Source organism: Geotrypetes seraphini, chromosome 2 (genome assembly GCF_902459505.1).
Source record: "Geotrypetes seraphini chromosome 2, aGeoSer1.1, whole genome shotgun sequence".
Lineage (NCBI taxonomy): Eukaryota > Metazoa > Chordata > Amphibia > Gymnophiona > Dermophiidae > Geotrypetes > Geotrypetes seraphini.
The window spans coordinates 515,699,007-515,941,871 of NC_047085.1; the positions used below are offsets into that span (position 1 = coordinate 515,699,007).

At 45.8% G+C, this 242,865-nt stretch overlaps 1 protein-coding gene, 1 long non-coding RNA gene and 1 pseudogene across 2 annotated transcripts; 2 read left to right on the forward strand and 1 right to left on the reverse strand.

Moving 5' to 3' along the window:
- Positions 1-26,721: 26,721 nt before the first annotated feature.
- LOC117355007 lies at positions 26,722-163,552 on the forward strand (annotated as a pseudogene).
- Positions 75,282-76,310, reverse strand: LOC117354642. Its single transcript, XR_004538222.1, has 3 exons — positions 76,081-76,310; positions 75,795-75,917; positions 75,282-75,394 (listed from the first exon to the last, which is right to left on the reverse strand). It is a non-coding gene; the product is annotated as an uncharacterized LOC117354642 (long non-coding RNA).
- Positions 163,553-218,365: 54,813 nt separating the features above from the next.
- LOC117354633 (zinc finger protein 208-like) lies at positions 218,366-240,897 on the forward strand. Its single transcript, XM_033932454.1, has 3 exons — positions 218,366-218,484; positions 220,911-221,037; positions 237,503-240,897. Exons 1-3 carry the CDS (start codon positions 218,440-218,442, stop codon positions 240,895-240,897), a joined length of 3,567 nt encoding a protein of 1,188 aa, XP_033788345.1. The 5' UTR covers positions 218,366-218,439.
- Positions 240,898-242,865: the final 1,968 nt, after the last annotated feature.

The following is a 242,865-nucleotide window of genomic DNA, read 5'->3' on the forward strand; positions in this document are numbered from 1 at the left end:
ATACTGTGATATTTGGTATGGATATGAGAGCAAAAAGTCAGACTTCTGCGAATAACAATAAATTATTACTAATAATGACAGGGGTTGCCATTCAACAAATCACATATAATTGGAAAGCCTGGAGGAGATTAAATTATAACTTTTGGTGGAATTCTTTATGCCATATCTATAAAATGGAAAGATTTACTGCGTTACAAAAGGGATATTTTAAGAAATTTTAGGATGTATGGAAATCATTAACAAAATATTGTCAGCATTAAATAAAATTATTTCCCTTATGTTTATTAGTTTATGAGGTAGGGAAGGGGGATTTTTTATTGTTTATTATTACATATATCATATAATAATGGAGTATATGGTTGGGGGGGATGGGCGAGGGATAGGGATAAGAATATATGTAATATACCAATGATTGTTAATAAGTGATATATTTATTGTTATTGTGAATGAAAATATTAACACTTAATGTAATTTGTGAAAATGAATAAAGAATTATTTTAAAAAAAAGAGATTTTTGTTACTGACATGCATCACTTCACACTTATCCACATTGAGCCTCATTTGCCATGTCGATGCCCATTTCTCGAGCTTGATTATGTGACTTTTTAGATCTTCGCAATCCCCCTGTGTCTTCACTACTATGAATAACTTTGTATCTTCCGCAAATTTAATCACCTCACTCGTCATACCAATGTCTAGATAATTTTTAAAGATGTTGAAGAGCAGAGATCCAAGCACTGAACCCTGTGGCACCCCACTGGTGATGCTCTTCCAGTACGAGTATTGTCCATTTACCCCCACTCTCTGTTTCCTATGTTCTAGCCAGTTTTTAATCCACGTGAGTATTTCACCCTCAATTTTCCGAAGTAGTTGTTCATGTGGAACTTTGTTGAACGCCTTCTGAAAATCCAGATATACAGTGTCGACCGGGTCGCCCTTGTTTATCTGCCTGTTTACTCCCTCGAAATAGTGCAGCACGGTCGTCAAACAAAATCTGCCTTTTCTGAAACCGTGCTGGCTGGTTCTCATCAGACCGTGTTCGTCAAGGTGATCAATGATCTGGTCCTTTATCAGCACCTCTACCATCTTTCCCAGTACTGAGGTCAGACTCACCGGTCTGTAGTTTCCCAGATCTTCCCTCAAACCATTTTTGAAGATCGGCATAACATTTGCCACCTTCCAGTCTTCTGGAATCTTTCCCGATTTGATCGACAGATTAGCTATTAGTTGAAGCAGTTAAACTATAGTCCCTTTCAGTTTCTTGATGACTCTCAAATGGATGCCATCCAGTCCCGGGGATTTATCGCTCTTAAGCCTATCGATCTGCCTGCATACCTCTTCTAGACTGACCGTCAACCCTGTCAGTTTCCCGTCTTCATTTCCAGTATATAGCCTGATGGGTTCTGATATGCTGTGTATATCCTCTTTGATAAATACAGACGCAAAAAATGTGTTCAGTTTGTTGGCGATTTCTTTATCCTCCTTTAGCACTCCCTTTATTCCATGGTCATCCAACGGTTCCACCGCTTCCTTCGCGGGTCTTTTCCCCTTAATATATCGAAAGAACAGCTTCAAGTTTTTTGCCTACTTGGCTATTTTTTCTTCGTAGTCTCTTTTGGCCCCTTTTACTGCCTTATGGCACCTGCGTTGATGGTGGGGCTTGACGGACAAACTCGGGTAATTCCAAGCATAGGGGACAGCGAGATAAAAGGAACAAAGTCTGGAATTGGCAGTGGAGGAGAAGGGTGACTTATCTGAGGAACGGAGTTCTCTGGGAGGTGTATAAGGAGAGATATTGAAGGGCTGCAGAATGAACACACTTGTAGGTCAGCAAAAAGATCTTGAACTGTATGCGATGGCAGATAAGGAGCCAGTGAAGTGACTGACTTAAGGAGAGGGACGACCTGAGCGCAGCGAGGTTAGCAAAAGGTGAGTCACGCAGCAGAGTTTTGCACAGATTGTAAGGGAAAGAGGCGACACTGAGGGATACCAGTTAGGAGTAGATTGCAGTAATCTAAGTGTGAAGTTACGAGAGCTTGGACAAGGGTCCGGGTAGGGTGCTCAGAAAGGTAGGGGCGAATTTTGGCGATATTGAAGAGATAGAAGCGACAGGTCTTAGCAGCTTGTTGGATATACATAGAAAATGAGAGGTCAGAACCGAAGATTACTCCAAGGTTGTGAGCAGAGGAGACTGGAACAATGACAGTATTATTTTTAGAGATGGAAAAAGGAGGAGGAGGAGCAGAGGGTTTAGGAGGAAAGAGGAGCATCTCAGTCTTGGACATATTTAGTTTCAGATGACAGCAGGACATCCAGGCAGCAATGTCAGCCAAACAAACAGAGACTCTTTCTTGGACTTTAGGTGAAATTTCAGGTGTAGAGAGGTAGATCTGGGAGTCATCAGCATAAAGGTGATATTGGAAGCCATGGGAGGAGATCAGGACACCGAGGGAAGAGGTGTAGAGAGAGAAGAGAAGAGATCCTAAGACACAACCCTGGGGTACATCAACTGCTAGCGGGGTAGCAGCAGAAGAGGACCCAGGAACACATACACTAAAGGTGCGTTGAGAAAGGTAGGAGGAAACCAGGAGAGGACAGAATCACGGAATCCAAACAAGGACAGAATATCAAGGAGTAAGCTGTGATTTACAGCAGTGTTCTTCAACCTTTTTACACCTATGGAACGGCCGAAATAACATAATTATTTTGTGGACCGGCAAACTAATAAGACTGAAATTTTTTAAAACCCCATTGCCGTCCCGTCCCCGCAAGCTCGGTCCCGTTAACCATCTGATCTCATCTGCACAAGCCTCAAATAGTTATGATTTTATATTGAACATATTTTATTAAAGTATAAAAAGAAACAATATTCTGTACAATTGTCATTTTATAAATATAAATAATACAGGGCAAGGATCAACAAAACCCCCGTCTCCCCTCCCCTTCACATATATCCCCTCTACTATCAAGAAAACTGAATAAGCCAAATTATTACAGAATGCTATACAAATATCATGCTAACAGAATACCGCAGTCACACTTGGCAGGAATGCTGTTAGGGGGAATGCAACTAGGGCAACTGCCTCCTGGTCAGAGAGAGCCCTAAGCCAGTTGGAAGCTAAAGACGCACTGCCTGGGCTTTGCACTCCCCAGTTATTTCTAACATAAGCTCTAGCAGGATACATATTTTAAATCTGATATATTCTAATCACCAGATAGAAATAAAATTATTTTTTTCTACCTTTGTCATCTCTGGTTTCTGCTTTCATCGTCTTTTCACTCTCTTCCATCCAGCGTCTGCCCTCTGTCTCTTCAATCCAGCATCTGCCTCTTCCATCCACTCTCTGCCCTCTACCCCTCTCCCTCCCATATGGTATCTGCGTTCTTTCTATGCCCCTCTCTCCTACACCAGATCTAGCATCTTTGTCCCTCTTTCCTTATTTTTCATCTGACCCCCTTCCCAGCATCAATCTCTCTCTACCTTGTCATTCCTCTGTATTTCCCCTTTCCCTCATCTGATCTCTCCATCCATCCTGACTCCTTCCCCTCCTCTAATCTCCCTGCCAGCTGTTTCCTTCCAATGTTCCTCCTCCCCTGTCCAGCAGTACCTTCTCACTTTCTTCCTCCCCATATCCAACAGTAATTATGTCCCTTCCCTTTCCCTTCTCCCCTGTCAGCAGTATCCCCTTCCCCTCCCTTGTCCAGGAGTACCCCTTCTCCCTTCTCTCTCCAGCAAATGTTTCCTCTATGTAGGCTAGCGGCAGCTCTGTGTGCTTTTAACTTCGGCACACAGCTGCCCCTAAGCAGTATTTTAGCGCGGTTTCATGAGGCAGCCTCGGGGCCTTTGGTAGGCTGGCGCTCTTCGATGATGTGATGTGGGCCGGCCTACCAAAGGCCCCGAGGCTGCCTCATGAAACTGTGCTAAAATACCTCTTATGGGCAGCAGCCACTTATGGGCAGCTTTTCTGGGGGTACGGAAACATATGCAGCAGGAGTCGGTGGTGGCAGGCAGGAGTGCCGGCATTGCGACGGCAACAGGAAGTTGCATGTCAGCTGATGCTGGCACCTTTTGCTGCGGCGGGTTCCTGCGGACCAGCAAGATTATTTTGCCGACCGGCGGTTGAAGAACTGTGATTTACAGTATCAAAGGCAACAGACGGTTGAAGAAGGAAAAGGATAGATCTGGCAATGAACAAGTCAACTATATTCATATCACAATTTAAAAGAATTGATTATTAATTTAAATAGTGCTCAGACCCACAACCTTAGTGTTCTAGTGTAGAAACACACAACACCAGTTGCCATCAGACCATCATGGCACTATTAATGTCTATACCACCATGTAACAATCCAACATCCGTGTACTATAAAATAAACTTCTCTGATGGTCACTTAATAAGCAGCTGGTGTCATAAAGTGTTTGTGCAAATACTAATAAGTAATAACTTCTGGAAGCCAAAAATTACAAATATCTTCCCTTCTACTCGAGTGTCGCCTCGTGCTTCCTCAGGAAGGGATTATCTATCAAAAAACATAAAATATATCAATACATAATACAAATTTCCATAAATTACCCAGAAGCAGCCACCAAAGAAGGACCCATCCGACCTTCTCTATCAGAACAAGCTGAAAAAATGTATCGCAGGTTTATACAAAGAGGATATTCTCATAAAGTAAGAGGGCTAGCAATTGTCATCGGGAGTGGTTACTACAGCCTAACAAGAAAGGGGGAAACGGTAGCTCTACGGTATATGTCCTCCCTTTTTCAGTAGACAGTTACAGGATTTGCCAGATAATTAAACGGCATTGGTCAGTGTTGCAAGTTATCCCTAACTTAATAGAACCCCTTAAGTTTGCTTCCCGTCATGGCCGTAATGTAGGTGAAATGTTACGGCATAGGGGTAACCCGTGGGAACCCAGAGGAGCAGATAGAACCGGAAGGGGCCATAAGCCATGTGACCGCTGTGTATATTGTAAATATATTAAGTTGGGTCAAGAATTGGAGATCCCAAACGGAGGTAGATATAAGAAAAAGTTCAAATTACTTACAAACACCAATTGCATGTCTACAGCAGTGGTATATTGTATTATATGCCCCTGTGATAAATATTACATCGGTCACACTAAAAGAAGTATTAAAACCAGAATAGTGGATCACTTAAGTAACATCCTATGTGGCTGGCTGTCAGCCCCTCTGGTTTCCCACTGGTTAGATATGGGGCATGTGAGTGAAGAGCTACGATATACGGTGTTGCTGCATTTGCCTACATATAGGGGGGATGTTACACAGATTTTAATGGAGAAAGAACATCGGTTTATTTTTAACTGGCAAACCTTAAGCCCCAGAGGGCTCAATAATGAGATTGATTGGTTTCAGATGTAGAGTGCCATATCTCCCTTTCACAAGGCAGTAGGTTGCTGACTAGTAATGAGTTAGAAGGAGGAGTTTGGGCATAACTCCCTATTTAAGTCAGCTTGATGTCAGTTAGTAGGCTGTTCTGATGGAGCAGGTCGGATGGGTCCTTCTTTGGAGGCTGCTTCTGGGTAATTTATGGAAATTTGTATTATGTATTGATATATTTTATGTTTTTTGATAGATAATCCCTTCCTGAGGAAGCACGAGGCGACACTCGAGTAGAAGGGAAGATATTTGTAATTTTTGGCTTCCAGAAGTTATTACTTATTAGTATTTGCACAAACACTTTATGACACCAGCTGCTTATTAAGTGACCATCTGAGAAGTCTATTTTATCCCAGGACAAGCAGGCAGCATATTCTTGACTGATGGGTGACGGCACCGATGGAGCCCCGGTACGGACAATTTTAGAGTGATTGCACTATAAGAACTTGGAAAGTTCTAGTAGGCCGCACCGCGCACGCGCGAGTGCCTTCCCGCCCGATGGAGGCGCGCGGTCCCCAGTTTCTTAGTTTCCGCGGAGCTAAGAAGACGCGTCTCTTTCAACGGCCGTTGAAAGCTTTTTCTAGTATCGCCTTCCCGCTCGCATAAACCTTTGAGGGAATAATTTTTCCTTCTTTTTCTTTTCTTTTTAAAAAAAAAAAAAAACAACCTTTTTTTTTTTTGTTTTTTTCGGTTTCGCCCCGGTTTTTTTCGGTTGCCACCATGGAAGCCTCGGCTTTCGATTTGGCAGAAGCCGTCTTCACGTTCATGCCCCCCCAACCCGGGTTTAAGAAGTGCCAGCGGTGTACACGGCTCATTTCTCTCACCGACCCGCATAACTGGTGCTTGCAGTGCCTGGGTCCAGACCATCGGGCGTCCACTTGCACCCGCTGTGCCACTTTAAAAAAGAGAACTTTGAAAAACCGTCAAATCCAACAACGGTTATTATTTGGTGCCGATGTGTCTGATTCTACGGCACCGGCACCGACATCGGCCCCATCTCAGCCGGCACCCACCTCGTCGACACCGCGCCGGCGTCGCACCCTTCAGGTAAGCCGGCTAAGAAACCTTCCCCGCTGGAGCGTCCTCCGGTCTCAGTAGCAGCGAGTCCAGTCCTGCCGACCTCGAGGTGAGCCACTCGACCTCAGGTTCCTCATCATCGGGGCGTAGAGCGGCACCGCAAGAACCGCAGAAGAAAAAAGCGGTACCGGTGCCTTCGCTGGACGAGCGAATTCCTGCCGTCCTGCAGGTACAACTTAAGGAGCAGTTACAACAACTCCTTCCTGCCTTATTGGCGACGAGCCTTCCAGTCCCGGTCCGGTCTGAGCCACCGGTACCGGCAGTGGAGCAGCCTCTATTGTCTGCGTCCACTTTGTCGGTACCAGTACATTCTGCTTCCTCGGTCTCCATGCCGATCCTGGCACCGGAACCGAGATCTCTCCACCAGGCTGTGCAAACTTCGGCACCGATACAGCCCTTAACATCTCCCGGTACTGTTTCTCAGAGGTCGGGTAAGTCGATGCACAAAACCCGACACCTGGAACCCTCCACACCGGAGTCCCGGGACCGCAGCTTCCAAGTTAGGGATCCTGACTCCGAAGATCCTCTTCTCTCTGAGGGGGAGTGTTCATCTGGTGACGAGGATCCTTCTGCTTTCGATCCATCCTCTAAACCAGATGCAACCTCTTTCACCTCATTTCTGAAAGAGATGTGTGATTCTCTCTCTATTCCCTTGGAGGCTGAGTCTAAAAAGTCCAAAGCGTTCCTTGATGCACTGGATTTTGACCAGCCTCCAAGGGAATTTCTGAAATTGCCTCTTCACGATATCTTGAGAGAGACTTTTTATAAGAATCTGGAGACGCCTTTAACCATCCCAGGAGCCCCTCGTAAACTGGACTCCTTATATAAAGTCATCCCCATTCCTGGGTTTGACAAACCACAATTTCCACATGAGTCTCTTTTGGTGGAATCCACATTGAAAAAATCCACGGGAGCTAGTGTGTACGCCTCAGTCCCTCCTGGCAGAGAAGGTAAGGCCATGGATAAATTTGGCAAGAGGTTGTATCAGAATGCGATGTTGGCTAACAGGTCAGGGAATTATGCTTTTCATTTTTCATTTTATCTAAAGCATCTCATTAATAATTTGACTGCTTTTGAAAAGTACCTCCCTGATCGCAAGAGATCTGTGTTTCGCCAAACTTCTGCATCTCTCCTACAGCTTCGCAAATTTATGGTCCGGTCGATTTATGACACATTTGAACTGACCTCTCGAGCCACGGCCATGTCGGTTGCCATGCGTCATCTGGCATAGCTCAGAGTTTCAGAACTTGATATCAACCATCAAGATCGACTTGCCAATGCGCCTTGCTTAGGCGATGAACTCTTTGGGGAATCCATGGACTCCACTACACAAAAACTCTCTGCTCATGAGACTCGGTGGGATACTCTCCTTAAAACTAAAAAGAAGACCCCACCTACCAGGCCCTTTAGGCAGCAATCGGCCTACCAACGCCGCTATGTGGCTCGTCCTTTACCACCGGCTCCTCAACAGCCTAGACGTCAGCGCCAACAACAACGGCAAACTTCTAGGCCAGCACAGCAACAACAGGTCAAGCCTCCTCCACCACAAAAGTCTACCCAACCCTTTTGACTTGGTTCTCCAGGGCATAGCCAGTGTTTTACCATCTGCCCATCTTCCACGACCCAAAGGAGGACGTCTTGCTTTTTACATCAGCCGTTGGGAACTCATCACCTCGGATCAGTGGGTCCTCAACATCATCCGCCACGGCTACTCTCTCAACTTTCAGACTCTTCCTACCCAAAGTCTACCAAGAGAGTCTGCTTCGCACACTCCTTAGTCTTCCCTCCTTCTTCAAGAGGTTCAATCCCTCCTCCTTCTGAACGCCATAGAGGAGGTTCCTTTAGATCAAAAGGGGCAGGGATTTTACTCCCGTTATTTTCTGGTCCCCAAAAAAACAGGAGATCTCAGACCCATCCTAGATCTTCGCGATCTCAACAAATGCTTGGTCAAAGAGAAATTCAGGATGCTTTCTCTGGCCACTCTGTACCCTCTTCTCAATCAAAGCGACTGGCTATGCTCCCTCAATCTCAAAGAGGCATATACTCACATACCGGTCAATCTGGCCTCCAGACAGTACCTCCGCTTCATGATCAATTATTGTCATTACCAATACAAGGTGCTGCCCTTCGGCCTTGCCTCCTCTCCAAGAGTGTTCACCAAATGTCTGATTGTGGTGGCTGCCTTTCTACGCTCTCACCACCTTCAGGTCTTTCCTTACCTGGACGACTGGTTAATCAAGGCCAATTCATCTCAGACAGTACTCCTGGCCACCAACCAAACCATCCTATTTCTACAACTCCTGGGGTTCGAAATCAATCTACCCAAATCTCACCTCATCCCCACTCAGAGACTTCAATTTATTGGAGCGGTGCTGGACACAGTCCTCATGAGAGCGTTTCTGCCGTCCAACCGTCTTCAAACTCTTCTCTCTCTATGTCAGCAGGTGCTTCCACAACGTTCCATCTCTGCCAAGCAAATGATGATACTCTTGGGTCACATGGCTTCCACAGTTCATGTCACACCCTTCGCACGTCTTCACCTGCGCACTCCTCAATGGACCCTAGCTACCCAGTGGTCCCAAGCGACGGATCCTTGCTCATGACACATATTTGTGACATCATCTCTTCGTCAGTCTCTACAATGGTGGTTGATGCCTCAAATCTCTCCAGAGGTCTTCTGTTCCATCTACCTCCTCATCAACTTGTTATCACCACCAACACCTCCCCTTATGCCTGGGGAGCTCATTTGAACGAGTTCCAAACTCAAGGTCTTTGGACAGCCCAGGAAATGAAGCATCACATCAATTTCCTGGAACTCAGAGCGATGTTTTATGCCCTCAAGGCCTTCCAACATCTTCTCTTTCCTCAAGTCCTCCTGTTGTGCACAGACAATCAAGTTGCGATGTACTACATCAACAAGCAGGGTGGGACAGGCTCTCGCCTCTTGTGCCAGGAAGCCCAGAAGATTTGGGCTTGGGCCACAGATCACCAATTGTTCCTGAAAGCTATCTACATTCAGGGAGTACAGAATTCCTTAGCGGCCAAACTCAGCAGAATTCTCCAGCCTCACGAGTGGACTCTCGATCCTTTAACTCTACAGTCCATCTTCGCTCAGTGGGGCACTCCTCAGATAGACCTCTTTGCAGCTCCTCACAATCACCAGCTGCCCCTCTTCTGCTCCAGACTCTACTCTCCTCACCGTCTGGCAGCGGATGCATTTCTCCTGGATTGGTCCAATCTGTTCCTGTATGCTTTCCCTCCACTAACTCTCATATTAAGAACCTTATTCAAGCTCAATAGGGAACAAGCCACCATGATTCTCATCGCTCCACGGTGGCCCAGGCAACATTGGTTCTCCCTTCTACTTCAACTAGGTTCCAGGGAGCCTATTCTTCTTCCATTGTTTCCTTCTCTGCTTACCCAACATCAGGAGACCCTTCTGCATCCCAACCTCCAGTCTCTGCACCTGACAGCTTAGTATCTCTCGGACTGACTCCGAATGATACTCTTTTGTCTCAGCCTGTTCGTTCTATTCTAGATGCCTCCAGGAAACCAGCCACTCTGCAATGTTACCATCAGAAGTGGACACGATTTTCTTCCTGGTGCCTTCTTCATCACCATGATCCCACATCCCTTGCAGTGGAGACCTTGTTGGATTACCTTCTTTCTTTGTCTGACTCTGGTCTCAAGTCTACTTCCATCAGAGTCCACCTCAGTGCTATTGCTGCTTTTCATGAGCCAGTTCATGGAAAACTCCTGTCAGCTCATCCTTTGGTTTCCAGATTCATGCGGGGTCTTTTCAATGTGAAACCACCTCTTAAAGCACCCCCTGTAGTCTGGGATCTCAATGTGGTTCTCTCCGCCGTAATGAAGCCTCCGTTTGAACCTTTGGCTACAACTTCTTTCAAGTTTCTCACTTGGAAAGTGGTCTTCCTTATTGCTCTAACCTCTGCCAGGAGGGTCAGTGAGCTACATGCGCTAGTTGCGGATCCACCTTTTACCATCTTTCATCATGACAAGGTGGTTCTGCGTACACATCCAAAGTTTCTCCCTAAGGTTGTCTCTGAATTCCATCTCAACCAATCCATTGTTCTGCCTGTCTTCTTTCCGAAACCTCACTCTCATTCTGGAGAACAGGCTCTACATACTTTGGACTGTAAGCGGGCTTTAGCTTACTATTTAGACCGTACTAAGCCCCACAGATCATCTCCTCAACTCTTTCTGTCCTTTGATCCGAACAAATTGGGACATCCTGTTTCTAAACGTACGTTGTCAAATTGGCTCGCAGCGTGCATTTCATTCTGTTATGCTCAGTCCGGACTGACACTGGAAGGTTCTGTCACGGCCCATAGAGTTCGAGCTATGGCAGCATCTGTAGCTTTCCTCCGTTCCACTTCTATTGAGGAAATCTGCAAGGCTGCTACTTGGTCCTCAGTTCATACTTTTACATCTCATTATTGTCTGGATGCATTCTCCAGACGGGATGGACACTTCGGCCAATCTGTTTTGCAACATTTGTTTTCCTAATGGCCAACCTTCCCTCCATCCCTCTTTTTGTTAGCTTGGAGGTCACCCATCAGTCAAGAATATGCTGCCTGCTTGTCCTGGGATAAAGCACAGTTACTTACCGTAACAGGTGTTATCCAGGGACAGCAGGCAGATATTCTTGCGTCCCACCCACCTCCCCGGGTTAGCTTCTTAGCTGGCTTATCCTAACTGGGGACCGCGCGCCTCCGTCGGGCGGGAAGGCACTCGTGCGTGCGCGGTGTGGCCTACTAGAACTTTCCAAGTTCTTAGAGTGCAATCACTCTAAAATTGTCCGTACCGGGGCTCCGTCGGTGCCGTCACCCATCAGTCAAGAATATCTGCCTGCTGTCCCTGGATAACACCTGTTACGGTAAGTAACTGTGCTTTATAGTACATGGATGTTGGATTGTTATATAGTGGTACAGACATTAATAGTGCCATGATAGTCTGATGGCAACTGGTGTTGTGTGGGTCTGAGCACTATTTGAATTAATACTCAATTCTTTTAAATTGTGATATGAATATAGTTATTTAAGTTATTATCACAATTGAAAAAAAAATATATATCCCTATATTTATTTATTCAACTAGCTGATGCCCTGGTGTTGCACGGGTATTTAATTATAGCAATAACACTGTAAATGGATGCAAATAAAGATACTTTATAGTGGTGAATGAAATAATTTTTTTACAGCTTTATAAAAAGTACAATATTCAAATTATAATACAACATTTTTAGTTTCACCTTCAGGAGCAAGAACATATAAATTCTTGGGTGAACCCACCCTTGAGCAAGCAACATAGAATTGTCCATGGGAAAAACAGGGGGATCTTAAATCCACTCCACAGTATGTAATAGTCTGTCCCTGTGATTTGTTGATTGTGATAGAGAATGCAAGTCTCACTGGAATTTGCAATCTCTCAAACTGAAAAGGAAGATCTGTTGGAATAAGTGGTATCGGCGGGATAAATACGGTTTCAGCCTGTCCATATCCGGTTAAGATAGTTGCCTCAATTACATTGGCCAGTAACCTCTTTACACAAAGCCTTGTGCCATTGCAAAGTTTTGGTGGGTCAAGGTTGCGAAGTAAAATAACTGGAGATCCGTGGTAGAATAGAAACGATGTCCCTAGTGGTTATAGTGTCATAGAGATGCTTTTAATGTTTAAAGTATAGTAAATTTAAAACTGCTGAGGTTATTACTCCCCCTTACCTATTGTCATTTCCTTTATTCTACCCCAAACAAAAATTGTAACTTTTATCTTTTCCTTCCCAACTGTATGTTTGTTTAAGTTAAATGTTCTTTTTACTTGATAAATTTTTGCTATGTACATCGCTTAGTGATTATAATAGGCGATTAATCAAATTGTGTTAATAAACTTGATAAACTTGATAGAAAGTGTTTTATAGTTGGAATTACTGTGAGAATGGCAGCTTTTTACATTTTTTCCATTGACATGAATGGGTGATATCTGACTTTCTGTTTGTAGCTCCGCCCACGTGTGCTGGTGGGCCGCGAGACCCCCAGAACATATCACCCCAGGTAGTGAGGGATATGCATACCAGGGGTTATAGTGTCATAGAAATTGTTTTATAGTTGGAATTACAGTGAGAATGGCAGCTTTTTAAATAATTTCCATTGACATGAATGGGTGACATCTTATTTTCTGTTTGTAGCTCCGCCCACGTGTGCAGGTGGGCCGCGAGACCCCCAGAACATATCACCCCAGGTAGTGAGGGATCTGCATACCAAGTTTCGTTCAAATCGGTCAAGCCGTTTTTGCGTGATCGCGGCACATACACACACACACACATACATACCTCCGATTTTATATATATATAGATGAACAAGTCATACCACATGTGGAAAGTGAAATTAAGATCAAGTGCCACTTGTTGGCATTGTAAGTCAAAGGAAGGCTCCTTAGCTCATATACTTTTCCACTGCACCACTATCCAACCTCTTTGGATTCAAATTTGGAGAACCATCAAAGATATTACAAATTGCCCTGCAGAAGTATCCTTTGATGTGATAATTCTCTGCTCACAACACCCAGGCTTTGCCGAGTCGGACTGCCCACAAAATTGGTGGACGTCCTGATTGCCATTGGTATCCTACATGTTGTAAAAAACTGGAAGTCTGCTCAGTTTCTGAATTACATTTTTTGCTGGAATTCAATCTGCCTATATAAGAACTATGAACAAGCTGCCAAAGGAAAAAGAGACGGCCTCCCACCATCACACCTCTACCGTTCGCCTTGGTCTTACTTATGTTGAAAAAAATTTCAGCCATGTTACTTGACTTGCAGCTATTTTCTTTAACTTTCTCTCTGTCTCTTTATTGATCTACCTTTTATGTATGATGGAGAGATGTTTGATGTTTATTTACATTTATACTGACTTTGTTAAGCTTCTTTGGTCGGCTTGTAAAATTTTCAAAAACTGAATAAAAACATATTTAAAAAAAAGAATTAAAAAAAGGAAAAGAAAATGTGGTTCTTTATCCCTCCTCACCGCTTATGAAGGGTTGAGTTTGATTTCTGGGTGGTTTGTCCTTTTTATTCTGTATCTTGATTTAGATTTAAGGTGTACTTTTCTTGAACCATATAGAACAGTCATATGTGTCCATACTCCATCTAAAGGCTCTTCTCCTATCTGTAAGTCAGAGCAGAGACAAAAATGACCCAACAGTGACCATGTTTCAATAGGACTCTAGATCAGGGATTGCAGAAGAAATTCCCCAATAAGCCCAGATTTTAATATATTCTCATTCTTCAGAACTCTTCCCAAATGTTAAGGGCCACTTTGTAACTTTCATGCTATAACCGCAGTTACGTGCCACAACAGAAGTGACATGGCAGGAGTGCTCATAAATGCATTTAGGCACCTAAGAGCTATTGCAGGTAAGTACGAGGGGCTGGTGTGCAAATAGGCAGAGCACGAGTGGGATACAGGCGATTCCTATAGCTACACGCAAAACCTATAGATTGAGAGAATTGACTCCCTTAACTCTCCACACTGCCATTTCCAAGGAATATCTCATGAACTTGCACTGTCTGGAGATAAATGCTTGAAAAAATGCTCTGCAAATAGGAAACTGACCAATTCTCAAGACAGACATGGAAAATCCTGGTGCGATATAACCTATCCTTCCTCATATTATGCACAGGTTCTGTCTTAGAGAAATACCTTCTGTGTATATCCAGCAGATCATCAGATCCAACACGAATGGAAGAGAGTAAAGAATCAAGGAGATCCGGTAGAAAAGGAACAAATCCAAACACAGTCAGAAAATGTCTGTGAGAATATTTCCCAGGGAACTGAGCAAATTTAACACAAAGAATTATAAGCAGGAATCAAAGAAACAGAGAGACCCTACAGATGTCTCAAGGGATGGAGTCAGTAAGTGTGAGAGAAATGACAGGGATCTGGGTTACATCCCTGAGGACCAGAGACACCTAGCAGAGGGACCCTTCCAAATTAAAAACAGTGATAAAGTGACTTCTAAATTCCACCATGGTAAGAGGAAAGGAAAAACCCACAAAAAAGAACTTCAACTGCACAAAAGGGATCATAAAAATATGAAACCATCTACTTCTACTGACTGTAATAAATACTTCACTTGGCTTTCAAAAAAGTCACCAATTGAGCCACACAGGGCGCAAACCATTTACATGTACCGAGTGTAATAAAAGCTTCACTTTTCTTTCAGCTCTAAAAAGAAACAAAATGATCCACACAGGACACAAACCTTGGTTTGCGAGCATAATTTGTTCCAGAAACATGCCTGTAATCCAAAACACTCGTATATCAAAGCAAATTTCCCCATAAGAGATAATGGAAACTCCAATTCATTCCACAACCCAAAAACTTTAATACAAAATAGTGTACATACTTGTATTGCAAGACCTCGCTCGTTTAGAACGGTCACTACAGCTTCAGAGAGAGAGTAGAACCATTGGCTCAGTTGTGATGATGTGACGTGCATATCCTGTATGTACTTGTATTGCAAGACCTCTCGTTTAGACAGTCACAACACTCCTGCAGTGTCAGAGAGAGAAGAACCATCGGATCAGTTGTGATGATGTGACGCGCGTATACTGTATGTACTTGTATCGCAAGACCTCTCGTTTAGACAGTCACAACACTCCTGCAGTGTCAGAGAGAGAAGAACCATCGGATCAGTTGTGATGATGTGACGCGCGTATACTGTACATACCTGTATTACAACACCTCGCTTGTTTAGTAAGTTAAATTTAGTAAAACGTTTTGCTTCTCTCGCACACCAAGTTACTCACAATCCAAGGTTTTACTGTACTGAGTATAATAACTTGGCTTTCAGCTGTAAAAAGACACAAAATGATCCACACAGGGTACAAACATTTACATGTATTGAGCGTAATAAAAGCATGGCGTACCAAGGGGGGGGGGGGGGGGGCGGTCCTCCCCGGGTGCCAGCCCTGAAGGGGTGCTCCCGGCCTTGCCGTTCAGTCCCCCCACACCCCCGAAGGACCGCTCGCCCCACTGACCTTCCTGCACCACCTGTGAAGCAGCAAGCAGCAGGATCGCGAGGTCAGCTATCCCTGAGCTGCTTGGGCGCTGCTTCCTGCGCCGCGGTCCCGCCCCTCCTCTGACGTCAGAGGAGGGGCGGGAACGCGGCGCAGGAAGCAGCGCCTAAGCAGCGCAGGGATAGCTGACGTCGCGATCCTGCTGCGGCTGCTTCATAGGTGGTGCAGGAAGGTCAGTGGGGGTGAGCGGTCCTTCGGGGGTGGTGGGGACTGAACGGCAAGGCCGGGAGCATAGGTAGTGCTGCTTCATAGGTGGTGCGGGGAGGCCAGGGGGGCGAGCGGTCCTTCAGGGTGGGGCGGGTGGGCAGGCAGGCAGGCAGGCATTCAAGGGGGAGGGGGGTGACAGGCAGGCAGGCCTTCAAGGGGGGGGACAGGCCTTCGGGGGGGTGTGCAGACCTTCAAGGGGGAGGGACAGGCCTTCAAGGGGGGGGCAGGCAGGCCTTCAAGGGGGGACAGGTCTACAAGGGGATGGGCAGGCCTACAAGGGGGTGGGACAGGCCTTCAGGGGGGTGCAGGACTTCAGGGGGGGTGCAGGCCTTCAAGGGGGGGGGGACAGGCAGGCAGGCCTTCAAGGGGGGGGACAGGCCTACAAGGGGGTGGGACAGGCCTTCAAGGGGGGGCAGGCCTTCATGGGGGTGCAGGCCTTGGGGGGGGGTGCAGACCTTCAAGGGGGGGGACAGGCCTTCAAGGGGGGGACAGGCAGGCAGGTCTTCAAGGTGGGGGGACAGGCCTTCAAGGGGGGTGCAGGCCTTCAAGGGGGGACAGGCAGTCCTTTAAGGGGGGACAGGCAGTCCTTTAAGGGGGGACAGGCCTTTGGGGGGGACCCTGGTTTAGAAGTACACGGAGGGAAGGGGGTGTTCAAAGAGACGTGCATATGCCAAACTTTGGGGGGGGGGGATGAAGAAATAATGGGTCTGAAAATAGAGGAGAGGGAGAGAAATGATGGACCATGGGATTTAGGGAGGGAAGGAACTGAAAGGGAGAGAAATTGGACACAAGGGATGGTGTGGAGGAGGGATAGAGATACTGGATAGGAGGGTAATTGGGAAAAGAAAGGGAGAGATGGTGGACTCTGGGGTGGTGGGGAAGGAGGGAGAGATGCCGGATGAAAGGGTATTTAAGAAAAGGTGGATCTGTGGAGGGAGATGAAAATAAGGAAGATACCAGACTTCCTGGGAAGGGAAGGGAAATGGAAAGGGAGGACAGAGTTGGCAGATGGATGGTTAGCATGCAGAAAGAAGGAGACCCTGGCAAGCAAGTTATCAGAAGAAAACCAGAGCCTTGGACCAACAAGATTTGAAATATAACCAGACAACAAAAGGTAGAAAAATTAATTTTATTTTCTGTTTTGTGATTATAATATGTCAGATTTGAAATGTGTATCCTGACAGAGCTGGTGTTGGACTGCAAACGTGAGCTAGGATTTAACAGAGAGAGGAAAAGTCCTTTTTGTTTCTTTATTTTATTTACATCACAGCGCCAGTGTGGTTAGGAGAAGCCAAAGGGGGTGAAAAAGCTATAAAACCCACCAGGAGTTTTGAAAAAAATCACCCAACTGGGCAGGAAAATCGAATTGAAAAACCAATTCAATAGGCTGAATCGAATCAAAATTTTTTTTCCTGAATCTGGCGGCATTAGTTTGCGCTACTGTCTTAGACTTTAGGACCTGGGATTGGGGAGAGATGGCATCCTCAGTACTTTATAATGCAAGTGAAACGAGGATTTGGTCAGACTTTTGAAGAGTCTGCAGAAAAAAAATATTGTATAGGCCGGGGACATGAAACAGCAGGAAATGGGAACTTTTCTTCCTTCTATTTTTGTGAATGGAAAGGCTGAGGATGTCAGAGAGTTCAGTTAAAATATGTGCTTTATAAGAAAATATAATAATGTGTTTTATAAAGTTTATAGCATAGCTGGCCTACCCAGTGAGGTGTTTCTAGTGGTGGTGGTGGCAGCGTGTCAATGTGTTGAGAGGAAGAGGTGGTCTGGGAAATTCTGCTGAGCAAACTCCGGGCCCATTTCCAACCCCCAGTTAGTCCACTCCACTCAATTGGTTCACACACTGAGTGGGTCTTTGGGTGTTGTGTTGGGATCTCTTCCAGTGGTTTATCAGTATCTCCTTCTGGTCCAAGGAAGGAAACTTTGTTATCCTTAGCATTGACCTACAGAATATGTTTGTAACAGCGCTGCTTGTGTGGCATTAGGCTATGTAGTGATCGAAAGAAAAAAACAGACCTTTGCACATTTTTGCACTATATGGTGGGTGTATGAGGAGATTCACATTTCCTGCACAGCTAAGTCCATGTGAAGTTACCTTGTGCTGTATTTGACATCTAGCAAGGTCTCTGTTTGAAAGGAAAGATCTAAACTTAAAAATGAAGTGGCCAGAAGTTATGGTAAAAGCAGATAGTGTAGCTGGTTTTAAGAAAGATTTGGACAAATTCCTGGAGGAAAAGTCCATAATCTGTTATTAAGACATGGGGGAAGTGTCTGCTTGCCCTGGATCGGTAGCATGGAATGTTGCTACTCTTTGGGTTTTGACCAGGTATTAGTATCCTGGATTGGCTACCATGAGAATGGGCTACTGGGCATGATGGACCATTGGTCTGACCCAGTTAGGCTATTCTTATGTTATGTTCTCATCTGTAGGGGCCTTTGTTTTCACTTCTTATTTTAATGTATTTTTTTTCTGGGAACTTATCAGTGTTTTTTATAATGGGAACAAAAATGGAAGAGAATTAATGTGTGTGGGATGAGGGGGTAACTAATTTCTTCAGCTAAATAATTCAATCCACTTCAAACAGACATAGGAGAACTCACACACCATTCACACACCCTCCAACCAAAAACGTCAAAAGAAAAAAACTGTTCGACAACCTCCTAGCCATTCGAGCTGCAACACTCGACCCCCAACTCTACAACCAATTGACATCGACCACAGACTGCAAAACCTTCAAAAAGAAATAAAAACCCTTCTATTCAAAAAACACATAAAACCGAACTAACACAATCAGAACTGTCCCAAGCATCACCTGCAACTACTCCATATGTACTTCTGATGTCATGACAATTCAGACATAATTTATGTTATGTTATGTTTGGAATATAAGAAAATTTTCACTGCCTGTTTCTATTCTGACCATTTATTCCGTTTCATGGTCATTACAAAAAATATTTTTTTACATGGGGGGGGGGGGTGTCAAAAAATGATGGGCCCCGGGTGCCACATACCCTAGGTACGCCACTGAATAAAAGATTCACTCAACTTTCAACTCTAGCTAACTCTAGCAGCATTATGGGGTAAAGACCTTGAACAATTGCTTGTGCCTACTACCTATGGAGAATTCAGGAAACGCCTGAAAACACATCTATTCCTGAAATACTTAGGAAACCAACCTATTCAATCTTAGTCTTTAACAACCGAGCGCAAGAACCACCTGTCGCTAAATCTGTACTCTGTTTGTTCATTCAATCTATAACTTTGTTTATTCACTCAATCTGTAACATTTCTAATCATTGTAAACCGCATAGAACTTCACGGTCCTGCGGTATATAAACTGTTATTATTATTTCACCACATTCTCTGGCAACGCATTCCCAAGTTTAATTACATGGGGCGGATCCAACGGCGATTGCTTCCAGCTTGCCCTGAGAGCCAGGCAAACAGCAGCAAAGCGTCGAGAGGCAGTAGAGAGAGTCGGGAGGCAGGAGAGAGGAAAGGAGAAGTAGCTAGGAGGGGACAGAGGATGAGGAGAGTGAGGCAGTGGCGAGAGATAACTCCGCCCACCCCTCTGACATCAGACCTCGGAGCTCTGCCTTAAAAGGGGCAGAGCCAATGGCTCTCAGCCGTTCACCGTGTGTCAAAGGCGAGCGTTAAAGGCGCTCGCCTTAGCGAGAGCGCCTCTGTGAAGGGCCTTAAAAAGGGGCGAATCACTGCACAAAAAGCAGAACAACTGCAGCTGTCACAGAGGACAGCCACAGCAGACATAGAGGACAACCACAGCAGACCAGCAAGTGGGCAGCAATAAAAGCAGCAGACAGAAGCAGGAAGTTGAGCTACCCAGTTTTCTGCACCGCCTGCCATATGTATGACTACCTCCCTTCTGGGAGGCGGTCTTATGTATGTACTTGATGTGGGGAACTGGAGAGCCTGAAGAAACAAGTAAGACTTCTGGAGGGCAGAATACTGGAACTGGAAGCACTTTGAGCAGTGGAGGAGGGACAGGGATGCAGAGAACGTCAAGACAGAGGATACCATCGAGGAAGAAGTCCGGGAATTGGAGAAGTTAATCGAGAAGGCATATAGGGAGACCCTGGAAAGTCACCAGCAACAGTGGAACTGCCAAGATATACCGACAGAGAGTGAAGATCATCTGGAGGACAACCACAAGGAAGAAATGGGAGAAACAGCGGCAAGTTCTGGAAACAGCGAAGAGAACTCAAAAGAAGACGTCCGGTGCAAGCCAATACCAGGATGTGGGAAGATGGAAGTGTACAAAGGACACGGACCTACGGCTGGAGAGATGGTCAAACACCAGGGACACGGATCTGTGGCCAGAGAAAATAGGACAGCAATAGTTGTGGGGGACTCTATCATCAGACAAGTTGACAGCCACATAGCGGGAGGAAGACAGGATTGGCTGGTGACCTGCCTACCGGGATCCAAGGTAGAAGACATAGTGAGCCGCATCGACAGGATCATCAACAGCATAGAAGAGGAAGATACTGCAGTGGTGATCCATGTCGGGATGAACAACGGGAGCAACAGGAACTACAACAGGGAAGTACTGAAGGACCAGTTCCAGATGCTAGGAAGGAAGCTGAAGACCAGAACGCAGAGGATAGCATACTCAGAGATCTTGCCAGTACCCAGGGCTGAAAAGAAGAGGCAGACGGAGCTACAAGCAGTCAATGCATCGATGCGGCGCTGGTGTGAGGAAGAAGGATTCCACTTCATGCGCAACTGGACATTCTTGGGGAAGAGCAAGCTCTTCAGGAAGGATGACAGAACGAGACTACTTGCAAGGAGACGGAACGAGGCTACTTGCAAGCAACATCAAGAGAGAAGTTGAGAAGTTTTTAAACTAGGAAGAAGGGGAAAGCCGACACTCGACCGAGAGTCGATGGTTCAGGAACCGGTATACCCGGAGGATACCATGCAGGAAGATAGCAGGGAAGACTCACTGGATCATAAGCAAGACAGAAAACCTGACGGATCGAAAGAGACACAAGAGGGAGGGAAATGCAAGAAAGTGACATGCCGTAAACTCAAATGTATGTACATGAACGCAAGGAGTCTAAGGAATAAAATGGGTGAATTAAAAGCTATGGCACTAAAAGATAACCTTGACATCATTGGCATCACAGAAACATGGAGGAATGAGAAAAACACATGGGACACTGTGCTACCGGGATACAACTACACCGCAGAGACAGAGTGGCTCAAAAAGGTGGGGGCATTGCCCTATACGTCAAAGAGGGAATTGAGTCTACCGGAGGGAACACGCCGGAATCAAACAATAAGGTAGAGCCTCTATGGGCCAAAATTCCAGGAACAAATGGAACGGAAATGAAGATCGGCATCTACTACCAACCTCCAGCTTAGTCCGAAGAAATTGATGGAGAAATGACAGACGAGATTAAACGCAACTGCAAAGGAGGCAACGCAGTTATCATGGGCGACTTCAATTATCCGGGGATAGACTGGAACCTAGGCACCTCCGGCTGCGGTAGGGAAACCATGTTCCTGGATGCTATAGGCGATTGCTTCCTGGAACAACTTGTGAAGGAAAATATGAGAGGAAACGCAGTTTTGGACTTAATTCTAAATGGACTACGAGGACTGGCGCAAGGTGTAGAAGTAGAGGGGATGCTGGGAACCAGTGATCATAAAATGATCTGCTTCAACCTGGACATGGGGACGAAACATTGATCCAGAATGACGGAAACGGCACTGAACTTCCAAAAATGGAATTAAGAAGGGATGAGACTCACGGTGGGGAAGAAGATCAAGAAGAGGATAAGCACTGTAAAGACGCTAGAGCAAGCATGGTCTCTTTTTAAGGACACAGTCACCGAGGCGCAAAATCTATATATACCACGTATCAACAATGGATCCAAGAGGAAAAAGAAGGAACCGGCGTGGCTCACTGTAGCGGTGAAGGAAGCGATCAGGGACAAGAAAACTTCGTTTAAGGAATGGAAAAGGTCAAAAACGGATGAGAACGTGAATAAGCATCAACGCAGGTGCTATAAGGTGGTAAAAGGGGCCAAAAGAGACTATGAGGAAAAAATAGCCAAGGAAGCGAAAAACTTCATGTCGTTCTTTTGATGTATTAAGGGGAAACGACCCGCAAAGGAAGCGGTGGGGCTGTTGGTTGATCGAGGAATGAAGGGAGTGCTAAAGGAGGACAAAGCAATCGCCGACAAACTGAACACATTTTTTTCATCTATGTTTACCAAAGAGGATATACGCAACATACCGGAAGCCGACAGGCTATACGTGGGAAACGAAGATGGGAAACTGACAGGGTTGACGGTCAGTCTAGAAGAGGTATGCCAGCAGATTGATAGGCTTAGAAATGATAAATCCCCAGGATCGGAGGGCATCCATCCGAGGGTAATCATGGAACTGAAAGGGATTATAGCTGATCTGCTTCAACTGATAGCCAATCTGTCAATCAAATTGGGAAGGGTTCTGGAAGGTGACGAATGTTACGCCAATATTCAAGAAAGGTTCGAGAGGTGATCTGGGAAACTACAGACCGGTGAGTTTGACCTCGGTACCATGAAAGATGGTAGAGGCGCTGATAAAGGACCGCATCATTGAGCACCTTGACGGACACGACCTGATGAGGACCAGCCAGCATGGCTTCAGCAGAGGAAGATCTTGCATGATGAACTTGATGCACTTCTTCGAGGGAGTAAACAGACAGATAGAAATGGGTGACCCAGTCGACATTATATATCTGGATTTTCAGAAAGCTTTTGACAAGGTTCTGAATGAATGACTACTTTGAAAAATTACGAGTCATGGAATCGAGGGTGAAATACTCAAGTGGATTAAAAACTGGCTGGCAGATAGGAAACAGAGAGTGGGGGTAAATGGACAATACTCGGACTGGAAAAGCTTCACCAGTTGAGTGCCACAGGGTTTGGTGCTTGGACCTGTGCTCTTCAACATATTTATAAATGATCTGGAAATTGGTACGAGTGAGGTGATTAAATTTGCGGACGATACAAAGTTATTCATTGTAGTGAAGACGCAGGAGGATTGCGAGCATCTGCAACGTGTCATAAACATGCTTGAGAAATGGGCCGCGACATGGCAGATGTGGTTCAACGTGGATAAGTGTAAGGTGATGCATGTCGGTAACAAAAATCTTATGCATGAATACAGGATGTCCAGGAGGTACTTGGAGAGACCCTCCAGAAAAGAGACTTGGGAGTACTGGTCGACAAGACAATAAAGCCGTCTGCGCAATGTGCGGCAGTGGCAAAAAGTGCAAACAGAAAGCTGGGAATGATTAAGAAGGGGATCACGAACAGGTCGGAGAGGGTTGTCATGCCGCTGTACCGGGCCATGGTGCGCCCTCACCTGGAGTACTGCATCCAGCACTGGTCGCCATACATGAAGAAGGACATAGTACTACTTGAAAGGGTCCAGAGAAGAGTGACTAAAATGGTAAAGGGACTGGAGGAGTTGTCGTACAGTGAGAGATTAGAGAAACTGGGCCTCTTCTCCCTTGAAAACAGGAGACTGAGAGGGGACATGATTGAAACATTCAAGATAATGCAGGGAATAAACTTAGTAGATAGAGATAGGTTGTTCACCCTCTCCAAGGTAGGGAGAACGAGAGGGCACTCTCTCAAATTGAAAGGGGATAGATTCTGTACGAATGTAAGAAAGTTCTTCTTCACTCAGAGAGTGGTGGAAAACTGGAACGCTCTTCTGGAGTCTGTCATAGGGGAAAACACCCTCCAGGGATTCAAGACAAAGTTAGACAAGTTCTTGCTGAACCAGAATGTACACAGGTAAGGCTAGTATCAGTTAGGGCACTGATCTTTGAACTAAGGGCTGGCACTAGAGCGGACTTCTTGGCACGATGGACCACTGGTCTGACCCAGCAGCGGCAATTCTTATGTTCTTATGCCCCCACCATTCTGGAAATCAGTTCCTGAAAGGCTTTGCTTAACACAAGACTATCTCTGCTTAAGGAAGCAGGTGAAAGCTTGGCTCTTCAACCAGGCTTATAATGGAGGAAGTAACTAACGTGCTAGTCACACACACAAGGAGTGACACTTGGCTCCACCTACTAGAGCAGGACATGTTTATCCACGCCTTCCCTAGATGAGATCATTTTCAAGCGCCAGTCTGAGTTCATGTGCAACTTAATTCTAATTAGTCCCTTATTTTCTAACCTCTCTTACTCACTGGTAGAGTTGCTGCCTCTGCATCCAGAGGTTGTGCGATCAAATTCCAGTGCTGCTCCTGGGCAAGTCACTGAATCCTCCAGCGCCCACCGCTTTGAATGCCAAAGCCACAAAAAGGCAGTATACACAGTGGTGTGGTGCAGGGGGTGCAGTCTGCCCTGGACAGCACCCCTCCTCTCTCTGCTCACCCGCTCCTCTCCTTGCCACACGTGCCCCTTGCCTTTTTGGCTCTCTGATGTCATTTTCGAGGCCCACGCCTAGGAAGTGATATGAAAGGGAGCTGACACCGACGTAGACAACATGCTGCTCATGCCAGAGGTGGAAAAGGGAAGGGAGGCACATGCACGGAGGGGGGAGGACACCACCCCCGGGCAATGCTCATCCTTACTACTCCACTGAGTATACAAGACCCCATTCCTTTTCCCTCTCTGTAGACCTGGGAGGTATCTTGGTTGATTTTTCCTTACAACCGAGCTATTGCCTCAAGATAAGAACCTGTATAGAATGTGTAAAGTGCTTTGATTGATTGTAACCACAAGTTCCATCTCCTTTCCTTTTGGATCGAAGGAGTAGCTTAGTGGTTACTGGAGTGGCCTGAGAACCTGGGGAACTGGGTTCATCCCCCAGGCAACTCCTTGTGACTTGGGGGGGGGGTTGCTGGACTCCCCCCCCATACTAGCCACCAAGTGGAAGGGAGATAGGGGCTGGAGCTAGAAGAAATGGAAAGAGGTGCTGGACCTATGTGGCTGGGGCAGGAAAGCGCAGAGGGACTGGACCTGCCGGGTGCTAGACTCATGTTGTTGGGGGGGGGGGGGGGAGGTGACTGGAGCTGAAGAAAAGGGAGAGAGATGTTGGACCTGCAGGGAGAGGAAAGAGAAGATGCTGAACCAAGGGGATGAACTACTGAAGCCAGCAAAGGGAGGGAGAAAAGACACTATTCGGTAATAATGTGGCTTGTTCAGTTTTCTCAGTGGAGGGGGTATTGGTGAGAGAGGGCTGGGGCTCACCGGTTGAGCTGCTGCCTCTACAGCCAGTGCTGCTTCCTGTGACCCTGGGCAAATCACTTAATCCTCATGGCCCCATTCCCTTGTTGATCCTTGTTATAAAGTGACAACTGTACAGAATAGAATCTTTTTAAAATTTAATAAGTTCAGTATAAAATCAGAACTATTCTAGGATCAGACAGTTTGCAGAGACAGGGGCTGAGCTCTCAGGGACAGGGACAGGGACACATTTTCCCCCACATCATTCTCTAACTCTAACAACCTCTCAGTCTTGGTTCTCCCTGTGCAGGATCCCTTGTTGGCGGGAATCTCCTCCCTCAGGATTAGAAAGGAATTGGGGGAGGAGCCGAGAAGGCTGGTGATGTCACAAGGAGAAGGCGGAGCTTCGCGCCGAAGGCTCTGCCACTGTTAGTGCTGATTGGTCAGAATAGTCCCTGGGGCGGAAGATGAGTGGGAGGTTCCGCCCCCTAGCACGAGAAGGCAGAGAGGAGGAGTTTCAGCTAGTTCAAAACGTCCGTGGGAGGGGGCGGAGCTTAGTTCTAGTTTAGGGTCTTTGTGGCCGGAAGTAAACGGAGTCGTCCATCTTGTGCTGGAGCCTCAAGTGCCCAGTTTCTTCTCACTCCAAGAACCAACCTGGTCTAGAGGAAGAGCCCCAAATGTCCAAATGGCTGCAGGAGCTTCTGCTCAGGTAGGTCTCCCCCTCCCCCACTTTTCCTGGCAGGGATGGGGGAGGGGACTTGGAATGCCACCACCACACTCCAAGGGGGCAATGGAGGGTTAAGGAGCAGCCCTGGGCTTCCATTCAGCCTCTCCTCACCTCATGGTCCAACACTCATTCCTTCAAATGTGATTCTGTCCCTTATTCATCTTCTAAGTGAGTTACAGATAAAATATAATGGGAATAAAACGTATCTAATGTAGAACATATGGGACTAAAGTAAAGGAAGATGGGGAGGAAATGCAGTTAATATAGGAGAGACCAAAGGCTGCATTTTGACTGGTAGGAACTAGAGGAAGATTGAAATGTCAAATGGCAGATTTCTATGGGGAGAAAAGTCAGATTGCTGAATTGGCTTCGTGGGAGCCCTGAATGGAGAATGCAAATGATCACTCTGCTTCAAATGGAGCCCCCTCAGATCAGGGATCGGACTTCTTTAAGAGAACTTTGACCCCACGGGGACAGAGTTGTCTTTTCAACATGTAACTTGTATTGTTTTTGCCATAATAAAAGATTGTGAACCTTGTAATTCACTGACCCTGTAACTCACATTGTACTTTCACTGATCGTTCAATGTTCTCTTATCTACCTATACCCTGTAATTCGCTGCTTGTATGGTTATTCTTCATTGTGAACTGCCTTGAAGTCGCAAGATTATGGCGGTGTAGAAAAATAAAGTTATTATTATTATTATAAAAGATTATTCTCATAAATGGCTCTTAAGAAGGCCTTTGAAGCCGTCTAGATATTCCAAAGCCTGAGCAACTCTTTGGACACGGGACATTTTTCAATGAATTGAGCAGATTTAGTTGCATCGTTTTAAAAGTTATTAATGAAATTTTATATGAAATCCTATGTTATTACATTTTACATTTAATCACTTGGCAACACATCCATGCTCCATATGTACGCCTCCCCCAACTTATGTGTATCATTTTATACAATAATGGCAGAAGGCGTTGAGTGTCTTCCTGGTTTGTGTTTCAGATTCAGGTGAAGTTTGAGGACGTGGCTGTCTCTTTCTCCCAGGAGGAATGGGAATATTTAGATGAAGGTCAGAAGGAGCTTTACAGGGAGGTGATGAAGGAGAATTATGAGACTCTGATCTCCCTAGGTAAGGACTAAAATAATCAACTAATAGGAGACATCTTTCTCTACTTCTTTTGCTCCAGAAACCTCCAAGTGTGATCAGGATCTCTCTGTACTAACCTCTATCTTAAGCTGACAATACGAGGGCTCATAAGATTATCTTGTGTGTCCTGCAAGTTTTCTCCCTTTGAAATCAGAGACAGATTATTCTCTGTTTCTTGAAGAAGAGCTAAAATGCAGGGTCAGAGTAGCCCTAATGGTCAGAACCTGGCTGCAGAAGATTACATTGTACCTGGAAGCAGTCTTTGGGACCAGCGAAAATTAAGGTGCTGTGGTCATCGATCTATAACATTGTCTGACACTGAACTGCTCCAAGAGCTGCAGAATTGTCTCCAGGATCACCATGTTTTTAAGAGGAATACACGAAATCCTCACCAACTTCTCTTTCTATGTATTAGAGCAGGGTCTCTCAAATTGTGTGCCACGAGAGATTCCAGCATTTTACTTTATTTTTAAAAATTCCCTTCTTGTCTGTATGCATAAGGATACAACCGCCCAGATAAGTATCATTTTTTTATATGATTGGACTTTAAAACTAACAGCAAGAATTTTTAATTTATTAGTTTTCCTAACTTGAGCAACAAAGCAATCGAAGTTTTACCATTTGGATCTTCTTACCTCTGCAAACTTAGATTTTCACCTTACAGAAATCGAAAAAAAGAGAACGACTGCAGATGGTGGATGATGAAATGCGAGTTTGCTTGTCGACTATCGAGCCGTGTTTTGAGTCAAAACCAAGCAGTAAACACATCCATCGCATTGATTAGCAATTCTATTCCATGTACTTTACTATTGTTACAATTACCCATGCATAGCTTAAAGAACTTGAAATCAATAACTCAAATTTAATTTTTGGTTGATTTTGCAATTTTATAATTTAAATTTTAATGTGTTGTGAAAAACATTTGCTTCATTTAGTGTGCCGGAACTAAAAGAAAGTTTTAGACACTGTATTAGAGGGAAGAACTTCAGGTCAGGCCCTGAAAAATTGTGTCCCCCCGCCATCCCCAGGGTCAGTCTTGGTTGCTCCCCTTCCGCACATCTTCTGTATGCTGATAATTTGGCTCCTGCATAACAGCAGCTCTTTGGAGAATTTACAATATTCTCTAGAGAGAAACATTGAGATAATTACACAATTCCAACTTATAGTACAATCCCTAATTCTAGGACTGCTGGACTACTGCAACATCCTCTTCCTTCCATGCCCTGTTACTATGACTAGACAACTTCAAACAATCCAAAATACAGCTTTGAGACTCATCTACTCATTGAGAAAACATGACCATATCACAGAAGCCTACATCAACTCACATTGGCTACCAATCCAGGAAAGAATACAATTTAAATTCTACCCTAAACGGAGACAGCCCATCTTACCTGAACAACCGCCTCATCCAAGCATCCACTACCAGATAAAGAAAAACGCACTCCCCATTCATACCTCCCCCGATCAAGGAAGTAAAACGATCAAAACTACATGACGGCCTCCTAGCCACTCAAGCCGCAAGACTGGACAACCTGATCTCCAACCTTCTGACGACCACCCCAGACTTCAAGATATTCAGAAAAGAAATAAAAACTATACTTTTCAAGAAATTCCTGAAGCAGCCATAACATCACGTTCTCTTAATAATTCTAAAATTAACAACTGATCTATTCTTTACTTCACTAGTAACAACAATAGTGCTTCCATCGTCGCCCCCTTTTAATTCTTTTGCAAGCCGCCTTACCCTTAACAACCCGAGAAATGTTAAAAGATCTACTACTTACCTCTCTAGTTAATCAATAATTCTCCCATTGTAACCCCCGTTTTATTAATCTTTTGTAAGCCGCCTTGAACCGCAAGGTAATAGCGGAATAGAAATCCCTAATGTAATGTAATAATTTTGGTCACCTGTGATAGGACCAAAAGATAATATGGACCTAGAGAGCGGCACAATAACGACAGCATGGCCTTCCCTGAACAGCCAAAATGATGAACTCGTCCAGTATTGAATATCTGACTCCTACAGGAAGAAACTTCAAACAGATTACTAGGTTTATAGAAACATAGAAATGGTAGATAAAGGCCAAATGGCCCATCCAGTCTGCGTATTCACAGCATCCTCTATCTCCTCTCTCTGATAAATCCCACATGCCTCTCCCACGCCTTTTTTTTGTCTGTTTGATTTATTTTGTCTGTTTTCATGTGAACCACCAAGAACTTTGGATAGCGTGGTATAGAAATATAGAAATAAATATATATCTTCCCTTTCACCTGGAATTGTCTGGTGTTGTATCTTGCCGACAGGTTCCTCATAGTGTCATACAAGAACAGAAGAAAATCTCATGTCCTCTTTATATTTCCGGTTGTGAAAGTCAGAAATATCACGTGCACACTCTTTCATATAAAGCAGCCTATTACGATAAAGATTTCTGTCCACTGCTACTTCAATCCAGCTCTTATGAACATTTTAGAAAACTACTGAAAACCTTTCCTTTTTCAAAATTTCTGACTAATTAGTCTCTTTGCATTCTTCACATTAGAACATGTATGTTTTTTAACATAATTTTTTGTTAACTGCATCGAAACATAGAAACAGACGGCAGATAAGGGCCACGGCCCATCAAGTCTGCCCACTCTAATGACCCTCCCTATCTATCTTTGCGGATAGATCCCACATGTCTATCCCATCTGGCCTTAAAATCTGGCACGCTGCTGGCCTCAATAACCTGAAGTGGAAGACTATTCCAGCGATCAACCACCCTTTCAGTGAAGAAGAACTTCCTAGTGTCACCGTGCAGTTTCCCATCCTGATTTTCCACGGATGCCCCTTTGTTGCCGCGGGACTCTTGAAAAAGAAGATATCTTCCTCCACCTCGATGCGGCCCGTGAGATACTTGAATGTCTCGATCATATCTCCCCTCTCTCTCCGTTCCTCGAGTGAGTAGAGCTGCAACTTCCCTAACCGCTCCTCGTATGGGAGCTCCTTGAGTCCCGAGACCATCCTGGTGGCCATTCTCTGGACCGATTCCAGTCTCAGCACATCCTTGCGGTAATGCGGCCTCCAGAATTGCACACAGTACTCCAGGTGCGGTCTCACCATGCATCTATACAGTGGCATAATGACTTAAGGTTTACGGCTGACGAAACTCCTACGTATGCAACCTATGATTTGCCTTGCTTTGGATGAAGCTTGCTCCACTTGGTTTGCAGACTTCATGGTTATGCGGTCTAAAAATCCCCCGTTCTGTTGAACCCGGCCATTCCTCTTTCCTTCTGTGAGGAGTAGTGGATTTGGCCTAAGACTCTCTGAGGAAAGGACCACCTTGAGCACAGCTGAGGTTCAGGAGATTTAACGAAGGCAAACAGATAACTTGGCTACAAAGCATATTTGGAAAGAGAATAAATTTCTACCACTATGTCACTTAGACTGGAATTGGCATTAAGCAAAATAGATTCCTATCAAACCCCAGAGCCAAGAATAAATATAAGGAATCACAGCTCTTTTGGAGGTGAGTAGGCAGGAGCTGGTCGTATCTCACTTAGGCTCTCTGCCTGCTTTTACATTTTTAAACATTTGTAGAGCAAGTTTTTCACTGGCATCTAAAAATCACATACAAAGGGGCTATTTTAAGCTCTAAGGGTTTGTCAAGCTGTATCTGCTGTACACTACCTTGGGTGAATCTCTTCATAAAGACAATTAATACATCCCAATAAATAAATAAAATTCATCATAGCTGATCTTTTGAACCTGCTGCATATTTTTCTGTGAATAAAAGGGAAGTATAACTGAGTTTTCATGTTTATTCCTGGAAACAGGCTCTGTAAGGATAAATCCTGATCTGTTATCGTGGATTAAAGAAGATGGAGAGCCAAATATCCAAGATCCCCAGGAGTCAGGAGAGAGAGAAGTTAGACATTCAGACACGGGTGAGTAAAAAATACTCTACAGAATCATATGGGCTTTAGTAATAATAACGCTATACAGAATAAGAGGAGGTATTACGGAGTACTGGTGAGCAATAACTACAGTATATGGAGGTCTTAGAGTACAGCTGAGTAATAATAACTATAGAGAGTAAAACCAATGACTTATCTGTACGGAGAGCAGTATATAAGGCCTCACAAGTGGATGATGTCATCTGATTGGAAAAAGTTTAGAAAGCCACAGAAGTTTGTAGAGCTTTCATGAGCTGCAGACCTTGAATCTCTAATTCCTTAGCAAAAGCAGCAGATGAATCCAGAGACTAGTGGGATAGCACACATCTACCAGCAGGTGGAGATAGAGAGACTGATTAACAGGTGTCCCTCTTGGATGTAACTCCTCCTGTTCTTCAGTATTCTATATCTCCAGCAGGCGGATGGTTGCCGTTCCACTGGCTCTTGGATTTTTTGCTATGTTTGCCCTGTGATTCTCCTGTTGGGAACTGCTCTTCAGTGAGATAGGGGTGTTTGGCTGAGTGGTGATGACTTTGTGGGTTACACCTGGGCCCCCCCCAGGTCCCTTCCCCACCCTCCCCTCAGAGGACATGAAGTGTGTCTGGATCTCTGGTTGCTTTTACCCCATACAAAAACCTCCCCCAGAGAGTAGCGTGTGAGTAGCAGTGATATACTGATAGTATACAGGCTGCAAGGTCGGGAGCCCCGCTCCAGCAGGGCGTGTGAGCACGACTCCGCCAATCCCCCGATCCAGTGGGGAACAATTTAAAAAAAGGCAGCAGCGGGTGTGGGAGCTTTTTCTCCCACACTGAAACCAGCGGGCCAGCGGCAAGGTCGGGAGCCCCGCTCAGCCAGGATTTAAAAAGTGCCAATGGTGTGCGCACCCCATCTCTTTGACCAACCCGCACAATTGGTGTCTCCATTGCCTGGGTCCGGATCATAGGGCTTCCTCCTGCACCCCTTATGCTACTCTTAAAAAGCGCACCTTGAAAAATCGACAGATTCAACAAAAACTTCTGTTCGGTGCCGTGATGGCTGATCCCTCGGCATCCACACCGACGTCGGCGGCTTCTAAGCCGGCACCCACTTCATCAACGCCGCACAGCGTCGCTCCTTTCAGGTAAGCCGGCTAAGAAGCCTTCCTCCTCCTTGGAGTGCCCTCCGGTCGCTATGGCAGAGAGTCCAGTCCTGCCGACCTCGAGGCACCCTCGTAAACGCTCCGCCCCTATAGAGGTGAGTGCATCCTCCTCGGCCTCCTCATCCTCTGGGCGTTGAGTGGCACCGCAGGTACCGCAGAAAAAGAAAGCGATACCGGTGCCTTCCTTGGATGACCGTATTGCGGCTGTCCTTCAAGTCCAACATAAAGAGCAAGTACAGCTGGTCCTCCCTGCTCTGTTAGGCACCGAACCTTCCAGTTCCGGTCGGTCTGAGCCTCCGGTACCGGCCATGGAACAGCCGCTATTGTCGGCTTCTGCTCTATCGGTACCGGTCCACTCTGCCTCGTCGGTCTCCATGCCGGTCTTGTCTGCGGAACCGAGAGGCCTCCATTGTGCTGTTCAAACGACCGAACCTGCACTGATATCTGATCACTCTCGGCACCGACAACCTATTACTTCCCCGGGTACCACATCTTTGCGATCCGGAAAGTCGGTACGCAAAACCCAGCATACTGAACTTTCGACACCGGACTCCCGGGGTTGCGGTTCTCAGATACGGGATCCTGATCTTTGGGATGACTCCGAAGAGCCTTTGATGTCTGATGACGAGGTTTCTTCAGCTGAAGAAGACCCCTCTGTGCAGGAATCTTCTTCTAAACCTGACCAATCCTCCTTTACAACTTTTTTAAAGGAGATGTGTCAGTCTCTTTCTATTCCTTTGGAGGCTGAATCTAAAAAGTCTAAGTTAAACAAGGTTGGAATATTCAAAAGTAAATGGTATTTCTAAAATACCTCAGCCCCACCACTCCACCGCTATGTTAGCTTCAAAACAGCGGGAGATTTACGTGGCAACTCATCATAGGTATTAAATTTATCTAAATGCTGTGATGGTTTTACAAAATTATTATCATTTTTATAAACTGATATATTTTTATTGGTGTGTATACTTAGCTTTTAACCACACAGCTGGACCTGGGAGTCAGACCCGACATGTTTCGCACAAACAGTGCTGTTTCAAGGGTCTCCCGAGGCCGCCGTTGTCACAAGTGCACTTGTGAGTCGGATGACAACGGCGGCCTCGGGAGACCCTTGAAACAGCACTGTTTGTGCGAAACATGTCGGGTCTGACTCCCAGGTCCAGCTGTGTGGTTAAAAGCTAAGTATACACACCAATAAAAATATATCAGTTTATAAAAATGATAATAATTTTGTAAAACTATCACAGCATTTAGATAAATTTAATACCTATGATGAGTTGCCACGTAAATCTCCCGCTGTTTTGAAGCTAACATAGCGGTGGAGTGGTGGGGCTGAGGTATTTTAGAAAAACCATTTACTTTTGAATATTCCAACCTTGTTTAACTTTGCCATCATTTAAGAAGGGTTGGTGTTAGAACTAACAACTAATACACTGGTATTGCACTAAATCTAAAAAGTCTAAAGCATTTCTTGAAGCTTTAGACTTTGATCACCCTCCCAAGGAATTTCTCAAATTACCCCTCCATGATATTCTACGAGAAACTTTCTATAAAAACTCGGAGACACCTTTAACCATCCCTGGTGCCCCTCGCAAATTAGACACTTTATACAAGGTTATTCCCATTCCAGGCTTTGAGAAGCCTCAACTCCTGCATGAATCCTTACTTGTGGAATCCACTTTGAAAAAGACTGCGGGCTCTAGTGTCTATGCTTCTGTCCCTCCTGGCAGAGAGGGTAAGGCCATGGATAAGTTTGGCAAGCGTCTCTATCAAAATGCTATGCTAGCCAATCGCTCAGGTAATTATGCCTTTCATTTCTCATTTTACCTGAAGCATCTTATCCAACAACTTTCTTCTTTTGAGAAATATCTCCCTGATCGGAAGCTTCCCTTATTTCACCAATACACTTCTAGTTTATTGCAGCTTCGCAAGTTCATGGTGCGTTCAATTTATGACACCTTCAAACTCACTTCTAGGGCTACGGCAATGGCTGTTGCTATGAGACGTCTGGCTTGGCTTCGAGTCTCAGAACTTGATGTCAACCACCAGGACCGCCTTGCCAATGCTCTGTGCTTACGTGACGAGTTGTTTGGTGACTCTATGGATTCTACCACTCAAAAGCTGTCTGCACATGAGACTAGGTGGGACACATTGCTGAAAAACAAAAAGAAGCCTCCACCTCCTCGTCCTTTTCGTCAGCAGTCCTCTTACCAACGTCGCTACTCTGCTCGTCCTCTTCCTCCTCAGCAGCAACCTCGGTGTCAATGTCAACAGCAACGCCAACAACCTCGTGCTCAACAGCAGCAATCAGTAAAACCACCTGCACCACCTAAGCCCACTGAACCCTTTTGACTTCCTTCTCCAGGACATAGCCAGTCTTCCTCCATCCTTGCTTCTGCCTCAACCTATTGGAGGACGTCTCTCCATTTTCCTCAGCCTTTGGGAACTCATCACTTCAGATCAGTGGGTTCTAAACATCATTCGCCATGGCTATTCTCTCATTTTCCAGACTCTTCCCTCCCACAGTCCTCCAAAAGAGTCTGCTTTGAACACCTCTCAGTTCTCTCTACTTCGGGAGGTTCAATCCCTTCTTCTTCTGAATGCCTTAGAAGAAGTTCCTCTAGATCAAAAGGGGCAGGGATTTTACTCCCGCTATTTTCTGGTCCCCAAAAAAACCAGAGACCTCCGACCCATATTAGATCTCAAGGATCTCAACAAATGTTTGGTCAAAGAGAAGTTCAAAATGCTCTCTCTAGCCACACTTTATCCTCTTCTCTCTCAGAACAACTGGCTATGCTCCCTTGATCTCAAAGAAGTCTACACCCACATACCAATCAATCTGGCCTCCAGACAGTATCTCCGGTTCATGATCAATTGCTGCCATTACCAGTACAAAGTTTTACATAGAAACATAGAAGCATAGAAATAGACGGCAGATAAGGGCCACGGCCCATCTAGTCTGCCCACCCCAGTGACCCTCCCCTACCTTTCTCTGTGAATAGATCTCACGTGTCTATCCCATTTGGCCTTAAAATCAGGTACGCTGCTGGCCTCAATAACTTGAAGTGGAAGGCTATTCCAGCGATCAACCACCCTTTCAATGAAAAAGAATTTCCTGATGTCCCCGTGCAGTTTCCCACCCCTGATTTTCCACGGATGCCCCCTTGTTGCTGCGGGACCCTTGAAAAACAAGATATCTTCTTCCACCTCGTGGCCCGTGAGATACTTGAATGTCTCGATCATGTCACCCCTCTCTCTGCGTTCCTCAAGTGAGTACAGCTGCAACTTCGGTCTGGCCTCCTCTCCCAGGGTATTCACCAAATGTCTCATTATGGTGGCCACTTTTCTACGCTCTCACTTCAGGTCTTCCCTTACCTGGACAACTGGTTAATCAAGGCTCATTCTCAGGCAGTGGCTCTGGCTACCAACCAGACCATCCTTTATCTCCAAATTCTGGGGTTCGAGATCAACCTGCCCAAGTCCCATCTCATCCCCACTCAGCGACTTCAGTTTATTGGAGCGATACTAGACACTGTTCTCATGAGGGCGTTTCTTACATCCAACCTCCTTCAGACACTTCTTCATCTCTGTCAGCAGGTGCTCCCACAGCTTTCTATCTCTGCGAAGCAAATGATGATTCTCTTGGGTCACATGGCCTCGACAGTTCATGTCACCCCCTTCGCACGTCTTCACCTGCATACCCCTCAATGGACCCTAGCTACCCACTGGTCCCAGGCGACGGATCCTTGTTCGCGACACATATCTGTGACATCGTCTCTTCGACAGTCTCTACAATGGTGGTTGAAATCTTCAAATCTCTCCAGAGGTCTTCTGTTTCATCTGCCTCCTCATCATCTGGTCATCACCACAGACGCGTCCCCATATGCCTGGGGAGCTCACTTGAACAATCTTCAAACTCAAGGTCTTTGGACTGCCCAGGAAAAGAAACACCATGTCAATTTCCTGGAACTCAGTTCGATGTTTTATGCCCTCAAGGCTTTTCAGCATCTCCTCTTTCCTCAAGTACTACTGCTTTGCACAGACAATCAAGTTGCAATGTACTACATCAACAAACAGGATGGGACGGGCTCACGCCTGTTATGTCAGGAGGCTCAAAAGATTTGGTCTTGGGCGACAGCTCGCCAGTTATTCCTGAAAGCTGTCTAAATTCAGGGAGAGCAGAATTCCTTAGCAGACAAGCTCAGCAGAATTCTCCAAGCTCACGAATGGACTCTCGATCCCTTGACTCTTCAGACCATTTTCGCTCAATGGGGCGCTCCTCAGGTGGACCTTTTTGCGGCTCCTCACAATCATCAACTGCCCCGATTTTGCTCCAGACTCTACTCCCCTCTTAGTCTGGCGGCAGATGCATTTCTCCTGGATTGGACCATTCTGTTCCTTTATGCCTTTCCCCCTCTACCTCTCATGTTACGATCCCTATTCAAGCTCAAGAGGGAAAAAGCCACCATTATTCTCATCGCTCCACTGTGGCCCAGGCAACATTGGTTCTCCCTTCTTCTTCAACTCAGTTCCAGGGAGCCCATACTTCTTCCAGTGTTTCCTTCTCTGCTTACTCAGCATCAGCAGTCCCTTCTTCATCCCAACCTACAGTCTCTGCAACTGACAGCTTGGTATCTCTCGGGATGAGCTCGTCTCACTCTTCTTTCTCAGCCTGTCCGTTCTATTCTTGATGCTTTCAGGAAGCCGACCACTCTTCAATGTTACCAACAGAAGTGGACCCGGTTTTCTTCCTGGTGCTTTCGGCATCATCATGATCCCACTTCACTAGCAGTAGAACTTGTGTTGTATTATCTTCTTTCTTTGTCTAACTCTGGTCTCAAGTCTACCTCTATCAGAGTCCACCTCAGTGCCATTACTGCTTTTCATGAGCCAGTTCACGGAAAATCTCTCACGACTCATCCTTTGGTTTCCAGATTCATGCGGGGGCTTTTCAATGTGAAACCACCTCTGAAGCCCCCTCCTGTGGTCTGGGATCTTAATGTGGTTCTTTCCGCCTTAATGAAGCCTCCTTTTGAACCCTTGGCCAAAGCTGATTTCAAATTTCTCACTTGGAAAGTCATCTTCCTTATTGCTCTCACCTCTGCCAGGAGGGTCAGTGAGTTGCATGCACTAGTTGCTGATCCACCTTTCACAGTCTTTCACCATGACAAAGTGGTTCTACGTACACATACAAAGTTCCTTCCTAAGGTTGTCTCTGACTTTCACCTTAACCAGTCCATTGTCTTACCTGTATTCTTCCCGAAACCTCATTCTCATCCTGGGGAACAGGCATTGCATACTTTGGACTGTAAGCGTGCTTTGGCTTTCTATTTGGAGCGCACTAAACCTCACCGCTCATCTCCTCAACTTTGTCTATCTTTTGATCCCAATAGATTGGGTCGTCCTGTTTTTAAGCGTACACTATCCAATTGGCTTGCTATTTGTATCTCTTTCTGTTATGCTCAGTCCGGACTGACACTGGAAGGTTCTGTCACGGCCCATAGGGTTAGAGCTATGGCAGCATCTGTGGCTTTCCTCAAATCAACTCCTATTGAGGAAATCTGCAAAGCTGCTACTTGGTCCTCAGTTCAAACTTTTACGTCTCATTATTGTCTGGATGCATTCTCCAGACGGGATGGTCACTTCGGCCAATCTGTTTTACAAAATTTATTTTCCTAAAGGCCAACCTTCCCTCCATCCCTCTTTTTGTTAGCTTAGAGGTCACCCATCAGTTAAGAATATGCTGCCTGCTTGTCCTGGGATAAAGCACAGTTACTTATCGTAACAGGTGTTATCCAGGCACAGCAGGCAGATATTCTTACGTCCCACCCACCTCCCCGGGTTGGCTTCTTAGCTGGCTTATCTTAACTGGGGACCGCGCACCTCCGTCGGGCGGGAAGGCACTCGCGCATGCGCGGTGCGGCCTAACTAGAACTTTCTAAATTCTTAGAGTGCAATCACTCTAAAATTGTCCGTACCGGGGCTCCGTCGGTGCCGTCACCCATCAGTTAAGAATATCTGCCTGCTGTCCCTGGATAACACCTGTTACGGTAAGTAGCTGTGCTTTACCATTAGAGGACAGAATTAGAAGACAGAACTTCAAAAGTCTGACCAATGTTTGTGAGCAAGACCAATGTTTGTTAAATGTTTGTTGAATTTAAAAGTCTGACTAAGAACATAAGAAGTTGCCTCTACTGGGTCAGACCAGAGGTCCATCGCACCCAGCGGTCCGCTTCCGCGGCGGCCCATAACCTGTGAAGTGGTTCCTGACCATTTCTATTACCTACCGCTTCCTCTATCTGTACCCCTCAATTCCCTTATCCTTTAGGAACCTATCCAAACCTTCCTTGAATCCCTGTAATGTGCTCTGGCTTATCACAACCTCCGGAAGCGCGTTCCATGTGTCTACCACCCTCTGGGTAAAAAAGAACTTCCAAGCATTTGTTCTAAACCTGTCCCCTTTCAGTTTCTCCGAGTGACCCCTAGTACTTGTGGTTCCCCACAGTCTGAAGAATCTGTCCCTGTCTACTTTCTCTATGCCCTTCAGGATTTTGAAGGTTTCTATCATGTCTCCTCTAAGTCTCCGCTTTTCCAGGGAGAACAACCCCAGCATGTTCAACCTGTCAGCGTATGAAAGGTTTTCCATACCTTTTACCAGTTTAGTCGCTCTTCTCTGGACCCCCTCAAGTACTGCCATGTCCTTCTTGAGGTGTGGCGACCAGTACTGGACACATTACTCCAGATGTGGGCGCACCATTGCACGATACAGCGGTATGATGACTTCCTTCATCCTGGTTGTGATACCCTTTTTAATGATACCCAACATTCTGTTCGCTTTTTTTGAGGCTGTCGCACACTGTGCCGATGCTTTCAATGTTGAGTCGACCATCACCCCCAGGTCTCTTTCAAGGTTGCTCACCTCTAGCAATGATCCCCCCATTTTGTAGCTAAACATCGGGTTCTTTTTCCCTACATGCATGACCTTGCATTTCTCTATGTTAAACTCATTTGCCACTTTTTTGCCCATTCTTCCAGTCTCGTTAGGTCCCTTTTCAGGTCTTCACAGTCTTCCATGCTTGTAACCCTGTTGCAGAGTTTGGTGTCATCAGCAAATTTAATAACCTCGCATTTCGTCCCCGTCTCCAGGTCGTTAATAAATATATTGAACAGGAGCGGCCCCAGCACCGACCCCTGTGGAACTCCGCTCGTGACCCATTGCCAGTCTGAGTAATGGCCCTTTACTCCAATCCTCTGTTTCTTGCATGCCAGCCATTGTTTGATCCATCGGTTGATATCCCCTTGCACCCCGTGGCTCCACAGCTTCTTAAGTAGCCGTTCGTGAGGTACCTTGTCGAAGGCTTTTTGGAAGTCAAGGTAAATGATGTCTATGGATTCCCCCTTATCCATCTGGCTGTTTATTCCCTCAAAAAAGTACAGTAAGTTCGTGAGGCACGACCTTCCCTTGCAGAATACATGCTGGCTCGCCTTCAGTTGTCCCTTGTTTTCTATGTGTTCGCAGATTGTGTCCTTGACCAGTGCTTCCATCATCTTTCCTGGGACCGAGGTCAAGCTCACCGGTCTGTAGTTTCCCGGGTCACCCCTTGATCCCTTCTTAAAGATGGGCGTGACATTTGCTATTTTCCAGTCCTCTGGGATCTCCCCAGTTTTTAAGGATAGGTTACATATTTGGCGAACTGTTTCAGCTATTTTGTTTCTCAGCTCTTTTAGTAGGGACAGATTCTTCAGACTGAAGGGGACAACAAGTACGAGGGGGCATTCGGAGAAACTGAAGGGAGATAGGTTCAAAACAAATGCAAGAAAGTTTTTTTTCACCCAAAGGGTCGTGGACACTTGGAATGCGCTACCGGAGGAAGTGATCAGGAAGAGTACGGTACAGGGATTCAAACAGGGATTGGACGGATTCCTGAGGGATAAAGGGATCGTGGGATACTGAGAGAGGTGCTGGGATGTAACACAGGTATAGAAAGCCAACAGGTCGTGCATGTGCAAGACCGGAGGGTTAGGACTACGATGGGAAGATAGGACTTAAATGAGAAACCAAGGTGGCAAGGGAGCCCCTTCTGGTGATGTAGACAGGTCGTGACGTGTTTGGGCCGCCGCGGGAGCGGACTGCCGGGCAGGATGGACCTATGGTCTGACCCGGCGGAGGCACTGCTTATGTTCTTATGTTCGATGCCGTCCGGACCTGGTGATTTGTCGCTCTTCAGTCTGTCTGAGGAGTTAATCAATTTTAATACAATTGAATTACTAATGTAGTATAATACTACATTAGTAATTCAATTGTATTAAAATTGATTAACTCCTCAAACCCATACCGAACTCAATATATTAGATTTGATTAACTCTTCAAATCCTATATGGAATTACATCAACGTCTTAACTGATACGACAGCATAAAAGTCCCAACATAACAAATTCCAACTAATATAAAACACTACCAGGGCGGAACCAGTTAAAGGCTTCATGACTCAATTTTTGATCCTTCCTGCCCCAACCACCTCAATCTTGATTTTCTCCTGACCCAACCACCTTTCACATCGATTAACCGAAACGGGACTCAGGCGTGGGAGAACACTCTTCCCCTCCCCACCACTGCTAGTCACTGAGCCAGTTGGAAGGCCCAGCAACTCAACATTGAACACCTCCTGCCAAAAAGTGGCAAATGAGCTTCAACATAGGGAAGTGTAAGGTCATGCATGTAGGAAAAAAGAACCCGATGTTCACCTACAAAATGGGGGGATCACTGCTAGGGGTAAGTAACCTTGAAAGAGACCTGGGAGTAATGGTGGACACAACACTAAAGGTATTGGCACAGTGCGCCAGAGCCTCAAGGAAAGCAAACAAAATGCTTGGCATCATTAAGAAGTGCATCACGGCCAGGACGAAGGAAGTCATCCTGCCACTTTACCGCGCAATGGTACGCCCGCATCTGGAGTACTGCGTCCAGTACTGGTCGCCGTACCTCAAGAAAGACATGGCAGTACTCGAGGGAGTTCAGAGAAGAGCAACTAAACTGATAAAGGGTATGGAAAACCTCTCATATACTGACAGGCTAAAAAAGCTGGGGCTATTCTCCCTAGAGAAGCGGAGACTTAGAGGAGACATGATAGAAACCTTCAAGATCCTGAAGGGCATAGAAAAAGTGGACAGGGACAGATTTTTCAAATTATGGGGAACCACAAGTACAAGGGGGCACTCGGAGAAATTGAAAGGGGACAGGTTTAAAACAAACGCTAGGAAGTACTTTTTCTCCCAGAGGGTGGTGGATACATGGAACGCGCTTCCAGAGGCTGTGATAGTTAGGAACACGTTACAGGGCTTCAAAGAAAGTTTGGATAGGTTCCTAGAGGACAAAGGAATTGAGGGGTACAGATAGGAGTAGAGGTAGGTTATAGAGATAGGAGTAGAGGTAGGTTATAGAAATAGTCAGGGACCACTGCTCAGGCAATGGGCCTGATGGGCCGCCGCGGGAGCGGACCGCTGGGCGCGATGGACCTCTGGTCTGACTCGGCGGAGGCAACTTCTTATGTTCTTATGTTCTCTCCTGACTCGGCAAAAATTACATCACCAAACTGAATCGGGACTCAAGCGTGGCAAAAATTCTCCACCCCTCCCCACCGTCGCTTGCTGCCAACTGTCTTTAAACCCTGCAACCCTCTCCAATTAACAGAGCTGGAGAGCACTCCGCCTTTACCCACCACTACAGTGATTGCCACACTTAGTACCACCATGAGAACCACACCACCAAAATATCCACAAGCAATCCTACTGATAACCCTGTTCCTAACTGACTGGAAAGCAACTGCATACAATATATTACCAATACCAATAGTAGCAAATTCCAAAGAAATTTCCCAACCAAACTGGCATCTCACAATAGACAGAAACTCAAACTATCAGTCTTACACATACCAACCTGCTCCACAATCAACAAGCAGAAAACCAACAAACCCATACAAGACCAATAAACAACCCCACCAAAGATCACTCATATACCCGAAAACAACTCACAACACACCAATAGAATACACCACTCTCAAATGTGCATATGTGAACATCAGAGCCATAGGCCCTAAAACAGAACGCATAAAAAACTGGTAGAAGAAGATAACCTAGACTGCCTCTTCCTCACAGAGACATGGCTTACCTCTGATTTGGACCCCAGAATAACTGAAGTTTGCCCAAAGAGTCACAAACTAACATTAGTCTGCAGAGAAAATAAAAGAGGAGGAGGAATTGCCATCATAGCCAGAAACACCATAAACCTAAAAATACAAGACAAAACAACCAACCCATTCATGGATTTATTAGCCAGTCAACTTTCAAGCACATCACTTAAAGGAACTCTAACATGCATACTATGCTACATAACCCCAAGTAACTGGAACACAGCGAAACCAATATTTGAAGAATTTATATAGCGAAACTCACTAACGACAACCTACTTCTAGGAGACCTCAACTTCCACCTCGAAAACCAATCCTGCAAACATGTAGAAACCTTATTATCGTATCTCGAGGCCTTAACATATAAAATCTTAGATCCTCAAACCACACACGAAAAAGGACACCAACTCGACATCGCAGCCTACATGTCCCAACAGCCCACACAACCAGAGATCCAAACGGAAAATGGAACCGTTCCCTTTGGTCTGACCACTACACATACTCCTTCGAAATCAATTGGACCAATAACAAAAGCATTCCAATTACTCAACAAACAATTTACAACTGACGCAAACATATAAATCCCACCACATTGTGGACAAAAACAGACACCATAATCCAATATTACACACCCAAAGACTTCATCTCACAATGAAACCATCTAAGTACTGCAACCCTGGATGAACTAACCCCAGAGAAACCCAAAACCAAAATCCACAGAAAATCAGACAAGTGGTTTGACAATGAAGTACTCCAACTCAAAAGACAATGCAGATAACTAGAAAGAAAATGGAGAAAAAGCATCAAAGAGTTCACAAAAACAGCATGGAAAATAATAAACAAAAACTGAAAGAAAAAAGAAAGACATACTACTCAAAACAAATAGAAGGACCCCAAGACACAAAAAAGCTATTCCAGCTACTAAAAGTTCTTACAGACACCACACCCTACCTAGCCAACAGCAACTCCTCCCCTCCTTCAGCCATTCTCTTAGCCACATACTTCAAAAACAAGATTGCAAACATCCGAGCCACGTTCAATGGAATCCTCACTCACATAGAAGAGACCTCATTCCCCCCACAGAAAAAGAACCAGTCGCAGCAGATAGAACCTAGTCCCAGTTCTCATCCATACAATGGTCAGACTTCAACAATCTATATAATAAATACAGCCCTCCATACCTACTGAAAGCCTCAAGTACACTATTCCGTTCCCTGCTTCTACAATGGATACAATCTTTACTATTAGAGGGTCATTTCCCACAAGAACTCAGCAAAATCATCATAACTCCGATACTAAAAGACCGCAAGGGAGCAATGGACCAACCATCCAAGTACAGACCTATAGCCTCAATCCCACTGTACGTCAAGCTGATGGAAGGCCTCGTAGCCAAAACCTTAACCTCATACCTAGATAAACACAACTTACTCTACCCCACACAGTCTGGCTTCAGAGCCAACTACAGCACGAAGACCCTACTAGGAACACTAATGGACACTGCCAGACAACACCTCTGTACAGGCAAGAAAATCCTGCTCATACAACTAGACCTCTCTGCAGCCCTCGACCTGGTTGATCACGACATTCTCCTACAAACATTAGACTCCATAGGAATCTCAGGCAAGGTACTTTCATGGTTCAAAGGCTTCCTACAATCCAGAACTTACAGGGTTAAAACAAAGCAAGAAAAATCAGAACCTTGGTTTAACCCCTGCGGAGTTCCCCAGGGATCACCCCTATCACCCACACTATTCAATATATACATACCCTCCCTCAGCTCCTACCTAGACAAACATGGCATAACCTCATACATCTATGCAGATGACATCACTATTCTTCTCCCCTTCGACCACTCAGAACCCACCATGACAACCACAATACACAGAACACTGGAAACAGAGCAACATGGATGACAGAGCACAAACTAAAACTTAACCCTGACAAAACAAATTTCTTCCTCCTAGAAAACACTAAAACTCCTGCCTTAACAAATCTAGTAATAAACTCGATCTCATACCCCATCCAACCCACACTAAAACTTCTGGGAGTACTAATTGACAGCGGCTGTACCATGCAACCACAAATCAACAAAGTAATAAAAGCATCATTCATGACCATGAGAAATCTAAGACAAATCCGAAAATTCTTCAACAGGAAACAATTCCTACTTTTGGTACAATCTCTTATACTTAGACTAATAGACTACTGCAACATACTATACCTCCCACGCCCAGCGACCATGATAAAACAAAAAACAATACAAAATACAGCCCTAAGACTCATCTACTCATTGAAAAAATATGACCACATCACACAAGCATACCATGACTCACACTGGCTCCCAATACAAACAAGAGTACACTTCAAATTCTACTGCCTACTATTCAAGGCTATTAATGGAGAAAGCCCAACCTACTGGAACAACCGATTAACTCAATCCTCCTCAACCAGGCACAGAAGAACCCACTCACTATTCACACACCCACCATCCAAAAATGTCAAATGAAAAAAACTATATGACAACCTAATGGCCACCAAAGCAGCTAAACTGGACAGACAACTCACCATTCTGCTGTACTCGACCACAGACTACAAAACCTTCAAGAAAGAAACTAAAACCCTACTCTTCAAAAAATACATAAAGCCTATTTAACACGACCAGTTCCTACCCAAACCCCACCAACCCACTCTATACTCTTAACATACTCTAATTATGCTTCTAATTACCCAACAAACTCTAATATGTTTCTAATTACCCAACATTTATCACCTTAAGATCTCGACAACTCTTTGGTAATTCTTATGTAACTCTTACGACATCTCTTATGCTATGTCACAATTCTTGTAACTCTTATGACATCTCTTATACTATGACGCAAACCATTAAACAAATTAGAATGGTTAGTGGACTTTTAGTTCAAATCCTGTAGTGTTAAAATTTTAAATTTAAACTGTGGGACAGGCCTCAGAACATGGAGTTGATCTTTCCCATATTTGGGACTTCAAAAAGAAGAAACCATCTTCTCTTGTACTCTTTTTAGCATCATAGGCTTGAGACCAACCTCCCTACCAACTAACTTTATTATTTAATTAACTTTAATTTACTCTATTCCTTCCTTTAATTCCTTCAACTTTAATCACAATTAAAACTTCTTCACTCTTAACTGTAAATATCCACCTACCAATCTAAATACTTGGAACCATTAGGGAACTCTGCAATTTTATACTGTAAATAAATTATTATAAAGTGCTTCATATTAAAGTGCTTAAAAGTGCTTTAAATATATTATATAAAGTGCTGCAGTTGATCTATACTTCAGTTCATCTCAATTCATATAGTCACTTTTAAAAATACTGTGTAGAGTGCTTCGGTTCGTCTCAGTTTTTATAGTCACCATTCATTTCAATTCAATTAATGGCGATTCTCTCAGTTCAGTAAATGGAAATTCAATTCAGTTCATTTCCTCAAATGCTTACGATACTTAAATTCATTAACTAAACCGGTTTATAATTCAATCGGAACTCAAGAGGCGTTGCGATGCAGCGGGTATAAGCCAGTCCTGCGAAACGTAGGCCTCGTTGGACGACCACAATTAAATTTTAGCAACGGCTGCTACTCTGAAAAGGAGCATACCTGAGTGGATTTAAGCTAAGTACAATTTAATCCTACTTGAATTATAAACCAGTTTAGTTAATGAATTTAAGTATTGTAAGCAAAAAGGCGCAGGTGTGAGGAGCAAGCAAACAGTCTAAAACGTACTGTTGGCTGTTTTGGCTTAATCACTTTCGGATGAGAGGCAGAGACTGCTCCTATTATCTTTTGTTGATTATCATTTGGCACTTTTAGCACATTTTTTGGTGCACTAGTATACGCTTAATCACTTTCAGGTGAGCCCGAGGATGTTTCACAGACTACGCCCGTGTGGGCATATTTATGTAACAGCTGGCGCATTAGGGGCTGTGTAAACCCCATTGTGAGCTGTGCGACTGAGGGCTCCCCGTTGTGACAAACCTGCTGTGTCCTAAAGGTTAGTCACAGAGACATATAGAAAGAGATACAAACCCCGGTGCAGAAGGGCTGACCAAGTCAGGGTCTGGGGGAGTATATCAGCTGACTATCCTGTAAAAAGCGAGGAAGAAATGGAAATAGAACAAAAGAGCTGTAACTTTCCTGATGCAGTCCTAAAGCCAGGCAAGAAAGTTATCCAGTGCCTATTAGGCAGAAGGCAGATCAGCAGGGTGCCCGGAAAGAAACGATTCAGGCAGAGGGAAGAAAACTCTCCCCCCTGCAGCTTCAGGGGAGTGATTTCTTCCCACAGCTTAAACCGAGGCTCTGTAGAAAGCTAAGGAGGACGGAGGAGGGGCTGGGCTGGAGAGTCCCAGGAAGACAAGCAGTGCAGGGACAGAGAGTCCAGCGTGAGGCTGCCCTTCCTGAGGGACAGCCAGGTGGAAGATTGCAGTCTGACTGGGATATGATAGAAGAGCCAGTAGTGAACTCTGTAGTATTGAGCCCATGATGACAGAGGAAAGTAATGCTCCAGGTGAATGCCAACCTGAACCCATGGAGACAGCGTAACCCTGTGAGTTTTAAGGGAATGTTTTTGTCTTACCTTTTTGTTCCTCCATGGCTTGCTTTGAGAGGTGAATGCATGTTTAAGGCAGAGACTGTAAGATTAAAAGGGGCAAAGTAAAGCACCAGTGCAGATATCAGTGCTTGAGTGTATCTCAGCTTAGGAAGAACAGCTGAAGACCTGTAGGGTCAGGTTACCAAACCTCTGCCTGTTCACAGCTGCAGTTCTTTGTAAAGTAATTAAGTCTGCCTGCTTGAGCAGTCTTGAGGGAGAACGCTGAATTGAAGATTGCTCCGTTGCACTTTGAAAACTCCAGTTAGCCTTACTGAATAAGTTTGGTTAGCCAGTTGCACTGAAGAAGAATAAACTGGCAGAGCTGTTGCTCTGATAGCAAATGACTTAAGCCAATATCTAACTCTGGTGAAGAGCACTGTTGGGGACTAGGTTGTATGCTGTGCTAAAGTCCAGAGCAAAGAAGTTTATATTTTGTGTTCCTGTGAATGTAAATTCATGCCACCGGGAGTACCTGGTGGGCATGGGAGTGCTGTGGGCAAGCTCAGTATTTCATCTTGAACCCTCCTGACTGTTGGTTTTCCTTAGGAGCCCGCACAGAAGTTGTGCTAGTGAGCAAATCCAGGTATCCCAGTGGAAAGGTTTCCCCTACTTCAAAGGGGGCTCACGCCAGTAGTTAATTAAGCATTTGCTGCTGCCTGGCTACCTATATCCGCTTGGCCAAAGCATAAGTGGTGACACCATTTATCACTTATTTAACTTTTCTAGACTTTATTGGTCTGAGCTGTCTCTTGCCCTCACCCTTGCTTTAATAATAATAATACAGTGGTGCCTCGCATAACGGACGCCTCGCACAGCGAACGCTGCGCACAACGAACTTCTTGTCTTGATTCGTACAACGGACTTCGTTTCACACAACGAAGTCGCCCGAGCTGCATCGTTCAGTGGCGCTACATATTTTAAACCTCCCCCCGCCGCCACCGTATATTTTTAAACCTCCCCCCCCCCCCCCCGCCGCCTGGGGACAGGACAGGACATTCCCCTCTCTCCCACCCTTTACACGCACATGGCGCGGGATTAAGCCGAAACTGTGCGCTCCTGGAAGCCTTTTCCCAGGCGAACAGACAAGCCGGAAAAAAGTCTTGTCTTCAGTTCCCTCCTTCCACCCAACTCGCCCTCAGTCCTTCCCCCTCCCCAACCTGAAGAGCACAAAGGTGCATTTACCCGCCTGAGAAAGAGAGCACAAAACAAGCCCCCCCCTCCCCCGCCCAAGTCTCGAGGCCCACTCCGCAAACCCTCTCCCCCAGAGGTGGCCCGCGAGGACTTGCGCCCGGTTCTGCGCTTACCTATCCGCTGCCAGGCCTGGAAGAGTCCGCACAGCAGCAGCAGTAGCCGCCCCGCACCTCCAGCTCCGCACATCTCTCCCGTCCCCGGCCGCCTTCACCAAACAGAAAACTTTTGGGCCTCCGGTGGGAACTGGCGTCCCAGGCCACGGTAAATGCGTCTTGATGCTGGTCTCTCTCTCTCTACCTGGGCGGCCCCACCTCTCCCCCGTCCCTCCCCGCTCGATAAAGTAAAACCCTCTGTACCGTCTCTGCAGGGAACAGCCGATGTTAGTCAGGCTCAAGAGCTAAAATGAGAATTGTTTAACCCTTCCGCCTCCGGTTTAACCTTTGGTAGCAGGTTCGGGGCTCTTTAACAAGGATCGCTTCTCCTAGAGCAAAGGTTCTCAACCCGACGTAAGAGCCAGACAGGTTTGGAAGCGTGCGGCTGGGTGAGGGAGAGGGCTGGCAGACTCTGCATATAAGGTGAGGTGGAGGGAGGGAAATGTAGGGCTGCAGAACGAATTATTTTCTTTTACATGTATTCTTATGGGAAAACAGGGCTGCAGAACGAATTATTTTGTTTTAAATGTATTCTTATGGGAAAACGCGTTTCACACAACGAACGTTTCACATAACAAACTTGCTCCTGGAACGGATTAAGTTCGTTGTGTGAGGCACCACTGTAATAATAATTTATTGTTTATATACCGCCAAAGCCAAGGTAGTTTGAGGCGGTTTACAATATAGAAGAGCTGGACATACAGCGAAAAAAACAATGAAGTCTTTGAGTACAATACAATGCAGTGCAGTATAGAAGAGCTGGACATACAGCGAAAAGGAAATAATGAAGTCTTTGAGTACATGGCTGTTTGTATATAGTATGGTAACATTGTAGGGACGGGTTTACAATAAGAAAAGTCAATGGGGAGCAGGTCGTACAGAGGAGTAAGCAGTGAAGGTTTTGGTAGATCTTGGTCAATGGGAAGGAGATTTACTAAGTAGGGTAGGTCATACAGTGAGGGGAAGAGGTGTAGACTTTAGGCATTCCTGGTCACGAATCGGTTGAAAAGGTTGGTTTTGATTAGTTTTCTGAAGTTGAGGTAGGATGAGGAGTGCATGATGGTGCTGCTTAGCCAGTCGTTCTGTAGGCTTGCTTGGAAGGCAAGCGTTCTGTCAAGGAATCTTTTGTATCGTCAGGTTTTTTCTATAGGGTTGCTGAGCATTCGTATTCTGCGTGTAGGCCTGGGAGAGCGGTCTAGTTTGAAGTGGGAGACCAGGTACAGAGGGGCCAAACCGAGAGTGGATTTGAAACAGAGACATGCGAATTTGAACAATACTCTTGCCTCCAGGGGCAACCAGTGGAGTTTTTGGTATTAGGGGGTAATGTGGTCCCACATCTTTAGTCCGAAATTCAGTCGCACCGCTGAGTTTTGTATAATTCTGAGTTTTTGGACGTTTTTCTTGAGTGACCCCAGGTAAATGATATTGCAATAGTCAGGTAGGTTTAGGATGGAGGATTGCACCAGTAGGCGGAATGATGTTGAGTCGAAGTATTTTCTGATGGTTCTAAGTTTCCATAGTTTCGAGAAGCCCTTTCTGATTAAAAGCTCAGAATGCGTATCTAGGGTGAGATTTAGGATCAGGGAAGATTAGTTTTTCTACCTTTTGGATTTCTTCCCCTTTTTTGAGTTTTTCTGATATTGTTCTATAGCTGATAGTCAGCCAGTGTAATTGGGAGAATAATATATAGACAGCCCAATAGTCAAGAATTGAGATGGAACCAGAACCAGTGAAGGTAACTCCAGAAGAAAAGTACTAGAAAGCTCAATCCAGAAAATTGTTGCTGTTAGGAGATTCCATCATCAGCGGCATTAACCTTGGAAAACAAGTCAAGGAGCCTAAAATAGTGAAGTGTCTCCCAGGATCCTCAGCTTCCAGGAATCCCAAACAAATATTATCTCTAATTAGGCAAGAATCTAGGAATTCTAAAGCTGATGTTGTTATCCATTTGGGTTCAATGACCTACCAGCAATACAAGAACTACCTAGATCAGTTCTCACTACTACATGAAACCCAGTCTGGCTTCAGACCTTTGTTTAGTACTGAGACGGTGATTGCAGCGATCCTAGAATACCTACGTAACTCATTCAGCAAGGGCCATAAAGCCTTAATCATGCAATTTGACATGAGCTCGGCCTTCGACTTGGTGGATCATGAAAAGTTACTACAATGCCTAGACACAATCGGCATTGGAGGCGAGGTGCTGGACTGGTTCCGAGGATTCCTTACAACCCGCACCTATCAAGTTCGCTTCAATTGCAATCTCTCTAAAATCTGGACAAACCCATCAGGCGTGCCACAAGGGTCCCCACTATCCCCACTACTCTTCAACGTTTATATAGCTTCACTAGGTACGCAGCTGACCCAGCGAGGCATAAAAGTATTTAGTTATGCAGACGACTTCACAATCATTATCCCGTTTATTTCATCTCCCTCTGAAATCACCCCCACAGCAACTGAAGCACTAAACACGATGGAACAATGGACCTCAGAGTTCAAATTGAAGCTCAATCCGGATAAAACTAAACTCTTTATAGCCTCGCCACACGCACATAAAACGACAAAATCACTACACATAAACAATCTCAATTACCCCATTCAACCAACGATGAAGATCCTAGGAGTAGTACTAGACCAAGGTCTAACCATGAAAGACCATATAGACTCCCTAATAAAAAGAGAGTTTTTCACTCTCTGGAAACTTAGGTCCATCAAGGCGTACTTCCATACTTCAGCTTTCATAATTCTAGTACAATCCATAATACTAAGCCATCTGGATTACTGCAACATCACCCACCTGACAATCACCCAGAAGCAAATGCATAGACTACAACTGATACAAAATACAGCAGTCAGGATGATTTTCGGGCTGAAGAAGTCCGACCACATAACCCCTTCCTACAAACTCCTACACTGGCTGCCGATGGGGGCACGCACGAAGTTCAAGCTAGGATGTCTCTGCTTCAAGGTATTAAATGGACTAGCCCCCAAATACATTACAGACCTCTTCTCATTCCCAACCAACAGACATGAAAGAAAAACACACCTGAAATTTGTCTCCCCTCCGGCCAGAGGGTGCAAATATAAGAAATACCATCAACAACTGCTATCGTACCAAGCAGCCACATGGGGTAAAGAATTAGAAAAACTAATTGCACACACAAACAACTATGGAGAATTTAGGAAACACCTAAAAACCTACCTGTTCTTAAAATACCTAGATAACGAACCAGGACATCAACCCTCGTAACACCATCACAAACCTGATCTTGTAAACTGCTAACCCTAACCCCTAATCACCAACTACGATCACTCCATTCAATTCATGGAATATTTCTACTTCTCTGTAAGCAGCATGGCACTTCTTGGCCTTGCAGCCCACAAACTGTTGTTACTACTATTAATGTTGATACTATCAGATGTACACAGCAATACTCCTTAATTCGTTGTATGTACAGCTTCTATTTATTGTATTTACAGTTTCCCTTTATTGTAAAGCGCCTAGAAGTCGCAAGATTGTTGGCGGTATATAAGAATAAAGTTATTATTATTATTACCCCACTTGTGGTGCAGAAAGCTTTTCTTTAGCCAGGGGAAGGGTTAAAACCTTTTTGTAAAGACTGTAGCTTTTTCGGAAGTACTGCCTACATATGGAAAAGGAGAGGGAAGAGTAGGAAATAGTGAGATCTTCAATAGGTGGCTCAGAGCCTGGTGTCATCACGAAGGCTTTAGGTACAGAGGAGGATGAGGAAATAATGGAAAAACAAGAGACTATATTGTAATGACAGGTAAAAGGATCCTTGCTGAGAAATTCAGGCCATGGGTTTCTAGACGTTTAAACTAGAAGGTGGGGGTGGCATAAGCAGGACACTAACGGTGGCCACCCCCAGCAAAGACAAGATAGCAACGTACACAACGATATTAGTGATACCCTTCTTAGCAAGGCAACTGGCAGTGAGACTAAAAAAAAAATGAAATTGCCCCAGAAAAGTAGCTGGAAAGCAAAGACCACAAACGCTCGCAATCTAGGCAGCCAGCAACCCAGGGAATTTAAAGAAAGCAAAGGCAAAGTCCCAATCCCTTCCGATAGTTCACCCCAAGGAGCAAGACCTGATTCAGTTTTAGAATCACTCTTTGGCGATAGAGATGACATGTTTGGGTCACAAGAGGAGCAGAGCAGCAATCACTAGGAAATGGTCCATCATACAAGCATCAGTAGCAGCGCTGACCATCCCAGCACGATCCAGGTAGTGGTGGAGTCAGGTCAGACCCTGAAATGATGCGGATGTGCAGTGGCGACATTCAGTGCTGTTAACCGCATAGCTAACTGGGCAAGTAAGACCAGTCCTGTGTCCAGTTAGCTATTTGGGAACCAGATTTTTAATGCCGGGGCCCAGCTATGGCCCAGTGTTAACTGTCTGGGACTAATGTAGTTCTAAGTTATCAGCTGTATAGAAAATGTTAATTGCCCTAGCTGAATATTGATCCATAACAATTCAACAATTAACCCTTTCTTTGGCATTGTTGCTCTCGTTCAACATCAAGTTATGTAAAAAAAACTTTGCTCCATCTGCCAATTAAACGGTTAATACAAGCAGGAGTAAAATTAATTACTTAATAAAAGCTTTATCAAGGATTTTATATTGTATCTAAGAATGCACATAATACAAATGAGAAACATTCTACATCTTTATATTATGATACAAAACCATTTTTTTAAAATCATCAAACAGGTTTAAACTGTCTTCAGAGGATCCATGAGAGTGAGAGGCCATTCACATGTCCAGAATGTGGCAAAAGCTTTACTCAGCAATCACATTTAATAACGCACAGGAGGATTCATACTGGAGAGAAACCATATACCTGTTCAGAATGTGGTAAAAACTTTTGTGTGCAGGCAGCTTTAAAAATGCACGAGAGCATGCATACTGGAGAGAGACCATATACATGTTCAGAATGTGGGACAAGCTTTAATCGCCAAACACATTTAAAACTCCACAAGATGAGTCATACTGGAGAGATACCACATACCTGTTCAGAATGTGGGAAAAGCTTTACTCAGCAATCATATTTAATAATGCACAGGAGCAGTCATACCGGAGAGAAACATTATGCTTGTTCAGAATGTGGTAAAAGATACAGTCGTCTTTCAACTTTAAAAATGCACAAGAGGATTCATACTGGAGAGATACAATATGCCTGTTCAGAATGTGGGAAAATATATAGTCGTCTTTCAACTTTAAAAATACACAAAATGATTCATATTAGAGAGAAACCATATACCTGTTCTGAATGTGGTAGAAGCTTTAATAAGCAATCACATTTAAATGTTCACAAGAGGATTCATACTGGAGAGAAACCATATACCTGTTCAGAATGTGGTAAAAGCTTTATGCAGCATTCACATTTAAAAAAACATGAGAGGATTCATACTGGAGAGAAACCATATACCTGTTTAGAATGTGGTAGAAGCTTTATGCAGCATTCACATTTAAAAAAACATGAGAGGATTCATACTGGAGAGAAACCATATACCTGTTCAGAATGTGGGAAAAGCTTTACACAACAATCAAGTTTAAATGTTCACAAGACGATTCATACTGGAAAGAAACCATATACCTGTTTAGAATGCGGTAAAAGATTCAGTCATCTTTCAAGTTTAAAAAGGCACAAAATGATTCATATTAGAGAGAAACCATATATCTGTTCAGAATGTGGGAAAAGCTTTACACAACAATCAAGTTTAAATGTTCACAAGACGATTCATACTGGAAAGAAACTATATACCTGTTCAGAATGTGATAAAAGCTTTATGCAGCATTCAGATTTAAAAAAACATGAGAGGATTCATACTGGAGAGAAACCATATACCTGTTCAGAATGTGGTAAAAGCTTTATGCAGCATTCACATTTAAAAAAACATGAGAGGATTCATACTGGAGAGAAACCATATACCTGTTTAGAATGTGGTAGAAGCTTTATGCAGCATTCACATTTAAAAAAACATGAGAGGATTCATACAGGAGAGAAACCCTATACCTGTTCAGAATGTGGTAAAAGCTTTACTCGGCAGTCAAATTTAAATGTGCACAAGAGGCTTCATACTGGAGTAAAACCATATACCTGTTCTGAATGTGATAGAAGCTTTACTCAGCAGTCAGCTTTAAAACTACACAAAATGAGTCATACTGGAGAGAAACCCTATACCTGTTCAGAATGTGGTAAAAGCTTTACTCGGCAGTCAAATTTAAATGTGCACAAGAAGCTTCATACTTGAGTAAAACCATATACTGTTCAGAATGTGGTAAAAACCTAAATGAAAATCACATTAAAGAGATACAAGAAGATTCATACAGGAGGTATAGATAAAAGGTGTATATGAATATCCAGGAGTGGCGGAAAGAGCAACTATCAAGCAGAGATTTCTGAGAGAAAATATTGGCATTTCCTGCTCTTTTATATAGCTTTGGTATGTTTGACTTTTAGTGTATGTCTAGACTGTATTTTCTTAGATGTGAAGAGGGGATGAGCCTCATAGAAATAGATTTTAGACAGTGCTCACTGCTGAATATAGACCTTTAACAGTTCAGCAATTCAAACTGGAAAACAATTATGTATAAAAGCTGTGATTATCTAAGAATACACAAAATAACTCATGAGAGAGAGAAATATTGTACAGCTTTATAATGACTTCAGAGGATCCACGAGAGTGCGAAGCCATTTACATGTCCAGAATGTGGTAAAAGCTTTAATCCCCAATCAAATTTAAAACAGCATAATTGGGGGCACTAGAGAACCCAAGCAGCATGGAGGCTTGAGACATGAGCTCCCGCCAATGATTCCGCTAATTGAAATTTACTCTCAATAATTCCCTACAACATTGCGTTTATCAAAGCTTGAACTACTACTACTATTAATTATTTATATAGCGCTACCAGACATACGCAGCACTGTACAGAGCACAAAGAGTAAGAAAACAGTCCCTTTCAAAATAGTTTACTCACTATATGGCAACTCCTCCAGCCCCTTAACTATTTTAGTCGCTCTTCTCTGGACCCTTTCGAGTAGTACTGTCTCCTTCTTCATGTATGGCGACCAGTGCTAGATGCAGTACTCCAGGTGAGGGCGCACCATGGCCATCTACAGCAGCATGATAACCTTATCTGATCTTTTGTGATCCCCATCATAATCATTTCGCGCATTCTGTTTGCCCTTTTCACTGCCGCCGTCACACATTGCATGGACAGCTTCATTGACTTGTTGATCAGAACTCCCAAGTCTCTTTCCTGGGTGGTCTTTCCAAGTACTGCCCCGGACATCCTGTATTTGTGCATGAGATTTTTGTTACTGACATGCATCACTTCACACTTATCAAACATTGAGCCTCATTTGCCATGTCGATGCCCATTTCTCGAGCTTGATTATATCACTTTTTAGATCTTCGCAATCCCCCTGTATCTTCACTACTATGAATAACTTTGTATCTTCCGCAAATTTAATCACCTCACTCGTCATACCAATATCTTGATCATTATCCTATGATACTGTGATATTTGGTATGGATATGAGAGCAAAAACTCAGACTTCTGCGAATAACAATAAATTATTACTAATAATGACAGGGGTTGCCATTCAACAAATCACATATAATTGGAAAGCCTGGAGGAGATTAAATTATAACTTTTGGTGGAATTCTTTATGCCATATCTATAAAATGGAAAGATTTACTGCGTTACAAAAGGGATAATTTAAGAAATTTTAGGATGTATGGAAATCATTAACAAAATATTGTCAGCATTAAATAAAATTATTTCCCTTATGTTTATTAGTTTATGAGGTAGGGAAGGGGGATTTTTTATTGTTTATTATTACATATATCATACAATAATGGAGTATATGGTTGGGGGGGATGGGCGAGGGATAGGGATAAGAATATATGTAATATATCAATGATTGTTAATAAGTGATATATTTATTGTTATTGTGAATGAAAATATTAACACTTAATGTAATTTGTGAAAATGAATAAAGAATTATTTAAAAAAAAAGAGATTTTTGTTACTGACATGCATCACTTCACACTTATCCACATTGAGCCTCATTTGCCATGTCGATGCCCATTTCTCGAGCTTGATTATGTGACTTTTTAGATCTTCGCAATCCCCCTGTGTCTTCACTACTATGAATAACTTTGTATCTTCCGCAAATTTAATCACCTCACTCGTCATACCAATGTCTAGATAATTTTTAAAGATGTTGAAGAGCAGAGATCCAAGCACTGAACCCTGTGGCACCCCACTGGTGATGCTCTTCCAGTACGAGTATTGTCCATTTACCCCCACTCTCTGTTTCCTATGTTCTAGCCAGTTTTTAATCCACGTGAGTATTTCACCCTCAATTTTCCGAAGTAGTTGTTCATGTGGAACTTTGTTGAACGCCTTCTGAAAATCCAGATATACAGTGTCGACCGGGTCGCCCTTGTTTATCTGCCTGTTTACTCCCTCGAAATAGTGCAGCACGGTCGTCAAACAAAATCTGCCTTTTCTGAAACCGTGCTGGCTGGTTCTCATCAGACCGTGTTCGTCAAGGTGATCAATGATCTGGTCCTTTATCAGCACCTCTACCATCTTTCCCAGTACTGAGGTCAGACTCACCGGTCTGTAGTTTCCCAGATCTTCCCTCAAACCATTTTTGAAGATCGGCATAACATTTGCCACCTTCCAGTCTTCTGGAATCTTTCCCGATTTGATCGACAGATTGGCTATTAGTTGAAGCAGTTAAACTATAGTCCCTTTCAGTTTCTTGATGACTCTCAAATGGATGCCATCCAGTCCCGGGGATTTATCGCTCTTAAGCCTATCGATCTGCCTGCATACCTCTTCTAGACTGACCGTCAACCCTGTCAGTTTCCCGTCTTCATTTCCAGTATATAGCCTGATGGGTTCTGATATGCTGTGTATATCCTCTTTGATAAATACAGACGCAAAAAATGTGTTCAGTTTGTCGGCGATTTCTTTATCCTCCTTTAGCACTCCCTTTATTCCATGGTCATCCAACGGTTCCACCGCTTCCTTCGCGGGTCTTTTCCCCTTAATATATCGAAAGAACAGCTTCAAGTTTTTTGCCTACTTGGCTATTTTTTCTTCGTAGTCTCTTTTGGCCCCTTTTACCACATTATGGCACCTGCGTTGATGTTGGGGCTTGACGGACAAACTCGGGTAATTCCAGGCATGGGGACAGCGAGATAAAAGGAACGAAGTCTGGAATTGGCAGTGGAGGAGAAGGGTGACTTATCTGAGGAACGGAGTTCTCTGGGAGGTGTATAAGGAGAGATATTGAAGGGCTGCAGAATGAACACACTTGTAGGTCAGCAAAAAGATCTTGAACTGTATGCGATGGCAGATAAGGAGCCAGTGAAGTGACTGACTTAAGGAGAGGGACGACCTGAGCGCAGCGAGGTTAGCAAAAGGTGAGTCACGCAGCAGAGTTTTGCACAGATTGTAAGGGAAAGAGGCGACACTGAGGGATACCAGTTAGGAGTAGATTGCAGTAATCTAAGTGTGAAGTTACGAGAGCTTGGACAAGGGTCCGGGTAGGGTGCTCAGAAAGGTAGGGGCGAATTTTGGCGATATTGAAGAGATAGAAGCGACAGGTCTTAGCAGCTTGTTGGATATACATAGAAAATGAGAGGTCAGAACCGAAGATTACTCCAAGGTTGTGAGCAGAGGAGACTGGAACAATGACAGTATTATTTTTAGAGATGGAAAAAGGAGGAGGAGGAGCAGAGGGTTTAGGAGGAAAGAGGAGCATCTCAGTCTTGGACATATTTAGTTTCAGATGACAGCAGGACATCCAGGCAGCAATGTCAGCCAAACAAACAGAGACTCTTTCTTGGACTTTAGGTGAAATTTCAGGTGTAGAGAGGTAGATCTGGGAGTCATCAGCATAAAGGTGATATTGGAAGCCATGGGAGGAGATCAGGACACCGAGGGAAGAGGTGTAGAGAGAGAAGAGAAGAGATCCTAAGACACAACCCTGGGGTACATCAACTGCTAGCGGGGTAGCAGCAGAAGAGGACCCAGGAACACATACACTAAAGGTGCGTTGAGAAAGGTAGGAGGAAACCAGGAGAGGACAGAATCACGGAATCCAAACAAGGACAGAATATCAAGGAGTAAGCTGTGATTTACAGCAGTGTTCTTCAACCTTTTTACACCTATGGAACGGCCGAAATAACATAATTATTTTGTGGACCGGCAAACTAATAAGACTGAAATTTATTTTTTAAAACCCCATTGCCGTCCCGTCCCCGCAAGCTCGGTCCCGTTAACCATCTGATCTCATCTGCACAAGCCTCAAATAGTTATGATTTTATATTGAACATATTTTATTAAAGTATAAAAAGAAACAATATTCTGTACAATTGTCATTTTATAAATATAAATAATACAGGGCAAGGATCAACAAAACCCCTGTCTCCCCTCCCCTTCACATATATCCCCTCTACTATCAAGAAAACTGAATAAGCCAAATTATTACAGAATGCTATACAAATATCATGCTAACAGAATACCGCAGTCACACTTGGCAGGAATGCTGTTAGGGGGAATGCAACTAGGGCAACTGCCTCCTGGTCAGAGAGAGCCCTAAGCCAGTTGGAAGCTAAAGACGCACTGCCTGGGCTTTGCACTCCCCAGTTATTTCTAACATAAGCTCTAGCAGGATACATATTTTAAATCTGATATATTCTAATCACCAGATAGAAATAAAATTATTTTTTTCTACCTTTGTCATCTCTGGTTTCTGCTTTCATCGTCTTTTCACTCTCTTCCATCCAGCGTCTGCCCTCTGTCTCTTCAATCCAGCATCTGCCTCTTCCATCCACTCTCTGCCCTCTACCCCTCTCCCTCCCATATGGTATCTGCGTTCTTTCTATGCCCCTCTCTCCTACACCAGATCTAGCATCTTTGTCCCTCTTTCCTTATTTTTCATCTGACCCCCTTCCCAGCATCAATCTCTCTCTACCTTGTCATTCCTCTGTATTTCCCCTTTCCCTCATCTGATCTCTCCATCCATCCTGACTCCTTCCCCTCCTCTAATCTCCCTGCCAGCTGTTTCCTTCCAATGTTCCTCCTCCCCTGTCCAGCAGTACCTTCTCACTTTCTTCCTCCCCATATCCAACAGTAATTATGTCCCTTCCCTTTCCCTTCTCCCCTGTCAGCAGTATCCCCTTCCCCTCCCTTGTCCAGGAGTACCCCTTCTCCCTTCTCTCTCCAGCAAATGTTTCCTCTATGTAGGCTAGCGGCAGCTCTGTGTGCTTTTAACTTCGGCACACAGCTGCCCCTAAGCAGTATTTTAGCGCGGTTTCATGAGGCAGCCTCGGGGCCTTTGGTAGGCTGGCGCTCTTCGATGATGTGATGTGGGCCGGCCTACCAAAGGCCCCGAGGCTGCCTCATGAAACTGTGCTAAAATACCTCTTATGGGCAGCAGCCACTTATGGGCAGCTTTTCTGGGGGTACGGAAACATATGCAGCAGGAGTCGGTGGTGGCAGGCAGGAGTGCCGGCATTGCGACGGCAACAGGAAGTTGCACGTCAGCTAATGCTGGCACCTTTTGCTGCGGCGGGTTCCTGCGGACCAGCAAGATTATTTTGCCGACCGGCGGTTGAAGAACTGTGATTTACAGTATCAAAGGTAACAGACGGTTGAAGAAGGAAAAGGATAGATCTGGCAATGAACAAGTCAACTATATTCATATCACAATTTAAAAGAATTGATTATTAATTTAAATAGTGCTCAGACCCACAACCTTAGTGTTCTAGTGTAGAAACACACAACACCAGTTGCCATCAGACCATCATGGCACTATTAATGTCTGTACCACTATATAACAATCCAACATCCGTGTACTATAAAATAAACTTCTCTGATGGTCACTTAATAAGCAGCTGGTGTCATAAAGTGTTTGTGCAAATACTAATAAGTAATAACTTCTGGAAGCCAAAAATTACAAATATCTTCCCTTCTACTCGAGTGTCGCCTCGTGCTTCCTCAGCCATCTGCGCAATGTGTGGCAGCAGCAAAAAGGGCAAACAGAATGCTGGGAATGATTAAGAAGGGGATCACAAACAGGTTGGAGAGGGTTGTCATGCCGCTGTACCGGGCCATGGTGCGCCCTCACCTGGAGTACAGCATCCAGCACTGGTCGCCATACATGAAGAAGGACTACTTGAAAGGTTCCAGAGAACAGCGACTAAAATGGTAAAGGGGCTGGAGGAGTTGCCGTACAGTGAGAGATTAGAGAAACTGGGCCTCTTCTCCCTTGAAAACAGGAGACTGAGAGGGGACATGATTGAAACATTCAAGATAATGCAGGGAATAAACTTAGTAGATAGAGACAGGTTGTTCACCCTCTCCAAGGTAGGGAGAACGAGAGGCACTCTCAAATTGAAAGGGGATAGATTCTGTACGAATGTAAGAAAGTTCTTTTTCACTCAGAGAGTGGTGGAAAACTGGAACGCTCTTCTGGAGTCTGTCATAGGGGAAAACACCCTCCAGGGATTCAAGACAAAGTTAGACAAGTTCTTGCTGAACCAGAATGTACACAGGTAAGGCTAGTATCAGTTAGGGCACTGATCTTTGAACTAAGGGCTGGCACTAGAGCGGACTTCTTGGCACGATGGACCACTGGTCTGACCCAGATAGTGGTAGAGAATAGGAACGCTCTTCCGGAGTCTGTCATAGGGGAAATCACCCTCCAGGGATTCAAGACAAAGTTAGACAAGTTCTTGCTGAACCAGAATGTACACAGGTAAGGCTAGTATCAGTTAGGGCACTGATCTTTGAACTAAGGGCTGCCACTAGAGCGGACTTCTTGGCACGATGGACCACTGGTCTGACCCAGCAGCGGCAATTCTTATGTTCTTATGCCCCCACCATTCTGGAAATCAGTTCCTGAAAGGCTTTGCTTAACACAAGACTATCTCTGCTTAAGGAAGCAGGTGAAAGCTTGGCTCTTCAACCAGGCTTATAATGGAGGAAGTCACTAACGTGCTAGTCACACACACAAGGAGTGACACTTGGCTCCACCTACTAGAGCAGGACATGTTTATCCACGCCTTCCCTAGATGAGATCATTTTCAAGCGCCAGTCTGAGTTCATGTGCAACTTAATTCTAATTAGTCCCTTATTTTCTAACCTCTCTTACTCACTGGTAGAGTTGCTGCCTCTGCACCCAGAGGTTGTGCGATCAAATTCCAGTGCTGCTCCTGGGCAAGTCACTGAATCCTCCAGAGCCCACCGCTTTGAATGCCAAAGCCACAAAAAGGCAGTATACACAGTGGTGTGGTGCAGGGGGTGCAGTCTGCCCTGGACAGCACCCCTCCTCTCTCTGCTCACCCCTCCTCTCCTTGCCACACGTGCCCCTTGCCTTTTTGGCTCTCTGATGTCATTTTCGAGGCCCACGCCTAGGAAGTGATATGAAAGGGAGCTGACACCGACGTAGACAACATGCTGTACACGCCAGAGGTGGAAAAGGGAAGGGAGGCACATGCACGGAGGGGGGAGGACACCACCCCCGGGCAATGCTCATCCTTACTACTTCACTGAGTATACAAGACCCCATTCCCTTTCCCTCTCTGTAGACCTGGGAGGTATATCTTGGTTGATTTTTCCTTACAACCGAGCTATTGCCTCAAGATAAGAACCTGTATAGAATGTGTAAATTGCTTTGATTGATTGTAACCACAAGTTCCATCTCCTTTCCTTTTGGATTGAAGGAGTAGCTTAGTGGTTACTGGAGTGGCCTGAGAACCTGGGGAACTGGGTTCATTCCCCAGGCAACTCCTTGTGACTTGGGGGGGGAGTGACTGGAGCTGAAGAAAAGGGAGAGAGATGTTGGACCTGCAGGGAGAGGAAAGAGAAGATGCTGAACCAAGGGGATGAGCTACTGAAGCCAGCAAAGGGAGGGAGAAAAGACACTATTCGGTAATAATGTGGCTTGTTCAGTTTTCTCAGTGGAGGGGGTATTGGTGAGAGAGGGCTGGGGCTCACCGGTTGAGCTGCTGCCTCTACAGCCAGTGCTGCTTCCTGTGACCCTGGGCAAGTCACTTAATCCTCATGGCCCCATTCCCTTGTTGATCCTTGTTATAAAGTGACAATTGTACAGAATAGAATCTTTTTAAAATTTAATAAAATAAGTTCAATATAAAATCATAACTATTCAAGGATCAGACAGTTTCCAGGGACAGGGACACATTTTCCCCCACATCATTCTCTAACTCTAACAACCTCCCAGTTTTGGTTCTCCCTGTGCAGGATCCCTTGTTGGCGGGAATCTCCTCCCTCAGGATTAGAAAGGAATTGGGGAGGAGCCGAGAAGGCTGGTGATGTCATAAGGGAGGGGGCAGAGCTTTACAACGTAGGCTCTGCCCCTTCTAGTGCTGATTGGTCAGAAAGGTTCCTGGGGCGGGAAGAGGAGGCAGAAAGGAGGAGGAGTTTCAGCTCCATCTGGTGCTCATTACTTAGAATTTCTCTGGGAGCTGAACTTTCTGCTTAACAAAGGAGAGTCGTCCATCTTGTGCTGGAGCCTCAAGTGCCCAGTTTCTTCCAACCTGGTCTAGAGGAAGAGCCCCAAATGTCCAAAGCCCAGAGGGAAATAGCTGCAGGAGCTTCTGCTCAGGTAGGAGCTCCCCCTCCCCCACCCCCACTTTTCCTGGCAGGGGGAGGAGCAAGATGGGGGGAGGGGACTTGGAATGACACAGGAATAAAAAATATGCAGATGGGGCGATCGGAGGGGTTGCTGCCTGCACGGATCGCTGTTGTGCGATCTGTAGATGGTCTGCGCATGCCCGTCTGAGACGCAACCTTTTTTTTTTTAACTTAAAACTTTTTTTTGTTAGTTTTTAGCCCTGCAAACCTGTGGTTTTAACACGCTTTAAACAGGGCGGGAAAGGGCAGGAGAACGGCGATGCAGCAGGAGAGATTCGGGGAAGATCGAGGCAGAGCAGGGCGGCATGAGGGCAAGCAGCAGGAGAGATTGCAGGGCAGACAGCAGGGCTTCCAGTCAGTCGCTTCATCAGGTGATCGGCCAGCCCAGTCGGATCAGAAATTTGGTGTTGTGAATCGCGTCCCAGCCTACTTTGCATGTGTTTCACCTCATTCGCCTATCGCAGGAGAGGTAAGTGAATGAAGCCGGAGGGAAATTTGATAGTAAAGGGGTCCCAAACCAATCGGTACACGATCGGTTTGCTTTGTGAATCTTAGTTTGGAGCTGGGGCAATGGAGGATGAAGGAGCAGCCCTTGGCTTCCATTCAGCCTCTCCTCATCTCATGGTCCAACACTCATTCATTCAAATGTGATTCTGTCCCTTATTCAACTTCTAAGTGAGTTTCAGATAAAATATAATGGGAATAAAACCACCAGTAACAACGTATCTAATGTAGAACATATGGGACTAAAGTAAAGGAAGATGGGGAGGAAATGCAATTAATATAGGAGAGACCAAAGGCTGCATTTTGACTGGTAGGAACTAGAGGAAGATTGAAATGTCAAATGGCAGATTCCTATGGGGAGAAAAGTCAGATTGCTGAATTGGCTTCGTGGGAGCCCTGAATGGAGAATGCAAATGATCACTCTGCTTCAAATGGAGCCCCCTCAGATCAGGGATCGGACTTCTTTAAGAAAACTTTGACCCCACGGGTACAGAGTTGTCTTTTGAACATGTAACTTGTATTGTTTTTGCCATAATAAAAAGATTATTCTCATAAATGGCTCTTAAGAAGGCCTTTGAAGCCGTCTAGATATTCCAAAGCTCAGGGGCAACTGCTGAAAAGAGATTTTGTTGCAGAGAGGAAATGGTAAGTAATCTGCGATCTGAAGATCTGAGATAGAGAATGTCACGGGGAAAAAATCTGTCCCCGTCACCGCCCCGTCCCCAGCTCACTGTCCCCTTCACCGCCCCGTCACCGCCATTCTCTTCACCGCCCCGTCACCGCCATCCCCTTCACCACCCCGTCACCGTCCCCGCCGCATCCATATAAGCCTCAGTACTGCGAAACACCATGAAGACAGAAGAGAGTCCTGCCACTACTACTAGTGCCCTGAGAATCTGTTTCAGTGCCTCTGCCCTGTAGTAAAAACCGAACATAAAATAAATCAATTAACTTGTCCTCCCTTTCAATGACGTGTCCCCCATGTTCACCTATAGCTCGAATCAGGTCAATTGTGCACACTAAAAATGCAGGAGGATCTGGAACGTGAGCGCAGGCAGGCAGTGATACAAAAACAGCAGACACCCGACCGATTGCAGTGTTACGCCATCTCCCTCCCTCCACCTCACCGTAGATATAGAGTATGCCGGCTTTCTTTTTCGCCCAGCCACACGCGCGGCTGCCCATTTGTTCAATATTCTCCTCTGACACAACCGGAAACAGGAAGTTGCAGAAGAGGAGAAGATTGATCAACTCGAGCAACTGCGTATGCGTGGCTTTTTGAACGCGTGTGGCTGGGCGAAAAACTCTACATCTAAGGTGAGGTGGAGGGAGGGAGATGGCAGAATGCTGCGATCGGGTGGATGGAGACCGCGCGATCCTTGATTGTCTCACTGCGGAGACAAGTCCATTCACCGCTCCAAGGGGCGGTGAATGGCCTTGTCCCCATCCCCGCAGAGACCAGTATTTTTTCTTCCCCATTTCGGCGGGTTACCCGCGGCTACTCGCGGCTAGCCGCGGGTAACAACCACCATGTCATTCTCTAATCTGAGACGGGACATTTTTCAATCAATTGAAGAGATTTAGTTTGCATTATTTTAAAAGTTAGTCATGAAATTTTATATGAAATCCTATGTTATTACATTTTACATTTAATCACTTGGCAACACATCCATGCTCCATATGTACGCCTCCCCCAACTTATGTGTATCATTTTATACAATAATGGCAGAAGGCATTGAGGGTGTTCCTGGTTTGTGTTTCAGATTCAGGTGAAGTTTGAGGACATCGCTGTCTCTTTCTCCCAGGAGGAATGGGAATATTTAGATGAAGGGCAGAAGGAGCTTTACAGGGAGGTGATGAAGGAGAATTATGAGACTCTGATCTCCCTAGGTAAGGACTAAAATAGTCAACTAATAGAAGACATTTTTCTGTACTTCCTTTGCTCCAGAAGCTTCCAAGTGTGATCAGGATCTCTCTGTATTAACCTCTATCTTAAGCTGACAGCATGATCATAAGATTATTTTGTGTGTCTTACAAGTTTTTTCCCTTTTGAAATCAGAGACAGATTATTTTCTGTTTCTTGAAGAAGAGCTAAAATACAGGGTCGGAGTAGCCCAAATGGTCAGAATCTGGCTGCAGAAGATTATATTGTACCTGGAAGCAGTCTTTGGGACCAGCGGAAATTAAGGTGCTGTGGTCATCGATCTATAACATTGTCTGACACTGAACTGCTCCAAGAGCTGCAGAATTGTCTCCAGGATCACCATGTGATAAGAGGAATACACAAAATCCTCACCAACTTCTCTTTCTATGTATTAGAGCAGGGGCTCTCAAATTGTGTGCCACGAGAGATTCCAGAATTTTACTTTATTTTTTAAAATTCCCTTCATAAATAAACACTAGAATAAATGAGTTGTACTTCGCGTATACATCAGGTCAGGCCCTTAAAAACTGTCTCCGTCTTCCCCAAGATCAGTCTTAGTTTCTCCTCTTTTCAGCTTTTATCTTGCTTTTCTTCCACATATCTTGGAATGAAGCTTCAGAATAATTTGACTCTTGCATAACAGCAATCTTTGAAGAATTTACAATATTCTCTAGAGAAAAACATTGAGACGATTATCTGGTCACTGTGATAGGATCAAAATATAATATGAGCCAAAATGATAAACCCATCCAGTTTTGAATATCGGACACCTACAGGAAGAAACTTCATAGATTACTGTGTTTATAGAAACATGATGGCAGATAAGGCCAAATGGCCCATCCAGTCTGCCCATTCACAGCATCCACTATCTCCTCCTCTCCTTAAAAGATGCCACATTCCTGCCCACACTTTTTTTTGTCTGGTTTCACAGTAGGCAAACAGATGACTTGGCTACAAAGCATATTTCTTAGAAAGAGAATACATTTCCACCACTGTCACTCAGACTGGAATTGGCATTAAGCCAAATAGATTCCTATCAAACCCCAGAGCCAAGAATAAATATAAGGGAATCACAACTCTTATGGAGGTGAGTAGGCAGGAGCTGGTCGTGTCTCACTTAGGCTCTCTGCCTACTTTTACATTTTTAAACATTTGTAGAGCAGGTTTTTAACTGGTATCTAAAAATCATATACAAAGAGGCCATTTTAAGCTTTTGATGGTATGTCAAGCTGTATCTGCTGTACACTACCTTGGGTGAATCTCTTCATAAAGACGATTAATACATCCCAATAAATAAATAAAATTCATCATAGCTGATCCTTTGAACCTGCTGCATATTTTTCTTTAAATAAAAGAGAAGTATAACTGAGTTTTCATGTTTATTCCTAGAAACAGGCTCTGTAAGGATACGTCCTGATCTGTTATCGTGGATTAAACAAGAGGGAGAGCCAAATATCCAGAATCCCCAGGAATCAGGAGAGAGAGAAGTTAGACATTCAGACACGGGTGAGTAACAAATATTCTGCTGAATGATATGGGCTATAGTAATAATAATGCTATACAGAATAAGAGGAGGTATTACGGAGTACTGGTGAGCAATAACTACAGTATATGGAGGTCTTAGAGTACAGCTGAGTAATAATAACTATAGAGAGTAAAACCAATGACTTATCTGTACGGAAAGCAGTATGGCCCAAATTCTGTAAGTAGCGCCTTAAGTTGGAGGCGACCATCTAGATAAGTGCCTAACTTAATTATATAACAAGACCAATTAAGGGTTTTAATTGACACTAATTGAATGCTAGGCACCTATCAAGAAAAAACGATTCTGTAACATGGTGCCTTCAAAAAATTAGGCACTATGCATGTTAGGCGTGGGCGTGGTTTCGTGTTAGACGCCTTCGTTCAGAATCGCTGCTCTTAAGCGTGCGTTGACGCTCATATGGCCACCTAACTTTTAGTCATGCCTAGGGCTGGCCTATCAACGTGATTCATTATAAGGATATATTTTCTTTTTCCCCCTCAATATTTCTTGTTTAAGGTCATAAATTTTGTGTTTCTCTATTCCGCATTTCTAGATATAGCTATATATTTTAACAACTTTTCTTTTGGAGTTCTTTATAAGGAGTTTTACATACCTGCAGGTTTTTCTACTGATCTGTCCCCTAGAGCACATGTTGGATTGTACATGGAGACTTCAGCTTTGGCTTAAGGTTATGAATTCAGCAAATGAAGTGTGAATAATCTGTTGCATGATACACCCCGTTCCCAACTCTCAGGAAAAGAGTATCAAAGACAACATTTAGGTTTGCTGTTCAACAGAGAAAATGGCCAGTTTGGGTTGCATCATCACGACATCGTCAGTATGCACCCAGGTGGAACAGACACAGCACTGAAGCAATGCTGGGCATAGAAAATGACACAGGTATGGGAACAAGGCCATTCACCGCCCCATGGAGCGGTGAATGACCCTGTCTCCGCATTTAAAAGAGGGAACACGCGCAAGATATTTTTCACCCCTTGCAATTTTGCGGTCCAGCAGCCCCCTTCCTCCCTCACGATAACCGTGGTCCACCCATCGCCCTCTCTTCCGCTCACCTTCGCTGGCGATTTTCATTGTCTCCGAGCAGCCCGAGCCTTTCTCAAGTCACGTGCAGCTGCCTGAAACTTGTCCTTTGAGGCAACTGGAAACAGGAAGTTCTGTCAGAGGAGAAGTTTCAGGCAGCCACACGAGACTTGAGAAAAAGTTTTGGGTTGCTCGCAGACAATGAAAATCGCCAGCGAAGGTGAGGGGAAGGGAGGCAGGTAGGGGGCTGCTGGACTACGGAAAGGGTACTGAAGGGAAGTGGAGAGAGAGGGGGAGGGATGAGAGGAACAGACATTGAAGGAAAGTGGGGAGGGGAGAGAGTGGAACAGACGCTGAAGAAGTGGGGAGGAGAGAAGGGAACACGCTAGAAGTAAATGGGGAGGGAGGAGCAGACGCTACATGTTAGTTGGTAGGAGAGAGAGGGGACAAGACGTGGAAGGAAAGTTTGGAGGGGAGAGAGTGGAACACATACTAGATGGAAGGAGGGGATAAAGGAAAAAGGGCACTTGCTGGATTGGGGAAACAGATACCAGATCTGAGGAGAGAGATGCTAAAAACCATCTGAGGGAGGGAAGGAAAGATGGGAGGGAAGAAGGCAGAGATGCCATACTATGGGGGGAATGGAGGGAAGAAGATGGGTGCCAGACCAATGGGGAGGTGGAGGGAGAAATGGAAAGGAGAGGCATAGTAACAGAGTAGATGCCATATGGAAGAGGCAGAGAGAAGGCAGACAGTGAATGGAAGGAAGAGAATAATGAGACGATGAGGAAAGCAGAAACCAGATAACAAATGTAGAAAAAAAATTTATATATTTTTTTTTTGCTTTAGGATAAAGTAAGAACATAAGCATTGCCTCCGCCGGGTCAGACCAGGGGTCCATCGCGCCCGGCAGTCCGCTCCCGCGGCGGCCCTCCAGGTCCATGACCTGAAAATGTTCCCTACCTAACCTAAAAAGTCCATATCCTATTTGCTCAGTGTCCTGTGAGGTAAACCTCTATCTGTACCCCGTTATTCCCTTCGCTTCCAGGAAGTCATCCAGTCCCTTTTTGAACCCCAGAATTGTACTCTGGCTTATCACCTCTCTGGGAAGCGCGTTCCAGGTGTCTACCACCCGTTGAGTGAAGAACTTTCTTGCATTTGTTTTGAATCTGTCTCCTCTCAGTTTTTCTGAGTGACCTCTTGTTTTAGTTGCCCCTGCTAGTTTAAAGAATCTGTCCCTCTCCACCTTCTCTATGCCTTTCATGATTTTATAAGTCTGTATCATGTCCCCTCTCAGTCTCCGCTTTTCCAGGGTAAAGAGCCCCAGCCTGTCTAACCGTTCGGCATATGAGAGTTTCTCCATACCCTTTATCATCCTCGTTGCTCTTCTCTGGACCCTCTCGAGTATTGCCATGTCCTTCTTGAGGTATGGCGACCAGTATTGGACGCAGTATTCCAGATGTGGGCGCTCGATACAGTGGCAGGATAACTTCCTTCGTTCTGGTAGTGATACCCTTTTTGATAATGCCCAGCATTCTGCTCGCTTTTTTTGAGGCCGCTGCACATTGCGCCTCCGGCTTCATTGTGTTATCCACCAATACCCCCAGATCTTTTTCTTGGCTGCCTTCCCCGAGTACCCTCCCTCCCATCGTATAGCTGTACCTGGAGTTCCCCTTCCCTATGTGCAAGACCTTACATTTCTCCACATTGAAGCTCATCTGCCATTTTTTTGCCCACTCACTCAGTTTGTTCAGGTCGCTCTGCAGGTCTTTGCATTCCTCAACAGTTCTGACCGTTCTGGAGAGTTTTGTGTCATCCGCGAACTTGATAACTTCGCACTTTGTCCCCGTTTCTAGATCATTAATAAATATATTGAACAACAGTGGTCCCAGCACTGACCCCTGCGGAACACCACTTGTGACCCCTATCCAGTCAGAGTAGTGCCCCTTTACTCCTACCCTCTGCTTCCTGTCCGCCAGCCAATTTTTGATCCATCTGTGCACGTCCCCTTCCACCCCGTGACTCCACAGTTTCTTCAGTAGGCGTTCGTGGGGCACCTTGTCGAAGGCTTTTTGGAAATCTAGATATACGATGTCTACGGGGTCACCTTGGTCCAATTGTTTACTTATCCCCTCAAAGAAATGCAGTAGATTCGTCTGGCATGATCGGCCTTTACAGAAACCATGCTGGCTTGATCTCATCAGATTATTTTTTTCTATATGCTCATTGATACCTTCCCTGATCAGTGATTCGGCCATCTTCCCCGGAACAGAGGTTAAGCTCACCGGTCTGTAGTTTCCCGGGTCACCTCTCGATCCTTTCTTGAAGATCGGTGTAACATTCGCTATCTTCCAGTCCTCCGGGATTACCCCTGTTCTCAAGGACAGGTTGCAAATATGCCGCAGTAACTCTGCTGTTTCATCTCTGAGCTCTTTCAGTATTCTCGGGTGGATCCCGTCTGGGCCCGGAGCTTTGTCAGTTTTTAATCTATCTATCTGCCTGAGAACGTCTTCGAGGCTTACCTCCATGCATGATAATTTCCCCTCTTGATCTCCCCTGAAGATTTTTTCTGGTTCTGGCACACTAGATGTGTCTTCTATTGTAAAGACCGACGAGAAGAACTCGTTTAGCCTACCGGCCACCTCTTTTTCCTCTTTCACCACTCCCTTCCGGTCACCCTCATCCAGGGGTCCCACCTCCTCCCTCGCTGGCTGTTTCCCTTTCACATATCGGAAAAATGGTTTGAAATTTCTTGCTTCGTTGGCCAGTCTCTCCTCATACTCTTTCTTGGCTTTCCTGACTACTCGGTGACATTGTTTTTGATACTGCCTGTGCTCTCTCCAATTTCCTTCGGTTTTGTCTTTTTTCCACTTCCGAAATGATTTTTTCTTGTCTCCTATCACTTTCTTTACTTCACTGGTTATCCATGCAGGGTCCTTCGTCTGATTCTTTTTGGATCCTTTCCTAAATCTTGGTATATATAGGTTTTGCGCCTTGTTTACTGTGTCCTTGAATAGGGACCAGGCTTGCTCCACAGTCCATGTTTCCTTGGAGCTGTTTCTGAGCTTCTTCCTCACCATTTGTCTCATGGCATCATAGTTCCCTTTCTTGAAGTTAAACGTTGTTGCCTTGGTTCTCTTTCCCTTAGGTAATCCTATTTGCACTTTGAACTGAATCATGTTGTGGTCACTGGTTCCTAGTGGTCCCACGACCTCCACTCCCTTTGCGGGTCCTTTCAGCCCATTGAGGATCAGATCCAGAATCGCTGATCCTCTCGTTGGTGCCTCGACAAGTTGTTCCATGAAGCTGTCCTGAACAGCTTCCAGGAACTCCGTTTCCCTTGCACATTTTGAATTTCCAAGACACCAGTCTATCCCAGGGTAGTTGAAATCTCCCATAACTATGGTGTTTGGGTTTTTGCATTCCCTTCTCAGCTCGGCTATCATTTCTGTATCCTCGGCTTCGGTTTGCCCAGGTGGACGGTAGAACAGTCCCATCTTTATCTCGGATCCATTGCTTCCTGGTACTTTGACCCACAATGATTCCAGTTGGGCATTTGTTCCTGCTGTGTCCAGAGTGGATGAGTGAATGGTGTCCCTTATGTATAGTGCTATTCCTCCTCCTTTCTGGTAAGTCCTGTCTTTTCGGTAGAGTTTGTATCCTGGCAGTACTATGTCCCATTTGTTTTCCTCGTTCCACCAAGTTTCCGTGATCCCTATGATGTCTAGTCTCTCGTTATTGGCCATGACTTCTAGTTCCCCCATTTTGTTCTTCAGGCTCCTTGCATTAGTATACATGCAGTTTAAGTCCTGGCATTTTCCCTTCCTCGCTATTTTCCCTTGCATTCCATTCTTCATTCTGTCCCCTTCCTGACCTGTCAACTCCTGAGTATTGCCTCTTATGTCTTCTCTTTGTGGTAGATTCCTATCGAATTCCCCTTTTGTCGTGTTCCTATTGTCCTCCTCTTGTTCCTTCTCATTATCCAGTCCCATTTTGACTTCCCCTTGTAGTATGTTCATCCTGTCCCCCTCTCGCTTCGTCTGACTCCCTTGAATGTTCATAGTCAGTTGCTTGCCACTTGTGTCTTCCCCGCAATCTTCCCCCTCAGTACCTTCACTGGATACTGTTTCCCGAACCGTCGATACCAGGTCGACTGTCGGCTTTCCCCTTCTACTTAGTTTAAAGCTTGGTCTATCGCTCTTCTGACGTTATTTGCTAGTTGTCTAGTTCCCGCCTTGCTCAGGTGTAGACCATCCTTCTTGAAAAGCTTGTTCTTTCCCCAGAATGTTGTCCAGTTCCTTATGAAAAGAAAACCCTCTTCCTCACACCATCTTCTCATCCATGCATTAATTGATTGTAGCTCCGTCTGCCTCTTCGTTTCTGCCCTCGGCACTGGCAGGATCTCTGAGAAGGCTATCCTCTGGGTCCTCATTTTCAGTTTCCTTCCTAAGATCTTGAACTGTTCAGTCAGTGCATTCTTGCTGTAGTCTCTCCTGGTGACATCATTCGTTCCGACGTGGACTATCACTGCTGTCTCTTCCGTCTCTGCCCCCACCAGGATTCTTTCAATCTTGTCAACGATGTCCTCTCTCCCTCCTGCTATGTGACTGTCGACGTGCCTCAGGATTGAGTCTCCCACCAGGATTGCAGATTTCCCTTCTTTCAGCCTACGTTTCGGTCGCAGGTCTGTGTCCTTGGTGTTCTTCTTTTCTTCCAGTAAGGTTCCTCCGTGGGTATCCTCTACCTTGATGTCAGAAGTTTCTTGTCTTCTGCTCTGTGTGTCTTCATCATTTCCGTGCACCTGTTCTTCCACTTTCCTGTAGGCATCCTCGATGAACTTCTCGAGCTCCCTGACTTGCTCCTCGATGCACCCCTCTCTCATGGGGTCTTCGGCTGTCTGGAAGTAGTATATTAGTTGTTGATAAATATTTATAAAGAAAGCCCTGCCAGTTGAAGATCTCTTCCTCTAGTTCGGCATCCATAACTTTGATTTATAAAATGACAATTGTACTGAATATTGTTTCTTTTTATACATTAAGAACATAAGAAGTTGCCTCCGCTGAGGCAGACCAGAGGTCCATCTCGCCCAGCGGTCCGCTCCCATGGCGGCCCATCAGGCCTATTGCCTGAGCAGTGGTCCCTGACTATTTCTATACTACCTCTACTCCTATCTGTACCCTCAATCCCTTTGTCCATGTATCCACCACCCTCTGGGTGAAAAAAAACTTCCTAGCGTTTGTTCTAAACCTGTCCCCTTTCAATTAATAAAATAAGTTTAGTATAAAACTATTCGAGGCTTGTGCGGTTAAGATCAGATGGTTTGCAGGGATGGAGTGGTGACAGGGACTGAGCTCGCAGGGATGGGGACAAATTTTTTCCCTGTTTCATTCTCTAGTTGGGCACAAAGGCCTTAATTCTGTAAAGTGCGCCTAACTTTAGGCGTGCTTTAGACGTCCTTATGGCACATGTGCCAATCAGCGTTACTTAGGCATCGGATAGATGTCTCTAAAGCGCTGAGCATGTTTTAGGTGCGCCTTCCTGAACCCCTCATATAGACGTCCCTACGATGTTATATATATAAAAATGAGTTTTTTACTGATTTGTTATCATTATTTTAGGACAGTAAGCTTTAACATAATAAACCCAAAGTATACCATCATTAAAAGGATAATAAAAACACAGTATACCATATTTAAAAGAATATTTATAATAGATTAGTTTCAGTGGGAGTTGATCTGGGAACATCAGTGTGCATATTGAAAAAATGTGACATGCTTACAAGCTAACCTTCACTCTAATCCGTTGTGCTAGACAATGAGCCATAAAATAGTAAAATTCTGATTGGATTATACTGCTCCTTATAGGTAGTGAATGGCAGTTAATTCTGCTAGGATACAGAACAAAGTAGATCTCACTGCCCTTGTTATATCCTTTTTCTTCATGATTTAAGAATTGTATACTTCAACAGTATAAAAACAAAAAAGTGCAAAGTATGCCATGTTTAAAAGGATAAGATTACATTTTGACTGAGAGGTAACGAATGGGAGTTGAACTTGAAACATCAGCATAGAAGGGGGGAAGCTTCACTCCTGTGCTACACAGAAACTTGTATAGCAATGGTATAATTAGCTCCTATAAGAAGTGTAAAGTAGAGGAATTTGAGCACCATATAGGCTTCAGATAGATGTGGTTTAAGCTCCAGAAAGACTTAAGCAGAATACATGCTATTTAGGCAGCCTAGGTCATCCAGTCAGCTTTCTCTGGGCAGCCCACAGTCGTTATTTGAGAGAGGTTTTTAGAAGCAATTCCTTGCTCTAAATAACACTCTCTTTCTCATGACACATTGCTACAATCAGCTCATTCTTCAAAGCAAAGAGAAAGCCCATCACTTCAATTGGCCAAGCTTAAAAACAGAATAAAACAGAACAGACCTGAATGTGGCTTCTAGTTCATTGCAAATGGAGGTATGCAGCTGCACTATGATGACCTCATTGTGACCTCATCATGGTGCACCTGCAAGGTAGAATGCCACAAGTAAAAGACGGGCTAGGAGTTGAACTCACAAACTTAAGATCAGCATAGCGCTTTTATTCATTGATCTACACCACCTTCCACTCCAGTTTCTCTGATTCTCTTGTCATATCATAGCTTTGTGATCTGCTAAGGTAAAATCTGCTTAGCTATCATATCACAGTCAGTTGAGACAAAAGACTGGTAGCTCAATGGCTTAAAGCACTGCTTTCATTGTCCCAAAAGCCAAAATCTCAAGTATGGTTTGATAAATGTGACATGGAGTCAAATACTACTGTCTTTATCAAATGCAAGCTCAACTTTTGTAATGTATTGTTTCTAGTATTGCTAATGTTGTGCTGTTTGAGATGAAAATTAGATGTGATTGATCTGTAGCTTGTCATTTTTATTAAAATGAGTATTGTGTCAGCTGAAGGACATGAGGGAGTCGAACCCAGATCAGGCTCACCCCCCAACCTTCATGCTAATCGCTGTGCTACAGAATCAGCCATAAAATCATAGCAATTTTGGTTGGATTATACTGTTCTGTTTAAGCGTCGTTTGGGCTATAGCATCGGCATGCTTGCGGCTCTCTAACGGAGCCCCTGAACCATGCCGAAACGGCTGCAGTTCGGCATATCTTAAGCTGTCAGGGTAGGAAACCTCTCCCCTGACTGAAAGAAGCCATCAAGTTAAGGCACCTCATTGCACCTTATTCATCCTCTCAAGCTCTCATCTAATCTCATTTTCTCAAATATTATGCTGGTTGCAGGCTGCCAGCTACCCTGTTTGCCCCACCATCCCCCCTTTGCAGCCTGGGCCTCATGGAACACTAGATAAGACAAAGGTCAATGTGACCCAGTAGCTGAAGTGGTGCTTACTAATGCCCAGCTGCTACTCAGTATAAATAAGCATAAGATGAAAAATGGTATAAGATTTTTATTGCACAGTTCAGGAAAGAAGCATGCAAGTATAATATCAGGCAATTGCAGTTCGATGAGATGGATGACAGGTATGCAGAGTAAGCTACTCCTAGGTCCAAGTTGTTATTGTGGTAGAATCCCAGAATCTGCTCCTGGTAGGAGAAGGCAGGCTGAAGAAAAAGGAAGATGTATTAAGACAAATTAGGAGTTGATTGGTGAGCTTTAGGCTGTCTTTTTCAAAGGTGCGCTAAATCCACGCATGTGCTAACTACTAACGCGTGCATAGGATAACATGCATGTGTTAACCTTTAGCACGCGCTATCCTATGCACGCGTTAGTAGTTAGCGCATGCGTGGATTTATCGCACCTTTATAAAGTTTCAAGTTTAATGGTTCTTTTGATTAATCGCTTAATCATAATTCTAAGCGATGAACAATTGACTGTTTTCTCAGAAAATCTTCTATAACTACACCCTTCTGAAGAAAAAACAAGTGTGAAACATGTTAATATTGTAAAAATGTAGATAATTAATCACAAGGGCAAAGAAAGGTTGCAGTACATCATTCTCACCTATTCTTTCTGTTTTGGTATTTGAGCTTTGGCCAGGTGCAAGCTATTGTGTTGAACCCAGTTTGAACAGACCTGCTCTTGCCTCTGGGAAACACAAGGGGAGTCATTTGCCACTCTGAGAACCTGAAATCAGGAGAAAAGCAGGAAAAAGTAAAGACTTATGTGGCAAAAATAACAAACAGAAGTCTTGGCAGAATATGTTACACTACAGTCTCAGAATAACAGCTAGAATGAACAGAAGCAAAAAACACCGTTCCTTTTTTATAATGACTCTACAAAGAATTACCTTTAGCTGTATGAGGAAAAGCACTGCTTCCATCTTCCCAATATCATAGGTTCCACATATTCATGTAACTTGCGTATCCATTTTGCTGGCACCAAAGTTTCAAACAGCATGGGGGTTTTTTCAGCCCACACTCCTGGAACCCATTTTATCATTAGTAATTCTGACACCTGCTAATGACCCTGTGGAATGGAGAGAATTGTGGCAGATATCAGGGGGAGAAAAAGTTAATGGAGAATCACCATAAGCAATAACACAGAATGGGAGTCCAAAAAAAGAAATCAGTTCTGCCTGAACTTTTATCTAATAAAGACACCTAAGTAGCTAGCAATATATCATTCTTACCTAGATTTGTTCCTGGAAACATGAAAAAGGTTAGACAAACATCAAAATTGCAAATTACTATAGCTGCTAATGGTCCTGTGAAATACAGAGTTGTGGCAGATATAGGAATGAAAAGGTTAAAAGATAATCCAGAAAAGTAAAGTCTCAGAAATCAGCATAACCAATAACACAGAATAGGAGTCGACCTGGCAGCTGGGCTTCAACGCTAAGAAATGCAAGATCATGCACCTCGGCAGCAGAAATCCGTGCAGAACTTACACCTTGAATAGTGAGACCTTAGCTAGAACTTCAACAGAACAAGACTTGGGAGTGATCATCAGCGCAGACATGAACACTGCTGATCATGTGGAGAAGGCTTCATCTAAGGCAAGACAGTTGTTAGGTTACATCCGCAGGAGTTTTGTCAGCCGGAAGCCTGAAGTCATAATGCCATTATACAGAACCATGGTGAGACCTCATTTGGAATACTGTGTGCAATTCTGGAGGCCACACTACCGAAAAGATGTGCTGAGAGTAGAGTCGGTGCAACGGATGGCCACCAGGATGGTCTCAGGGCTCAAGGATCTATCGTACGAGGAAAGGCTGAAAAATTTGCGGCTGTACTCACTCGAGGAACGTAGGGAGAGAGGAGACATGATCGAGACTTTTAAGTATATTACCGGCTGTTTCGAGATGGAAGAAGAGATTCTCTTTCTCAAAGGACCCTCAGCCACAAGAGGGCGTCCGCTCATACTCAGGGTCGGGAAATTTCATGGCAAAAACGCCAGGAAATATTTCTTCACCGAGAGAGTGGTTGATCCTTGGAACGAGCTCCCAGTGCAGGTGATCGAGGCAAACAGCGTGCAAGAATTTAAGAGCAAATGGGATGCCTATGTGGGATCCCTTAGAGGGTTAAGCCAAGGGAACCTGCCACCAGGAGTGGGATCCCTAGGATAGTAGACTTGGGGATGGGTCAGTAGAGTGGGCAGACCTGATGGGCTATGGCCCTTATCTGCCGTCATCGTCTATGTTTCTAAAAAAGAAAACAGTGCTCTGATGGGACCTTCTTATACTAAGCACGCCTAAGTAGCATCTGACGTTATAGGCACCATTAGGACTTCCCACCAGAAAACTTGCATAATTATCTACTCACACAGAAAAGCAGTAAAAGTCAATAGGTTCTCTGAGTGGGAACAATCTGTTTGATCTTGCACTCGTGTGATTGACCAATTGTAAATGCAGTGAAGTAACCGCCGAGCTACTGCCGATCCATGATTGACCTATTGTATATCACTGTTTAATTTATCACATTGATTGATTTGAGCACACCTGAGGTGTCCTATGATGGTGTGATTAACCTGTGCCTTATTGTGTAAAGCGCTGGAGAATTCTCTCCCCTCGCTTTCCTCTCATGCTGAGGACACCCTGCTTCAGTATAATTATTTATATGATTTATCTTATAAACATTATTACGTGGTCTTTTCCTCAAGTGCTGAGACATCAGGTTGTTCCCACTCGGAGATCCTATTGACTTTTACTGCTTTTCTGTGTGGCTTTAACATTTTTGCTATTCATTATACCTAAACTATTATTCAGTAGAAAAAATTTAGCTTGTTCAATCAAGCAGAACATTCACTCATAGAAGTCCAATGGCCAGACAGGATTTGATTGAACACACTACATTTTTTCTACTGAATAATAGTCTAGGTACAATGAAAATAAATAGCAAAAATGTTTGAGTAGATAATTAAGGGAATCTTTTTCATATTGCTTGCTTATGGACTGGGAAAAAAGACTGTTCTTGCAAATGTCTCCAAACTGCTTAATGTGGTTTTTTGGGGTTTTTTTTAAATACTTTGTGAAATTTATTGTGTTGTTGATGCCTGCTGGCACCCTTGTGGACGAGCAGTTTGCAGTTTTTTCCAGGCACTGGGAATGCGCATCTGGTTTTTGCTTTTTGTCAGGAAATATTATGCATGCAAACTTGTATGAAAATGTTTTGTTTCTATTTTAGGGTACTGCTTAACTAAAAGATGGACAAAACAACTGCTGAAAATAAAGACTTATGCATCAAGTTCAGTTGGGCAACAACGCTCCATAATATGGTCTGTATTTGATCATTTGGATAATGGAAATGGCAGATACAAGCTTTGCAAAGTAGCTGTTAAACACAGTGGTGGCACCCGTAATCTGTTGGAGAGGGTGCAGAGGCGAGCCACGAAACTGGTCAAAGGCATGGAGAATTTAAGCTACAAGGAACGCCTCGGGAAACTGGGACTGTTCACTCTCGAAAAGAGAAGATTGCGTGGGGATCTGATAGAGACTTTTAAAATATTAAAAGGATTTGACCAAATTGACCAGGAAGCAGCATTACTGACATTTTCAGATGAGACACGGACAAGAGGTCATAGCCTGAAACTGAATGGCAGCAGGTTCAGGACAAATGTTAGGAATTCTGTTTCACACAATGAGTGGTGGGCGCTTGGAATGCTCTCCCGGAAGAGGTGGTGGCAGAGGCTACTGTTCTGGGTTTCAAACGCAAGTTGGATGCACACCTTCTTGCAAAACATATTGAGGGATACGGGAAATCCGGGTCTCCAACAAGGAGCACCTAAATGGGCCTCCGCGTGTGCGGATCGCCGGACTAGATGGACCTTGGTCTGTTCCGGTGAAGGCGTTTCTTATGTTCTTATAAAGCAAAATATCTTGAGCTACAATCCAGCGACACCGCTAGAAAAGCTTCTGTATCAGCCAAAGGTTTGGATTCATCCTTCTTCCAAAAGCCACTGCAGCCAGCAGATAAAAAAAGGATTGATAATGCACTTTGTTATTTCATTGTCAAAGACATGCAGCCATTTAGCGTTGTAAAGGATGAAGGCTTTCTTCATTATTCACAATCTTTGAATGGAAGCTATACAGTACCATCAAGGCAAACTTTAGATCGAATGATTGATGCTAAATATGAAGAAGTTTCCACCCATGTTTTGGATAAGCTTCACCATCTTAAGTATGTCAGCATCACAAAAGACCTCTGGACAAGCAGAACCATGGAGGCTTATATTACCATCACAGCACATGGCATATCTAAAGGCTTTCAACCGGTCAATGTTGTGCTGGAAACGCATCACATGCCAGAGCGACATACGGGTGACAATATTGCTGATACAGTTGAAAATGCTATGAAAATGTGGAAGCTAGAAGGCAAGGTTTTCGCTGTTGTCACCGATAATGCTGCCTCAATGAAAAAAGCAGTGGGCAAACTTATTCGAAAAGGTGTCTGCATGCTCCACTACAACTGCTTTGGACATACACTTCAGTTGTGTTTCGAAGATGGACTACGATCTCAGCAAGCTATCACAGATACCATTCACAAATTCCGTGATATTGTTAGCACTTTTCATCATAGTACAATACTCACAGAAAGTTTGAAGACGGCTCAAGAGACTCTGGGAATGCCAGTAAAGAAACTCATTGGTGATGTAAAACTAGATGGAACAGCACTTGCCTCATGTTACGAAGTGTGATTGAGTTACAGCAACCTATCAGCTTATGTTTATATAATAGTAAAGCCACAAAGAAATCAGCACCGTTGGAATGTGACTATGATTTAGCACGAAAGCTTGTAGATATATTGGAAGCTTTTGAAGGAGCAACTACAATTGCATCTGGTAAGCAATATGTTACTGTGTCTGTTGTTCATCCAATGGTTGAACACCTGATAAATTCCATTGGCGAGTCTGGCAATGAATCAAGCGAATCAGATATAAGAGCTGATGATGATTGGGACGAGGGAGAGGGATGTAGTGATGATAGCGAGTCAAGAAATGTCAAGATCGTCAGTTCCTTCACAGACGAACTGAAACTGATATTTCTAAATAAGAACTGGCAAATGTAATTTATTTAATTCTGTTATTTAATTCTGTAATTTATTTAATTAATGTTTCTACTAATTATAAAGCTATGTTATAGTTTAGATGTTCCTATTTTTGATATGATATTGCCCTGGTTAAATAAAATGTTTAAACTTAAAAAGCTGTGTCATTAACAGTGAATCGAATCGAAAAATTGATTCAACAGGGTGAATCGAATCGAATAAAAATATTTTTCTCTGAATCAGGCAGCGCTATTGGAGACGAATTCGGTATCCCTGCTTGATGATGCTGAGGACCCACTGGTCGGTCGTGATCCTGGGCCAAGCCTTCGCAGACAATCTGATCCTGCCTCCCCTGGCCCCTGCTGGGCCGGAGGGTAGTCACAGATTCTGTTTTTGTTTTGGGGAGAGGGCTGCCCTTGATTGCCCCTATCCCTCGGGCGGCGCTTGTTTGCATAGCAGTTATATTAATGTTGCGAGCGCTGGGGCACGGAGTGCTGCCAGTGTGGTGAAAGACATGCGAGGTTGGTTCCTCTGGTGTCTTCATGGGTGTGCCCAGCGTTCTAGGCCATTGGAGGCGAGGGTTTTGAGGGGGGTGCAGTCATCTTTGGTGCCGTTGACTATCTCCATAACCTTGTCCTCAAACAGGTTAACCTCTGTACATGGTACATTTGCTAGAGACTCTCATCATGGAGCGCCCGGGCAGAGACAGCTGTTCCCTCAGTGTAGCTGGATGTTTCAAAGAATTCAAAGGCTGTCTTGAAGAGGTGCTTGCTGCATTCCTCTAAATCATGGAGGAGGGATGAGAGAGACTCCTAGACCAGCTTGGTGGCGAGCTGGAGTCCCTGTTTTATTTTATTTATTTATTTTCTCTCTATGGCCTCCTGATAAAGCAGCATCTGGAACTGGAGCGCAGCAATTCGTGCGATCAGCATTGCGCCCACGAAGGTCTTTTTCCCCGTGGAATCCAGGGTTTTTCAGGTCCTTCCCTGATGGGGCATTGGAAGGGGTCGTGCTGTCCTGTTTCTCTTGAGCGCCGAGGCTATGTTGGTTGCCCTGAGGAGAGAGTCTGCCAAATCTTGTATCTGCAGTCCAGGAGGTTCTTGTGGACTGGAAACACCACCGCCTGCCTGGAGTAGTCCAGGTATTGTAGTAATCTATCTTGGGTACTGGTGGTCCCCCCCACGTGGATCTTGAGAAGGGCTGTTAGTTGTTTGTTTTTTTGTTGTTTTTTTGGGGGGGTTATAATTATTTATTTTTGTGGGTGGTGACTCAGGGCGTGGCTGAAGGCTGGTTTGCTGCTTGTTCCTCCGTTACTTGGGTGCATGGCATGCCGCTGGAACGCGCCATGCTGTTGTGTGTTGCTCTCTCTAAATAATAATAATAATTTTATTCTTATATACCGCCATACCCAACGAGTTCTAGGCGGTTCACATCAATTAGGTTAGGATCCGCATTGACATGCAGATTTACAACAATTTATTAGATTAACAACAAAATTAGCCGAGCTTGGCAGATGAAGAAGGAAGAGGGGAGAAAGAAGCGATCGTGAAGGAGGAGATGAGCCAGGCGATTGCCGGAAGGGGACGGTTAAGGGTCTTGTTTGCTGAATAGGTGAGTTTTGAGTAGTTTTCTGAAGCCGAGGTAGGTGGGGGCCTCGAGTATCATTTGGGCTAGCCATGGGTTCAGCTTGGAAGGCGAAGGTTTTGTCTAGGAATCTTTTAAGATGACACAGCTTTAGCGAAGAGTAGGCGAACAGCTGAATTCTGCGGGATTTCTTGTTGGTGCAGTAAAGGTTAAAGTGGGGATTGATGTATCTTGGCGAAAGGCCATTTACCGATTTGTAGCAGAAGCATGCGAACTTGAAAAGCACTCTGGATTCGAATGGCAGCCAGTGGTAAAACGGGGTGATATGTTCCCATTTCTTTAGGCCATAGATGAGGCGAACGGCAGTGTTTTGGATCATTTTTAGTCTCCTGGTAGTTTTCTACGTGGCGTTCAGGTAGATAATATTGCAGTAGTCTAGAATGCTGAGAATGGAGGATTGCACTAGTAGGCGGAAAGAGGTATCATCGAAGTATTTTTTTATGGTGTGGAGTTTCCAAAGTGCCGAGAAGCATTTCCTGACTATGAGGTCGGTGTGATTTTCTAAGGATAAATTTTTTTTGTCCAAGCTGACTCCCAGAATTTTTAAGGTATGTTCGAGGGGGAAAGTCATTCCTTTCAGTTGAATTGTAGTGTCCCTGATTTTATCTTTGGGGGTGGCTAGAAAAAATTTTGTTTTGTCAGGGTTTAGTTTCAGCCTGAATGATAGCATCCAGAGTTCAATCTGATTGAGGATGTTTGTAATGTAGTCGAGTAGTTCTGGTGAGAAACTGGTTAGAGGGATGGCTATTGTGATGTCATCTGCGTAGATGAAAAATTTGAAGGGGACTTTGGGGAAGGGGAAAAATTAAAGGGGGCATTGGGGGGAGTGTTGCACGCTGAGAGAGGAGCTGGATCAGCAGGAGGATTAACTGCTGCTGCTGGTCCAACCCTGGTGGTTCGCAGGTTCATGTGCTGCTCCGCTTGACTGGTTGTGGTTCCATGTATCCTGACATTTTCTATCCCTCTTGAGAGGGGGGGTGAGCCTGCAGAGAGGGGGCAGGATGCACCCCTGCATCTGTGCCAGTGCCCCTGGAGGCAGAGGAAGAGGAGTGGTGATGGTGCCTCCTGTATGGGCTTCTCCTGCTATGATTGTAAATTCTGAGCAGGAATGTACAGCGCTGCGCACACGTTTCAGCACTATAGAAATAATAAATAGTAGCAGTGATCTACTATTTTACCTCGATGAGACTGTGAACTGTGGAAAACACTTTTTGCCCAAGTGCAGTGAACAGCTCCTGAGGCTGAGGAGTTTTAACCCCCACCTTTGGAGAGGCGTGGTCTGACATGCTGCATCACTGATGATGTCAGTGCCCATACTCTGTGAAGAGCTCCCTGGGATTGCCCCTGTTGCAGGAGAGGAAGGGAAAGACTGTGCTATAATTGGTTGCCAGCGGTTTCCATCATGGCTGGTTGCTGAGGCAGGGAGGAGGGACACTTCTGGGATTAGTTGCCCACTGCCCTGCACATGGCTGAACTCCGGAGCTTAATGGAGTTCTCAGAGAGGAGAGAAATACTGAGAGGCAGACCCAGGTGCTGTAGAGGTTTTTCCCGACATGAGGGTCATCCCAGGGGAGGGTTTCAGGGAGGTGGGAGAGGACCGCAGGTCCCCAAGAGGGAAAGAAGCATTGGAGTTTCTTTCTCCCTTTTTTTTTTCAGATCGGAAGGAGGGAGGGGTAGAGCCCTTGGGGCTGCAGGAGATTATCAAAGTTTCCCAAAGCAGACAGATAGGGGAAACTGCTATCGGCTGCATGCAGGGACTCAGGGCAGAGCCAGGGCATCCTGAAGGCTCCTTATCCCTGCCAATTTTACATCCTCCATTGCTGCCTTACGATCAGGCTGGCTTGTGCAGGCTTATTACCAGGCTTCACTCCTTTCCATGGAGTTTCTCAGTGCTCTCTTCCTCAGCTAGAGTGCTCCCGAAACTAGGTGGGCACAATTTCAGGAGGGCTGGTTCGGTTTACATGCGTGCGGATGCAGGCAGGCACAATGTAAGCAGGGGGGTTCAGTTTGCGTGCTCACGAAGACGTGTGCACACAATGCAAGCAGCACGGATCCTTGTGTGTTGGATCCAATCAGGGGACGCACAGTTCATGAGGATCCAGTGCATTCATCCTCCTCCTGCATCCCAGTCGTTTCTTTAGATGATTCAGGCATCTTCAAGGTGATGAGTAGAAAAGTTGTAATGGAGAGCTGTAGATAATCCGACCGATGGGAACGGGCGGAAACTAAAGACTGGGGATTAAGGGGAAGCAGGGGGAAATGGGTAGTGCTCGGGCATGCCCAGTGGGGCCCGGGCACTGCACGTGCTCAGAGAGAGAGAAAAATCTCTCTGAGCTATTGGAGAGCTTATCTGCAAATTGGGAGCTGTTGGAACAACACCCATATGTGGCTGACTCATCCTGCTTGTCCTAGGAGAAATGAAGTAATGTGTGCAATAATGATATGTTTTTCATGTTCTTTCTTTGCTCTCAAGAAAGAGCTGATTACAGCACTGTTTGTTGAGAAACAAGGGGGTTCTTTTTAAGTAGGAAAGCCAAAGGTGGTATAATAAGTAAATCATATTACTATTTGGGCAGAAAAGTACTATGTTTCCCATGCAATATGTTTATATTAATATGGTGGCTTATTAAATCTATTAGGAGGGGGAAAAGAGGCAAAAACCAATTCCTGAAGTCTAGGTAGCAGATATCATTTCGGAAGCCCAAAGCACGTCTATGTTCCGCCCAAGCAGAAACCAAGCCTAAATCATACTTAGACCAGCTTTTCCCTCGTCTACATTTTCCACGATGTATAGACGCGGTCTGCTGCCTAACTAGCGTCTATGTGGTGCCTATCCTTAACCACGTCCATGTTACGCCCTCGTAATGCCCACGTCTACAAACTTGGATGCAACTTTTCCCAAAACTGGCATCCAGCTCGCGTCTACATTCTGAGAATGCCTATCGGACGCCTAACTCCGTCTAAGTCCCAATTAACGCTTGTTAACACCCTTAATTCACTCATTATCCACTTAAATGGGACGCCTAAAGCATGCCTAAAGTTAGGTGCACTTTACAGAATCGGGGCCAAAGAGCGACAGACATGGAGAAGAATGCTTGATGGGGAGAGAGAATTGAGATGGGAGCTTAGAAGGACTGCTAGACATTGCTTGAAAAAGGGTGATTCTGACAGAGGGATGATGGATGCAGGGGAATGGAGAGGGACACAGAGGGGAGAAGCTCAGGATAGAGACAGATGCTGGACAGGACATAACGGGACAAAATGTAAAATGGACAGACAATCCTAGGAAGACAATTATGAAAAAAGAAAAGCAGAAAAGGGACTGTGGGACCTAAGCGAATGGAAAAATACATAGTAACATAGTAAATGTCGGCACAGTCTGTCCATAAGTTATACCCATTAAAAAATACATGATTAGATTAACTTGTTTCTTCATTGATATTTCTGGGCCGTAGACTGGTATTGTCCTAGGTTCCAAATGCTGAAATTTCCGTCCAAGCTCAACCTAGCCTTTCCAACCATCCCATTGTTTGCAGGATATCTACCGTAAAGTCTGGCCAGTCAACTGCTCAGAAAACAAAAGATAGAAAAAAAGGTTTTTTAAAAAAAATTCTGAATTTATTGAAATATGTTAGTTTACAGATATGTTTTTTGACAATATAAAGGCAAAGTGAAATACTATGAAAACAAATCAACCAGACTTCACTATGTTTGCTTTTACAAAGGTGTGCTTTTAGGAGAAAGTCACTAAGTGAGAAAAACTTGAAGGCCCTTCATTGTCTCTAGAAAAATTTAATAAAAATTCTGGATAATTACATTACCTTGGTGTCTTCTAGCCCGCCAATACCTTTCAGTTTAGGCGGTTTACAACAAGAATTGGCCTGGGCATTCCCAGGGAAATTACAAGGTTGATATACATAGTACGCGTCGGGATCTGGGAAGGGTCGATACGGTTTGGTTAGATCATTTGACAAATTTCTTCAATGGTATAGTTTTCAGTTCTTTCCTGAATGTTTTGTAGTTGGGCATCGTGGTCAGCAGATTTGAGAGGTGGCGGTCTAGTCTCGCTGCTCTGGTGGCTAGTAGTCCGTCATATATTTTTTTGGTTTTCATGGCTTTGATTGGGGGATGGGTGAAATGTGCTTGAGTTTTCCTTGGTCTGGATGTATTTTTTCTGATTAGGCGGTTGTTCAAATAGCTTGGTTCATATCTGGATATTGGATATTGGATCTGGTCCTCACAAATGGAGAGAGTATCTCTAATGTTCGAGTGGGTGCTCACCTGGGTAGTAGCGATCATCAAACGGTTTGGTTTGATATAACGGTTAAAGTGGAGAGCGGCCGCACGATACTTAAAGTCCTAGATTTCAAACGTACGGACTTTAATGCAATGGGAAAGTACCTGAAGAAAGAGCTGTTAGGATGGGAGGACATAAGAGAAGTGGAAAGACAGTGGTCTAAGCTGAAAGGAGCGATAAAAATGGCTACGGACCTTTATGTGAAGAAAATCAATAAAAACAAGAGAAAAAGGAAGCCGATATAGTTCTCCAACCTAGTGACTGAGAAAATAAAGGCGAAAGAGTTGGCGTTCATGAAATATAAAAAAACCCAAGAAGAGGAGAGCAGAAAGGACTACAGGGTGAAACTGAAAGAAGCCAAGAGAGAGATACGTTTGGCGAAGGCACAGGCGGAAGAACAAATGGCTAAAAATGTAAAAAAGGGAGATAAAAATTTTTTCAGATATATTAGTGAAAGGAGGAAGATAAAAAATGGAATTGCTAGGCTAAAAGATGCTGGGAACAAATATGTGGAGAGTGATGAGGAGAAAGCAAATGTGCTAAACAAATACTTCTGTTCTGTGTTCACAGAAGAAAATCCTGGAGAAGGACCGAGATTGTCTGGCAAAGTTACACGAGAAAATGGAGTAGATTCTGCGCCGTTCACAGAGGAGGGTGTTTATGAGCAACTTGAAAAACTGAAGGTGGACAAAGCGATGGGACCAGACGGGATCCATCCCAGGATTCTAAGGGAGCTCAGAGAGGTTCTGGCGAGTCCTATTAAAGACTTGTTCAACAAATCTCTGGAGACGGGAGTGATTCCTGGGGATTGGAGGAGAGCGGATGTGGTCCCTATTCATAAAAGTGGTCACAGGGATGAAGCAGGAAACTACAGGCCGGTGAGCCTCACTTCAGTTGTTGGAAAAATAATGGAAGTGTTGCTGAAAGAAAGGATAGTGTATTTCCTTGAATCTAATGGGTTACAGGATCCGAGGCAACATGGCTTTACAAAAGGTAAATCGTGCCAAACGAACCTGATTGAATTTTTTGATTGGGTGACCAGAGAGCTGGATCGAGGACATATGCTAGATGTAATTTACTTGGATTTCAGCAAAGCCTTTGATACAGTTCCTCATAGGAGGCTGTTGAACAAACTTGAAGGGCTGAAGTTAGGACCCAAAGTGGTGAACTGGGTCAGAAACTGGCTGTCGGACAGACGCCAGAGGGTGGTGGTTAATGGAAGTCGCTCGAAGGAAGGAAAGGTGACTAGTGGAGTCCCTCAGGGTTCGGTGCTGGGGCCAATCCTGTTCAATATGTATGTAAGTGACATTGCTGAAGGGTTAGAAGGAAAAGTGTGCCTTTTTGCAGATGATACCAAGATTTGTAACAGAGTAGACACTGAAGAGGGAGTGGAAAATATGAAAAAGGATCTGCAAAAGTTAGAGGAATGGTCTAATGCCTGGCAACTAAAATTCAATGCAAAGAAATGCAGAGTAATGCATTTGGGGATTAATAATAGGAAGGAACCGTATATGCTGGGAGGAGAGAAGCTGATATGCACGGACGGGGAGAGGGACCTTGGGGTGATAGTGTCCGAAGATCTAAAGGCGAAAAAACAGTGTGACAAGGCAGTGGCTGCTGTCAGAAGGATTCTGGGCTGTATAAAGAGAGGCGTAGTCAGTAGAAGGAAGAAGGTGTTGATGCCCCTGTACAGGTCATTGGTGAGGCCCCACTTGGAGTATTGTGTTCAGTTTTGGAGACCGTATCTGGCGAAAGACGTAAGAAGACTTGAGGCGGTCCAGAGGAGGGTGACGAAAATGATAGGAGGCTTGCGCCAGAAGACGTATGAGGAGAGACTGGAAGTAGAGAGTTGCGCGGGGACAGAAATCCCACCCGTCCCCGCCAAAGTCCCACCCGTCCCACCGTCCCCGTGAGGAAGTCCCACCCGTCCCCACCCGTCCCCGTGAGGAATCCCACCCGTCCCCACCCGTCCCCGTGAGGAATCCCTTCCGTCCCCACCCGTCCCCGCGAGGAATCCCCTCCGTCCCCGCCCGTCCATATAAACTTCAGAAATAGTTATTTCATTTAATTATGCTACTGAATTAAAGGCTCTGGTAGAAACCATTTACAAATAAGCAAAAAGACTTTATTAATTTGAAAATATTAATTGGGAAGAATACATACTTTGCAAATGGGTTTCTACCAGAGCCTCTAATGTTTATAAATTTTTATCAACACAACTAATATACTACTTTATCCTGAAGCAAAATAAAAAAAAAGAAATATAATTCTTTTCCTACTTTTGTTGCCTGGTTTCTGCTTTCCTCATGTTCTCATTCAATTCCTTCCATCCACTGTCTCTCTTCCTTCTGCATCTTCCATTTGCTCTGTTACTGTGCCTCTCCCTTTCTTCCCCCTTCCAAATTGGTCTGGCACCCATCTTCTTCTCTCCGCTCCCCCCATAGTCTGGCATCTGTCTTCTTCCCTGCCAGCGTCTTCTCCCTACTCTCTCTTCCCCATTTCCTTTCAGCGTCCTTCTCCCCCCATCTTCCCCATGTCCTGTCAGCGTCCTTCTCCCCCCTCTGTCTTCCACATGTGCTTTCAGTGTCCTTCTCCCCCCTCTGCTTCCCCATGTCCTTTCAGCGTCCTTCTCCCTCTCTGTCTTCCCCATGGCCTTTCAGCGTCCTTCTCCACCCCCCCCCCGTCTTCCCCATGTCCTTTCAGCGTCCTTCTCCACCCCTTTGTCTTCCCCATGTGCTTTCAGCATCCTTCTCCCCCCTCTGTCTTCCACAAGTGCTTTCAGAGTCCTTTTCCCCCCCGCCCTTCCCATGGCCTTTCAGCGTCCTTCTCCACCCCTTTATCTTCCCCATGTCCTTTCAGCGTCCTTCTCCACCCCTTTGTCTTCCCCATGTGCTTTCAGCATCCTTCTCCCCCCTCTGTCTTCCACAAGTGCTTTCAGAGTCCTCCCCCCCCCCGCCCTTCCCATGGCCTTTCAGCGTCCTTCTCCACCCCTTTGTATTCCCCCATGTGCTTTCAGCGTCCTTCTCCCTCCTCTGTCTTCAAGTGCTTTCAGCGTCCTTCTCTACCGCCCCGGGTGCAGCACAGCCGGCCAGGTCCCCTTACTTTTGTGGCACTTCCCCGACCGACTGACAACAGCCCCGGTCCGACAAACCTCCCTGCCCTTAACTGCGAATCTAAATTACCTTATTACAGCTGCTGTAAGAAGATAATTTAGATTCGCGGCTACAGGGCAGGGAGGATTGTCGGACCGGGGCTGTTGTCGGTCGATCGGGGAACTGCCACAAAAGTAAGGGGACCTGGCCGGCTGTGCTGCAACCGGGGCGGAGTGTGGCGGGGCGGACCGCCCCGTCCCTTGGTAGCCACTCGAACCGCGAGTCTACTCTCCTCCTTACCTGCACTGCCTGCAGCACAGAGCCAAACGGAAGTCTTCCCGACTCAGTCGCGCGGCTCTTCTCTCTACCTTCTCTGCTTGCAGCACAGAGCCGAACGGAAGTCTTCCCGACGTCAGCGCTGACGTCGGAGGGAGGGAGGGCTTTAAGCTTTAAGCCCTTCCTCCCCTCCGACGTCAGCGCTGACGTCGGGAAGACTTCCATTCGGCTCTGTGCTGCAAGCAGAGAAGGTAGAGAGAAGAGCCGCGCGACTGAGTACATCCAGCCCCGCAGGAACCCCGCGACCCTAGGGGGCGTCCCCACGGGATCCCCGCGACCCTAGGGGGCGTCCCCACGGGATCCCCGCGACCCTAGGGGCGTCCCCACGGGATCCCCGTGACCCAAAGGGGGAACCCGCGGGCTGCCCGCGGGTCCCGCGGGATTCCCGTCGTCCCCGTTCCCGTGCAGCTCTCTAACTGGAAGCCCTGAATATGTATACCCTAGAGGAAAGGAGAGACAGGGGAGATATGATTCAGACGTTCAAATACTTAAAGGGTATTAACGTAGAACAAAATCTTTTCCAGAGAAAGGAAAATGGTAAAACCAGAGGACATAATTTGAGGTTGAGGGGTGGTAGATTCAGGGGCAATGTTAGGGAATTCTACTTTACGGAGAGGGTGGTGGATGCCTGGAATGCGCTCCCGAGAGAGGTGGTGGAGAGTAAAACTGTGACTGAGTTCAAAGAAGCGTGGGATGAACACAGAAGATTTAGAATCAGAAAATAATATTAAAGATTGAACTAGGCCAGTTACTGGGCAGACTTGTACGGTCTGCGTCTGTGTATGGCCGTTTGGAGGAGGATGGGCAGGGGAGGGCTTCAATGGCTGGGAGGGTGTAGATGGGCTGGAGTAAGTCTTAACAGAGATTTCGGCAGTTGGAACCCAAGCACAGTACCGGGTAAAGCTTTGGATTCTCGCCCAGAAATAGCTAAGAGAAAAAAAAAAAAAAAAATTTAAATTGAATCAGGTTGGGCAGACTGGATGGACCATTCGGGTCTTTATCTGCCGTCATCTACTATGTTACTATGTTACATTTAGGGCTTTGAATAGGGTGCAGTAGAATTTGTATTGTGGAGGTAATGTGGTCATATTTTTCCAGCAAGTATTATCAGTCTAAGGGCTGTATTTTGAACTGTTTGTAATTCTTTTAGCATGTTGGCGGGGCATGACAGGTAAAGTATGTTACACTAGTCCAGGAGTCCTAGGATTAGCGCTTGTACTTTGAGTTTGAATTGTTCGTTGTTGAAGTATTTTCGGCTTTGTCTTAAGTTGCGCATGGTTGCAAATGCCTTCTGAACTGTTTTGCTGATTTGAAGTTACATGGTGCAGCCTTTGTCTATCATTATTCCCAGCAGTTTTAGGTTGGGTTGTAAGGGATATGTGATGGAGTTTATTTCTAGGTTTGTTATGGTTGGGGTTTTGTTTCTTTCTAGAAGTAAGAATTTGGTTTTGTCTTGGTTCAGTTTTAATTTGTGGTCTCTCATCCATTGTGACACTGTTTCTAGTGCAATGTGTAGTTTGTTCATTGCGTTGGGGGTGGTTTGGTTGAAAGGCAGGAGGATGGTGATATCATCTGCATTGCTGTATGACGTTAGGCCTAGTTTGTCTAAGCATGTGCCAAGTCTGGCTTTATAAAGATTGAAGAGTGTTGGAGATAGAGGGGAGCCTTGGGGGACTCCGCAGGGGTTATTTCAGGATTCTGATTGTTCTTTATTTGCTTTAACTAGGAGTATATTAACTTAGTGAGTCTAAAAGGATTAAGGGAAGGGATGGAGGACACGGTATAGATGATTATACATTGAGAAAAGAATGCGGACTTGGGATAAAGCACAGTTACTTACCGTAACAGGTGTTATCCAGGGACAGCAGGCAGATATTCTTAACGCATGGGTGACGTCACCGACGGAGCCCCGGTACGGACATTTTTCACTAGAAAGTTCTAGTTGGCCGCACCGCGCATGCGCAAGTGCCTTCCCGCCCGACGGAGGAGTGCGTGGTCCCCAGTTAAGATAAGCCAGCTAAGAAGCCAACCCGGGGAGGTGGGTGGGTCGTAAGAATATCTGCCTGCTGTCCCTGGATAACACCTGTTACGGTAAGTAACTGTGCTTTATCCCAGGACAAGCAGGCAGCATATTCTTAACGCATGGGTGACCTCCAAGCTAACAGAGAGGGAGGAGGGATGGTTGGCCATTAGGAAAATAAATTTTGTAACACAGATTGGCCGAAGTGTCCATCCCGTCTGGAGAAGGCATCTGCGGCTGAGATCGTCGGCCAGGGAGTTCAGTTCGCCCTGGATATAGACAGCCTTGAGGAAGAGACTGCGGGCTGTGGCCCAGGTCCAGATGCGGATGGCCTCCTGACAGAGGAGGGTAGATCCGGTGCCGCCTTGCTTGTTTATGTAGTACATGGCGACTTGGTTGTCTGTGCACAGGATAAGAACCTGAGGGTAGAGAAGGTGTTGGAAGGCCTTGAGGGCATAGAACATGGCCCTGCGTTCCAGGAAATTGATGTGATGTTGACGCTCCTGAGGGGTCCAGAGTCCCTGAGTGCGAAGTTCTCCCAGGTGAGCTCCCCATGCATAGGGGGAGGCATCTGTGGTTATGATCATGGAGTGAGGGGTTAGATGAAAGAGTAGACCCCTGGAAAGATTGGATGAGTTCAACCACCATTGAAGAGATTGCTGAAGAGACGATGTCACAGAGATGGGATGAGAAAGAGGATCGGTGGTCTGTGACCATTGGTTGGCTAGAGTCCATTGAGGTGTCCTGAGGTGGAGTCGCACCAGAGGAAGCACATGGACCGTCGAGGCCATGTGGCCCAGGAGGACCATCATCTGCCGAGCTGGAATGGAGTGATGAAGGAGCACCTGGCGGCAGAGGTGGAGCAGGGTCCGTTGGCGGTCGGAGGGGAGAAACGCCCTCATAAGAGTGGTGTTGAGAACGGCTCCAATGAACTGAAGTCGCTGTGTGGGAAGCAGATGCGACTTGGGGTAGTTGATCTCGAACCCCAGGAGATGGAGGAAGGAGATGGTGTACTGAGTGGCTTGTAGCACAAGTGGAGACGTAGGTGCTTTTACCAACCAATCGTCCAAGTAGGGGAACACCTGGAGGTTGTGAGACCTGAGAAAGGCCGCCACCACAATAAGGCACTTGGTGAATACCCTGGGCGATGATGCGAGGCCAAAGGGTAGCACCTTGTACTGATAGTGGCGGTGCTGTATCTGAAATCGGAGGTAGCGACATGAATTCAGATGGATTGGAATGTGAGTGTATGCCTCTTTGAGGTCCAGGGAACATAGCCAGTCGTGTTGAGAGAGAAGAGGATAAAGCGTGGCCAGGGAGAGCATTCTGAACTTTTCCTTGACCAGACACTTGTTGAGGTCCCGGAGATCGAGGATGGGACGAAGGTCTCCTGTCTTCTTGGGAACCAGGAAGTAGCGGGAGTAGAATCCCTGACCCCTTTGGTCTGTGGGAACCTCTTCGATGGCATTGAGGAGAAGGAGGGATTGGACCTCCCTTAGGAGGAGAAGGGACTGGGAGGAGTGGGACGCAGACTCTATAGGAGGGTTGTCTGGTGGAAGAGTCTGGAAGTTGAGAGAGTAGCCGTGGCGGATGATGTTGAGGACCCACAGGTCTGATGTGATGACCTCCCAACGGTTGAGGAAGAGTTGGAGACGTCCTCCGATTGGCTGAGGAAGAGGTAATGATGGTGGAAGACTGGCTATGCCCTGGAGAAAGGAGTCAAAAGGGCTGAGATGGTTTTGACGGAGGAAGAGGCTTGGCAGGTTGGGGAGATTGAGAGCGAGCCTGAGTGTGTTGTTGTTGACGAGGTCTGCGAGGCTGCTGTTGGGGCGGGTTGAGAGGCCTGGCCGAGAACCTGCGCTGGTAAGAGGACTGTGGTCTATAAGGACGAGCAGGTGGAGCCTTCTTTTTAGGTTTTACTAGAGTGTCCCATCTGGTCTCATGTGCTGAGAGCTTCTGGGTGGTCGAATCCAGGGACTCCCCAAAAAGTTCGTCCCCAAGACAGGGTGCGTTAGCTAGGCGGTCTTGGTGGTTGATGTCAAGATCAGATACCCTCAACCAGGCCAGATGTCGCATGGCAACAGCTATGGCAGACGCTCGGGAGGTCAGCTCAAATGAATCATAAATAGAGCGCACCATGAATTTCCGCAGTTGAAGGAGGCTGGAAATTTGTTGTTGAAAGAGTGGAACTTTGCGTTCAGGGATGTATTTTTGTAGGGCGGATAGTTGTTGTACGAGATACTTCATATAAAATGAGAAGTGAAATGTGTAATTATTCGCCCTGTTGGCTAGCATGGCATTTTGATAAAGGCGTTTGCCAAACTTATCCATCGTTTTGCCTTCTCTGCCAGGAGGGGTGGAGGCATAAACACTGGAGCCCTGAGTTTTCTTTAATGTAGACTCAACTAGGAGAGACTCATGGGGCAATTGAGGTTTGTCAAAACCCGGAATTGGGATGACCCTGTATAGGCTGTCAAGCTTACGAGGAGCTCCGGGAACAGTGAGTGGATTTTCCCAATTTTTATAAAAAGTTTCCTGCAGTATGTCATGGACGGGTAACTTGAGGAACTCTTTGAGAGGTTGTTCAAAGTCCAAGGCATCCAGAAAGGCCTGGGACTTTTTGGAGTCGGACTCTAAAGGAATAGAAAGAGCCGCCGACATCTCCCTGAGGAATTTGGTGAAAGAGGATTGCTCAGGCTTGGAAGTGGTATCGGGCACTGAGGGTTCCTCGTCTGTGAATGATGCGTCCTCCTCAGTACTGGGTGGGGATTCTTCCCATAAGTCCGGGTCCCAGATATCAGTGTGCGCACGCCGAGATGGCGGGGTGGAAGGCTCGAAAGAGACTTGCCAGAGCGCATGGAGACGGTACCGGGAGAGGAAGACCGGTGTTGACCCCGGTCCCGGGAAGAGTGGTGCCGTTCTGGGTCCCGGGGAGACCCGGTGCCCTTCCTGGTCCCGAGGAGGATCGACCTCAGAGCGGGTCTGTCCCACAGGACGAGAACGGAGTGGTTCAGCCGAGAGGATTGGCATGGAAGTGTTGAGTGGCACCGAGGGGGTGGACACCGGTGGGATGGTGAGAGGCTCGGGCCGGTCTGGTACCGAAAGAAGTGGTGCCAATAGGGTCGGTAGCAGGTGCTGGAGTTGTTGCTGCAGCTGTTCCTGCAATTTGTCTTGGAGTATGGCCGCGATGCGGTCATCCAGGGGTGGCACCGGTACCGCTTTTTTCTTTTTCGGTTCCATAGGTGCTGCTCCACGCCCCGGCGATGAGGAGGCCGATGACGAGGCACTCACCGAGATCGGGGCAGAGCATTTGCGAGGTTGGCGTGAGGCCGGGAGGACTGGCGTCGCCACTGTGGCAGGTGGGCGCTCAAGGGAGGGGGAAGGCTTCTTAGCCGGCTTACCTGGTGCCAACGACCCCGAGGAAGGATCGGACGTCGTCGAAGTGGTCGGTGCCGTCTTTTGCGGTACCGTCGACGTCGCGGCAGTCTCCATAGCAGATCCGGTACCGAAAAGGATGTTCTGCTGGATCTGCCGATTTTTTAAGGTGCGTTTCTTAAGAGTGGCACAGCGGGTGCAGGTGTCAGCCCGATGCTCTGGACCCAAACACTGTAGGCACCAATTGTGTGGGTCAGTGAGAGAGATCGGGCGTGCACACCGCTGGCACTTCTTAAAGCCCGGTTGAGGGGGCATGAAAGGAAACACAGCCTCCGCAAAATCAAAGCCGGAGGCTTGTATGATGGCAACAGGCCCCGCCGGGGCCGGCCTGAAAAATAAAGAAAAAACAAAGTTGTTTTTTTTTTACTATTTAGAACGGAAAAAGAAACCCGAAGGGAAAAAGAGAAAAAATAAGAAAATAACGCGAGCGGGAAGGCAAAAAGGAAGTTTTCAACGGCCGTTGAAACCACATGCGTCTTTTCGCTCCGCGGAAACGAGAAAACTGGGGACCACGCACTCCTCCGTCGGGCGGGAAGGCACTCGCGCATGCGCGGTGCGGCCAACTAGAACTTTCTAGTGAAAAATGTCCGTACCGGGGCTCCGTCGGTGACGTCACCCATGCGTTAAGAATATGCTGCCTGCTTGTCCTGGGATAAAGTATGTTATGTGAGGTCCTATGGACTGAGAACTATCAACAATATATGATATACCTTCCTCCTAGTTTATCACCTAAGACATTAAGAAATATTTTCTACAACAAGGGTAAGGAATGATCAGAAATGGAATCATTAAATGGATCTATTAATTGATAGGCATGTGGAAGCCATTTTTGAATATATGAACAGATTATTTAACATCCGGTAACTCTATTAGCTTGTTAACTGTAACTGAGGGACAACACAACTCCCATTCTTAAAAATCCTAAGGAATCAATAGCAATAACAGGAAACTATAAGCCCATTGCATCTATGGAAGGTCTTGTTCAGTCCCAGTTGTTGGAGTATCTGGACCCCCATTCTCTTTTACATGAATCCCAATCAGGTTTCTGACCGAGACAGGGATTGCTGGAATTGGAGGAGTTTTAAAATGGTTCTCCACCCTCCTGCGGAATAGGCAGCGAGAAGTTTTAGTGGTTGGAGTATTGTCCCATCGGCAGAATGATACAACAGGTGTCCCGCAGGGCTCGGCCATGTCAGCTGCCTTGTTTAATCTCTATCGCCTCCCGCTCTGTAGACTGCTGCGTTCCGTGCAGGTCTCGTATCGGCGGTGTGTGGATGATGTTCAGTTAATGCTCCCTATTGATGGGGACTTTGGAAAGGCAGTTACGCGGCTGCCGAGGGTGATGAGAGAGATTAATGGTTGGATGAATTGTAACAGATTGTAATTGAGTGTTCAGCAAACGAAGGTTCTATGTTTTGTTCGTTCACTGGGATAAAATCGACCTATTAGGCAATATCCATGGAGGGGTTTTACTAGATTCTTGTCTGCCATTCAGGGTGCATGTATTTGCAGGGGTATAAAAGGTATTTTAAAAATTAGTTTGTAGAGCAATTTGCGCCCATATTTGGCTGCCTCTATGTTTAGGACTGTCTTGCGGAGTGTGGTATTATCATGCTTAGACTACTGCGATTTGGTGCTTCTGGGTATACCTGTATCAGCACTGAGTTCGCTGTGGGTAGCTCAGAACGCGATTGTTCGAACTCTGTTTTGATTAAGAAAGAGTGATCATGTGACAGTATGCTAGATATTTTGTATTGGTTAAAATTAGAACATCGAATCCTGTACAAATTATTGGTTATAGTTAACGTGACCATTTATTTTTTTCATCAAAACGGGACATCTATTAATTGTCAGACCTGCCCCCATTCCCACCCTAGCCATGTCCCAATCCTGCCCTAGCCACGCCCCTAACTTCTTCCATACATTTTTCATGTACACATAATATCTTATTTTTTATTTTTTTTTTCCAAAACCTTTTATTGAACAGCCAAGTAGAAACCAAAACAGCAGCAGCAGCTATAACATTTTCAAAATACAACAAAATACAGTGCACAAAACACTAAACAGGCAAACACAATCCGAGCCCGGGTTGGGTTCTTATACCCAGACTCAGCAAAACCACACCCCACAGAATGCCCCCCCACCTATCCCCCGACCCACCCTTAACCCACTGGGACCACTGGCTTCCATATCTTATTAATTGATAATGGTAACCATAAAATTAAAAAAAAAAACACAAAGCACACTATACGCAGAGAAAATGTTAATTATCATTCATATTTGGAGGGGTTTCAAAGATGTCAAGGCAGATGACTTTAAAATATGCAATGTCACCTCAGTAACTATAGAAAAATAGACAAATATAGTGCAAAATATAGACAGCAGATATAAATTCTCAAAACTGACACATTTTGATCACTAAATTGAAAATAAAATCATTTTTCCTACCTTTGCTGTCTGGTGATTTCATGAGTCCCTGGTTGCGTTTTCATTTGACTGTGCATCCTTTCTTTCATTTCTTTCTTTCTTTCTGCACTCAGGCCCAACAATTGTCCCTTTCTATTCCCTCCCTCCTTCCTTTCTATGTCCTTAGTGCCCCCAGTGCCTCCTTCCAATGTCCTTAGTGCCCCTTCCTATGTCAGTAGTGCCCTCAGTGCCTCTTCCTATGTCCTTAGTGCCTCCTTCCTATGTCCTTAGTGCCCCCAGTGCTCCTTCCTATGTCCTTAGTGCTCTCAGTGCTTCCTTCCTATGTCCTTAGTGCCCTCAGTGCTTCCTTCCAATGTCCTAGTGCCCCAGTGCCTCCTTCCTATGTCCTTAGTGCCCCTTTCTATGTAATTAGTGCCCCTTCCTATGTCCGTAGTGGCCCCAGTACCTCCTTCCTATGTCCTTAGTGCCCTCAGTGCCTCCTTCCTATGTCCTTAGTGCCTCCTTCCTATGTACTTAGTGCCCCAGTGCCTCCTTCCTATGTCCTTAGTGCCCCTTCCCATGTCCTTAGCACTCCCAGTGCCTCCTTCCTATGTCCTTAATGCCCCTTCCTATGTCCGCAGTGCCATTACAGCCTCCTTCTTATCCCAGGACAAGCAGGCAGCATATTCCCACACATGGGTGACGTCACCGACGGAGCCCCGCAGCGGACAGCCTCGAAAGCAAACTTGCTTGAAGATCTCGAACTTTCGAGTGCTGCACCGCGCCTGCGCGCGTGCCTTCCCGCCCGAACTAGGGGGCGCATCTCCTGAGAGGATCCTCAGTTCGTTTATTTCCGCGGAGACAAGAAGACACGTTTTCTTTCTCTGCAGCATTGCCTTCTCATCACCGCGGCTGTTTCTTTAATTTTAAGTCGGTCGCTGTGTATATTTCCTCTTTTTATTTTCTTTTTACTTATTAAAAAAAAAAAAAAAAAAAAAAGTTATTCTTTTTTCTTTCAGTTCGGCCGTCGAGCTTTGGGCCTAGGCCTAGGCTCCTTCGTTCGACACGGACTTTATTTTTTCCATGTCCCGGCCTCTTACCGGGTTTAAACGCTGTCGACAGTGTAATCGGGTGATTTCGGTCACCGATCCCCACTGCCGTTGTTTACAGTGCCTGGGTTCCTCTCATTCCCCAGAAGATTGTCATCGCTGCTTTACCCTCACTCCACGAGCTTTTCGGCGGCGTTGTGCTCAATTTTTCCAACTTTTTGGTATGGAGCAATCTTCGGAGCCGGCCTCGACCGTGGCGGCTGCTCCGGTCTCGAAGGCCTCGACTCCGACGACTTCGACGCCTGTGGTCTCGAAGGCCTCGACCCAGACTCCGGCTGGAGTTTCGGTCTCGAAGGCCTCGACCTCTTCTCCTTCGTTGACTTCGAAGACGACGACTTCCACGAAGCCTTCTACGGGGGGTAAGTTTCCGAGTTCTCTTTCAGGTGCCGTATCCAAGAAGCCACCAGAGTCCTCGGCGCGACCACTTTCAAAGCGTACCTCCAAGATAAGGGAATACTCACCTTCGAGGTCGCCCTCTTCGGAGCGTACTGCTGCACATACGAGGTCAGAACCTTCTGTCTCGGTGCCGATGCTGGAGGACATGTTAAAATCTATCCTCACCTCTCAAATTACTTCTTTAGTGGCTCAACTGGTCCCGTCCTCGACCTTGCCTCGAGTTGACCAGCCTGTGACTCAACCGGAGCTTCCAGTCTCTCGAAGCCGATCCCGGACACCGAAAAACATTTCTTCATCGGAGTCGTCTCCGGGCTCACCTCCTCCGAAGCATCGGTCGAAACATTCGAGACATGGGACCTCCAAGCTTCGGAGGGAATCTTCGCCGTTGGATACCGAAGCTTCTTTGTCTCGTTCTTCGAAGACGAAGCAGGGTTCTCGACATCGAGCCTCCACTCGAAGCCCTTCTCGATCCAGAACCCCATCGAAGCCAGTCCGTCGGGACAGTTCTCCACATACCTCGACTCAGTCTGTGCCTCGTACACCGGGTACTTCTCCATCCAGGGGTCTGAAGAGAAAACATTCTCTTACTCCACTTCACAGTACAGCTTCTTCTCCCACTGTGCGTATGGAATCAGACATTTCCACATACTCTAGAGAGGATTCTCCATCCTACTCAGTACAACACAAATCTCGCAGTGGCTCTCCTGAAGAATCATCTGACCCAAAATCAGTTTCTTTTGCCAAATTTATCTTTGATATGGGCCAGGCCCTCAAGCTGGACCTTCATTCAGACTCTAAATATACTCCTGAGTACCTGGCGGACATGGAGCTTCCCCATCCTCCTAAAGAGTCACTCAGATTGCCTATGACTCCTGTTCTCCAGCAGACCTTCACTCGCAATATGGAGACTCCTTATTCTATCACTGCCATCCCATCTAAATTGGAGTCTCGTTACAGGACGGTTCCATCTAAAGGCTATGAAAAGTCTCAACTCTCTCATCAATCTCTGGTAGTAGAGTCCTCATTGAAGAAAGCACATCCCTCCAAAATTTATGCTTCTGTCCCTCCTGGTAGGGAAGGCCGTACCATGGATAAATTTGGGCGACGTTTATACCAAAATTCTATGATGGCAAACAGAGTTTTGAATTATAATTACATTTTTACGTCCTATTTCAATCACTTTTTAAAGATTTTGTCTTCCTTTTACCCAGACATCTCTACTAATCGTCTTTCAGAATTTAAAAATATCCTTAAGACTCTTTCTCAGTTGAGACTTTTCATGCTACAAGCCTCCTATGATGCCTTTGAACTCTCGTCTAGAGTCTCAGCATTTGCAGTAGCCATGCGTAGATTAGCATGGTTGAGGATAGTGGACATGGACCCTAACCTTCAGGATAGATTGGCTAATCTTCCTTGTCAAGGGAATGAATTATTCGATGACTCTATTGAGGCAGCTACAAAGCGTCTTTCAGAACATGAGCGCTCTTTTGCTTCCCTCATCCGTCCAAAACCTAAACCTGCACCAACTAGAGGTTTCAAACAAACTCCACGTCGCTATCCACTGAAAACAACTCCTGCTTTTTCTAGACCTCCTGCTCGTCGTCCTCCTCCTCAACAACGACAACAAAAATCTCAGACTCCTGCTAACACTAAGCCTGCTCAGTCTTTTTGACAATCTCAACTTGAGCATTCAAATTTCTCTATTTCCAAATTCTCCCCTCCCCATAGGGGGTCGCCTGTCCACATTTTATCACCAATGGGAGCTCATAACATCAGATCTCTGGGTTCTTACCATCATACGAGAGGGATACTCTCTTCGACTCCTTCAGGTGCCTCCAGATCGCCATCCAAGAGAGTGTCTTTCAAACCAGTCGCATCTTCCTCTTCTTCTCCAAGAAGCTCGAGCTCTTCTTTCTCTTCGAGCAGTAGAGGAAGTCCCTCTATCTCAAAGGAACTCGGGATTCTACTCCCGTTATTTTCTAGTTCCCAAAAAGACGGGGGATTTGCGACCGATTTTGGATCTCAGAGCTCTCAACAAATTTCTAGTCAAAGAGAAATTTCGAATGCTCACTCTGCCAACTCTGTATTCTTTGATGGATCAAGGGGATTGGATGTGCTCCCTCGATCTCAAAGAGGCCTATACTCATATCCCTATTCATCCAACATTTCGCAAGTACCTCAGATTCCAAGTGGGAAATCTTCATCTTCAATACAGAGTTCTCCCCTTCGGACTGGCTTCTTCCCCCAGGGTTTTCACAAAATGCCTTGTGGTTGTAGCTGCAGCTCTTCGCAACCAGGGTCTCCAAGTATTTCCATACCTAGACGACTGGCTCATCAAAGCTCCCTCTCTTACAGGGGTTATTGTAGCGACCCAACAGACTATTCTTTTTCTACAAAGTCTGGGATTTCACATCAATTTTCCCAAATCTCAGCTGACTCCTTCTCAGTCTCTCCAGTTCATAGGAGCAACTCTGGACACTATCAATCTGAGAGCATACCTTCCGCAACCACGTCAGGATGCACTCATTCAAATTTCTCAACAATTTTTCCAACTTCCCACTGTTTCAGCAAGAAAAATGATGATTCTGCTCGGTCACATGGCCTCTACAGTTCATGTGGTTCCTTTTGCCAGGCTTCATCTTCGCATTCCTCAATGGACACTGGCATCGCAATGGCAACAATCAGTGGATCCACCAACCCGACTGATTTCCATCACTCCTTCTTTAAAGAAGTCTCTCCGTTGGTGGATGCTCTCTTTGAATCTTTCAAAAGGTTTACTGTTTTACCCTCTTCCTCATCAAAAGGTCCTCACAACCGACTCGTCAATGTACGCATGGGGAGCCCATGTGGACGGTCTTTGCACTCAGGGACTCTGGAACCAAGCAGACCGGAGGTGTTCTATAAATCTGTTGGAACTCAGAGCGATATTCTATGCTCTCAAAGCTTTTCAACATCTACTTCACGACATGGTGATTCTAGTACGTACGGACAATCAAGTAGCCATGTATTATGTAAACAAACAGGGAGGGACAGGATCTCATTCCCTTTGTCAAGAGGCTCTGAAATTATGGCAGTGGGCGATTCCCCGCAACATCTTCCTCAGAGCAGTTTACATTCAAGGTCAACGCAACTGTTTGGCGGACAAATTGAGTCGTCTTCTACAACCTCACGAATGGACACTCAATTCTCCTACTCTTCGCCAAATCTTTGCCCGTTGGGGTACTCCACAGATAGACCTGTTTGCGTCACCTCTCAACTTCAAACTGCCTCAATTTTGCTCCCGCATCTACACTCCTCAACGTCTCGAAGCGGATGCGTTTCTCCTGGACTGGAGGAATCAGTTCCTTTATGCTTTTCCTCCGTTTCCTCTAATTCTCAAGACTCTGGTCAAGTTGAAATCAGACCATGCCACCATGATTCTGATAGCTCCTCGGTGGCCCAGGCAACCTTGGTTCTCCCTTCTACTTCAACTCAGCACCAGGGAGCCTCTACTTCTACCAATTTTTCCTTCTCTTCTCACGCAGAATCAAGGAGCTTTGCTTCATCCCAATCTACAGTCTCTACATTTGACAGCTTGGTACCTTTCTCTTTAACAGACTTTTCTCAATTCTCTCCGTCTGTTCAAGAGATTTTACTTGCTTCCAGAAAACCATCCACTAGACAATGTTATGGTCAAAAGTGGACAAGATTCTCTGCTTGGTGTTCTACTCATAATCTACCTCCCAGAGCTGCTTCATTGACATCAGTTCTGGACTATTTACTTCATTTATCACAATCTGGACTTCAGACTACATCTATCCGAGTCCACCTTAGTGCTATTGCTGCTTTTCATCAGCCTTTGGATGGAATATCCCTTTCTGCACATCCTATGATTTCTCGTTTTATGAAAGGCCTTCTCAATATCCATCCTCCTCGTAAACCACCTCCTGTGGTTTGGGATCTCAACGTTGTTTTAGCTCAACTTATGAAACCTCCTTTTGAACCACTTGACAAAGCTCATCTTAAGTATCTCACTTGGAAAGCTGTGTTCCTCATCGCTCTCACTTCTGCTCGTCGTGTCAGTGAGTTACAAGCGCTAGTAGCTGATCCACCTTTCACAGTTTTTTACCATGACAAGGTTGTTCTACGTACTCATCCTAAATTCTTGCCTAAAGTCGTTTCAGAATTTCACATCAATCAGTCCATTGTTCTACCTGTATTTTTTCCAAAGCCTCATTCTCACCCAGGAGAGGCGGCTCTTCATACCTTGGACTGTAAACGTGCTTTGGCTTTCTACCTGCAACGCACTCAACTTCACAGAACATCTCCTCAACTTTTCATATCCTTTGATCCAAACAGGTTGGGTCGTCCTATATCGAAGCGTACCATCTCCAACTGGATGGCTGCGTGTATTTCTTTTTGTTATGCTCAGGCTGGTCTTCCTCTTCAAGGTCGAGTGACGGGCCATAAAGTTAGAGCTATGGCGGCATCTGTAGCTTTCCTCCGATCAACTCCTATTGAGGAAATCTGCAAGGCTGCCACTTGGTCCTCGGTTCATACTTTCACCTCTCATTATTGTCTGGATACTTTATCCAGGAGGGATGGCCAATTTGGCCAATCTGTTTTGCAAAATCTTTTTTCGTAAATTGCCAACTCCCTCCATCCCCTTTTCCTTAGCTTGGAGGTCACCCATGTGTGGGAATATGCTGCCTGCTTGTCCTGGGATAAAGCACAGTTACTTACCGTAACAGTTGTTATCCAGGGACAGCAGGCAGATATTCCCACAACCCTCCCACCTCCCCTGGTTGGCTTCTTGGCTAGGTATCTGAACTGAGGATCCTCTCAGGAGATGCGCCCCCTAGTTCGGGCGGGAAGGCACGCGCGCAGGCGCGGTGCAGCACTCGAAAGTTCGAGATCTTCAAGCAAGTTTGCTTTCGAGGCTGTCCGCTGCGGGGCTCCGTCGGTGACGTCACCCATGTGTGGGAATATCTGCCTGCTGTCCCTGGATAACAACTGTTACGGTAAGTAACTGTGCTTTATGTCCTTAGTGCCTCCTTCCTATGTCCTTAGTGATTCCAGTGCCTCCTTCCTATGTCCTTAGTGCCCCCAGTGCCTTCTTCCCATGTTCTTAATGCCCCTTTATATATCCTTAGTGCCCCTTTCTATGTCCTTAGTGCCCAAGTGCCTTCTTCCCATGTCTTTAGTGCCCCCAGTGCTTCCTTCCCATGCCCTTAGTGCCCTTTCCTATGTCCTTAGTGCCTCCTGTACTCCTTCCTATGTCCTTAGTGCCTCCTTCCTGTCCTTAGTGCCCCTTGCTACGTCCTTGGTGTCCCCAGATCCTGTGTCAGTTCTCCTTTGTACCTTGGTCCCCCTCACTGCCTTCCAGCCTTTGTCCCATCCCCTCCCCTAAAACCAGCCAACCTACTTCCCTCCCTCCTTCCCTGCTGCGCTAAAGCCAGCCTGCCTGCCTCCCTCCATCGCCAAAGCCTGTCCACCTCCCTGTTCCGGTCCCCGCTGCTGCTTGCTACCCGCCAAAGCCTACTGCGCTTCAATCCCTCTTCCCCCCAGTTCTCTGCCGCTCACTGCAACTAAACAAAAGGAAGGTCCAGGCGCTGGCCCACAAACCTTCCTGAGAGAGGAGAAAAGATGCTGAAGGAAAGTGGGGAGGGGAGGGAGGAATGGAAGAGGGAATAAAGAAAAAAGGACACATGCTGGATTGGGGAGACAGCTGCCAGAACTGAGGGGAGGAAAGGAGGAGAAAGATGCTAAAAACTACCTGGGGGAGGGAAGGAAAGATGGGAAGATGCCATACTATAGGGGGAGTGGAGAGAAGAAGATGTGTGCCAGACCAATGGTGTGGGGAGGGGGAGAGATGGAAGAGGCACAGTAATAGAGCAGATACCATATGGAAGGGACAGAGAGAAGACAGACAGTGGATGGAAGGAAGAGAATGACAAGAAGATGAGGAAACCAGAAACCAGACAAGAAAGGTAGAAAAAATTTATACGTATTTTTCGCTCCATAAGATGTACCTGACCATAAGACGCACCCTAGATGTAGAGTAAGTAGGAAAACAAGAAAAAAAGCATTGTGAATCAAATTGTGTACTAATATATACAGTACCAGGCCAAAATCCCATGCCAAGAGAGACTCTTGTAGAATAAAACAAATGAAAAAAAAATAGATCCAGCACAAGTGAAACAAAACAATTTTCACCTATTATACAATTCCCTTGTTGTGCTCAGTTTCCTGTACATATGCATTTATCTTTTCCAAGAATCTGATGCCTGTACTATACTGATTGTGAGGACAATCCCCAAAGGTGTTGACCATAATAAAGAAATATTTACCTGGAGCAAAAGTCCAGAGCCAAAATCCAAAGCCGAAGAGATAGTTCTATGAGAGACTCAGTGGATCCTCTGACAAGCAGCTGCCGCCTTTCACTTGCATCCCTTTCTACTCCTGTCTGGGCAGCAGGAATAATGGGGGCACGCAGTGCTTCTCCTCAGCATGCCCGCTCGCAGCTTCCCCGTGGGGTTGCAATGAGGATGCACGGCTAACAATAGCTGACGGCACCGCTCTGTACTTGAGAGGTTCTAGTCAAATATACAAATCCAACAAATCCTTTCTTAAGCTTCCCAAAATGTGAGCTAGTACCGTATATAATGATGTGGATAATCAGTATATTCGGTTATATAGTGATGTGCATCTATTTCTTTGTTAATGTGATTGTAATATAAATATAAAAAGTTTTGTTAAATAAATAAAATAATACATGTCTACTACAAGAGTCCTGAAAACAAACCTCACTTAGCAGCACTCCTGTACCCTCCCCTTCCACAGGAGCAGAGAAAGTAGGTTGGAGTGGATAGGACAGGGCCCCCACACATGCACATTGCCAGTAGATCCCCTCCCCTCAGGTTTCCAAAAAGAACAACCCCCCCCCCCCCCAAGAAAACCCGGAGAAAATTTCTCAGCTCCAGGAGGACAGTTATTGGACAAGATTTCCTGGAGCTGTTCTCCCCCACGAGCTGCAGCAATTATAGGCATAAACGCACAAACATACAACTGAGCTAACCTGGGGAGGCTCACAGCTGTTCTCGGGCAGCGCGCATTCGCTAGGAAGAGCGAGGGTGGGGTGGAGGGAAGGGAGAGAGACATGGAAGCTGACGGCACCGTGCGACTGAGCTGACCCAAGGAGGTTTGCAGTGGCTCTCAGATTGTGCACGACTGAGCTGACCCGAGGGAAGGGAGAGAAACACGGAAGCTGACGGCACCGCATGACTGAGCTGACCCGGGGAGGCTTGCAGTGGCTCTCGGGCTATGCACACTCGCTGGGAAGCATGGGGGGTTATGGAAGGAAGGGAGAGAGACACGGAAGCTGATGGCACCGTGCGACTAAGCTGACCCGGGGAGATTCGCAGTGGCTCTCAGGTTGCGCACGACTGAGCTGACCCAGGGAGGTTTGCAGTGGCTCTCGGGTTGCGCGCAACTGCACTGACCCGAGAGAAGGGAGAGAAACACGGAAGCTGATGGCACCGCGTGACTGAGCTGACCCGGGGAGGCTTGCAGCGGTTCTCAGGCTATGCACACTCGCTGGAAAGCAGGGGGGTTATGGAGGAAAGGGAAAGAGACATGGCACTGCATGACTGAGCTGACCCAGGGAGGCTCGTGGGGAAGTGAAGAGGGAGGGATGGAGGGAAGGGAGAGAGAAAGAGGCAGATCTGTTGTCTGGTTCAGAGCTGTTGTTTGGTATATTCTCTGCATAAGACGCTCCTACTTTTCCACCCCCTTTTTGGAGGCGGAAAAAATGCATCTTATGGAGTGAAAAATATGGTATTTCTTTTCTTTTTATTTTTTTTTGCTTTAGGTAGGACAAAGTAGTATATTAGCTGTGTTAATAAACATTTATAAACAAAGCCCTGCCAGCTGAACATCTCTTCCTCTAGTTCGGCAGTCAGAACTTTGATTTATAAAAGGACAATTGTACAGAATATTGTTTCTTTTTATACTTTAATAAAATAAGTTCAGTTTAAAACTGAGGCTTGTGCGGATAGGATCAGATGGTTTATGGGGACGGGGCAGAGACAAATTTTTCCCCGTGTCATTCTCTAATTGCAAAATTGTCTGTCTGATGGGCATTCAGAAAAAATATGCAGAAATTACATATGCAACGGTCAGACTTATTTTTAAGTTGAAAAAGTTTGACCATGTTACTCCTGTTCGTAAATTGCATTGGCAGCCAGTAGAGGCCCAGGTTAAGTTTAAATTTGCTATAAAACTACCTTCGGGCTTATGAATATGTTCTCATTCGACAATAGTAAACATACTAGACCAGGGGTAGGGAACTCCAGTCCTCGAGAGCTGTATTCCAGTCGGGTTTTCAGGATTCCCCCAATGAGTATGCATTGAAAGCAGTGCATGCACATAGATCTCATGCATATTCATTGGGGAAATCCTGAAAACCCGACTGGAATACGGCTCTAGACCTCTGTACTAGATGTTCATATGCAAATTTCACTTTTCCTTCCATTAAAGGATCTAAATTCATCGTTTTTTATCCTATCAGGCAGCATCTTGGGACAAAAACCTAAATCTCTTATCATGAATTTAGGAGACATTAAAAAATGTATCTGTTTACTAAGTATTTAGGCAACTAAGACATTTCATCCAACTGGAACTACTTTTGCTTTTGTAAACCGCATAGAGCTTTATGGTACAGCGGTTTAGAAGCAGGTTGTTATGTTATGACCTTCATTGCTGCTACCCACATTGTTAACTGGGCAATTAAGATCACTTAAATACCAGCCCTGTGTCCGGTTGGCTATGTGGGAAGTGCACTGAATACCAGCCTTATCCATACAACTTCCAGCCATCACCAATGAACCAGATTTTTTAGGCCAGTGCCCAGATATGGTCCCGAATTGACAATCTGGGACTAATGTAGTTAGCAGTTATTAGATTTATAGAAAATGCTCAGTGCCCCCAGCTGAATATTGAGCCATAACAATTAACCCTTTATTTGGCATTGTTGCTCTCATTCAACATCAAGCTATGTAAAAAACACTTTTCTCCATCTGCCAATTAAATGGTTAATACAAGCAGGAGTAAAATTAATCACTTAAGAAAAGCTTTATCAAATCTAAGAATGCACAAAATAGGCCAAATGGGAGAGAAACATTCTACATTTTTATACTATGATTTTAAAAAAACCTTTATATCATCAAACAGGTTTAATCTGTCTTCAGAGGATCCATGAGAGTGAGAGGCCATTCACAAGTCCAGAATGTGGCAAAAGTTTTAATCATCAATCAAGTTTAAGAAGACATGAGAGGAATCATACCAGAAAGAGACTGTATAACTGTACAGAATATGGTAAAAGATATAGTCATCCGTCAGGTTTAAAAACTCAGAAGAGGATTCATACTGGAGAGAAACCATATGTCTGTTCAGAATGTGGTAAAAGCTTTAATCAGCAATCAAATTTAAATGTTCACAAGAGGATTCATAGTGGAGAGAAACCGTGTATCTGTTCAGAATGTGGTAGAAGCTTTAATCAGCAATCAAATTTAAATGTTCACAAGAGGATTCATAGTGGAGAGAAACCATATATGTGTTCTGAATGTGGTAGAAGCTTTAATCGGCAATCACATTTAAGAGAGCACAAGAGGATTCATACTGGAGAGAAACCATATACCTCTTCAGAATGTGGTAGGAGCTTTAGTGTACAGTCAAATTTAAGAAAGCACAAGAGGATTCATACTGGAGAGAAACCATATACTTGTTCAGAATGTGGTAAAAGCTTTAATCAGCAATCAAATTTAAATGTTCACAAGAGGATTCATACCGGAGAGAAACCGTATACCTGTTCAGAATGTGGTAGATGCTTTAATCAGCAATCAAATTTCAATGTTCACAAGAGGATTCATACTGGAGAGAAACCGTATACCTGTTCTGAATGTGGTAGAAGCTTTAATCGGCAATCACATTTAAGAAAGCACAAGAGGATTCATACTGGAGAGAAACCATATACCTCTTCAGAATGTGGTAGGAGCTTTAGTGCACAGTCAAAGTTAAAAAAGCACAATACGATTCATACTGGAGAGAAACCATATACCTGTTCAGAATGTGGTAGTAGCTTTAATCAACAATCAGCTTTAAATGTTCATGAGAGGATTCATACTGGAGAGAAACCATATACCTGTTCTGAATGTGGTAGAAGCTTTAGTGTGCAGTCAAATTTAGGAAAGCACAAGAGGATCCATACTGGAGAGAAACCATATACCTGTTTTGAATGTGGTAGAAGCTTTAATCAGCAAGCACATTTAAGAAAGCACATGAGGATTCATACTGGAGAGAAACCATATAACTGTTCAGAATGTTATAAAAGCTTTAATCAGCAATCAAATTTAAATGTTCACCAAAGGATTCATACTGGAGAGAAACCATATACCAGTTTAGAATGTGGTAGAAGCTTTAATCAACAATCAACTTTAAAAGTTCATGACAGGATTCATACTGGAGAGAAACCATATACCTGTTCTGAATGTGGTAAAAGCTTTAATTGGCAATCAAATTTAATAAAACACGAGAGGATTCATACTGGAGAGAAACCATATACCTGTTCAGAATGTGATAAAAGCTTTAATCAACAATCACATTTAAGAACACACAAGAGAATTCATACTGGAGAGAAACCCTATACCTGTTCAGAATGTGGTAAAAGCTTTACTCAGCAGTCATCTTTAAATATGCACAAGAGGCTTCATACTGGAGTAAAACCATATACTGTTCAGAATGTGGTAAAAACCTAAATGAAAATCACATTAAAGAGATACGAGAAGATCAGACAGGAGGTATAGAAAAAAGGTGTATACGAATATCCAGGAGTGGCGGAAAGAGCAACTGTCAAGCAGAGATTTCTGAGAGAAAATATTGGCATTTCCTGCTCTCTTATATAGCTTTGGTATCTTTGACTTTTAGTGTATGCCTAGACTGTACTTTCTTAGATGTGAAGAGGGGATGAGCCTCATAGAAATAGATTTTAGACAGTGCTCACTGCTGAATATTGACCTATAACAGTTCAGCAATTCAAACTGGAAAACAATTATGTATAAAAGCTATGATTATCTAAAAATACACAAAATAATCCATGAGAGAGAGAAATATTATACAGCTTTATAATGACTTTAGAGGATCCACGAGAGTGAGAAGCCATTTACATGTCCAGAATGTGGTAAAAGCTTTATGTACCATTCAGATTTAAAAAAACATGAGAGGATTCATACTGGAGAGAAACCATATACCTGTTCTGAATGTGGTAGAAGCTTTAATAAGCAATCACATTTAAATGTTCACAAGAGCATTCATACTGGAGAGAAACCATATACCTGTTCAGAATGTGGGAAAAGCTTTACACAACAATCAAGTTTTTTTTTTTTTTTTTTTTTATTTATTTATAAAATTTTACAATATTTTCAAGCGTATACATCTTGTACAGTAAAGTGAGATCAAACAACATATTAAACTAAAATTGCAAAATTAATATTACTACAAGGAAATACTAATCTAGCTAATCTCACACTAGTCCTCAATTTTATTGGATCCATAATTAAGAGTAGAACATATATAATTCAAATTAATTAATTAGGAAAAATCCTTATCTGACTAAAGTGCAGGAAACTAACTTTCCATGGACGTTGTTGTTATTCCTTTTTCTAGGCGTTTCATTGAGAGAAAGCTAATCAGTTGAGATGGCTCTGTAAATATATACTTCAATGATAGATATCTAACTACACATTTACATGGATATCTCAAAAAGAAAATACCCCCTATTTGAGTCACACCAGGTTTTAGAATTAAAAATTCTTTCCTTCTTTTTTGAGTCTCTCTAGAGACATCAGGAAAAATCTGAATATGCTGTCCCAGGAAGTCTTTTTTTTTTTTTTTTTTTTATTTATTTATACTTTTACAAATTAACATGTCAATCAGTGCTTGAAGGAAATATAACAATCCAATAAGAAAAACAATTATTAATTATAAAATAATGCCACATAGTAACTATGAGTAAAGTCCACAATCTGAGAGGAGAAGGAATCAATCACTTCCAAGGGTAGTTGGTTTCAAGAAATAAACTAAATTAATACAATACAAATAACAGAGTGCAGTTGGAGTTATTTAACTAATGGCCTACTAGGTAGATTCCATGGAGGTATCTGGAATTCTTGTGGTTACTTTACCTTCAAGAAAAAACTGCAATTGATCGGGTTCATAAAAAATATATCTATTACTCTGATAAGTAATGCAACATTTACAGGGGAAACGTAATTGAAAAGTTGCCCCTAAACTCAAAACAGACTGACGACAAGCCAAAAACTTCTTACGTCTGGCTTGTGTCCACTTAGATACATCAGGAAATATAGAAATTTTGAATCCATGAAATTCCACCTTTTCAGTCCTATAGAATAGACGAAGAATTGATTCTTTATCTTGAAGAAAGACAAAAGTTACCAATAAAGTAGCTCTAGTCATTAAATCTTCTTGCGATGTCTCCAGCATACCAGTGAGATCCAATTCTCCCGGTATAGCGTTCCCTTTATCTTTATCCTCCTTTGGTAAATTTAAGTAATATATCTTTTGTAATGGTGGCATGTTATTTTCAGGAAATTTCAAAACAGTATTCAAAAAAGAATGAAATAAATCCCTAGGAGATTGAAACTTGGAAACAGGAAAATTTAAAAGTCTCAAATTTAGGTTCCTATTAGCATTTTCCAAATTTTCAATTTTCCTAGCAAGTAAAGCTTTCTCCTTAAGTTGTAAATTAGTAGTAATCTTCCCATCTGCCACAGATTTCTCCAATTTATCCATTCTAAGAGACTGTTGCTGGAGTTTCTCTTCAAAAGTTTTAAATTTAGTATTAGTATTTTGTGTGGAAAGTACAATTTGGGAGCATACCTTATGTAAAGTCTCCATAGCGCTCCATAATGCCTCCATGTCAATCACCGCTGGTTTAATCAGGGGAGCAGGGGTAGCTATTCCGGGGGACTCCACCATAGGATCCATCTCCACCTTCCCCGCTTCCCGCTGACTTTCAGGTCCTCCGGTTTCCAATGCTGACTGTAAGGAAGTCAGCAAGCTGTGATTTCCATCCGGGGTCAGGGGTGAGACCTGCAGCGCCGCCGGAGACATCAATTCCGGCGCTTCCTGTGCGTCTGAGGGCGTCCCCGACATCATCCCGGGACGCGGAGGAACTCCGGGCCCAAAGGGGCTAAGCGAAACGTCGCCTTCCAAGACCGAGGTCTGCCCTCCTCGGTCAGCGGATGCGCCCTCTCCAACTGGGACGACATAAGTTGTTATTGCCGTTTGCCGAGTCAGTGAAGTGGAAGAGGAGGCAGGAAGCGCACTCCTCTGCTTACCCCTGCGCTTAGGCATAGCAGGTAAATTTCTATAAGAAAAAGTTGAAAAATTGAAAAAAATGCCAAACAGAGCAGGAGCCACTTGGTAGCTCGACTCACTCCGACGCCATCTTGATTCCGACTCCTATCGTCCCAGGAAGTCTTTGGATCTAAACAATCAAGTTTAAATGTTCACAAGACGATTCATACTGGAAAGAAACCATATACCTGTTTAGAATGCGGTAAAAGATTCAGTCATCTTTCAAGTTTAAAAAGGCACAAAATGATTCATATTATAGAGAAACCATATATCTGTTCAGAATGTGGGAAAAGCTTTACACAACAATCAAGTTTAAATGTTCACAAGACGATTCATACTGGAAAGAAACCATATACCTGTTCAGAATGTGATAAAAGCTTTATGCAGCATTCAGATTTAAAAAAACATGAGAGGATTCATACTGGAGAGAAACCATATACCTGTTCTGAATGTGGTAAAAGCTTTATGTACAATTCAGATTTAAAAAACCATGAGAGGATTCATACTGGAGAGAAACCATATATCTGTTCTGAATGTGGTAAAAGCTTTAGGTACCATTCAGACTTTAAAAAACATGAGAGGATTCATACTGGAGAGAAACCCTATACCTGTTTAGAATGTGGTAGAAGCTTTAATGAGCAGTCATCTTTAAAACTACACAAAATGAGTCATACAGGAGAGAAACCCTATACCTGTTCAGAATGTGGTAAAAGCTTTACTCGGCAGTCAAATTTAAATGCGCACAAGAGGCTTCATACTGGAGTAAAACCATATACTGTTCAGAATGTGGTAAAAACCTAAATGAAAATCACATTAAAGAGATACAAGAAGATAGGTATAGAAAAAAGGTGTATATGAATATCCAGGAGTGGCGGAAAGAGCAACTGTCAAGCAGAGATTTCTGAGAGAAAATATTGGCATTTCCTGCTCTTTTATATAGCTTTGGTATGTTTGACTTTTAGTGTATGTCTAGACTGTACTTTCTTAGATGTGAAGAGGGGATGAGCCTCATAGAAATAGATTTTAGACAGTGCTCACTGCTGAATATAGACCTTTAACAGTTCAGCAATTCAAACTGGAAAACAATTATGTATAAAAGCTGTGATTATCTAAAAATACACAAAATAACTCATGAGAGAGAGAAATATTATACAGCTTTATAATGACTTTAGAGGATCCATGAGAGTGCGAAGCCATTTACATGTCCAGAATGTGGTAAAAGCTTTAATCCCCAATCAAATTTAAAACAGCATAATTGGGGGCACTAGAGAACCCAAGCAGCATGGAGGCTTGAGACACGAGCTCCCGCCAATGATTCCGCTAATTGAACATTTACTCTCAATAATTCCCTACAACATTGCGTTTATCAAAGCTTGAACTACTACTACTATTAATTATTTATATAGCACTACCAGACATACACAGCACTGTACAGAGCACAAAGAGTAAGAAAACAGTCCCTTTCAAAATAGTTTACTCACTATATGGCAACTCCTCTAGCCCCTTAACCATTTTAGTCGCTCTTCTCTGGACCCTTTCGAGTAGTACTGTCTCCTTCTTCATGTATGGCGACCAGTGCTAGATACAGTACTCCAGGTGAGGGCGCACCATGGCCTGCTACAGCAGCATGATAACCTTATCCGATCTTTTGTGATCCCCATCATAATCATTTCGCGCATTCTGTTTGCCCTTTTCACTGCCACCGTCACACATTGCATGGAAGGCTTCATTGACTTGTTGATCAGAACTCCCAAGTCTCTTTCCTGGGTGGTCTTTCCAAGTACTGCCCCGGACATCCTGTATTTGTGCATGAGATTTTTGTTACCGACATGCATCACTGTACACTTATCCATGTTGAACCTCATTTGCCATGTCGATGCCCATTTCTCGAGCTTGATTATGTCACATTGCAGATCCTCGCAATCCCCCTGTGTCTTCACTACTTTGAATAACTTTGTATCTTCCGCAAATTTAATTAACCTCACTCGTCGTACTAATGTCCATATCATTTTTAAAGATATTGAAGAGCATGGGTCCAAGTACCGAGCCCTGTGGCACCCTATTGGTGATGCTCTTCCAGTACGAGTATTGTCCATTTACTCCCATTCTCTGTTTCCTATGTTCTAGCCAGTTTTTAATCCACGTGAATATTTCACCCTCAATTCCATGGCTCACAATTTTTTGAAGTAGTCGTTCATGTGGAACTTTGTTGAATGCCTTCTGAAAATCAAGATATACAGTGTCGACTGGGTCGCCCTTGTCTATCTGCCTGTTTACTCCCTCGAAATAGTGCAGCATGTTCGTCAAACAAAATCTGCCTTTGCTGAAACCGTGCTGGCTGGTTCTCATCAGACCGTGTTCGTCAAAGTGATCAATGATGCGGTCCTTTATCAGCACCTCTACCATCTTTCCCAGTACTGAGGTCAGACTCACCAGTCTGTAGTTTCCCAGATCTCCCCTCAAACCATTTTTGAAGATCGGCATAACATTTGCCACCTTCCAATCTTCCAGAATTTTTCCTGATTTGATTGACAGATTGGCTATTAGTTGAAGCAGTTCAGCTATAGTCCCTTTCAGTTCCTTGATGACTCTCAAATGGATGCCATCCAGTCCCGGGGATTTATCGTTCTTAAGCCTATCGATCTGCCTGCATACCTCTTCTAGACTGACCGTCAACCCGGTCAGTTGCTTGTCTTCGTTTCCAGCATATAGCCTGATGGGTTCCGATATGCTGTGTATATCCTCTTCGGTAAATACAGACGCAAAAAATGTGTTCAGTTTATCGGCAATTGCTTTGTCCTCCTTTAGCACTCCCTTTATTCCATGGTAATCCAGCGGTCCCACCGATTCCTTCGCGGGTCGTTTCCCCTTAATATATCGAAAGAACGGCTTGACGTTTTTTGCCTCCTTGGCTATTTTTTCTTCATAGTCTCTTTTGGCCTCTTTTACCACATTATGGCACCTGCGTTGATGGTGGGGCTTGACGGACAAACTCGGGTAATTCCAGGCATAGGGGACAGCGAGATAAAAGGAACGAAGTCTTGAATTGGCAGTGGAGGAGAAGGGTGACTTATCTGAGGAACGGAGTTCTCTGGGAGGTGTATAAGGAGAGAGAAGCGAGAAGTGATATTGAAGGGCTGAAGAATGAACACACTTGTAGGTCAGCAATAAGATCTTGAATTGTATGCGATGGCAAATTAGGAGCCAGTGAAGTGACTGACTTAAGGAGAGGGATGACATGAGCGTAGCGAGATTGGTAGAAGATGAGTCGCGCAGCAGAGTTTTGCACAGATTGTAAGGGAAAGAGGCGACACTGAAGGATACCAGTTAGGAGTAGATTGCAGTAATCTAAGTGTGAAGTTACGAGAGCTTGGACAAGGGTCTGGATAGGGTGCTCAGAGGTAGGGGCGAATTTTGGCTATATTGAAGAGATAGAAGCGACAGGTCTTAGCAGCTTGTTGGATATACATAGAAAATGAGAGGTCAGAATTGACTACTTCAAGGTTGTGAGCAGAGGAGACTGGAACAATGACAGTATTATTTACAGAGATGGAGAAATGAGGAGGAGGAGCAGAGGGTTTAGGAGGAAAGAGGAGCATCTCAGTCTTGGACATATTTAGATTCAGATGACGGCAGGACATCCAGGCAGCAATGTCAGCCAAACAAACAGAGACTCTTTCTTGGACTTTAGGTGAAATTTCAGGTGTAGAGAGGTAGATCTGGGAGTCATCAGCATAAAGGTGATACTGGAAGCCATAGGAGGAGATCAGGGCACTGAGGGAAGAGGTATAGAGAGAGAAGAGAAGAGGTCCTAAGACAGAACCCTGGAGTACACCAACCGCTAGTGGGGTAACAGCAGAAGAGGACCCAGGAACACATACCCTAAAGGTGCGTTGGGAAAGGTAGGAGGCAAACCAGGAGAGGACAGAATCACGGATTCCAAACAAGGACAGCCTATCAAGGACTAAGCTGTGATTTACAGTATCAAAGGCCGCAGACAGGTGAAGAAGGATAAGGATAGAGTAAAGGCCCTTAGATCTGGTAATGAACAAGTCATATCACATGTGGAAAGTGAAATTAAGATCAAGTGCCACTTGTTGGCATTGTAAGTCAAAGGAAGGCTCCTTAGCTCATATACTTTTCCAATGCACCACTATCCAACCTTTTTGGATTCAAATTTGGAGAACCATCAAAGATATTACAAATTGCCCTGCAGAAGTATCCTTTGATGTGATAATTCTCCGCTCACAACAGCCAGGCTTTGCCGAGTCGGACTGCCCATCAAAATTGGTGGACGTCCTGATTGCCATTGGTATCCTACATGTTGTAAAAAACTGGAAGTCTGCTCAGTTTCTGAATTACACTTTTTGCTGGAATTCAATCTGCCTATATAAGAACTATGAACAAGCTGCCAAAGGAAAAAGAGACGGCCTCCCACCATCACACCTCTACCATTCGCCTTGGTCTTACTTACTTGACTTGCAGCTATTTTCTTTAACTTTCTCTCTATTGATCTACCTTTTATGTATGATGGAGAGATGTTTGATGTTTATTCACATTTATAATGACTTTGTTAAGCTTCTTTTTGTTGGCTTGTATAATTTTCAAAAACTCAATAAAACATATTTTAAAAAAGAATTATATTAAAAATAAAATAAAATGTGGTTCTTTGTGCAACCTCACCGCTTATGAGGGTTGAGTTCGGTTTCTGGGTGGTGCATCCTTTTTATTTTATATCTTGATTTCGATTTAAGGTGTACTTTTCCTGAACCATATAGAACAGTCATATGTGTCCAAACACAGTCAGAAAATGTCTGTGAGAATTTTTCCCAGGGAACTGAGAAGATTAACACAAAGAATTACAAGCAGGAATCAAAGAAACAGAGACCCTACAGATGTCTCAAGGGATGGAGTCAGTAAGTGTGAGAGAAATGACAGGGATCTGGGTTACATCCCTGAGGACCAGAGACACCTAGCAGAGGGACCCTTCCAAATTAAAAACAGTGATAAAGTGACTTCTAAATTCCACCATGGTAAGAGGAAAGGAAAAACCCCACAAAAAAGAACTTCAACTGCACAAAAGGGATCATAAAAATATGAAACCATCTACTTCTACTGACTGTAATAAATACTTCACTTGGCTTTCAAAAAAGTCACCAATTGAGCCACACAGGGTGCAAACCATTTACATGTACCGAGTGTAATAAAAGCTTCACTTTTCTAAAATGATCCACACAGGACACAAACCTTGGTTTGCGAGCATAATTTGTAATCCAAAACACTCGTATATCAAAGCAAATTTCCCCATAAGAGATAATGGAAACTCCAATTCATTCCACAACCCAAAAACTTTAATACAAAATACTGTACATACTTGTATTGCAAGACCTCTCGTTTAGACAGTCACAACACTCCCGCAGCGTCAGAGAGAGAACCGACTCAGTTGTGATGACGTGACGCGCATATACTGTACATACCTGTATTACAAGACCTCGCTTGTTTATTAAGTTAAAAATTAATAAAACGTTTTGCTTGTCTCGCACACCAAGTTACCAACAATCCAAGGTTTTACTGTACTGAGTATAATAAAAGCTTCACTTGGCTTTCAGCTGTAAAAAGACACAAAATGATCCACACAGGGTACAAACATGTACATGTATTGAGCGTAATAAAAGATTCACTCAACTTTCAACTCTAGCTAATTGATTTCACCACATTCTCTGGCAACGCATTCCAAAGTTTAATTACATGGGGCGGAGCCAATGGCGATTGCTTCCAGCTTGCCCTGAGAGCCAGGCTAGCAACAGCAGAGCGTTGAGAGGCAGGAGAGAGAGTCGGGAGGCAGGAGAGAGGAAAGGAGGAGTAGCCAGGAGCGGACAGAGGAGAAGGAGAGTGAGGCAGCGGTGAGAGGTAGCTTCTCCCACCCATTGGACCTTGGAGCTCCGCCTTAAAAGGGGCAGAGCCAAAGGCGCTCAACTGTTCACTGCACAAAAAGCAGAACAACTGCAGCAGTCAAAGAGGGAAGCCATAGCAGACGCACAGGAAAGCCAGGGCAGTAACAGAAGACAGCCACAACAGACACAGAGGACAACCACAGCAGACCAGCAAGTGGGCAGTAATGGAAGCAGCAGACAGAAGTAGGAAGTTGAGCTAACCACTTTTCTGCACTGTCTGCCATATGTATTAGAGAATGACACGGGGAAAAAAATCTGTCCCCGTCACCGCCTCATCCCCGGCCCACCATCCTCTGCACCGCCCCGTCACCGCCATCCCTTTCACCGCCCCATCACCATCCCCGCTGCATCCATATAAGCCTTAGTACTGTAATATTTAGCTTATTCCTTTCTTATAAATCAAAGTTCCTGCTGCTGAACTAGAGAAAGAGATGTTAAGCTGGCAGGGCTTTGTTTATAAATTTTTATCAACACAACTAATATACTACTTTATCCTAAAGCAAAAAAATAAATAAATAAATATAATTTTTTTTTTTTTTCTACCTTTGTTGTCTGGTTTCTGCTTTCCACATCTTCTCATTCAATTCCTTCCATCCACTGTGTGTCTTCTCTCTGCGTCTTCCATTTGCTGTTTCTGTGCCTCTCCCTTCACCCCCTCCCCCCCAATTGGTCTAGCACCCATCTTCTTCCCTCCGCTCCCTCATAGTCTGGCATCTGTCTTCTTCCCTTCCAGCATCTTATCTCCACTCTGTCTTCCACATTTTCCTTCATCCTCCTTCAATGTCTGTTCTATTCCTTTTCACCACCACCCTTCCCTCCCTCCTTTACCATCTGTTTCTTTCTACTACCCTTCAGCTCCTCTTGCGTGGCCTATCTATCTATCTTCCTCACCTTGAACCTTCTTTGGTATTAGTGCGATAAATAAATTGAAGGAGATATCATCCACAGCTAAGACCAGGGCTAGTTGATGAGGAGCAGATAGGGAGAAAGCACCCGGTGTGGTTGTGAACGAAGGCTTGGGATGCCATTGTCTAAGGAAGTTTACCTACAAATGTGCCCCAGAAAGCAGAAGGGACCCTCTACTTCCTGTGCCAGCATTTCCTTCACCAGCCCAAGCTCAAAAGAGCTTCTTGAAAACCCATAATTTCCCCCATTCTCTAATTCCTAGCACTGATTTCTCATGCCTAGTCTTGCCAGTGCAGAAGGAAAGGGCCAAAAGCCTCATCTTGAATTGGACTCGAGAGCAAGGAAGCGGGATGAGGCTGCTCCTTGGCCAACCTGCCCTCTTTTTCCGTGCTCTTTCTTCTCGGTTGCACTTTGCTGCCCTTCTCTTCGTATGCGCAACTGAACACAACTGCAGCCAGAAGCATCGACGACGATGAGCAGCCTGGCTTTCCTTGACTTGCCCTCTCCTCTCCTTTTAGCCGGCGCAGGGCCTTTATTGGGGGTCGCATCCAGCTCCTCCTTCGGGGCGCCCTCGTGCAGGTGCATTATGTCAGCGATGTGGTTCAAGAAGCGCCTGAAGCGGGGGCTGTGGTGTTGCTGTATGAGCCAGGCGTAGGTATTCTTCTGGAGAGGGGGCGACGGATCCATGGGGGAGGGGTGCCCGTCACTCTCACACCAATGAGGCCATTTTCCTCGGGGCGCTTGACCTGAACCTGTCGGCCTCCCAGGCCAGAACCTGCCCATCGCTGGCTGCTCAGTGTTCAATCTTCTGCTCTGCTGCAACTTCCTGTTTCCGGTTGCATCAGAGCAGAAGATTGAACACTGAGCAGCCGCGCGTGCAGGTCGCCAAAAAGGAAAGCCTGAAAACTAAGGTGAGGTGAAGGGAGGGAGCTGGCTAAGATCGATCGGTCGGGGAGGTGCTGCGGGGACCGCGCGATCCTTGATGCCTCACTGCGGAGACAAGACCATTCACCGCTCCACGGGGCAGTGAATGGCCTTGTCCCCGTCCCCGCAGCGACTGCTATTTTTCTTTCCCCGTTTCGGTGGGTTACCCGCGGCTAAACGCGGCTAGCTGCGGGTAACCGCCACCGTGTCATTCTCTAATATGTATGACTACCTTCCCTCTGGGAGGCGGTCTTATGTATGCACTCGATGTGGGGAACTGGAGAGCCTGAAGAAACAAGTAAGACTCCTGGAGGGCAGAATACTGGAACAGGAAGCACTTCGAGCAGTGGAGGAGGAGGACAGGGATGCAGAGAACGTCAAGACAGAGGATACCATCGAGGAAGAAGTCCGGAAGTTGGAGAAGTTCATCGAGGAGGCATACAGAGAGGCCGTGGAAAGTCACCAGCAACAGTGGAACTGCCGAGATATACCGACAGAGAGTGAAGATCATCTGGAGGACCACCACAAGGAAGAAATGGGAGACACAGCGGCAAGTTACATAGAAACATAGAAGATGACGGCAGAAAAGGGCTACAGCCCATCAAGTCTGCCCACTCTGCTTACCCACCCCCTGTCTATGCCCAAATGACCCAATTTCCTTATCTTGACCCTCGTAGGGATCCCACATGGGTATCCCATTTATTCTTAAAGTCTGGCACGCTGTCTTCCTCGATCACCTGCACTGGAAGCTTGTTCCAATGATCAACCACTCTCTCTGTGAAGAAATACTTTCTGGTGTCGCCATGAAATTTTCCGCCCCTGAGTTTGAGCAGGTGCCCTCTTGTGGCCGAGGGTCCCTTGAGAAAGAAAATATCATCTTTCACTTCGACACGTCCCGTGAGGTACTTAAATATTTCGATCATGTCTCCCCTCTCCCTACATTCCTCGAGAGTGTAGAGCTGCAATTTGTTCAGTCTCTCTTCGTACGAGAGACCCTTGAACCCCGAGATCATCCTGGTGGCCGTCCGCTGAACCAATTCAATTCTGCGCACATCTTTACTGTAATGTGGCCTCCAGAATTGCACACAGTATTCCAGATGAAGTCTCACCATGGCCCTGTACAACGGCATTATGACTTCAGGCTTTCGGCTGACGAAACTTCTATTGATACAACCCAATATCTGCCTTGCCTTAGATGAAGCCTTCTCCACTTGATTGGCAGTTTTCATGTCTGCACTGATGATTACTCCTAAATCTTGTTCTGCTGAAGTCCTAGTTAAAGTTTCTCCATTCAAGAAGTACGTCCTGCATGGATTTCTGCTTCCGAGGTGCATGACCTTACATTTCTTAGCATTGAAACCTAGCTGCCAGGTTGAGGACCAACTTTCCAATGTAAGCAAGTCCTGCGCCATATAATTCTGTAAACTGCATTCACTTACTATATTACATAGTTTGGCGTCATCGGCGAATAGTGTTATTTTACCTTGAACTCCTTGAGTCAGATCCCCTATGAATATGTTGAAAAGGAGTGGACCCAGGACCAAGCCCTGCGGCACTCCACTGGTCACCTCCGATGTTTTAGAGAGGGTACCATTAACCACCACCCTCAGAAGTCTGCCACTCAGCCAATCATTGACCCATGCAGTTAGTGTCTCTCCTAACCCCATCGATTCCATCTTGCTTAGCAGGCTGCGGTGTGGGACACTGTCAAAAGCTTTACTGAAGTCCAGGTACACGACGTCCAAAGACTCTCCCAAGTCCAACTTTCTTGTTACCCAGTCAAAGAAGCTGATGAGATTGGATTGGCAGGACCTACCCATGGTGAATCCATGCTGACTGGGATCCCGAAAATTCCCTTCACTCAAGATCGTGTCCAATTTGCTTTTAATTAGTGTTTCCATGAGTTTGCACACTATTGTTGTGAGACTCACCGGTCTATAATTCGCAGCCTCTGCCCTGCAACCCTTTTTATGCAGTGGTACGACAATAGCTAATTTCCAGTCCAGGGGAACTTTCCCCTTACTTAGGGAGAGATTGAATAGCTCAGTCAACGGTTTCGCCAGGACATCGCTCAATTCTCTGAGCACTCTTGGGTGCAAATTGTCTGGTCCCATGGCTTTGTTCACCTTGAGTCTTGCCAGTTCACTGTAAACTTCACCTGGTGTGAACTCAAAATTCTGAAACGGGTCTTCTGTGCTTTGTGTTGCCTTCAACTGCGGACCGTGTCCCGGAGCCTCACAGGTGAAGACTGAGCAGAAGTATTCATTCAGTAGTTCGGCTTTATCGGAATCTGCTTCCACATAACTTCCGTCCGGTCTTCTAAGGCGTACTATCCCGCCTGTGTTCTGTTAACAGCGGAGAGAACCCACAAGAAGACGAGTCCGGTACAAGCCAATGCCAGGATGTTGAAAGATAGAAGTGCACAGATGACACGGACCTATGGCTGGAGAGATGGTCATACACCAGGGACACGGATCTGCGGCCAGAGAGGCAAGAGAAGATAGAGAGGACAGCAATAGTCGTGGGGGACTCCATCATCAGACAAGTCAACAGCCACATAGCGGGAGGAAGACAGGATTGGCTGGTGACCTGCCTACCGGGATCCAAGGTAGAAGACATAGTGAGCCGCATCAACAGGATCATCAACAGCATGGAAGAGGAAGATACTGCGGTAGTGATCCATGTGGGGACAAACAACATGAGCAACAGGAACTACAACAGGGAAGTACTGAAGGACCAGTTCCGGATGCTAGGAAGGAAGCTGAAGACCAGAACGCAGAGGGTAGCATTCTCAGAGATCTTGCCAGTACCCAGGGCTGACGAGAAGAGGCAGACGGAGCTACAAGTAGTCAACGCATGGATGCGGCGCTGGTATGAGGAAGAAGGATTCCACTTCATAGAAACATAGAAATAGACGGCAGATAACCATCTAGTCTGCCCACCCCAAAGACCCTCACCTACCTTTCTCTGTGAATAGATCCCACGTGTCTATTCCATTTGGCTTTAAAATCAGGCACGCTGCTGGCCTCAATAACCTGAAGTGGAAGACTATTCCAGCGATCAACCACCCTTTCAGTGAAAAAGAATTTCCTGGTGTCCCCGTGCAGTTTCCCACCCCTTATTTTCCACGGATGCCCCTTGTTGCCGCAGGACCCTTGAAAAAGAAGATATCTTCTTCCACCTCGATGCGGCCCGTGAGATACTTGAATGTCTCGATCATGTCACCCCTCTCTCTGCGTTCCTCGAGTGAGTATAGCTGTAATTTATCCAGCCGTTCCTCATACGGGAGATCCTTGACTCCCGAGACCATCCGGGTGGCCATTCTCTGGACCGACTCAAGTCTCAGCATATCCTTACGGTAATGCAGCCTCCAGAATTGCACACAGTACTCCAGGTGGGGCCTCACTATGGATTTATACAATGGCATAATGACTTCAGGCTTACGGCTGACGAAACTCCTACGTATGTAACCTATGATTTGCCTTGCCTTGGATGAAGCTTGCTCCACTTGATTGACAGTCTTCATGTTCTCACTGACGATCACCCCTAAGTCTCGTTCTGCTTCAGTTCTTGTTAGGATCTCACCATTAAAGGTGTAAGTCTTGCATGGATTTTGGCTGCCCAGGTGCATGACTTTGCATTTTTTGGTATTGAAGCTGAATTGCCAGGACCTAGACCAGCGCTCCAGTAGTAGTAGTTCGTGCATCATGTTGTCGGGCATTGAATTTGTGTCCGTTGTGCTTTTTCCCACTACATTGCTTAGTTTGGCGTCATCGGCGAATAATGTTATTTTACCTTCATGCACAACTGGACTACATTCTTGGGGAAGAGCAAGCTATTCAGGAAGGATTGACTCCACCTCAGTGGAGACGGAATGAGGCTACTTGCAAGCAACATCAAGAGAGAAGTTGAGAAGTTTTTAAACTAGGAAGAAGGGGAAAGCCGACACTCGACCGAGATTGATGGTTCGGGAACCGGTATACCCGGAGGATACCGTCCAGGAAAATAGCAGGGAAGACTCACTGGATCATAAGCAAGACAGAAAATCTGACGGATCGAAAAAGACACAAGAGGGAAGGAAATGCCGCAAACTCAAATGTATGTACACGAACGCAAGGAGTCTAAGGAATAAAATGGGTGAATTAGAAGCTATGGCACAAAAAGATAACCTTGACATCATTGGCATCACGGAAACATAGTGGTACGAGGAAAACACCTGGGACACTGTGCTACCAGGATACAAGCTATACCGCAGAGACAGAGTGGCTCAAAAAGGTGGGGGCATTGCCTTATTCGTCAAAGAGGGAATTGAGTCTACCGGAGGGAACACACTGGAATCAAACAATAAGGTAGAGCCTCTATGGGCCAAAATTCCAGGAACAAATGGAACGGAAATGAAGATCGGCTTCTACTACCAACCCCCAGGGCAGTCCGAAGAAATTGATGGAGAAATGACAGATGAGATTAAATGCAACTGCAAAGGAGGCAACGCAGTTATCATGGACGACTTCAATATCCGGGGATAGACTGGAACCTAGGCACCTCCGACTGCGGTAGGGAAACCATGTTCCTGGATGCTATAGGCGATTGCTTCCTGGAAAAACTTGTCAAGGAAAATATGAGAGGAAATGCAGTTTTGGACTTAATTCTAAATGGACTACAAGGACTGGCACAAGGTGTAGAAGTAGAGGGGATGCTGGGAACCAGTGATCATAAAATGATCTGCTTCAACCTGGACACGGGTACGAAACATCGATCCAGAACGACGGAAACGGCACTGAACTTCCAAAAAGGGAATTACAAAGGGACGAGACTCACGGTGGGGAAGAAGATCAAGAAGAGGTTAAGCACTGTAAAGACGCTAAAGCAAGCATGGTCTCTTTTTAAAGACACAGTCACCGAGGCGCAAAATCTATTTATACCATGTATCAACAAGGGATCCAAGAGGAAAAAGAAGGAACCAGCGTGGCTTACTGTAGCGGTGAAGGAGGCGATCAGGGACAAGAAAACTTTATTTAAAGAATGAAAAAGGTCAAAAACAGATGGAAACTGGAAAAAACACAAACAGCATCAATGCAGGTGCCATAAGGCGGAAAAAGGGGTCAAAAGAGACTATGAGGAAAAAATAGCCAAGGAAGCGAAAAACTTCAAGCCTTTCTTTCCATATATTAAGGGGAAACGACCCGCAAAGGAAGCAGTGGGGGCCGTTGGCTGACCGAGGAATGAAGGGAGTACTAAAGGAGAACAAAGTCATCACCGACAAACTGAACACATTTTTTTCATCTGTGTTTACCGAAGAGGATATACGCAGTATACCAGAAGCCGACAGGCTATATGCTGGAAACGAAGATGGGAAACTGACAGGGTTGACGGTGAGTCTAGAAGAGGTATGCCAGCAGATTGATAGGCTTAGAAATGATAAATCCCCAGGACCGGATGGCATCCATCCGAGGATAATCAATGAACTGAAAGGGTTTATAGCTGAACTGCTTCAACTGATAGCCAATCTGTCGATCAAATCGGGAAAGTTTCTGGAAGACTGGAAGGTGACGAATGTTACGCCGATATTCAAGAAAGGTTCGAGAGGTGATCTGGGAAACTATAGACCGGTGAGTCTGACCTTGAGACCGGGAAAGATGGTAGAGGCGCTGATAAAGGACCGCATCATTGAGCACCTTGACAGACACGACCTGATGAGGACCAGCCAGCATGGCTTCAGCAGAGGAAGATCTTGCTTGATGAATTTGCTGCACTTCTTCGAGGGAGTAAACAGACTTGTTGGGACGCCGGCCCTTTTCTGCCGTCATACTCTGTTTCTATAGACAAGGGTGACCCTCGGCCACTCCTCACCTCATGGTCCAACACTCATTCATTCCCATTGTATATCTGGATTTTCAGAAAGCTTTTGACAAGTTTCTGCATGAACTACTTTGAAAAATTACGAGTCATGGAATCGAGGGTGAAATACTCAAGTGGATTAAAAACTGGCTGGCAGATAGGAAACAAGAGAGTGGGGGTAAATGGACAATACTCGGACTGGTAAAGCTTCACCAGGGTTTGGTGCTTGGACCCGTGCTCTTCAACATATTTATAAATGATCTGGAAATTGGTACAACGAGTGAGGTGATTAAATTTGCGGACAATACAAAGTTATTCAGAGTAGTGAAGACGCAGGAGGATTGCGAGCATCTGCAACGTGACATAAACACGCTTGAGAAATGGGCCGCGACATGGTAGATGAGGTTCAACGTGGATAAGTGTAAGGTGATGCATGTCGGTAACAAAAATCTTATGCATGAATACAGGATGTCCGGGGAGGTATTTGGAGAGACTATCCAGTAAAGAGATTTGGGAGTACTGGTCGACAAGACAATGAAGCCGTCCGCGCAATGTGCGGCGGCGGCAAAAAGGGCAAACAGAATGCTGGGAATGATTAAGAAGGGGATCACGAACAGGTCTGAGAGGGTTGTCATGCAGCTGTGGTCATGGTGCGCCCTCACCTGGAGTACTGCGTCCAGCACTGGTCGCCGTACATGAAGAAGGACACTACTACTTGAAAGTGTCCAGAGAAGAGCGACTAAAATGATAAAGGGGCTGGAGGAGTTGCCGTACAGTGAGAGATTAGAGAAACTGGGCCTTTTCTCCCTTGAAAACAGGAGACTGAGAGGGGACATGATTGAAACATTCAAGATAATGAAGGGAATAAACTTAGTAGATAGAGACAGGTTGTTCACCCTCTCCAAGATAGGGAGAACGAGAAGGCACTTTCTAAAGTTAAAAGGGGATAGATTCCGTACAAACGTAAAGAAGTTCTTCTTCACCCAGAGAGTGGTAGAAAACTGGAACGCTCTTCCGGAGACTGTCGTAGGGGAAAACACCCTCCAGGGGTTCAAGACAAAGTTAGATGAATTCCTGCGGAACTGGAATGTATGCAGGTAGGGCTGGTCTCGGTTAGGGCGCTGGTCTTTGACCTAGGGGCTACCGTGGGAGTGGACTGCTGGGCACGATGGACCACTGGTCTGACCGAGCAGCGGCAAATTCTTATGTTCTTATGTTATAAAGAAATATTTTCTCCAGTTTGTTTTAAATCTACTACTTAGTAGCTTCATCTCATGCCCCCCTAGTCCTAGTATTTTTGGAAAGAGTAAACAAGCGATTTACATCTACCAGTTCCACTTCACTCAGTATTTTATAGACCTCTATCATATCATCTCTTTTCCAAGCGTAAGGGTCCCAGCCACTTTAGTTTTTCCTCATAGGCAAGTCGTCCCATCCCTTTTACCATTTTCATCACCCTTCTAATTCTGCTATATCTTTTTTGAGATACAGCAACCAGAATTGTACACAGTATTTGAGGTGTGGCCGTACCATAGAGCGATACAAAGGCATAACATTTTCATCTTTGTTTTCCATTCTTTTCCTGATAATTCCTTACATTCTATTTGCTTTCTTAGCTGTCACTTGACATTGCGGTGAGGGTTTCAATGTATCTTCAACGATGACACCTAGGTCCTTTTTCCTGGGCGGTGACTCCTAAAATGCAACCCTGCATCACGTAGCTATAGTTCAAGTTCCTCTTTCCCACGTGCATCACTTGATTACTGTAATGCACTCTACACTGGTCTGAGTGCAAAGTGTCTGTACCAGCTCCAATTGATGCTCCAGCAAGACTAATAGAAGGCTGTAAGCGACGTGACCACAACACACCATTTTTGCAAAAAACTTAATTGGCTAACAGTAGAATACAGAGCTAAATTTAAAACTGTGTCTGATCTTCAAGGCCCCCAAAGGAAATGGCCCAAAGTAGCTGAAGAACAGGATCTCCACGTAGACACTAAGGTTTTCCCAAGGTGTATCCTTAACCACACCCTCTCCAAAGGATATCACAAGATGTGATAACTTCCAGCAAGCCTTCTCCAGAGTAGCCCCCCCCTCTCCACTCTGGAAATCAGTCCCGGAAAGGCTTTGCTTAACACCAGACTATCTCTGCTTCAGGAAGATGGTGAAAGCTTGGCTCTTCAACCAAGCCTATAATGGAAGAAGTAACTAACTTGCTAGTCACATACACAAGGATTGACACTTGGCTCCACCTACTAGAGCAGGACATGTTTATCCACACCTACCCTAGATGAGATCATTTTCAAGCGCCAGTCTGAGCTCATGTGCAACTTAATTCTAATTAGTCCCTTATTTTCTAACCTCTGTTACTCACTGGAAGAGCTGCTGCCTCTGCACCCAGAGGTTGTGCGATCAAATCCCAGTGCTGCTCCTGGGCAAGTCACTGAATCCTCCAGCGCCCACCGCTTTTAAATGCCAAAGCCACAAAAGGTCAGTATACACAGTGGTGTGGTGCAGGGGATGCAGTCTGCCCCAGGCAGCACCTCTCCTCTCTCTGCTCACCCGCTCCTCTCCTTGCCACACATGCCCCTTGCCTTTTTGGCTCTCTGATGTCATTTCCGGGACCCACGCCTAGGAAGTGATATGAAAGGGCGCTGACACCGACGTAGGCAGCATGCCGCTCACATCAGAGAGGTTTAAAAGGGAAGGGAAGATGGGCGCAAGCACAGCAGGGGGGGAGGACACCACCCCCGGGCAATGCTCACCCTTACTACATCACTGAGTATACATAAGATGACCATACGTCCCGTTTTCAACGGGACAGTCCCGTTTTCGGGCCGACCGTCCCATTGTCCCGACCCACTGCTTCAGGACACCAAAATGTCCCGTTTTGAGGGATAGCGTCCTGAAGCTGTGCCCGGGGACACCAGGACGGCCGATCACTTTTCCTCCCTGCCGCGCCGATTGAAACGCTGGGCCGCCGCCGCTGCTTCTTGGCTTCTTCCCAACGTCAATTTTGACGTCGGAGAGGAAGTTCGGGGCCAGCCAATCGCTGCCTGACTGGCCCGAACTTCCTCTCCAATGTCAAAATTGACGGGAAGAAGCCAAGAAGCAGCGGCGGCGGCCCAGCGTTTCAATCGGCGCAGCAGGGAGGCAGACTGGCAGGCAGCAGCGGTACACGGGCGGGCAGGGAATTTGAATCCGCAGGGGGGTTGTTGAATCCGTGGGGGGGGGGTTTGAATCCGCAGGGGGAGGGTTGTTGAATCGCGGGGGGGGTTGAATCTGCATGTGTGGGGGGTTGAATCAGGCACTGGAGAGAGGGAAGGAAATAGGCAGGCAGGCTAGCTTCAGGGTTGGGACAAAGGCAAGAGAAGACATAGGAAGGAGGCACTAGGGACACAGGACAGGCACTAGGGGCACTATGGACATGGGAAGGAGGCATTGGGGGCACTAGGGACATGGAAAGGAGGCACTGAGGGCACTAAGGACACAGGACAGGCACTGGGGGCACTATGGACATGGGAAGGAGGCACTGGGGGCACTATGGACATGGGAAGGAGGCACTGGGGCACTAAGGACACAGGACAGAGGCACTGGGGGCACTATGGACATAGGAAGGAGGCACTGGAGGGCACTAGGGACACAGAACAGAGGCACTGGGGCACTAAGGACACAGAATAGAAGCACTAGGGAGCACTATGGACATGGGAAGGAGGCACTGGGGCACTAAGGACATGGGAAGGAGGCACTGGGGCACTAAGGACATAGGATGGAGGCACTGGGGGCACTAAGGACATAGGAAGGAAGGAGGGAGGGAATAGAAAGGGACAATTGTTGGGCCTGAGTGCAGAAAGAAAGGATCCACAGACAGAAGGAAACGCAACCAGAGACTCATGAAATCAATCACCAGACAGCAAAGGTAGGAAAAATGATTTTATTTTCAATTTAGTGATCAAAACCTGTCAGTTTTGAGAATTTATATCTGCTGTCTATATTTTGCACTATATTTGTCTATTTTTCTATAGTTACTGAGGTGACATTGCATAGTTTAAAGTCATCTGCCTTGACATCTTTGAAAACCCGAAGTGATAATTAACATTTTCTCTGCGTATGTGTTTTGTAGTTTTTTTTATTTTAAGGTTACCATTATGAATTAATATGAAGATATTATGTGTACATGAAAAATGAAGAAATGTGGGGCGGGATTGGGGGGTGGGGCGGGACTAGGGTGGGGTTGGGGGTGGGGCTGACAATTAATAGATGTTCCCTTTTGATGAAAAAAATAAATGGGCACATTAAGTACACAAGATCCCATTCCCTTTCCCTTTCTGTAGACCTGAGAGGCTTTTTTGGTTGAATTTTCCTTACAACCGAGCTATTGCCTCAAGATAAGAACCTGTATAGAATGTGTAAAGTGCTTTGATTGATTGTAACCACAAGTTCCATCTCCTTTCCTTTTGGATCGAAGTAGTAGCTTAGTGGTTACTGGAGTGGCCTGAGAAACTGGGGAACTGGGTTCATCCCCCAGGCAACTCCTTGTGACTTGGGGGGGGGGGTTGCTGGACACCCCCCCCCCCCATACTAGCCACCAAGTGGAAGGGAGATAGGGGCTGGAGCTAGAAGAAATGGAAAGAGGTGCTGGACCTATGTGGCTGGGGCAGGAAAGCGCAGAGGGACTGGACCTGCCGGGTGCTAGACTCATGTTGTTGGGGGGGGGGGGGGGAGGTGACTGGAGCTGAAGAAAAGGGAGAGAGATGTTGGACCTGCAGGGAGAGGAAAGAGAAGATGCTGAACCAAGGGGATGAACTACTGAAGCCAGCAAAGGGAGGGAGAAAAGACACTATTCGGTAATAATGTGGCTTGTTCAGTTTTCTCAGTGAAGGGGGTATTGGTGAGAGAGGGCTGGGGCTCACCGGTTGAGCTGCTGCCTCTACAGCCAGTGCTGCTTCCTGTGACCCTGGGCAAAGTCACTTAATCCTCCTGGCCCCATTCCCTTGTTGATCCTTGTTATAAAGTGACAATTGTACAGAATAGAATCTTTTTAAAATTTAATAAAATAAGTTCAATAATTATTCGAAGCTTGTTCGGATCAGACAGTTTGCAGGGACAGGGACACATCCCCCCCCCCCCCCCCAATCATTCTCTAACTCTAACAACCTCCCAGTCTTGGTTCTCCCTGTGCAGGATCCCTTGTTGGCGGGAATCTCCTCCCTCAGGATTAGAAAGGAATTGGGGAGGAGCCGAGAAGGCTGGTGATATCATAAGGGAGGGGGCGGAGCTTTACAACGTAGGCTCTGCCCCTTCTAGTGCTGATTGGTCAGAAAGGTTCCTGGGGCGGGAAGAGGAGGCAGAAAGGAGGAGGAGTTTCAGCTCCATCTGGTGCTCATTACTTAGAATTTCTCTGGGAGCTGAACTTTCTGCTTAACAAAGGAAAGAGTCGTCCATCTTGTGCTGGAGCCTCAAGTGCTCAGTTTCTTCTCACTCCAAGAACCAGCCTGGTCTAGAGGAAGAGCCCCAAATGTCCAAAGCCCAGAGAGAAATGGCTGCAGGAGCTTCTGCTCAGGTAGGTGCTCCCCCTCCCCCACTCTTCCTGGCAGGGATGGGGGAGGGGACTTGGAATGCCACAACCACACTCCAAGGGACTTAGTGAACAATTAAGGAGAGAACAAAGGCTGCATTTTGATTGGTAGGAACTAGAGGAAGATTGAAATGTCAAATGCATCTTTAAATAAATGGCTCTCTTAAAGGGATTTGCAGATTCCTATGGGGAGAAAAGTCAGATTGCTGAATTGGCTTCATGGGAGCCCTGAATGGAGAATGCAAATGATCACTCGGCTTCAAATGGAGCCCACTCAGATCAGGGATCGGACTTCATTAAGAGAACTTTGGGGATTCTTTGTAGAGAGCTGCACGGGGACGACGAAAATCCCGAGGATTCTCCCTTTGGGTCGCGGGGATCCCATGGGGACATGCCCTAGGGTTGCGGGGATCCCATGGGGACGCCTGCAAGGGTCGCGAGGTTCCTGTGGGGCTGGATGTACTCAGCCGCAAGACTCATCTTCTCCCTACCTGCCCTGCCGCAGCACACAGCCGAACGGAAGTCTTCCCGATGTCAGCGCTGAAGTCGGAAGGAGGGCTTAAGCAAAGCCCTCCCTCCGACTTCTGCGCTGACATCGGGAAGACTTCTGGTCAGCTGTGTGCTGCGGCAGGGCAAGTAGGGAAAAGGCAGTGGCGTACCAAGGGGGGGGTGAAATGGCGGGCCACCCCGGGTGCAGCATTGCCGGCCAGGTCCCCTTACCTTTGTGGCGCTTTCCCCGACCGTCCGACAACAGGCCCGGTCTGACAAACCTCCCTGCCCTATAGCCGCAAATCTAAATTACTTTCTTACAGCAGCTTCAATACTCCAGCTGCTGTAAGAAGGTAATTTAGATTCGTGGCTACAGGGCAGGGAGGTTTGACGGACCGGGCCTGTTCTGTTGTCAGTCGGGCGGGGAATTGCCACAAAGGTAAGGGGCAGGGAGGGAGAAAGGGAGGAAAGGTGGAGTGGAGAGGAAAAGACGCTTAAGGTAAAACTGAGAGGGGAGAAGGATGCTGAAAGCACTGGGGAAGACAAAGGGGTGGAGAAGGACGCTGAAAGGACATGGGGGAGAAGGACACTGAAAGCACATGGGGAAGACAAAGGGGTGGAGAAGGACACTGAAAGGGCATGGGGATGACGGGGGGGAGAAGGACGCTGATAGGACATGGGGAAGATGGGAGAAGGACGCTGAAAGGACATGGGGAAGACAGAGGGGGGAGAAGGACGCTGAAAGGACATGGGGAAGACAGAGGGGGGAGAAGGATGCTGAAAGGACATGGGGAAGACAGAGGGGGGAGAAGGACACTGAAAGCACATGGGGAAGACAGAGGGGGAGAAGGACGCTGACAGGACATGGGGAAGATGGGGGGGGAGAAGGATGCTGAAAGGAAATGGGGAAGAGAGAGTGGGGAGAAGACGCTGGCAGGGAAGAAGACAGAGATGCCAGACTATGGGGAGAGCGGAGGGAAGAAGATGGGTGCCAGACCAATTTGGAAGGGGAGAGAAAGGGAGAGGCACAGTAACAGAGCAAATGGAAGACGAAGAGAGACAGTGGATGGAAGGAATTGAATGAGAACACGAGGAAAGCAGAAACCAGGCAACAAAGGTAGGGGAAAAAATTCTATTTCTTTTTTTTTTTTTTTTGCTTTAGGATAAAGTAGTATATTAGTACTATAACATTATAAACATTAGAGGCTCTGGAATACAAAGTATGTATTCTTCCCAATTAATATTTCCAAATTAATAAAGTCTTTTTGCTTATTTGTAAATGGGTTTCTACCAGAGCCTTTAATTCAGTAATATAATTAAATGAAATAACTATTTCTGTAGTTTATAGGGACGGGTGGGGACGGAGGAGATTCCTCGCAGGGTTGAGTGGGGATGGAGGGGATTCCTCGTGGGGACGGGTGTGGATGGAGGGGATTCCTTACGGGGACGGGTGGGACTTTGGCGGGGACGGGTGGGATTTTTGTCCCCGCGCAACTCTCTAATTATTTGACCCCCACGGGTACAGAGTTGTCTTTTGAACATGTAACTTGTTTTGTTTGTACCATAATAAAAAGATTATTCTCATAAATGGCTCTTAAGAAGGCCTTTGAAGCCGTCTAGATATTCCAAAGCTCAGGGGCAACTGCTGAAAAGAGGGAACGGTAAGTAATCTGCGATCTGAAGATCTAAGGAGACGGAACATTTTTCAATGAATTGAGCAGATTTAGTTTGCATCGTTTTAAAAGTTATGCATGAAATTTCATATGAAATCCTATGTTATTACATTTTACTTGATAAGTTCCACCATATTCTGTAAGACGTTTAGGTCACTTGGCGACACATCCATGCTCCCTCCATATGTACTGTCACAAGCCCGAGTCCAATGCCGGCCTTGTGCCAGGGAAGAGTCACAAAAATCACTCCCTGAAACTAGTCCGGGCCAACCATGTTACCCCTGATAAACAAGAGCAAGAACAGGAAGCACAGGCTGTGTTTAAACCTGAGGCAGAACACAGCCTGATGGAAATTGGTAAGGGCTCTTTAAAACCTCCATTTTGTGTCAAGCTGGCTAAGCAGGGGAGAAGGAAAACACAGCTGAAGGAAGTTCAGCCCCGGAGTAGGGCTGGGCGTGGTACAGCAGCTTGGCAGCATTTAGAGGGCTGGCTGACCAAGAGGAAGAGAGACAGAGGAGAAGCTCTCATGTGGAAGGAGTCTCCTAGTCCCCCTGAGCCAAGGGACATTGAGATGTTGGACACTGAACTAGAGGATACAAACCTGATAATTCCTGAAGGTGAAGCTATGGAGTACAGCACTTTACCTGAGGTTGGAATGGGTGAAGAAATGGAAACTAATTAATTTGGAATTGTTTTTTTTTTGTCTGCTGAGTTTTGTTAAATGTTTCCTTTTCTGTTGAACCTGAGGGATATGTTAGTCAAGGGTTTTGCTGTTGAGAGTTTTTTTTTCCCCTTGCTTGTCAAGAGCTGCTGTGGAACAAAACTTCAGCAAGCAGGTGTGAATATCCTGGAAGTTTAGGACAGGATTTACACTGTGTCATAGTGAATAGTTTGTGAATTTATTTTTCTTTTGGAACACCAAAGAACCCTTTTGACAAATCTGCCAATGTTTGTTGCTGCATTTGCTGAGGCTGTACAGTGCAGTATAGCACACAGAGTTGGTCAATTACCAATAAGACTCTGGAGGAGCTAAGGACTATTAAGGCACTTTATTACACCTGGGACATTGATAAGGAACTTTGGAACATGATCCAGACCAAGCTGGTTTCTTGCATATTATGTGGTATGTTTTGCCAAAGACCTTTTTTGTTGAATACATTTTTCTTTTGGAGGCATTTTACTTTGATTTGTGAATTAAACAATAAATTTGACTTTTGTTATTCAATACTTACTTGTGTGAGGCCATCCTGTTTTTTTTCACATAAGATAAGTTTGTGCACAACAGGGACTTCCTCCTTCTTGAGGAAGCACGCTGGGGAGAATATTGCGAGCGTGGGCCGGTTACTGCGAGCTTTGAGGACCGGCCACGCTACACGTGGTATCAGAGTGGGATACAGCACCCCCTGTTGTTGAAAAATTTTTTTTTGGGAAAAAAAAAAAAAAAATTGTTTTTTTTGGCTTACTTTTGAATTTGTTGGAGCTGAGTATTGAGAAGCTGTGGACTTATGCTGGTGGACTAAGACTTACAGACACCGGAAAACAAGCCACAGGACAACCGGAAATCAGCTGCGCTGGGACCTTGGAAGCCGGTATTCCAGTTCTTTTGGAGAGCAGTCCAAGCTCAGAGAGGCTCGGAGTCGGACGCAAGACCCATCCTGGAGGAGCAGTGGTATCCAGACCAGAGTCGGTGTGTTCCCGAGTACCAGAGTGATACAGTGCGCAGACTCATCAGTACCGCGGGTAAGAGTACCTAATCTAACGGGCTGTTGAGGATATAAGTATCACTCAGGGAGGCTGGTCGGCTACACTGTGGGAGGAGGGTCAGGCAAAACTTAAAAGGAGCCACACTTGGTTTTTGTTTTCTTTTTTGTTCCATTTCAGGTGTTGGAGATGGAGCAGCAGCAGGTGTTGGCCCTGATAGCTGGAGAACGCCAGAAGCAGATCCAGGAGATGCAGGAGGTCTTCCAGACAAGCCAGGACCGCTGGAACCAGGCGCAGGACCGAGCACAGACACAGCACCAAGAACTCATGGCTGCAATGGGGGAGCAATCAAGACTGTTTGCACAGTTTCTTCAAGCCCCAAGGCAACCGATGATGGGTGCACCGCTATTAAATCCAGCACCCCAACAGCTGGTAGGAGCCAATCCTTTGGCTTGGATGCACTTACATAAAATTACACCCACTGATGAACCTGATGACTTTTTATCAGCCTTTGAAAGGACGGCCAATACCGCTGGTTGGCCGCAGGAACAGTGGGCAGCACGATTGCTACCATGTTTGGCGGGCGAGACTTTGGCTGCCTTCCAAACCTTGAACCCTGATTTAGCCAGCAACTACCAAAATGTTAAAGCACACATTTTAGACTACTTAGGCTACACACATGAACATTATAGGCAGAAATTTAGATCGGCCATAATGGGTGACTATGAAAGACCTAAGGCCCTTGTCCAACGCCTAACTAAAATGGCTGAACGCTGGTTACAACCTTGCCTAGCTGACCCTAGGGCACTCTTTGCAGAGATTATTAAAGAGCAATGCCTCGAATCAATGCCCAAGGAGCTCAGAGGCTGGGTGCAAAAGCAAGGATGTAAGAGCTTGATGCAAGTTTTGGAAGTGTCTGAGGCTTATTTGGATGCTAGGGGTTCTGCAGGGGAAGTTAGGGTAGTTCCTTCTTCCCGAGGTGAGGTAGGGAAAGAGTCTATACCTACCAATAGACACACCATTCCCCAAAAACCACCCTTTAGGGAGATGAAAACTCCTGAGCCCGGGGGTCCCGCACGTAGGGAGGGTCCCAAATGTTTCCGCTGTGGTAAAGTGGGCCATATACAGCGGAACTGCCGGGTAAGAAGAGATTTTGTAATAGGTCGGGGAGGCTGTGATATAACTTCAGGGGAATATAGAGTACAGGTGGCCATAGCAGGACGAAAAGTGAATGCTCTGGTAGACACGGGGGCTGAACAGTCGGTAGTGTCTCAATCCTTCTGGCACCAGCTGCTCAGAAAGGAACAAAGTAAAAAGTTTGATAAAAAGGTGCCCATAGTTTGCATACATGGGGTTATTAGGAAGTACCCATTACACCCTGTTGTAGTTGATTATGGGGGGGTAAGAAGACATCTATCCGTGGCTGTCTTAGACGCCTCTCCTTATCCAGTGATTCTAGGGAGGGATTGGCTTACCCAGACCCCAGTAAAGGACCTAGCGGGAGGGGGAAAACACGAACAAAATGATTCCCTTACAGGGGTAGCCAAGCAGGTGCTAGGTGCCCACATCCCAGAGGAAAGTGGTCAGTTTAGGCGTCCCTCCTGGCGCAGGTCCCAGGGATGGGGGCCTCATCGGAAAAGATGGACCCCAGTAATTCGGTGGGTGCCTCTTTCTGATAATGCTCACGCCCCTACACAGGCTTATTCACGGGCAGCGGGCTTTGATTTGTATGCTGCGGAGGAATTGATAATTCCCTCTAAGAGTAGAGCCCTGGTACATACAGACCTGCAGGTGTCTATGCCGCCTGGGTCCTATCTTAGGATAGCCCCACGATCAGGTTTGGCCCTAGAACATGCCATTGATGTAGCTGCAGGAGTAGTGGATCCTGATTTTCGGGGTAACCTAGGGGTTGTATTAGTCAACCAAGGGAACGCAGACTATAGCGTTAAGCCTGGACAACGTATTGCCCAAATGATATGTGAGCGCATTTGGCACGCAAAGTTGGAACGTTGGACCCATCTCCGCGACACAAAGAGGGGTCAAAAAGGGTTTGGCTCTACAGGGAACACAGAGGGGGCTGAGATTCAGTGCACTTCCCCGGAAGGAACCCAGAAGAGTGCTGACACTCAGGGAGAAAACCTAGGGGCTCTGCGGGAAGATATTAAGGCGCTGAAAGGGGACTTACAGCAGATAAGCGCCCAACAAAGGGAGGAGTGGAAGAAAGAGCTGGAAGCAGCTCAATATCAGTGGTCAATTCTGATAAGCAAACAGAGGGAAGGCCATGACACTCCTACCCAGGAACCCCCTGAAGGTTGGTCTAAAAAGCTTACAGGAGATATTGTAGAACAATGTCAGCAAGAGTCTAAGAAACTCCAGAGTTTAGTGACTCATATGGATGACCAGGTACAGCAGGTTAGGATACAGCTTGCTAGTAATTTGTCCCAACAACAAAAGGTTGTCCAGAATATAAAAGACCTTGAAACGGTATGTAAAGCTTTGACTGACAAACAGCAGGAGTCTGATAAGTGGTCAAAGCAGAATCACATCCCTAAAGAGCAGGTGGAACAACAGAAACAACAGGTTAGCCTGATACAGAACTCCTTAAAGGGATTGGAAAAGGGTATGGCAGACATTCAAGGTCAGGTTAATAAAATACGGGACGAAGAATTGGGTAGTATGGCTGAAGTTATGACTGCCTTAGCCCAACAAGTCACCGATATGGCAACTGAGGAAGAGGAAGAGGCCAAGAGCTTAGAAGCCAAGTATGGCGGGCCGGTTTTGCGATGGCCCGATGACTTCAGGGACCCTGAGCCACCTCCAGTTCAGACAGGCAAGAAGGGCGGTAAGGCCCGTAATCGCTATTAGGCTTTCCCGTTTGCAGGAGAACCCGGAGGAAGTTAGACCATGCCCGGGTGGTCATGGTTTAAGGGGGAGGGTATGTCACAAGCCCGAGTCCAATGCCGGCCTTGTGCCAGGGAAGAGTCACAAAAATCACTCCCTGAAACTAGTCCGGGCCAACCATGTTACCCCTGATAAACAAGAGCAAGAACAGGAAGCACAGGCTGTGTTTAAACCTGAGGCAGAACACAGCCTGATGGAAATTGGTAAGGGCTCTTTAAAACCTCCATTTTGTGTCAAGCTGGCTAAGCAGGGGAGAAGGAAAACACAGCTGAAGGAAGTTCAGCCCCGGAGTAGGGCTGGGCGTGGTACAGCAGCTTGGCAGCATTTAGAGGGCTGGCTGACCAAGAGGAAGAGAGACAGAGGAGAAGCTCTCATGTGGAAGGAGTCTCCTAGTCCCCCTGAGCCAAGGGACATTGAGATGTTGGACACTGAACTAGAGGATACAAACCTGATAATTCCTGAAGGTGAAGCTATGGAGTACAGCACTTTACCTGAGGTTGGAATGGGTGAAGAAATGGAAACTAATTAATTTGGAATTGTTTTTTTTTGTCTGCTGAGTTTTGTTAAATGTTTCCTTTTCTGTTGAACCTGAGGGATATGTTAGTCAAGGGTTTTGCTGTTGAGAGTTTTTTTTTCCCCTTGCTTGTCAAGAGCTGCTGTGGAACAAAACTTCAGCAAGCAGGTGTGAATATCCTGGAAGTTTAGGACAGGATTTACACTGTGTCATAGTGAATAGTTTGTGAATTTATTTTTCTTTTGGAACACCAAAGAACCCTTTTGACAAATCTGCCAATGTTTGTTGCTGCATTTGCTGAGGCTGTACAGTGCAGTATAGCACACAGAGTTGGTCAATTACCAATAAGACTCTGGAGGAGCTAAGGACTATTAAGGCACTTTATTACACCTGGGACATTGATAAGGAACTTTGGAACATGATCCAGACCAAGCTGGTTTCTTGCATATTATGTGGTATGTTTTGCCAAAGACCTTTTTTGTTGAATACATTTTTCTTTTGGAGGCATTTTACTTTGATTTGTGAATTAAACAATAAATTTGACTTTTGTTATTCAATACTTACTTGTGTGAGGCCATCCTGTTTTTTTCACATAAGATAAGTTTGTGCACAACAGGGACTTCCTCCTTCTTGAGGAAGCACGCTGGGGAGAATATTGCGAGCGTGGGCCGGTTACTGCGAGCTTTGAGGACCGGCCACGCTACAGTACGCCTCCCCCAACTTATGTGTATCATTTATACAATAATGGCTGATGGTGATGCTGAAGGTGTTGAGTATGTTCCTGGTTTGTGTTTCACATGCAGGTGAAGTTTGAGGATGTCGCTATCTTTTTCTCCCAGGAAGAGTGGGAATATTTAGATGAAGGGCAGAAGGAGCTTTACAAGGAGGTGATGAAGGAGAATTATGAGACTCTGATCTCCCTAGGTAAGGACTAAAATAATCAACTAATACGAGACATTTTTCTGCACTTCTTTTGCTCAAGAAACTTCCAAGTGTGATCGGGATCTCTCTGTACTAACCTCTATCTTAAACTGACAGCCTGAGGGCTCATAAGACTATCTTGTGTGTCCTACAAGTTTTTTCAGGTTGGGTAGACTAGATGGTCCATTCAGGTCTTTATCTGTCATCATCTACTATGTTATTATGTTTATCCCAGGACAAGCAGGCAGATATTCTCAACTGTGGGTGAGAGCCTCATAAGCACCTTGCTTGTAGAACTTCAAAGTTGGTGAGTGCCACACCGCGCATGCTGGAATGCCTTGATGCACGAGTTAGGGTGCGCGTCTCCTCAGCGTCTCCTCAGTTCTTGTTTTTTCGCAGAGCTGAGAAGCACCTGTTTCTAGCTCTGCTCCGTTGTCCGTTGCCTTCTCGCAGCTTTGTTTTATTATTATTTACTTTTCTTTTCAAGTCACTGTGTGGCGTGTGTAAAAAAAACAAAAACCCTTTGTTCCTTTTTCCGTCGACTGGCTTAAGCTGCGGCCCTAGCCACGAGTCTTCGTTTTGGCTGCGACCGTTGTTTTATTTCATCTCCCAGCTTGTTCCGAGATTCAGACACTGTAGTCAGGGTAACCGTGTGGATACTGACCTATCCCTTCGTGTCTTGCCTGTTTGGGACCCAACCTCCGTCCTAAATCCTGCACCCACTGTGTTACTTTTCAGAAAGGGGCTCTCGGACATATCGGGTCCAGATTCAGCAACTTTTTGGGGTCATAAAACCGTCTGCTGAAATGGCCTCGTCCTCGACCCCGTCAGCGGCCTCGTGAGTCAATGCCTCCACCTCATGCAAGTCTCCTTCGTTGAGGAAGTCCTCGTCTGCCGCTCCTCCGAAGACAGGCAAGTTTCCCTTGTTCTTCTGCTGGTTTACTGGCTAGGAAGCCTTTCAGCCTTTTGACAGGGCCTCAGGCAATCTAGGCGAGTGCAGTCGTGCTGGCCTCTACGAGATCTCCTTCGAAGCGTGCCTCCTATAATAGGGAATACTCATTCTCAAGGTCGCCTTCTATGGAGTGCACTGCTGCATTGGTATGGTGCCATCTTCCAGGACAAGGAGCTTCGCACTGTGGTTTGTTCAATATGCTCCGGCCTCGACCCTGCTCGCCAGTCTGAACATATCCTTGAGGCACAACCTGCTACATCTCTGAGGCCTCATGCCTCATCCTCGACTGAGTCCTCCCCTGGTCAATCCAGGCCTCGTACTTTAGTTGTCCAGCTTTTGAGGCAGTCAAAAAGCCTCGACCTGCTTCCTCCTTGAAGTACTCCTCTCCATCGAGGCACCTCTTTTCAGAGCAGGATTCAGATCCTCGTCCTTCGAGGCTCTTGGGGGGAACCTAACAGACCCAGGCAGGGTCTCGACCTCGACCCTGCTCCCTGCAAGCCAGTCTGAGCATGTCCTCGAGGCGCATCCTGCTTGGTCTCTGAGGCCTCGTGCCTCGTCCTCAACTGAGTCCTCGCCTGGTCAATCCAGGCCTCGTACTCTAGCTGTCAGGCTTTTGAGGCAGTCAAAAAGCCTCGATCTGCTTCGGTCTCAAGATACTCCTCTTCATCGAGGCACCTCTGTTCGAAGCAGGATACGAATCCCTCTCTTACTCGTCTTTCGAGGCTCTTGGGGAAACCTTCCAGACGCAGGCAGGGTCTCGGCCTCGACCCTGCTCCCTGTAGGCCGGTCTGAGCATGTACTTGAGGCGCAATCTGCTAAGTCTCTGACACCTCATTCTCGAATGAGTCCTCGCCTGGTCAAGACAGGCCTCGTACTCTAGCTGTCAAACTTTCAAGGCAGTCAAGATGCTTCGATCTACTTCCGCTTCGAGGTATTCGTCTCCATCGAGGCACCTCTGTTCGAGGCGGGATACATATCCTTCTCTTCCTCGTCCTTCGAGGCTCTTGGGAGAACCTTCCAAGCCCAGGTGGGGTTTCCTGATGGACATCCTCGTCAGTCTACTTTCACTCCACCTCGAGGTTTTTCAAGGCCCCGGACCAGGGAAATGTGTTCTTTGATGAATCCATTGCAGCTGTTGCCACCTGCTTTTCAGAGTCAGTATCCACAGAAATCTACTCTGGCTTGTTCCAGGCCTCCACCTCGGAAACAGCCTCGACCATGCCTCAGCAGAATCCCCAGACTCCTGCTGTATTTAAGCCTCCTTAGTCTTTTTTGGCACTCAAGAGCTGCGTATGATTTCGATCTTCATGCCTCCGGCATCTCCTTTTTCTACGAGGTTGTCTCCTTCATTCCTATCAATGATAGGAGCACATTACATCAGACCTTTGGGTTCTTGCCATCCTCAAGTAGGGTTACTCGCTTCAATTTCTTCAAATTTCACCAGTCTTTATCCCCTGATGGATTATGCAGCTTGTTCTCAAAGAGGCTTATACTCGCATTCCACCAGCCTCGCGCAGATTTCTCAGATTCAGGGTGGGAAATCTTCATTTCCAGTACAGAGTCCTGCTTTTCAGCCGGGCGTTCTCTCCATGAGTTTTCACCAAGTTCCGAGTTGTACTTCCGGTAGCTCTGCTACCCTGGCATTCCGTTTTTTTCCTTATCTGGACCTCAGTTTTTTGGAGCCGTCCAACACACTTCTCGACTGAGGACGTTTCTTCCTCAACAGGATACTCTCTTTCGACTCTCTCGAAAAGTATTATCTTTCCTCTCACTGTTAGCGAGGCACATGATGGTTCTTCTAGGCCACATGGCCTCTACCATTCACGTGATTCTTTTTCCCAGTCTTCGAATTCCTCAGTGGATCCTGGTGTCTCAGTGGGCGCCGGCTTGTGACCCACTCTCTAAATGTCTCGTTGTCACTCCTTCGTTGAGACTGTCTCCACTGGTGGATGCTCTCTTTCAATCTTTCCAGAGGTTTGCTTTTCCACAAGCCCCCTCATCAGAAGATTCTCACAACAGATTCTTCAACCTATGCTTGAGGGGCTCACCTCGACAGTCTCCATACTCAAGGCCATTGGTCCAATATGGATCGTCAGTGTCACATCAATCTGTTGGAACTCAGCGCGATCTTCAATACTCTCAAAGCTTTTCCACATCTTCACGACCAGGTAGTCCTCATTCGAACAGGCAACCCAGTCGCCATGTACTATGTTAAAACACAGGGAGGAACAAGATCTCTCCCTTTTTGTCAAGAAGTTCTGCAACTTTGGAATTGGGCAATCCTTCACAACATCTTCCTCAGAGCTGTCTACATCCAAGGGCAGCAAAGCTGTCGGGCGGACAAATTGAATTGTCTTCTACAACTTCACAAATGGATGCTTAATTCCTTGCCTCTTCAACACACTTTTGCTCAATGGGGAACGTCTCAGATCGACCTCTTTGCGTCTCCCCACAACAACAAGTTGCCGCAGTTCTACTCCAGGATATACTCTCCTCATCGCCTCGAGGCAGATGCTTTCCTTCTGGAATGGGCGAATCAGTTTCTCTATGCGTTCCCTCCATTTCCTCTGATTCTCAAGACTCTTGTCAAACTCAAGATGGAGCACGCCACCATGATTCTGATAGCTCCTTGGTGGCCCAGACAACCATGGTACTCCCTTCTACTTCAAATCAGCACCAGGGAGCCTCTACTTCTACCAGTTTTTCCCTCTCTGCTTACACAGACTCAAGGGTCTCTACTTCATCCCAACCTGCAGTCTTTATACCTGACAGCTTGGTTCCTCTCAACTTGACTGCTACTCTACATTTTTCTCAATCTGTACAGGACATTCCAGGAAACCATCCACTAGGCAGTGTTACAACCAGATGTGGACTAGATTTTCTTCTTGGTGTACTACTCATTACAAGGAGCCGCAATCTACCTCCTTGTCTTCAGTTTTGGCTAACCTACTGAACTTCCCTCACTCTGGCCTCAAATCCACATCCATTTGAGTCCACCTACATGCTATTGCTGCTTTTCATCAGCCTATTGAAGGGAAACCTCTCTCTGCTCATCCTGTGGTTTCCAGACTCATGAAAGGACTTTTCAATGTCAATCCACCTCTCAGACCACCTCCGATTCAAAAGTGCAGGCTGTCCAGAGGGTGCACTGCCAGGCAGCCAACCCCCTGGAAACAGACTATTCCTCAGATTTCCGATCCCCCGCTGCCAACCACGAGGAACATATGTAGCACGAAGATGCAAAGTGTGAACCAAAAGACTGACTTTAAGGAAAAATAAACATGAGCAGAAAAGACTAGCTCCTATTGCTTCACTTGTTGGAATACAACTGAATACTTGAGGGTAGTTCTGAGGGAAGAGGCTAAAACATGATATAAATGAAGCTTCTACAAGCAGTCTTGGGATGGGAGATGAATAACCCACTTGTCTAGGAATAGCTCTCCATAGTTATTAATTCACAATTACCATCTTTTGTTTCTATCCAGCAGATACTGAGGCAATGCAGGAGACGAGGATGGAGGAGAATCAAGAAAAATGGCTTCTGGAAATTGAACCCATCCAAAGACAATCAGGAAATGTCAGTGAGAATATTTCTCAGAGGAATGAGTGTCGAAACACAAGGAATCAACAGGAATCAGAGAAGAAGCCGAGAGACTCTGCAAGAGACTCCCTGGATGCAGTCACTGAGGGTGAGAAAAGTGACAGGAAACTCACAAACATCCCTGAGCTCCAGAGACACCCGAGAGAAGAGAAACCCTTACGAAATAAAAACAGCGACCAAATAGCTTTACAACTCCACCAGGGAGAGAGGAAGGGGAAGAAATCCAGTCTATGTGACACCGCTGGAACAAGCCTTGGTAAGATACATCATTTCTTATTGCCCAAAAGACCCTTTTTGTGTTGTAGAAAAGGTTCCAAATGAAAGGTGAAGCTGAAATACAGCAGAGAACGCATGCTGAAATGAAACCTTTCACATGTACTGACGGTATCAAAGCATTAATTCCTAGGGAGGGGCAGCCCAAACATTTTGTCTTTTAGCACCTCTTCATTTTTGTTTCAAGAGCAATATCACCTAGAGCAGGGGGGTCTCAAAATCCCTTCTTGAGGACCGCAATCCAGTTGGGCTTTCAGGATTTCCCCAATGAATATGCTTGAGATCTATGTGCATGCACTGCTTTCAATGCATATTCATTGGGGAAATCCTGAAAACCCGACTGGATTGCGGCCCTCAAGGAGGGACTTTGAGATCCCTGATATAGAACATGTAAGAGACGTAACCTATACATCAGGGGTCTCCAAAGTCCCTTCTCAAGGGCCGCAATCCAGTCGGGCTTTCAGGATTTCCCCAATGAATATGCTTGAGATCTATGTGCATGCACTGCTTTCAATGCATATTCATTGGGGAAATCCTGAAAACCCGACTGGATTGCGATCCTCAAGGAGGCACTTTGAGATCCCTGACCTAGAGTGTGAACTATTTTGAAATGTCCCCACAAAAGCCACAATGTTTTTTAGCAACTGCTATGGAAAAAGTAAAGTCCAGCATACCATAACCAAGCAGTAAAATTGCGAAATAGTGTGATTTGATATATTTTTTAATGTATTTTTTAGCAGTTTCTTCAGATGTGCTCCCTCCAGCCTGTTATCATTTAAACACAGCTGAATGATTTCTCTCTGGTATATATATCATAATTGAATCTGCTTTTCTTAAATTATTTTTTGAATAAAGTGTTTCATGTGCAAAATAAGGTCTTAATACCTTCTTCTCAATGCTTTTAATAACTATAATTTAAATGCTAAGAAAACCATTCAATAGTCAACATGTTTCGTTCATAGCTTTGTCAAGAACAGCCCCCTGCAGACAATACAAAAATAGCTCAATGAAGAGAAAACTTTGAAATCTTTTGGAAAAAGTCGTATCAAACTTGATTCCTAACCAAGCATCCTCTTCATTGCTAGCGTGCCCCATCCCGACTCAGTCTTTTGTCCAAAGATGGTCGCGGCGTCTACCTAAGTATTTAAGTATCCACTCAGCTGGAATTCAAAATGAGAGACTCAGATCAGAGTCATCCATTCTATCTCCATGTTAAGGCCGTCCGGGGTAACAGTATTAAGGGTATATATCCACCGTTGTTCCCTGAAATTTAATCTTCTCTCATAATTACCACCCTCCCACCCAATCTCATCTCAATCTGATCAATAATTCTCCATCGTAAATCAAAAAGATTTCAAAGTTTTCTCTTCATTGAGCTGTTTATGTATTGTCTGCAGGGGGAACTTTATTCAAAAAAATAATTTAATAAAAGCAGATTCAGTGATGAAATATATGCCGGAGAGAAATCGTTCAGCAGTATTTAAATCAGGGGTAGGGAACTCCGGTCCTCGTGAGCCGTATTCCAGTTGGGTTTTCAGGATTTGCCCAATGAATATGCATTGAAAGCAGTGCATGCAAATAGATCTCATGCACATTAATTGGGGAAATCCTGAAAACCCAACTGGAGTTCCCTACCCCTGGTTTAAATGATAACAGGCTGGAGGGGGCATATCTGAAGAATCTGCTAAAAAATACATTAAAAAATATATCAAATCACACTATTTTGCAATTTTACTGCTTGGCTATGCTATTTGGAAATATGGCACATTCTTATAAAAAAGGGGCCCTGTTTCTGATGGTGCTCCAAAGGGTTTCGTGTGCAAGATTTGCAAAGATGACACACTATACTGGCGAACCATAAGACACCAAATGTCTTTTTTTCTGCTTGCTTTAGTTTAATGACGTGGGATTTATCCTGGGCTTTCCCATGTCATTGCCATCCCTTGTAATTCCACACCAGAGAACACACTAGGAAAACTACCAAATACATGAAATCTCCTAATTGGGAGCATTTCTTAATGAAGATCCTAAAAATAACCATGACCAGATACTGAAGTTGAGAAAAGCATCCTTCAGCATTTTGGTTGTTTTTTTTTTTATAAAATAATGTTCATTGCAAGAGAAATGCATACCATAACATGCAACCACAATAACATCCATCACATATACAAAGCAATACATCAAAACCTAAGTACACAGAACGCAAATTTAATTCTCTCAGAATTTTCTGAAATATTATAATTCTCCCCCCCAAAGTAAGAGAGGGATCAGCATCACTGGACATCAAAGATATAGGACAACCAACTTAATCCGATACACCCATTATCCCAGGACAAGCAGGCAGCATATTCTCAACAGTGGGTGATGTCACCGACGGAGCCCCGCAGCGGACAGCCTTGCAAGCAGACTTGCTTGAAGATCTTTGTAAGAGTTTACGAGTGCTGCACTGCGCATGCGCGAGTGCCTTCCTGCCCGAGTCAGGGCGTGTGTCTCCTGTGAGGTATCTCAGTTCAACGTTTTCCGCGGAGCTAAGAAGTCCTATTCACTTCAGCTCTGCAGCCTTCGTTACCTTCTCTCACCGCGGCTTTCTTATTTTTGTTATTTGTTGTGTTCGCATTTTCTTTCCCTTTCTTTTTCGTTTTTAAAAAAAACCTTTTATTTTTTTCTTTCTTCCTGCCAGCGGCCTTTTGGCCTAGGCCTGGCCGCTTGACCTTGTTCGTTCGTCGGCCTAGTTTTCTTTTATGTCCCGGCTTCTTACCGGGTTCAAAAAGTGTAGCCAGTGCGGCAAGGCCATTTCAATCACCGATCCTCATCGTCGGTATATTGCTTGCCTGGGTTCTGAACATTGCCCCGATGCCTGTTCACACTGCGCTGCCCTTCAACCTTGAGCCCTTCGCAGACGTCGTGCCAAGCTTTTTCAACTATTTGGCACTATGGAGCAGCCTGCTGAAAGGGTCTCGACCTTGGCTTCGGGGATGGCCTCGACTTCCAAGACCTCAACCCCGACACCTGTGACTGCCTCCACCAAGGCCTCGACCTCGACACCTTCGTTCTCGAAGGCCTCGCCTGCAGTTCCTCTGAAGTCTTCCTCGGTTGGTAAGTCTCCTGTTTCTCCTTCAGGTACCATTCTTAAGAAGCCTCCAGAGTCTCGGGCATCCCAGGCTGTGTCTACGGGCCTGCCAGCCTCTTCCAGACCTCCAGCTAAGCGTGCCTCCAAGCATAGGGAATACTCATCCTCGAGGTCGCCCTCCTTGGAGCGCACTGCTGCACTTTCGAGAACTGATCCCTTTGTCTCGGTGCCTATGTTCGAGGACATGTTAAAAGCCATTCTGACCACTTAGATTTCCTCGGTCATGGCTCAGCTCCTCCTGTCCTTGACCCTGCTTCCTATGAGCCAGCCTGAGCGGCAGTCTGTGACTCTGATTGAAGCACCTCGAGGCAAGCCTTGGAAGTCTCACCGCTTATCATCCAGTGACTCTTCGCCTACTCCTCGGACCCAGTCTCCTGAATCTCGATCAAGTCATTGCTCAAGGCATTTGAGGCATCTTGCTTCCAAGCTCACTCAGGAGTCTTTTCTAAAGCGGAAACCATCTCCTCCTCCGGATATGGAATCTTCTATGCCTCGTTTATCAAAGGCTATCGAGACTTTTGCTAAATCTAAACATAAGTCTCGCAAAGCTTCTACACCGGCCGCTTCTCCTCGAAGCCCCGAGGGAGCCTTTTCCTCCTGCCTCGACCCACTCTGTTCCTCGAACTCCGGCGACTTCACCATCGAGGCTTTTGAAGCGCAAGCATTCTCTAACTTCTCCTGTTGCAGGTAGTGGCGCTTCTTCAATCACAATGCGCCTGGATTCTGAGCCTCCTTCTCAGTATTCCAGAGAGTCTTTTCCTTCCTATTCGGTGGTTCCTAAGTCTCGCATTCCTTCTCCCAAAAGTGCCTCAACCTCGAAGTCTGCCTCTTTTGACAGGTTTGTCTTTGACATGGGAAAAGCTCTTCAGCTGGATTTCCATTCTGACTCCAAATACACTCCTGAGTAGTTGGCCGACATGGAGTTGCCTCATCCACCCAAGGAGACCCTGAGGCTTCCTATGACTCCAGTATTAAAACAAACTTTCTTCAGGAATATGGAAACTCCTTATTCCATTACAGCCATTCCATCCAAGCTGGAATCCAGGTATCGCACCGTATCCTGCAAAGGCTTTGAGAAATCTCAATTGTCTCACCAGTCCTTGATTGTAGAATCTTCTTTAAAGAAAGCTCAACCATCTAAGCTCTACGCTGCGGTTCCTCCAGGCAGGGAGGGCTGTACCATGGACAAGTTTGGCCATAGGCTTCATCAGAATTCCATGATGGCTAACAGAATTCTCAATTACAACTACACTTTCACTGCTTATTTTAATCACTTCCTCAAATTGATGCCTAAGTTCTACCTGGCTCTTGAGGAACAGTGTCTTCCAGAATTCAAACAGATTATCCAGACTCTGTCTCAACTTCGACTCTTTATGTTACAAGCCACATACGATGCCTTTGAACTTTCTTCCAGAGTTTCTGCCTTTGCGGTAGCCATGCGTCGCCTCGCCTGGCTCTGCATTGTTGATATGGATCCCAATTTGCAGGACCGTCTAGCAAATTTGCCCTGCCAGGGAAATGAACTCTTTGATGATTTCATTGAAGCTGCTACTAAGCGTCTATCTGAACATGAGCGTTCCTTTGCTTCCTTGATTAGGCCGAAGCCTAAGACTCCTCCTGCTACAAACAACCACTACGTCGTTATCCTCAAAAAAATGATGCCAGCTTTCTCCAGGCCTCCGCCTAGAAGGCCACCACAACAACGACAGCAGAAAGCTTAGACTCCTGCTGCGGCTAAACCAGCTCAGTCTTTTTGACATTCCCTGTCTGGGCATACCAACCTAAACTAAACTAAACTAAATCTTGGGTTTATATACCGCATCATCTCCACAGGTGGAGCTCGACACGGTTTACATGGTTAGGGAAGGAACGGAACTACAATGGATTTATAGAAGTAAGTAAGAAAGATAGGTTAGGTGTGATAATACCAGGGAGGGGACGGGGTTACGTTTTGGAGAAGAGCCAGGTCTTCAGAAGCTTACGGAATGGTAGAAGGGGGCTCAAGTTGCGGAGAGGGGAAGGGAGACTATTCCAGAGCTGAGCGATTCTGAAGTGGAGGGAGGACCCGAGTTTACCAACGAGGGAGATACCTTTTAAGGAGGGGAATGATAATTTTAGTTTTTGCGTGGATCTAGTGGAGAATGGATTTGAGGAGTTCCAGGATAGAGGAATAAGAGGTGGAAGGATGCCGTGGAGGATCTTGAAGGTTAAGCAGGCACATTTAAAGTGGACCCTGGAGATGACAGGAAGCCAGTGGAGCTTGGACAGGAGCGGAGAGACATGGTCAAATTTACTTTTTGAGAAGATAAGTTTGGCCGCGATGTTCTGGATTAGTTGGAGTCTGTGGAGGTTTTTCTTTGTTAAGCTAAGGTAAATGGAATTGCAATAGTCCAATCTGGAGAGGATGATGGACTGTACGAGCACGGCAAAGTGTTTTTGGTGGAAGCAGGACCTCACTTTCCTCAGCATGTGAAGGCTGTAAAAGCATTTTTTTATCAGGGAGTTGAGGTGGTCGTTGAAGGATAGTGAGGAATCTATGGTGATGCCCAGAACTTTGCTAGAGAACTCCAGTTGTAGAGAGGAGCCTGTGGGCAGTGGGATGGAAGTGGGTAGATGATCAAGTTTAGGGCCAAGCCTCCCTCCATCAGGCTTCTCTTCTGCCCATAGGAGGTCGTCTTCACCATTTTTATCACCAGTGGGAGATGATCACCTCAGATCTCTGGGTTCTCACCATTCTTCTGGAGGGATACTCACTTCACTTTCTTCAGGTGCCTCCAGATCACCCTCCAAGAAAATGTCCTTCCAATTCGTCGCAACTTCCCCTTCTTCTTCAGGAAGCTCAGGCTCTTCTTCGCCTTCGAGCTGTTGAGGAGGTTCCCCAGAACCAACAGGAAGGGGGCTTTTATTCCCGTTATTTTCTAGTCCCAAAGAAGATGGGAGATTTGCGACCCATTCTGGACCTCAGAGCCCTCAACAAATTTCTAGTCAAAGAGAAGTTTCGAATGCTTTCTTTACCAACTTTATATTCCCTGATGAATCAGGGAGATTGGCTATGTTCTCTGGATCTCAAAGAGGCTTACACTCATATCCCGATTCATCTAGCCTGTCGAAAATATCTACGATTCCGGGTGGGGAATCTTCATCTACAATACAGAGTTCTTCCTTTCGGACTCGCCTCATCCCCCAGAGTCTTCACGAAGTGTCTGGTGGTGGTGGCTGCAGCTCTCTGTACCCAGGGTCTTCAAGTTGTCCCATACCTGAGCGACTGGCTCATCAAAGCCCCCTCTCAACAAGGGGTTATTGCAGCAACCCAACAGACTATTATGTTCCTTCAATGTCTGGGGTTCAAAATCAACTTTCCAAAATCCAGCTGACCCCATCTCAGTCTCTTCAATTCATTGGGGCCACTCTGGACACGGACCAGCTCATAGCATTCCTGCCTCCACCACGTCAGGATGCCCTCATTTGTCTTTACCATCAAGTGTCTCATCTCACTTCAATTTCAGCGAGACAAATGATGATTCTGCTCAAGTCACCTGGCTTCTACAGTTCACGTGACACCTTTTGCAGACTTCACCTTTGCTGGGACCTCTATTGTTCAATATATTTATTAACGATCTGGAGACAGGGACAAAATGTGAGGTTATCAGATTTGCTGATGACACCAAACTCTGCAGCAGGGTTAGAAACAAGGAAGACTGTGAAGCCCTGCAAAGGGACCTAACGAGACTGGAAGACAGCTGATCTGATGTTGACGCTTCAGACAACAGTATCCAGAACAGATGCTGAACGGGCTGACTGCAGGGAGGAAACAGAGGGACCGGAAGATCTCCAAATCAGACAGCGAGGGAAACATCAGGTAAAGGGAGCTTGCTGGGAGAGGACTAAGGGGCATGGGGACACAGGGGGACTGGGTGACACAAGGGCGAAAGCCAAGGGTAATATAGAGGTACCACAAGGCGAGGGGGATCAAACAGAGGCTCAAGGGATGATAGCTCAGGAGGGGGCCGGTAGGGCTAGAAATCCCAGAGGAAAAGCGGGAAAGTGGGGTGGCAGGAATGTGGGGAAGCTGAAAGCTAAGAAGGTAAAGGCTGAGGGTAAAGCAGAAACACAGAGAGCGGGAAAACTGCCCGAAATCCAAGGGCAAGTGGCCCAAGTAAATGCAGAGTTGGGAGAAAAACGACGGGACCTGCGGTGCTTATACGCAAATGCAAGAAGCCTCACGGCCAAGATGGGTGAACTAGAAGTCATGGCCAAGGGGGAGGACTTGGATATAATTGGAATTGTAGAAACCTGGTGGACAGAGGAAAATCAATGGGATGTAGCGCTGCCGGGGTACAAGCTCTATAGGAGGGACAGGACCCACAAAAAGGGGGGAGGCATAGCACTATATATAAAGGACTCTATCCACTCGGTCGGGATGGATATGGCAACGAAGGCAGAGGGGCTGGAATCGATGTGGGTCAAATTACCGGGAAACAAGGGTGCGGGCATAAAACTGGGGCTGTACTATCGACCACCTGGTACACCAGATGGAGTCGGACACGACTTGGAAGCGGAATTGAGACAGGAGTGCAGGACTGGAAATGTAACAGTGATGGGGGACTTCAACTACCCAGGGATAGACTGGAGTACGGGTCACTCCAACTGCAATAGGGAGATAGGATTTGTAGAAGCTGTGAAGGACTGCTTCATGGAGCAACTAGTCAAAGAACCGACGCGAGGGGGTACTACTCTTGACCTCATCCTAAACGGATTAGGGGGGCCTGCAAGAGGGGTAGAAGTGGGAGGACCACTAGGCAACAGTGATCACAACACGATCAGATTCACATTAGAAAGAGGGACACCCATAGTTAGGAGGACCGCAACAACTGCGCTGAACTTCAAGAAAGGGAACTACGTTGCTATGAGGGAAATGGTGGGGAGGAAGCTCAGAAACATCTTTAGGATGGAGACTGTGGGAAGCGCCTGGACCCTATTCAGGGACACCCTGCAAGAAGCACAGAGAATGTACGTCCCCAACTTCAGGAAAGGCTGCAAGAACAATCGATTAAAGGACCCGGTTTGGATATCAATAGAAGTAAAGAGGGCGATAAAGGACAAAAAAGTATCTTTCCGGAGATGGAAAAAGGACCCAACAGAGGAAAATCACCAGGCGCACAGGAAATGCCAAAAGGAATGCCACCGGGAGGTTAGAAAAGCAAAAGGGAAATACGAAGAGGGGCTGGCCAAGGAGGCGAAAAACTTCAAGGCATTCTTCAGTTACGTTAAGGGGAAGCGACCAGCGAGAGAGGAAGTAGGGCCGTTGGACGATGGGGACAGGAAGGGAGTGATTAAGGAGGATAAAGAGGTAGCTGAGAGGTTGAACACGTTCTTCTCGTCGGTTTTCACGAGCGAAGACAAATCTAATATACCAGACTCAGAGGAGCTCATGAGTGGGGAACAGACTGAAAAATTAGAGCACATAGAGGTAAGTAGGGAGGATGTCCTCAAACAGATAGACAGGTTAAAATGCGGCAAATCACCGGGCCCGGACGGGATCCATCCAAGGGTTCTGAAGGAACTAAGACAGGAAATAGCGGGCACAATACAACATGTTTGCAACCTATCCTTGAAAACTGGTGAGGTGCCGGAGGACTGGAAATTGGCAAATGTCACACCCATCTTCAAGAAAGGATCGAGGGGTGACCCTGGGAACTACAGGCCGGTGAGTCTGACTTCAATTATAGGGAAGATTGTGGAAGCTATGATCAAGGACGGCATTTGCGAGCACATCGAGAGAAATGGCCTACTGAGAACAAGCCAGCACGGATTCTGTAAGGGAAGGTCGTGCCTAACGAACCTTCTGTACTTCTTTGAGGGAATAAGCAGTCGGGTGGACAATGGGGAGCCCATAGACATCATTTACCTCGACTTTCAAAAGGCTTTCGACAAGGTGCCACATGAAAGGCTACTTAAGAAGCTGTGGAACCACGGGGTGGGAGGGGATGTGCACAGATGGATCAAGCACTGGTTGTCGGGAAGACTGCAGAGGGTTGGAGTAAAGGGTCAATATTCTGACTGGCGGGGAGTCACGAGCGGTGTGCCACAGGGATCGGTGCTGGGGCCTTTACTCTTTAACATATTCATCAATGACCTGGAAAAGGAGGCAAAGTGTGAGATTATAAAATTTGCAGACGATACCAAACTGTGTGGCAGAGTTACGACCAGAGAGGAGTGTGAGGACCTACAAAGGGATCTGGACAAGCTGGAAGACTGGGCAAACAAATGGCAAATGCGCTTCAACGTGGACAAATGCAAGGTCATGCATATAGGGAAAAAGAACCCGTTGTTCAGCTACAAATTAGGGGGGGTATTGTTGGGAGACAGCAGACTCGAGAGAGACTTGGGTGTGCTGGTGGATGCATCACTGAAGCCATCTGCACAGTGCGCAGCAGCCTCGAAAAAAGCCAACAGGATGCTGGGCATCATAAAGAAGGGCATAGCAACCAGAACACGGGAAGTCATCATGCCCTTGTATCGAGCGATGGTACGTCCACATCTGGAGTACTGCGTTCAGTATTGGTCGCCGCACCTCAAGAAGGACATGGCGGTACTTGAGAGAGTCCAAAGGAGAGCAACGAAATTGGTAAGAGGGCTGGAACACTGCTCATACGCCGAGAGGCTGGATAGGCTGGGGCTCTTCTTTCTGGAGAAAAGGAGGCTCAGGGGAGATATGATAGAAACTTTCAAGATCATGAGGGGCATAGAGAAGGTGGATAGGGACAGATTCTTTAGACTGAAGGGGACAGCAAATACGAGGGGACATTCTGAGAAACTGAAGGGAGACAGGTTCAAAACAAATGCAAGGAAGTTTTTTTTCACCCAAAGGGTCGTGGACACTTGGAATGCGCTACCGGAGGAAGTGATCAGGCAAAATACGGTACAAGGATTCAAACAGGGATTGGATGGATTCCTGAGGGATAAAGGGATCGTGGGATACTGAGGGAGGAGCTGGGAGGTAACACAAGTATAGGAAATACACCAGGTAATGAGTATAAACTAACCTGGTCGTGCATGTGCAAGACCGGAGGGCTAGGACTTCGATAGGAAGGCAGGACTTAAATGGGAAACCAAGGTGGCAAGGGAGCCCCTTCTGATGATTCAGACAGGTCTTGACCTGTTTTGGGCCGCCGCGGGAGCGGACTGCTGGGCGGGATGGACCTGTGGTCTGACCCGGCGGAGGCACTGCTTATGTTCTTATGTTCTTAAGACTGGGCAAAAAAGTGGCAAATGAGTTTTAACGTAGAGAAATGCAAAGTCATGCATGTAGGGAAAAAGAACCCGATGTTCAGCTACAGAATGGGGGGAACACTGCTAGGGGTGAGTAACCTTGAAAGGGACCTGGGGGTGATGGTTGACACATCACTGAAACCATCGGCGCAGTGTGCGACAGCCTCAAAGAAAGCAAACAGAATGCTGGGCATCATCAAAAAGGGTATCACAACCAGGACGAAGGAAGTCATCATGCCGCTGTATCGCGCAATGGTGCGCCTGCACCTGGAGTACTGTGTTCAATACTGATCGCCGTACCTCAAGAAGGACATGGCGGTACTCGAGGGAGTGCAGAGGAGGGCGACTAAACTGATAAAAGGTATGGAAAATTTCTCATACGCTGACAGGTTAAAAATGCTGGGGCTGTTCTCCCTGGAGAAGAGGAGACTTAGAGGGGACATGATAGAAACCTTCAAAATCCTAAAGGGCATAGAGAAAGTGAATAAGGACAGATTCTTCAAACTGTGGGGAGCCACAAGCACTAGGGATCACTCGGAGAAATTGAAAGGGAACAGATTTAGAACAAATGCTAGGAAGTTCTTCTTTACCCAGAGGGTGGTGGACACATGGAACAAGCTTCCGGAGGAGGTGATAAGCCAGAACACTGTACAGGGGTTCAAGGAAGGTTTGGATAGGTTCCTGGAGGATAAGGGGATAGAGGGGTACAGATAGAACTTGAGGTAGGTTATAGAAGTGGTCAGAAACCACTTCACAGGTCGCGGACCTGATGGGCCACCGCGGGAGCGGACCGCTGGGATGGACCTCTGGTCTGACCCAGTAGAGGCAGCTTCTTATGTTCTTATACCTCAGTGGACTCTGGCATCTCAGTGGCAACAAGCTACCGACCCACTTTCTCAACAAATTACAGTAACTCCTTTGTTGCAGCAGTCTCTCCACTGGTGGATGCTCTCTTCCAATCTTTCCAGAGGTTTTCGGTTCCACACTCTCCCTCATCAGAAGGTTCTCACAACAGACTCGTCAACCTACACATGGGGAGCCCATCTAGACAGTCTCCATACCCAAGGCCATTGTTCTCCCACAGACCATCTTTGTTACATCAATCTGTTGGAACTCAGAGCGATTTTCAATGCTCTGAAAGCTTTTCAACACCTTCTTCACGACAAGGTAGTCCTTGTCCGGACGGACAACCAAGTTGCCATGCACTATGTCAATAAACAGGGAGATATGGGATCTCACTCCCTTTGTCAAGAATCTCTGAAGCTGTGGGATTGGGCAATCCATCAAAACATCTTTCTCAGAGCGGTCTACATTCAAGGTCAGCACAACTGTCTGGTGGACAAATTGAGTCGTCTTCTGCAACCTCACGAATGGACACTCAATTCCTCGCCTCTGCGTCAGGTGTTTGCTCAATGGGGAACCCCGCAGATAGACCTCTTTGCGTCTCCCCTCAACAACAAGCTGCCTCACTTCTGCTCCCGGATATACTCTCCCAGCGTCTCGAGGCAGATACTTTCCTCCTGGACTGGACGGGTCAGTTTCTCTATGCCTTCCCTCCATTCCCTCTGATTCTCAAGACTCTTGTCAAATTCAAGACAGAACATGCCACCATGATTCTGATAGCTCCTCGGTAGCCCAGACAACCGTGGTACTCCCTTCTACTTCAGCTCAGCACCAGGGAGCCTCTCCTTCTCCCTGTTTTTCCCTCTCTGCTTATTCAGTCAAAGATCCTTACTTTATCCCAATCTGCAGTCTCTACACTTAACAGCTTGGTACCTTTCAACCTAACTGACTCTCTACAGTTTTCTCAATCTGTACAGGACATTTTGTTAGCTTCCAGAAAACCATCCACTAGGCAGTGTTACGGCGAGAAATGGACTAGATTTTCTACTTGGTGTTCTACTTTCCAAATGGAGCCAATGTCCACATCCTTGGCTTCGGTTTTGGACTATTTACTTCACTTATCACAATCTGGACTCCAGTCTACATCTATCCGAGTCCATCTCAGTGCGATTGCTGCTTTCCATCAGCTTCTTGATGGGAAACACCTGTCTGCACATCCTGTGGTTTCCCGATTCACGAAAGGACTTTTTAATGTACATCCACCGCTCAAACCACCTCCAGTGGTCTATTTCAATGTAGTCCTAGCTCAGTTGATGAAACCTCCATTTGAAGCAATTGATACGGCTCATCTCAAGTATCTTACTTGGAAAGTGGTGTTCCTGATTGCCCTCACATCTGCTCGAAGAGTCAGTGAGTTACAAGCCTTGGTTGCGGATCCACCTTTCACAGTTTTCCACCATGACAAAGTGGTCCTCCGTACTCATCCAAAATTCTTACCTAAAGTTGTATCAGAATTTCACATTAATCAATCTATTGTTCTTCCAGTTTTTTTTCCAAAGCCTCATTCTCACCTTGGAGAAATCGCACTTCATACTTTGGACTGTAAACGTGCCTTGGCTTTCTACTTGCAAAACACTCAACCTCACAGAACAGCTCCCCAACTTTTCATTTCCTTCGATCCAAATAAGTTGGGGGCAACCTGTCTTGAAGCAAACCATATCCAACTGGATGGCTGCTTGCATCTCTTTCTGCTATGCTCAGGCTGGTCTCCCTCTGCAGGGTCGAGTCACGGGGCATAAGGTCAGAGCGATGGCAATGTCCGTAGTTTTCCTCAGATCAACGCCTATTGAGGAAATCTGCAAGGCTGCCACTTGGTCCTCGGTTCATACTTTCACCTCTCATTACTGTCTGGATACTTTCTCCAGAAGGGATGGCCATTTTGGCCAGTCTGTTTTCCAAATCTTTTTTCTTAACTTGCCAACTCTTCCTCCATCCCATTATGCTTAGCTTGGAGGTCACACACTGTTGAGAATATGCTGCCTGCTTATCCTGGGATAAAGCACAGTTACTTACCGTAACACTTGTTATCCAGGGACAGCAGGCAGATATTCTCACAACCCACCCTCCTCCCCTGGTTGGCTTCTTAGCTAGTTATCTGAATTGAGGTACCTCACAGGAGACACGCGCCCTCACTCGGACGGGAAGGCACTCACGCATGTGCAGTGCAGCACTCGTAAGCTGTTATAAAGATCTTCAAACAAGTCTGCTTTCGAGGCTGTCTGCTGCGGGGCTCCGTCGGTGACGTCACCCACTGTTGAGAATATCTGCCTGCTGTCCCTGGATAACAACTGTTACGGTAAATAACTGCCGTACAGCCCGCCAATGCACATATTTATCCCATACCTTACAATAATTATGCAAAGTATTATGATGAAAAGCCGTCAGCTTGGACATCAATTGGAGGTAATCCAAACGATTATAAATCTCACGGCAGCCAGGAATAGTAGGAGACCGCCAACAATGAGCTAGTGCTAACCTGGCGCCAACGTATACACAGGCTGCAAATTTCTGCTCAGATTTTGTAAAAACCAGGTACTCCCACGTTCAACACACAGGACAATGTTTCTGCAACACACGTACCCCTCCCCCATTCACCCAATCACTCTGCACACAAACATCCAAACTCCACCAACTAAGCACTCAAGAACAAAGGGAAAGAAAAGATAAACTCTACCCCCCTAACAAAAAGCCTTCACTCTCTCGCCCGTGTTCCAGACCCCAAAGACTTCAGCATGTTTTAAGCAGGAAGAGAGGCTGCCCAAGGCTTAGACCACGCTGAGTGGACCAACCGCTGCTATTCCCCGACACTTAACCAGGCAGGGCTGCTGAAAATGTTTCTTTGAGTCATCAAGTATAAGGAATAACAATTTTGGACCAACCAAGTCTAGGCGATTTCCAAAATAAAATAAAAAACATACAGAAAGTTAGAAGATAACTCCATACATTACATAATAGGAAAGGTTCAGACACACCAGGGGAAAAAGATGGTCTATGGTACATAGCGATTGCTGTCATGCTTCCTCTGTCCTTAAAAATTTTAAGAAAAAGCTTTCCAAAACAATTGAGTCTTAAGGTTAACTTTGAACTGACCTAATGAGAGTTCAGAATGATGCCTTAGGGGCAAAACATTCCCAGGCTCAATGGGACTCTACAAATAACAGCGATGGAATGGCCAACTGATGGTCATTGAGGGAATGAAGTGTTCTTCTCAGCATGGAGGGTATACTTTCCTTTGCCAGATAGTCCGGGATCCCCTCTCTAAGTGCTCTGAGGGTCAGAATCAGGATCTTGAAATGTCTTCTCTAAGCGATAGGCAGCCAGTGTAATTGGGAGAATAATATATAGACAGCCCAATAGTCAAGAATTGAGATGGAACCGGAACCGGAACCAGTGAAGGTAACTCCAGAAGAAAAGCACTAGAAAGCTCGATCCAGAAAATTGCTGCTGTTAGGAGATTCCATCATCAGCGGCATTAACCTTGGAACACAAGTCAAGGAGCCTAAAATAGTGAAGTGTCTCCCAGGATCCTCGGCTTCCAGGAATCCCAAACAAATATTATCTCTAATTAGGGAAGAATCTAGGAATTCTAAAGCTGATGTTGTTATCCATTTGGGTTCAATGACGCACCAGTAATACCCCACTTGTGGTGCAGAAAGCTTTTCTTTAGCCAGGGGAAGGGTTAAAACCTTTTTGTAAAGACTGTAGCTTTTTCGGAAGTACTGCCTACATATGGAAAAGAAGAGGGAAGAGTAGGAAATAGTGAGATCTTCAATAGGTGGCTCAGAGCCTGGTGTCATCACGAAGGCTTTAGGTACAGAGGAGGATGAGGAAATACATGGAAAACCAAGAGACTATATTGTAATGACAGGTAAAAGGATCCTTGCTGAGAAATTCAGGCCATGGGTTTCTAGGCGTTTAAACTAGAAGGTGGGGGTGGCATAAGCAGGACACTAACGGTGGCCACCCCCAGCAAAGACAAGATAGCAACGTACACAACGATATTAGTGATACCCTTCTTAGCAAGGCAACTGGCAGTGAGACTAAAAAAAAAATGAAATTGCCCCAGAAAAGTAGTTGGAAAGCAAAGACCACAAACGCTCGCAATCTAGGCAGCCAGCAACCCAGGGAATTTAAAGAAAGCAAAGGCAAAGTCCCAATCCCTTCCGATAGTTCACCCCAAGGAGCAAGACCCGATTCTGTTTTAGAATCACTCTTTGGCGAGTAGAGATGACATGTTTGGGTCACAAGAGGAGCAGAGCAGCAATCACTAGGAAATGGTCCATCATACAAGCAGCAGTAGCAGCGCTGACCATCCCAGCACGATCCAGGTAGTGGTGGAGTCAGGTCAGACCCTGAAATGATGCGGATGTGCAGTGGCGACATTCAGTGCTGTTAACCGCATAGCTAACTGGGCAAGTAAGACCAGTCCTGTGTCCAGTTAGCTATTTGGGAACCAGATTTTTAATGCCGGGGCCCAGATATGGCCCAGTGTTGACTGTCTGGGACTAATGTAGTTCTAAGTTATCAGCTGTATAGAAAATGTTAATTGCCCCCAGCTGAATATTGATCCGTAACAATTAACCCTTTCTTTGGCATTGTTGCTCTCGTTCAACATCAAGTTATGTAAAAAAAAACTTTGCTCCATCTGCCAATTAAACGGTTAATACAAGCAGGAGTAAAATTAATTACTTAATAAAAGCTTTATCAAGGATTTTATATTGTATCTAAGAATGCACATAATACAAATGAGAAACATTCTACATCTTTATATTATGATACAAAACTTTTTTTTCTCATCAAACAGGTTTAAACTGTCTTCAGAGGCTCCATGAAAGTGAGAGGCCATTTACATGTCCAGAATGTGGCAAAAGCTTTACTCAGCAATCACATTTAATAAAGCACAGGAGGATTCATACTGGAGAGAAACCATATACCTGTTCAGAATGTGGGAAAAGCTTTATTCAGCAATCAGATTTAAGAAGACACAAGAGGATTCATACCGGAGAGAAACCATATAGCTGTTCAGAATGTGGTAAAACCTTTAGTGTACAGTCATCTTTAAAAATGCACAAGAGGATTCATACTGGAGAGAAATCATATACCTGTTCTGAATGTGGGAAAAGCTTTATTCGGCAATCACATTTAATAACACACAGGAAGATTCATACGGGAGAGAAACCCTATACCTGTTCAGAATGTGGGAAAAGCTTTAATGAGCAATCATATTTAAGAAGACACGAGAGGATTCATACTGGAGAGAAACCATATACCTGTTCAGAATGTGGGAAAAGCTTTAATCAGCAATCACATTTAATAACGCACAAGAGGATTCATATGGGAGAGAAACCCTATACCTGTTCAGAATGTGGTAAAAGCTTTAATCACCAATCACATTTAATAACGCACAATAGGATTCATACGGGAGAGAAACCCTACACCTGTTCAGAATGTGGTAAAAGCTTTAAGCAATCATATTTAATAATGCACAGGAGGATTCATACCAGAGAGAAACCATATACCTGTTCAGAATGTGGGAAAAGCTTTATTCAGCAATCAGATTTAAGAAGACACAAGAGGATTCATACCGGAGAGAAACCCTATACCTGTTCAGAATGTGGTAAAAGCTTTAATCACCAATCATCTCTAAAAATGCACGGTTGGATGCATACTGGAGAAAAACCATATACCTGTTCAGAATGTGGGAAAAGCTTTAATCGGCAATCACATTTAATAACGCACAGGAGGATTCATACAGGAGAGAAACCCTATACCTGTTCAGAATGTGGTAAAAGCTTTAGTCAGCAATCATCTCTAAAAATGCACAGTTGGATGCATACTGGAGAAAAACCATATACCTGTTCAGAATGTGGGAAAAGCTTTAATCAGCAATCACATTTAATAACACACAGGAGGATTCATACGGGAGAGAAACCCTATACCTGTTCAGAATGTGGTAAAAGCTTTAATCAGCAATCAGATTTAACAAAACACGAGAGGATTCATACTGGAGAGAAACCCTATACCTGTTCAGAATGTGGTAAAAGCTTTAGTCATCAATCAGATTTAAGAAAACATGAGAGGATTCATACTGGAGAGAAACCCTATACCTGTTCAGAATGTGGTAAAAGCTTTATTACACAGTTTTAAGAATGCACAAGAGGATGCATACTGGAGAAAAACCATATACCTGTTCAGAATGTGGGAAAAGCTTTAATCAGCAATCACATTTAATAACGCACAGGAGGATTCATACAGGAGAGAAACCATATACCTGTTCAGAATGTGGTAAAAGCTTTAGTCATCAATCAGATTTAAGAAAACACGAGAGGATTCATACTGGAGAGAAACCATATACCTGTTCAGAATGTGGTAAAAGCTTTATTACACAGTCAGCTTTAAGAATGCACAAGAGGATTCATATTGGAGAAAAACCATATACCTGTTCAGAATGTGGTAAAAGCTTTAATCAGCAATCAGATTTAACAAAACACGAGAGGATTCATACTGGAGAGAAACCATATACCTGTTCAGAATGTGGTAAAAGCTTTATTCAGCAATCAGATTTAAGAAGACACAAGAGGATTCATACCGGAGAGAAACCATATACCTGTTCAGAATGTGGTAAAAGCTTTAATCAGCAATCATCTCTAAAAATGCACTGTTGGATGCATACTGGAGAAAAACCATATACCTGTTCAGAATGTGGGAAAAGCTTTAATCAGCAATCACATTTAATAACGCACAGGAGGATTCATACTGGAGAGAAACCATATACCTGTTCAGAATGTGGTAAAAGCTTTATTACACAGTCAGCTTTAAGAATGCACAAGAGGATTCATATTGGAGAAAAACATATACCTGTGGTATAAGCTTTATGCAGCATTCAGATTTAAAAAAAACACAAGAGGATTCATACTGGAGAGAAACCATATAATTGTTTAGAATGTGGTAAAAGGTACAGTTATCTTTCAACATTAAAAATGCATGAGGATTCATACTGGAGAGAAACCCCATACCTGTTCAGAATGTGGTAAAAGATACAGTCATCTTTCAACTTTAACAATACATAAGAGGATTCATACTGGAGAGAAATCATATACCTGTTCACAATGTGGGAAAAGCTTTCGTATGCAGTCAACTTTAAAAATGCACATGAGGATTCATACCGGAGAGAAACCCTTTACCTGTTCAGAATGTGGTAAAAGATACAGTCATCTTTCAACTTTAACAATACATAAGAGGATTCATACTGGAGAGAAATCATATACCTGTTCACAATGTGGGAAAAGCTTTCGTATGCAGTCAACTTTAAAAATGCACATGAGGATTCATACCGGAGAGAAACCCTTTACCTGTTCAGAATGTGGTAAAAGCTTTAGTCAGCAATCAGATTTAAGAAAACACGAGAGGATTCATACTGGAGAGAAACCATATACCTGTTCAGAATGTGGTAAAAGCTTTAGTGTGCAGTCAACTTTAAAAAGGCACAAGATGATTCATACTAGAGAATGACACAGTGACAAAATTCATCACCGTTCCCGTCCCGTGGATAACCGCGGGAAACCATCTTCATGTTATTCTTTAAGGAGAGAGGAAAGAATCACAGTATAATTGGGCACAACCACTGACCTGCAAGCTTTGCTTTGAAGAATGCTGGTGTAGAAGGATCAAGGTTGAAATAGACACTAGAAAATGACATGGGATTATTTCCCGCAGTTATCCACGGGGACGGTGATGAATTTTGTCACTGTGTCATTCTCTAATTCATACCTGACATGTTCAGAATGTGGTAAAACCTATACTGAGCAATTAGAGTTAAGAAAATACGAGAGGGTTCATACTGGAGTGAAACCCTATACCTCTTCAGAATGTTGTAAAGGTTTTACTCACCAATTTTAAGAAGCCATAAACGGATTCATACCAGAAAAAGACTGTATACCTGTTCAGAATGTGGGAAAACTTTACTTGGCAATCACATTTAATAATGCACAGGAGGATTCACACAGCAGAGAAATCTGTTCAAAATGTGGGGAAAGATTTAGTATGCAGTCAACTTTAAAAAGACATGAGAGGATTCATAGTGGATAAAAACATATACATTACATTACATTTGGGATTTCTATTCCGCCATTACCTTGCGGTTCAAGGCGGCTTACAAAAGATTTATAAATGGGGGTTACAAAGGGAGAACAATTGATTTACTAGAGTAGTAAAGAGTAGGTCTTTTGACAATTCTCGGATTGTTGAGATTAGAGGTGGTTTACAGGAGGTTATAATGGAAGCAAAATTATCATAACTAGGGTAGTAAAGAGTAGATCCTTTGTCAGAGTTTGCGTTGTTAAGAGTACGTGAGGTTAGGGTTGTTTCAGGAATTTCTTGAAAAGTATTGTTTTTATTTCTTTTTTGAATGACTTGTAGTCTGGGGTGGTCATCAGAAGGTTGGAGATCTGGTTGTCTAGCCTTGCGGCTTGAGTGGCTAGGAGGCCGTCGTGTAGTTTAGATCGTTTTACTTCTTTGATCGGGGGAGGTATGAATGGGGAATGCGTTTTTCTGTGTCTGGTTGTGGATGCTTGGATGAGGCGGTTGTTCAGATAGGATGGGCTGTCTCCGTTTAGTGTTTTAAATAACATGCAGTAGAATTTAAATTGAATTCTTTCTTGGATTGATAGCCAATGTGATTTGATGTAAGCTTCTGTGATATGGTCATGTTTTCTTAATGAGTAGATGAGTCTCAAAGCTGTATTTTGGATTGTTTGTAGTTGTTTGGTCATAGTAGCAGGGCATGGAAGGAAGAGGATGTTGCAGTAGTCCAGCATATCTAGGATTAGGGATTGTACTATAAGTTGGAATTGTGTTCTTTCAAAGAATTTCCGGACTAGTCTCAGGTTTCTCATGATTGCAAAGGATTTCTGTATTGTCTTATTTATTTGTGGTTGCATGGTACAGCATCTGTCTATAGTCATTGCTAGTAGTTTTATGGTGGTTTGGATGGGGTAGTTGATTGAGTTTAGTTCTAAGTTGGTTATGGTTTGGACTTTGTCATTTTCGAGGAGGATGAATTTGGTTTTGTCTGGGTTGAGTTTAAGTTTGTGATCTTTCATCCAGGTCGTAACTGTTTCTAGTGTTCTATGTAGTATATTTGTGGCCTTTGGCTGGTCGTATGGTATGAGAATGGTAATGTCATCCGCATAACTATAGGAGGTTATGCCTAGATTGTCCAGATGTGTTCCGAGAGAGGCGGTGTATAGGTTAAAGAGAGTAGGAGATAGAGGGGATCCCTGTGGTACTCCTCAGGGGTTTGACCAAGGTTCTGATTTTTCTTTGTTTGATTTTACACTATAGGTTCTGGATTTTAGGAAGCCTTCAAACCAAGAGTATACTTTGTCTGAGATACCTATTGCATCCAGGATTTGCAGAAGGATGTTATGGTCAACTAGGTTGAATGCTGCAGACAGGTCCAGTTGTATGAGAAGCATTTTTTTCCCTGTGCTGAGGTGTTGTCTGATTGTGTCCATAAGGGAGCCTAGTAATGTCTCTGTGCTGAAGTTGGTTCTGAATCCAGATTGCATGGGGTGGAGTAGGTTATGGTCATCCAGATAATTGGAGAGGAGTTTGGCTACTAGGCCTTCTGTGAGTTTGACGTATAGTGGTATTGAGGCTATAGGTCTGAAATTGGATGGTTGGTCTAGTGGTCCTTTTGGGTCTTTTTGGATTGGGGTGATGATGATTTCGCTGAGGCAAGTAGGGAAGATGCCGTCCGTGAGTGTGATTTGAATCCATTGTAGAAATAGAGTACGGAATTTTTCACTGGATGTAGTGAGGAGATATGAAGGGCAGTGGTTGAGGTCACAGGAGGCGTGGCTGTATTTCTTGTAGAGATTATTGAATTCAGACCATTGTATATTTGGGAATTGAGCCCATGTTCTGTCTGCCGCAGTTGAATCTTTTTCTGTGGGAGGAGTTGTGATTACATTTAGGTGGGATGGGGTATTATTGAGGGTGGCTCTGGCATTAGTGATTTTGTTCTTGAAGTGATCTGCCAGGAGGGTAGCTGAGGGGGGTGGGGTATTGTTAGTGGTTGTGTAGGGTTTAGTGTCTGTTAGATCTTTTAAGATTTGGAATAGTTTTTTGGAGTCTTGGGTTTCTGTGCCTATAAGATTTGTGTAATGTGTTTTTCTTTTGTCCTTTAGTAGAAGTTTGTTTTGTTTGTTGATTTTTTTCCAAGCTATTTTTGTTTGATCTAGGTTTGGTTTTCTCCATTTTCTTTCTAATCTTCTACACTGTCTTTTGAGTTGGAGCAAGTCATAATATTAAAGATTGAACTAGGCCAGTTACTGGGCAGACTTGTACGGTCTGCGTCTATGTATGGCCGTTTGGAGGAGGATGGGCAGGGGAGGGCTTCAATGGCTGGGAGGGTGTAGATGGGCTGGAGTAAGTCTTAACAGAGAATTCGGCAGTTGGAACCCAAGCACAGTACCGGGTAAAGCTTTGGATTCTCGCCCAGAAATAGCTAAGAAGAAAAAAAAAAAAAAATTAAATTGAATCAGGTTGGGCAGACTGGATGGACCATTCGGGTCTTTATCTGCCGTCATCTACTATGTTACTATGTTACTATGTCAAACCATTGGTCTGATCTCCTGCTGGTTCTGGTTTTAATCTGTAGAGGGGCTAGTTCATCAAGAGTGTTGGTGGATAAATTCTTCCAGTGAGAGATGAAGTCATTTGGGTCGCAGACTTGGATTGTTTCATCTACTTTTGTCCAGAAAATGGTTGGCTCGATATGTTTGCGTGAGGTGTATGTTATTTTTTTGGATTGAAGTGTGGTTTTGGTCTTGATCCAGTTGATGTTGAAGTTGTAGGTGTAGTGGTCTGACCAGAGGGATGGGGACCAGGTTCCGTTTGGAATTTGAATTGCTGGGGTGGATGGTTGGTTGGTCATGAATGCTGCAATGTCCAGTTGATGACCCTTTTCATGTGTGGTTTGTGGGTTTAGGATTTGGAAGGATAAGGCTTTGAGAAAAGATAGGCAGTTTTTTGCTGGTGTGGAAGTTGGGTCTTCTAGGTGAAGGTTTAGGTCTCCTAGGATAAGGTTATAATCTGCTGTGAAAGAGTTTTGGTAAATGAAGTTTTCAAATTCAGGTCTCACTGTGGTCCAGTTACCTGGTGTTATATAACAGAGCATGCAGTTTAGTGAGTTTTTTAGTGTAGTGCTTGTGAGATGGCAGGCGAGGAAGTCCATTTGTGGGGTGGATATTTTTTCTAGTACGTTTAGGGTTAGGGAGTCCTTAATTATTATTGCTAGTCCTCCTCCTCTTTTTTTCTCTCTGCAGGTAGCTGTTATATTGTACCCCTGAGGGCATACCTCTGTTATTCTAGGGTCTGTGTCTGAGGTTAACCAGGTTTCTGTGAGGAAGAGGCAGTCTAGGTTTTTGGTTTTTATCCAATTTTTTATATTTTCTGTTTTGGGTCCTAAGGCTCTGATGTTTAGGTAGGGACAAGTTAGAGAGGCGATGTCTGTTTGATGATTGTGAGCAGTTTCAGGGTAGATGAGTGTTTTAGGTTGAGGTTTGGTTTTGGGATGTGTGGATCTTCTTCTCCAGGTTAGGGTGATAGGGTGTTGAGTGCTGGTATGGTGGTTCAAGTATCTTGTTGTGAGGGATCTCCTGTTGAGCTGCTGGATATTGGTTGCAGTGGGTATGGTGGGTAAGTTGTTTGCTACTACTTTCCAACTGGTGATGAGAAGGATAATCAGTACAATGGTTTTAGTGTGTGTTTTCGGGGATAGCTTCATTTTTGGTGTCTGGGGCTGAGTGATTGGATTGGTTCAGAGTGCCGGTGAGGGGGATGGCTCTTCCTGTTGTGTGGGAGATAGGCCCTGCTGTTGGCCTTTTTGGTTTTGGGATGCAGAGCTGATCTCTCACTCGGCCCACGGTTTCTATCCTTTAGCGGGAGAGCTGGCTTGCGCTGGGGCAGCTCCTGGTGGTAGTGGAGCTGCCTGAAAGAGTAGTAGTGAAGTCGCAGGGGGTTTCGGGATGGCGGAGCAGGGCTCCCACGCGGCCTGAAGTCACTGGCTTGAGTTGAGGCAGCTCCCGGTGGCAGTGGATGCTTGGATGAGGCGGTTGTTCAGATAGGATGGGCTGTCTCCATTTAGTGTTTTAAATAACATGCAGTAGAATTTAAATTGAATTCTTTCTTGGATTGGTAGCCAATGTGATTTGATGTAAGCTTCTGTGATTTGGTCATTGTTTTCTTAATGTTCAGAATGTGGAAAAAGCTTTAATCGGCAATCACATTTAATAATGCACAGGAGGATTCATACTGGAGAAAAACCATATACCTGCTCAGAATGTGGTAAAAATTTTACCAATAAAATTTAAGAAGCTATGAATGGATTCATAGCAGAAAGAGACTGTATAACTGTACAGAATGTGGCAAAAGTTTTAATCACCAATCAAATTTAAGAAGCCATGAAAGGATTCATGCTGGAGAGGAATCATATACATGTCTAGAATGTGGGAAAAGCTTTAATCGGCAATCAGATTTAAATCTCCATGAGCGGATTCATACTGGAGAAAAACCATATACCTGCTCAGAATGTGGTAAAAATTTTACCAATAAAATTTAAGAAGCTATGAAAGGATTCATGCTGGAGAGGAACCATATACATGTCTAGAATGTGGGAAAAGCTTTACTCAGCAATCAGATTTAAATCTCCATGAGCGGATTCATACTGGAGAGAGACCATATACATGTCCAGAATGTGGTAAAAAAAAAATATAGGATGCAGTCAACTTTAAAAAGGCACAAGATGATTCATACCTGAGACACCATATACCTGTTCAGAATGTGATAAAACCTATACTCAGCAATCAGAGTTAAGAAAACACGAGAGGATTCATACTAGAGAGAAACCTTATACCTGTATAGAATGTGGTAAAAGATTCAATTATCTTTGAAATTTAAAAATGCACAAGAGGATTCATACTGGAGAGAAACCATATACCTGTTCAGAATGTGGGAAAAGCTTTAGTTTGCAGTCAACTTAAAAAATATACGAGAAGATTCATACCGGAGAGAAACCATATACCTGTTTAGAATGTGGTAAAAGCTTCCATCAGCAATCAGATTTAACAAAACATGAGAGAATTCATACCCGAGAGAAGCCATATACCTCAGTGTTCGCCCCAGAAATTTTTTGCAGCCAGGTGGCATGAAAAAGTAGCCGGGTGGGGTGGGGCAGGACAGGGAAATTTGGTGGTGGGGAAAATTAATGTGTATTATTTTTATTAGTTAATTATTATTAATTATTTTCAATGCTCTATATGACTTCCTTTTTTTAAGTTTAATCTTTTTATTGAAGTATTATAAAAAGGCAGAAAACGATAACAAATACAGTTCATGAAAGTAAACCAGCATCAAAAAATTTACACATATCAGGGTATAAAATAGTGTCTGTCTGGATGTGAAAAGATGGTTCAAATAGACTGGAAGTACATGTGAATGGGTTTCCAAATATTATTACTGTTTGGAGTCTTTAGTCCATATTTCATTTTGTCTGCAGCATGTTGCTCAAATCTTTTGAAGAGGCATAGAAAATTCCAGCAAAATGTGTCATTCAATAAAGATGCAGATTTCCAGTTGCAGAGAATTTGTTGTATAGCAATAGATATCATTATATCAATTAACTTCCTCTCACAAGTATTATAACAATATCAAAAGACAAATCTGCAGTACAGTTTGAAATGGAACAAATGAAAGACCATACTTGCATCCAAAAAGGTTGGATCAGAGCGTCCCTGGGGATTTTAGACAATGCCAGCATAGATCATCAGCTATTAATTTTGCTTTTTTCTTCTTGTAAGGTGTCCACATTAAAAAGAAAAGTGATTGAGACATGCTAGCAGATAGTAATGGTCTATTAATTTTAGCCACAAACAGCTAAACAATAGAAACCCAAACTTTAATCTAAAAAGAAATTAGACAAGACTGAAATGAGTTTCCCTTGGAGAAAATGCTTGAAAGGAAAGGCTCAAAGGACCCTTGACTGGTCAACTTGTAACAGGTGGGCATCAGATGAGCCTTATTGATTGCACACGAGGGAATTAACGGCTCAGGCAGTAGATATTAGCTGACTAGTACCAGACACAAGTCTAAATAAGAACTGCCTCATACATCATATTGTTCTATGTTTAGTAGAATCAAAAATTTCATGTGTACTAAAATCACTCCCAAACGTTTGCTCCAAGAAAAATAAAAATATATCAAAAAGTTAAATGCTCAGGTGCTACATCCAAAAAGAAAATAGTGAATAAATTATCTCCCAAAACGTAAAATGTTGGTAGCAAGTCCTACAAAACTTTAGAAAAATTTGTAAGTTAAAGTGCAAAAGTTTGAAACACACCTAAATTGAAACGATCCTAAATTGTGCCGTATTGTCGTGTATTCTCTCTATATAAAAAACAGTTCATATCAGGTGTATAGATGCCAAGAAATCTGCACTAAATAGACTAATATGATCCACATGGTACATAATAAGATTCATGAAGTTCATGATAATATAATCCAAGTGGTGTGCAGATAAAGTTCACACTGATGTCCACCAGTTACAAGTTTACCAGTCAAGGGTCCTTTGAGCCTTTCCTTTCAAGCGTTTTCTCTATTAATTTTAGACCATTCTTGATCCAAGATGGCGACCGTATAGGTTGGAAGTGAGTTTGCTCCTGACAACCTCCTCGAATCAGCGACTTTTTTCTGCAATTCAACAATTACCTACCGAGGATGCCCAAGCGGAGAGGGAGAAGCGACGCTGCAGGGCATGTCAGCAGAAACAGGGCTGTCCCCGCTGGAGACGCTGCAGGGGAACGGCGTGCAGCAGTCCTCCTTGGGGCTTGAGACAACTTTCAGCCCTGAAACACGAACACCACCCCCACATCCTCAAACGGCCAGTACCCCGAGGGAGTCGGAGTGCTTCCTCCCCCAGAGGCAGCAGAGATCGATCCGGGGAATGGTGACTCAGGCTCCCAGCTACTGCTGGGGAGCCTGAACATGGAGTTTGAGGCTTCAACGTCTGTGGGAGCTGGTTTACTTCAGCCTGAACAGCAGCAGGAAGACTTGCCAATGGGTGAGCATAAAACTTTACATTTAAAATTTCCTCAACTTATTAAACCCCAGGAAGTAACATTGGACGCCCTGTGGGACTTGGTAGCTACTATACCTAAAACTATAACCTCTCAATTTAATCAAATGGAAGAAAGGTTTAAAGAGCACGATAAAGAAATTTCAGGATTACAGAAAATTGCCTGTGACTTTAAATCACAATTTGAAATTCAACAGCAAGATATTAAATCCTCTAAAGTAATACAGGAGGCCATAATTAAAGATAACACTAATTTGAGAAGAAAGCTTGAATCACTTGAAAACTTCTCAAGAAATAATAATCTTAGACTAATTAATTTTCCCAAGATTTCTACAATAACTCCTAGAGATATGCTCAAACGTTATCTAGTGGAAATACTTGAAATTTCTGATTCTTCTATTCCACTATTTGCCTGTTAAAGATACCAGTGATCCAAAGAATCTTCAAGAAGTGATTCAACAACCTTTGGATAGAACCGCCTTATTAGAGTCCTCAGACAGGGAAGTAGCCATTCTGGCTACTTTGCTTCTTTCAGTTGCTCTTACATTGGATAAAACATGGTTATTGAAGTTATACTTTAAAAATAAACACAAAGACTTTTTTGGATTAAAAGTTCAAATGTTTCCTGATTTGGCCAGGGACACACAGAGGCTTAGAAAAGAATTTTTATTGTTAAGACCAGCAATTACTGCCCTGGGAGCTACTTTTCTTCTCCGATCCCCTTGTAAATGTATTGTTCTTTATAAATTGCATAAATTTGTTTTCTTTGAACCTTCACAACTGACAACATTCCTATCTATGTCAAGGCTGGAGAAAGCTCATGACGAAAAGATGACTGCCTTACCATAGTTTCAACCTATAATTCTTATTCCTTTTTAATTGATTACCTTAAATTCCGTTTAATCTTGGATCCTATATGAGGACTTGAGCGAGATCTAAGATAGAATTTAATTTTTCTTATTGTTATGTATGTATTATGTTGGATGTTTTTTCTTTATTTCTTGGACCTTGCTTTCTGTACAAGTTTCACTTGATTGATTATATTTGAAAATTTATAAATAAATAATTAAAAACAAAAAAAAAAAAATTAGACTATTCTTTATCTGTGAGTTGAATGTTAAGATCTTGTGACCATTTGTTAACAATGTCAGAAGAAAGATTAAAGTGGTAATCTCTGAGGATTTTATAGTAAAATGAAATTGCTTTGCCTGTAGAAGTAATTGAATATATCCATTGCAATAGAGAGGAGGTTTCAGAAAATTGGACGGTAGCAAGAAGTGAGGTGAGTGTCCATTGTTTCTGACTCGAAGATAAGGCAGGGAATTTTAGACAAAAATTAGGAAAAGATAACAATTCAGAATCATTAAATAAATGTTTAACTTGCTAAATGCCATTTACTTTCCATAGTCTCCAGTTTAAGCAACGATTATTATGTTTAAATTTTAGATTATTCCATAAAGTCCTATTTTTGTTGGTAAAAATAGTCGGTCGCTATACAGTCTAGTATTCGTAATGCAGATATGGTAGCGGAAAATAGAGTGAGATGTTTGAGCTGAGTTGGTATGGACATGGTGGGTAGAGCATTAATAGGTATCGGTTTGCTCAACAAAACTTCCAAGTTTAGCCAAGGAGTGAGAGGGATCATAGGTTATCCAATAGGAACCATATTTAGCTAATGATGCCAAATGATATTTGTAAAAATCCGGTAGATTAACCCCTCCTTGAAATTTATTAGCTTTTAATTTATCCAGACCTATTTTTGGTACTTTATGTTGCCATAGAAAGGCAGATATTTTTTGATCTATCCAACGATATATTGATGGCTTACATAGACCAGGGAGCATGGTAAGTTTGTATATGATCTGAGGTGCAAGTGTCATTTTTATTGCTGAAATGCGACCCTACCAAGTAATGTATAAAGGAGACCATTTAGACCAGGGGTGTCCAACCTTTTGGCTTCCCTGGGCTGCATTGGCTGAAAAAAAATTTTCTGGGGCCGGACAAACGCTGCAGCAAGATAGAGGAGGAAGCCGTCAAGATGGTAAACACCCGGGGGCAGCAGAGGAAAACCCTCAACCGGGGCCACACAAAATACTTCAGGGCCGCAGGTTGGACACCCCTGATTTAGACAATGTTTGTATAACTAGTTCCTTCAATTTGGTAATGTTGATTTCCATTGTTACATCAAAATCTTTATGTACATATGTACCCAAATATTTTATTGGAGAGGTGGACCATGAGAATTGAAATGTATCGATATCTGACCAAGATACTAAATTATTAAGAGGGAATAGTACTGATTTTCCCCAGTTAACCTTGTATCCAGAGTGAGAGGAATATAATTCGGTTAAGGGAATAAAGGCTGAGAGAGATGTTAATGGGTTCTTGAGGAATAGCATAATATCATCAGCATAACTGCAATCTTGAGATCTCCAGAGAAAGAAGGGATGCCTTGTATTTGAGTAGATTGTCTTATGGCCGATAGTAAAGGTTCTAAAGAAAGATTAAATAATAATGGGGATAGGGGGCAACCTTGATGTGTTCCATGTTTCAAAATGATTGGGTTAGTAAGAGAGTCATTTATCAAAATTCTAGACGATAGTTGCTAATATAATGTATCCAAGATACAAAATCGTCTCTAAAATTAAACCATCTCAGAACCTGCAGTAGGAACTCCCATTCAACCTTATCAAAAGCTTTTTCGGCATCGATGGTGAGTCCCACTACAGGCTCTGAGATGGTCTTGGCTAAACCACTAACATTATGCAGTATTCTAAGATTATCTCCGATGTAGCAATGTTTGATAAATCCTACTTGATCCGAAGATAGTAGAAGTTCAATTTCTTTATTCATTTGGTTAGCAAGGATCTTTGCGAGGATTTTGTAATCTGAATTTAACAGGGATATTGGTCTATAGTTATTAACTTGAGTGAAGTCTCTATCCGTTTAGGGAATATTATATTAGCTTCTGCAAAGTTGCGTTGCATTTCAGGATGTGAGTGTATATAATTATAGTATTGTAAAAGATGAGGACATAGTAAGGAAGAGAAAGTTTTATAAAATTTGTTCTAAATGCCGTCTGGTCCAGGAGTTTTATTAGAAGTGAGTGCGGTTATTGTTTTTAGTATTTCTTGAGAAGAAATTGGCAAGTCTAATTCATCCTTGAGCTGAGATGGTATTGTTGGATGGGAGATATTGTTTAAATAATTGGATATATCCATTATTGAGGAGTTAGATTCTGATTGAAATAAGTGGGAATAAAATTGTTCAAATTCCGAACTGATAGCATCTTGATGAAGCAAGGGTTGGTTAAGAGAATTTTTAATAGATGAAATATGAAATATTTCTTTTCTCCCCTTCAAATATCGTGCTAAAGAGCATCCCATTATATTTCCACCAATATATTGTCCAGATTTTAAAATAAAAACGTCTTTGTTGGCCAATCGAGAAGCGAGAGCATTATATTCATATTTCTTTTTTGTTAGTTGTATGCGCAGTGTTGTATCAGTTGGTTTGGATATGTATTTGGTTTCCATATTTAGTATTTCAGATTCAAGATCTTGAAGTTGTTTATTTGATTGTTTGTGTTGCCAGGCCATTAAACTTATTACTTCACCTCTCAGAGAGGCTTTATATGATTCCCAAATTGTAGCTTGAGATATGAGTGGATCGGAGTTATTAAGAAAAAATTCCTCTGTAAAGGATCGAAGTTTTTCAATAGTGATTTCATCGGTTAGTATTATGTTAAGTCGCCAGGTATGTTTGATGTGAGATATATTTGATATTTTAATATATAAAGAAACTGGAGCGTGGTCCAATATGAGAATGGAGTGATTAATAGCATGGAGAATGAAGGGTGATAAATGTGAAGAAATTAAAAAATAATCCAGTCTGACAAAGGTATTATGCAGGGCTGAGAAGTGTATTCACGGTCAGTTGGTTTTAATGTTCTCCAAGAATCAATTAAATTGAAATTTGTCATGAGGGTTTTGGATTTGGATGTTCTACAAGTGGAAGTTCTGTCTAAAAATAGGTCCAATGGTTGATTATGGTCTCCACCTAATATGATTGGTATATGTGAATATTTTAATATGTTTATGTTTATTTATTCATTTGATGAATCGTTTATCCATAATTTACTAAGCGATTTACAATAAGATACATAAGCATTTTTAAAAAACATAATAATATCAAGTACAAGATAAAAACAGACTCAAACAGACAAACACAAAGACACATAATGATAAAAGGGGAAAAGTTACATAATAGATGTTTCGAGAAGAAAAAAGGGAACATTCAAGGAAAAAACATAAGGAGGGATGACTTAACTACAGTGAAAAAAGTATTTATATTAAAGATTAAAAGCATCTTTAAAAAGGAAAGTTTTTAATTTATTTTTAAAAAGGCTGAGTTCCTTTTCATTTCTTCTATATTGTGGTATTCTGTATGGTACGATAAAATTCAGGGGTATCAGAAACTGGAGCATATACATTGAGAAGTATAAAAGACTTTTTGAGAATTGTTATATATAATAAACACCATCTCCCTTCCACGTCAGTTTCCTGCGAGAGGATAGTAACAGGGAGAGACTGTTTAAGGTATATGGAAACACCATTCTTTTTCTTATGTGCTGAGGAGTAGTATGGGGCAGCATAACCCGTAATGACAGTTTTTGCACTATCTGATTGAGAAAGGTGAGTTTCCTGAAACATAATAATATCAGGATTTAAAGAACGTAAATAATTAGTCACTTTTTTACGTTTGATACAATGATTAAGACCATTGACATTAAAGGAAAGAATAAGAAGACTAGTCATATGAGATAGATAACAGTACAATTTATTTAAGCATCACGTCAAACATTTGAGTAAGAGGAGAAGAGACAGATAATACCTGATATGTGAGATAATAAAAACATTGAAACTTACTGAACTGATAGAAAAACCAAAATGTCATCTCCAAGAATGACACAGTGCCAGAGAGATGACATTTTAAACATTAGGAAAAATCAGGGTTGGTTTGAAGCCTTCATGGGCAGGCCATCGTGCTGTGACAAACCCGTAGCCAGCTTTGTCCCTGTAATAGATAAAAGCAGAGCACGGTCCCTGGTCAGGAGAGCTGACCAGGTTAAAAGTAAGAGTAGTGAAATGGCTGACTACCCCTCAGACAGTGAGGTAGAGCAGGAAGGGTTTAAACCTAAGAATATACAGCAGAGAATGCCATATCAGAATAAGTTCATCAGAAAGCCTAATAGGACTTTTACTGAGAAATGGAGACATAGTCCTGCAAGGTATGCACACTATCAGCCTAGGAGAAACCAGAGTTATTTCCCTAGGGATTTCCTGCCCAACCCCCCTGCTCCTAGGAGAGAGGGGTGGGGCTATGACACATGTAAAAGCAGAGCCCTGAATCACAGAAGGAGGGCAGGAACAGAGGTGAAGCTGATGAATTAAGGCAAAGGCACCAGCAGCATAGCAAGCAGGTAGATGAGGAGAGAAGTCTCCCTTCTCAACCCCACAGCAGTGAGGATATGGACATGACAGAGAACTTCCCAAGCCTGAGCCCAGCTGCTGAGAGGGCTGAGGCAATGGACACCACTGAACTGCTTCTGGAAGCTGACTATAACCCAGAGGGAATGGAGGTTAGTCCTTGAGGGGAAGTGAAGCCAAGGATCTGTCTCACTAAGCTGCGTTTGAGTGCTGGCTCTCTGTAACCAGAGCCCAGGTGTCACTGATTAGGGAGAGAAGGTTTCACTCTGGGACTGCCTGGAGGTTGTTGTTTGCTAAAGGAGCCGTATCTTTGATAGTGTGAAGCCTCTGTGTTAAAGCTTTTGTAAACTTAACAGCTTATCTAATACCCTACTGTGCTCCATGCTGGGAAGCTCAGCTGATGCTAATGAGCCTAGAAGTCTGAGCTGGAAACTGGACAGTTACCCAGCAAGGTTAACTGGGAAGCTTGGAACTTTATTTCTAGAGTTTGCTACTTCAATTACCTGCTTTGTTATGCAGCTTTGCTTTCATTGTTTGGAAGTTTATTTTCATGGCATTTCTGTTTATTTGAACCCTGGTGAAGAGGACTATCTTTAAAGCACAGAAAGTCCAGGGAACTGCAATTGTATGCCATACTTGGACTTTAAGCCATTCTGACAACTGACATTTGTGCTTAATTTTCACATTCCTTGAAGGTGGCTGATAGTATTCAGACCCCCTGCCAATAAAGTCTAGGAACAAGATTTTGAACAGATTTGAATTGTGTCGTCTCCTTTATGGCAAGCATATCTCAGTGTGGCCTTGCAGACTAGGCAGGAGCCTAGGTCTGTTTTACCTGAAAAGCCTTCCTTTTTATTGGGGAAGCCACACCGACAGGTCAGGATTTGTCACAGCTAAACCGCCTGCCGGTCAGAGCAGGGGATAGCTGTATGACAGCGCCAACTGGCGTCTCCAAGGGCTGGCAGAGGCAAAGTAAAACGAGAATTCTAATTGCCCTACACAGCTGTGGAGAGAAATTTCAGATTATGAGAACAGAGTGATATTAATGCATTTTGATTGATTCAATATACAATGGTACCTTGGATTAAGAGCATAATCCGTTCCAGGAGCATGCTCGTAATCCAAAATGCTCGTTTATCAAAGTTAGTTTCCCCATAGGAAATAATGGAAACTCGCTTTGATACGTTCCCAACCCCCACCGAGGCCAGCAGCGCTGCTCTCCCCCCCCATGAGAACCGGCATTGCTCCCCCCAAAGCCCCCCCCCCGCAAACCGACACCCTTCCCCCGCTGCCATCGAGCACCCTCTCACCGTGATCGGGCACCCCCCCCCCCCCCCCGCTGCAACCTGAAGTCCCCAGAGCCCTCTTATTTTAATGTAGCACCAGCATGTCGGCCTCCTCTTCTTTGCTGGGCCTTGAGCATGCGTGCATGCTCAAGGCCTGCGAGTTCACGTTCTCTCTGAGAATCTCGGAGAGACCGGTGAGTCTCACATCAATAGTGAGCAAGCTAATGGAAACTCTAATCAAACGCCAATTGGATACGATCCTGAATGAGGAGAATCTACGAGATACCCGTCAACATGGATTTACCAAGGAGAGATCCTGCCAATCCCAACCTAATCAGCTTCTTTGACTGGGTGACGGGGAAACTAGATGTTGGGGAGTCCCTGGACATCGTAAACTTGGACTTCAGCAAAGCAGGTTGTTGAGCAAGATGAGCTCTATAGGATTGGGAGACACATTGACGACATGGGTTGGGAACCGGCTTGGAGGTAGGCATCAGAGGGTGGTGGTAAACGGCACCCCCTCCGAAACGATGAAGGTGATCAGTGGAGTGCCGCAGGGCTTGGTTTTGGGCCCGATCCTATTCAACATCTTAATAAGGGACTTGGCTGAGGGGCTTCGAGGTAAAATAGCGCTATTCGCCAACGACACCAAACTATGCAATGTGGTAGGCAAGAACACAACAGACAAAAGCACAGTGCTGGACGGAAACTCAATGCCTGACAGTATGGTGCACGACCTACTCCTACTGGAGCGCTAGTCCAGGACCTGGCAACTAAGTTTCAATACCGAAAAATGTAAAGTCATGCACCTTGGCAAGCAAAATCCATGCAAGACTTACACTCTTAATGGTGAGATCCTAGTGAGGACTGTAGCAGAACATGACTTAGGGGTGATCATCAGTGAGGACATGAAGACTGCCAAGCAAGTGGAGAAAGCTTCATCTAAGGCTAGACAAATCATAGGTTGTATACGTAGGAGTTTCGTCAGCCGTAAGCCCGAAGTCATTATGCCATTGTATAGATCCATGGTGAGCCCCATCTGGAATACTGTGTACTAAATTTAAAAAATATACAATTCTAGAAATGAATAATTAGATATTTGCCCTTTTTCAAATGGTATAGAGGTTAAAAAAAAGGGAAAGGCGTTAATGAAGTCATTAGAGGTCTGCATGGGAACGGGGATCGCGGGAATCACGCGGGGATCCAGGCCCACGGGACTCCCGCGGGGACCCCTCCCAGGCCCACGGGACTCCCATGGGGACCCCTCCCAAGCCCATGGGACTCCCCAGGGAGGCCTACTTAATTTCAAATTCAGTCTGAGTCCGGGTTCGGCAGGGAATGTCTATGCTGAGCATAGAGCTCAGCACGTCAGCTCAGCACATAGGCAGTGAGCTGAGCATGTAGGCACACATAGGCACGCATCATCCGGGGGAGGGGACTCTGTGTGCCTACATGCTGAGCCTACGAGCTGAGCTCCATGCTTAGCATAGATGTTCCCGCCATGGCACCGGACCTGGACTTTGTAGTTTTGCGGTTTTTTTCTTCTTTTTCCTCCCACGAAGGATTTGTGAAAGGTAAAGGCGAAAGCTTGAGATTTTTCAAAACTAGAACGATTTAATGCTGTCAGAAGCAGCACCAGCGATTTTGTGCTGATGTTTTCTGAAATGATAGGTGGAGCCAATATAAAGCAGTTTCCCAAAAGATGTGGTTAGGTACCAAGGCAGTGAGATGAATGCGTTGTCCACTTCGAAGCATGATAGGTGGTTTGGGTTTGTACTGAAATTGATCTCCGGGAATCTAGTTAAGGGGGGCAGGAACGATCACTGGTGTCTCCTCTCCCAATGGTTGCCTCATTCAATATCACAACTCCTCTTCCACGCCAACCAAACTCAACGCAGCAACACCCTTCTGCAGACTGCATAAAAGAAAGTTATGCACTTTCTGTTCACATACTTTTTATGTGCAAACGAGGGCACACATGTTTTTAAAAGCTCTTTTGTGCATGTAAAACAGCTTTCTCTACAGTATGTGTAAATACATTTATGGTTTAATATGCTGGTTTAATATCTCTGAGTTCTCTTTCATTCATTATACTTTGGAATAATATAAAAATAATTTGTTGCATGTGGTACATCAGTAAACTAGAAAAGCGAAGTTACTTACCTGTAACGGGAGTTCTCCGTGGACAGCAGGATAAGTCAGCCCCACTTTTGGTGATGTCATCTACGTTCCCAATTCGGAATTGCTCTCCCAGAGCTCAGGTGAGGCTTTTGGGAGCCTCATCTGAACATGTGCAGGTAGCCCTATATATATCTGTGCTAACCCTCACTAATCCAGTGATTCCCTTAGCTTGAGTCTTATTGCAGGTATCAGACAAAGCTCACATCGCTAATGAGAGCTTCAGGGATGAGGCTAACAGCCACATAGCATGCACTCTTCCGCGGGTTTGATAGAATAGATAACTGGCTCCTGGTTAGAAGAAGCTGCACAGCCCTTCCTGTCTGGTTGGGGGGTCTGTCTAGCATGTGCCATGAGAAAATGGCGACAGAAGAAACCAGTGTGGTAAGCATGGAAATCTGAAGTCCAGGCCCCCTCAGAAATAGAGAAAGAGAGTCCTGGCCGCAGGAAGATGCAAAGTGTCATTATGCCCATAGAGACAGCCCGAACTTGGAAACTGTTAGGCATATATAAACCTATAGGCATATATTTCCTATGCCACTAGACACATGCAGCGCAGCACAGAGGCCCAAATAAGATGGACAGTTACCAACAGACAAAGGCTCAATCTGCAGGGACCCCATGAGAGACAATGAGATACCCGTGTGAAATACAGGGCACTATCTTACTGCTTATTTCACTGTGGAGTGATTTGCTGTATGTCGACCCAGTCCGGAGGCAAACCGAGACTGGGTGACCTAGCACAGGTCAGAGTCTGTCTGGTAATCCCCTTGAGTGCTAACCCCAGAGTCCGATTAAACTAGCAGCTTCCTTCAAGTGAATACAGCAGGAACACAGACATAGACATATAAATCTGCCCAAGCTTGTCCCAAAGCTGGTGAAACACGTACAACTTGTCTGAACCGGAAAGGATAGAAGCCGCGGCATACCCTGACCAGAGTCAGCTGTAAATAAACTACAGGAACGCTGCAGCTCTCCCACCATCACCAGAGACTCAAGCACAAGCCTGATTCTCACTGACACGTGGCCGCTGCATCAACGCTCCTAGAAACATAGTCGGATTCAAGCCCTGCAAAATTTACCCTGTCGCAGCCTGCATTGAAAGAAAATCAGACTCAGGGAATAACCAGAAGAACGGTGCGGTGCTTCCCACAGTGCCGGAAAAAACATGTCCCATCTTATGCGTGCTGCTATAAACCAGCACCTGCACAATCAGCTGCACATGGCCGTGACAAACATAAGAACATAAGAAACGCCTTCACCGGATCAGACCAAGGTCCATCTAGTCCGGCGATCCGCACACGCGGAGGCCCATTTAGGTGCTCCTTTTTGGAGACCCGGTTTTCCCGTATCCCTCAATATGATCTGCAAGCAGGTGTGTATCCAACATGCGTTTGAAACCCAGCACAGTATTTTCTGCCACCACCTCCTCCGGGAGAGCATTCCAAGCGCCCACCACTCTATGTGTGAAACAGAACTTCCTGACATTTGTCCTGAACCTGCTGCCATTCAGTTTTAAGCTATGACCTCTTGTCCGCGTCGCATCTGAAAATGTCAGTAATGCTGCTTCCTGGTCAATTTGATCAAAGAGAAGCCTTGGAACAAACAGGACTACTACTGCTGCACTGAAACTGAACAAGGAGAACAAGTGCGAGCATGAAATTGCACCGCTACGAAACCAAGCGTGTGCATGCAAAGGGCGGGAAAGTCCAGGCTCCCTCAACAGATTTCTAATCATAAAACTTAGCCTCAATAAAATATCCACTCCTTAAACATACAATGACCGAACCCACAGTACTAAGACTCCCAAATAGAACCTGAAGTTCAAACAGTGAAAACCACATACATACTCACAAGCTTGTTGTTAGGGCTGGTTAAAGCCAGTTAGAGCTGGATGTGCAGCATTAACAGAGCAGAATGTAGCAACTGTGGTCTCCCTTTTTTTTTTTTTTTTTTAAACAGAAAAGGGAAAGAAGAAAAAAAAATTGAGACCCAGTCAGACCCTCTAGCAATGGAGGGAGGGTGAGGCAGGGACCTGGGGGGCCCAGGTGTAACCCCTAAAGCCGGCACCGTTCAGCCGGACACCCTGTCTCACTGAAGAGAAAATCTCAACAGGAGAAATAGCATTGCCAGCTGCCAGCTCACTGAAGAGAAACCTCAACAGGAGAAACAGAATGGCAGTCTCACTGAAGAGAAACCTCAACAGGAAAAAATAATTTTCCAGTCACAGCCAGAATTCAGGAGCTAGTTGAATAGCGACCATTTCCTGCTGGGAGATAGAGAATACTGGAGATACAGGAGGAGTGCCAGCCAATAGGACCACCTGTTAATCAGTTTCTCTATCTCCGCCTGCTGGTAGATGTGTGCTATCCCATTGGTCTCTGGATTCATCTGTTGCTGTTGCTAAGGAAAAGGGTTAATATGTGACAGGGGTCTTGTGACAAGAAAGGAGGGGGGAATGCCTCAGCATTCTGTCACAAAGTGCTAACACTTTCCTTGCTTAATGAGGGGAGAGGGAATTGGAATAATTCATAATTCTTTCACAGGGGCTCATAATTCTTTCACAGGAGCAGTGAAATCAATGTGCTGATCTCACCCTGTTTCAGAATGGCGTCCCTACATTTCCCCTTACTTAACTATTTTTAAGGGCTTATAGAGGTGAGGCAAAGCTGCTTGGGATAATTTGCGATATGGACTGATGCATAAAGCAAACAAGGAAGGCAGGCATTGAATAAGACAACAGAGAGTAATCAAAAGACCTATTCCAATGAGTAGACTGAAAAATGACTGGCACCACTGGCCAGACCATAGAGCATTCCACCACTCTGGTAAGTTATCTTGATGCATATTAGAGGCCAATTCATTTAATCTATGGCTGCTCAGTTATCTAAAACAGCTGTCTGTATTTCATGTTCTTGATTTAGCAAGCTAAATGCGTGTGAGGTATGATTCATGTTTTTTTGCCAAAGCACAAGCTAATCGGGGTAAAGTTTGTTTAATTATATAATGCTAACCCCGGTACACCAACTAAGGAGACAGCCAGAAAGCACAGTTACTTACCGTAACAGGTGTTATCCAGGGACAGCAGGCATATATTTTCACATGTGGGTGACGTCATCTACGGAGCCCCAGCGCGAACAGCTTTTCAAGCAAACTTGATGGAAGTTTCAAGTTTGCACACTGCACCATGCATGTGCTAGCCTTCTTGCCCACTAGAGGGCGCATCCCCACCTCGTGGTCCTCAGTTCCATATCAAGCAAAGGTAAAAGCCATCCCCGGGAAGGAGGGCGGGTTGTGAGAATATATGCCTGCTGTCCCTGGATAACACCTGTTACGGTAAGTAACTGTGCTTTATCCCAGGACAAGCAGGCATGATATTCTCACATGTGGGTGACCTCCAAGCTAACCAAAAAAGGGCAGGAGGGAGGATGGCAATTTAGGAAAACAGATTACGTAACACCGACTGGCCAAACCGGCCGTCGCTTCTGGACAAAGTGTCCAGACAGTAGTGAGAGGTGAACGTATGAACCGAAGACCAAGTGGCAGCTTTACAAATGTCCTCCATAGGCGCAGAATGGAGGAAAGCAACCGAAGCTGCCATCGCTCGGACTTTATGCCCTGTGACTCGACCATGGAGCGTGAGACCAGCCTGAGCGTAGCAAAAAGAAATACAAGCAGCTAACCAGTTTGACAAGGTGCGCTTAGAAACCGGGTGTCCTAAACGATTAGGGTCAAAGGACAAAAACAATTGAGGAACCTTCCGATAGGACTTGGAACGTTGGAGATAAAAGGCCAACGCCCTCTTACAGTCAAGCGTATGAAGCACCGCCTCACCAGGATGAGAGTGGGGCTTCGGGAAAAATACTGGAAGGACAATGGACTGATTGAGGTGGAAATCGGAGACAACCTTAGGCAAAAATTTAGGATGGGTGCGAAGAACCACCTTGTCATGATGGAACACCGTGAAAGGAGGATCCGCAACCAAAAACTGCAGCTCACTAATCCGACAAGCGGACGTGAGCGCAATCAAAAAGACCACTTTCCAAGTGAGAAACTTAAGATGAGACTTGTCGATAGGCTCAAAAGGCGGCTTCATCAGCTGAGCCAAGACCACATTAAGATCCCAAACCACCGGAGGAGGTTTCAGAGGAGGATGGACATTCACTAAACCCTTCATGAAACGAGTTACCATAGGATGAAGAGAGAGGGAACGACCCTCGAGGTGCCGATGGAACGCCGCAATGGCACTGAGATGCACCCGAATAGAAGTCGTCTTCAGGCCTGACTTAGACAGATGCAACAAATAGTCCAGTACCAAAGAAACGGGAACCGAGCTCGGGTCCAGATGGTTCAATGAACACCAGGATGAAAATCTGGTCCACTTTTGGGCATAACAACGCCGAGTCGAGACCTTGCGAGATGCCTCCAAAATCTCCCTCACCGCCTGGGACACCGGGAACGAAGTCAAGGGGAGAGGAACCAAGCGGTCAGATGCAAAGACTGAAGATTGGGATGTAACAGTGAACCCCGACTCTGAGACAGCAGAGAGGGAAAGACAGGCAGAAGAAGCGGCTCCCTGACACTGAGCTGAAGGAGCAGGGAGAACCAGTGCTGTCTGGGCCAACGAGGCGCAATGAGGATCATAGTGGCTCCGGACGATTTGAGATGCACTAGCGTTCTCAAACCTCCCCCCCCAGTCGAGCAGAAAAGCATCCGCCTCGAGACGGTCCCGGGACTACATCCGAGAACAGTAGAGGGGAAGTTTGCGGGTTTCCGGGGAGGCAAACAGATCCACCTGGGGGGTCCCCCAGCGGTCGAAGACCTCGCGCAGAACCCGGGAGTTCAGAGACCACTCGTGCGGCTGGAGAAGACGACTGAGTTTGTCCGCCAGACGGTTCTGTTCTCCCTGAATGTAAACTGCACGCAGGAACATGTTCTGGGAGACCGCCCAATCCCAAAGACGAAGAGCCTCCTGGCACAGAGGCCAAGAGCCCGTCCCACCTTGTTTGTTGACATAGTACATCGCCACCTGGTTGTCGGTCCGCACGAGCACCACCTGATCGTGCAGCAGGTGGACGAAAGCTCGCGCCGCGAGAAAGATGGCGCGAAGCTCCAACACATTGATGTGGCACCGACGGTCCTCGGCAGACCACAGACCCTGCGTCCGCAGACCGTCCAGATGTGCCCCCCACGCGTACTCTGAGGAGTCCGTGGTCAGGACTTTGCTGCACGGAGGAACGAGAAACAGCAAACCCCCGGAAAGATTGGAAGAGTTGGTCCACCAACGGAGCGATTGTCTCAAAGAAGACGTGACTGTTATCGGACAAGAGACTGGATCGCGATCCTGCCGCCACTGAGAGGCCAGAGTCCACTGAGCGAGCCGCAGATGCAAGCGGGCGAAGGGAGTGACGTGAACCGTCGACGCCATGTGGCCCAGCAGAATCATCATGTGCTGAGCCGACACCACCGATTGCTTCCGACAGTGGCGACTCAATCGAAGCAAAGCCTCCCGCCGAGTAGGGGGAAGGAAAGCGCGGAGGCGAACCGTGTCCAGCACGGCTCCGATAAACTGGAGAGACTGAGCCGGGCATAACTGAGACTTGGGAAAGTTCACCTCGAACCCCAGGCGTTGAAGTAAACCGATAGTCTGTTGGGTCGCTAAGATAACCCCCTCCCTGGTCTGGGCCTTGATCAGCCAATCGTCCAGGTAGGGAAAGACCTGCAGCCCCCGAGAGCGCAGGGCCGCCGCAACCACCACCATGCACTTGGTGAACACCCGAGGGGACGACGCCAGACCAAAGGGAAGAACCCGATACTGAAGGTGCAAATCTCCCACTTGGAACCGCAAGAACTTGCAGAAAGCGGGATGCACCGGAACATGGGTATATGCTTCCCTCAAGTCGAGGGAGCACATCCAATCCCCTGCTTCCAAGAGTGGATATAAAACCGGAAGTGACAACATACGGAACTTCTCCCGGAACAGGCACTTGTTGAGCCTCCTGAGGTCCAAAATGGGGCGTAAGTCCCCGGTCTTTTTCGGGACCAAAAAATAACGGGAGTAAAACCCCTGCCCCCTCTGATTGGGAGGCACCAGCTCCACTGCGCGGAGGCTCAACAAGGCCCTTGCCTCGATCATGAGAAGATCCAACTGGCTCCGAGACTGCGGGCAAGCTCTGGGTGGCATGTCTGGAGGCTGCACGGAGAAGTTGAGCGAATAGCCCTCTGAGATGGTCCGGAGCACCCAAGCGTCGGACGTGATCTCCGACCAAGCCCCGTAAAATGTTGTGAGGCGACCCCCGATGGGAATGGGGTCTGGCGAGACTGCGGAGGGGGCCCGCCCCCAACCGCACACCCCGTCAAAAGGACGGCGCAGGCTTGGCCGCTCCCTGCGCGGCGGGCTTGGAGGGGCCACCCCTACCCTGATGGGGAGGGCGCCGCGGTGGTGGTCTTGAGAAGGCCGGCGTGGACTTCTGAGGGTACCTCCTCGGGGGCTGCCGGAAGGGTCTCTGCGGAGGGGCCTTAGGCTTTGGGCGCACCAAAGAGGCCAGGGAGCGTTCCTGTTCCGAAAGCCTCTTGGTCGCCGCCTCTAAGGAGTCGTCAAACAACTCTGACCCCACGCAAGGCAAGTTCGCCAAGCGCTCTTGCAGATTAGGATCCATCTCGAGGGTACGAAGCCACGCCAGCCGGCGCATGGCCACCGCACAGGCGGATACCCTCGAGGCAAGTTCGAAAGCGTCGTATACCGCATGGAACAAGTAGAGGCGCAGCTGGGAAAGGTTCGACATGAAGGAGGCGAACCTGTCTCTATGGGACTCCGGGATCACCTCACGAAAACCGGGGAGGTCCTTTACCATCGTACGCAAGAATGAGGAGTACGAAAAGGCGTAATTCAGGACCCTCGTCACCATGAGAGAGTTCGCGTAGAGGCGACGGCCGAATTTATCTAGGGTCCGGCCCTCCCTACCCGGTGGGACCGCCGCCGACACCCTGGAAGGCTGCGTCCTCTTAAGAGCCGACTCAACCAGGAGCGAATGGTGAGAGAGTTGCCCCTTCTCGAAACCCTTGGGAGGAATGGTGCGATATTTTGACTCCATTTTGGAGGGCACCACTGTGACCGTCAAGGGGGCTTCCAGATTCCTGAGGAAGGTCTGATGGAGAATCTTGTTAAACGGGAGGCGAGGGGATTCCCGAGGGGGAGTAGGAAGATCCTGCTCCTCCAAAAACTCCTTGGTGTAATGGGACCCCTGTAACAAGTCCACACCTAAAGCTCCCGCCATGTCCTGCATAAATTTCGTGAAGGATGAAGGTCTAGCAGGAGGAGAGGGTGACCGAGACTTCCCCGCCGAGCCGAAGGAAGAGGCCTCGAGGGAGTACCTCGGCTCCCTACTCAACCCCGATCCCAATGAGGCACAGTCCTGTGACCTCGGAGGAGTCGGAGACCGAGCCTGCCTAAAGGAACCCCTGGGGAAGCCCCCCGGGGTCCGGGGTATCGAAACCCGTCCCTTCCGCCCCGGCGAGGAAGCACGGGAACTCTCCCTGACAGGGGACCGAAACAGGCTGGGGTTATCCAGACGGAGGTCCCGCACCCGTAAGGTCTCGCCCCCGGCCGGGGACGAGCGACCGCGCCTCCGAGGTGAGGCCCGAGACCGCTTGGCCTTTCTCGGACGGCGCCTCGCCCGAGACCTGCCCGAGGGTGATGAACCTCGGGATGACTCCGAGGACGAAGACGAGATCCTCCGCACCCGGCACACCTTGTCGCGTGGGCGCGCGCTACGCTCCGGCTGTCCCATCGAAGCCCGGTCCGAGGGCAACGCCGAGGACGAGGCCGCAGGCGCCTCCGGAGCCGAAGCCCCGGTACCCGAGGCCGAGGTCGCCAACTGCGGGGCCGCCGAGACCGAAGCAGTCGAGGTCAAAGCCTGCTGCTGGTGCTCAATGGCCCCGGTCAGCTCCGAGGCGATCAACGCCCGAAGCAAATCCTGGAACGCCGGGATCGACATCCCCGGCGGCAACACCTGCCGATGCTCCTCAGAGGGCGACCTCGGTCTCGAGTATTCCCTCGGGGCGATCGACCTGGAGACCCTGGGCTGGGCGGAGGAGGCCCCTCCCGCCGTCAAAGAGCCCGAGGATGGCTTCTTGGATGATACTGGAGCTGAGGAGGGAAGTGGAGACTTACCCGAGGCTTGCTTGGACGAGGTAACCTGCTTCGATGGCATCGAGGGTCGAGGCGAAGCCGAGGGCCCCGAAGCCGATGTCGAGGCCGAGGTTAAGGCCGAGGTCAAGGCCGGGGCCGAAGCCGAGGCCGAACTCGAGGCCTTCCCTGACGGGGACTCGACGGAAAAAAGTTCCGCCATGCGGGCCTTACGGCGTGTAAGAGCCCGCTTTTGGAAGGTGGCACACTTGGCACACGCGTCTGTCGGGTGCTGGGGCCCCAAGCACCGTAAACAGCACCGATGAGGGTCTGTTATAGAAAGGAGTCGTTCACAACGACCGCACTTTTTAAACCCCGTAACAGGCCGGGACATGGGCCCAAAACGAGGCCGGGAACAAACGAGGTTCCACGGCCGCGGCTACCGGGAGCCCCCGGAGCGACGGAAAAGAAAAAACGTGGGTTTTTTTTTTTTTAAAGAAAAACAAAGAAAGAAAGAAAGAAAGCCACACGCAGCGACCGCGTCGAAAAAACGTACACAGCCGCGGCGACAGAAGGCAATTAGTAGCACAATTTATCCACAGGGCTTCTGGCTCCACGGATGAAATTGAACTGAGGACCACGAGGTGGGGATGCGCCCTCTAGTGGGCAAGAAGGCTAGCACATGCGTGGTGCAGTGTGCAAACTTGAAACTTCCATCAAGTTTGCTTGAAAAGCTGTCCGCGCTGGGGCTCCGTAGATGACGTCACCCACATGTGAGAATATCATGCCTGCTTGTCCTGGGATAAATAATTTTACCTTTTGAGAACAAGTTAACATTACAATCACACTGGTCAGCTAAGGCATAACTATCATAGGTGATAGAGACAGAGTGTTTTTCAGCATGGGGTATTGTATGTTAAATTAGCAGGAACATCCTGCAGGTGGGACAAAGTGAGCATTAAGATAGGAAATATTTGCAAAATGTGAACAGTTCCATAACGCTAGTCCACTGTTAATGCAATTTCTAGGACAATTGTGTACCCTAGCACATGACAGATTTTTGTGATTTGCTACTATGGGGGTATAAATGGTCATGGCATCCCAGGGTAATTTTCAGGCTACTTTTCCCCATGATGTAAACATGGTATATGATACTTCATCTTCAGTCATAAAATTTGTTAGTAGTGCCTCTAGAAGTTTCAAAATCTAAAGTGTTGGTAGTAATGTTTTATTTTTATATGCACATTTCAAATATAATGACACACCCACAATTCTCACACACACAGAGTCTGGGGCCCCAAACACGTCACATGCATATCTATCACATATTCAATAATTACTACTAAGGTGCTTATATTATAATCAAAAATGTAAGTCCATATATCTGCCTAAGCCAGACTGAGAGGTCTGGCATTAATTAGCGTTCCCTAGTAGATATGTGAGGCATTTAAAAAAATCTCTAAATGTCCCTAAAATAAGAGAACCTCAAGATTACTTTCCCTATACCCAGAAGTGCATTAAGATGAAGAAGAAATGTCCAGTACAAACCCTAAAAAGCCCAAATATATGCATAATATGTACAGTTAACTCATGTGAAGGTGATACAAGCAATGAATACACACAAGACAGATTTTGTCTTCTTTGAGTGTGGTGCAAGGGCCAAGTTCTCAAATTAAATTTAAATCATTAAAAGAACTTGTGATGTGTCAGTCAGAGTTATTTTCTGAGAACAATGCATGAGACAATAATAAAGAAATAATACAACAGCTAACAGAATATCATAATGGGCCTATGAGATTACGCAGTGAAACATAATTATATTTCGGAAGTACAATTCAAAGAAGGTAAATTAAGGTATAATGGCAAATGGAGAGGATCCTCTGAAGATCTGCAGTGCTACTATAGAGAGCTTGCATGGTGTAGGGGTATTTTTTGGCAGAAAGGTATTAAATCATAGTACAGGTTTGTTAAATTATAAAAAAGAAAAACACAACAGTTGCACACCTAAAGTGAAAATTATCAGTCTTTTTCAAGGTGAGAATGGAAGCTTTTAAAATGTCCCCAAGTCACAGGATAGTCTTAGAATAACGCTTTCTTTTCCGGTCGTCTTGCCCAACCATAGCACGGAGACACTACTAGTAACTCTCCTAGACACAGCCTGACAGCACCTTAGCAAAGGCAGAAGGATGTTGATAATTCAACTTGATCTCTCTGCTGCATTTGACTTGGTAGACCACACCATACTACTACAGATACTAGAAGCCATAGCAGTGTCGTACTAAGGGGGGGTGGGGGGGAAGGTCCGCCCCGGGTGCAAGCCCTGAGGAGGTGCTCCCGGTCCGGTTCCCCTCCCCTGCGTCGGGTGTCGCGTCTGGAAACAGCCTGCACAAGATCGCGATGCCAGCGATCTTTGCCTGCTTCGGCTGTTTCCTCCACCGCTGTCCCGTCCCTCCTCTGACGTCAGAGGAGGGGCGGGACCGCGGTGGAGGAAACAGCCGAAGCAGGCAAAGATCGCTGGCATCACGATCTTGTGCAGGCTGTTTCCCAAGGTAAATGGTGCGGGGAGGCCGGGGGAATGAGCTGTCCTTCGTGGTCATGGTAGTGGTGGGGACAAGTGGTCCGTTGGGGGGGCAGCAGGCATTCAGGGTGGGGCGTACAGGCAGGCCTTGGGGGGGTGCAGGCTTTCAAGGGGGACAGGCATGCAGGCCTTTAAGGGGAACAGGCAGGCAGGCCTTCGGGGGGGTGCAGGCCTTCAAGGGGGGGACAAGCCTTCAGGGGAGGGGAGGGGAGGCCCTGGTGTAGAAGTACACGGAGGGAAAGGGGAGGGGTTCAAAGAGACATGCTTATGCCGGACTTTGGGTGGGAAGAAATAATGGGTCTGAAAATAGAGGAGAGGGAGAGAGATGATGGACCATGGGTTTTAGGGAGAGAAGGAACAGAAAGGGAGAGAAGTTGGACACAAGGGATGGTGTGGAGGGGGGGATAGAGATACTGGTTAGGAGGATAGTTGGGAAAAGAAAGGGAGAGATGGTGGACACTGGGGTGGTGGGGAAGGAGGGAGAGCTGCTGGATGAAAGGGTAGTTATGAAAAAGTGGATCTGTGGAGGGAGACGAAAAAAAGGAAAGATGCCAGACATCCGGGGGAGGGAAGGGAAACGGAAGGGGAGGACAGAGATGGCAGATGGATGGTTAGCACGGAAAAAGAAGAAAGAAGGAGACCCTGGCAAGCAAGTTATCAGAAGACAACCAGAGCCTTGGACCAACAAGATTTGAAAAATAACCAGACAACAAAAGGTAGAAAAACTAATTTTATTTTCTGTTTTGTGATTACAATATGTCAGATTTGAAATGTGTATCCTGCCAGAGCTGGTATTAGACCGCAAATGTGAGCTAGGATTTAACAGAGAGAGGAAAAGTCATTTTTGTTTCTTTATTTTATTTACACCACAGCGCCAGTGTGGTTAGGAGAAGCCAAAGGGGGGTGAAAAAGCTATAAAATAAACCCACCAGGATGTTTGAAAAAAACACCCAATTGGGCAGGAAAATCGAATCGATAAACCAATTCAATAGGCTAAATCGAATCGAAAATTTTTTTTTCTGAATCTGGCAGCACTAGTTTGCGCTTCTGTCTTAGACTTTAGTACCTGGGATTGGGGAGAGATGGCATCCTCAGTACTTTATAATGCAAGTGAAACGAGGATTTGGTCAGACTTTTGAAGGGTCTGCAGAAGAAAAATATTGTATAGGCCGGGGACATGAGACAGCAGGAAATGGGAAGTTTTCTTCCTTCTATTTTTGTGAATGGAAAGGCTGAGGATGTCAGAGAGTTCAGTTAAAATATGTGCTTTATAAGAAAATATAATAATGTGTTTTATAAAATTTATAGCATTGCTGGCCTACCCAGTAAGGTGTTCCTAGTGGTGGTGGTGGCAGCGTGTCAATGTGTTGAGAGGAAAGGTGGTCTGGGAAATTCTGCTGAGCAAACTCCGGGCCCATTTCCACGCCCCCCCCCCCCAGTTAGTCCACTCCACTCAACTGGTTCACACACTGAGTGGGTCTTTGGGTGTTGTTTTGGGATCTCTTCCAGTGGTTTATCAGTATCTCCTTCTGGTCCAAGGAAGGAAACTTTGTTAACCTTAGCATTGACCTACAGAATATATTTGTAACAGCACTGTTTGTGTGGCATTAGGCTATGTAGTAATCGAAAGAAAAAACCAGACCTTTGCACATATTTGCACTATATGGTGGGTGTATGAGGAGATTCACATTTCCTGCACAGCTAAGTCCGTGTGAAGTTACCTTGTGCTGTATTTGACATCTAGCAAAGTCTCTGTTTGGAAGGAAAGATCTAAACTTAAAAATGAAGTGGCCAGAAGTTATGGTAAAAGCAGATAGTGTAGCTGGTTTAAGAAAGATTTGGACAAATTCCTGGAGGAAAAGTCCATAATCTGTTATTAAGATATGGGGGATGTGTCTGCTTGCCCTGGATCAGTAGCATGGAATGTTGCTACTCTGAGTTTTGACGAGGTATTAGTGACCTGGATTGGCTACCATGAGAATGGGCTACTGGCCATGATGGACCATTGGTCTGACCCAGTTAGGCTATTCTTATGTTATGTTCTCATCTGTAGGGGCCTTTGTTTTCACTTCTTATTTTAATGTATTTTTTTTCTGGGAACTTATCAGTGTTTTTTATAATGGGAACAAAAATGGAAGAGAATTAATGTGTGTGGAATGAGGGGGTAACTAATTTCTTCAGCTAAATAATTCAATCCACCTCAACCAGACATAGGAGAACTCATGCACCATTCACACACCCTCCAACCAAAAATGTTAAAAGAAAAAAACTGTTCAACAACCTCCTAGCCATTCGAGCTGCAACACTCGACCCCCAACTCTACAGCCTATTGACCTCGACCACAGACTACAAAACCTTCAAAAAGAAATAAAAACCCTTCTATTCAAAAAAAACACATAAAACCGAACTAACACAATCAGAACTGTCCCAAGCATCATCTGCAACTACTCCATATGTACTTCTGATGTCATGACAATTCAGACATAATTTATGTTATGTTATGTTTGGAAAGCAATGTTACTTACCGTAACAGTTGTTATCCAGGGACAGCAGGCAGCTATTCTCACTAGTGGGTGATGTCATCCGACAGAGCCCCGATACGGACATCTTGCAAGCATGTCTTGCTTGAAGAAACTCAGAAGTTTCGAGATGCCCGCACCGCGCATGCGCCAGTGCCTTCCCGCCCGATGCTCCGGGCGTGTCTCCTCAGTTCAGGTAGCAAGCCTGAGAAGCCAACCCAGGGGAGGTGGGTGGGACGTGAGAATAGCTGCCTGCTGTCCCTGGATAACAACTGTTACGGTAAGTAACATTGCTTTATCCCAGGACAAGCAGGCAGGTATTCTTACTAGTGGGTGACCTCCAAGCTAACCTCAATGGGATGGTGGGAGCATTGGCAACTCAAGAGAACAAATTTTGTAATACTGTTTGGCCAAACTGTCCATCCCGTCTGGAGAAAGTATCCAGAAAATAATGAGAGGTGAATGTATGAACCGAGGACCAAGTGGCAGCCTTACAAATCTCCTCGATTGGTGTCGATCTGAGGAAGGCTACAGAGGCTGCCATCGCTCTGACCTTATGGGCTGTGACCTTACAGGGAAGGGGTAATCCAGCCTGGGCATAGCAGAAAGAGATACAAGCCGCCATCCAGTTGGAGATGGTACGCTTCGATACAGGTCGTCCCAACTTGTTTGGATCAAAGGAGACGAAAAGTTGAGGAGCAGTTCTGTGTGGTTTGGTGCGATCCAGATAGAAAGCCAAAGCACGTTTACAGTCCAGAGTATGAAGAGCTGATTCTCCAGGATGAGAAAGCAATGTTACTTACCGTAACAGTTGTTATCCAGGGACAGCAGGCAGCTATTCTCACTAGTGGGTGATGTCATCCGACAGAGCCCCGATACGGACATCTGACAAGCATGTCTTGCTTGAAGAAACTCAGAAGTTTCGAGATGCCCGCACCGCGCATGCGCCAGTGCCTTCCCGCCCGATGTACCGGGCGCGTCTCCTCAGTTCAGGTAGCTAGCCTGAGAAGCCAACCCAGGGGAGGTGGGTGGGACGTGAGAATAGCTGCCTGCTGTCCCTGGATAACAACTGTTACGGTAAGTAACATTGCTTTATCCCAGGACAAGCAGGCAGGTATTCTCACTAGTGGGTGACCTCCAAGCTACCCTCAATGGGATGGTGGGAGAGTTGGCAACTTAAGAGAATAAATTTTGTAACACTGTTTGGCCAAACTGTCCATCCCGTCTGGAGAAAGTATCCAGACAATAATGAGAGGTGAATGTGTGAATCGAGGACCAAGTGGCGGCCTTACAAATCTCCTCAATCGGTGTCGATCTGAGGAAGGCTACAGAGGCTGCCATTGCTCTGACCTTATGGGCTGTGACCTTACAAGGGAGGGATAATCCAGCCTGGGCATAGCAGGAAGAGATACAAGCCGCCATCCAATTCGAGATGAAACCACAGGATGAGCAGACAGAGATTTCCCTTGAAGAGGCTGATGGAAAGCCGCAATAGCACTCAGGTGGACTCGTATAGAGGTAGACTTGAGACCAGACTTAGACAGATGTAGAAGATAGTCCAACACAGAGGATAGGGAAGCTCGCTGAGGCTCCTTGGCCTTGGAAATACACCAGGAAGAGAATCTAGTCCATTTTTGGGAATAGCATTGTCGAGTAGCCGGCTTCCTGGAAGCCTCTAAGACCTCCCTCACCGCATGAGAAAACTGGTGAGGTGTTACGTTGAGAGGAACCAAGCTGTCAGGTGGAGAGACTGCAGGTTGGGATGAAGCAGTGATCCTTGATGTTGAGTAAGTAGAGAAGGAAACACTGGAAGAAGGACTGGTGTCCTGCTGCTGAGTTGAAGCAGAAGGGAGAACCAGGGTTGTCTGGGCCACCGAGGAGCTATCAGAATCATGGTGGCTTGGTCTGATTTCAATTTGACCAGGGTCTTTTGAATGAGAGGAAACGGAGGAAATGCATACAGAAATTGATTCCTCCAATCCAGCAGAAAAGCATCTGCCTCGAGGCGATGAGGAGTGTAGATCCTGGAGCAAAACTGAGGTAGTTTGAAGTTGTGGGGAGCTGCAAAGAGGTCTATCTGAGGCGTCCCCCACTGTGCAAAGATCTGATGAAGGGGGTCGGAATGGAGCGTCCACTCGTGAGGCTGTAAAAGACGACTCAATTTGTCTGCCAAGACGTTGTCCTTCCCCTGAATGTAGACAGCTTTGAGGAAGGAGTTGTGGCGAACAGCCCAATCCCAGACTCGAAGAGCTTCCTGACAAAGAGGGGCCGAGCCCGTGCCCCCTTGCTTGTTGACATAATACATGGCGACCTGATTGTCTGTGCGAATGAGGACCACCATGTCGTGAAGCAGATGCTGGAAAGCTTGGAGAGCATTGAAGATGGCTCTGAGCTCCAGAAGATTGATTTGATGGAGTCTTTCCGCACTGGTCCAGAACCCCTGAGTGCGAAGACCCTCCAGATGAGCCCCCCAGGCATAGTTCGAAGAATCGGTCGTGAGAACTTTCTGGTGGGGGGGGAGTGTGAAACAGCAAACCTCTGGATAGATTCGAAGAGGTCATCCACCAAAGTAGAGACTGCCGAAGAGCAGGAGTGACAATGATGTGACGGGACAACGGGTCGGATACCTGAGTCCATTGAGATGCCAGGGTCCATTGAGGAATTCTGAGATGTAGTCTGGCAAAAGGCGTCACATGAACTGTAGATGCCATGTGGCCCAAGAGGACCATCATGTGTCTCGCTGAGATGGACAGGCGAGATGACACTGACTGGCAAAGATGGAGGAGAGCATCCATGCGTTGAGGAGGAAGGAATGCTCGAAGCTGAATGGTGTCCAGGACCGCCCCGATGAAGGGGAGAGACTCGGTGGGCTGAAGATGAGACTTGGGGAAGTTGATCTCGAAGCCCAAACTTTGCAGGAAACAAATGGTAGTCAAGGTCGCCGAAATGACCTCTGGAGCTGACGGGGCCTTGATGAGCCAGTCGTCGAGGTATGGAAACACCTGAAGACCCATGTTCCGGAGTGCAGCGGCCACCACCACCAGACACTTCGTGAAGACTCTGGGAGACGAGGATAGGCCGAATGGAAGCACTCGATACTGCAGATGCAGATGTCCCACCCGGAATCTGAGGAACTTGCGGGAGGCCGGATGAATAGGTATATGAGTGTAGGCCTCCTTGAGGTCCAGAGAGCATAACCAATCGTTCTGCTCTAGGAGGGGATAGAGAGAAGCAAGGGTCAGCATGCGGAACCGCTCCTTGACCAAAAACTTGTTGAGGACTCGAAGGTCCAAAATGGGACGCAGATCGCCCATCTTCTTCGGAACCAGGAAGTACCGGGAGTAGAACCCCTGGTTTTGCTGTTCTAAAGGAACCGGCTCGACTGCCCGAAGACGAAGCAGAGCCTGAGCCTCTTGGAGGAGAAGGGCGGTCTGTGTCAAGTTGGAAGGATACTCTCTTGGCGGGTGGTCCGGGGGGACCTGCTGGAAATGAAGAGAGTATCCTTCTCTTACGATGGTAAGGACCCAAAGGTCCGTGGTGATCGTCTCCCATCGATGACAAAAATGATGGAGACGACCCCCTATAGGAAAAACGGGGGGAGGCAGAACGAAGTCGGTTATGCTCCCTGGAAGAGAGTCAAAAAGGCTGAGTAGCCTTCGGTGCAGCCGGCATCTGAGGCTTCTGTTGAGGCTTCTGGGGTGGCTGTCGTTTCGCAGGCTGTCTCGCAGGAGGAGTCTGCCTCGGCTGATAACGTTGCTGGTAAATCAGAGGCGGCCTAGAAGGACGAGACTGTTGAGGTTTGGGCTTAGGCCGCAGAATGGATTGGAAGGACTTCTCATGGTCCGAAAGCTTCTTAGTAACAGTCTCGATAGACTCATCGAACAGATCCGCCCCCGCACAAGGTACATTAGCAAGTCTGTCTTGGAGGTTCGGATCCATATCAATCGTGCGAAGCCATGCCAGACGACGCATGGCGACCGAACAGGCAGCAGCACGTGCCGAGAGCTCGAAGGCATCATAGGAAGACTGTATCAGCTGGAGGCGTAACTGGGAAAGGGTCGCCACCACCTCTTCAAACTGAAAACGAGCCTGAGCATCGATGAAAGGGACGAACTTGCGGAGCACCAGCAAGAAAAAGTCCAAATATGAAGAGAAGAAGAAATTGTAATTGAGCACTCGAGTCGCCATCATCGAGTTCTGGTAGATACGTCTACCAAACTTATCCATCGTCCTCCCTTCACGGCCTGGTGGTACTGAGGCGTAAACCTGAGAGGGATGAGATCGTTTGAGGGAGGACTCGACCAGAAGGGACTGATGAGACAGTTGCGCCCCCTCAAACCCTTTATGATGGACGATGCGGTATCGAGCATCCAGCTTACTGGGAACTGCAGGTATCGAATATGGCGTTTCAAAACAACGCATGAAAGTCTGGTCCAGCAGTTTATGCAGAGGAAGCCGAAGCGTCTCCGCTGGAGGGTGAGGCAAATGCATGGTGTCGAGATACTCTTTAGAATATCGAGAACCAGTGTCTAAAGTCACATCCAAGTCATCCGCCATTTGACGGAGGAAGGAGGAAAAAGACAGTTGGTCCACCAGCGCCGGCCGGCGAGACGGACTCAAAGAAGTGGAAGCCTCCGGGTCCAGAGATAGCTGGGAGCGGCATGGTGAATAGGAGGTAGAAGGTTCCTCATACTCCGGCTCCTCGGGCGGGGATAAATCCGACGAGGAGTATCCCATACGCTGTATCTTCTTTTGCGGAGACACCTCCGAATGACGTGAGGAGTGTCGAGAGGAGTGACGAGATCGATGCCCCTCCCGGTGACGGGATGGAGAACGAGATCTTCTATGCATCGCACGATCCCCCGAAGCCTCCAGGGAATGGATAGGACTCGATGCAGTGGATCGCAAAGGTGGCAAGGATGCAGAGTCACGCAGTGCCACCCAGGTCTGGTATGGAGTGCGGAAGAACTCTTCCTGCGATGCAGTATGCCCAGGACTCCGATTATCAGGGGCTGATACAGAACTCTGATGTCGAGGAGGCGTAATGGGCTCCAAGGGTGGCATATCACTGAATGAAGGCCGCCTCGAGGCTTCCGCCGCCCTCCGCCGATCCCCCTCGTCGAGCAGAGAGATCGAACGATGAGGAGGAGGGGGAGGGGGCGGTTCGCCCCCCGGTGCCAAAACCGGCCGGTCACCCTGAATAGAGGCGATAAGCCGGGGTCCCATAGAATGCATAAGCTCGACAAATTGAGCTTCTAGCAGGGATTTCAGCGAAGCCGATATGGAGGGATCCGCACCGAAAGGGGGTCCTCCAGCACGGTCTTCGCGCTCCTTTGCGGCCAAGTGCTTCTGCTTGTTAGTTTTAGGCACTTTGATGACCACAGGAGGGACAGTGGAAGGCGGTACCTGAGCCGAGGAGACGGGTACCGACGCCGGTGCTGAGCTCGAAGCAGAAGCCGGAGTAACCGATGCCGGCTTCACAATGCCCGATGCAGGAACAGTCGATGCAGGCTTCGAACGGACCGGCGAAACAGCAGCAGAAGTCGAAGCAGACGGCTCTGTGGTAGACTCCATCTTAAACATCGACTCCCAAAGCAAGCAGCGCCTTTTGAACGAGCGCGCAGTGAGCGTGGAACAAGGCTGGCACGACTTCGGAACGTGTTCTGGACCAAGACACTGGAGACAGTGTCGATGCGGGTCCGTCAACGAAATCGCACGGTGGCACTTGCTGCACTTTTTAAAACCGGTGATTGGCCGGGACATAGGCCGGAAAAGCGTCGCAGCAAGATCGAAGGCGCTGGGCCTAAGCCACGAGGCCGGCCCGGCCGAACCGCCGGAAGAAATAATTGTAACTTTTTTTTTTTTTTTTTTTTTTTAAATATATAGTAAAATTGAAATAAATCAAATAAACAGAAAACGCGGTAGAAAGAAGGCAAAAATACTGAAATTCAGTCAGCGCAGAATGAAGTGAAACTTCTCAGCTCCGCGGAAAGAAAAGAACTGAGGAGACGCGCCCGGTACATCGGGCGGGAAGGCACTGGCGCATGCGCGGTGCGGGCATCTCAAAACTTCTGAGTTTCTTCAAGCAAGACATGCTTGTCAGATGTCCGTATCGGGGCTCTGTCGGATGACATCACCCACTAGTGAGAATACCTGCCTGCTTGTCCTGGGATAATGAGGCTTAGGAAAAAACACTGGAAGTACAATAGATTGGTTGAGATGAAATTCAGAGACCACCTTAGGCAGGAATTTCGGATGAGTGCGAAGGACCACCTTGTCATGATGGAATACTGTGAAAGGTGGGTCCGCCACCAAGGCCTGAAGCTCACTGACCCTGCGAGCAGACGTGAGGGCCACCAGAAAAACCACTTTCGAAGTGAGAAACTTTAGGAGAGCCTTGCTTAGAGGCTCAAAGGGAGGTTTCATAAGCTGAGAAAGGACCACATTGAGATCCCAAACCACTGGAGGCGGTTTGAGGGGAGGATTGACATGAAAAAGTCCTTTCATAAATCTGGAAACCACAGGATGAGAAGAGAGAGGTTTCCCTTGCAGAGGCTGATGGAAAGCCACAATAGCACTCAGGTGAACTCGTATAGATGTTGACTTGAGCCCAGACTGAGACAGATGCAAAAGATAGTCCAATACAGAGGATAGGGAGGCTCGCTGAGGCTCCTTAGAGTTGGAAATACACCAGGAAGAAAATCTAGTCCATTTTTGGGAGTAGCATTGACGAGTAGCCGGCTTCCTGGAAGCCTCCAAGACATCCCTCACCGCCTGGGAAAACTGGTGAGGAGTTACGTTGAGAGGAACCAAGCTGTCAGGTGGAGAGACTGCAGGTTGGGATGAAGCAGAGACCCTTGATGCTGAGTAAGCAGTGAAGGAAACACTGGAAGTAGGTACGGCTCCCTGCTGCTGAGTTGAAGTAGAAGGGAGAACCAAGGTTGTCTTGGCCACCGAGGAGCTATCAGAATCATGGTGGCATGGTCGGACTTCAGCTTGACGAGAGTCTTCTGAATGAGAGGAAATGGCGGAAACGCATACAGAAAGCGATTCCCCCAATCCAGCAGAAAAGCATCTGCCTCGAGGCGATGAGGAGCGTAGATCCTGGAGCAAAACTGAGGCAGCTTGAAATTGTGGGGAGCCGCAAAGAGATCTATCTGAGGTGTTCCCCACTGAGCAAAGAGCTGGCGAAGGGGCTTGGAATGGAGAGTCCATTCGTGAGGCTGGAGCAGACGACTTAGTTTGTCTGCCAAGACATTGTCCTTCCCCTGAATGTAGACAGCTTTGAGGAAGGTGTTGTGGCGAACCGCCCAATCCCAGACTCTGAGAGCTTCCTGGCAGAGGGTGGCCGAGCCCGTGCCCCCCTGCTTGTTGACATAATACATGGCGACCTGATTGTCGGTGCAAATGATGACCACCATGTCGTGAAGCAGATGTTGAAACGCTTGAAGAGCATTGAAGATGGCTCTGAGTTCCAGAAGATTGATTTGATGGAGTCGGTCCGCACCGGTCCAGAATCCCTGAGTGCGAAGCCCATCCAGATGAGCCCCCCAGGCATAGGTCGAGGAATCGGTTGTGAGAACCTTCTGATGGGGAGGAGAATGAAACAGCAAACCTCTGGATAGATTCGAAGAGGTCATCCACCAAAGTAGAGACTGCCGAAGAGCAGGAGTGACCGTGATGTGTCGAGTCAAGGGATCCGACACCTGAGTCCACTGAGATGCCAGGGTCCACTGAGGAATTCTGAGGTGGAGTCTGGCAAACGGTGTCACATGAACCGTAGAGGCCATGTGGCCCAAGAGCACCATCATGAGTCTCGCTGAGATGGTCTGGCGAGAAGATACAGACTGGCAGAGATGAAGAAGAGCATCCAGGCGCTGAGGAGGAAGGAATGCTCTGAGGCGTATGGTATCCAGGACAGCCCCGATGAAGGGGAGCGACTGGGTCGGCTGTAGATGAGACTTGGGAAAGTTGATCTCGAATCCCAAGCTCTGCAGAAACCGAATCGTTGACAGGGTCGCCGAGATGACCCCGGAGGCCGAGGGAGCCTTGATCAGCCAGTCGTCGAGGTAGGGAAATACCTGAAGACCTTAGTTCCGGAGTGCAGCGGCCACCACCACCAGACACTTTGTGAAGACTCTGGGGGACGAAGACAGGCCGAATGGAAGCACTCGATACTGAAGATGGAGATGTCCCACCCGAAATCTGAGGAACTTGCGAGAGGCCGGATGAATGGGAATATGAGTGTAGGCCTCCTTGAGATCCAGAGAGCATAACCAGTCGTTCTGCTCGAGGAGGGGATAGAGAGAAGCAAGCGTCAGCATGCGAAACCTCTCCTTGACTAGGAATTTGTTGAGGACCCTGAGGTCCAAAAAGGGTCGCAGATCGCCCGTCTTCTTCGGAACAAGGAAGTACCGGGAGTAGAACCCCTGGTTCAACTGGTCCAACGGGTCCGGCTCTAAGGCCCGAAGCCGGAGCAACACTTGAGCTTCCCGAAGAAGAAGGGCGGTCTGAGTCAAGTTGGAAGGATACTCTCTTGGAGGGTGGTCCGGAGGGACCCGATGGAAATGAAGAGAGTATCCTTCCCTGATGGTAGTAAGGACCCAGAGGTCGGTGGTAATGGCCTCCCATCGATGATAAAAATGATGGAGGCGCCCTCCGATGGGAAAAACAGGGGGAGGCAGAACGAGGTTGGTTATTCCCTCGATGAAACAGTCAAAAAGGCTGAGTGGCCTTAGGGACAGCAGCAGGCGATTGAGATTTAGGCTGGCCCTTCTGGGCAGGCTGTCGCTTTGCCGGTTGCCTCGCAGGAGGAGTTTGCCTCGGCTGATAACGCCGCTGATAGATCAACGGTGGACGAGAAGGTCGAGACTGCTGAGGCTTAGGCTTCGGCCTAAGGATGGACTGGAAGGACTTCTCATGGTCCGACAACTTCTTCGTGACAGTCTCGATGGATTCGTCAAAAAGATCCGCCCCAGCACACGGGATGTTTGCTAGGCGGTCCTGAAGATTCGGGTCCATATCAATGGTCCGTAACCAGGCCAGCCGGCGCATCGCCACCGAGCAGGATGCCGCTCTGGCCGAGAGCTCGAATGCATTGTAGGCGGACTGCATCAACTGAAGTCGAAGTTGGGACAACGAGGCAACCACTTCTTCAAACTCAAAGCGAGCCTGGGACTCGATGTATGGAGTGAACTTCCTAAGTACAGGCAGAAAGAATTCCAAGTAGGCTGCAAAGTGGAAATTGTAATTCAGGACTCGGGACGTCATCATAGAATTCTGATAGATGCGTCGACCAAATTTATCCATGGTTCTGCCCTCACGGCCCGGAGGCACCGAAGCATAGACCTGTCCCGGATGAGACCGCTTGAGCGAGGATTCGACCAAGAGGGACTGGTGAGAAAGCTGAGGCCCCTCGAAGCCCTTATGATGCACTGTCTTGTAACGAGCATCCAATTTACCAGGGACCGCAGGGATAGAGTAAGGAGACTCAAAGCATCGCATGAAGGTCTGGTCGAGGAGCTTGTGTAGAGGAAGGCGCAAGGACTCAGCCGGAGGACGAGGCAAGTGCATGGTATCGAGGTACTCCTTGGAATATCGAGACCCCGCATCCAGAGTAATGTCCATATCATCCGCCATCTGCCTGAGGAATGATGAAAAGGACAGTTGGTCCGCCGAGGCCGGTCTACGGGACGGACTAGAAGAAGACGAGGCTTCAGGCTCCACAGAGGCCTGCGAGCAACAGGATGAGTAGAAAACCTCGGGGTCCTCGAACTCCGGGCCCGGAGGAGGAGACCCAGACGAAGCAGCATATCCCATCCGGGGTAACTTCTTCTGAGGCGAGACCGTTGAGTGTCGAGAGGAATGCCTCGAAGAGTGCCTGGATCGATGCCCCTCTCGATGTTTGGAAGGGGATCGAGCTCTTCGGTGAGGAACCTGATCAGACGCCTCCAACGAGCAGATAGGACTCGAAGCCGTCGATCGCAGAGTCGGAAGAGTCGGTACATCCCCCGTCGCCGCCCAGGCCTGATAGGGGGTTCGGAAGAACTCGTCCTGCTTTCTGCTACGCCCAGGACTGGGTGGTCTCGAAGGAGGACGCCACACAGAGTCATAGGGTGGGGTGATGGGCTCCAGGGGAGGCAAATCACTGAACGAGGGTTTCCTCGAAGGGATGGGCTCGAGGGGGGGCATATCACTAAGCGAGGCCCTCCTCGAGGACATCGGTTCCAGAGGCCTCGAGGACCTGGACACCACTCGCCGCTCCTCCTCTCCAAGCAACGAGGTCGTGCGGCGAGGAGGAGGAGGAGGGGGTGGTCCGCCCCTCGAAGCCGAAGCCGGGAGGTCACCCTGGATGGTGGCAATCAGCCGAGGCCCCATGGTCTGCATGAGCTCCACAAACTGAGCCTCCAGAAGGGACCGCAACGAAGCCGATATGGAGGGATCCGCACCAAAAGGGGGCCCTTCCGCACGGTCTCCGCGCTCCTTCGGTGTTGCGTGCTTCTGCTTGCCCGTCTTCGGCACCTTAAGCACCACCGGTGGGACTGTAGGGGTCGATACCTGCTCCGAGGAGACGGAGGGAGGCACCGGCGCCGAAGTCGAGGCCGAAACCGGAGTGAACGATGCCGGTTTCAAGAGGCCCGAAGCAGCTGGAGAGGCAGAGGGCTTCGCTGAAGGAGTCGAAGCACCCGTCGATGTCGAAGCTGCAGGATCTGACGAAGCTTCCATCTTAAACATGGACTCCCACAGCAGACAGCGGCGCTTAAACGCTCTCGCCGTCAAAGTGGAGCAAGGCCGGCACGATTTCGGGAAGTGATCCGGTCCCAGACACTGTAAGCAGCGTCGATGAGGGTCCGTGAGTGAAATCGCGCGCTGGCACTTGCTGCACTTTTTAAAACCGGTGATCGGCCGGGACATAGGCCAGAAAAGCTCCGCCGCAAGGTCGAAGGCGCGGGGCCTCAGCCATGCGGCCGACCCGGTATCGAACGGTAAAATTTTTTTTTTTTTTTTTTTGAAAAAAGAAATCAAAGAAACAAACTAACACACAGGAGAGCCAAAAGAACTCAACCCGCGGCAGAAAAGAAGGCAAAAAGAGAAATTCAATGGGCGGAAATTGAAGATAGACTTCTCAGCTCCGCGGAAGAAAAAGAACTGAGGAGACACGCCCGGAGCATCGGGCGGGAAGGCACTGGCGCATGCGCGGTGCGGGCATCTCGAAACTTCTGAGTTTCTTCAAGCAAGACATGCTTGTAAGACGTCCGTATCGGGGCTCTGTCGGATGACATCACCCACTAGTGAGAATACCTGCCTGCTTGTCCTGGGATAATAATGGTTACATATATGAGGTTCAATAAAAGAAAATTTTCACTGCCTGTTTCTATTCTGACCATTTATTCCGTTTCATGGTCATTACAAAAAAATATTTTTTTACATGGGGGGGGGTGTCAAAAAATGATGGGCCCCAGGTGCCACATACCCATAGGAATCTCAAGCAGGATATACACCTGGTTCCAAGGATTCCTTAAATCAAGAACATACAGAGTAAAGACAAACGATCTTAAATCAGACCCCTGGTCTAAAGGGTCACCACTGTCGCCAATGCTCTTCAACCTCTTTATATCCTCCCTTGGGTCCACTTTAGATAACCTAGATGTAACATCATTCAGCTACGCAGACGACATCACCATTCTCCTCCCCTTCAACTCACCAGCTCTCACTTCAACAGAAAAACTGAAAAAAACACTAGAAGCAGTGGAAAAATGGATGATAGACCACAAATTGAAGCTGAACTCGGACAAAACAAAATTTCTACTGCTTGAAAAGGACAAAACCCCATCCATTATAGAATTAGAAATAAATGCCACCAAATACCCTATACAGTCCGCTCTTAAACTCCTAGGAGTGATGATAGATAGATGCTGCACCATGCAGGTCCAAATCAACAAGACTACCCAGAAAGCCTTTTTAACCATGCACAATCTACGAAAAATAAGAAAATTCTTCGACAAAGAGCATTATAGGCTCATAGTCCAATCCCTAGTCCTAGGTCTAGTGGACTATTGCAACATCCTCTACATACCATGCCCCACAAACATGATTAAACAATTACAGACTGTACAAAACACAGCCCTCAGATGGATCTATTCACTAAGCAAATATGACCACATCACCACTGCTTACCTAGACTCACACTGGTTGCCTATAAAAGCAGGAATTCAATTCAAATTATACTGTCTATTATTCAAAGTTATTAAATGGTACTACCCCCACATATCTAAACAATCGCCTAAATTGGAACAATATAACCAGACAAAGGAGAACTCAGACCCCATTTACCTACCCCCCATTCAAAGGTACTTAGCGCAAGAAGATGTATGACAACCTACTAGCAACGCAAGCAGCGAAACTTGACCACCCCATCTCCAACATGCTGACAACAACGACCGACTTCAAATCATTTCGAAAAGAAATCAAAACCCTGCTATTCAAAAAATTTATCTAGATATCAAAACACATCATCTTGTCCAACCCCTCTCTTGTAAATTTCCCTTCAAAGTCTCTATCATTCTTGTAATTTTCCCTTCAAAGACTCAATCATGTAAACAGCACCCTAAATTGTAATTTTCCTGGAAATGTTCAGTTATCCTCTTTTGTAATCCGCCTAGAACTGCAAGGTACTGGCAGAATAGAAGTCACTACTGTAATGTAACTTGTGGTCTCTGTAAGATGGAAATTGAATTCAGGAATATGATTCTGCAATTGTTGATGCCAGGACATTCCCTTCTTCTGTAGTTTCCAAGACTGGAACAGGTGGCGTGCCGCGATTGCACATGCCAGTCGCACGTGTCTGCTCGGCACCCAAACTGGACTTGTAGGAGTTGAGACAGCGGCGTAACCCCTTCCCCAGGTTATTAAGGGAGCAGAACCATGCCAGACAGGATTAGGAGACAGTACTCTGAAAAATAGTTCAAATGGTTAATAGTGAACAAAACAATGGATAAAGACATTGAACCTGTCTCAAATTAGGAACGGCATATTTGGTTTTTGTTTTAATAAATAAGATTTGAATGTATGGTTGGCATGTTCTACAATGGTTTTGTCCTGTAGAATTTTAAGGCAAACCGTGAATCAATTGGATATCCCATTGTAAGAAAAACTCAGAAAAAGCATTGGAAGAATATGCAGCACCATAGCCTGTTTTTCAAGTTTTTGGCCTTCCCATAACTGCAATGCATTGTAACATATGATTAATTACTTGAGTCGTCGTTTCTCCTGTTGGCGACGTTACCCAAAGATAACCAGAATAGGTGTCAATAGTAACGTGCAGATATTTTCATTTCCCGAAAAGGGGGATATTGTGTGACATCCATTTGCCACACTTGATTTATTGCAAGTCCCCTGGGGTTTACCCCGTACTCAGCAGCCGAATGCAGCCATGAGCATTGTGGGCAAGATTGAACTATAGTTGTAGCATGAGTTAAGGGAATTTTAAACATTTTTACCAAAGCTTTAGCATTTTGGTGGAAGATTGCATGACTATCTATGGGAGTGGTAAATTGTGGAGCGTCTGCAATATTATTTCCTGTAGAAATGACTCCAGAAAGATTTTGATGGCTAGGAATGTGAAACACACAGACATAGACATATAAATCTACCCAAGCTTGTCCCAAAGCTGGTGAAACACGTACAACTTGTCTGAACCAGAAAGGAGAGAAGCCGCAGCATACCCTGACCAAAGTCAGCTGTAAATAAACTACCGGAACGCTGCAGCTCTCCCGCCATCAACGCTCCCAGAAACATAATCGGATTCAAGCCCCGTAAAATTTACCCTGCCGCGGCCTGCATAGAAAGAAAATCAGACTCTAGGAATAACCAGAAGAACGGTGCGGTGCTTCCCACAGCGCCGGAAAAAACATGTCCCATCTCATGCGCGCTGCTATAAACCGGCTATAAAACTTTTGGGCATAGCATTGCCTAGTGGTAGGTTTCCGAGAGGCTTCCAACACTTCCCTCACCGATTGAGAAAACTGGAGAGGGGCTATGTTGAGAGGAACCAAGCTGTCAGGTGGAAGGACTGCAGGTTGGGATGAAGTAGAGATCAATGATGCTGTGTAAGCAGCGAGGGAAAAAGAGGCAGGATGTAGGGTTCCCTGCTGCTGAGCTGAAGAAGGAGGGAGTACCAAGGTTGTCTGGGCCACCGAGGAGCGACTAGAATCATGGTGGCACGTTCAGTCTTCAGCTTGACCAGAGTCTTTTGAATGAGAGGAAATGGAGGAAACGCATATAGAAAGAGATCCCTCCAATCCAGGAGAAAAGCATCTTCCTCGAAGCGAAGAGATGTGTAGATCCTGGAGCAGAATTGAGGCAGCTTGTAATTGTGGGGAGCTGCAAAGAGGTCTATCTGAGGCGTTCCCCACTGTGTGAAGATTTGATGAAGGGCCTGGGAATGGAGAGTCCATTCGTGAGGTTGCAGGAGACGAATAGCAATGTTACTTACCGTAACAGTTGTTATCCAGGGACAGCAGGCAGCTATTCTCACTAGTGGGTGATGTCATCCGACAGAGCCCCGATACGGACGTCTCACAAGCATATTTTGCTTGAAGAAACTCAGAAGTTTCGAGATGCCCGCACCGCGCATGCGCCAGTGCCTTCCCGCCCGATGGTCTGGGCGTGTCTCCTCAGTTCAGGTAGCTAGCAGAGAAGCCAACCCAGGGGAGGTGGGTGGGACTTGAGAATAGCTGCCTGCTGTCCCTGGATAACAACTGTTACGGTAAGTAACATTGCTTTATCCCAGGACAAGCAGGCAGGTATTCTCACTAGTGGGTGACCTCCAAGCTAACCTCAATGGGATGGAGGGAGAGTTGGCAACTTAGGAGAATAAATTTTGTAACACTGTTTGGCCAAACTGTCCATTCCTTCTGGAGAAAGTATCCAGACAATAATGAGAGGTGAATGTTTGAACCGAGGACCAAGTGGCAGCCTTACAAATCTCCTCAATCGGTGTCGATCTGAGGAAGGCTATAGAGGCTGCCATTGCTCTGACCTTATGGGCTGTGACCTTACAGGGAAGGGGTAATCCAGCCTGGGCATAGCAGAAAGAGATACAAGCCGCCATCCAGTTGGAGATGGTGCGCTTTGATACAGGTCGTCCCAACTTGTTAGGATCAAAGGAGACGAAAAGTTGAGGAGCAGTTCTGTGTGGTTTGGTGTGATCCAGGTAGAAAGCCAAAGCACGTTTACAGTCCAGAGTGTGAAGAGCAGATCCTCCAGGATGAGAATGAGGCTTTGGAAAAAACACTGGAAGAACAATGGATTGGTTGAGATGAAATTCAGAGACTACTTTAGGCAGGAATTTCGGATGAGTGCGGAGGACCACCTTGTCATGATGAAATACTGTGAAAGGTGGATCCGCCACTAAGGCCTGAAGCTCACTGACCCTGCGAGCAGACGTGAGGGCCACCAGAAAAACCACTTTCCAAGTGAGAAACTTTAGTGGAGCCTTGTTGAGAGGCTCAAAAGGAGATTTCATAAGCTGAGAAAGGACTACATTAAGGTCCCAAACCACTGGAGGAGGTTTGAGAGGAGGATTGACATGGAAAAGTCCTTTCATAAATCTGGAAACCACAGGATGAGCAGAGAGAGGTTTCCTTTGTAGAGGCTGATGGAAAGCCGCAATAGCACTCAGGTGGACTCGTATAGATGTAGACTTGAGACCAGACTGAGACAGGTGTAGAAGATAGTCCAATACAGAAGATAGGGAGGCTCGCTGAGGCTCCTTAGAATTAGAAACACACCATGAAGAAAATCTAGTCCATTTTTGGGAGTAGCATTGTCGAGTAGCCGGCTTCCGGGAAGCCTCCAAAACATCCCTCACCGCCTGGGAAAACTGGTGAGGAGTTACGTTGAAAGGAACCAAGCTGTCAGGTGGAGAGACAGAAGATTGGGATGAAGTAGAGATCCCTGATGCTGAGTAAGCAGTGAAGGAAATACTGGAAGAAGGAATGGCTCCCTGCTGCTGAGTTGAAGTAGAAGAGAGTAACAAGGCTGTCTGGGCCACCGAGGAGCTATTAGAATCATGGTGGCATGGTCGGACTTCAGCTTGACCAGAGTCTTTTGAATGAGAGGAAATAGAGGAAACGCATACAGAAAGCGAGTTCCCCAATCCAGCAGAAAGGCATCTGCCTCGAGATGATGAGGAGTGTAGATCCTGGAGCAAAATTGAGGCAGTTTGAAGTTGTGGGGAGCCGCAAAGAGGTCTATCTGAGGCATTCCCCGCTGTGCAAAGATCTGATGAAGGGGGCTGGAATGGAGTGTCCATTCGTGAGGCTGGAGGAGACGACTTAAGTTATCCGCCAAGACATTGTCCTTCCCCTGAATGTAGACAGCTTTGAGGAAGGCGTTGTGGCGAACTGCCCAATCCCAGACTCTGAGAGCTTCCTGGCAGAGGGAGGTCGAGCCTGTGCCCCCCTGCTTGTTGACATAATACATGGCGACCTGATTGTCCGTGCGAATGAGGATCACCATGTCATGAAGGAGATGTTGAAAAGCTTGAAGAGCATTGAAGATGGCTCTGAGCTCCAGAAGATTGATTTGATGGAGTCGGTCCGCACTGGTCCAGAATCCCTGAGTGCGAAGACCATCCAGATGAGCTCCCCATGCGTAGGTCGAAGAATCGGTTGTGAGAACCTTCTGGTGGAGAGGAGTGTGAAACAGCAAACCTCTGGATAGATTCGAAGAGGTCATCCACCAAAGTAGAGACTGCCGAAGAGCAGGAGTGACTATGATGTGTCGAATCAACGGGTCTGACACCTGAGTCCATTGAGAAGCCAGGGTCCACTGAGGAATCCTGAGATGAAGTCTGGCAAAAGGCGTCACATGAACTGTAGAGGCCATGTGACCCAGGAGCACCATCATGTGTCTCGCTGAGATGGACTGGCGAGAAGACACCGACTGGCAGAGATGAAGAAGAGCTTCCATGCGTTGAGGAGGAAGGAACGCTCTGAGTCGAATGGTGTCCAGGACCACCCCAATGAAGAGGAGAGACACGTAGCTATAGTTCAAGTTCCTCTTTCCCACGTGTATCACTTGATTACTGTAATGCACTCTACACTGGTCTGAGTGCAAAGTGTCTGTACCAGCTCCAATTGATGCTCCAGCAAGACTAATAGAAGGCTGTAAGCGACGTGACCACAACACACCATTTTTGCAAAAAACTTAATTGGCTAACAGTAGAATACAGAGCTAAATTTAAAACTGTGTCTGATCTTCAAGGCCCCCAAAGGAAATGGCCCAAAGTAGCTGAAGAACAGGATCTCCATGTAGACACTAAGGTTTTCCCAAGGAGAATCCTTAACCACACCCTCTCCAAAGGATATCACAAGATGTGATAACTTCCAGCAAGCCTTCTCCAGAGTAGCCCCCCCTCCCCACTCTGGAAATCAGTCCCGGAAAGGCTTTGCTTAACACCAGACTATCTCTGCTTCAGGAAGATGGTGAAAGCTTGGCTCTTCAACCAAGCCTATAATGGAAGAAGTAACTAACTTGCTAGTCACATACACAAGGATTGACACTTGGCTCCACCTACTAGAGCAGGACATGTTTATCCACACCTACCCTAGATGAGATCATTTTCAAGCGCCAGTCTGAGCTCATGTGCAACTTAATTCTAATTAGTCCCTTATTTTCTAACCTCTGTTACTCACTGGAAGAGCTGCTGCCTCTGCACCCAGAGGTTGTGCGATCAAATCCCAGTGCTGCTCCTGGGCAAGTCACTGAATCCTCCAGCGCCCACCGCTTTTAAATGCCAAAGCCACAAAAGGTCAGTATACACAGTGGTGTGGTGCAGGGGATGCAGTCTGCCCCAGGCAGCACCTCTCCTCTCTCTGCTCACCCGCTCCTCTCCTTGCCACACATGCCCCTTGCCTTTTTGGCTCTCTGATGTCATTTCCGGGACCCACGCCTAGGAAGTGATATGAAAGGGCGCTGACACCGACGTAGGCAGCATGCCGCTCACATCAGAGAGGTTTAAAAGGGAAGGGAAGGGGGGCGCAAGCACAGCAGGGGGGGAGGACACCACCCCCGGGCAATGCATTACATTACATTACATTACAGATTTCTATTCCGCTTGTGCCTTGCGGTTCTAAGCGGATTACAAATTAGGAGACTGTATAATTTCAGGAATATTACAGTACATAGAATCAGGAATATATCAAGTTACAATTGATTAGTCTGGAAGTATCCAGGAGAAATTAAGAGTACATAGTAGATAGATAGTAGGTTGTTGAAGTATCCAGGAGAAATTAAGAGTACATAGTAGATAGATAGTAGGTTGTTGAAGTGGGTTGTACCATGTTTAGGTATAGTTATGGTGGTGGTGTTCTTGTGTGTATTTTCTAGTGCTATGATGAGGTTAAGATGATGGAAAGTATTTTTTGAAGAGATGAGTTTTGATTTCTTTTCGGAATTCTTTTATGTCTATTGAATTGATCAGTAGATTGGAAATGGTGGTGTCAATTTTTGCTGCCTGTGTAGCTAAAAGGCTGTCGTATAGTTTCTTGCGTCGTATACCTTTGAGAGGAGGGTAAGCGAATAGTTTTTGAGTTCTCCTTAATCTGTGAGAGAGATTACGGTGTATTCTTTTGTTTAGGTAGCTGGGTGCTGTACCGTGTGTTACTTTGTATAGTATACAGTAGAATTTGAACTGGGATCTTGCTTTTATTGGTAGCCAGTGTGAGTCAAGGTAAGCATTGGTGATGTGGTCAAATTTGCTGAGGGAGTATATGAGTCTGAGGGCCGTGTTTTGAACCGTTTGTAGTTGTTTTATCATGTAGTTTGGGCATGATAAGTATAGGCTGTTGCAGTAATCTACTATGCTGAGTACTAGGGATTGTACTACTATCTTGTATTGATCTTTGATGAGGAATTTTCTTATTTTTCTTAGATTACGCATTGTGAAAAATGCTCTTTGGATGACTTTGTGGATTTGGGTCTGCATTGTGCAATTTCTGTCTAGTTGAATTCCTAGGATCTTGAGTGTGCTTTGCATTGGGTACTTGATTGTGTTTAATTCCAGTTCTGTGCATGATGGGTTTTTTTCCTTCTCTAATAGTAGGAATTTAGTTTTTTCCGAGTTCAGTTTCAGTTTATGACTTGACATCCATTTTTCTACCGTTTCCATTATTATGTTCAGGTGGTTTGTGGATAGGGGGTCTTGTATGTTGAAGGGGATGAGGATTGTTATATCATCCGCATAGCTGAATGATATTGTGTTTAGGGCGTCTAGGGTATTGCCGAGTGATGCTATGAAGAGGTTGAATAATATAGGAGATAATGGTGATCCTTGTGGTACTCCGCAAGGGTTTGACCATGGGTCGGATAGATGCTCTTTTGACTTGACTCTGTATGTTCGAGTTTTGAGGAAGCCTTGGAACCAATTGTGAACGTTACCAGAGATTCCAATTGCATCTAATGTCTGGAGTAGTGTGGGGTGGTCAACTAGGTCAAATGCAGCAGAGAGATCTAGTTGAATGAGAAGTAGTTTGTTTCCTTTGCTAAGGTGTTGTCGGGCTGTGTCTAATAGTGATATCAGTAGAGTTTCTGTGCTATGGTTAGATCTGAATCCAGATTGGGATGGATGTAGTATGTGATGGTCTTCAAGGAAATTGGAGAGATATTGTGCGACTAGGCCTTCTGTTAGTTTGATATATAGTGGGATTGAGGCAATTGGTCTGTAGTTTGTAGGATTGTCTATAGGACCTTTGGGATCTTTTAGGATAGGAGTAATTATGATTTCTCCTAGTTCCGGTGGGTAATGACCTTCCCTTAGTGTAGTTTGAAGCCATAGTGTGAGGTTGGCTTTAAATTTGGTGGAGGCTGTAGTTAGTAAGTATGGGGGACAATGTATGGGGGACAATTACCCTTACTACATCACTGAGTATACATAAGATGACCATACGTCCCGTTTTCAACGGGACAGTCCCGTTTTCGGGCCGACCGTCCCATTGTCCCGACCCACTGCTTCAGGACACCAAAATGTCCCGTTTTGAGGGACAGCGTCCTGAAGCTGTGCCCGGGGACACCAGGACGGCCGATCACTTTTCCTCCCTGCCGCGCCGATTGAAACGCTGGGCCGCCGCCGCTGCTTCTTGGCTTCTTCCCAACGTCAATTTTGACGGAGAGGAAGTTCGGGGCCAGCCAATCGCTGCCTGACTGGCCCGAACTTCCTCTCCAATGTCAAAATTGACGGGAAGAAGCCAAGAAGCGGCGGCCCAGCGTTTCAATCGGCGCGGCAGGGAGGCAGACTGGCAGGCAGCAGCGGTACACGGGCGGGCAGGGAATTTGAATCCACAGGGGGGTTGTTGAATCCGTGGGGGGGGGTTTTGAATCCGCAGGGGGAGGGTTGTTGAATCGCGGGGGGGGGGTTGAATCTGCGTGTGTGGGGGGTTGAATCAGGCACTGGAGAGAGGGAAGGAAGTAGGCAGGCAGGCTAGCTTCAGGGTTGGGACAAAGGCAAGAGAAGACATAGGAAGGAGGCACTAGGGACACAGGACAGGCACTAGGGGCACTATGGACATGGGAAGGAGGCATTGGGGGCACTATGGACATGGGAAGGAGGCACTGGGGGCACTATGGACATGGGAAGGAGGCACTGGGGCACTAAGGACACAGGACAGGCACTGGGGGCACTATGGACATAGGAAGGAGGCACTGGAGGGACATAGGAAGGAGGCACTGGAGGGCACTAGGGACACAGAACAGAGGCACTGGGGCACTAAGGACACAGAATAGAAGCACTAGGGAGCACTATGGACATGGGAAGGAGGCACTGGGGCACTAAGGACATGGGAAGGAGGCACTGGGGCACTAAGGACATAGGAAGGAGGCACTGGGGGCACTAAGGACATAGGAAGGAAGGAGGGAGGGAATAGAAAGGGACAATTGTTGGGCCTGAGTACAGAAAGAAAGGATACACAGACAGAAGGAAACGCAACCAGAGACTCATGAAATCAATCACCAGACAGCAAAGGTAGGAAAAATGATTTTATTTTCAATTTAGTGATCAAAATGTTTCAGTTTTGAGAAGTTATATCTGCTGTCTATATTTTGCACTATATTTGTCTATTTTTCTATAGTTACTGAGGTGACATTGCATATTTTTTTTTTTTTTTTGAAACGTATGTTTTATTAAAGTTTTCAATAAGAAAAGAGCAAAGCACTCAAGTGCACATGGTGTACAACAAATGTCATGAATACCAAAATTCTGCTCAAATTCACCAACACAATCTTGAGCCCTCCCCCCCCATCCCACCCACTCCCACCCCCCTCCCATAACCCAAACAAACAAATCATAACAAAGGTCCACTCTAGTACAGTCCAAATCATATAGTCAAACATTTAACAAATGACTTCGAGCTCTAGATGTTAAAGTATCCCAGAAGGGAGCCCAACATTGACAGAACAATCTGCCCTGTGCGGAGTCCAGACTAGAAAAACAAAGGCGCTCCATGGAGGCGTGCTGTATCATCAATGTCCGCCAGCGAGAAAGCGTCGGAGATTCAGACGAAATCCAATTAAGTAGAATAGTCTTCTTCCCCAATAGTATAGAGCGGGCGAGAAAGCTTCTAAACCCCTTAGGAGCTGACAGAGGCACAGAATCAAGGGTAAACAGCATCTGTTGATCTAAGGAAAAGTTGTAATTCCACATGTTTTGAATATGCTCACACAGCTGTTGCCAAAAAGCTTGAATCCGAGGACACATCCAGAACTGATGTCCCAAAGTGGACGGAGAATGGGAACATTTAAGGCAACCATCAGACAGACACATCTTCGCACGATATTGGTATGAAGTAGATCTATACAAACGATGTAAAAATTTATAATTCATTTCAAACAGAGTGACACTGTGCGAAATTCGAGCCGTTCGAAAGACCCCCCTGCGAATCATAGTAGCTGTTATCTCACAGGAAAGGTCATGTGACCATTTTAAAGCATAAGAGTCATAGGAAGGCTCGCCCAGGCATTCCTGTAGATGACGATGATGAAATCGCAAAGCAGATAAGCTCAGCGCTTCAGATAGAAGTTCCATACAACGGTCCGCTATAGAGTCCCGTGGCAAGGAGGCAATGTAAGAGGAAAGTTGAAGGTAAGAGAACCAATCAGTAGGCCTCCAGCCATGGTCCCGCTGAAGTTCTTCAAATGATTTCAAGGCGCCAGTGGAATGCACCAGTTGAAAAATATATTGATTAGTAGGCAATGTCCACACTGGAGAAGAAACTGGGTCCATACCCGCTGTAAAGTCACCATTACCCCGCAATGGTAAGTAAGGAGTAACCTGAGAGGTAATCTTGAGCTGATTACAAAGTACTTTCCAAAGACGCCGCAAAGGCAGTAGAAATAAGTCTCGTGCAGATGAGGTCTTCCTTGGCAGGTGTGAAGTGTGTAGCAGGTAACTGAAATGATATGGAGCACAGAGCAACAACTCCTGTGTGGAAGCCGAAAAATGTGTAGTCCCCCGGTACCAGTCATTCAAATGTCTCATCTGGCACGCCCAGGACAATAAACGAAGACTCCGGAGACCAAATCCTCCACGATCCCTAGGGCGCGCCAGATGAGCCAAAGACATACGAGCTCTCCTCCCACCCCACAAGAACTTTTGCAAACATTTCCCCAAAATGTTATCATGACGTGCGGAGAATAATACAGGTATCATTTGAAACACATAGAGCCACTGGGGCACAATTATCATATTATACAACGCTATTCTACCCATTAAAGAAAGCGGGTAACTCCTCCAATTCTCCAATTTTTGAGTTGTGGAAAGAACTAGAGGGTCCACATTGAGAGCATAAAGTTGGGAAGGATCAGGGGAGATAACCACACCCAAATAAGTAAGATGACCCGGTGCCCATGATAGAAGAAAAGGTCCCCTCCACTGTGTCTGCACTTCCGGGGTCAAGGGCAAGACTGAAGACTTTGATTTGTTTAGTACCAAGCCCGAGTACATACTAAACTCATCCAGCAACTCTAAAGCTCTAGTAAGAGAAAGTTCGGGAGATCCCAAAGTTAACAAGAGATCATCAGCATAAGCTAAAACTCTCAGTTGGGAGTTACCCTCTGGTAGGCCCTGGATAATGTCATCTCTCATTATAGTGCGCAGGAGAGGGTCTAAGTAGAGTAAGAAAAGGAGAGGTGAAAGAGGGCTACCCTGCCGCGTCCCACGCGCTATCGAAAAAACAGGTGTATAAGTACCATTGACCAAAATGCAGGCCGTAGGATCGGTGTAAAGCAAATGTATCATATCCAGGAACCACCCATCAAAACCCATGTATGTGAGCACTTGGAATAAATATCCCCAATTTACCTGATCGAAAGCCTTTGCTGCATCTAGTCCCACCAGTATGCCTGGAAGATCAGAATCCCTTGAGCGCTGTAGAGCAGTGAGTAGTCTACGAACATTGAGCACCGAGTGGCGATGTTGAACAAAACCCACCTGTTCCTGTACTATCAAAGTGGGCAATAAGGTGGCCAATCTATTAGCCAATATTTTGTCTAATATTTTGATGTCCACATTAATTAGTGATATAGGTCTATAAGATTCAATGTCCGTATCAAGTTTGCCCGGTTTAGGTATTAGGGTGATGAATGCCTGGTTAGCCCCCCGCGGGAAGGACCCTCCCTCAAGAGCTGCTGTATAATATGCCTCTAATGGACCACAGAGGGAAGGAAAAAGAAGTTTATAGAACTCAGGAGTAAATCCATCGGGGCCTGGTGATGTACCTCCCTTAAGCTGCTTAACCACCCCCTGAAGTTCTTTACCCTGTATAGGTCGATTTAAGTGGTTACAATCCAGTGAGGTCAGACATTGCATATTTTAAAGTCATCTGCCTTGACATCTTTGAAAACCCGAAGTGATAATTAACATTTTCTCTGCGTATGTGTTTTGTAGTTTTTTTTTATTTTAAGGTTACCATTATGAATTAATATGAAGATATTATGTGTACATGAAAAATGAAGAAATGTGGGGCGGGATTGGGGCGTGGGGCGGGACTAGGGTGGGGTTGGGGGTGGGGCTGACAATTAATAGATGTCCCCTTTTGATGAAAAAAATAAATGGGCACGTTAGGTATACAAGACCCCATTCCCTTTCCCTCTCTGTAGACCTGGGAGGTTTTTTTGGTTGAATGTTCCTTACATCCGACTATTGCCTCAAGATAAGAACCTGTATAGAATGTGTAAAGTGCTTTGATTGATTGTAACCACAAGTTCCATCTCCTTTCCTTTTGGATCGGAGTAGCTTAGTGGTTACTGGAGTGGCCTGAGAACCTTGGGAACTGGGTTCATCCCCCAGGCAACTCCTTGTGACTTAGAGGGGTGGGGGGAAGTGACTGGAGCTGAAGAAAAGGGAGAGAGATGTTGGACCTGCAGGGAGAGGAAAGAGAAGATGCTGAACCAAGGGGATGAACTACTGAAGCCAGCAAAGGGAGGGAGAAAAGACACTATTCGGTAATAATGTGGCTTGTTCAGTTTTCTCAGTGGAGGGGATATTGGTGGCTCACCGGTTGAGCTGCTGCCTCTACAGCTAGTGCTGCTTCCTGTGACCCTGGGCAAGTCACTTAATCCTCCTGTCCCCATTCCCTTGTTGATCCTTGTTATAAAGTGACAATTGTACAGAATAGAATCTTTTTAAAATTTAATAAAATAAGTTCAATATAAAATCATAACTATTCAAGGATCAGACAGTTTCCAGGGACAGGGGTTGAGCTCTCAGGGACAGGGACACATCCCCCCCCCCCAATCATTCTCTAACTCTAACAACCTCCCAGTCTTGGTTCTCCCTGTGCAGGATCCCTTGTTGGCGGGAATCTCCTCCCTCAGGATTAGAAAGGAATTGGGGAGGAGCCGAGAAGGCTGGTGATGTCATAAGGGAGGGGGCGGAGCTTTACAACGTAGGCTCTGCCCCTTCTAGTGCTGATTGGTCAGAAAGGTTCCTGGGGCGGGAAGAGGAGGCAGAAAGGAGGAGGAGTTTCAGCTCCATCTGATGCTCATTACTTAGAATTTCTCTGGGAGCTGAACTTTCTGCTTAACAAAGGAAAGAGTCGTCCATCTTGTGCTGGAGCCTCAAGTGCTCAGTTTCTTCTCACTCCAAGAACCAACCTGGTCTAGAGGAAGAGCCCCAAATGTCCAAAGCCCAGAGAGAAATGGCTGCAGGAGCTTCTGCTCAGGTAGGTGCTCCCCCCTCCCCCACTCTTCCTGGCAGGGATGGGGGAGGGGACTTGGAATGCCACAACCACACTCCAAGGGACTTAGTCAACAATTAAGGAGAGAACAAAGGCTGCATTTTGATTGGTAGGAACTAGAGGAAGATTGAAATGTCAAATGCATCTTTAAATAAATGGCTCTCTTAAAGGGATTTGCAGATTCCTATGGGGAGAAAAGTCAGATTGCTGAATTGGCTTCATGAGAGCCCTGAATGGAGAATGCAAATGATCACTCTGCTTCAAATGGAGCCCACTCAGATCAGGGATCGGACTTCATTAAGAGAACTTTGGGGATTCTTTGTAGAGAGCTGCACGGGGACGACGGGAATCCCGAGGATTCCCCCTTCGGGTCGCGGGGATCCCATGGGGACATGCCCTAGGGTTGCGGGGATCCCATGGGGATGCCTGCAAGGGTCGCGGGGTTCCTGTGGGGCTGGATGTACTCAGCCGCAAGACTCATCTTCTCCCTACCTGCCCTGCCGCAGCACACAGCCGAACGGAAGTCTTCCCGATGTCAGCGCTGAAGTCGGAGGGAGGGCTTAAGCAAAGCCCTCCCTCCGACTTCAGCGCTGATATCGGGAAGACTTCCGGTCAGCTGTGTGCTGCAGCAGGGCAAGTAGGGAAAAGGCAGTGGCGTACCAAGGGGGGGGGCGAAAGGGCGGGCCACCCCGGGTGCAGCACTGCCGGCCAGGTCCCCTTACCTTTGTGGCACTTCCCCTGACCGACCGACAACAGGCCCGGTCCGACAAACCTCCCTGCCCTATAGCCGCAAATCTAAATTACTTTCTTACAGCAGCTTCAATACTCCAGCTGCTGTAAGAAGGTAATTTAGATTCGCAGCTACAGGGCAGGGAGGTTTGACGGACCGGGCCTGTTCTGTTGTCAGTCGGGCGGGGAATCGCCACAAAGGTAAGGGACAGGGAGGGAGAAAGGGAGGAAAGGTGGAGTGGAGAGGAAAAGACGCTTAAGGTAAAACTGAGAGGGGAGAAGGATGCTGAAAGCACTGGGGAAGACAAAGGGGTGGAGAAGGACGCTGAAAGGACATGGGGAGAAGGACACTGAAAGCACATGGGGAAGACAAAGGGGTGGAGAAGGACGCTGATAGGACATGGGGAAGATGGGGGGAGAAGGACGCTGAAAGGACATGGGGAAGACAGAGGGGGGAGAAGGACGCTGAAAGGACATGGGGAAGACAGAGGGGGGAGAAGGATCCTGAAAGGACATGGGGAAGACAGAGGGGGGAGAAGGACACTGAAAGCACATGGGGAAGACAGAGGGGAAGAAGGACGCTGACAGGACATGGGGAAGATGGGGGGGGGGGGAGAAGGATGCTGAAAGGAAATGGGGAAGAGAGAGTGGGGAGAAGACGCTGGCAGGGAAGAAGACAGAGATGCCAGACTATGGGGAGAGCGGAGGGAAGAAGATGGGTGCCAGACCAATTTGGAAGGGGAGAGAAAGGGAGAGGCACAGTAACAGAGCAAATGGAAGACGAAGAGAGACAGTGGATGGAAGGAATTGAATGAGAACACGAGGAAAGCAGAAACCAGGCAACAAAGGTAGGGGAAAAAATTCTATTTCTTTTTTTTTTTTTTTTGCTTTAGGATAAAGTAGTATATTAGTACTATAACATTATAAACATTAGAGGCTCTGGAATACAAAGTATGTATTCTTCCCAATTAATATTTCCAAATTAATAAAGTCTTTTTGCTTATTTGTAAATGGGTTTCTACCAGAGCCTTTAATTCAGTAATATAATTAAATGAAATAACTATTTCTGTAGTTTATAGGGACGGGTGGGGACGGAGGAGATTCCTCGCAAGGTTGAGTGGGGATGGAGGGGATTCCTCGTGGGGACGGGTGTGGATGGAGGGGATTCCTTACGGGGACGGGTGGGACTTTGGCGGGGACGGGTGGGATTTTTGTCCCCGCGCAACTCTCTAATTATTTGACCCCCACGGGTACAGAGTTGTCTTTTGAACATGTAACTTGTTTTGTTTGTACCATAATAAAAAGATTATTCTCATAAATGGCTCTTAAGAAGGCCTTTGAAGCCGTCTAGATATTCCAAAGCTCAGGGGCAACTGCTGAAAAGAGGGAACGGTAAGTAATCTGCGATCTGAAGATCTAAGGAGACGGAACATTTTTCAATGAATTGAGCAGATTTAGTTTGCATCGTTTTAAAAGTTATGCATGAAATTTCATATGAAATCCTATGTTATTACATTTTACTTGATAAGTTCCACCATATTCTGTAAGACGTTTAGGTCACTTGGCGACACATCCATGCTCCCTCCATATGTACGCCTCCCCCAACTTATGTGTATCATTTATACAATAATGGCTGATGGTGATGCTGAAGGTGTTGAGTATGTTCCTGGTTTGTGTTTCAGATGCAGGTGAAGTTTGAGGATGTCGCTATCTCTTTCTCCCAGGAAGAGTGGGAATATTTAGATGAAGGGCAGAAGGAGCTTTACAAGGAGGTGATGAAGGAGAATTATGAGACTCTGATCTCCCTAGGTAAGGACTAAAATAATCAACTAATACGAGACATTTTTCTGCACTTCTTTTGCTCAAGAAACTTCCAAGTGTGATCGGGATCTCTCTGTACTAACCTCTATCTTAAACTGACAGCCTGAGGGCTCATAAGACTATCTTGTGTGTCCTACAAGTTTTTTCAGGTTGGGTAGACTAGATGGTCCATTCAGGTCTTTATCTGCCATCATCTACTATGTTATTATGTTTATCCCAGGACAAGCAGGCAGATATTCTCAACTGTGGGTGAGAGCCTCATAAGCACCTTGCTTGTAGAACTTCAAAGTTGGTGAGTGCCACACCGCGCATGCTGGAATGCCTTGATGCACGAGTTAGGGTGCGCGTCTCCTCAGCGTCTCCTCAGTTCTTGTTTTTTCGCAGAGCTGAGAAGCACCTGTTTCTAGCTCTGCTCCGTTGTCCGTTGCCTTCTCGCAGCTTTGTTTTATTATTATTTACTTTTCTTTTCAAGTCACTGTGTGGCGTGTGTAAAAAAACAAAAACCCTTTGTTCCTTTTTCCGTCGACTGGCTTAAGCTGCGGCCCTAGCCACGAGTCTTCGTTTTGGCTGCGACCGTTGTTTTATTTCATCTCCCAGCTTGTTCCGAGATTCAGACACTGTAGTCAGTGTAACCGTGTGGATACTGACCTATCTCTTCGTGTCTTGCCTGTTTGGGACCCAACCTCCGTCCTAAATCCTGCACCCTCTGTGTTACTTTTCAGAAAGGGGCTCTCGGACATATCGGGTCCAGATTCAGCAACTTTTTGGGGTCATGAAACCGTCTGCTGAAATGGCCTCGTCCTCGACCCCGTCAGCGGCCTCGTGAGTCAATGCCTCGACCTCAGGCAAGTCTCCTTCGTTGAGGAAGTCCTCGTCTGCCGCTCCTCCGAAGACAGGCAAGTTTCCCTTGTTCTTCTGCTGGTTTACTGGCTAGGAAGCCTTTCAGCCTTTTGACAGGGCCTCAGGCAATCTAGGCGAGTGCAGTCGTGCTGGCCTCTACGAGATCTCCTTCGAAGCGTGCCTCCTATAATAGGGAATACTCATTCTCAAGGTCGCCCTCTATGGAGTGCACTGCTGCATTGGTATGGTGCCATCTTCCAGGACAAGGAGCTTCGCACTGTGGTTTGTTCAATATGCTCCGGCCTCGACCCTGCTCGCCAGTCTGAGCATATCCTTGAGGCACAACCTGCTACATCTCTGAGACCTCATGCCTCATCCTCGACTGAGTCCTCCCCTGGTCAATCCAGGCCTCGTACTTTAGCTGTCCAGCTTTTGAGGCAGTCAAAAAGCCTCGACCTGCTTCCTCCTTGAAGTACTCCTCTCCATCGAGGCACCTCTTTTCAGAGCAGGATTCAGATCCTCGTCCTTCGAGGCTCTTGGGGGGAACCTAACAGACCCAGGCAGGGTCTCGACCTCGACCCTGCTCTCTGCAAGCCAGTCTGAGCATGTCCTCGAGGCGCATCCTGCTTGGTCTCTGAGGCCTCGTGCCTCGTCCTCAACTGAGTCCTCGCCTGGTCAATCCAGGCCTCGTACTCTAGCTGACAGGCTTTTGAGGCAGTCAAAAAGCCTCGATCTGCTTCGGTCTCAAGATACTCCTCTTCATCGAGGCACCTCTGTTCGAAGCAGGATACGAATCCCTCTCTTACTCGTCTTTCGAGGCTCTTGGGGAAACCTTCCAGACGCAGGCAGGGTCTCGGCCTCGACCCTGCTCCCTGTAGGCCGGTCTGAGCATGTACTTGAGGCGCAATCTGCTAAGTCTCTGACACCTCATTCTCGAATGAGTCCTCGCCTGGTCAAGACAGGCCTCGAACTCTAGCTGTCAAACTTTCAAGGCAGTCAAAATCCCTCCACCAAGGCCTCGACCTCGACACCTGCTAAAAAATACATTAAAATATATCAAATCACACTATTTTGCAATTTTACTGCTTGGCTATGCTATTTGGAAATATGGCACATGTTTCTGATGGTGCTCCAAAGGGTTTCGTGTGCAAGATTTGCAAAGATGACACACTATACTGGCGAACCATAAGACACCAAATGTCTTTTTTTCTGCTTGCTTTAGTTGAATAATCTACCTATTTATTTACGTAACGAAACATCACTAGACAAATTTAAACATGGTTTGAAAAGCATTCTTTATAGAGATGCATTCAATACATAAATAGATAATGATAATAAACACAATATTTATCCTCAAAGGAATCAAATATGTAGAACATCAACATAGAAATTAAAAGAGTTCTTTTAATCTTACATTTCTTTCTTTTCTATCAAAACATCTTTTTTTTTTTTTTTTCTTTCTCTCTTTCTTTCCTTCATCACTTTTCTCACCTACCCTACCCTTATGTATAAACCTTAATTGTTAAAAAATTTTTTTTTTTTTTTTTTAAATTGTAATTCCATTTTTTCTTTATCCACTTGTTTCAGTTTGTATTAATAATACATAATGATTAGTTTGTATAATTTTGTCTTATTTGTATTTGTATTTGTCACCCCAGTTTTTTTATTGTACATTTCAATTATGTAATACGCATTGAAATATTTGATATTGCGTAAAATCAAAATTTAATAAACTTGAAACTTTAATGAAGTGGGATATATCCTGGGCTTTTCCATGTCATTGCCATCCCTTGTAATTCCACACCAGAGAACACACTAGGAAAACTACCAAATACATGAAATCTCCTAATTGGGAGCATTTCTTAATGAAGATCCTAAAAATAACCATGACCAGATACTGAAGTTGAGAAAAGCATCCTTCAGCATTTTGGTTGTTTTTTTTTTTATAAAATAATGTTCATTGCAAGAGAAATGCATACCATAACATGCAACCACAATAACATCCATCACTTATACATTCGCAGACGTCGTGCCAAGCTTTTTCAACTATTTGGCACTATGGAGCAGCCTGCTGAAAGGGTCTCGACCTTGGCTTCGGGGATGGCCTCGACTTCCAAGACCTCAACCCCAACACCCGTGACTGCCTCCACCAAGGCCTCGACCTCGACACCTTTGTTCTCGAAGGCCTCGCCTGCAGTTCCTCTGAAGTCTTCCTCGGTTGGTAAGTCTCCTGTTTCTCCTTCAGGTACCATTCTTAAGAAGCCTCCAGAGTCTCGGGCATCCTAGGCTGTGTCTACGGGCCTGCCAGCCTCTTCCAGACCTCCAGCTAAGCGTGCCTCCAAGCATAGGGAATACTCATCCTCGAGGTCGCCCTCCTTGGAGCGCACTGCTGCACTTTCGAGACCTTTGTCTCGGTGCCTATGTTCGAGGACATGTTGAAAGCCATTCTGACCACTCAGATTTCCTCGGTCATGTGCTTCCTATGAGCCAGCCTGAGCGGCAGTCTGTGACTCTGATTGAAGCACCTCAAGGCAAGCCTTGGAAGTCTCGCCGCTTATCATCCAGTGACTCTTCGCCTACTCCTCGGACCCAGTCTCCTGAATCTCGATCAAGTCATCGCTCGAGGCATTCGAGGCATCTTGCTTCCAAGCTCACTCAGGAGTCTTTTCTAAAGCGGAAACCATCTCCTCCTCCGGATATGGAATCTTCTTTGCCTTGTTTATCAAAGGCTATCGAGACTTTTGCTAAATCTAAACATAAGTCTCGCAAAGCTTCTACACCAGCCGCTTCTCCTCGAAGCCCCGAGGGAGCTTTCTCCTCCTGCCTCGACCCACTCTGTTCCTCGAACTCCGGCGACTTCACCATCGAGGCTTTTGAAGCGCAAGCATTCTCTAACTTCTCCTGTTGCAGGTAGTGGCGCTTCTTCAATCACAATGCGCCTGGATTCTGAGCCTCCTTCTCAGTATTCCAGAGAGTCTTTTCCTTCCTATTCGGTGGTTCCTAAGTCTCGCATTCCTTCTCCCGAAAGTGCCTCAACCTCGAAATCTGCCTCTTTTGACAGGTTTGTCTTTGACATGGGAAAAGCTCTTCAGCTGGATTTCCATTCTGACTCCAAATACACTCCTGAGTAGTTGGCCGACATGGAGTTGCCTCATCCACCCAAGGAGACCCTGAGGCTTCCTATGACTCCAGTATTAAAACAAACTTTCTTCAGGAATATGGAAACTCCTTATTCCATTACAGCCATTCCATCCAAGCTGGAATCCAGGTATCGCACCGTATCCTGCAAAGGCTTTGAGAAATCTCAATTGTCTCACCAGTCCTTGATTGTAGAATCTTCTTTAAAGAAAGCTCAACCATCTAAGCTCTACGCTGCAGTTCCTCCAGGCAGGGAGGGCCGTACCATGGACAAGTTTGGCCGTAGGCTTCATCAGAATTCCATGATGGCTAACAGAATTCTCAATTACAACTACACTTTCACTGCTTATTTTAATCACTTCCTCAAATTGATGCCTAAGTTCTACCTGGCTCTTGAGGAACAGTGTCTTCCAGAATTCAAACAGATTATCCAGACTCTGTCTCAACTTCGACTCTTTATGTTACAAGCCACATACGATGCCTTTGAACTTTCTTCCAGAGTTTCTGCCTTTGCGGTAGCCATGCGTCGCCTCGCCTGGCTCTGCATTGTTGATATGGATCCCAATTTGCAGGACCGTCTAGCAAATTTGCCCTGCCAGGGAAATGAACTCTTTGATGATTTCATTGAAGCTGCTACTAAGCGTCCATCTGAACATGAGCGTTCCTTTGCTTCCTTGATTAGGCCGAAGCCTAAGACTCCTCCTGCTACAAACAACCACCACGTCGTTATCCTCAAAAAACGATGCCAGCTTTCTCCAGGCCTCCGCCTACAAGGCCACCACAACAACAACGACAGCAGAAAGCTTAGATTCCTGCTGCGGCTAAACCAGCTCAGTCTTTTTGACATTCCCAGTCTGAGCATACCAACCTCCCTCCATCAGGCTTCTCTTCTGCCCATAGGAGGTCGTCTTCACCATTTTTATCACCAGTGGGAAATGATCACCTCAGATCTCTGGGTTCTCACCATTCTTCTGGAGGGATACTCACTTCACTTTCTTCAGGTGCCTCCAGATCACCCTCCAAGAAAGTGTCCTTCCAATTCGTCGCAACTTCCTCTTCTTCAGGAAGCTCAGGCTCTTCTTCGCCTTCGAGCTGTTGAGGAGGTTCCCCAGAACCAACAAGAAGGGGGCTTTTATTCCCGTTATTTTCTAGTCCCAAAGAAGATGGGAGATTTGCGACCCATTCTGGACCTCAGAGCCCTCAACAAATTTCTAGTCAAAGAGAAGTTTCGGATTCTTTCTTTACCAACTTTATATTCCCTGATGAATCAGGGAGATTGGCTATGTTCTCTGGATCTCAAAGAGGCTTACACTCATATCCCGATTCATCTAGCCTGTCGAAAATATCAACGATTCCAGGTGGGGAATCTTCATCTACAATACAGAGTTCTTCCTTTCGGACTCGCCTCATCCCCCAGAGTTTTCACGAAGTGTCTGGTGGTGGTGGCTGCAGCCCTCTGTACCCAGGGTCTTCAAGTTTTCCCATACCTGGGCGACTGGCTCATCAAAGCCCCCTCTCAACAAGGGGTTATTGCAGCAACCCAACAGACTATTATGTACCTTCAATGTCTGGGGTTCAAAATCAACTTTCCAAAATCCCAGCTGACCCCATCTCAGCCTCTTCAATTCATTGGGGCCACTCTGGACACGGACCAGCTCATAGCATTCCTGCCTCCACCACGTCAGGATGCCCTCATTCGTCTTTACCATCAAGTGTCTCATCTCACTTCAATTTCAGCGAGACAAATGATGATTCTGCTCAGTCACCTGGCTTCTACAGTTCACGTGACACCTTTTGCAGACTTCACCTTTGCATACCTCAGTGGACTCTGGCATCTCAGTGGCAACAAGCTACCGACCCACTTTCTCAACAAATTACAGTAACTCCTTTGTTGCAGCAGTCTCTCCACTGGTGGATGCTCTCTTCCAATCTTTCCAGAGGTTTTCGGTTCCACACTCTCCCTCATCAGAAGGTTCTCACAACAGACTCGTCAACCTACACATGGGGAGCCCATCTAGACAGTCTCCATACCCAAGGCCATTGTTCTCCCACAGACCATCTTTGTTACATCAATCTGTTGGAACTCAGAGCGATTTTCAATGCTCTGAAAGCTTTTCAACACCTTCTTCACGACAAGGTGGTCCTTGTCCGGACGGACAACCAAGTCGCCATGTACTATGTCAACAAACAGGGAGGTATGGGATCTCACTCCCTTTGTCAAGAATCTCTGAAGCTGTGGGATTGGGCAATCCATCAAAACATCTTTCTCAGAGCGGTCTACATTCAAGGTCAGCACAACTGTCTGGTGGACAAATTGAGTCGTCTTCTGCAACCTCACGAATGGACACTCAATTCCTCGCCTCTGCGTCAGGTGTTTGCTCAATGGGGAACCCCGCAGATAGACCTCTTTGCGTCTCCCCTCAACAACAAGCTGCCTCACTTCTGCTCCCGGATATACTCTCCCAGCGTCTCGAGGCAGATACTTTCCTCCTGGACTGGACGGGTCAGTTTCTCTATGCCTTCCCTCCATTCCCTCTGATTCTCAAGACTCTTGTCAAATTCAAGACAGAACATGCCACCATGATTCTGATAGCTCCTCGGTAGCCCAGACAACCGTGGTACTCCCTTCTACTTCAGCTCAGCACCAGGGAGCCTCTCCTTCTCCCTGTCTTTCCCTCTCTGCTTATTCAGTCAAAGATCCTTACTTTATCCCAATCTGCAGTCTCTACACTTAACAGCTTGGTACCTTTCAACCTAACTGACTCTCTACAGTTTTCTCAATCTGTACAGGACATTTTGTTAGCTTCCAGAAAACCATCCACTAGGCAGTGTTACGGCGAGAAATGGACTAGATTTTCTACTTGGTGTTCTACTTTCCAAATGGAGCCAATGTCCACATCCTTGGCTTCGGTTTTGGATTATTTACTTCACTTATCACAATCTGGACTCCAGTCTACATCTATCCGAGTCCATCTCAGTGCGATTGCTGCTTTCCAACAGCCTCTTGATGGGAAACACCTGTCTGCACATCCTGTGGTTTCCCGATTCATGAAAGGACTTTTTAATGTACATCCACCGCTCAAACCACCTCCAGTGGTCTATTTCAATGTAGTCCTAGCTCAGTTGATGAAACCTCCATTTGAAGCAATTGATACGGCTCATCTCAAGTATCTTACTTGGAAAGTGGTGTTCCTGATTGCCCTCACATCTGCTCGAAGAGTCAGTGAGTTACAAGCCTTGGTTGCGGATCCACCTTTCACAGTTTTCCACCATGACAAAGTGGTCCTCCGTACTCATCCAAAATTCTTACCTAAAGTTGTATCAGAATTTCACATTAATCAATCTATTGTTCTTCCAGTTTTTTTTCCAAAGCCTCATTCTCACCTTGGAGAAATCGCACTTCATACTTTGGACTGTAAACGTGCCTTGGCTTTCTACTTGCAAAACACTCAACCTCACAGAACAGCTCCCCAACTTTTCATCTCCTTCGATCCAAATAAGTTGGGGGCAACCTGTCTTGAAGCAAACCATATCCAACTGGATGGCTGCTTGCATCTCTTTCTGCTATGCTCAGGCTGGTCTCCCTCTGCAGGGTCGAGTCACGGGGCATAAGGTCAGAGCGATGGCAACGTCCGTAGCTTTCCTCAGATCAACTCCTATTGAGGAAATCTGCAAGGCTGCCACTTGGTCCTCGGTTCATACTTTCATCTCTCATTACTGTCTGGATACTTTCTCCAGAAGGGATGGCCATTTTGGCCAGTTTGTTTTCCAAATCTTTTTTCTTAACTTGCCAACTCTTCCTCCATCCCATTATGCTTAGCTTGGAGGTCACCTACATGTTGAGAATATGCTGCCTGCTTATCCTGGGATAAAGCACAGTTACTTACCGTAACACTTGTTATCCAGGGACAGCAGGCAGATATTCTCACAACCCACCCTCCTCCCCTGGTTGGCTTCTTAGCTAGTTATCTGAATTGAGGTACCTCACAGGAGATGCGCGCCCTCACTCGGGCGGGAAGGCACTCATGCATGTGCAGTGCAGCACTCGTAAGCTGTTATAAAGATCTTCAAACAAGTCTGCTTTCGAGGCTGTCTGCTGCGGGGCTCCGTCGGTGACGTCACCCACTGTTGAGAATATCTGCCTGCTGTCCCTGGATAAAGCAATGTTACTTACTGTAACAGTTGTTATCCAGGGACAGCAGGCAGCTATTCTCACTAGTGGGTGATGTCATCCGACAGAGCCCCGATACGGACGTCTCACAAGCATGTCTTGCTTGAAGAAACTTAGAAGTTTCAAGATGCCCGCACCACGCATGCGCCAGTGCCTTCCCGCCTGATGGACCGGGCGTGTCTCCTCAGTTCAGGTAGCTAGCCTGAGAAGCCAACCCAGGGGAGGTGGGTGGGACGTGAGAATAGCTGCCTGCTGTCCCTGGATAACAACTGTTACGGTAAGTAACATTGCTTTATCCCAGGACAAGCAGGCAGGTATTCTCACTAGTGGGTGACCTCCAAGCTAACTTCAAAGGGATGGTGGGAGTGTTGGCAACTTAAGAGAATAAATTTTGTAACACTGTTTGGCCGAACTGTCCATCCCGTCTGGAGAAAGTATCCAGACAATAATGAGAGGTGAAGGTATGAACCGAGGACCAAGTGGCAGCCTTACAAATCTCCTCAATTGGTGTCGATCTGAGGAAGGCTACAGAGGCTGCCATTGCTCTGACCTTATGGGCTGTGACCCTACAAGGAAGGGATAATCCAGCCTGGGCATAGCAGGAAGAGATACAAGCCGCCATCCAGTTGGAGATGGTACGCTTCGATACAGGTCGTCCCAACTTGTTCGGATCAAAGGAGACGAAAAGTTGAGGAGCAGTTCTGTGTGGCTTGGTGCGATCAAGGTAGAAAGCCAAAGCACGTTTACAGTCCAGAGTGTGAAGAGCTGATTCTCCATGATGTGAATGAGGCTTTGGAAAAAATACTGGAAGTACAATGGATTGGTTGAGATGAAATTCAGAGACCACTTTAGGCAGGAATTTCGGATGAGTGCGGAGGACCACCTTGTCATGATGGAATACTGTGAAAGGTGGATCCGCCACCAAGGCCTGAAGCTCACTGACCCTGTGAGCAGACGTGAGGGCCACCAGAAAAACCACTTTCCAGGTGAGATACTTAAGTGGAGCCCTGTTGAGAGGTTCAAACGGAGGCTTCATGAGTTGAGAAAGGACAACATTGAGATCCCAAACCACAGGAGGAGGTTTGATAGGAGGATTGACATGGAAAAGTCCTTTCATAAATCTGGAAACCACAGGATGCGCAGAGGCTGATGGAAAGCCACAATAGCACTCAGATGGACTCTTATAGATGTAGACTTGAGACCAGACTGAGACAGGTGTAGAAGATAGTCCAACACAGAGGACAGGGAAGCTCGCTGAGGCTCCTTGGCATTGGAAATACACCAGGAAGAGAATCTAGTCCACTTTTGGGAGTAGCATTGTCGAGTAGCCGGCTTCCTGGAAGCCTCTAAGACATCCCTCACCGCTTGAGAAAACTGGTGAGGAATTACGTTGAGAGGAACCAAGCTGTCAGGTGGAGAGACTGCAGGTTGGGATGAAGCAGTGATCCTTGATGTTGAGTAAGCAGAGAAGGAAACACTGGAAGAAGGACTGGTGTCCTGCTGCTGAGTTGAAGCAGAAGGGAGAACCAAGGTTGTCTGGGCCACCGAGGAGCTATCAGAATCATGGTGGCTTGGTCTGATTTCAATTTGACCAGAGTCTTTTAAATGAGAGGAAATGGAGGAAACACATACAGAAATCGATTCCTCCAATCCAGCAGAAAGGCATCTGCCTCGAAGCGATGAGGAGTGTAGATCCTGGAGCAAAACTGAGGCAGCTTGAAGTTGTGGGGAGCCGCAAAGAGGTCTATCTGAGGCGTCCCCCATTGTGCAAAGACCTGATGAAGGGGGTCGGAATGGAGAGTCCATTCGTGAGGCTGGAGGAGACGACTCAAGTTGTCTGCCAAGACATTGTCCTTCCCCTGAATGTAGACAGCTTTGAGGAAGGCATTGTGGCGAACTGCCCAATCCCAGACTCTGAGAGCTTCCTGGCAGAGGGAGGCCGATCCCGTGCCCCCCTGCTTGTTGACATAATACATGGCGACCTGGTTGTCTGTGCGGATGAGGACCACCATGTCGTGAAGCAGATGTTGAAAAGCTTGAAGAGCATAGAATATTGCTCTGAGCTCCAGAAGATTGATCTGATTGAGGCGGTCCGCACTGGTCCAGAATCCCTGAGTGCGAAGCCCATCCAGATGAGCCCCCCAGGCATAGGCCGAGGAATCGGTTGTGAGAACCTTCTGATGAGGAGGAGTGTGAAACAGCAAACCTCTGGATAGATTCGAAGAGGTCATCCACCAAAGTAGAGACTGCCGAAGAGCAGGAGTGACTATGATGTGTCGAGTCAACGGGTCTGACACTTGAGTCCATTGAGAAGCCAGGGTCCACTGAGAAATTCTGAGGTGGAGCCTGGCAAAGGGTGTCACATGGACTGTTGAGGCCATGTGGCCCAGGAGGACCATCATGTGTCTCGCTGAGATGGACTGGCGAGAAGATACAGACTGGTAGAGATGAAGAAGAGCATCCAGGCGCTGAGGAGGAAGGAAAGCTCGAAGCTGAATGGTGTCCAGTACCGCCCCGATGAAGGGAAGGGACTGGGTAGGCTTCAGATGGGATTTGGGGAAGTTGATCTCGAAGCCCAAGCTCTGCAGAAAGCAGATCGTGGTCAAGGTCGCCGAAATGACCTCTGGAGCAGAAGGGGCCTTGATGAGCCAATCGTCGAGGTAGGGAAATACCTGAAGACCCCTGTTCCGGAGTGCAGCGGCCACCACCACCAGACACTTTGTGAAGACTCTGGGAGACGAGGACAAGCCGAAAGGAAGCACTCGATACTGCAGATGTAGATGTCCCACCCGAAATCTGAGGAACTGGCGGGAGGCCGGATGAATGGGATTGTGAGTGTAGGCCTCCTTGAGATCCAGAGAGCATAACCAATCGTTCCGCTCGAGGAGGGGGTAGAGAGAAGCAAGGGTCAACATGCGAAACTTCTCCTTTACCAAAAACGTTTAAGACTCGAAGGTCCAGGATGGGTCGTAGGTCGCCCGTCTTCTTCGGGACGAGGAAGTACCGGGAGTAAAAACCCCGGTTGTGCTGGTCCACCGGGACCGGCTCGACGGCCCGAAGCTGAAGCAAAGCCTGAGCCTCCTGAAGGAGAAGGGCGGTCTGCGTCAAGTTGGAAGGATACTCTCTTGGAGGGTGGTCCGGGGGGACCCGATGGAAATTAAGAGAGTATCCTTCTCTTACGATGGAAAGGACCCAGAGGTCGGTGGTAATAGCCTCCCATTGATGGTAAAAATGATGGAGGCGACCCCCGATGGGAAAAACAGGGGGATGCAGAACGAGGGCGGTTATGCTCCCTGGAAGAGAGTCAAAAAGGCTGAGTAGCCTTCAGTGCAGCCGGCGGCTGAGGTTTCTGCTGAGCCTTCTGGGGAGGCTGTCTCTTCGCCGGTTGTCTCGCAGCAGGAGGCTGACGAGGGGTGTAGCGCCGCTGATAAATCAAAGGCGGTCTAGAAGGTCGAGACTGCTGAGGCTTGGGCTTAGGCCGAAGAATAGATTGAAAAGACTTTTCATGATCTGAAAGTTTCTTGGTAACAGTCTCGATAGACTCGTCGAATAAATCTGCGCCCGCACAAGGCACATTGGCAAGTCTGTCTTGGAGGTTCGGATCCATGTCAATTGTTCGAAGCCATGCCAAACGACGCATGGCCACGGAACAGGCGGCAGCACGTGCCGAGAGCTCGAAGGCATCGTACGAGGACTGCATCAGCTGAAGACGTAGCTGTGAAAGAGAGGCTACTACTTCTTCGAACTCGAATCGAGCCTGAGCATCAATGTAAGGAGTAAACTTGCGGAGCACCGGCAAGAAGAACTCCAAATATGAAGAAAAAAAGAAATTATAATTGAGCACTCGGGACGCCATCATAGAATTCTGGTAGATTCTCCTACCGAACTTATCCATGGTCCTCCCCTCTCGTCCCGGTGGTACAGAGGCATAGACCTGGGAGGGATGAGACCGCTTGAGAGAGGACTCGACCAGCAGGGATTGGTGAGAGAGTTGAGCGCCCTCAAACCCCTTATGATGAACAATGCGGTATCTTGCATCCAATTTGCTCGGGACCGCAGGGATGGAGTACGGCGTCTCGAAACATCGCATGAATGTTTGATCCAGTAATTTATGCAATGGAAGTCGAAGAGACTCCGCAGGAGGATTAGGCAAGTGCATGGTGTCGAGATACTCCTTAGAATACCGAGACCCAGTGTCCAAAGTCACCTCCAAGTCCTCCGCCATTTGCCAGAGGAAGGAAGAAAAAGACAATTGGTCCGCCAGTGCCGGTCTCCGAGATGGACTGGAGGAAGTAGAAGCCTCAGGATCCAGGGAGACTTGGGAGCGACAAGGAGAATAAGAGGTAGAGGGTTCCTCGTACTCCGGCCCCTCCTGGGGAGAGAAATCCGATGAAGAGTACCCCAGACGTGGCAGCTTCTTCTGTGGCGAAACCTCCGAGTGGCGCGAGGAGTGCCGAGAGGAGTGTCTGGATCGATGTCCCTCCCGGTGCCGGGAGGGAGAGCGAGCGCATCTATACTTCGCATGGTCCCCTGAAGGTTCCAGAGAATGTATGGGACTGGAAGCAGTAGAGCGGAGGGGCGGAATGGAGGCCGCCTCCCGTGTTGCAGCCCAGGCCTGGTATGGAGTGCGGAAGAACTCTTCCTGTGATTTACTATGCCCAGGACTTCGATCATCAGTCGGGGGAACGGCACCGTGATGGCGCGGAGGCGTAATGGGCTCTAAAGGAGGCATATCGCTAAGGGAAGCCCGCCTCGGGGGACCAGCCGCCCTTCGCCGCTCCTCCTCATCAAGCAACGAGATCGATCGACGAGGAGGAGGGGGAGGGGGCGGTCCGCCCCCTGGAACCGGGACCGGGAGGTCACCCTGGATGGAGGCGATCAATCTGGGCCCCATAGTCTGCATGAGCTCGACAAACTGAGCTTCCAGCAGGGACCGCAGCGAAGCCGATATGGAGGGATCCGCATCAAAAGGGGGTCCTCCAGCACGGTCTTCGCGCTCCTTCGTGGTCGGGTGCTTCTGCTTGGCAGCTTTCGGCACTTTAATGACCACAGGTGGAATAGTGGAAGGCGGTACCTGAGCCGAGGAGACGGGGACAGGCACCGACGTCGAACTCGTGGCTGAAGTCGGGGTAAACGAAGCCGGCTTCAAAAGGCCCGGAGTAGCAGGAGTAGTCGCTGGTTTCGCATGGACAGGTGAAGCGGCCGAAGACGTCGAAGCTGAAGGTTCTTTAGCAGCTTCCATCTTGAACATCAACTCCCACAACAGGCAGCGCCGCTTGAACGCTCGCGCTGTTAGAGTGGAACAAGGCCGGCACGATTTCGGGAAATGTTCTGGACCAAGACACTGCAGACAGCGAAATCCGTCAGCGAAATCGCGCGCTGGCACTTGCTACACTTTTTAAAACCAGTGATTGGCCGGGACATAGGCTGAAAAAGCTCCGCCGCTAGATCGAAGGAGCTGGGCCTTAACCACGTGGCCGACCCGGCCAACTCGCCGGAAGAAAACACACGAAAAGAGGAAAAGAAATCCAAAATCGCGGAATTAGAAGGCAATAAAATGGGAATTCAGTCAGCGCAGAATTGAAGTAAAACTTCTCAGCTCCGTGGAAAGAAAAGAACTGAGGAGACACGCCCGGTCCATCGGGCGGGAAGGCACTGGCGCATGCGCGGTGCGGGCATCTCGAAACTTCTAAGTTTCTTCAAGCAAGACCTGCTTGTAAGACGTCCGTATCGGGGCTCTGTCGGATGACATCACCCACTAGTGAGAATACCGGCCTGCTTGTCCTGGGATAACAACTGTTACGGTAAATAACTGTGCCGTACAGCCCGCCAATGCACATATTTATCCCATACCTTACAATAATTATGCAAAGTATTATGATGAAAAGCCGTCAGCTTGGACATCAATTGGAGGTAATCCAAACGATTATAAATCTCACGGAAGCCAGGAATAGTAGGAGACCGCCAACAATGAGCTAGTGCCAAAATGGCGCCAACGAATACACAGGCTGCAAATTTCTGCTCAGGTTTTGTAAAACCAGGTACTCCCACGTTCAACACACAGGACAATGTTTCTGCAACACACGTACCCCTCCCCCATTCACCCAATCACTCTGCACACAAACATCCAAACCCCACCAACCAAGCACAAAGGGAAAGAAAAGATAAACTCTACCCCCCTAACAAAAAGCCTTCACTCTCTCGCCCGTGTTCCAGACCCCAAAGACTTCAGCATGTTTTAAGCAGGAAGAGAGGCTGCCCAAGGCTTAGACCACGCTGAGTGGACCAACCGCTGCTATTCCCCGACACTTAACCAGGCAGGGCTGCTGAAAATGTTTCTTTGAGTCATCAAGTTTAAGGAATAACAATTTTGGACCAACCAAGTCTAGGCGATTTCCAAAATAAAATAAAAAACATACAGAAAGTTAGAAGATAACTCCATACATTACATAATAGGAAAGGTTCAGACACACCAGGGGAAAAAGATGGTCTATGGTACATAGCGATTGCTGTCATGCTTCCTCTGTCCTTAAAAATTTTAAGAAAAAGCTTTCCAAAACAATTGAGTCTTAAGGTTAACTTTGAACTGACCTAATGAGAGTTCAGAATGATGCCTTAGGGGCAAAACATTCCCAGGCTCAATGGGACTCTACAAATAACAGCGATGGAATGGCCAACTGATGGTCATTGAGGGAATGAAGTGTTCTTCTCAGCATGGAGGGTATACTTTCCTTTGCCAGATAGTCCGGGATCCCCTCTCTAAGTGCTCTGAGGGTCAGAATCAGGATCTTGAAATGTCTTCTCTAAGCGATAGGCAGCCAGTGTAATTGGGAGAATAATATATAGACAGCCCAATAGTCAAGAATTGAGATGGAACCGGAACCGGAACCAGTGAAGGTAACTCCAGAAGAAAAGCACTAGAAAGCTCGATCCAGAAAATTGCTGCTGTTAGGAGATTCCATCATCAGCGGCATTAACCTTGGAACACAAGTCAAGGAGCCTAAAATAGTGAAGTGTCTCCCAGGATCCTCGGCTTCCAGGAATCCCAAACAAATATTATCTCTAATTAGGGAAGAATCTAGGAATTCTAAAGCTGATGTTGTTATCCATTTGGGTTCAATGACGCACCAGTAATACCCCACTTGTGGTGCAGAAAGCTTTTCTTTAGCCAGGGGAAGGGTTAAAACCTTTTTGTAAAGACTGTAGCTTTTTCGGAAGTACTGCCTACATATGGAAAAGAAGAGGGAAGAGTAGGAAATAGTGAGATCTTCAATAGGTGGCTCAGAGCCTGGTGTCATCACGAAGGCTTTAGGTACAGAGGAGGATGAGGAAATACATGGAAAACCAAGAGACTATATTGTAATGACAGGTAAAAGGATCCTTGCTGAGAAATTCAGGCCATGGGTTTCTAGGCGTTTAAACTAGAAGGTGGGGGTGGCATAAGCAGGACACTAACGGTGGCCACCCCCAGCAAAGACAAGATAGCAACGTACACAACGATATTAGTGATACCCTTCTTAGCAAGGCAACTGGCAGTGAGACTAAAAAAAAAATGAAATTGCCCCAGAAAAGTAGTTGGAAAGCAAAGACCACAAACGCTCGCAATCTAGGCAGCCAGCAACCCAGGGAATTTAAAGAAAGCAAAGGCAAAGTCCCAATCCCTTCCGATAGTTCACCCCAAGGAGCAAGACCCGATTCTGTTTTAGAATCACTCTTTGGCGAGTAGAGATGACATGTTTGGGTCACAAGAGGAGCAGAGCAGCAATCACTAGGAAATGGTCCATCATACAAGCAGCAGTAGCAGCGCTGACCATCCCAGCACGATCCAGGCAGTGGTGGAGTCAGGTCAGACCCTGAAATGATGCGGATGTACAGTGGCGACATTCAGTGCTGTTAACCGCATAGCTAACTGGGCAAGTAAGACCAGTCCTGTGTCCAGTTAGCTATTTGGGAACCAGATTTTTAATGCCGGGGCCCAGATATGGTCCAGTGTTGACTGTCTGGGACTAATGTAGTTCTAAGAAATCAGCTGTATAGAAAATGTTAATTCCCCCAGCTGAATATTGATCCATAACAATTAACCCTTTCTTTGGCATTGTGGCTCTCGTTCAACATCAAGTTATGTAAAAAATTATTTTCTCCATCTGCCAATTAAACGGTTAATACAGTAGGAGTAAAATTAATCACTTAAGAAAAGCTTTATCAAGGATTTTATATTGTATCTAAGAATGCACATAATACAAATGAGAAACATTCTACATCTTTATATTATGATACAAAACCATTTTTTTAAATCATCAACAGGTTTAAACTGTCTTCAGAGGATCCATGAGAGTGAGAGGCCATTCACATGTCCAGAATGTGGCAAAAGCTTTACTCAGCAATCACATTTAATAAAGCACAGGAGGATTCATACTGGAGAGAAACCATATAACTGTTCAGAATGTGGTAAAAACTTTTGTGTGCAGGCAGCTTTAAAAATGCACGAGAGCATGCATACTGGAGAGAGACCATATACATGTTCAGAATGTGGGACTAGCTTTAATCGGCAAACACATTTAAAACTCCACAAGATGAGTCATACTGGAGAGATACCACATACCTGTTCAGAATGTGGGAAAAGCTTTACTCAGCAATCACATTTAATAAAGCACAGGAGGATTCATACTGGAGAGAAACCATATACCTGTTCAGAATGTGGCAAAAGCTTTACTCAGCAATCACATTTAATAAAGCACAGGAGGATTCATACTGGAGAGAAACCATATACCTGTTCAGAATGTGGGAAAAGCTTTATTCAGCAATCAGATTTAAGAAGACACAAGAGGATTCATACCGGAGAGAAACCATATAGCTGTTCAGAATGTGGTAAAACCTTTAGTGTACAGTCATCTTTAAAAATGCACAAGAGGATTCATACTGGAGAGAAATCATATACCTGTTTTGAATGTGGGAAAAGCTTTATTCGGCAATCACATTTAATAACACACAGGAAGATTCATACGGGAGAGAAACCCTATACCTGTTCAGAATGTGGGAAAAGCTTTAATGAGCAATCATATTTAAGAAGACACGAGAGGATTCATACTGGAGAGAAACCATATACCTGTTTAGAATGTGGGAAAAGCTTTATTCAGCAATCAGATTTAAGAAGACACAAGAGGATTCATACTGGAGAGAAACCATATACCTGTTCTGAATGTGGGAAAAGCTTTATTCGGCAATCACATTTAATAACGCACAGGAAGATTCATACGGGAGAGAAACCCTATACCTGTTCAGAATGTGGGAAAAGCTTTAATGAGCAATCATATTTAACAAAACACGAGAGGATTCATACTGGAGAGAAACCATATAGCTGTTCAGAATGTGGTAAAACCTTTAGTGTACAGTCATCTTTAAAAATGCACAAGAGGATTCATACTGGAGAGAAATCATATACCTGTTCTGAATGTGGTAAAAACTTTAGTGTGCAGTCAGCTTTAAAAATGCACAAGAGGATTCATACTGGAGAGAAACCATATACCTGTTCAGAATGTGGTAAAAGCTTTAATCAGCAATCACATTTAATAACGCACAATAGGATTCATACGGGAGAGAAACCCTATACCTGTTCAGAATGTGGTAAAAGCTTTAAGCAATCATATTTAATAATGCACAAGAGGATTCATACCGGAGAGAAACCATATAGCTGTTCAGAATGTGGTAAAACCTTTAGTGTACAGTCATCTTTAAAAATGCACAAGAGGATTCATACTGGAGAGAAATCATATACCTGCTCTGAATGTGGGAAAAGCTTTATTCGGCAATCACATTTAATAACACACAGGAAGATTCATACGGGAGAGAAACCCTATACCTGTTCAGAATGTGGGAAAAGCTTTAATGAGCAATCATATTTAAGAAGACACGAGAGGATTCATACTGGAGAGAAACAATATAGCTGTTCAGAATGTGGTAAAAACTTTAGTGTGCAGTCAGCTTTAAAAATGCACAAGAGGATTCATACTGGAGAGAAACCATATACCTGTTCTGAATGTGGGAAAAGCTTTATTCGGCAATCACATTTAATAACGCACAGGAAGATTCATACGGGAGAGAAACCCTATACCTGTTCAGAATGTGGGAAAAGCTTTAATGAGCAATCATATTTAACAAAACACGAGAGGATTCATACTGGAGAGAAACCATATACCTGTTCAGAATGTGGTAAAAGCTTTAGTCAGCAATCAGATTTAAGAAAACACGAGAGGATTCATACTGGAGAGAAACCATATACCTGTTCAGAATGTGGTAAAAGCTTTAGTGTGCAGTCAGCTTTAAAAATGCACAAGAGGATTCATACTGGAGAGAAACCCCATACCTGTTCAGAATGTGGGAAAAGCTTTATTCAGCAATCAGATTTAAGAAGACACAAGAGGATTCATACCGGAAAGAAACCATATAGCTGTTCAGAATGTGGTAAAAACTTTAGTGTGCAGTCAGCTTTAAAAATGCACAAGAGGATTCATACTGGAGAGAAACCATATACCTGTTCTGAATGTGGGAAAAGCTTTAATCAGCAATCACAGTTAATAACGCACAAGAGGATTCATACCGGAAAGAAACCATATAGCTGTTCAGAATGTGGTAAAAACTTTAGTGTGCAGTCAGCTTTAAAAATGCACAAGAGGATTCATACTGGAGAGAAACCATATACCTGTTCTGAATGTGGGAAAAGCTTTAATCAGCAATCACATTTAATAACGCACAAGAGGATTCATACGGGAGAGAAACTCTATACCTGTTCAGAATGTGGTAAAAGCTTTAATCAGCAATCATATTTAAGAAGACACAAGAGGATTCATACCGGAGAGAAACCATATACCTGTTCAGAATGTGGTAAAAGCTTTAATCAGCAATCATATTTAAGAAGACACAAGAGGATTCATACCGGAGAAAAACCATATACCTGTTCAGAATGTGGGAAAAGCTTTATTCGGCAATCACATTTAATAACACACAGGAGGATTCATACGGGAGAGAAACCCTATACCTGTTCAGAATGTGGTAAAAGCTTTAATCAGCAATCAGATTTAACAAAACACGAGAGGATTCATACTGGAGAGAAACCATATACCTGTTCAGAATGTGGTAAAAGCTTTAGTCAGCAATCAGATTTAAGAAAACACGAGAGGATTCATACTGGAGAGAAACCATATACCTGTTCAGAATGTGGTAAAAGCTTTATTACACAGTCAGCTTTAAGAATGCACAAGATGATTCATACTGGAGAGAAACCCCATACCTGTTCAGAATGTGGTAAAAGATACAGTCATCTTTCAACTTTAACAATACATAAGAGGATTCATACTGGAGAGAAACCATATACCTGTTCAGAATGTGGTAAAAGCTTTATTACACAGTCAGCTTTAAGAATGCACAAGATGATTCATACTGGAGAGAAACCCCATACCTGTTCAGAATGTGGTAAAAGATACAGTCATCTTTCAACTTTAACAATACATAAGAGGATTCATACTGGAGAGAAACCATATACCTGTTCAGAATGTGGTAAAAGCTTTATTACACAGTCAGCTTTAAGAATGCACAAGATGATTCATACTGGAGAGAAACCCCATACCTGTTCAGAATGTGGTAAAAGATACAGTCATCTTTCAACTTTAACAATACATAAGAGGATTCATACTGGAGAGTAACCCCATACCTGTTCAGAATGTGGTAAAAGATACAGTCATCTTTCAACTTTAACAATACATAACAGGATTCATACTGGAGAGAAACCATATACCTGTTCAGAATGTGGGAAAAGCTTTAATCAGCAATGAGCTCTAAAAGCTCACGGGAGGATGCATACTGGAGAGAAACCATATACCTGTTCAGAATGTGGTAAAAGCTTTAGTCAGCAATCAGATTTAAGAAAACACGAGAGGATTCATACTGGAGAGAAACCATATACCTGTTCAGAATGTGATAAAAGCTTTAGTGTGCAGTCAACTTTAAAAAGGCACAAGATGATTCATACTAGAGAATGACACAGTGACAAAATTCATCACCGTTCCCGTCCCGCGGATAACCGCGGGAAACCATCTTCATGTTATTCTTTAAGGAGAGAGGAAAGAATCACAGTATAATTGGGCACAACCACTGACCTGCAAGCTTTGCTTTGAAGAATGCTGGTGTAGAAGGATCGAGGTTGAAATAGACACTAGAAAATGACATGGGATTATTTCCCGCAGTTATCCACGGGGACGGTGATGAATTTTGTCACCGTGTCATTCTCTAATTCATACCTGACATGTTCAGAATGTGGTAAAACCTATACTGAGCAATTAGAGTTAAGAAAATACGAGAGGATTCATACTGGAGTGAAACCCTATACCTCTTCAGAATGTTGTAAAGGTTTTACTCACCAATTTTAAGAAGCCATAAACGGATTCATACCAGAAAAAGACTGTATACCTGTTCAGAATGTGGGAAAACTTTACTTGGCAATCACATTTAATAATGCACAGGAGGATTCACACAGCAGAGAAATCTGTTCAAAATGTGGGGAAAGATTTAGTATGCAGTCAACTTTAAAAAGACATGAGAGGATTCATAGTGGATAAAAACATATACATTACATTACATTTGGGATTTCTATTCCGCCATTACCTTGCGGTTCAAGGCGGCTTACAAAAGATTTATAAATGGGGGTTACAAAGGGAGAACAATTGATTTACTAGAGTAGTAAAGAGTAGGTCTTTTGACAATTCTCGGATTGTTGAGATTAGAGGTGGTTTACAGAAGGTTTATGAAGGGGTTATAATGGAAGCAAAATTATCATAACTAGGGTAGTAAAGAGTAGATCCTTTGTCAGAGTTTGCGTTGTTAAGAGTACGTGAGGTTAGGGTTGTTTCAGGAATTTCTTGAAAAGTATTGTTTTTATTTCTTTTTGAATGACTTGTAGTCTGGGGTGGTCATCAGAAGGTTGGAGATCTGGTTGTCTAGCCTTGCGGCTTGAGTGGCTAGGAGGCCGTCGTGTAGTTTAGATTGTTTTACTTCTTTGATCGGGGGAGGTATGAATGGGGAATGCGTTTTTCTGTGTCTGGTTGTGGATGCTTGGATGAGGCAGTTGTTCAGATAGGATGGGCTGTCTCCGTTTAGTGTTTTAAATAACATGCAGTAGAATTTAAATTGAATTCTTTCTTGGATTGATAGCCAATGTGATTTGATGTAAGCTTCTGTGATATGGTCATGTTTTCTTAATGAGTAGATGAGTCTCAAAGCTGTATTTTGGATTGTTTGTAGTTGTTTGGTCATAGTAGCAGGGCATGGAAGGAAGAGGATGTTGCAGTAGTCCAGCATATCTAGGATTAGGGATTGTACTATAAGTTGGAATTGTGTTCTTTCAAAGAATTTCCGGACTAGTCTCAGGTTTCTCATGATTGCGAAGGATTTCTGTATTGTCTTATTTATTTGTGGTTGCATGGTACAGCATCTGTCTATAGTCATTCCTAGTAGTTTTATGGTGGTTTGGATGGGGTAGTTGATTGAGTTTAGTTCTAAGTTGGTTATGGTTTGGACTTTGTCATTTTCGAGGAGGATGAATTTGGTTTTGTCTGGGTTGAGTTTAAGTTTGTGATCTTTCATCCAGGTCGTAACTGTTTCTAGTGTTCTATGTA

What these genes read in the sequence shown, in the direction of transcription:
- LOC117354633 (XM_033932454.1), top strand. Translation starts at nt 218,440, where the DNA reads ATGTCCAAAGCCCAGAGAGAAATGGCTGCAGGAGCTTCTGCTCAG. An exon ending in CTGCAGGAGCTTCTGCTCAG is followed by an intron (nt 218,485 to 220,910) that starts GTAGGTGCTCCC and finishes TTTGTGTTTCAG; the next exon opens with ATGCAGGTGAAGTTTGAGGA. An exon ending in TGAGACTCTGATCTCCCTAG is followed by an intron (nt 221,038 to 237,502) that starts GTAAGGACTAAA and finishes AATCATCAACAG; the next exon opens with GTTTAAACTGTCTTCAGAGG.